The sequence below is a fragment of the Miniopterus natalensis genome, chromosome 19 (assembly GCF_054644295.1).
Source record: "Miniopterus natalensis isolate mMinNat1 chromosome 19, mMinNat1.hap1, whole genome shotgun sequence".
Taxonomy (NCBI): Eukaryota; Metazoa; Chordata; class Mammalia; order Chiroptera; family Miniopteridae; genus Miniopterus; species Miniopterus natalensis.
In genome coordinates, this window is record NC_142099.1 from 23,966,542 (window position 1) to 24,239,964 (window position 273,423).

General features: G+C 39.3%; 1 protein-coding gene and 1 pseudogene across 3 annotated transcripts; both read left to right on the forward strand.

Moving 5' to 3' along the window:
- The first annotated feature begins 32,476 nt into the window (after positions 1-32,476).
- PLA2G4A (phospholipase A2 group IVA) lies at positions 32,477-155,187 on the forward strand. Of its 3 annotated transcripts, none has more exons than XM_016224670.2 (18): positions 32,477-32,593; positions 57,960-58,062; positions 67,430-67,511; positions 85,432-85,580; positions 86,232-86,345; positions 95,991-96,028; positions 99,267-99,408; positions 109,838-109,974; positions 116,301-116,523; positions 117,268-117,382; positions 122,905-123,042; positions 123,131-123,223; positions 125,027-125,098; positions 129,551-129,793; positions 134,835-135,019; positions 144,057-144,252; positions 145,737-145,894; positions 154,571-155,187. In XM_016224670.2, the coding sequence occupies exons 2-18, from the start codon at positions 58,030-58,032 to the stop codon at positions 154,700-154,702; spliced, it is 2,250 nt and encodes a 749-aa protein (XP_016080156.1). In that variant the 5' UTR covers positions 32,477-32,593; positions 57,960-58,029; the 3' UTR covers positions 154,703-155,187. The 3 variants fall into 3 exon arrangements, with proteins under 3 accessions (XP_016080156.1, XP_016080157.1, XP_016080159.1); XM_016224671.2 differs by lacking the exon at positions 32,477-32,593 and adding an exon at positions 57,199-57,277; XM_016224673.2 differs by lacking the exons at positions 32,477-32,593; positions 57,960-58,062 and adding an exon at positions 67,136-67,307.
- A 13,318-nt stretch (positions 155,188-168,505) lies between these two features.
- On the forward strand, positions 168,506-204,706 carry LOC107546244 (ribosome biogenesis protein BRX1 homolog pseudogene; annotated as a pseudogene).
- Positions 204,707-273,423: the final 68,717 nt, after the last annotated feature.

Genomic DNA, 273,423 nt, shown 5'->3' on the forward strand with positions numbered 1-273,423 from the left:
TTGAAAACAGTGGCAGAATAGGTCCTTAGGCTGTGTTCACAATTCGGATTTAACATAATTCCATAAAATCAGCTTCCCCTCCATATGTCTTCCTACATTTGAGTCTAACTTTTCTATTTGGATGGAAATCATTCTATTAATATTAACGATATTCCACACGCACATAAAAAGCAGCTTTGGAAACATTGCTGACTTGTAACTACAGGTTACAGGTTTGCGGGGAGAGAATGTCTTTTTAATGACAGGAAAAAGGGCAAAGGCATTGATTGGCGCTCTCCTGAGCTGGCATATTGCCACTGGAGGTGTTGACAGGTTGAGTCTTAGTTGACGTGGTGGAAAAATGGCCCCAGACAGCTAATGGGGTTTGCTTCCCCACAGCACCCCCTGACCTCAGGTGCAAAGTTATCTTGCTGCAAAAGGAAGGCTGTGCCTGGCCGGAGTTAAAAATGCTCAGGGTGTGAGTCCAGGCATTCCGATTTTGAAATTTCCTCTTGAGACTCCCTCCTGCTGTGTTAGAGGACAATGTCTGATTTCTCTATTTTCACACTTGAGCTGGAATAAGACAAGGTTGATCCGAGGGCTTCAGATTACGTTTTGACTCCTTGCTTGAAAGGGCTTGACCTGTTCATAAGCTCTTTCACTTTCTTATGTCTTTTGTTAAAACACCTCGTTTCTGTCCCGAATGACCACACTCTGGAACTTGTCACCATCGCGAGCTGCTGGAGAGTCCCTGAAACCTTCACTCAGCCGCTCCACTCCCCGACCGCAACCTCTTAGACAGTTTCAGTCTCACCCTCTGTTCTGTGACCTCATGGGAACTTGTAATTCCAGGACCCTGTGCTGTGCCTTTACCTATCAGCTTTGTTTTCTTTCAACATTCGCCTTTCCCTGACAGCTACGATTCCATTGCGCTTCACATTCCATCCTCTCCTCTCACCAGTATCCTAGGTTCTGATCTGTTATCACCGCTTCCTTGTAAAACTCCGAACGTGAACGAATCCAGTGTTTCCAGCATCACACAAACAAGGCCGACTTCTACCCAGTGCCTCCCCAGCCTTCCCCCTTATTCTTAGGTGAAATGTAGGGCATCAGGTAAGAGCCCTCTCACCATCTGTCCCTAAACCTGAAGATGCACCTGCATCCATGCTCACTTTTCTTCTCTTTCGAAAGAAGTGCTGTTCTTCCTCCTGGAGGTAATCTCCCCATCTGAGCTCTTTGCATTTCTATCCCACCTACCCTGTTAATAACTTTACCCATTAATGATCTCACCTGTCTCCTATATTCTCAAACTCACACTCTTTATTAGCTCCTATATTCTCAAACTCACACTCTTTATTAGCTCACACTCTTAATTATCTTTATTAAGATAAAGCTTCTTAAATCTCTCCTTTCTTAAGAACAATAACAAAAACTCACCATGGGAAGTTCACCAAGCAAGATCTTTGCTTTCTGAAATAAGGAAGTTGTAGCTCTGGATATGCTGGCTTTGGGCAACAGCACCAGAGTCAATCTAAGTAAACTGTAGATATTTAAATGGTGGGTTCATTTTTTCACAAATATTTAAATGCTCTCAGCATCAGAATCTACATGTACAAATATAAATTTTACTCTTATCCTCTAGGAACAAGTAGAGTTTAAATGCACGATTAACTTACCCTTTTGGATCCTTCATTCAAGTCTATTTCAAATTGTGTGAAAAATTGATAATTAATTGAAATTTAAACATCTCTGTTCTTGGAAATAACAATGGTTCCACTATCTCCAAGGTGCTTTTTAAAGATAAGCTCTGCTTCTCTGTTTTATTTACCATTAACATCCTGTTATATCTTTGGGGCTTATAACACACACACACACATAAATGAATCCCTGCTCTCCCTTTAAGGTAATATATCTGATTTTGAATTGCCCCCTATTTTTAAACAAAACTTTTACATGAGAAGAATATATCAGATATGAGAAAAGTGTTTACAGAAATTTGGGATTGTAAAATAAATTCTCCCAAATAGGACATGTTGGGGGTTTCTACTACTAACAATCAAAATCTCCTTATCCATTGACCTACTCATTATACAAATAGTGTCAAAGGAAGTTTAGGAAAATTTGTTAGGTGAGAAATTAAAGCCAGCTCACTAGTGAACAAAGTAGCTTCAAAACCTATTATTATATTAAGAATTTGGTTTCTTTTCCTGGGAAGAGGAGGGGACTGGCCAGATGACACTCTGCAGTTCTCCCAAAGTTGGGTTCTCGCTGTTCATCTCCCTTTAGCATCCTGCCCCACCCACCCATTTCCCTTTCCACTGTATTTTCCTTTTTTTTTTGGCTCTTTCTCCTTAGTTGCTAACATATTCAAATGGCCCAATCACCAAGTATCAGCACCGCCAAACACACACACACTCCTGGACCCTGCCTTCTCCTCTGGCCCCCAGCCTGTATCCCTCTTCTCTTTAGTCAGACTTGTTTCAGTGGAAACACTTCGCAGTCTTCCACATTTCCTCAGCTTTTTTTTACGCTTCCATTTACAGTCTGCCTTTTGCCTACCTTCCTGCGGAAACTCTATTCGGTAATGTAACTGAGAGCCTTTATTATTGCATCGAGGGAATTTCTCAGTCTTCCCCGTGCTCTCAGCAGCAGTTGATATTACTGATGAAAACATTTCTTGATACTATCTCTTCTTTTGGACGTTTCAGCCTTGAAATGGTAAAAAAACAACAACCACCAGGCCAGTGTGCTTGGGTCAGCCCCATCCAGGATGGTACGATAAACAGGTGCTGGCAAAACAGGACAGAGGACAGTGGGCCGGGTCTCCTGGGGGCCTCAGCGGCTGCTAGCCATGTCCTTCTCCTGCTGATCTTAAGTTTCCAAAGGAGAGAACTGTCAAAGGGGGGGAAGGGGGAACGTGGCAGAGGGAAAGGAATGGAGAGAATTGAGCAGCTACGTGTGCTCTGTGAGGCCGCTCTCTTTTCTCATTATAAGACTAGACTGCGAGCCAAGGGTGAGCTCATGCGATAGAATGTCCCTGGGCAACAGCAGAAGCCCCGGGGACAGCCATCAGAGCGGCATGGAAATCACCTGGACGCCCTGCCACCTATGGCCAAAGGCATCTGAATTGTCCTTTTAGGTAAACTTACCGCTGAAGACCTGCTTCTGCCCAAGAACCTCCTATGATTTGTTCAAACCTGCATAATTTTTTAACTCCTCATTTAAGTCTCTGTTGTACATTGGATTTCTTGACATTGCACGCGAGGCAGATTTCATTGGTGCAAACTATTTCTCCTGGAGCCCCTATTTATTCTTTACCATTTTCCCTTAATTCTTCCTTATTTTTTTCTGCTCACTAAATGCCAGTGTTTTTCCTCAAAGCCGCATTATTTTTTCGCTCTTCTATTCCTACTTTGTGTGGTCAATCTAGGTGGCCTCGTTCTTTCTGCTCTGACTCTATGGATCTTTCCAAGGAGATAGAAAGAGCGTCAGGACTGCAGCCAGTTGTCAGGTATCCATGGCTGGTCTTTATCCCATTTGGCCTCTATGAGAGAGAACGTTTTTCCCCTCCTGACCCACAGTGGTGTTTTCTGTCTTCGCGTTGCAATAATACTCGGCTGCTTTTCCTCCAGTTCATTGGTAGCTTTGGCATGTAAGTCATTTCTGTATGTCTCTTCTATCTAGTAAGGATCCTACTAAGGCATCTACTTCTTTTCATCTTCAACAGATCCTAACGTGAAATTTGATACAATCCAGGCAGACTGAGAACTCAATAAGTATCAACCCATCAGCGAACAGCAAACATAATGCCAGTTTCAGCCGCTGGGAGCATATTGTTAACCATCTCTGAGCTGAGGGTTCTTGTACTGATTCAGACGAGGCCATCCTTCCTCCCTGAAGAAACCATCTCATGATGTCTGTGTCTCTAAACAGAGAGAAAATTGACCCTTTCTTTTCTTTTCTTTTTTTTAAAATATGTTTTATTGATTTTTTAGAGACAAAGGAAGGGAAAGAGATAGAAACATCAACTAGAGAGAAATGTCGATAGGCCGCCTCCTGCACGCCCCCTATTGGGGATGGAGCCTGCAGCCTGGGCATGTGCCCTGACCAGGAATCGACCTGGCGACCTCTTGGTTCATGGGTCGCCGCTCAACCACTGGGCCACACTGGCCAGGTGACCCTTTATTTTCTTCACTTTATGCTCCATGACCTGCCTTAACTGGCTGTGGCATCATTCATTGCCTACCTCTTGTCCTGTGTTTAATCCCATAGGAAAGTTTTGTGTGTTTGTCATTCTGCAGTTCGCTGTTCACTCTGATTCTCAAATTTTTCTTGTAAAAAATCAGATATTATTAACAAAATTTATAAAACAGGTGAAAACTTTGTAAGGTTTTTTAAAAAGGATATTAAAGATGGAGTCTGGGCACAGGTATTTCTTGTGCCACTTAATTTCTTGGCAACTTGCTCTGCCTTTCCATGCCTCGGTTATAATTTCTTTGCTCTCTGGCTTCCCAGGCCTTCTCCTCTCAGAACTGAAGCTGTGTAAACTTTCGATTTTACCCTCACCGTAGGCAGGAGAGACTGAAGAAATAGGCTACTCGATTTGGACTCTGCAGCAAGTCACCCTTCCACTGCTGTTACTCTCTCCCCTCGTTTCCCTTTCTCCACCTGAGCTTGCATCTGAGCTGGTCCCACCCTTTTCCCAAGTATTGAAATGGCTTTGTGGCCAAGAGCCTCCTTCGGTGTCTCCAGTTCTCCCTGGATGGGTGCCTTTCCCCTGAACCTGACGAAATAAACACAGCCCATTAGTCTCCACTGATGAACTTCCAAGGTGCACATCACCCTGTGAATATCCAGCTTGGTCACCTATCGGAATGACAGCCCTTTCTCCCATAACTGACTGTCTTCCTCAGGCTCATCTGAAGTCCACAAGGCGTGCTCTCTTTAACGCTTGTTTTAGAACGCATTTACTTGAGTATATATTTCATAATTGCCTTATACATTTAAAAATCTGTTATTTACATTACAATTGCACAAGAGAATTTCCACAAAATGCATAACCAAAAATAGGGCAGAAGCTAGGCAACGACCATCCGTCTACATGGAAAGGAGCCGTGCTAGCAGCGGCAGCTCCTGACTTGAGAGGCGGTCGGAGGCTGGTTGTTAGGTATTTCTTGCTCTGATTGCTTCAGGCTGTCGCAGTCAGAATGGCTATGTGACAGACTGCATCTTGTCCTGCCTTTTCATGCCCTGCGGGCAAGCCCCTGAATCCCCAGGGATTTCGGAGCCACATTCCGTGCTAGAAAACAGGCCGAGCCTACAGTGCAGAGAGCAGGTGCAGGGAGGCCCTGCGTTTTGGAGCTAGAAAGGAATCTTAGAGCTCAATTAGTAAACGTGTCCCATTTTTCAGATAAGGGCACAGAGACTCAGAGAAAGCAATGAGTTGCTCAAGGCTACATAGAAAGGAGGTGGCAACCTGAGACTAGAGGCTGGCTTGCTTTCTTTTTGAAAAAAATATGTTTTTATTGATATTGGAGAGAGGAAGGGAGAGGGAGAGGGAGAGAGAAACATCAATGATTAGAGAGTCATTGATCGGCTGCCTCCTGCACTCGCCCTGCTGGGGATAAGATCGCAGCCCCGCCATGTGCCCTGACTGGTAAATGGGTCGACTCTCAACCACTGAGCCACACTGGCTGGCAAAGCCTGCTTTCTTTACTGGAAGCTACTACTTCTACCCTGCCAGTTTTTGTCACCCATCTGCTGTAAGGCTTCATCAGCTGACTTCACAGTTCTGGGAGACGGAGCTCTGGGATCAGCAATCATTGTTTCATCCACTGGAAATTCAGATCCGTAGCCAGGCTGGTGTAGTGGAAACTGTATGAATTCTAGACTAAAATCTCAGCACTGCTACTTATTAGCTGGGTGAACTTTGGTAAGTAACTTTATCACTTTAGGTTCAGTTTTCTCACATATAAAATACAAAGGTCAGAGAGTTACTATATTACGCCCAAGACTAAATACTCAATATCTTTTGGTTCTTTCCCTCTCCTTGACCACCCCCCTTTGGGGTTCCATGTCTTTTGTCACAGCTTCTGGAAACAAATCAGCTAAATATTAAGAATACATGGTTTTAAATGGCTACCCATATTTTAATCAGATGGTTCATTTTTCTTACTGTTGAATTTAAAAGTCTTTGCATATTTTGGATAGCAATCCTTTATCAGATATGTCTTTTGCATTTTCTTATTGTTGACATAAAGAAATACATATGTATATAAAGTCGTAAAGTAAGAAAAACTACTTTATGATGGTGACGGAAATCAGAACAAAGCTATTCTTGGGCAGGAAGAAACTGACAAAAAAAGAGGCATAAGGGAATTTTCTGGGACCATGGAAATGTTCTACATTTCGATAGGATGTAAGTTATATGAGTTTATCCACTTGTCAAAACTGATGATACTATACCCTTAAGGTCTGTCTAACTGACTGCAGTAAAATACATCTCAATAAAAAAAATGTTTTTTAACAACACAAAACAAATACTAATGGGAAATTAGCATTTACAATATTAGATCCTTAATTTTTCTTTAGATATTCTACAGGTAGGCACACTGTTGTAAAGACCTCTTGCCCCTCACCACCCTAGGTCCTTCAAGATCTTAAGTGTTTCCCTCTTCCTACCCAGTAGGGGATCAATGAGGAGCAGAGAATGACTGGCATCCATGCTAGAGGTAAAGGTACACCCCTAGTGAGTCAGTGGGAAAGTGGGGATACCTCCCTTGTGCTCATTGCTTTCTGATTTTACTAATCTATCATTATTAGGCCAACCTCAACTCTGACTCAGTACACTTCTATTATATTACAGCTGATTTCCCAATCTCATCCAGGGATTGGTCACTGAGTGTAAGACACATTTCTTCTTGGTTCATTGACTACTATTCTTTTGTGGCCACAGTAGTCTTTGACTTGCGTGACATTTCTTCTGGCAGAAATTTTAAAGTCCTAAGATTTATGTAAAATTTGCGGTGCAGGCCTTTGTTACAATTCATTCTTGTCACTTTCTCTTTGATCTAGTGTTTCACAAGGAGGGATGGTTGGCAGCTTTTAGTTTCCCAGGTTACAAATAAAAATTCTACTTTAGTATCCTATTGTATTTTGCATTATGGTTTCTATGTTATTATTTACTCACTGCATGAGACTGACAGAATTGTGCTAATAAGCAACCAGTTGTACCATAAAAACGGTGCCCTAGGTTAATGGTATGTATGAACTCTGCGCCCTACAGTCTAAAACATTTTCTTTTTGTCTTACAACAGATATAGTCTATGGAGGGAATATAAGGAATTTGAAATTTTTTTGCTATAATTCCTGAGTATGTGCATTCACAAAAAATAGATATTTTTTCTTCCTGGGGAAGTTTGAATGTGGCACCAAGTGGCTGAGCATTACCACAGTTTCCAGGAGGCCCTTCCCGTCTGCACCGCCTGCTCACCATTGTTTAAGCTTTTCGTACCTGAGCAAACATTCGGAGAGCTGAATTGTGTTGGTTTCCGCAGGGAGCAAACAGATAAGTGAAGTGGGTTCTAATATCTACCCATTCAACATCCTGTGAGAATTAAACCTTTGAGGGGTTCTTTGCTTCCTGGCAATTCTTGTACTTACGAGTCTGAAGAGAAAAAAAATACGTCAAAGGACAAACTCAGGTGTAGCTGACCTGCAGCAATGACCCCTATTAGCCATCTGGCTGCGGAGATAGGATTTGCCTGGAGCTTAATCTCTGGGATTTATATGCGTGAGAGTCTTGGAACATGTTTTCCGCCCAGAGCTAAATGCAATTGTTATTCTTTGTTATTTATGTATCTGGGCAGCCAAAGCCGGCTGGAGCTGACTCGGGCGTGCTGACAGGTAGGGCCGGTGGAAAGACGCACGTCAGAGATGTGATGTAATCTCTCCAGAAGCCTCTGCTCCACTCTGGTCCCCAGCTCATGCCGCCCTGTACTTGGGACATATTATTACACTTGCACTTGTTAATATGTTCTATTTATTTTTGTAACAGTGTTTTGAGCTATAATTCGTATACCATAAAATTCACCCTTTAAAGTGTACACCTTGGTGGTTTTTAACACATTCCCAGAGATGTGCAGTGATTACCACAGTATAATCTAATTTTAGAACATTGGAGTGTCCCCAAAAGAAACCCCACCCCGTTAGTAGTCACTTTCCATCTTCCTCCTCTCTCAGCCTCCGGAGCCACCAATCTAATTTTGTCTCTATAGATTTGCCTATTTTGGACATTTCTTAAGAATGAAATCATACCATACGTGGTCTTTTGTGACCGGCTTCTTTCATTAATTTAATGTTTTCAAGATTCATCTGTATTGTAGCACTTAGTATTTCATTCCCTCGTATTGCTGAATAGTATTTCATTATATTCATATACCACATTTCGTTTCTCCATTGATCAGTTGATGGCTTTTTGGGTCATTTCCACTTTTTGGTTATAATGTATACAACCGCTATGAATATTTGTGTACAATACTTTTTGTGAACATGTGTTTTTATTTCTCTTGGGTAGATACCTAGGAAGGAACTTCCTGGGAAATATGATAACTCTATGTTTAACATTTTGAGGAACTGCCAAACTGTTTCCCATCGCTTTACATTCCCACCAGCAGTGCATGAGAGTACCAGCCTCTCCACATCCTGGCCAACACCCATCACTGTCTGTCACCTTGATTAGAGCAAGAAGTGGCATCTCATTGTCATTGTGACTTGTGTTTCCCTAACGACTAATGATCTTGAGCATCTTTTCATGAACTTATGGATCATTTGTATTTCTTCTCTGGAGAAGTGTCTATTTTGTTCCTTTGCCCATTTTTAAATTGGGTTATTTGACTTTTTATTATTAAATTGTAAGATTTAAAAAATATATTTAGGATAAAAGCCCCTTATCCAAGATTTGATTTGCAAACACATCCCATTTAAAATATTGCATCCACTCACAAAATGACCTTCTGCAAGATAAGGGTGACTTCTTCCTTCTCCCACAATGTCCATATTTATGCACTAAGCTTGTTATGAAACATGTATAATTCATTAAAAAATGGAGTTGCTATAGACATGGTTGAAAAGTTGAAGTAAACCAGGTATGTTGTCAGCTGACCCGCCACTGAGTTTGTATTTTCCTGCCTTTGTAAACATTACCATTCCTGAAATAACAACTCTAATGCCTCTGAGACGATAATTACAGTTCCTTCCCTATCATCCTTACACCGGTTCTCTCTTATCGCTAGGGTGGCAGATTTCTTCAGGCATCTGTCTGCCTTTAAAAACTGTCTGTCAAGAGCAGGAATAATGTTGTGTTCCTCTCTACACCCTCAACAACAAATGCTTGTTGAGTGCCTCGGTGCTCTGTCCCAGGCCTCCAGGGCCCCCTGGTGAAGGGCCAGGGACAGGAACAGCGCTGGGGAAACTGAGTGAGGGGAGGTGCGCTGCAAGGCAGGCCGCGCTCCCAGCGTCAATCAGAGGCGGCCAGCCAGCCTCCCAGCTAGACATTCCCACAAAACCGCACACGGAGGGGGAAAGGTAAGTTCCCGAAACGACAGGGTGCTCTTGGGGAGGGTGCAGTAAATTCTCAACAGCAGAAGTAACTAAATATTCTCTGTTACTCACTCTCTGTTCTTCCCTGAACCACTGCACCAAATGATTCTCTCAGGATCTCTCTTTCTTCTCAGAAACAGATAAAACTCTACCACAGATTGGCTTAATAGCCTTAGGAATTTTACAAATGAAGACTGGTCTTTCAATCATCCATCCATCCATCCATCCATCCATCCATCCATCCATCCATCCATCCATCCATCCAGCCATCCATCCATCCAGCCATCCATCCATCCATCCATTCTACAATACACATTAAAACCCAATGTTTGCCAAATGCTCAAAAAAAGGCCACCAACAACAGACATGGTCCCTGCCCTCATGAAGCGTATTGTCTTGGAGGTAGACAGTGAACATGTGAGTGTACAAATTAAAAATCATAGCAAGCAAGCGCCTTGAGGAGGTAGGGATCTGATCCAGTTCATCGAGTCACGGTAGAAATTCCTGAGGATGAGATATTTGAATAATTTGGAGTAACCACAAAAGTTATTGGGTAAAAGGCATGCTAGAGGTGTCCCAGGCAGAGGGAACAGCATGTGGAATGGCCTGCGGTGTAAAAATCACGGCGTATTCACAGTACAAGGGAAGTCAGTAGGCTCAAATGAAGACTGTGAGGAGGAAAGGAGCCAGCCCGGGGGCTGGGGCTGAGGTGATCTGGGCTTAGAGCAGTCACAGCTCCATAGGACATGTTCGGGAGCCTCTTTTTTATCTTAAAAGAAGTATGTTACCTTTGAAATGTTTTAAGAGCCACAACAGTGTGAGATTTTTACATTAGTCAGCTCACACAGGTTTTTTTGTGCAGGAGAATCTACATAAGGAGCAGGGGTTGTAAGGGAAACCCGGGTCAGGAGGCTGCAGGTGGCGACCTTGTTGTGTGAATTAGGGTGGTGACAATGAGGAGACAGGGGGAGAGATGTATGTAGCTTTAAAGGATATTTTTAAAGTATTATCAATGGACCTGAGGATGAAGGTGTCAAGGGATGTCAAGGATGCTGATGAAATATATGCGTCATTCACTGAAAGATGGGGCCCCAGGAGAGGATCAGGTATGAGGCAAAGGCCATGTTTTTAACTGTTGGTCAACCTTGAATTTAGGTGCCTTAAGACATAGAAATGGAAATGTCAAGGAAAGAGTCAGATACATAGGTATGGAGCTCGGCATTGTAGAAAGCTTGAAAAGTTAGTTAGTGGAAAGGGTTTTAGCCTGCTACATCTTATCAAGAGAGAAAAAAAACTCTGCTTATTACAATGAATATTTTATCAACATTAAATACGAGACTAACCTATACTCATTTACAAAGTTACAGTCAATGTCCTGAACTTTCCTGTGAGGATGTAAGTGTGAAATAAGAATAGCCCGAGTGAACAGCCCATTCCTTCATAAATCCTGCTCAAACTTGCCCTGTTTGCTAGGTCATCTCAGTCGCTAAAATAGACAATTCTTTCTGCTTCTATTCCCAACCTGCTAATTCTTTCCTTTGCTGATTGTCAAGCATTTTTATGACGTACTCACTCCAGAGCTTTAGTCATGTGTGAGTTTGCACTTGGGTAAGATGTGTTTCTATGTATTTGTGTCTTTCTATACTTTTTCCTTATGTTGTAAACTGTTTATAAAGTAGCAAACAGTGTTGTTATTTACTAAAGAAATGATATCATTATAAAGAGGCAATAGACCCCTGAGTAAAATTTGGAATTCCCCAAATAAAGTAAAACAAGCACACAGAAAATCCAATAGGTCATGTACCTCAAAACCCTTAGTAGTCATATTACTACCACGCTTGTGCTAAGTCTGCCTGCTCACTAGGTTCAGTTTGCTTTCTGGTTTCCAAAACATAAGTAAATATTTACCTGCCTTATTCATCTTTGTTAGGTTAGAAACCCCTTGGAAAGAGGAACAGTCCCTTTCAAACAATTCTCCATCGACCCAGAGATGCTGTGGGAGTTTGAGTAGGAAATCATACCTCATTTTAAATGCAATATTTGGATTTAAAAATGGGAATTGTGACAGTGTTCAACAGTAGGAAATTTCACAGGGTCAGGCTCAGAAGCCAAAATTTTAATGCAGGCAAGAGATGCTAGTATAGTGCTCTGTTAGATTTTGAAGGGGTGCAGAACAGGCCTCTCCCAGATGTGCTACTTTGGCATGTGAATTATTTTGAGCTGAAGGCAATCAAGGCCCTGTGGCCTCAGGAGAAACTTTCACCACTTCTTTAAAATTTTTAAATTTCCTATAATAAATGTTACCTCCAGAAATAACTTTTTTTAAAAAAAATATGTCTTTATTGATTTCAGAGAGAGGAAAGGAGAGGGAGAGAGAGAGAGATAGAAGCATCAATGATGAGAGAGTCATCGATCGAGCCCACAACCCGGGCATGTGCCCTGACTGGGAATTTGAACCCCGATCGCCTGGATCCTAGGTCGACGCTCAACCGCTGAGCCACACCCGGCCGGGCGCCCTGTCCCTCTTTTCTTAGCTCCTCTTTCCTCCACTTTCTTTCCATCCCCCCCTTTCCTAAACCCACTCCCTCTTACAATCACACTGTGGGCCAAGTTGTTTGTCTACTTCTAGACTCTCATTTGTCTTTCTGCCCACATTTCCTCTTTTCCTACTTAGAAAATATCCTGTGTGGAAGACAGTAAAATTAAGATAACACTTATTTGTATTCCAGCTTTTCCCTCTGTAAAGAACATCGCTGTTCTTATTGGATGTATCATCGTGTTCCAGTGCCAGCAAGGATGCTCTCCCCTAACGAGCTGAGGACACTTTAGCGTCATTCGTACAACTATAGTTCTTCTGTAAGTTACATGTGAACGATGGTTATTTTTTTTAAAGGAGAGGACCATTGTGGTCACGATGTTACGTAATCCTGCGTGGTATTCAAAGGTGAGCAGCGCATTTCATCACGCTATACTTTGGTCAGCATGCCCGCAAACCCTTGTCACGAATGGAAGCTTGACAAAGGCTGATTCACGGCAGTGGCTGCCATTGTTACCAAATTATTGCTTTGAGGACAATTAGAGGAAGGAAGTGGGTAGAGATTTATTGTGCGTATAATGGGCCATTGTCACGTTCCCCTAATCCCTGCTCCTGCCCTCCGCGTTGGCTTTTGGATCGCAGGCGACCCCGTTACTGGACTCCCAACCATTGGCTTCAAGCTGACCAGTCTGAAAATGTTATCACATTTATTGAGCTCCATTAGAAAAATACTTTCAAAACAATAGGTCTTGTGTTTTCCTTGCTCCCGCCAAGCTAGCTAGATTTTATCTACTCAATGACTTAACTTGTGTTTGCTTGGCCGATGGTATTTGGGATTGGAGATACCTAGTCACACAGTTACAACTTATCTCCCTCTATCTCACAAACCCCTTTCCTCCTGACCTCCTGCAGAAAGCAGACCCTCGGTTTCAAGGTCAGATTAGAAACTGACAGCCAAGGCTGAACTCCTAAGAATACTATTGTATTTATTTTCATCTTTTAGAGATTTGGAAAGATATTTTGAGTCTTGAAGTCGTTTCCTGAATGTTCCAGACCTTGAAGATTACCAAACTAATTTTATTTAATTAGTATTTTAAAATATATACATTATTTTTATATGAAGTAAGATAATTTTATTCAATGCTACAAAAAAAAATCACAAATATTTAAATATTACACTGTATATAGACATAAATATGTATATTTTATATATCTGTGTTAGATAATAGATAATTGCATTTGAGATAACCAAAACAAATTTGGGGGTCAAAAATGTTATATTTTAATATAAAAATTAACAGTATAAAACATTAAAATTATTTATTATAACTTGCTCTTTGGTTGCCTTTCTGGAGTCTAATTGTACGCGGCAGAATGGCACTGGGTGTTAGGCCAGTGCAATCAGTCTGGACCTGGGTTCAACCTCTGTACTTACTTGGGTTTGGCTAGGAAAGAATTCAGAGCCAAGACCCAAACTATAAGAGAACATTTATTTGGTAAGTCACAGAGGTAGAAAAAGCAATTCCTAGAAGAAATGGGCCTCGGAAAAAAGCTATAGAGGTAAAGGAAGGGCCTTGGAACTTGGGAGTAAGGAAGCTAATGGTAATGAGCTGGGGGGCAGGGAGGGAAAGGGAAAGGCTCAGGCCTGCTTCCAGAAAGGAGAGGGCACTGGGTCCTCCATCCTAAGGATTTTAAGGGTGGAGATTTTAGGGGAGGTCCCAGGGGAAGATCCCAATAGAATATTCAGGAACTTTCCTGGTGTGTCCTTTCAGGGTAGGTCTCCACTGTTTGATTGATTGGCACGGGGGGGGGGGGGGGTGTCATTCTTCAATGCAGCATGTCCTGAGGTCAACTGTAGCTGGTTTTGTTGATTTTCTGGGCCTGGAGCAGAAATACAAGCGAGGCCTAGAGTGTCTAAACCTCATGACCATTGATATGAAAAATCAGAGGATCCAAACCACAGGACCAGGGCAATATGCTCAGGGAGGAAAGGCCAGCCTGGGGGTGAGGTCCCACCCTACAATTGTCCATTGCTACACTTTGGGCTTTCCACCCTGATGACCTTCTGTACCTGGCTTGTTGTACTTGCTCTGCTCATGTCTGTCTACCTACCTACCACAAAAGAATTGTCCTTTAGTAAATGGCTGAGACAATTGCTATTGACATACTGGAGAGAATTTTCTAAGGATCTTCAGGAATATCCCCCAGTTCAGAAATGTGGAGACTATACACACTTGATCAGCCATGCTGGGGAATGTCTCTTTTGGGAGCTTTTAGCCTTTGCTCACATGGCTTTGAGCTGCCCTCACTGAGGGAAGTTTTGACAGTAACATTTCTATTCCTCTCAACTAACTCTCCTCACCCTTAGAAAGAAGCTGCTGCTCTGAGTGTCTAACACACTAGTTGAGCGGGAGCAACATTTTTCCAATGAGTGAAATCATACTGTTGAAGGCAGGTGCTGTTTTTTGGCCATTTCCATATTTCTATTGTTACTTGTTCTCCCTCCTGACTACTTTTTGCATAAAATAATCTAATATTCTGTAAATCAGATAGTATGGTTATTCAAGGATATATAGATTAGGAAAATGGGAGTGTTTGGGAATGAGAGCAGATTTTGGATACCTGGAGGAGGAAGTCCTTGGCGGCAGAAGAGATAGCAAGGGCAGGTAGAGGAGAGGAAGGCACTTGGCCAGACAAAACTTGTGTGCAGTCTTTGACTTCTTTCACCCTAGCTCCTTTGCATTCTCCTTGTTATTACCGACAATTGCTTTTTTCAAAGAAGGGGCTGTTTGCAGATTAAATAGATTACTCATAGAAGTTAAGAGGTTGATGTGGACGATTGTGTAGGGTCTCTAGGAGTCACTGGATGATGTGTCTCTGTGGTATGCAGACTATTTTCAGCTAAAAGCAATGGAGACCCTGTGGGCTCAAGAGAGAGTTCTGCCCACCCCTACCCCTCCTTAACTAGACAAGGGAATTTAAATGAGAGGTTTTGCCTATAAGAAGAGATTATCATAGATGACATTTTTTTTTTTTAACCTATCTATATGCCCCCCTCCAAAATATCTAAAGGAACATGAATTAGGGGCTTTACCCATGATAAGAGCTCATCAGAGATAACCTTTTCTTGGTCTATTTATGTGGCAGAGCAAACTGGTAATTCCCGACCGTCTGCTTTTCTTACCATCTGCAGATGACCTTTCTCCCCTCTAAAGCACTGAGGCACCTGACTTCAACCCTAGTTCAGAATGTCATATACACCCCCGTTTCCCTTTCTGTCTCTGAACCCGTCATGTATGCTGGGCCTCTCACTCTGTCATGTATATGAGGTTCCCGTGCACATAAAATTTAACAAAAATAATTTTTAATTTGATTTTCCGTCGTCAATCTGTCTCATGTGGGTCTGATTACTCAATGAGCCAAAAGAACCAGCAGAGTGAAGGGGGGATTTTTCCCCTCTCCCCACAAGCTCTTGTTTGTATTTAGTTACTTTCAGGCCGATTTCTCTTTCTCTACTGAGGGTGGAATTGGAAAGTGTGGTCCCAGTGGGCAGCAGAAAGAAGAGTGGATGCTACTGAAGGAGACCGGGTAATAATGAAGGAGAGGCTGGAGAACCTTAAGACAAACATCGGAGCTTCACATTCGATAGTTTTTCTTGTTGCTGTTTGTCATTATTTCCTGGCGGGGGAAAACAAATTCAGCTTATGTCTTGGTTCTCCTGAACTATGAATATCAGAACTCGCTGATTATCTGGGTACATTATAAAATGTATTGGAAAGCAATATAGGGGAGGAGGAACTTTCCCCTACCCTCAAGTTTCTTTGGGTTGGTCTAATAATCAAATAGACACAAGACAGATTACCAAGAGAAAATGACCAAATTTAATACATACATATGTATGAGAACCCCACATGCATGAGCCAGAGACCCCACATGCATAACAGGTTCAGAGAAGAAAGGGGACATGGGTGTATAAGGCATCCAGAGCTAGGGATGAGGGAAGGTGCCTTGGGGGCCTCGAAGGGTCCTTGCAGAATGATACGAAGAGCAGATGTTTAGTAAACATAAAAAAGTTTGTCCTGCCCTACAGGCTGGTCAAAAGAGATGACCTCTCATAATGTCCCATCGTGCAAGGCCCTTAATTCAAGTTATTTCAGGTAGTCAAGGGAGAGGCAGAGATTTCTCCTGAGCCCACAGGTAACGTTGCCCTTAGCTCAACACAATGCACATACCGTAGAAGCACATCTTGGGGTGACTAGCTCCGAACACCACACCAAGAAACCACACTTTATCAAAATAGTCTGTAATTTGAGGTACTTATGAAAGCACACCAGAGACCCCATTTGGAACAATGCAGCCATGCTCACAATTACATCTTCTGAGTGGGCAACGGTTTTACTATTCAGCATGTGTGTCAGAGGCCTGGGTCCCCATAACAGGATATTGCAGTTTGGCAATTCCCCTGGGGAAAGGGAAATAATCATGTCGTTACTCTTTAACCATGAACAAGCTTTGAAACGACTGAATAGGGTATTCAGGAACCTAATGAACTATGCTGTCTCAAGGCAGAACGCAGTTACTACGCAGTCATTTTCTGAAGGACACTCAAGGTTATTCACTCTACTGCCTCTTACCCACTCCCCTTAACACCCAGTTGTTGTCTTTTTGTGTGTGTTTTGTTAAACCAGTATCCACATTGAAGACACATAACAGTGGGGATTTTTAGGGCAATATAAATGGTTCCAGCAATGTGAACATAAATCGCTCACTATGTGAACCTTCTTTGACAACATATAATAAATCAACTCATCATCGAAACGTTAACATGCACCTAATATTGATACTTCCCTGGTCTTTCCGGTCTTGTTATCTATGTTGAATAGTTAGAAAATATATATTACTTAAGTTGGCTGTGTATATATAGGTGATGTATTGGATGCAAAGTTAGGTTAAAAAAAAGAAAACTTTATTCCGTACTTGCAGATTCCTCTCCTTTGGAAACATTTACCTTTATTCAAAAGTTTATGAATTGTCCTAATCTGTCCCCCTGTTTGGGGGAGGAAGAAACTTTTCTCTACCCTCCTAAGTTCTTTCAGCTGGTCTAAGATTTAAATCAACATGAGGCAGATTAATAAGAGAAAATTACCGAATTTAATTACATACATATCCATGGTAACTCTACATCCATGAGAGAATCGAAGACTCCACAGACACCTGAGGTTCAGCAACAGAAAGGGGAAATGAAGTATATATAGCATTCCGAGCTATCGATGACATCAGGCACCTGGGAGCTTCAGAGGGCCACTGCTGCATAATCAGAGGAGCACATGCTCAGTAATTAGTTGTTTGCCCTGCCATATAGATAGATCGAAAGGTCATCTCTGATAATCTCTTATTATGGGCAAGACCCCTAATTCACATTCTCCTAGGTAGCTAAGGAAGGATAGAAGTTTCTCTTGAGCCCACAGGGTCAAACTAATTTGCCCACCACAGAGGCCCATCTTGGGGCGTCTCATTCTGAAACCCTACACCTTGGTCCAGATTGAGCGGCCCATTTGAGGCACAAAATAACCAAGCTGATGAAAATGTTTTCCATAGTCAAAGTCAGTAGTGGATGGGTCAGAGCTATATTTATTAATGCAAAAGACAGTAGGCAATTAGCTTACTCTCTACATTCTCTTAAACACATGAGTTGCTACATTCGATCGAGTTGCAGTGCCTGGAGGAGTGGTCGTAGGTGAGAGCAAGCATCCAGATCCCGGGCACGACAACACTGAGTGCAGGAGCCCAGCTTCCTGGCTTCCACTGGCACCAAAAGAGTGGGTAGAGTGCAGGCTTTCCCCCACTGTTCCTCCTCAAATAGTATTTTTCCCCTCTCTGCTAATTATTTTAGGTTAAAAAAAAGTGGAAATTGCTTTCTCTTATATTTACTTCCTACTAAGCATTTTAAATTTGTTCTTAATATGTGTATTTTTTAATAATTAAAATGGAAAAATCTTCTACAGCCTTATGCTCCTTACTCCTGACCTCACCGTCACCCCTGGTGTCACAGTAAAACTCAGGGACCCTTCCCAGACTGTGAGCTTCCCAGCTCCTCACAGGGCATGGGAAGATGCAATTGTATAGTACAAACTGTATCTTTTAACTTGAATTGCTTGGGGGAAAACCTTGCCTATTTGTTAGTAACATACCCACTTTTCTTAAAGTTCTAATGTCACTACACTTGGTAATGCTGTTTATTACATTAAGCTTTTCCTGAGCTGATGTTTTGGTTTATCTTGTAAAGCATGAGAAAGTTGATTCAATCATATTTTAAAATGAGTTGCTTTCTGTGACAGTTATAAACATATAGGAACATGTTTGTAAAATATAAGCTAAGAATTTTAAATATATTTATTGCAACATTGTACATGTATATGTGTATATATATATTTATAATACATATTTATATATACATATACACAAATATATATTCAGATGACCAAAATACGTTTTTCATATATACTTAGTGTCATCCACAGTTCCTGGCTTAGAGCTTCCAAACCCTCGGAATTTCCTGAGCAGTAAGAACAATGGGAGCATCTTTTGTTGCAATATTGGTCTCTCGTCTTTAATTTCTGAAAAACATTCAGACGCATAAAGGCGGAATGGGCATCTTGTTACTCATAACAAGCACTTTCCCCTACAACTGGGTTTATGTTAATGAGGTAATTTTTGCAAAGCACCTAAGCACTGGGGCTGGTTGCCCAGGGAACCAACCAGGCACAGAGGGTTGGAAATCTCAGTCTCTCGCCCTGCTTTCCTGGGATGGGAGAGGGGCCAAAGGGTGAACCCATCACCAAGGGCCAACGAGTAGATCAACCTTCTCTGCGTAATGAAACCTCCATAGAAACCTGAAAGGAGGGAGCTGGGGGGAGAGGGGTTTCCACCGAGGGAAACCAGAGCACTTCCATGTTCCACTGTGCCAGGGAGACAGAGGCTCCTTTATACCTCTTCTTCTGGCTGATGATCGGTATATTTTAACATCCTTTCTAACGAATCAGTAATCTAGTGAGTAAATGGGTTTTTCTGAGTTCTTTGAGCCACTCTAGCAACTTGACTGAACCCAGGGAGGGGACATTGGGAACTTACAATTTGTGGCCAGCTGGTCTGAAGCACAGCATCTGAAGTGGAGGCAGCCCCGAGGGACTGAGTCCTTTCCCAGTGGAATCTGATTCGATCTCTGGGTACACAGTGTCTGAATTGAGTTGAATTTACAACTCAATTTCTGATTTCTGAGAATTGCCTGTTGGTGTGCGAGAGGCTACATGCGTGTGTGCGCACGCACACACGCACACACACACACACACACTGGAATTGGGTCCCGGAACCTAATTTATTTATGTGGCAATATATTAATTTTCTACAGACATCTAAGAAGGTAGTTCTGAAAATCAAAACCAAACATTAAATAAATGAAAGGCAATGAAGAGAGAAGAGTCACAGTTGTCATGGATGAATTTCATTTGAGTGCTTTGTTCACTTAAAGATCTCTTCTGCAACTATAGGAGCCTATTAAATGATGAGAAGGCTGGTGATGTGACACCCCCGATGACCTGCGAGAGCATCCTGTCATTACCCTACGGCATTTACTGCGACAGGCCCTTTTCCATCCCTCATTACGATGACTAATGACGCATTACGTTCCTTCATCCAGATCACAGTGAAAGTTGGTAACTGCAGGAAATTTTAAAAATTGGTTTGAGACTCTTGCACATTTTTACCCTATACTCTTAGAGTCTAAGACACCAAAACCGTCCTGTAATTTAACCACTTCTAGCCATAAAGGTGCTGTCTTAGAATCACACTGCATTGCCAACTCTAGATAATGCTAAATCATTTAGGCCAATTTTATAGGCCAATTTTACAGACACAGAAACTAAGTTTAGTAAATGAAATAGATAAAACATTACGGTGCTAAGTCTAGAGAAATGAATTTTTCATTTGCTGGGGTTTTTGTTTATTGGCTACACTGTATAGATTAGAGTGATTGGTACACTGGTGTCTCCATAGGATCTAAAAAAGTCTTTTCTATTTTCATTGCCCAAAAGTACCAAAGGCCCACTTACTAAACACTTCCATAGGGGAACTTCTGACCCAATAGCCTTCTGAATAACTCTGGGCTCAACACATGAGTCAGCTCTGGGTTTTCTTTTAATGGACACAGACCTGAGGTCTTTTTATGCACTTTAAAATTCTTCCTTTAATTCTCTAAAGCCCCTAAGAGTTCATGATTTGCATTATGTAACACTTAGAGAAAGCAGCAAAGCTGGAACTAGAATTTCATTCTAAGCCTATATGAACATCTTGAAGGTAGGAAATGGACCTTGCTAAAATGGCTCTGCCACCAGGTAGGCGTAATTTTCTCTAAACCCTTTGGTTAATTCCTTTGCCAACTGGAGGGATTTGTTAAGAACTGGAGAAATTTCATTCTGTTCACAGTCCCCCTCAGAATGTTGACTTTATTACAGTTTACCTGTGCATATCCTTTAAATGTATATACTTTAGATTTCAAGTTGCTAAGAACATTTACTCAATGTATTCTGTTGAAAAGTATTTTCATGACATTACAGTTCAACGGAAGAAACGTCCAAACCGTTAGAGAGTTTTTACAAGTTTATTTGAGCCAGACTGACCACAATTGCCAGGATTGAGATTTTGCTCCAAACAATGGCAGTTTTACAGCTTATTTTATGCATTAGAATCAAAGGAGGAGCCCAAAGAGCGATTACATGAAATTCCTTGGCGGTAGATTGAGGGAGGGGGGAGCAAGCAAATCAGGGAAATCTCTGCGACTGGATAAAGAATAAAATGGACATTTGTGAGCACCGGCTAGTCAACATTTGCAGCAAACAGAGATGGTATGTGGGCCACAAGGTAACAAATGAGGGGCGCTGAGGTCTTGAGCTGCGATGGGAAGTTGTCCCCTGAGGGGCCTGGAAAAAGCGATTACTCTGACATTCCAAAGGTATGTTATCTTAAATGTAAAAAGACTGGAGACAGCCTGATTAATGTAAAGACTGACCTTTGTCAAGGAAGCTACAGGTCTAGGACATGACTACCCGCCAGGACTAGCTTTTAGTCAAGAATTTTTATGTCACACCATCCTCTGCGGGTTACTTTCTGTCCCTGAGTTTGCGAGGCCTCCCCTGAGCTTGTCAGAGTTAGTATGTGGCCCCTTTTCCCTCCACAACGGTATGTCTTCTCTCACTTTAGCACGTTTACATTTGTCATTGAAGTATAAAAGGATGTTCAATTCAGGTTTAAAGTAATTCAGTGCCTAGAATAGTACCCGGCACATAGGAAGAGCTGTGAGCATCAGCTATTACCAGAACACTCTGGAGCAACAGTACTTAGAAAGTGATACGTGGATACCTAGAGGTCCCCAAAGTCCTACCAGGAGGTCACCAAGGCAAAACATTTTCATAACAAGACCAAGGTATTATTTGCCTATTATTTATCTAACCATTACTAAGAGTCATCCTGATCCACTATTAGTACTGATACTAATATTACAGTTATTAAATCCTGTACCACCATACAATCTCAGTTAAAATAAAAAGTGTCACCTAAAAATGCCCTTTATGAAGTAGTAAAAACTAGTAATTTCATTAAATCTCAACTCCTGAGTACATGTGTTTTTAATACTCTGTATGATGCAAAGAAAAGTGTACATAAAACGCTACTCATACACCCCGAAGAATGGTGGTGTTTTGAGAAAAGCACGACAAATTATGGCTATTTAGATGCTAATATTTGGCATTTGTTTTCTCAGGATGAGTGAAGTGAACCTGTCACTTCAAGGAAAACAAAACAGTGTTTGCTGCCAATGATAACATTTGAAGTTATAAGTGAATATCAGAGTCCTGACGCTTTTTGCCTACTTTCTTTCTAACCAGCTGCCAAATTGTACTGTCTCTTCTATTTAAAGTTGTTTCACTTTCGTCCCCTGCTTCCTCAGCCCCCTGCCCCCCTCTAGTCCAGGGGGTCACCACTAATGCCCAGATTCTTATCGCAGAATCTTCTAAGCTGATGGCTCTGCTTCTGGGCTCATTAAAAATCTAAAGCAATGATTTGATCTTCTGAGCAAACCACCCTCCCGAGGCTCACCATTACCTATAAAATGAAGTTGTTCGGCCTAGTATTCAGAAACACGCAACACTATTATTTGGCCCCGGACTATGGATTTAGAACATTTTTGTCTGCAGCTCATCACGAGCCCTTTATTGCAGGCAAGGACGCTTTCCCACTGTCTTGCATAGGACGTGCCTTTTATTAAAACTGGAGCTTTACTCTTCCTGCCCCTCCTCCATAGGAATGTCCCCTCCTTCTTCTAGTTACAGGTCCCATTCTCACTTCTCGTCCCAAGCTTGAGTCCCAAGCGACAAGTGCTGCAGTTAGAATGCTTCCTCCGAGCCTCAAGTCCTAACGCTAGGCGATGCGGGTGACTTGGGGCATAGAAGGATGTGCTATTTTTTCATTGTTGAGAGGCAATCTGGTAAGCAATAGGCTTTGGAGTTAGAAGATCCATTTCAAACTCTAATTATGGTTAAAGGAATTCGGACAAGTTATTTCAACTTTTGTATTTGGTTTTTCTCAGGTGTAAAATGGAAATGATCATAACATCCATCTCGCAGGATCATTGTAAGATCAAATAAGAGAACGACCCTTGAAAATGAGAAAACTCCGTAAGAATGTTTATTATTATTATTGTTGTTGTTATTGTTTCCTGTATGTATGTATTTTTATACACCCAGTTAGGGGACAAGCTTTTGGAAGGGAAGTGTTGAGTCACTCTTTACTTTTGAATTTCTCCTTAGTAACTAGTCTTAATAAAGTTTAGAATAAGGCTTATTAAGTGTATAAATAAATTTTTACAAAAAGAGAAATTATGAGGGCTGTGGTAACCCACAAGTAAATTTTTATTTTGTTAAGAAAAAAAATACAGAGCGGAAGGTAAGCAACGTGAAGATTAATGCTGCTTTAATGGAGGGATTGTCTTACAGTGATGAAAATAGTCTTACTACTAAGATCTTTTGAACCACAAGGATTTACAAAAGATTCCAAGATAAATGATTTATAACTCATCAAGGAAGGATTCGGTCAAAAGACTGCAGGGAAAGAATGAACTAGAAAAGAGTAACTTAGGTATGAATCAACATGAGAAGTTATCTATAATAGAAAGTAAGTTTAGCTAAATTCTGGGCAGATAGTGTACTTCTTACACAAAATAACTTACTGAAGACATTAAAGCTGAAGACATCTGCATACTTAAGCTCCTAATAATCAACCAAAGGACTGGCCACTTCTATGAAAGACTGTGGTACCTATAAGGAAGCCAGTATGAAATTAATACATTTTCAGTGCATCCAGAATGGTAAGAAATGCTGTTAAATTTCTAATAACAAAATGTGGTCTTGAGTTATCACATACTGTGACTAAAATTAAATTCTGATGTGATGAGAATGTTCAAAGTTATGAGAAGACCGGGAAGAACAGGGCTACAGGGCTATACAGGCGAATCAATGTGGGAAGAGAGAAACAGAGCAAAGGAGCCTCATAAAACAGGGATCAGACGGGTGAGCACAAGGAAACCACAGGGTGCACCTAAGAGGCTGGTGTCCTGCCCGTCTCCTTTCCACTGCCTTTCTCCAGCCTTCCCACCCAGACCTGATTGAGGTGAAGAGACTTGGGATTTGGTGAAATTCAGCCACTCTGAACAGTCAGAGCAACAAACAAAATTGTATAACATCAGTGATCACTGGGATGCACTTTTATTTGAAAGTTTTTACTTTTTTATCTCTGGAGGATAAGTCATAAAACTGTGATAAAAGATAAATATAAGGATATAAAAAAGAGAAATGACAATAACTAGTTTAAAGCAATCATGGTGTAGCAAGGGAAAATAAATACATATATTTAGTGATATAAAAAATTAAAATCAACACTACACATCTCAATATGAAACAGTAATCCAGCCCTAGCAAGTTCTGCTCAGTGGTTAGAGCATTGGGCCACAGACTGAAGGGTCCTGGGTTCGATTCCAGCCAAGGGCACATACCTGGGTTGCAGGCTTGATCCCCAGTCCCAGTCGGGTGAGTATGGGAGGCAACCAATAGGTGTGTCTTCCTCACATCGATGTCTCTCTCTCTCTCCCTCCCTTCTACTCTCTCTGGAACGCAATGGGAAAAAAATATCCTCAGATGAAGATTAAAACAAAAACAGTGACCCAAATAAAAATTTGAAATGCCATTTTAACACCATAATTTAATAAGGATATAATCTCACAATAAATGGTAACCCTTCTACTTCCTTTGAAAGGTCCGTTAACAACATTTTTGTACATGTGATTTTTCTCATTTCTCTAGGTTGTCCACAAAGCTGTAACATCTTGTCACATCCACAATGGCACTGAATTTTGTAAGCCTCAGCTTCACCTATCACAGGATAAGAGCCAGTCTACCTTTGCCTGTGAACCAAATCTTTATAAGGTCATTTAAGACTGAAATGCAACATAATTCCACAGCTGTGCTTTTCAGGATCAATTAGATGGAGGCTTAACCTCTCTCTTACCGAGAAAACTGTACTAGTTGCTCATTCATTGAAGGAGTGCAAATGCTTCTCAGAATGTTCCTTTGCTTGATGGCCACTAAATTTGTAAATATACCTTTAGAAGAAACAACATAATTCTGACGAGTCATCATGCTGAAAGTAACCTCAGAATGGGAACAGAAACTGAAAACCTATTTTGACTTCCCTGACTTGTGGTATTTTTCTAAGGAACATACAAACAAAATAAAATAGTTGCATATATATTTATTCAGATAGAAGATCTTTAGAAAATAAAGATCCAGTGAACATCTCTGAAAATGTTCATTTCATTGGATAGGCTTTATGATTTTAGTTTTAGAAATAAGAAGGTGAACAGAAGTAATAAGTGATGAGAAAAAAAGAACAAGTAATCAGTGAACAAACCAAAGCATGGGTATATAAAAACTCTAAATTTCCCATTTCTTATTTACTTGGGTGCCTTCTCTTGAACTTCTAAGGCTCCTTTAATTTATCTGCGAGTGGGCAATAGGAAATGGCTATAGAAAAAGATATGCGATTTAAGGTTAAAAGTTTGAGTTAAGTCTGCCTCTGATGTTCAGTCTTGGGTACATCACCTACTCCTGAGCACCTACAGTTTCTATCCTTCCAGTGGGCTGACAGGATGTAGGCTGGGACCATGCCACCCCAGGTCATCCCAGCTCCAGTGTATGACTCCCATTCACCGGCAAGACTTTCTTCCCTAAGCACTCATGCTTACCTCTCTGAGGACTTCAAAGCAGAGAACACATTTTGTAACTACTTTCACAACTCAGGTGGCAAAACCAATTCCAAAGAACAATAAACTGACTGACTTACTCCTATGTAAATTCACGAAGTGAAAAGCAATTTGATCTCTACATTTTAAATCTTAATAAAACATTGTTAAATATACACCATGGACAAGATTTCAGGTCCTTAATGCTAAATCAAGTCTCTGAATCGTTCATCTTATGCGGATTATCTTCTCCTGTGTGGCCTGGTCCATGCCTGTATCAACTTCCAAGTGTCTCAACCTTCCGTTTCCATCTTTCCCATGTTGATAGGCCGCCTCCTCTGTGAAGTACATCGTATCTTCTTGACACAGTAGTCACTTTGGCTTTCTCCCTCCACGCCTCACCATCTCCAGTCTTCATTCTATCTTCCCATCTTCCTGAATATACCAGTTTTAAATGCCATTCCCCTGCTGAGATCCCAGAAACCAACACCCGCCTCCGAAAACAACTACCAAAATCAAAACAAAACAGGGCAGCAAACCACCACCATCTTTAACACTTGAAAAGTTTCTTTTTTACTACAGGAAATACGTCTAAATTCTTCCATCTGTTATTCAAGAATTTTTAAAGTCTCATCTCCAATGCACATTTCCAAACCTTCCTTCCTGCTGGCCTCCCTCTAAACTTTCCTTTTCTCCCAGAACTGCCTTTGCACTTCCTGCTGACCATTAATTCCTGCCCTTGCCTTTGTTGCTTAAACTATGGTAAACTACCCACCCAATTCCATTGCTAATTTCCCAGCCCCATTTAGAGTTCAGGGTCAGCTGTCTCTCTCCCCTCCCTCTAGCTCTTCCTGTTGGAGATGCTTAGAATGGCTTTCAGTGACAAGCATCTTTCACAACTTTCTGTGCCTGTACTTGCTGTTTCTCCTGTTTGGAACATTCCTCCCACACTCAGTTTCATGGCTGGTTGTTCTGAACTGGCCTTTCCTGGACATATTTTTTTGTTTTGTTGCTGCTGTTGTTTGAAAGACATTATCCCTTGCCTCCCCCAGTGACCTCGTCTACTCAGCTAGCTCCCTCTGCAGTACCTAGCAATAGGCGAGGCGCATAAGGAGCCAGGGGTTCTAGGGAATGGCTACACGGAGCCATTGGTAAAGTTGGGTTATGCTTTCAGGCTTCCCCAGAAAACAATCTTGGCACAAAAGCAGCAGAAAAGCTTCTTAATTTGAAGGGCTGAAGAGACTTGGCCAGTGGGCTTATCAGTGATAACAACGTGTGCTTACTGAATTTTATTTTTGCTTCCCCAAGTAAGTTACACATTTTTTTAAAAGGGTCTCCTAGCCAAGATATTTGTAAATCATTGTGAATGACTGATCAAACGGACAAATCATACTTCTCAGGCGAATGGACGTTAATTATTAAAAGCATATTATATCCAAAGAATGCTGTGTAAGGTTTGGTGAAATATTCCAAAACAAATGACCATCTATAACTTATATCATGCATTTATTTTAAATGTCAGAAAGGGTATTAAAGAGAATGGAAATATCTAGGAAACCAAATGAAAGGGAGATTGTTTTTCCAGAACTATTATAGATAGCCAAATAGTCATACCCTCTTCTTTCCTCCTATTTTAGTGATAAGTCAAACTATTATCTGATACCGTGTGCTTCTTTACTATGTAGCAAATTGTGAGCAAGAAGACTACACAACTGTTTAAAGTTGGACCTGTGTGCTACTTTCAGAAAGTAAAAATATCTCAGTAGGGTATGAATTAAGAAATATTTAAATGTATTATGTCAGCAGTGTTTTCCTTAACGGTCCCACCCATACAAGTAAAACAGTTGAATCATTTTGCTAATTTTGAATGAATTTTATTAGGGTGAACTCTTTCATTTTTATCATAGCAATTTTTGGCATTTTGTTGTAGTTTTGAATTATCTCAAATTTTACTTCACCCTAAATATATGGAATGAAAGGAAACATATAGATTTCCAATGAGACATTGTTGGACTTGACAAAGTATTTGAAAAAAATCAAACTGGGGGGGGGAAAAAGCAAAAGCACTTTTGAAGCTTCTTAGCAACTGATTTTTTTTTAATTTCTTTTTTTTTTAAATTGACTTTAGAGAGAGAGGCTAGAGAAATAGAAACATCAATGAGAGAAAAACATTGATCGGCTGCCTCCTGCTCGCCCCTCACTGGGGATCGAGCCCGCAACCCAGGGATATGCCTAGACCCGGAATTGAACAGTGAGCTTTTGGTTCCTGGGTGGATGCTCAACCGCTGAGCCATGCTGGCCGGGCTTAGCCACTGATTTCATAAGTATTATCAACTCAGTCTTATGAAAACCGTCTACTGACATCTTTCAGAGCTGTTACTTGAGGAACTCTGGACAATCTCTTAGCAGTAATCTTCCTACTCAGAATTACTTTCTAAACAAAGAATATGGGCTCAGCCTCTCTCATGGTCATCAGTATGTTTAAAATCCAAGAACACAAGTATTTTTAAAAGCCTGTGAAGTGCCTACAAGATATTTTCTTAGCTGTGTAATTGGGCTTGTGCCATTCTGACTGAGTTGCTGAAATTAGACAGGCACTTGCTTCACCAAGTTCAGAGGGATCTCAAAGAACAGAAAACTTGCTGAATTATTGCCCCAAATAGGTAAGGTGAGTTAGGACAACTTGGCCTCGTCAAAAGTTCCTGAATATGGTTTGCCTGTGGTCAAAATATTCTACTCTGTAGTAAGTCATATGAATGGTTGACTGTATGACCTTTCCATTTGTACAATGTAAGTCTGTAATTTGTGATGAAATCTGAAGGGATCCTGATTTAATTTTCACTTCTACTTTATCTAAAAAAGAAAAAAGAGATATTTTTAAGGTATAGTTGTAGAAGTCAATAGAGAGTGGAGAAAACTTCATGGTATGAGTACAGCAGTGGCATGATCTACTTGCGTTGTCAGAAATTTTATCTGGGAATGAAGCCTAGGATGATTTTAAGAGGAAACAGAAATGCAGGAGTAAAGCCCTTAGGATAGTATATGTAAGTAATAGTAATGTAAGAGTGTAACTTAATATTTTCACAGGAAAATGGGAAGGAAAATGTAGGTATAAAATATTTGAATAGAGAAACCTAAAGATGAATGGAGGAATTGGGGTGGGTAGGAGGGGCAAGGCATGGCCATCACTGACGAGGAGGAACAGTGGCAGGTTCCTAGCCTGGGTGCTTAGGAGGTTTTATTTTCTATCAGTGGCTCCACTGCCACCAGCGTGTCACAGTCAGGGATTTGGCTGACTTGGGACAAAGCTGAAAAGATAACAACAAAAAACTTGCTCTAAGAGATGGTATAATATGCTGGAAAAATTGTGGGATTTGGAGTCGGGCAGGCTTGATTGAAAGCCTGGCTTCACCACTGTTTTGTGTGCTTGTGTAATATTAGGATTCTAAAGAAAGGTGACAGTGCCTAAATTCAGTATAGTGGTTAATAATACTGAAAATGCAGTGATAATACAAAGTTTCTTGGCTCTCTATAAGTAGTAACAATGATATTACTAGTCCTTTATTTGTCACAGTTTTCCTGATATATTTTATTGAAAAATTGAATAGAGTAGTACTAGTCTGCGTAACATTTTCAACTAAAAAAGAAGAATTGGGAGAAAATTGTCGCTTCCACTTTTCAGGTCCAAAAAGGATTGCAACTGTATAGATATAGTAAATTTACATTGAAAGTACAAGTGATAACTACTAGTAGATATTTAGCTATTAAAATATAGTTCTTTTCATTTGTACATCCTCTGTCCCTAGATCTGTGCTTTCACCACGACAGCTAATATTTAAATTCATTGTAAATATATTTTAATTAGGGTTCATTTCACTCTTCTCTCTGATTGGCCTCATATTTCCAGGGATTTTATTAGTGTTAAGGGGGGTGTAAAAAGAAAACTTTCTCCTCTTTAGTAAGGATGAAAATCACAGTGGCAAGTAGAGTGCCACTTGGGGGTCAGGTATAAGACACCTCTCAACCCACTATCATGGATAACTAATTCAACAAACATCCTTTGAGCTCCTAATGTTTTACGGACTTGGGGCTGGGGGCTGGGGAAGGCTTACTAAAATGAAGAAGGCTAGTCTCCTGCCATCATGGAGCATAAAATATTGTTTCTTGTATAGCCAAGTATTATACAAATTGATCAGTGTTCTGTCGAGTGTTCTTATTCAAGAGGAAGGATTATTCATGCTGGAAAGGGCAGTGGGTAGAGAAATGTTCTACATGGCAGTGATCGAGTTAAGCCTTCCAGGATGCGTAGGGTTGGTTCAGTGGAACTTAAGGGAAAGCTGTGCAAGGAGAATGGTCTCTGTGTTGAAAGTAAGTGGAGGGTCATTTAGGTCGATGCCAAAATAGTTCATAGGTGAGAATTACTTGAGCTTTCTTTGATTCTGGTGTCTTTACTAACTTGACTTGGCTAGTACATAAAGAAAGAATGACTCATTCATGGTGTTCACAGACAGATAAATAGTAAGAACCCATTATTTTACCATAAATACTCTTGCATTACGGACCAGGATCTTCATGCAGAGCAGTGGATAAGAGGGACATATTATTATAAGCAAATTATTTAATTGGTGGCCGTTGAGAATCTTCTCTGTTTATGTCCACGAACAATCTGGATTAGATTTCCCTATTTAACTCTCTCTTAGCATCCTAATAGAATGCCGATTAGCATATTGGCTAATTATTTTAATTGGCCGAATGGGTTTAACCATCAGTTGTATCTCATTCTTTGTGTCCAAGTTTATGGGAAACAAATCACTCTCCCGTAGTTAGAGAGCACAGGATAGGCAAGGTCCTAGGAAAGAGAATGGAAGCAACTGCATATGAAGGAAACAAAATCAACCATGAAAACATAAAGTTCTTCTGCTTTTTGAGCCGTGGGTTTTGATAAGTAGGTACTTCCTTGTTAGTTAATATGACCAGTTTTGAGGCTGTCCCTTTTGCTTACTTGTCCAGTGCTAAAATTAGCTTATTAGTCTCAGTCTAAAATTCTAAATTGTGGATAATTAATAGCAAACGGTATGAAACTCATTGGCAACAATGCAAAAGCTGGTACTGGATTTACATTAGAGGCCGAGACAATACTTCTCAGTTTCAGTTGGTTTCCACGTGTATTCCTTCTCCTAACTGATCTTCATTTATGGACAGACCCTGGGAAGAGAGGTCATCAGACCTAACTGATCCTACAGCCTGAGGCAGGCTATGAGGGCAGGGTCTGTCTCTTACCCAAGGTGGAAGCAGAGGTTCTTGGAGCCAGTGGGCTAGTGCTGGAAATACTTTTTTTGGGGGGTAGACAAGGTAAAGACAGTATATCTGAGCTTGGGTTATCCATCCTAGGGGTCTATGTGAACAATGAGATCACAGGCAGGGAGCCAAAACGGTAGTGGGCATGGAGGCCACAGAAGCACAGAATGGGGAAATGAGAAATGTTCTCCACCAGTTACAGAGGGAGGGAGACATGCTTGCACATGAGACAGGTCAGCCTGATTTAGTAAGACTGGAAACAGGCAAACATCATCCCATAAGTTTTAACCGTAGCCATAACATGCTCTGAAATTTTCTTTAAAAGCATTTAATCAGCCCTGGCCAGTGTGTCCCGTACACCAAAAGGTTGCCAACTGGGTTCCTGGTCAGGGCACATGCCTGGGTTGCGCTGCTGATCATCTCACATCGATGTTTCTCTCTCTCCCTTCCTTTCTCTCTAAAAATCAATGAACTATTTTCTAGAAAATAAAAGCATTTAATCAAAATTTTTTCTTATCTTCAACATGTGACACACTATTGGATAACCTCTTCAAATATTGAGAGCTACAACTTTTTATTATCAAATTCATGAGACCATGGGAGGCTGCTTTCCAAGGAGTCTTTCTTTGTTAGTCATAGGATGCATGTGCCCTGAAAACATATTCTTTCTGTCACCAATTGCACCTGGAGAAAAAAGTGAGAGATAGCAATGTACTCTCTACTCCTCTATTTAGCACATGTCGCTTCTATAGATATTCAGGGTTTTCTTTGGAAAGAGAAAGATCTTGATCCCCATTAGAACACTTCTGGCCCTTTTTTAGGAAGGAGAGATGTATAATATGTCAGGTTGAATTTGTGGGAGAAAATGAAAACAAAAAGGAGTTGATTCTTGGGCTACAGAAAGCAGACAACCCAGAAATTTAATGATAGGATCTGCAGAAATTATGTCTTCTGAAGACGCTATAAGAAAGCTAGGAGAGTGCACTCAGACTTGATTAAAGGCAAAAATAGATGATGCTGGGTTAGAAATCAAGATATACTAAATGACTCAATCTTCAAAGACACTAATCCGTTCTTGTGAAATTTGGATACATTTAAACAGCACGCCTTCTTTGTAAATTCAGGCATTTGAATTTACATCGCAAATCGGTAAATTTGGTTTCCTCCCTAAATCTCAACATATAATGTATTACCGTCTCTGGTATGCCCTTTAATCTTAAATTTATAGACAAACTCAGGTTATCAACTCAGGTGTTTTAGGTTAGGGGAGGAACTATTTGGACACATCTGATTTTTAAACTGGCCTCCTATTGTTATCTTCAAGACGTACTCCTTTTATATTCTGGGTGGTCAACTTTGCCTTTTGAAGAATGCAAAAGTGCTCTAGGGTTATTCGTCTTTGCAACTTAGGTCTTGTTTGGGGGAAAAAAGAAAAGAGGAAGCAGTAAGTACTTAAGGACAAGGAACACTGCCAGACACACACACACACACAGACACACGCACAGACACAGACACACGGGCGCGCTCGCGCGCAGAGCCAGCCAGCGCCCGCGCAACTCGCACGCAGTGTGAGCGCCGGCTCCGACCCGCACCCTTTGCGTTGGGCACCGGGCGCCCGCAGGGGCAGCGCTCCCCCCCCCCCCCCCCCCCCCCCGCTTCCTCTCTCATTCCACCTTAAAACCTCCGCGGAGACCGAAGGAAACCGGCCCACGCCTTAGCCCCTCCCACCGAGGATAAGACCTGGGCCCCTCGGCGCGCCCGCGGCTGAAACGCCAACCTGACCGCGAGCCGGAGGCGTCGCGCAGCCCCGGGGAGCCCCCGTAACTCTGGGAACTGTAAGCGAAATACTTACCCTGCCCCCGCCCCGCCCCGCCCGCGCGCCCGCCTCTCCCACCCGCCGCAGCTTCTGGTTTGTACCTTAATCCTGGAAGGAGGGCCGGACGCGGGGAGCCGCAGCCGTCACAGCTCCTAAGAGCGCGCGCGCCCGCCCCCTGCCCTTCGGACGGGGCAGACCCGGGAGCTTTCATATTCCTCTAGCAGACGCCCGTGTGAGAGCGCCTGGGTCTTGAATGCGCGGCGGAGTCGAAGGACAAGGTGCTCCCCTCGCTGTCAGCCCCGACGGCGCCAGCGCGCCCTTGGAAACGCGGCGCGGTGGCGCTTCCCGCGGCTCCACGTGGCGCCGCCCCCGCGCCGGCCCCGCGCTCGGCCGCGTGCGCCTTGGACAGCTCTCGGGCTCCGGAGCCGCGGACTGCGTGGTCTCGTTTAAGTTATGATTGAAAAAAAAAAATTAAAAAAACAGAGTCCTTTCGGTTACTTATGCAAAGCGTTCCCGGGTAGTCCCTGGGTCGCCGTGCGGTGCGTGGGGGGAAAGACGGTCTTGAGAAAGTCACTGTAAGAACGACGGGGGCTCTGCTGCGCCCTTGCTCGGGCTCAGCCGACGTGGCGGGGAGCAGAGCTCCGAGCTAGACGCTGGGAAAGGTGTGATCCCGTACTTGATAAAGTTAAGTTCGGAGCGTGGATACTGTTATAGTAATTTTGTTTTCGAAGGATCCGTTAAAAAAAAAGGGGGGGGAGGGCATTGGATTTGAAATAATAGTGGCCCCGTATAGCTGGTGCTCCTACCGCTTATGACCATTTCAGTCTTAAAAAGAATGGTTTTCACCCCAAAGACCAGAGCAAGAAATGCTCCTCTGGTTGGCTGGTGATGTAAGCATTTGTTCCCCCAGGCAGGTGGAGGGGACCACAGGCACCGCGTTTGGATGGGAGTCAATTCTGAGCGAGCTCATATTTGCGTATTTAACCCCTTCAAGGACAGTGTGTGTCGTGGTTTGTTTCTGGTGTGTCGCATAGATGGGAAATGGTAGCCCAAGGCATCTTGACAGGGTAGTAGTGGTGGTGAAACAAGCCCTGTTAAGAGTTTTTAAGTTCTATTCCAATCGAGCTTGTTGCTGGGATATATAAAAGGGTTATTTGCGTCTTTCCTTGAGCGGAGGAAGAGTTAAATTCTAAATTAAGCAATAATTGTGAAATGCTTAGAGAAGTGTTTAATCTGCATTTGTTCACAGCAGCTTTACAAACTTCCTGTGGGGGGGGGGAAGCACATTTTAGGGGACGTGAAACTTAGAAACCTATTCAATACTTTTTCTTTTCTTAATTGAACAAAAGCGATCACTTTTGAAGTATTTGGCACTTACGTTTAATTGGGAAAAGGGAAATTATGGAATAGATTTCTTGGTGCCCGAAGAAGTTCGCAGCAGAGATAACTTGGCCCGTTTCAGCAGTATCATTCTTGGTGTCACTGCTAGAAAGCAGAGTCATGAAACCAAATCATTTGCATATTAAAAATAAGTTCCAGGAATAAAAAAGAGGAAGACAGAATTAGCTGTGGTTCCTTTTCCTCTCATCTGCCTTTTATTGACCATCCGTTTCCACCCCCCTCCTCTTGCTTGCAGACTTTATAGCTTTAGTTATTCTCAATTTTTTAATTTTTAAATCACAGGCCCTTTTACATGTATTATGAAAGCTGTAGACCCTTCCCCAAATAATGCATGCATGCTCTCCTCCAACATGCACGAATTTGGTAACAGCTTTAGAAACTTCATACCCCGTCCCCCAAAACGACGCATGTCACATGAAAATGTAGTATTTTTTGAGAGCTTTGACGTTTTCTGATAATATAAAATAATTACCAGATCATTTTACTTATAAGTAAAGGACTGCCTGACAGTGACTATCGATTGCAGTGCCCACATTGCTCACTTACTTGTCAGCGTTCTGGGACTGGAAGCAGTCTGGTGTAATGGAAAAACTACTCGCCTGGAAACCAAGTGACCTAAATTCTAGACTTCACCCCAGTAGTAGCTAGCTGTACAAGCGTAAGCTTGTCATTTTCTGAAACATCTGATATTTTTTGTGGCTGAATGCAGTAAGTAAAACATAGGAAAACATGTTAGTTATTACTTTATTTTTTAAAAATATATCCTTATTGATTTCGGAGAGAAGAAGAGAGAGAGAGAAAAACATCAATGATGAGAGAGTCGTCATTGATCGGCTGCCCCCTGCACGCCTCCGACCAAGGATTGAACCTGCAACCTGGGCATGTGCCCTGACCGGGAATCGAACCACGATCTCCTGGATCCTAAGTCGATGCTCAACCACTGAGCCAGGCCATGTTAGTTATTTTAAATTGGATTGTGGCATGTCTATATTTGCTTTTTCATTCCAGAATTCCTAACTATATTTCCCAGCATGAGTATGTTTTACAATATTCTCATTTATTACAAAGATAATTCATGCTCACTGTTTAAATTTCATTAAATATATTAAATTGCAAAGAAGGAAAGGAAAATTACCTATAACCCTCTAAAGGCGTAACTACTTTTCAAATGCCATTCTTTCACTTAACAAATATTTATTAACTAGCATGCATGAGCAGAGACAGGAATTGCTGTGTGTACATCTATTTATACTTTTGAACATTTTTCTATACATGTACTCACATGTACATGTTATAGAATTGTGATCATACTTGCTAAACGGTAAGCTGAGGAATATTAAAAATTTTAAGAGTTGATTTGAGCAAAAATCAATTGAAATGAGGCAGTGCAAAACTGGATGTGGTTAGGAGCGCTTCACCTGCAGGATCTGGGGGCAGAGACTTTTATAGAGAAAAAATGGAGGCAAAGTAAGGAAATTATTGATTGGTTATAGCTTAAAGCTTAGTTGGCTGTTTGTGATTGGTTGTCCTTACGTTTCCATTTTGTAACTTTAAGGCGTTTCCAGGTTTGGGTTTGCTTTGCTTATGTAGGCCGCCGGCAGTAAAATCACCTCAGACTAATGGCCTCCTAATTTAAATAATTAAATACACTGTTCATGCTGTTTTATAACATACTTCCTCCTCAATCATGGAATTTTCTGTTAAAACATGGTTTTATGTACTTGTGCATTATTTTGTATTTATATTTTAAACAGTTATTGAGTTCCTACTATATGTTATGGCAGCCTATCCATGGGCAAGAGAGTGGTTCTCACCTTGATGTAATTTTAGTCTGTGGAAATGTACTGGCTGATTATAAGTTGTTGGGTATTTACATAGATTACAGGTCTCCACTAGTATAAATAATGTTTCAGCTAGGACGTCTTATATAAATGTACACATCTTTGCTTACTTCCTTTGGATAGATTCTTATAAGTGTATGTTTCAGGTTCTAACAAAAGTTCCACTACTTACAAGTTGTGAGATAAGCCAACAATTGCTTTAGCAAAGTGTTCTTTTCTTCAAGAATTATGAATTATGAATTATCATAATAATTGATGATTATAATTGATAATTATGAATTATCATAATAATTGATGATTTAGAGGACTCCTAAAAATATTTGGCAATATATCGTGGAATGCTAGGTATTATTTTTACCATTTTGTTCTTGAGAAAGACTGTATCCATTTATAAGCAGTATGAGAGAGTAGAATTTCCCTAAGCCAACATTGTTATTAGTCAAACACAACAAACAACAAATTAAAAAGTTAGATAATTGTATGAAAATGGCATGTTGTTTAAATTTCCATTTCTTTCATAAATAAGGTTGAATAACTTTCAAAGTGGCTGATATTGTATGAAGTGGGGGTCCTCTTCCTTGTTGGGTGCTATTAGGGGTAGACTTCATACGATATCCTGAGAAAATGACTTTTCTGAGAGTCACAGAGAAAATGAGTGATTTTTATTTGCATGGAGTCAAAGCTCTGTGTTTCCAAAGTCCCATTTCCCTTAGTCCAGTCATAGAAAAAGTGTAGCTGGGGTTTCAGTAAAGCTAAAATCAAAGCCAGTGTCCAGAGTTTCTTTTAAGAGGAAACAAGAGAATGAACTTCTTTGTTCAGGGGATTATACATCTCAAATTTCCACGTGCTTGCAGTGACCATGCCCACTCCGACCAATGACCTCTGTTCCCAGGTGTGAGTGGCAGCAAGCACCCTTCCCAGTCATCCCAACTTTACTGGGTATGTGTCTATCTTCCCTTTGTCCAGTCCCTTTCCCCCAGTGTTTTGCAGGGAACATGCCTGTAATGCCTCGCCTTCCCTTTGCTCCTTTCCTATTACTAATAATTAGCTAATTAGAATGGTTATGAGGGCCACTTACATGTCTATATTTATGAATTGCCTCTTTCAATGTGAATTTAAATTTTTTTTTTTCAGTTTTAGTTTCTAATTTGGTAAATATCAGTAAGTATAACTCACACAATCAAAAGCCCTTTGGGGTCCTCAATTTTGAAGAGTGTTAGGGGTCTTAACATTAAAGGCTAAATTTTAAACTGGAAAAAGAAATTCTGGAAACATTGCTTTTCTCAATTTTGGAGGATTGGCCTTATTGTTTCCTGAAACCCTTCTTTTAAAAATGGGTGAGGTGAATTGAAAAATGAAAGCAAGTCATATTTATTCTCATAGACAGTCATATTCTACAAAATTAGGGAAATTGAAGAGGGTTTCAAGAAGAGGGCCAAGGTCCTTGTAGAATCTCCCACACCTCCAGGAACATCTGGACTTGCTTAGAGCAAAGAAGAAGTAAGAGTTACGCAATGAAAAACAGTGTCTAAGTTAGTCATGAACCAACTTAGAGAAAATGAATTTAAATTTTAGTCAGCTCCTCATCTTCTACTCCGACGATCTGGGCAGTGACAGTTGGGTGAACTAAAAAGTTGGTTCTTGGGTTCTTTTCAAAGGAGAGAGTAGACAGAGCTGATAGTATTCTGGTCTTTTGATACCATCACCTGCCTGAGAAAAAAAGAGATGCACCAAATTTTTGCCACTCCTGCAATGTGATTCTGTTTTTTCATTCTCTGTGATTCTTAGTCCACCCTTACAGCATTCTGTAAAAATACAGTTTCTCTCTCCTTTGTACAAATACGAAAGAAGCTTAAATAATTCAGTGCTCGCCATAAGCAGATTTGTAAAGCCACACTACCAACCTAATCACTTATTTAATGAATTCAAATGACTAGAGAAACTCAACAAACACCTGTAAATGGTCCTTATCAGAGTTTAACAACCACCAACTTAAAGATGATGGGCTGATAGGTTCTTAGCACAGGCAGTTATAAATAAATCAGTTATCCCTTTTCCTTAATCTTTCTCCTCATTTGCTTGTCTTTGGAGTCTGCAGGGAAATCTAGGTATTTTAGGTAACAGTATGTTTTGAATTAGAACCCAAATACATAATTCGTTTGAAATATGTGTAATTTCAGTATTCTATAGTATAGAAAACTTGTGTATTTATAGTACTCAGATTATACTTGCTTAGTTTTTCATTTTGTTATTACCTAATTTACAATTTTTTATGATTGAAAAAAATATCAGAGGGCCAATGATATCTTTTGTTTGTGCAGCGTTTTGTGGTTTATGAAGAGATTGCTTGAGATCTTCATCCCCACAGTAACCCTGTAAGTTAGCAGAGCTGGTAGTCACATTTTACAGATACAAGAAGAGAAAAGTGGAAACATCAAATGGCTTCTTTAATGTCCAAGTCTCATGATTTCCATTTTGATGCATTTTGGAAGCTTTAATTGATTAATTGGTTTATATTTTTAGCTCTGATGCGTGTTATTTTTAAAAATATGTTCTTATTGATTTCAGAGAGAGGAAGGGAGAGGGAGAGAGAAAGATGGAAACATCAATGATGAAAGAAAGTCAACTGAGGGCTGCCTCCCGCATGCCCTGTCCTAGGGATCAAGCCCGTAACCCGGGCATGTGCCCTGACTGGGAACCGAAACATGACCTCTTGGTCCACAGGGCCACACTTAACCACTGAGCCACGCCGGCCGGGCTTGATGAGTGTTATTTGTAAGGCTGTCAACCTCTTTCTATTTGTGTTAACATCAGAAAAAGTATTGGTTCCCCAGAAAATCCAAGTTTCCATATTAACTCAGTTGTTTTTCTCGTTTAACTGGACTGCTGGTTGACTTAATAGAGGAAGCTGCACAGACATTTAAGAATGATTGAAAAAGTAGTGCATGTTCTAGAATTTTGTATTTTGGAACTATTTTGCATTTTATGTAGATATATGACACGTTAAGAAGATAAAAGTATATAACATTTTATCTAAAAATACAAAGTAGATACATTATGAGTTATATAAGAAGTACTAACTTTACTAGAGGTTTTACTTTCATTTGGGAATAGAGCATTCTCTTAGAATATTCCAAATATAACCTGCAGGGCCTGTGACCCTTTTTGGCTCTTTTTATTAACTCTGGAAGTTGGCATAAAGTATTTGTATCAAAATGGTTACTCTGACCTTAGATTCATCATTTGTAGGAAAAAAATCATTATTATTTTGCCTTTCCAAACAATTCAGTAGCTTATGATAAACTAGATGCTCCTTTTCAGGGTTAAAACTTACATTAGTTGTAAAATTGTTTATATACATATGTATAACTTCATAATAAATAATACTTAGTAGATCAAGTTTGAGTGCTAGATGCAACTGCGCCACTAGGAACATTAGGTCAGCAAATGGCTTCTGAGTTTTGGTCAGTAAATTGACACACTTCCTATTTGCCCCATACTTGAATGCCCACAGCTTTAACAAGATAAGCAAGTTGAGTTGAGTACATAGGCAAGAAGCTGGGATGTTGGGCCTCTTGCGGAAGGAGGAACCATTGCTGAATTCTTGGGTCTGTAATTGTAGAAGAGACAGTGTCTTCCAGGGATAGTCTGGGGGCAGATAAATGCTGGCCTCAACTTTTCTTCAGGCTCTCATTTTCTTATTCATTGAAACGAAAGAGTAATCTATGTTGTGGGTTTTTTACATGCATTGTTTCATATAATATTATGAAAGTATTGAGATAAATAATTTAGAGCAATTATGTAAGAATTTATAGAAAAGCATTTGGGGAAAGGTGCCTAAAGATGCGTGCAGTTATGGGGACATCCTACGTGGACTCCTGCATCTGTGATTACAATTTCATAATAGCCACCAATCCCTTTGGGATATCTACCACAAACCTCAAATAGCTGTCCACTCTCTTCCTACTCGACTGTCATGAACAGGCACTCGAATTTAAAATTGGTTGAGGTCATGAACTTAGATCTCAAAGAGACAGCACTAAAGCATTTCCACAGTTCGTGACACAGTCTTCCAAGTCACTACTTTCAATGTGCAGTGGTAATTCACAGGCAGGTAACAACGTTATTGTTACAGGCCTGATTTGCAGAAGAAGATGCTACTAATGTGTATTTTAAGGAGATTTCTCATAGCAAAAATTCTAAATTAAAGAGATTTCTTCTTGGTTAATGAAAAACTTAATGACGAAATATCAAGATGGTTACTTCTAGTCTGCTACTTGGCACTTACTTTTTGAGGCGGTAGTGACCAGGGATTTATATTTATAATATATAAAAGTTCACAATATTTGCATGGTTTTTGTTTTGTATCCTAATCATTAATGATGCCTCTGTTGTCAATGAAAAGCAATTAAAGAATTAACTTGGTGAGGCTCATTTAGAATTTCCAGAAATTCTTACTGTCTGTTTAAACTGTACTTTAGATTGACAAGTTGACTATGTTGGTGGATACCTTCTGAACTATTGTCACAATGGAAAGAACTCATCATGACAATTTTCTGTGATGAAAATAATTTCTAGATACTCTTTTATTAATAAGTATCGTATAGCTAGGAAAATAGTAGGAAAAATGTATCTTTTTAATACTTAGAAAAAGAACAGGTATTATAGGAAGAAATTTAGATAGCCTGTTCTTTTTTCACCTAAGAATTTTACCTATTGGGTGAAAAAAAATGGAGAAGCAAATATCAACCAGGAATTGTTGATTACTGGGCTTCATGCATTTATTCCTTCACGAATATAGTAAATTTTAATTAATACCAGCTACAGCCCCACTGGCATGGCTCAGAGGTTGAACATCGACCTGTGATCCAGGAGATCGAGGTTCGATTCCTGGTCAGGGCACATGCCTGGGTCGTAGGCTCCATTGCCAGCAGGGGGCGTGCAGGAGGCAGCCGATCAATGACACTCTCATCGTCAATGTTTCTCTCTCTCCCTCTCCCTTCTTCTCTCTGAAATCAATAAAAACATATTTTAAAAAGAAACCTAAGTACATGGTAGGCATAGTGATACATTTAGGGCATACCTGGGTGAATAAAGCAGATACCATGCTAATTCCCTCTTGGAGGAGAGAAGCAGTAGTTAACCAAACAATAAACAGATAATAAAAGAAGCAAATAGAGTTCAATAGTAGAAAATAATCTGGGAAAGTTTTCCTGAGAGGTAAAATTGAAGCCAAGATGTGAGGATGAGAAGCCATGCGTGGGAGGTGAATGGAGTGAGAATGGCGTGGCTGGAGGTGGGGCTCCAGGCAGAGAATGGAATTTGTAAATAAACCTGCAGAGAAGCAACCAAAAAATCAGATGGGAAACCACCAGGGATTGGGGCGGTGTCATGGAAATAAAAGGTTGGAAAGTGGTTCCAGAGAAGCAGTGGGTGGAAAAGTGATGGCTACACTTGAGAGCTTGGAGGGCGGTAGAGATCTGGATTAAGAGCAGTTTCAGCGGCCAGAGCAGAATGAGAAGTGGAAGTGAGATGGTGAGCGGATGGGGAGTGAGGGCTCGGGGATATTGGATACAGTTCGAGCAAAGGGCTCTTCCCAGAAATCTGAAACGGCATAAAAAGGGAGACATGGAGGGCAAAGGGATATTTAGTAGAGGGAGACTAAAGGTTGGCTGCTCAGATCATGCAGCAGACACCGAAGTTTGATGATTCAGGGGAAAAGGGCGTGGCCAGCAGAGTGAAGAACTTGAGGAGGAGAGAGGGATTTTGCATCCAGAGAGTCCAGAGAGTCAACGTGTGGGGCCAGGTCTGTAACCGGAGGAGGGGCTCTGCCTACTTTGTGTAGATGTAGAGGAGTTTGCAGATCTGGTGGTGGGAAGATGAGACACTTCCTTCTGGTGGTGCCTTCTGTTTTCTCTGAAGGGAGATGAGGTCATCGGCTAAAAGTGGGGGTGGTGGTGGGGGGGGTTCGGCGAGAAACTTGAGGGGAAGAAGAAAGTCATTTTCTAGAGCGGGAATGCAAGTTCGCTAGGGAAACTTGGAAAGATGCTGTGTAGTGCTGAGAGCCTCTGAGTTTTGAGAAAGTGAACCTAAAAACAAAACCAGTCTGCCAGGTTACGTGGTTTTCCTCCAGCTGTGTTAAAATGCTAGGAGCAAACCCAGAGAAGCTAGAATGGCAGAGTTCTCCTAGAGTGGGAGCTTTTCAAGAAGGAAAGAAAGAAAATCCAGAAATCCTTAAAATGAACCATCAGCACACTAAGCAAAAGCACAAAACAGAAACAAAAACTAAACATAAATTCATAAAACAAAAGACGCATAGACATTCATGAGCTTGTAGAATACATATCCTTTTATCTAAGGTAATTATTAACTAGTAGGAAGTACTCACAAATTAGCTTGAGTTCCAGCGTTTAGTAGGCGGGAATTGGGCCTTTGTTCCTTCCAAACTCTTGTTGGAGTCCTTCCTTAGCCAGCTGGTTAGGCCCACTTTGGTTCTGCACTTTGGTGAATTCAATGCCTTCACCTGTTCCAGGAGCCACCATGCTGGCTCCTTTTTTCTCCAAGTCCTAGTCGCTAGGTCTGCTGTTGTCGTGTAAGTTCTGATTGTTAAGCAGTTGCCTTGCCTGCCTTTATCGGATGCCTAGCTTAGTACTCGTGTCTGATTTATATCGCATCTCCCAGCTTTTCTTAGCTTTTGCCTACTTCTCCAGGTTCCTGAGGGCACGTTAGTGCTCCCTCAAGGTAATGCTCTATACAATTTGAACAGTTACAGCTCTACAATGTAAAGGTGATGAAAACATTTAATTTTAATTTAATTTTAATAATCATCAGAAAGAGGGTCTTTCTTTTACAGCCCTGCTATCAGGATGTTCTTTCTTCAACCTGACATAAATCCTTCATTTTGCAGCTAAAAGTCATTTCCTTTTCTTTTTCAGTCCTTAGAGCTTTAGAGAACAGCTGGTTTTAAAAAACAAAATTCAACTGAGTACATTTGAAGATCTAATTGGCTTTATTCAACAATTTATGAATTGGGTCGCATCCCATCTAACAGGTAGAAAGGAGGTCCCAGGAGCTGTAGAGAATGGAAGGCTTTTATAGGCAGAAGGAGCAGACAGTGGAAGTTTTTAACAAAGGGTGGGTTGTTTCAGGCAAGCCCCCCTCCTTTGGGTGGAAGGGTGAGGGCCTGTCATGCAGATTACCTCACTAATGCTGATCAGGTAATCCCGCATTTAACCTCTCACCTTCCTGGGATAGGTTAAAACTGCAATTAAATCTTGGTTTGTTGCTCTGGGGCTTAGCACAAGTGACTCCATTTTGGACCTGTTGTTTCTTTTTAAACACTGGTTTCTGTAATTAAAATGATGTGCTTTCCAGAGCAAAATAATATTATTGAAATATTGAGTCATATTTCCTCAAAGTTTAAAAAAAGTCATGTTTTCTTTTTTAAAATTCATTAGTCATTTTTCACAAACCCTCTTAACATTCGAATGCTTTAGCTTTTCACTAATGACGGACAAGCGCTTCCATGAAGGGAAGCAGTGAGTGTGTGAGTTAAGCCAGGCAGTGTGGTGAGAGGGGGAAATTCTCTGTGGTCAGATCCACTGGAGTTTGCTTCTGGCCCAGTTGTTTCCCAGATGCACTGCCTGGCACTCCGAAGGTTCTTCTTTGCCCTCCTTTCCTCCTATCTCGGTGAGGCACGTTGTGAACTGGAAAGTCATTCTGCACTTTATTCCTGACTCTCTCCAGATTTGTCAGGGTATGGCTTAGGTATAGTTAACTAGCTACTTCTTGTCCAAAATGAGGGGGAGAGTATAGCGATGTTTTTGTTATTTTCAAATTTTCACAGAATCCACAAAGACATTATGTATCTCACCAGCAGAAGCTCAACCAAAACATTCTTAAAATTTTACTAATGTCCTTGATTATTTCTGCAGCAATCTCTCTCTCTCCAGACCAGACAGCTCTGGTCTAATGTCCTTGATTGACACTGTTTTCTAGCTTGCTAATCCAATGGTTTGAGAAAATGTGAATTTCATATTTTGGAGCACATGACAGTGTTTCTAGCTCATTTCAACCTCTGTTTATTATATGTAACACCTAAATATTCAGGTTGTGCTTACATGTTCATTATGGTGCTAGCCAAAGTTGATAGTATGAAAATAACTTAGTTTTCTATTATTTTAGCCTTTACTGTGTTGTAATTTCCTCTGTTCTCCATGTTTTTACATCAACTTTAGAACTGTATAGGTGTACTCTACAGAAGTAGAGGGGCAACCATGATGCAAACCTCCAAGGCATATATAAATTGTCATTTAAGAAGTCTTCTAGGCTGCATGGACTCCATGTACTTCAATAGAATTGGTTTCCTTTGCAATCCAGTGTTTCATTTCATGAATTTTATAATGTCATACTGTATCCAGAGGTCCCTGGGCTTCAACCAGACTGGTAAAATGGTCCATGCTATGAAAAAGGTCAAGAACTGTTAGGGATACTTCCCTTAAATGCATACTTTCTATTTACAGAGCTCTTAATCCTACAAAAGACTGGGCTTCCCAGTCATTTCAAAAGTGAACTGTTGTTCACAAGAGTGGTGAACCTGAACTCCTCGTACACGCTTCCCACTCCAGGACTGCAGAATGCTCGTCTGGTTTAACTTCACAGTTAACACCCGAGATGGGCAGGTATTCAGCTCCACTGATCATCCGCGGCTCCTGCAATATTTTTCTGTCCATTTTTTCCACTTCGAGATCACAGTCAGCATTCACACTTTTAACTACAAGATCAGCTCCACGCTCATAAAATATTAAAGGCAGTAAGCCCGTTTTCCTGGGGGTTTTCCCGGGACTGTTTACTTTAGGAAAAATATATGGCTTTTCCTGCTGTGGCAATCTTGAGTACGTCATGCAAAAAAAGGCGGCAATTAAAGAGGGAGTGGAAACCTCAACCCAACACAAATGCGCCCCAGGGGAGAGTATTTGTGAGCTGTCTGGTCTGGAGGGAGAGAGCTGCAGAAATAAACGTGCTTCTCAAAGCACACCCCTTTCCCCAGCCTTCTGTGCCACGTTGTTAGATACATTGAAAAAGTAGCACCCAGTGCATCACCATTGTCAGTTTGTCTTAAGCAGAAGGTAGAATGTTATTCTGCAGTTTCTGAAAATGAGCATAACATAGTTAACGCTTGTCAGCGGGATAGTGTTTGTAAGTGAATGTCTTATAACTATGATTCAAACCTAGAAAAGTATAAAAGATGAAAATGACTCTTGTTAAGCTTTATTTGGCTAATCACAGAGAGATTCAGTTGGTCTCGTCCCTCAAATTCGTATCTTGAGTCTACTAACAATAACATGACACTCTTAAAATTTTGGTCAAATTAAAATTTACCTGTGTTTTTTTCCTATTTCGGCCACGTTTCCTTTTTAGCTCGAGTGTGCGGGAAGGGGTTGGGCTGCAGGGGAGAGGAAGGGGTGCTGGTAGTGTATGAAGAGTGCCTGGGTGAGAGTGAAGAGATGCGGTCAGCTGTTCCCCAATATTTCCAGTACCCACCTGCCCCACGCATAGTTATCACGATATTATTGACTATATTCCCTGTGCTGTAATTTACATGTCTGTGACTATTCTGTGGCTACCAATGTGTCCTTAATCCCTTCACCTTTTGAATTTAGCCCCCCCACCCCTCTCCCCTCTGTCACCTGTCGGTCCATTCTCTGTATCTATGAGTCTGTTTCTATTTTGTTTATTTTGTTCTTTGGATCCCACACTCTGTACAGTATCCGACTATCTAGCCATCATGCTGAACATCTGAAACTAATACAGAATAATCCTGCATGTAAACTGTAACTAAAAAAAAGGAGAGAGAGAGAGATGCCTGCAGCTGTCTCCCTAGCTGGGTGAGTTTGGATAAGTTTGTTTACATCTTTAGGTAAACAAAGCTGACACACCTGTACATTGCAGTTCTGTCGAGGTGATGCTTATGAATATTTTCTTCTAGTCCCCAAATCGTGTGACCTAAAATATAGCCTAAATGGCCGCTTGTTTTTGGCCACCAAGAGGTAAAACAATGGGAAACAGCAAACCAGAGAGAAACTGGCTCCTGGTAAGCAGACATTCTTGCTTTGTTCATAATGCAGCTGTGAGACTGGGCCAGCCAGTTCCCTAGCCCTTAAAATAGGTTCACCTGGATTAGTATTTGGCAATTGGGAAGTGGTAAAAGAAACTATGTTATGTATTGTGTTTCATTGCTGTAGAATGTGTGTGTGTGTATGTGTGTGCACTTCTTAAATAATCAGCTGAAGGAGGCTGGCCCATTTAAAGATTTGGAGCTCTCTCCTCTTTTCTCTCACCTCCGCAATTTCAGTTTAGGAGCATAGCATGGCACCTTGGGCGCCTTGGGCTGGCTGTGTCCCTGCCTTCTCAAGCACGACTTCTTTGTTTAACTGCTCTGTTTACGTTATCGCTGTGTTATAGACTGAAGTGTGCCCCTCTTCCCTGCCTCCCCAATTGATGCGTTGAAGCCCCAACCTGCCCTACCCCCACCCCCAGTGATGCATTTGGAGATAGAGCCTTAAAAGAGGTGATAGAGTTAGGGTTCTTAGCGTGGGCCCTACACCAAGTTGACTGGTAGTCTCATAAGAAGAGGACATTTGGATACACAGGCGACAGCAGTGATGTGTGGGCCCAGAGCAAAGACCATGTGAGGACACTGGGAGAAGGTGGCCATCTGTAAGCCACCAAAGGAGGCCTCAGAAGAAACCACATCTGCTGACACTTTGATCTTAGACTTCCGGCCACTAGAGCTGTGAGACAGAAAGTTTCTGTGGTTGAAATCACCTAGTCTGTGGTATTGTACTATGACAGCCCTAGCAAACTAATACAAGGCATCATTTCCATTGTGCTTGGCTCCCTGCTAAGACTCATAATGCTATTGCGTGTTGTAGAATTCCTCAAAATCCCTCCAGTCCTGTAGGGTAGAGTGGCAAGATGATATAGAAAGAAAGAATTTGGTTTGAGGCTGAGTGTCAGGATTCCAGGATTCAGAAAGTGTCATAGTCTTTCTGGGAGAGAGTGTTCTCTAGTTGAGTGTGGGTAAGGGCTCCTGTCTGCCTCAGCCTGAGTTGTCAATTGACAAATCACTTAACCTTTCTAAAGGTTAATTTTTTTTAATCTCTAAAATGTCTGTAGTAATCCCTCTTTTGTTACAAAGATGAAATGAGATGGTGTATATAAATCCCTTAGCGCAGTACCTGGTGCCTGGGAATGTTGAATAAGTGTGAACTTTTAAAAATAAATTAGCAATTGCTGAGAAGATATCTTCCAGTTTGTCATTCTAGGTTGTATAAATAGGCTTTTCCTCCCCTTGATGATTTTTCAACACAAGACCTCATTTCTGGTCTGGCCATTTTCCCCCAGAACACCACACAAATTCCCAAGTTTGTTCATTCATCCTTCAAGCAATAGTCATTGCGTGATCATGTCACGCAATAGGAATAGAGGGAAAAAGATAGAACTTCCCTCGTGTTGCTCACGGCTAGGGGAGACATGCCTTCCATATGACAGTAACATAGTGTGTAACACTGTGGTTAGAGACATCAAGGAGAAATACAAGGGTCTGAACCTAGTAGACGCATTACAGGATTGTTTACTTCCGAGAGTGAGTATATTACAGGGAACCCTGATGGACAGGTAGAGACTCTCCAAAATAATTTAAGAGCTTACAACTTTAGTGATGCCATAGTAGCTATATATCTGTACAAAAGTGATAGTGATGGACACAGTGCACTCCCCTCTTTGCTGTTAAACATCTCTCTGTATCTAGCACAATGGCAGAAGCTTTGAACTTGGACGCAGACCAGTCAGAGGCCTGACACTCTTTATTGAAAAAAATTTTAACAGCAGAAAAAGCAGTATTTCTTAATCTCTATTAAAACACGATCAAATATGAAAAAGTACAGTCATTATAAAAGACACTCAACAATTTTGCCTACTCGAATTTGTTAGAAATCTCCAAAGAGCCAAATAATTGTCAGGAAGTTGAGGCAGTTTGGGAGAAAGCATCAGTTTCATAAACAACAAAAATATTAACAAATGTTAATTTTGTATGTTTATGACCTTCCTAGGTAGTAGGCTTGCTGATTGACATACATTTTCTCATTTCATCCCCCCACTGCCTCTCTGAGGTGTGTGTGTGTGTGTGGAGGGGGGTGTAATTGCCCCATTTTACAGATAAGGAAACTGAGGATCAGGATCACACAGCCAGAGAAAGGAGACAGGCTTGAACTTCATTCGGTCTGGCTCCAGGAGAGAAGCCTGCCCCAAGGTCAGTGCTGAGCCTCTCATTGCCTCCCCTGCTCTGTTACACAGCGAAAGGGAGGGAGAGAGAAGACGACCCATTGAGTTCCTAGCCTTCTTTCCTCCAGATACCACAGCCTAATAATAGCTCCTTCTCCTCCTGCTGTTCTGCCCTATCACTCAACGCAGGGAAAGCGAATCGACTCTGGCTCTGGTTCACTTCTCCCCATCTTGCCCCAACAACACGACTGAAGGGGGTTTTGCACAGACCACACATTGTTAAGCGTTCATTGGGAGCCAACAGTTGCATTGCATAGACGAGTGTGTGTTGAAAAACGTATCCAAATTTCCCTCTCATTAGCGCTCAGGAAGTTTGTAATTACAGCGCAGCCCAAAAAACCCCAAAAAGTAAAAAAAGTGAGAAAAAAAAGGAACTATATAAAGCTCTTGCTTCAGACTTAAAGACTTTACACTCACCAAGAATAGTTATTCGGCTTAGTTATAAAAACACACACAAAAAACCCCCAAAACTACTGTTTTATGAGCATTCATGAGAGTGGTTGTGCAACCTTGTTGTAATAAGGTTTCCAGGACTCAGCTAATTGTGGGGGGAAAGCATTTTCTTGGTTTCAATGAGGATAGCTTGACAGAAATGCCTCGGTTCCGCAGAAACCTAAAATATCTACTGTTACTATTAACAGATTAGGAGGAAAAAAGGGTGAATGGGGGCTGTTTGTGGCTAGAATTGAAAATGCCGTCACTGTCTGACAATTACGACCAGTGATTATCCTGAAGAGAGTGAACCTTACCCGCTATGACTGCTTTGTTCCTTCTTTCCAACGTGACTGTGGAATGAAAATTGTACATAAATGAATATATCTGTATCCTTTTTATTATCCAGTTACAGTTGACATTCAATATTATTTTATATTAGTTTCAGGTGTACAGCATAGTGGTTTGATATTTATATAATTTATGAAGTGATCTCCCTGATAAGTCTGGTACCCACCTGGCACCATGCATAGTTATTACATATTATTGGCCAGCATTCCCCATGCTGTGCTTACATCCCTGTAACTATTTTGTAACTATTAAACTTTAAAAATAACTTCTTTTTTTTTAAACTTATCATTATTTGTTTGTGTGAATACTTTTTATTTACTTATTTTTTAAATTTATTTTATTGTTGAAAATATTACAGATGTTCCCCATTTTCTCCCCTGTTTAGTTTGAAATAAGATGAGATAAGAAATTGCAAAAATATTACAGAGAGTTTCCATACAGCCTTTTTCCAGAATTTCCCAATGTAAAATCTTGCATGCTATGTATAATACTTGTACATAATAAAACCCAGGAAACTGACATTGGTATAATGGCATTAACTAAAACTGTATTTGGATTTCATAAGTCTTTTGTATGTAATCAGAGGTTATCCAGCCTGACAATCTCTGCCTTTTGATTGCAGTGTTAAATCTGCTCACATTTAACGTGATGATAGTTACGGTTGGATTTTCACCTGCCATTCTGCTTTCTGTTTTCTACACGTCTCATTGCTTTTTTGTTGCTCTGTTCCTTGTTTTAAGTAGATAGTTTCTAGTGGGCCATTTTAGTTCCTTCGTTGATGTTTTAACTATATTTGTGAGTGATTTTCTTAGTGGTTGCTCTAGGAATAATTTTTAGATGTACCTTAATTTATTGTAATCTACTTTGTCAATAACGTAATTCCAGTACTATATAGAAACTTTGCTGCAATATAAATCCAATCCATCCCAAATCCTTTGTACTATTATCATTTATATAGTCTGTACATCTTATGAACCCATTAATACAATATTGTAATTTATTGGTTTATACATTCTGTGTCCTTTAAAGAAGCTTAGAGAAGAACATAGAAAAACTATGTTTATAGAATACTTTATTTTGACCTACATATTTACTGTTTTTGATACTGTTTATTTCTTCCTATAGATTCAGTTACCATCTGGTGTTATTTTCTTACTCCATTGTAGTTCCTTCCCTGCATTTTGTACTATTATTTTCATATATAGTACATCTTTAAATAAGCCCGATAATACAATTTTATAATTATTGTTTTATACAGTTGACTTTTAAATCAGTTAAGAGAAGAAATGAGAAAAATATTTGTATTTATACCAGTTTTTAAATCTTCTGTATACTTACTTTTTTTTTAGTGCTCTCCATTTCTTTCTGGGGATTTGAGTTACTGTCTGGTGTAACTTCCTTTCAGCCTAAAATTTCTTATAATGCTTGTCCCATAGCAAAAAATTTTGTTAATTTTTATTATTGTGGGGATGTCTTTCTTTTTCCTTATTTTTTAAAGGGCAGTGTTTTTGGATGTAGTTGTCTTGCCTGGTAGTTTTGTTCTTTTAGCACTTTGAATATGCCATCCTATTGCCTTCAAGCCTCTGTATTTCTGATGAAAAGTCACCTATTCATCTCATTTTGGTTACCTTTTACGTGATAAATTTTTTTCTCTTACTACTTCCAAGATTTTATTTTTGTCTTGGATTCTAAAGAGATTGACTATAATATGTCTAGGTTTGAATGTTTTTGTAGTCATCCCACTTGGAATTGGTTGAGCTTTTGGAGAGGCTTTTAATCAAATTTGGGCAAATTTTAGCCACTGTTTCTACAAATATATATGTTTTCTTTTTCTTTCTTCTCTCTCCTCTTCTCTGAGATTCCCATTACATGTATATTACTGTATTCGATGCTGTCCCCAATCTTTGAGGCTTTTCGATTTTCTTCATTCTTTTTCTCTTTCTTTCTGTTCTCTAGGTCAGATCATCTCTATTGGTGCATCTTTAAATTCACTGTTTCTTCTGCCAGGTCAAATCTGCTACTGATCCCCTCTAGTGAGTTTTTTGTTTTAATTATCTTTTAACTCCAGAATTTCCATTTGGTTATTTTTTTGTAATGTCTGTATCTCTTTATTGCTATTCTCTATTTGGTATGTTATTGTGTCATACTTTTTTTTTCAATCCTTTAAGCATTGTTTTCCTTAGTTCTGTTAACATAAATGTAACAGATGCTTTGAAATATTTGTCTGCTAGATTTATAATCTGGAGTCCCTCAGGGATAGTTTTTACAGACTGCTTTATCCCTCCTGTGTCCGGCTCACATTTTACTAGGTTTTTGTTGTTGTTTTTGCTGCTGAAAATTGGGAATTAGATTGTATATTCTGGCAACTCTGGATTCTGATCCTTTCCTTAGGGGAAGAGTACTGTTGCTGTGTTGCTGTTTGTTTAATTGTTTGAATGACTTTCCTTACCACATTCTATGGAGTCTATCCCTACAATATTCAGCCTCTGATGTGCCAGCTCAGTTTTTACTTTTCATTGTGTTTTTATTTTTAAGCCTGGTTTTTATTTTTAAGCCCCTGGCTCAGCATAGCTTAACTGTCAGCCAGTGACTGGCTACAGGCTTGCTTTTACATTTGAGCCAGTAAATTCAACCTTTGCTAATTAATCTGCTTATGACCTCAGGGATGCTTTCAGAGTACATGGCATTTACAAGTCATCCCTGGCTTTTACTTTCTGAATTCATAAGGCCTCATTAATTGAATGTCTTGCTAAGGTCCACTGAACTTTCTTCTTGTCACGTGCAATCTTGCATATACACACAATCTTCCAGACCATCAGAGATAAGTGGGGCTCAGAAAGGCTCCCTTTGCTTGTTTCCTTTTCCAACTATCTCTATTAAATTTCTGGCTGGTCTGCTGTTCTGTTGCTTGCCCCAACCTGTATGGATCCCGTGCTAACATTAAACTTTCCTAATTGTTTGCTACTACATCTCTCTTGTTTTTGACAACACTCCTGGACATACAACTTTCCATGCTTTCCTCCAAATAGTTACCCTCCACCCCCTGCCCCTCACCTACTCAGGGCTACCCAGCTTTCCAAGATAGAATTTCTGTCCTGCGGAACAGAGCTGGTGGTGATGGTAGGAGCAGCCCCTTGCTAAAATGTCACAGACTTATTGAAATTTAGTAGATTAAAAAAAAATGCTTTTCATGTGTTGCATGTCTTTTGGTCAGTTTCTAGAGTTGTTGTTTGTGATAACTCTGACCACTTTTTCTCAGTGGTTTTTGCAGAGAGGATTTCCCAAGTTTCTCATTCTGCCATTTGGAAAGTTGGTCCACCTATTTATTGAACTTTAAAGTTGGAGTGTTGGTCAAGATTCAAAGACATAAAACCTATCAACTACTAAAGTGGGTTGTGATACAGCTACTCTCTCACATTTTGAAAAAAGCAGGATGAGAACATTTAACTCTAAAACCCCATATTACTTCATAAGCATTAAAGGGTTGGAATAGCAGAGATGTGGGAAGGACTTTGGAAGAGTTGCTGTTGTTTGTTTTGTCTTGGAGCCCATTACTTGGAGTAAAACCCTTCTTCCCTTGGTGAAGAGATCTGAAGGAATATACCTCCTAACACCCAATCAAGAGAGGGGCCTTTAAGAAGACTACTCAGAAAGTTTATCAGAGTGTTTAATATATGTCTCCTTCAGCAGGCTAGGTGTTTAGTCGTGCTTGAGAAATATAAAGGGACACAGGTAGCAGAATAGAGTGTTTCATTTGGGAAGTAATTGCATTCTCAGAGTTTGTTGGAAGAAAGGATATACTTATGAATATTCTCCATGGACTAAAGAGAATCCTCTAGCCTTAAATTCTATACAAGGGGTTTGCTTGCTAGAGTGAAAGAACCTTATAATAAGACCTATGGAAATGGGCTGGAGGATGCATTGGGGATATAGAAGAAAGCACAAGACCTCAGCTAGAATAAAGATGTATTGGTACATGTCAAATAATACAGGGAAGGAATCTCAGAAAACGACAGAAAAACATCCATGAGAGAAAGAATCAACCTTAACATGCACCAGGCCCAGAGATCACAAAGCTAGTTTATAACAGTATAGTGAAGTAATAACTTTTTTTTTCTTCCATATTCTCCAACCATGAGGGGTTAAAAATCAGAGCTATCAAGCTTGGAAGGTCAGTGGGAAGGAGAGGAGAAGTCAGTGACCTCACCCTTCCCTGTAAGACTACAGGCTCTAGCTTGGGGAAGTGAAAAACTTCCAACTCTAAATCACACTTAAGTTTGGATGAATACATGGGCTCAGCATTTTTAATTTCTGAGCTCATTTTTATCTGTGTGTGTGTAACATAATTGTTAACAGAAAAGTTCTGAGGCTGACCAAGGTTTCAGCAAGGTAGGAAAAGTGCCAGCCCTGGCTGCATTTAAAGAACAAAAGAGATTTATCTAAGATTCAGTGTCATAAGTCAAATTTGTTTAGTATCTATTTACCTTGTAGTTTCTAACCTAGTAGACCTGGACAGTTAGCCATCTTAAAGATATTTTGGCTTTAATATTGGGGGAGCGTCCATTCAGGCCTTGCTGCAAGATGCAGTAGTTACAGTCAGGTGGCGAACACGTGGTTATGAATGGAATTGCTGGAAATGAGAAGACAGTGTTGCTGGCAGCAGAGTTTGGGCACCAACAACACATTTCCTGTAAACATTGTGATTACTAGTCTCACCGCTTTTGGAATTTCACTTGTTCTGCTTTTAGTTTTTAAATTAGAGATTGGTATTTAACATTCTTTGATATTAAAAATAGTTAGGAATGAAGAAGATAGACATCAAAATAGAATGACAGTACTATTCTGTGAACTTCCTTCATACATAAACTTGGCACCGACTAATATTTACCGATCCATCCATCCAACAAATATTTATCCCAAAGCTACTATATTTTAGTTGCTGTGCCAGGCATTAGGGATAATTACGAACAAGATAAATATAATCCTGACTTTATGCATCTTTAGTTCTCTCGGGAAAGGCAGATAATAATGGAGAAGTGATGAAGTGAAAGGCTTGAGGAGAATTGCAAGGTGCAAATAGAACCAGTAACAGGCAGAACATGCCTACACGGGAGGTCAGGGAAGACCTCTCTGCGCAAGTGGCATTTAAGCTGAGCCCTGCAGCATGGATGAGCTTCGTTTAGGCAAACAGTAGTTGCCTACAAGCCCTACATGATCTGTCCCCACCTGTATTTCCAACATCATCAGAAGCCACTTTTGCTTTTGCTGACCATTTATGAGCCACTCCTTTTCTCTCAATTCCTCAAAAAGCCTGCCTAGAACACTATATTCTAGACCTACTCCCTCCCCATCCTCTATGACCAGCTCCTTTCCACTATCAGGCCTCAGATTATTCTTTAGTTCTGCTTTTTGCCTGTTTCCACCATTTCATACATCTTTATTCCTAATAGTTTCATTGATTTCTTGGATCAGTTGTTTTCTAACTGCCCCCTAGAAATGTAAGTTCTAGGGGGGAAAGGAAATGCATCTAATTCATTCCTGTTTGTCTCTCCAGACTCTGGGATGTGTGCCACAACAGTAGTTATGTCTTAAATGTTTGTTGAGTAAATGGATGGACAGAAGAGGTAGGTTACAGCCCTGAGTGGAAGAGAATATGACACATTTTAAGAAAGGAAAGGAAACAGTATAGCTGTCATATAGAAAGAAAAGAGGGGAGTTTGGGGAAAAGGCAGAGGAAGTAGATAGAAATCCAATCTTGAAGTCTTTTCGACTAGTATTTTCAAACTTCTCTTAAGTGAGTCTTAAAATCAGTTTAGTGGGCTGCTACTAGATGTAAACAAATGAAACAGAACAAAAATCAGGGTTCATTGTTCTTAGTAAAACTGTTATATCATAACATTTTTTCATATTTTATTTATATATGTATGTAGGGTGTCCCCAAAAATGTATACACACTTTAACAGCTGATAACTCACTGAATTTTGAAAACGAACTAAATGCTAATACACACTGACTTTATAATCATTAAAAGTGTGTATACATTTTTGGGGGACACCTTGTGTGTGTGTGTGTATATATATATATATATATATGATTAGAGTGAGAACAAGGCAGGCAATTTTCATACTACATCATCCATAATAGTATATTGCACTCGCACCTCTAGAGTATGAACACTGTTTTGACTTGGGAACTGATGACGGCGTCACCTGCATAAAAACAATAGCCATCCTGGTAGATTAAGTCATTGCTCATACTTTTGAACAAGATGCAGTATTATAAACACCTCAGAAAATTCTGATAATGAGAAGTGCTAATAGCTAGCATCAGATCATCTGATGTAGACAAATAGCTCTTGTATTACAAACATAAATACCAGAGTCACAAATTATCCTGTTGTAGTTTTGCTTATATCTTCTTATACTGTCTTTCTTTTAATATGAAATGTGGTTAGTTGCAAGAATCCTGAGAGCCTAATCAGAGGCACAGTACAGTGTGGTGGTAAATGAGCAATCATGTTTGTATTGTGTTCGCATGATGTTTGTATTATGAAGACAATTAGGGGAAAATAGTGAGACAGAAAAGAGAAACTCGTACCAGCATTGATTAACAGTGAGGCGATGTAGAAAAGAGAGACAGAGATGAGTATAAAGCAATTTATGGATGAATAGAAAATGAACTTTCTTTTACTTGGTTAAAATGCTTTAGTGTAACTGGGCTGAAAAGTTGTTCCTTTTGCTTAATATTCATTCACCAAATATATATTAATTGGCCATGTACACCTACATAAGGGCTGGGAATATTACTTGAAATAAAACACAAACATTGCTTTCATGGAGTTTATGTTCTAATTGGGGGGAAAGAGAGACAAAAACAGTCAGAACTATGTAGTAGATGTAGCTGGCAATAAACAAGAAAGCAGGGTTTCTGCCACTTAAAATAATATGGCCAAGGAAGTCTTCACTGGGAAGGTGTTGTTGGAGTAAAGGTCCCATCGTGAATGACGATCACAGACAGATCCAGCCAAAATAACATAGAGGTAATAGCTAAGGAAATTAGTGGCTGGCTAACATTTTCAGCAATTTTTTATTAGGCTTAAAATAAGCAAATTCAAGATAAAGATGATGGCAATTTATTATGATAGAGTCACAATGAAGGCTTGGCCTCATTATGATTTAAAAGCTGTCTATATTTTCATCCTGATGAAGGTGCAGTATGGGAAGATAAATATAATCAAGCTAAGTGATTAAAGTAAATACATGTTTTATTTTAAAAATAGCCTTTTTCCTCCCCGGTAAAAATAATGATTCTCTTAATGAGGCAGAATGAAGAAAAAGGGGGATTCTCATTTTCATAACTTTTAAGCAGGGGACTAAAGTGATAAAGTAGGTTGGGTGAAAATATTTGCAAAAGACACATCTGATAAAGGGCTGTTATTCAGAACATACAAAAACTCTTAAAACTCAACAATAACAAAACAAACAACCTGATTTAAAAAATGGAACAAAGACTTTAACAAACACCTCACCAAAGAAGACATTACAGATGGGGAATAAGCATATGAAAAGGTGCTCCACATCATATGTCATCAGGGAATGAAAATAAAATAACAATTAAAATAACAATGAGATATACACCTATTAAAATGGCCAAAATCTAGAAAGTTGACAACATCTAATGCTGATGGGGGTGTGGAGCAACAGGAACTCTCATACATGGCTGGTGGGAATGCAACATGCTGTAGCCACTTTGGATGACAGTTTGGCAGTTTTTATAAAACTAAACATACTCTTATCACACAGTCCAGCAATCATGCCCCTTGATATTTACCAAAACTATCTCCACACATAATCTTGAACACAGATGTTTATAGCAGCTATTCATGGGCGGCAAAAATTTGTTGTTTATATATATAGCAGCTTTATTAACAATTGCCGAAATTTAGTAGCAACCAAGATGTCCTTCAGTAGGTGAATGGATAAGCTGTGGTACATCTAGAAATGAAAAACATTAAAAAGAAATGAGTTATCAAGCCATAAAAAGGCACGGAGAAAACTTAAAAGGCATATTACTAAGTGAAAGGAGGTAATCTGAAAAGGCTACATATATACTGTTTAATTCCAAGTGTATGACATTTTGGAAACGATGACACTATGAACACAGTAGAAAGGCAGGTGGCTGCCAGAGGTTGGGGGGCCAGGGAAGGGTGAATAGGAATAGCACAGAGGATTTTGGGGGCAGGGAAAATACTTTTGTGATACTATAATGATGGATACATGCCGTTATACATTTGTCAGAACCCACAGAATGTACCACACCTGCTGAACCATAAGGTAAAAACTACGGACTTTGGATGATTATGTGTCGATGTAGGTTCATCAGTTGTGACAAATATCCCACTCTGATGGGGGATGTTTGAATGGGGGAGGGTAATAATTGTAGAAGGAAAAGTATAGAGTTTTTTCAGTGTAATATTTCTTACTTAACTGCGTTTGAATTAAACTGGTTCCTTAGAATGAACAAACATTTCTTTTAAAATGTTAGCACTAAAGTTGAAATTCAACATGACTGTATATTTAAAATTCTTAACAAGTAGCTACGGTGAAAAATATTCCTTTCTTATCATGAATTTGCATAATACCGACACAACTGAGAAAAGAAACAATGGCATGTGGCTTTTTCGTTATAAACAGTACAAAAAATACGATGTGCATTTTCCGTAAGTTCAGTGAATTTCTCATAAACCATTTGGCAAATGCAAAAAAGTCCTGGAGTTTCTTAATAATTACTCACAGAATAAATTTGAACAAATAAATATAGAAATTAAACAGTACTATCAAAATAATGTTTGTCCTTGCCCTAAATTCTATGTGTAAACCAACTCTTACAATTAGGGGACTCAGTCTGTGTGGGTCCCTTGGGTAGCCTTTTATGTCCCAAGGTTCATAGCCATCATCATTGAGATCTTGGAACTACATCCAAGAGGAAGCTTGACAATGATTGTTTATTTTGTAGGTTGTAAGGAAGCTAGAGCGCCAACGAAGACCTTTGAAGTGTGAAGAGATTTCCTGTCATTGAAACCAAGATGTCATTCATAGATCCTTATCAGCACATTATAGTAAGTCATTTGCTATTCACATATGCTTTCTGGGAGGAAGGCCATATACTTCTGTGCATGAGTATTGCCGGTGTTGCTTGTAAAGGAAAACTCTGTGACAAATTGCGGATTTTTAAAAATGAAACTCATAGGAACCTAATGTGGTACCAGTAGGCTACAAAACATAACAACATGAACCCATTTCTTTGTATCACTGCAAGTTTCCAGATAAGAGGTACTCAGAGGGGAATATAATACCAGAACATCTGCAACAGTATTGAACTTTCATGGAACAATAAAAAATACAGTTATCACCTTGCAATTATCAGTCTGCAGAGGTTATGTCCTTCCCCTGAATTGGTGGAGAGAAGATAAAAGAACGATTGAGTCGCGGGTTATATTTTGGTGTGCACTTCCAGGTTACAGAATCAATTATGTAACCTTTCCCTTCATTAGATATATTTAAACAAACTTTTCCATGGATGGTTAATTTTTGTAAAAGAGTTGAAGGACTCAGATTTTAGGATGTAATTTTCCAAAGTCCATTGGAAGTATGCATTTCCTCTTCTGATAAAAATTAAATAAAAGAAGAGACATTTCTTTGTTGAGTTTAACACTAGAGATCCAGTTAGGTTTACAAGGACCAGAAATAGTTTTTATGGATATTAAGGAATAATCCACAGTCTCATTTTTACTTAAAATGAAACACTGTCCTTTAACCCCACACCCCTCTCTGGCTGCCGTCCCGTTTCCTTCTCCGCCTGGATGGCAAGGATCCATGTGTTGGGATTCTTTGCAGTGCCTTCCTCCCCTCCATTCACAGCTTGAAAGCTGGTCTCCGCTCTTCCACTTTTTAAAAAGGTCTCATTAAGGGCCTCTTTGGTGGTGAATCCAATGGGTTCTTTAGTTCCCCCATCCCACCCCCCAACCATCACCCACATAAAAATACACAACATTATAAGTACCCCCGAAGAGTTGATCACTTCCTTTCCAAGTCAGTAAACTCACAAAGTTAACCAATAGTTGATGTCTATTATTATAGATAAGTTTTGCCTGTTCTTGACCTTCGTATAGATGTTTGCAATCAGCATTATACATGTGAGATTCATTCATGATGTTGCGAGCAGCGGAATTTCACACTTTTACATCGCCAGGTGGTAGTATTTCATTATCCGCATGTACTGCAAACTCTTTATCCAGTCCACCGGTAACTGTCAGCTCCTCACTGACCGGCTGTGGTGCCTTGGCTGTAAGTCAGGCAGCCACATAAGTGTGACTTTTCTATTCTGTTCTGTTAGTCAGTCTATGTTTGCCCGGGACCAATCTATCTTAATTTCTCTAGCTTTGAAATGTTTCTTAAATATGGTAATGTAAACCCTCCAACTTCTTCTTCAAGATTCTCTTGGCTCTTTTCAATCCTCTGCATTTTCATATAAATTTTGGCATCAATTTATCAGTTTACACACACATACACACACACACACACACACAACTACTGACATTTCTACTGGTACAATACTTTCATAAGTCTATAGATAAATTAGGGAAGAGATGGCACGATAACAATTTTGAATCTTCCAATTCATTAGCAACCCCTGAATCTAATCCAAAACGAGTGTTATTTAGATCATCTTTAATTCTCTCAGTAGTGTATTGTAATTTTCACTGAGAAATCATTTTTAGATATATTTCTTGATAGTTGATGTTTTAGTGCCATTGTAAAGGTTATTATAAATTTAACTTTCCAATTAGTTGTTGCATTTATATGAAATACAATTGATTTTTTGTAGGTCCAGTGAACTTTAATTAAATTTCTTTATGAGTCTAGTTGTTTATGGATTCTTTTGGGTTTCCAGCATACACATTCCTGTTGTCTGTAAATAATGCTAGTTGTACTTCTTCCTCTTTTTAAATCCTCACCCAAGGATATGCTTATTGATTTTTTAGAGAGAGGGGGAAAGAAAAAGAGAGAGAGACCTTGATATGAGAAAGAACATCAATTGGTTGCTTTCCATTCATGTGCCCCAGTTGGGGATCAAGCCCACAACCTAGGTATGTGCCCTGACAGGGAATCGAACCCGAAACCTTTCAGTGTGTGGGATGACGCGCCAGCCAGCTGCGCCATGTAGGCCAGGGGACGTCTTCCTTTATAACCTTTAAATCTTTATCTTTACAGCTTAACTGCTTATTGACCACCTACTTTAGGTATAGCCCATAAATTTGGAAATGTCATAAATTTCATAATTTCTCAATTAAAAATATATTTTTTTAATGTGATTTACATGGGGAACTTAGACTTGTGTTTCTCAGTTTTCAAACATTTGGTAATTTTTTAGTTGTCTTTGTCATTGATTTCTAATCTAATTCTATTGTGTTCAGAGAACATACTCTGCATAATTTTTTGTTTGTAATAGGTTTATACATGATTATGGCCCAGCATATTGTCTGTTTTGGTCCATGTTTCATATACAACAGTATAGTTCATATTCAGTTTTGTTTTATGAATTTTGGAGATATGTTTTTAGTGCATATAACTTCTGAATTGTATATATTTCTATTTAATTGGTATTTTATCATTGATAGATCCTTTTTTATCTCTGACGATGACTTTGTTTTAAATTTTACTTTGTCTTTTATTAATATAACTCCTAGTTTCTTTGATTACTTTATGCATTCTTTTACTTTCAATTCATATTTTCCCTTCTTTTTAAAGTGTTATCCTTGTGAAAAGAATATAGTGAGGGTTTAAAATGAGGTAGCTCTTGTTTTTTGAAACAGTATTCTACTTTCTTTTTATAATTATGATTTTTCTATAGATTAATTTAACCAGTGAAGGTATATTCTTTTCAGTTGGTTTTTCATATTAAGTTTTTTGTATCTTATGTTCAGATTAATTTTTCTCACCCCACTACCTCCAGAGAAATGCTCTAAAACCATATATCTGTGTCCCATTTCCTTTGCTTCTCCACCCAGCATCAGAGTTGGATGCTCAGCCACTATTTCAACTTATAGCCCTTTTGAATGAAGAGATCCTAAGAGCCTTATAGGTTTCTTCATTCTCCCTGTTCTTGCTCTGCATGTAGGAAAAAACTGTGTGTCCCTGTGCGTGTACATTTTGGTGTGTGACAATATTCCCTGTTGTAGTTCTCACAGAAAGGCACTTTTCAAAATATATACATGAGCATACTCCACACAGAGCAGCTTTAGTAAAAAGGAAAGTGGGGAAAACTAAGCCAGCTAATTAGCCATGAACGGTGCCAGACGGGCCACCACAGTTTTGGCTGCCTTGTGGCACAGAAGGTTGGACTCCAGTTCACACCCGTGATGCAGTGACATGTTGGAGAATCCCGTGGACGAATGCAGCAGGCTCGGCCAGTGAGTCCTCTTGCTCCCAGTGGTGCCGGCTTTTAAGAATGTGGCAGGACATGGAGTGATGACTATACGGCAGAATTCAGCTCCCACACTTCTGTTGTTGTGAAGTGTTTCCCAACTTGAAGAGTATTTGTGTCCCCAGAACTTACTGAAGTTCTTTTGGGCCAGGGAGATATCCATTTTACAAGGATGGTCATCATAAAGTATAAAATCTCTATAACAGTTTCCATCTTTTGACTCTGAAAATATTAGTCACTTTCCTGGAGTGAAAAGAAAACAAAGCCATGCCTCTTCCCACCACCTTTGAGCAGCGGAGAGGCACTGGCCCACATCCCCGGGAACAAAGGCTGTCTTCGCATCAGCCAGCCAGCCGCAGGGACATACCAGCATGACTGCTGCTTCCATGCAGGGGCCTTTGAGAATGTCATTGTGGGATGCCGGGAAACTTTACCAAAAAAGTGTGAAGATATTATTCTAGATGATTGTGGTAACAGAGTGGGGAGGGGAACACTGGGTAAGGCATCAAAGAGCTGGTGTTCTAGTGGTACTCTTGGCTTCAGTTACGTGCTTATGAGCACTTGGACTCTTGAGATTTAGCTGCTGCGTGTGGGAAACAGTACGAACAGTACCTGCTGTGTCTGTTTCATGGGGTTTTTATAAAAAAAAAAAATACGTGTACAAAAGCATTCTTTGGAAACTCAGTAAGGTTAGGTATTCCCGGGGACTTCAGAAGGCAAGATGCTGCTGCTACTGGGAAATCAAAAATATAGAGGTGACAGAATTACTACAACAGCACAGCACTGTGCAAAAACTAATAATGAGGTTTATGGCAAATAGTGTCTTTTTTGTGAGCGCTAACAAATTCTAGAAAAGTGAGAACGGTTAAGCGATCATTTTCAAACCTTTCCTGCTCCCATCCATTCCCTGCCCCAGCCTCTAACCTGCGGCAGAAGCACACACCGTTACAGTAACGCCCATGTTTCTGCCGCTTTACCGCAGATCACAGGCCAGAAAGCCCCGGACAGTCACTAGGTTCACCTTTCAGTTCTTGAATTTCTATTTAGTTCTTTAAAAATTTTTCTCAGACTTTTTTGGTTTTGTTATCAGTCCCCAGTTCCAGATAGTCCCACTTACGCTGAGCTCCCTTTCCTTAAACTATAGCGTGGCTGTTTCATGGGTGGGTCCGTTTTTGTGTCCGTTGATTGTGCTGGTTCGTCCTCATGTTCCTAATTATCTTTGATTTTGCTGAACATGCTCATGAAAAATTAACCTGTAGAAATAATGCTTCAGAGAGAACTTCTATTTGCTTCTGTCAGGCTCCCAGGGAAGCGAGCTGTCTGGGACCATGGAACCCCAGTTTTAGGTTAGTTGTTTTTTGGGCTCCCTGGAGGACAGAAGAATAGGCTGCCAGGCGTGGAAGGGGCTGTCCACACTTATCCTATGCTACAGACTGTGGAGTTTTCGACTGGGAACAGGGGGATGGTTTACGAGGGTCCTTATCTTCAGAAGGCTCGTAATCCTTTAAGGCTGCCTCAGCCTCTGTGTCTCCACTTCTCTGAATCCGTAAATGCTGACTTGGCAAAATGGTGCTCACCTTCCTGGGTTTCTGTGCTCTTCTTGATCTCTGATCTGTAGGTTGGTGGTTAAGGCCTTCCTATCTAGTTTTGTGTTACTGTACTAGTCAGAGTTTTCCAGAGAAACAGAATTAGTAGAAGATACATACATACACCCATACGTATATAATATATACATATATACGTAATGTCTCAATTCATTAAAATTGCTTTAACAATCACCACAGAATGGATCACTTAAAAACAACATAAATTTATTGCTCACAATTCTGGAGGCTGGGAAGTCCAAGACTAAGGCATTAGCACGGTTGTGTTTGGTGAGGCCCCCCCTTCCTAGCTCATGGCCGCAGTGTCCTCACAAGGTAGCAGGGACAAGGAATCTCTCTAGATTCTCTTTTATAAAGCCACACCAGGAAGGGAAACAGGAGATAAGTGTCTTATTTTAAAAAGTATCATGACTCTTGGATGGTATCAGTGCAGCAAATTTTTAAAAAACCTTTCCGAGTTCTGTTTGAAGTTGTCTGTTGCTGGTTGTGGTGATCACAGTGTTTGGGCTCAGTACTGAGATTCTGTAGTCCTCAACATACTAACAGTCTTTAGTTTTAATTTGAGTTAAAATTAGGCAATGGTAGTTGAATAGTGAAAAAAAATTGGCATGCAGAATCTACCTTCTCCACCCTCGCATTTGTTTTGTGATTATTTCTTTGGTTCTTTTTGTAACAGTAGAACTTTGGACAGATTAGGACAATCACCAAGTTGATTTTGCACAAATTGACTGATTCTTTTCCCGATATTCAATCATTTTAGTTACAGATGTCAATATAATTCTCCAGAATGAATTTAATACAGTAGCTGTTTTCATAATGACTGGGTTATTATGATATCGAAAAGAAAAAGCTCTGTGATTTTCACTATGGAAAAGATTATAGATGAAGAAAGACCCTCAAAGTCAGGTAATCCAAGACCTGAAGGCAAGGCTTAATCTTGGTGACTAAGTCAGTATATTGAGCTTATATTTGACATCTCAATTGAAATATGGCATCTCTTTTTGCCAACTACCAACTAGCATTGTGCTGAGTCATTAGTTTCCCCGGGAACACTGTTGTGGATTCAATAATATCATTTCCTCTGGCACTATCCTTGAAACATAATGAAAAGTCTCCTATTCAGGTCAGAAGCTAGCCCTGTTCATACTAGTTTGAAATTTTATGTGATATTGTCCCCAGAAACATGGCAAGGATTATCAGAAAAGTATTTGGATAGTCTTTTATTGAAATTGAGCACTTTTCTCTAAGAATTTGCACTTACTTTATAGATACTCTCATTAATCTTTATAGCCCTTAGAGGTTGAAATGATTTTGATGCTCTTGTTCTGTTTTGAAAATAATTTGTAGGTGATCTGAAGATTTACATTGTTTCCAAAATGAACTTGTAAAAACAAAGAAAGTGGTTGGTTTGCTCCATATTTCCTGTGAACAGTATGGAAGTATTTCATTCATTATTGTTAAGACAGAATTGAGGCCGATGGGAAAAAAGCAAATTGAAATGTGGAGCTGAATGATAGATCTTTATAGGAAAGCTTTTAGTTTTACACCATTATTATATTAGCTGTAGGCTTGTTATAGATATTCTTTATCAAGTTGAGGAAGTTCCCATCTATTTCTAACTTTCTGGGAGTTTTTATCATGAATAGGTGTTGAATTTTGTCAAATAATTTTTCTGCATCAATTAACATGATCATGTGATATTTCCTCTTTATCCTGTTGATGTGATGAATTACATTAATTGATTTTTGAATGCAGAACTAGCCTTGCATACCTGGGATAAATCCCACTTGGTTGTGGTTATTATTTCTTTTACATATTGTTGGATTTTATTTGGCAATAATTTGTTGAGACTTTTTACATCTATGTTTGTGGAAGATATTGGTCTGTAGTTTCTTTTTCTGTTAATGCCTTTGTCTGATTTTGTTTTCAGGGTAATGTGGCTTCATAGAATGAGTTAGGAACTATTTCTTCAGCTTCTATCTTTTGGAAGAGATTGAAGAGTATTGGTGTAATTTCTTCCTTAAGTGTTTGGTAGAATTTACCAGTGAATCCATCTGGGCCTGGTGTTTTCTGTTTTGGAAGATTAAGTATTGATTTAATTTCTTTATAGACATATACCTATTCTGATTGTCTTGCTACTTGTGTGACTTTTGGAAGATTATGTCTTTTAGGAAATTGGTTCCTTTACTCTAGGTTATCAAATTGTGGGTTTAGAGTTGTTCATAGTATTTCTTTATTATCTTTTTAATGTCCATAAGATCATTAGTGAACTTCCCTCATTTATTTATATTTGTAATTTGTATTCTCTACCTTTTTTTTTTTCTTATTTATCTGGCTAGAGGCTTTTGAGTTTTACTCATTTTGTTAAAAAACCAACTTTTGGTTTCATTGACTTTCTTTATTGACTTCTCCATTTTCAATTTTATTCATTTCAGCTCTCATTTTTACTATTTTTCTTCTGCTTACTTTGGACTTAATTAGCCTTTTTTCTAGTTTCCTAAAGCAGACACTTAGATGATTAATTTTAGATCTTCTTTTCATATATACAGGGTGTCCAAGAAAATGTACACACTACTGAAAGCTGATAGCTCAATTGATGTTTCTTTCTCTTCAGATTTAATCCATTGGAATTAATAATTATTCAAAGTGTGTATACAAGTTTGGGGACATCCTATATATGACATATGTGAGATATAGATATACACACATATATATTATTTAATGCTATATACTTCCCTCTAAGCACTACATTCACTGAATCCTCCAAATTTTGATAAGTAGTAGTTTCATTTTCATTTAGTTCCAAATATCTTAAAACTTCTGAAGTCTTCTGAGACCTCTTTCATATATGTTATTTAGAAGTATATTATTTAATCTCTAAGTACTTTGTGATTTTTCCAGCTATCATTCTGTTACTGATTTCTAGTTTAACACCTCTGTAGTCTGAGAGTTAGATGCTGTATGATTGTTCCATGTAAGCTTCAGTCTAATGTGTATTCTGCCATTGCTGGATGAAATAGTCTACAGACGGCAATTCAATCTGGTTGATTGATGGTGTCATTGAGTTCAATTATGTGTTTACTGATTTTCTGCCTGCTGGACCTGTCCATTGCTCTTAGAGGGGTTTTGAAGTTTACAACTATAGTAGATTCTCATTCTCTCTCTCTCTGTTTTCTCTCTGGTGAGGGAGTGCATGCATATGAATTTTAGCTATAATATAAGGCCGCACTCTTAAAAAAAAGGATTCATGTTTTCTTCATGATTGATCATTTCACTTATGTAGCATAAAACTTTGGCTACTCAAAGCTCTTCTAAATACAGAAAGAATTTCTCTTGAAATATTTTATATGCTTCTCTGCCTTTACAAACACAATATGCTCATTGTTCGTGACTTCACCTCATCTTGTTGGTATATTATGAATCTGGACACTAATTACTTTATTGATAGAGAGATATGTTCAGAAACTGTTGAATGCTCTATAACTTTTGATCCCACTAATGCTGGTCTTTATGACTCTCTGTTTTTACAATATTTTGCTACCTATTTGTTTTTAGACTGTATCACTTCTCACTATTATCTGTATTTTAGCTTCTTTTTAATCAATTATGGTTAAGCAAGTCTATTAAATTAAGAATGGTAGGAGTAGCTTATAAATGTGGGCCTCTTCTAAGATTAAACAAAAATGCTTGAGCTTTAGATAAAGACTCGTAATCTTTTCAGTTGCTCAGAGAACTGTGTGAGTTCCTGCTTTCCCATTCTGTTTTGTTGTTTGATAACAAATTTCTAGTTAGGTGTTTAATAAAGTTTTCTACCTGTTAACTTTTATGATATACATGCAAACTATTAAGCTAATAGAAACTTTAAACACTCTTGCAAATGGTGTATGACAAATGCATTACAATTAATATAAGTAGTTACCTGATTTTGCCTTGGGTCCAAAGGATTTTGAAATGTCTTGCCAAAAAGGACTTTCATTCAACAGTAACGATAAAAAATAAACAAACCTACATAATGTAAACATCTCACTCTGACCCCGCTTTCCTAAGGCAGGGCTTCTTAGTCATCCAGTACAAAACCCCATTGTGCTCCTAGAAGGACTCCAGTCCTGATTTACATTTTTCCCAGGCGCTTGGTAAACCTGACAGCAGAGAAGTCCTAGTCCTCAAGCTGTAGTGACACTTGAAAGCATGATCTAAACTCCTCACTAATTCTGTGATGGGAGAGAGGAGAAAATCCAAAAAGGAACAGCCTGCAGATCAAAGAATGTTTCTGGTATGCACATGACTTCCTTTCAACTAGAATATTTTTAATTCATCTCAAGGAAACGACGAGACCAATTTACTTGGATTCTATATTGGAAACTTATTTTTAACTTACTATCATTTTCTTTCCAGGTGGAGCACCAGTATTCTCACAAGTTCACGGTAGTGGTGTTACGTGCCACCAAAGTGACAAAGGGGGCCTTCGGTGACCTGCGTAAGTGCCTTTGTTTACTTTTCGGTTGCAAAGTAGCTTGAGTTCCTCCATAAGCCAGGGCTGTCTCTTCTTTAAATGTGGTTTTCTTTCTCTAGATCTCTGAACGGTAACATTTTGAACAGTTCTCTGATGCCCTTCTCTCTGTTGGAATAGCATTTACCTTCACTTAAACTGAGAATACTTGAAGTCAGACAAAATGACTGTCTTATGACATGCAGATCTTTGGAATTCAAAGAAATTCTGTTTAACTCTTTTGAAAAAAGTACTAAGTTGACCTTGAACAGAGCCGCCTCTGTGAGGTATTGTGGCTATAGGATTTTAAAAAATGCAGTTTCTCTAGTTCTTATGCCTTTGAGTGTGTCTATTATGTGTGGAAATAGTTACAGAAATTGGCATAGGACGGTTTGAAATGATATGAACCGGGGCCTGAGAATACTGTTGAATTGGCTTGGTGGACGTTTCCTTTTCCATGCTCTCTCCGAAGAGCAGTTTTCCAGGTTAATCTGACCACTCAAATGGCTGGGGATCATTGGGGCGGGAGTACAAAGAAAGATGGGTAACTATAATGATGATGAACTTGGTGAAGTTTTAGATTATTGCTAAAACATGGGAATGGCAGTGTACCTCTCAGAACAGGTTTTGGAGAAAGAACAGAGAATTGAATCTTTCAGCCTGGGAAATAGAGAAGAAAATAGGAAAATAGGCAGCCAGGTTGAGGAGGACACGTACTAATATGACAAAGACGAAGACTGAGATTTTATCAGAGGCACAATGGGAAGACTCTGGTGGCATTTGAGTCATGAGTCACATCATTGGATCTTCATTTAAAAACATGTTTGTATTGGCCACAGTCTGTGAAATGTATTGGAGGCGAAGGTGGAATATGCTTTTTATTTTGAAGAGTAGGAGGGACTTGAGCTTGTTGAAATCAGGATGAAAATGGGCCGATAGAGAGACGTTAAATACTAAGAAAAGGTGAACTCGAGCGCTGTGCTCAGGACTTCAGTGAATGAAGAAGGGTGTCCAGGGAGTTGGTAAAAGTCGTAGAAGGAAAGAGGCGAACAGGAGGTAGAATCGAATGGCAGGAGTTTGGATGAGCAGTGATTTTCGTGACAGTTTCTTCAAATCTAGGGGTTTATATTCTAAATTTTGCTTCGTACCTGGGTCTAACCCATTGAATCACTCCTTCGGTAATGTTCTTCTTAAGTTATTATTCTTATTTTGCTTTTTATAATTCATGGCATTTTCATCATTAAAATGCGAGTTTGCTGGAAGAAGGGCTCCTGTGGGAAAGAAGCCACATCAGAAGCCGTATTTAAAAACTGGTGTCCTTCCTGACCTTGAGAAAGGCACAGGCCTTGCCACTCCAGGGGCTGTACTGTTAGTTAGAAAAGCGATTCTTAATTCAACTAAAGACCTTGACAGTTACCTGCCAGGCACACGAGTTACTGACTTGGTCTGACTTTAGAAAGATAGTCAACTCTTACAAAAGTGGCAGCAAACATTTCCTATCAGCGTGGAGCTCAGCCGTGTAGACAGTGCATGTTGCTGCTCTTAAGACGAGCCCGGTAGCAGCTCAGATCCTGTGAGTCCCCTTCAACCGGCCTGGATCCGATTCCGTAACCGCTTCCCCATCGGCTGCAGGCGCCTTGGCCTTGGCTGCTTCTAATCAGCACAGGGGAGAGAGTGACGCTGCAGGTGGCATTTTAAACCTATTTGAGTTGACATTGAAAATAATACTTAAAAATGAGCATGAGATACTCATTCATCTCATGAAGCAGGGGGCAGGTACATTTTGGATCCACACAGTGTGCACAACACAGGTGAGACCCCTTGATCCCTAGAACCTTCTTTTTTAAGGTGCAGGACCCATGGAAGGAGTAGCCACCGGAGATTCATCGCTGCAAGGGAAAGGACAGTGCTGCCGTGCTCTGTGGAACTTTTTATTCCGCATTTGTAACTTGATTTTATTTTGTTTGCGTTATCACACAATTTTTTTCCATGACGGGAAGGAATTATTGCCAACCTTTTAAATCACCTTACTGAGTTTGCAGGCGCTCGGGAAGAGATAAGGGTAGAGAACAAGGGAGAGTCACCGGGAAGTGAAGGCAGGGATGAGTCAGTATGAAAACGTGAAAGGACGTGCCCGGCGCAGACACTGTGAGAAGCGGGAGGAGGCTGTAGGGAGAAAAGGTGTGGGCATGAGCTGCCCCTTTCCAGGAGGAGCTGTGATGCTGCTGCTGGTGAGCTTGATCTGTACAAATGACCAGATAGGCTGAACTGGGGATGTTTGTGTATAAAAGGTCTTTAAAGACAGACGAAGATAGCCTGGGCGGTGTGGCTCAGCGGTTGAGCATCGACCTAGGATCCAGGAGAACGCGGTTGGATTCCCGGGCAGGGCACAGGCCCGGGTTGCAGGCTCGATTCCCGGGATGGGGCGTGCAGGAGGCAGCCGATCAGTGACTCTCATCATTGATGTTTCTCTCTCCCTCCCCCTTCCTCTCTCTGAAATCAATAAAGACATATTTAAAACAATGAAAAAAGACAGACAAGGATAGAACTATGCAAAATGTCTACAATCTGCGAAGACCGAGATAACAGAAACCTACACTCTCTTCTGTTGTTGACAGTGTCTGCATTTACTTAAAAAGGCAGATTTCCAGAAAGTTTCGCGTGTTGGTTAAGAACGACGTTAGTATTGGGCTTTTCAGCTTTGCCTGTGGGGGCTCTTGCAAGGGACCACACAAATCAGGCCATTGTTTCCTGGTAAAATACCTATATCTGCTCTTCCTTTTCTAGATAATAGTAAGATGATATCTATGTTTTACTTTGTGCCTGATAAGCCTGTTCTAAAGAGCTTCATTTAGAAATACCATACCACCCCGTAAAACATCATAGTGAAATCCGCAGCACCCCATGAGCTATGTTTGGAGGGGTCAGAGCTGACATCTTCAGCATAACATCTCACTCATTTCCTTGTTTCCACCCGAGGGCTGTGGGCCATTCCAGAATAGACAGCACCTTCCCAGACACAGCTGCTCTTCTCAGTGTGCTCCAATGTATCATTTCTACCCAGTGCCCAGTGCCCCGGGCCCAGTGCCAACCCTTCCCTGCGCTCTGATGCTCACGTCCTCTGGAAAGGTAGTTTGAAGTTCCAGTTTGCACCTGACTCACCATAGTCTTATTTTTAAAATAGGTAGTTTGCATTAAGTTGGCTGTATTAACATAGTTCTCACTCCTGAAGCTTCGGGACGTTGTAGTAGATGTAACGTGACCGAGGGCATGTCAGCATCACGCAGGGTGCTAAGTGCTGGGTGGATGCAGAGTAAACTCTGTATTCTCCACTGTTTCTTTCCCCTCCTAACAGAAGATATGTTTGCAGAATGACCTCAGTGACAGTAAAACTGCAGTTGGTAATAAAGTTTTCTTTGTGCGCATATGAAATGAAACTCTCATCCATGGTCACAGACCTCATTTTATAACCAAATGAAGCAGCTGGCACACTGTGGTGGCTTCCTCCCTGAGTTTCTGCTCTTTTCAAAAAGTGTTGGGGAAAATACAAATGGAGTAGGATATAGGGGAGGGTAGTCCCAGAATCCAGAACTGGATAGAATCAGGTTTCATTCCCTAAGATGAAACCAGAAGAGGAGTACCGTAGGGTTTTTGAACCGATATAATGCCATACCCTGATAAATATATTTAACAGCCTAATTATGCATATGTGCTGAGGATTCTTGTCTGGTCTCATTGGACACTAACCTCTTTCTCTTTACAAAATTTGCGTCATAAACATTAGGGCTTCTAAGGATAGTTGTAGGATTGCAGATGGATTTACTTTCCTTAAGTATTCAGGAGACAACAGAGCTTAATGCCAACATTTAAATTACTATAAGAAAAATGAATACACTTGGGAGAACTATAAACTCATTGTATTTAAACCAATTTTTATAGGATCGTATCGCTTAATGTCTTAAGGTACTGTTTTAAGATTTCTTGAGAACGAACCTTCTGCTTCTATTTTCAATAATGTCTGTGTCTGTGCATAAATGATGTTTTATTTCAGATAAACTCATAGCAAGATCTGTATCAAGTTCCTAATTTTTAAACGGCTGGGTCATTTGCAGGTCTGAGGCTGACCTAATCTCCCCATACAGTGCCTCTCAAATGTTAAGGTCCATGCGAACCACCAGGGGATCTTGTTCAAAATGCAGATTCTGACTCAGTTGGTCTGGGGAGTAGATTCTAACCTCCAAGTGATGCAGACACTGCTGGTGCATGGACTACATTTTGGGAGACAGGATCTAGGCAATTTCTTCTATTCTGTGTTTGCTTAGCCTGAGTCTACACAACTTATGAGCAAAGAAGACTTGAAATATTTTAAAGTGGGACAAAGATTCTAAGGTTTTTGGGCTTTGCTGATTTTACTTTTTTAAATGAGATAACCATAAACAACTTAATACTTTTTATTTTTAAAATTCTTATAGAGGATTAACGACCTGACTTGTTACATTATCATTGAGAAGTATAATAGAAATAAACACGAATGCCTTAAATCTGTATCACAAATACATTAAGAAATTTTAAATTCTCTATACTGTAATTATGATTATGTCAGATTGCAAAGAATGGGAAAAGCAGGGAATGTTTTTATTGTCTCAGAGGTCACAGTGCGTACTTCAAGTTAAATGATCAAATGTACGGAGTGTACTGTAAATGCACGCACACTCACAAACACGTTATTTCCCTCATACAACAAAGATATCCTCCATAAATACTTTACAGTGACTTAATTCTCCCTCTTTCTAACTTGTGACTGTGATATTTGAGACCTAGCTCAGACCCCGGCAGGGTAACTCTCAGTGCTCTGTTTTTAACTGAACTGCAACATTGGGAAGTAGTTTCCCCTCCTCTGCAGAGAGCTTCGTGGAGATGGGCCACACCTGTGGCATAATGTGTGTTGACCGCATAAAGTTTACATCAATGCTTATTATTGAAAACAGGGCTGTTCTGCAGAACAGAAATTTAAATGGTCACCTTTCACGTATTGTCAGAGGATATAGGTACGAAAACAGGGTGATTCAAGTGGAATGGGCAATTTTGCAGAGTTCTGCACCACCTGACTTCTTGTGGGGACTCGTGAGAACATTGGGTGTGTACCCCTTGTGGTCTTGAGGAAAGAAGAAGCACACTGGAGCTTCACTTCCCCTTCAGGGACCTTGGTCTAGGACAAATCCGCAGCAGTGCTGGCGTGGAGCTGGCGACCCAGGAGGGATGCATCTGGAGTATCTGTCAGATGATTTGAAATAAACATACAGTCCCTTTGCAGATTGATTCTTACTATATATTCAGATATAAACTAGCTACCAAGCACTAAATATTGGCACACATTCCGTTTCTTACGTTGCGCTGTGTTGCTTTTTATGTCTCTGCCGTTCAATGGAGCAGTTACTCTAAGAGTTAACACATCGCAGTGCAGGGCAGGGCATAGTCTCTCGATTACTCAGGTCCATGAAATCTCACCTCATCTCACATGATTTTTCAAAATCTCATTAGTTTGGACTTTCAGCCCCTGCTCGCCAGAATGGGTGGGAGAGTGTGGGTGGTCTCCCCTGCCCCATGGTCCTACGGGCATTCTAGGTACTCAGAGTTGTCTGTAAATTAGGAGTAGGGCCTGTTGTAAGGCTTAGTGGCTATCATCACCGGCATCAAATCTTTAGGTAAATGTTCTCGTGGATTCTGGATTCCACTTTTGGCATTTTCACTGAAATGCCTCTCAAAGTAGTCTTCCCAGTGATCACATGCCACGCCAGAGAGACCCTAGCACTGTGTTCGAGGTGACAGTGCTTTGAGTCCAGCCCCCATGGCCATCCTGTGGTTACTATGCCAAGCGCAGTGCACAAGGAGCATGGCTTTCCAGCACTTGTAATAACTTAAGAAAATCGAAACCCACTGAAGTTTTAAAAAAGGTAGCCCTCTTTCCTCTGGTCTTGTCTCTCCAATGCAGCAACCTCCATCTACTCACCCCTGGGACCACCCAGAGGCCTAAACCTCTTGAAAGGACACAGCTCTCCACACAAAGTGTTAATAATTCCCTGGAAAGAAGTTCAGAACTCACCCTTCCCACTTGTCAACATTGGGCGAGAGGCAGGGTGTTGGGTATGTACCTAGAGAAACGTCCCCTATTTAATCTTTCAGAAATCTTCATCAGCAGCAAGAGCAATGTAGACATTAGTATGAAAACACGCTCTCCTCTTTAGAAGCCATTCTTGTGATCAAAATCTCCAGGGAAGAGGCAGAGTGTATTTATGAAAAATCATGTTCTGCAGAGCCCAACACTACTCACTAGTCCTGTGTCCTTGGGCGAGTTTCCTCTCTCTGTCTTTCTCTCATCTAAGAGTTGTGAGAATTCAATGTGCTGACATAGGTGAAGCACTTGCATGCCTGACGCATAGTAAGTGCTCAATAAATATTACTTCTTAGTGTTAAAATATTTCAGATATCAGCATAAGACATTTATTTCTTAAATATAACCTTGATATGAGCCAGAGAATATTCCTTATGGATAGTGTGTGCACGGGGATAATTTTCAGTTTTTCACCTTGGGGGCAAGAAATACCCATCGTGAATTTCAATGTTGAGCAAATTAATAGATCCTTCTTTTTTTTAACTTGAGAGAAACAAATGGTGGGATGATACTACTATTGTCTAACTGATGCTCTTGGGCACAGTTCACTCCTGTGCTGCCCTGACAGCTGTCCAGGCTTCTGTTTGGCACTCATCAGACAGGAGTCTGATCATACCCGGGGAAGACTGGGGCCCGTCTTACTCATTTCTTAGAAAATAGGCTCTTAGCCTTGAGTCTGGCATAGTCGTAAGATCTCAGAGAATTTTGGATCAATAAAAAAATACATAAATGTATATAATTATATCTTTTTTCTTGGATATTGCTTCCTTTTTTGGCCTCACTAGAGAGAGAATTTTAAAAATAATTTTATACTCCATTCCTTGTGGATAATAAATACCTCTGATTATTTCTATCCATAGCTTTCTAGAATTTTCTTGAGTTTCAGTGTACAGAACTTTGTGTCACTTTTGAATTAATCTAATTAAGCATTTTTGGATTAATTATGGAGTGCCAAATATATATATCTTTGGAAAACCAACCGAAGACATTATATACTCCGTAATTATGTGTTTCGATTATACAGTATTACTGATTTTGAAAATTGTTGGCAATAAGCTTTTGAGAAGCCTTTACAACTTGAATGGATATTAAGTGTTTTATAGTTTAATATTTTCATATGTGGAATACATGTGGGACATTTCAACTTGGAGAAAAAAATCACAAGAAAAGGTTGTAAAAATGGGATTGACGTGGTATGTCTAATACACATTACTTACGGACCTTGGCTATTTTTTAATGGTTTATGTTAGTGAATAAATGTCACGTAGCAAGGATCGTGCCTTGCTTTAGTGCAGTGGTTCTAAACTGTGGGTCCATTTTATCTCCCAGGGCAGGTTCAGCAATATCTGGAGACATTTTAAGTTGTCATAATTGGGGGACCCTACTGGCTTCTAATGGGTAGAGGCCAAAGATAGTGCCCCAGAGCCAAGAATTATCCAGCCCAAAATGTCAGTGGTATCAAGGTTGAGAACTCCTGTTTTAATGAAAAGGAGGAATTATTTTTGCATAGAGTGTAATCCACATACATAGTTAAATCCATATAGGTAAAATTAATAATATAAATAAACATGTTTCATAATATTACGTAAGAACATCTGGAGAATTACTCTTCCTCTCCAACCTAAACAGATTCCAAGAACATCCCTAGATTATAAACCTTTAAAACATTCCAGGCATAGATACTGATTCCAAAAGTATTTTTGTTTTCTTCCAAAAAAGTATCATTGAGATTTGAGTAGAAGGGCAATGCAGGCAAAACCAAAAAATTCATTTCTGTTTTAGATCTGCATTTTGCTTTCTCTGTGTTGCTCTGCAATCTCTCTCTGTTTTCTCATGCATATGAACATTTTTACGATGTCATTTTTACTATATGCCGGATGGTAGCCCACCTCATTAATGGACTCGGTCAATCGTTAGTACGCAATGCACCAAGTGAATCGAGAGTAGATGATACCGGTCTTTTTTCCTAACGTCCATTTGGCTGGTGGTACATTCTCATAATCTCATGTCCCTTTACGAAAGGAGGCATGTGACCTGAGAAAGCACTAATCTAGACCTGAGGCTGTGAGCAAGAGGGGAAATGAAAAAGAGAGTTCAGATTGGAGACTGCTCGATAAAGGGATTGCAAAATAGTGTTGATAAAATGACTTTGTACTTTCGAATGGGAAAGTATTCTATGATGATTTGAATTCCTAGACGATGCTGTCGCTGGTGTAAGGGCTTTGCTCTTCTCTTTCCGGTATATACAGAGTCACTGCCAAAGTTCTGTTTTACTAAACCACACTGAATTCTCCACCAACCCTTCCAGCTTGTGTATTCCCAAGCAATTTGCAGGGATTGCCTGTCAGCATCTGGAGCCCTCACAGCTCCAGTTTTGAGCCTGTTCTGGAGGGAGCAGGGCTGCCACCTATAAAGAAGCCCGTTAGCACTCTTCTTTATTCCTTGGAGTCAGTAAGGGAGCACACTGGGATTCGAGGATTAAAAATTAAAATTATTTAGCGTCTATTTTTTGGAAATAAAGCTTGAATACAAATGCACTTGGACGAAATGACTGACATTGATGTATATTAGAAAGGAAGGTGGACACTTATCACCCACGAGTAAAAAGAAGTCCGAGAGGGGTGACTGTCGTGCCTGTGATAAAGGTCACCTCTTGGACAGTATTGCTCAGGGCTGGCTCATCAACCATTATTTCAGTAATATTTATTATGTTCCTCTAATGTTTCAGACTTTGGGCTAGACTCTTGCACACAGTAGTGAGTAAGAAAGATGTGGTTCCTACCATCATGGAGTTTACAGTGTAATAGAAGCAAAAATAAGTAAGCGTTATTAGTGTTGGTGTGTATGAAAGAGCAAGCAACTTAGCTTCAGAAGGACTAGGTTAAAGCCCCTTCTCTAAATGACCTCACTCAACTTGCTAGGTGCCTCTGTGTCTCCATTTCTGTGGAATTATTTTTATTTCATGCAGATGTATATAAATGAGTCCTCTAGGGAATATAATTTGCAATGGCCAATTTTACCAAGTAGGAAAGCAGAGCAACTGAAGATGATGGGCTTTAAAGGATCTGAGATTAATTAGACGACAGGATTGATGTTGTACCTGAACATTAAATTTTTTAAAGGGTTCACTCCCTTTTCCTAATAGAAACTTGGAAGAGATAAAAAAGAAAAAGTCCACAATTTTGTGGTGAATTGAGGAAGGGAGGGCATTACAATGATAAAAGATACAACGAGGAAACATCTAGAGAAACAGGGATTCACAAAACAATGATATCTTGGGCATGAGAGGAGAGACTTGCCCAAGGGTGTTGCATATATGCCAAATAATGTGAAAATTGAGAAAAAGCTCATTGACTTTCACATTGAAGTTACCATAGGGGGTTGGTGATTGCCAGCAGCTGGGGGTAGGGTGGGGGGAGATGTCAGTCAAAGGGTACAAGCTTCCAGTTATAAAATGAATAAGTTCTACCCATCCTAATGTAGAGCATGGTAACTATAGTTAACAATACTGTATTATATACTTGAAAGTTGCTTTGAGACTAGATCTTGCGTTTTCTCACCACAGAAAAAGAAATGGTAATTATTCGAAGTGATAGAGGTGGTACCTAACCCTACTGTGGTAATCATTTGGCAGTATATAAGTGTGTCGAATCATCATGTTATAAACCTTAAATTTACACAAGGTTATATGCCAATTATGTCTCAATAAAGCTGCCAAAAGTTACAATAGAGAGAACAGACTGATAATGGTGATAGAAGAAGACAGAGCACAGTAGGTTGGAAACGTATGGGATGATGGGATTTAGAAACACGACATGCAGACAGCATTTATTTTTCCAGAAGCGTTGATGGAGGAAGGTAAAGATCTTGAAGAATTTGCAGACAGTAAAGTTATGTCTGTTTTTTAGGGTGATCAGTGTTATAGACCGAGAGAAAGTAGCCAGGGCAAAGCAAACCTGTATAGATTACATTTGGGGTTGGGGAGAAATAAATGAGAAATCTGTGAGAGAAGGTGGAATGGTGTGGAGTTGAGGGAGAAGTATATGGATGAATGCTTTTTCTTCTAAGACATGAGGGAAGAACTTAAGTATGAATAAATACATTTTAAAACTATAAATATGTATAGATTAGAAGAGTACACCCAGTCAACTCCTTCTGTTTCCCAGTGAGGTGAGAATCTGAGTTGTGTCCTCAGATGAGTAGTGAGCAGGGCAGGTGACTTGAGAAAAGCAGTAAATGCTTTAACAGACATGTGAAGAACCAAAAAAATAAAAATAAAAAATAGGGATTAATATATGTTTGGTCAAGTTAATAACTAAATGGTCATTAAACTATGCAGCAGTAAGTGATAACAGAGCATTGATTTCCCTGAAGAGCGATTTAGAAAATGCAGATTAAATTAATTTTAAAGTGTCTGAAGGGTTGGAAGTTGCTGAGTGAACTGGGATTTGAGGGACTAGAGCTCAGGGAGAGGAGAAGTCACTGAAGCAGTCTTGGTGTGGGGCAGGCCGTTGCCCCCTCCGACCACTGCCGAGTGCAGGTAGGTTTGGGAGTTGATGGGGATGTGGGAAGGAGCCAAGCCCTGAAGAGGCAGGGAAAACACCAGGGCTTTGGCAATCTCAAAGGACTTGGGGACATAAAAGGTAGGTTTCAGGACCAAGTCAGTTAGAATTGCAGGGGCCAGAGCCCCCAAAGAAAGGGAGGCGTAGAGAATCCTGAAAGTCAGTGCTTTCCCTCGTGTGTGAGCCACATTCCTAATCTGCACAGGGCAGCAGGCTAAAAAGGAAATACAAAATATCTGGAAACAGAACAGAGGTATTGGCAGCCTCACGGTGCTAGGGAGGGAAAAAAACTGGAGTTTGGAATTGCCAAATGGAAAAGAGTTCAGTAAACACCCTGGGCTCTCCTTGGAGAAGCTGTGCGTGGAAAGAACAAGACCTACCCTGAGCCTCGCACAGATTTTAGTTAATTCAACATTCGATTTAAACTGAGTTCCCTGCTACTCTCACTGCCTGCCAGAAAATAAGAGGGGTCTCTACGGAGGTAGGTCTTGCTCCCCCCACAATTTTTTATTAAAAAGGTCTGGTGTTCAGTCCAGGACTGCCAAAAACACACACACACAAAAGCAAGATCAGGAAAAATAAATAGACCTGCAGATGTTGGATATGGACTTTAAAATAACTAAGATTAATATGTTCAAGAAGTAGATGGAGAATTGTACCAGGAAACCAGCTATTGAGACAAGAATCAAATGGAAAATTTAGAACTAAAAACACAGTAGCTGAAATTTAAAACTCAGCAGATGGATTTAGCGTAGTTTGAACACAGTGGAAGAGAGGGAATTAGTGAAATGAATAGGACAGTAGAAAATACCCAGACTGAATCCCAGAGAACAAAAATGGAAATTAAATATAGAATAAAAGCATAAGGAATATCTGGGATGTGATTTAAAAAGCACTGTGGCTAATAAAAAATAAATAAATAAATAAAAAGCACTGTGGAGGAGAAAGAATGGGGCAGAAGGGATATTTGAAGATATAAAGGCTGCGATTTTTTGGTAACTGATATACTATATCAAGCTATACATGTGTATGTACTCTGAACCCAAGGATAAGTACAAAAAAATACCAACCTTGTGTGTATCGTGGTAAAACTGCTGAAAACCAAAGACAAAGAAAAAATTCTGAAAGGCACCCAGAGGAGAAAAGACAGGCTCGAAAAAGCAAAGAACAGACTGAATTTCTCTTCAGAATATCAATAAAGACATATTTTAAAAAAAACACACATGAAGAAATATAGAACCTCGTATAGTCCTAAAGGATGTGTGAATTCTATGCCGAGATACCATTACATATCCACCAGATGTTTAAAGTGACCAGACTGACAATGAACTGTTGGGAAGGATGTGGTGCCATGTGGCTGTTAACGTCAGGCGCTCAGTAGCATAACAATCCCGTGTCCAAGTAGTCCCATTCTTAGAAATTTCACCACAGAAGGCTACATACATGTGCACCAGAAGCCAGGTGCAGGAATGTTCACAGCAGCCCTATTGGTAATAGCCCAGATTGGAAACCATCCAAATATCTATCAGGAGTGGGATGGATAAACATTTTATGGAGCTTTCACACAGTGGAACAGTTTACATCAGCAGTAGTGAATATATTATTCTAGACGTGTCAATGTGGACGAATCTCACCAAACAAAGCCGGACCTGAGAGTATATATTGATTCTATTTATGTAAAGATTAAAAAAACAGATAAAAATATTCTATGAGGACAGATAGCAGGGTGGTGTTCACCCTTCTGGAGCGGGTGAGAGAGGCTTGGAGGGCTGGTAATGATCTCGATCTTGATCTGGGTGGTGGTATCATGGGTGAGTTCAGTGTATGAAAATTCAACAAACTGTACAGTTACGATCTTCTAACTTTACTGCATGTATCTGACCTTCAGTAAAAGCTTTATATTACACTGTTGTTGAAATGTATACGTTTATATTCGGGCTAACCATCACCTTCCTAGAGTGTTTGCCAGCACCTCGGGGAGCGTAGTACAGGGAGAGTGAAAATCTTGGCAGTCATAAAAACTTTAAGTTTTTAATTTAAGCCTTTAAGTTTAGAAGCTTTAAGTTCTCTAGGTAATTACCATTATCATTAAATCATAAAGATTTCAAAGGAGTGACCGACCACATTGGAGAATAGTATTCAGAGGCATTTCTTTCAAGAAATGGCTCTTTGAGTTTTGATCTTACTATGACATTCCTGCTCTGATGGTAACTGAAGCAGAGAGCTTGACTATCAGCCCATCACCTTGAACAGATTTCCAACTAACACACCCACGTGAGCTTTATTCTTGGACTTGTTTTCATGTGGCCACTTGAAAATGTATTTAATGGTTGGAAAGAAACAGAAGTGAATTACTGGGTTTGCTTAATATAGTCTGTGAGCAGAGTAACTCCTGAAGGCCAGTAACGGTGTTGACTTTTCAATGCCAGAATGTTTCTGCCCTTCTGTAGGTGTTATTATACCATCATTCTTCAGATGGTATAATAAAATACTTTAAAATCCCATTTTTCAAACTCCCATGCACGAGAATAGTACCTGGTCAAGTTGTTAAAATGCATTTGCAAGCCCTTGTTGAAAACTGGTTGAAGATGCAAGGTGTCTCTGTTTTTAACACCGCAGATGACTCTGTGAGGATAGTTCAGTGAATTGCATTTTGAGAAACGGCTTTAAGCTCAGCACGACTATCATAGCTATTCAGAATGTGATATTTTGATTATGAACTTGGGGGTACTTTTCCTTTTGGGATTTTTTGCTGTTTATAACAAGAATTGTAACAGGTGATGGGCTATTTTTACTTGAAGTGAAGGGGTTAAGTGGCTACTGAGAGAAATGGAAATGAGAAAGCAAATGGAGCATATTTCAAACAGAACTTGGAGCTTAGAAGTTGCCATTGGCTTTTTTTCTTTTCTTTTCATGAAATGGTCTTTTTTTAAAAAATTTATCTTTATTGTTAAAAGTATTACAGATGTACCCCTTCTTTCTCCATTAACTCCCTCCACCCTGCACCCACCCTCTGCCCCAGGCCTTCACCACACTATTGTCCAGCCATCAGCTTTTTAAAATATATCTTTATCGATTTCAGAGGGAGGAAGGGAGAGGGGGAGAGAGAGAATCATCAATAATGAAAGTCATTGATCAGCTGCCTCCTGCACTCACTCTGCTGGGGATTGAGCCCGAAGCCCCGGGCATGTGCCCTGACCGGGAATTGAACCTGGATCATAGGTTGATGCTCAACCGCTGAGCCACACCGGCCGACCTAGCCATCAGCTTTTAATCCTATAATATATATTTCTCAGACAAAGCCTAAATGACAAGTGGGCCTGTTATTAATTAGGGCACTCCTTGAACTACTGAGGCCTATGAGGGTTTTATAACCCTGGAATTCTAAAGCTATCCTGGTGCGTGTAGCTTCACGTTATCTCTGTAGGAGCCACAAAGATCTGTATCCCACACCCCCAACATTTTTGTTTGCCGAGATTTAAATAAAAGGATGAGACATAAGAAAGTCTCTGCCCACACATTACATCTCTGCTTTACCACCTGTTTGGAACTAACCAAGGTGAAACTGAATCCATTACTCAATACCCAATTACCCAAAGGCATTAATTCACAAAGCCATGAAATAAATGCATGGGAGAAAAAAACACACAACCCATTTCTTTTCTGCATTTGACTTTTCTTTCATGCATTTCTAAGAACTTCTCTAAAGCACTGGGCTAAATTTTGCAACTGCTTTCCCTTTTCAAAGCTGCCCCGAGTTACCATGCCAGTGAAGATTACAGATTACACAAAGAAAGTGAGCTATGCGATTATCATAATCCCATTTTAAACTAGCCTCTTAAATCATCTTTGCATCCTGCATGGCCTGCCACTGCTACAGATGCTGCAGACCAGCAGTGATGCAGCTTGCAGTGTCCAAGTTTGCAGCTGTCAGTGGCCTTTCACTGCCCAGCACCCTTTCCCGTCTTAACTTTGAAGTCTCTTGCTAATGAAGCTAGAGGAGAGACTAGAGACACTGCCGCTCGTGAGCAACGTGTTAGAGTATTGACTTCACTGAAAAGTTAAAATAAGAGTCCACAGCGACAGCTTTGAACAGAATTTCCGTTTTTTTTTTAATAAAAGGCCCGTTGATGGTTTCACATAGAAACGCAGCGTTGGCCTCTAGAGCGTGTGACGCACTGAGGGTCCCGAATAGCTGAGAAGATGTATCACTGGGTGACTTAGGCCACTTCAACCTGTGTGTTTTCCTTTCCGGTTCCTCCCAAGGAGCTTCACTTTCTGCTTTCTCTTTCTTGCTTGGCCCAAGAAAACCGCTCCCTTCACCTCTTGCAAGATTCAGATAAAGACCAAGCCTCAAAAGGCAATTCCTCCACCTACGGTTTGAGTTTGTGTTTAATAAGCTGGGTGACTGAGTTACTAGTCACTGGCTTACTGTACCTACTTGTCTCCCATTTACCCCTGCCTCTAAAATTAGGCTCTTAGTGCTTGACTCACTTCCATAATTCAAATCTGCAGTTTTGTGTTTGGCTCCCAATCAAAGCTGAACTGCTGCTTTATGGGCAGTTCCTGGCGTGCAGCAGGCACTCAAATATTTGTTGAATGAATGAATGGTGTTTACCATCTTCATGCCACCCCTTCCCACACACTTTTTTTTTAATTGGTTTTTGCTTGGTTTTGTTTATTTCTAATATTTCAGGGAAACAGATAAAAAGCATTATTAGCTCCGTAAAAAAGAACCAGCCCAATGAGATGATGATGAGCTCCGTTTATGTACATTTAATGTAAAGTGCCAATTGAATATTCTCTTTAAAATCACATGTTCAGCTCTACTCAAAAGCGGAAAAATATTTTTCTTTATAATCTCCTACCGCCTGCTATCCTAAACATGTAGTTTTATTTCTGGTTTGCAACCTGAGCACTGTGGCATGGCAAAAGCGTGGTGAAGCAGAAGGCACAGTCATCTCCCGGTTGAGGAGGTGGGTAGAGTCCTTCTGTTTTCTGGCCCATTCCCTTTGCCACCATTCCTGTCAGTCTTTGTGTTTTCTAGTTTGTCTCCCATGGTCCAGTTGAGAGATATATTCATCTTCCATTTTCCATGGGGGGATGTGTTCCAAGAACCCCAGCGGATGCCTGAAAGTGGTAGACAGTACCGAACCTTATATATACTATGTTTTTTCTTACATGTACATACATACCTTTTCATTTAAAGCAAGCACTTGAAAGTTTCTCTTTGGCATATTCAAATAACCAGCAACATTACTCTTGCACCCTGGGGCCATTATTAAGTAAAATAAGGGCCACTTGAACACAAGCATTGTGATACCATGACAGTCAGTCTGATAACAGGGGGCTACTAAGTCACTAAGGGGCTGGGACCTTACACACTGTGACTGTGCTGGACAAAGGGATGATTCACGTCCCAGGTGGGATGGGCCAGACAGTGTGAGATTTCTTCACACTACTCAGAATGGTGAGCTATTGAAAACTTATGAATTGTTTATTTCCGGAATTTTCCAATTGGTATTTTTGGACTGCAGTTAACTGTGGGTAACTGAAACTGTGGAAAGTGAAGTGTCAGATAAGTGGAACTATTGTATAGCATTGAGTTGGAAATTGCATTATATAAATATATCAAACCAACACATTGTATACCTCACACTTACACAATATTATTGTCAATTTTATCTCAATAAAATAAACAAATAAATATACACAATTTCAATAACTACTTATTTCCTTTCTTTAAAATACGACATCAAAATATGAACAGAAGGTGACCTACACCAGTGCCAGCTAGAATATTTGTTTAAAAATGCAGATCCCTATTACCACTGCGGATCTACTGATTATGGGCCTTAGGAGATGAGAGTCAGGGGTTTGTATTTTAACAGCACCCTAGGCATTTATGTTGCACTCTTGCTTTTGAGACTCAGCTGCCCTTGACCAATGATGCATAAACTCCAAGTGGGAAAATTAAATGAAGGACAGCCCCAAATGCTTATACCTCATTTGTAGATATTCCCACATTATAGTAAAAACACACAAAAAATCCGATGGCCACATAAAAGAACTCTATGTCCATATGTCTGTGTTTAAAAATGAAGCAAAGGGCATTAATTACATCATGATAACTATAATTGCTGTTGAAGGATAATGCATACTTTTTAAAAAGTTTTCTTTGAAAACCAATAATTTCAGAACCATTATTTTTGCTTTTCCTTGGTTTTCAATTTTTTTATCTTTTTGCGTCGACCTCTGCACCACTTTCTCTCTCTCCCTTCCTTTCTCTCCTCTAAAACTCTGAGTCCAGCTCCTTTTTCCATAGCAATCCACACCTAATGATCTCATCTTTAGCACTCAGGAGTATGATGTCATTAAGAGAATGATTCTTGCATTCAGGTCTTGCTCTGATACTTACTAGCTGTGTGATATTGAGCAGATTGCTTAACATCTCTCCGTTCTCATTACCTCAACACTAAAACAAAGCACTTACCTTCTAGTGCAACTGTGAGATTTGAATGAAACTAATGTGTGTAAAATGCTTAACAGAGATCTTAGCAACTATTGTTTTTTGTGGTTATGAAGTATAATGGTCACATGGGCTAAAGAGAAAGTTGAGTCCTTAAGTTAGGAGACAAATATTGTGATAGTTGCTAGGTTCTGAAGATACAAAGATAAGCAGGGCTTGGTCCTTGCCCTCAAGTTGTTGATAGTCTTGTAGGAAAAGACAGGTTATAACTTCATCCATAAAATACAGTGTGTGCAATGCTGTAAGATAATGAAGGATTCATTGAAACCAGTTAAAAAGGGAATGATCAATATTTTAAGTTTCAGGGTTAGTTGCCTTGGTGAGTGTATATAGAGAGGAAATTTAAGTCTAGTAGTTGGACTGAGATGTTGACTACAGTGAACACGCTGTCTAAGTGCACAGAGGAATTCTGAATAAATCACCTAAAAATGAATCCCTCTCCTGGGACTATTATGGAGGGCAGAAGCATGATATATAAAAAGTATATAACCTGTGGTGCTCCTCTATTGTGTATTATCTTGTTTTAGACATTTTGAATACGGTACTGCAGATTCATTGAAAATAACCTGGCATATTATTAATAAAAATAAATCAGGAACTGTGCATCACATTTGCCAACCTCTCACTTGTATCTGATGTCTGCAGTTGACACCCCAGATCCCTATGTGGAACTGTTCATCTCCTCAACCCCTGACAGCAGGAAGAGAACAAGACACTTCAATAATGACATCAACCCAGTGTGGAATGAGACCTTTGAATTCATTTTGGATCCTAATCAGGAAAACGTTTTGGAGGTAAGTGAACGCTTTGGGGGCTGCTAGAGGGTCACCATTCATTTGAAGTGGATGCTTGAGTCTGTCCCTGCACTGCCTCTGGTCTCCTCAGTTGGCTGTAGCGGAGCTGAGCTGGGCAGCATAGCCGACCGGCTTCTAGATGGTGCACGTCGAGTTACGTGGGTGGCCAGTGGAAACGCAGGAGGTAGGTAGGGCTGGGAAGACTCTTTTATCATCTCCATGGGCTTTGGAGAAAACATTTTCTGTTATAAAGAGGAGGAGGGTCTGAATACAACAGAAAAAGTATGTTCAATTGCCTTTAAATAAGGTAAACTAAATCTTTCCCAAGAAGTTGCATGCATTTTCTACAGTGATTTCTTTCTCTTATTCCAAAGTAGCATTTCCCCTGAGAGGGGAATTAATTTCCAGTTTTTGAACACATAGTACTGAGTAGGCCAATTAGGAAAATGAAAAAAATTATTATCTTATTTGAAAATAAAGTATTCAGAAAGAAAAAACTAAGTATTATTACCAGTTGAATATTCAAGATCTTAAATGACTGTTACGTGTCATTTGAGAACTTTAATTTTTTAAAATGTGTTGGAGCTTTTAGCTCTAATTTTTAGAGATCCAGGGGAAATTTAAATGTGTGCTCTATTTTATTCTCTATAGATCACGTTAATGGATGCTAATTATGTCATGGATGAAACTCTGGGGACAGCAACATTTCCCATATCTTCTATGAAAGTAGGAGAGAAGAAAGAGGTTCCTTTTATTTTCAACCAAGTAAGTAACACAGCACAATTAATTTCTCAACTGTTTTTCTGCCAATCCATGCTGTTTTGATTGTTCTCATTTTGTAGCATATATATATTTTTAATATATCTTTATTGATTTCAGAGAGAGGAAGGGAGAGGGAGAGAGAGAGATAGAACGATCAATCATGAGAGAGTCATTGATCGGCTGCCTCCTGCACAGCCCCTACTGGGGATGGAGCCCGAGACCCGGGAATTGAACCACAGTCTCCTGGATCCTAGGCTGACGCTCTACCGCTGAGCCACGCCCGGCTGGGCTGTAGCATAATTTGAAGTCAGGGAGTGTGATACCTCCAGCTTCCCTTCTTCCCCCCTTAGGATTGCTTTGGCTGTTCAGGGTATTTTGTGCTTCCATACAAATCTCATGATTTTTGGTTCTATTTATTTAAAAAATGTCGTTGGGACTTTGATGGGGATTGCATTAAATCTGTATGTTGCTTTGCATAATATGGACACTTTAACTATGTCAATTCTTCTAGTCCGTGAACAGAGAATATCTTTCCATTTCTTTGTGGCTTTTTAAATCTCTTTTAATAATGCTTTGTAGTGTTCGGTATATAGGGCCTTCACATCCTTTGTAAAGTCTGTTCCTAGGTATTTTATTCTTTTTGTTGCAATTGCAAAAGGAATTGTTTTTTTCCATTTCTTTTTCTGAAATTTTGTTGTTAGTATATAGGAATGCAATGGATTTTTGTATATTGATTTTGTATCCTGCAACTTTACTGTATTTGTTTATTGTTTCTAATAGTTTTTCAGTGGAGTCTTTATGGTTTTCTATACAAAAAGTCATGTCATCTGCAAAAGTGACAATTTTACTTCATTCCAAATTTGGATGCCTTTTATTTCTTTCTCTTGCCTGATTGCTCTGGCTAAGGCTTGAGGTGAGAGTTGGAATGGAAAGTAGATGAGGGAGATACATGCATGTAATGAAAAGAAGCCACCATATAGTGAGGTTAATATCAATGACGTATGGACAGACTACAGTTGCAAGACTAAACAAAGGCAGATTGTTTGTGAGAGGAGGAGTCCAGGGATGGTGCTGTTGCATTAGGTGATTTTGAACATGTTGAACCGTGAACATAGTGGTTAATACCTTGGTATTTGAAACCAAGCACTTTGGTGTTTAAAATTTAGCTCTGTCTATTACCAACTGTTTCATCCTGGGAAAATCACTTAGCTCCTCTGTGCCTCAATTTACTCATCTGTAAAATGGAGATGATATTTCATAGAAGAGTTATTATGATTTACATATATAATATACATATCATATAATGTGTATTACATATAAATATATTTAAATATAATTACATATCTAATTAAAATTTTATATAATTTATTATATGAAATGTAGATTGCATAATATTTATTAACTATAAAATTTATTTTATAGTAGATATATAATGATAATTGGTTATAGAAATATATATATGAATTGTATACACACACAGATATATGCAAACATACATATAGTGCTTACAAAAGTTTCTGGTACATATTAAGCACTGTATAAATGTTGTTTTTATTGTTGCTGTTATTATACCTTGAGAAAAGGGTAGAAATTCAGCAGGAAGAGAAGCTGTCATGAGCATTCTAGGCAGGGGAAACTGCAAAACTGCAAAGTAGAAAGCAAGTTGGGGCACGGCAAGTTACAGGGCTTGGCAGGCACTTGTTGGTGAGTAGTGGGGTAAAGAGTTTAGAGGTGGAAGGCTAACATCCGCAGACCTTACGTATGACATGTTGCCAGGGTCAGTTCTCAATAAATGTTTCTGAGGGCTTTGTAAGCATGAATTGGCCTTTCTGAAGAACAATTTTTTTCCACCCTTCAGTCTATGACACAAAGACTGATTATAAGAGAAGATATTATAAGGAAAACATGCATTTCCTCTCTTCCTGTCATTTCCTATGGTTAGGTGTGTAACCCCAAGGCCTTCTACATTCCAGAATTTAAAGTAGCTTACGTAATTATTTTTCTTACAGTGCCTGAGAAAACACTTGGCCAGCTTGTTTTCATTACTCTCTTCTCCAGAGTCCTTTGCAGTTTTTATCTGGATGACAATTCTTTGAGTTGGTGACCTGTGATGGGGGGAGGGTAAATGGCTGATGGCCGATCGGAGAGCCCTGACCTTCCCCAGGTCATGTGTCTTGCCCTCTGCAAGCCATGCAGCCTCTCCTCATCTCTGAACCCCCATCTTTCAGAGGAGGACAGTCTCCTTTCTACAATTTCACAGTTATAAGAGAGAACAGGCTGCGAAGGAATTGTGTGGGAGAAAAGATTTTTAAACCATTCTGGATGCTTATGGCAATCTGGTCTAATAAAAAGCACTTGGATTTGCCAAGACGTTATTAGCAAAAATTCCTTCAAAATTTTGTCATCTAAAAGTTAATACTGAGTCGATGTAAGGTGATTTCTGTGGCCAGGAGCCAGCTGGAGAAGAAATAGGAGCCTCCAAATGGAGACTGCAAAATTCCCAAGGGCCTGCCCTGCCCACTCGGGGTAGGAACTGGGACCTGGGAGACCCAGACTCTCATTTTGTCTTTGTCACTAACCTCCCTCTAGGATGTTTGAGTTCGTCATCTTTCTCTCTGAGTCTTATTTCTTCAGCTCTACAATGAAGGTTTCCATAATAACTTATTTCTAAGGTCCTTTCTAATTTAGAATATTCTGTGATCTGGAAAGAGTATTTTTATTTGAACATTTTACCCCAAAGTCTTCAATTCTTCCCATTTTACAGATATAGAAACAAAATCATCATAATGCAGTAATAAAAAACCTTTATTATATCATTTTAAAGTACTGACCTGTGAATGGATTATTTTTTAATGTGAGAATTTAAGCTTTCATTGTGCACCCAAAACTTTGCTAAATATTAAGAAAACTATGAAAAGTTCCATTTTCGAGGAACTAATAATGTGTTTGGAAAGAAGTAGACATTCATGCCTACTTCTTAAATGGATAATTAATGTAATAAACAGTATCCTGAGGCATCCATCTACTGATTTACTTACTTATGAGTTATTAGCAAACACTTGTTATTTTCCAGGCAATATCCTAGGAGATGGGCCAGCAGCAGGGGGCGTGATAGGTGCTGCCCTGGCTCCCAGGGAGCTTGCATTCATGAGGAGGGTAAACAGGCAACAAAGGCAAGGCAATAACACGGCGTCAGCCGGCGAGAACTACTGTGAAGAATATAAATAGAGGGAGGCGATAGAGAGCTGCTGGAGGGCAGCTGAAGTTCGTACAGTCAGGGAAGGCCTTTCTAAAACACTATATCTTCCCCAAAGTATATCCCCCTAAAACTTCCCATTAAAGTTTTCGAGCATATGAAAAGTTGAAAGATCTGTACATTGAAAACCCCTATAACCGCCACCCTTCTTCTGCAATAAACACGGCACTGTATTTGCTTTGCCACATACGTCTCCATCTAGCCACCCGTCAAGCCATCTTACTTTTTTTGACGTGTTTAAAACCAAATTGCAGACAACAATATGCTTCATCCCTCAACACTTCAGCATATTAACTGGAGTTCAGTATTGACATATTATAAGTTTAAGTGCCAAATAAGTAGTAGTGACGCAATATGTACAATAAGAGTTATAGGAAGGAATTATTCATTCATGTCATAAACAACTATTGAGCACCTACTGTGTGACAGTCTGTAGGCACTTCCTATTCAGCCATGACAAAGACAAGAATTCCCACCCTCATGGAACTTCAGTTCTACTTAGTAAGATCAACAAGAAACAAGATAAATAAGTAAAAGATACTCAGACAGTGATAACAAGTGCAAAATAAACCAGGAAGGAGGAGAGGAGAGTATATATAGTGAAGGGGGTTGCGAATGAAATTTAAAAACTGTGGCTAAGAGAAACATCTCTGATGGTATCTGAGGGTAGAAAGGTCCTGAAGGAGCCTGCCTGGCATGTTGACTGTCAGCGAGGGGGAGAGCGTGGCTGGAACACAAAGGTAATAGAGAGGGTGATAAGAGATGAGGACCGGGAGGCCGAGGGGGCGGGGAGATGCAGCGGGCAGTTGTGGGTTACAGTGGACATCAGTGGCTTAGGCTTATCCTTAAAGGAAGGATGCGGTTGGGTCACTAAAGGGGTGGGAGGCCATTCTGGTGGAGAGAACAGCCTGAGCCTTTGCTCATAGTCATGGGACCAGACAGGACAGGCGTGTTCTGGAAACAGTGTCTAGATGTGTGATGGGAGCAGAGCATTCTTGCATGAAGGGAGACAGGTACATTGGGATCAGATGATAGCAGAGCTCAAATTCAAGATGTTGGAATTTGGATGTTATCTGACTGACAGCAATGAGTCATGGAAGGTTTTTGACCAGGTAATGGGGAATTTAGGGCAAACAGGATGTGGCTCCTTCCTCGGAAGGGTTAGTGAGCAAAGAGTTAGTAGGTACCGTGGACGTTGGATACCGAAAACAAGAAGTCGATTCAGCTTGAGCAGACTGCTGTGGAAAATGATGAGTCGGAGGAGTACAGGGCGACTTGAGGAAAACAAGTGTAGCTTATTACAGCTTTAATATGTCACTAAGAGTTGAATGGAATGATTGCTTAGTGGCAGTGAAGGTCAGCTGAAGTTGGAAAGCTGGAACTTAACAGTGGATCCAGCTCCTCCTGAGACTACGATTTATCACTCAACTCAACTTTAGAACTTTTGTGGGGTTTTTTTTGTTTCTTTGTTTTCAAAGAGAAAATCAATTTTAGGGCTGAGTGCACAGGGTTTGTTTTCCAGCTAGGATGTGTAAAATCTGGGTTACATTGTGCTTGTTGTAGTAATAACTTTGAAGAGCATCAGAGTTGCCATTTGAGAGACACTAGTGGGGCCCTTTGCCTGTGACCTGAGGCTCAGCATCAGCCAGCCGTGCCTGGGTTGGAATCATGATTCTGCTACTTAATCTCTGTGTGATGTTGGACAAATTTGTTCGTTTCTTTTTGCCATGCACCCTCATCTATAAGACAGGCTTATATATGTAGATAGTGCCTACCTCTTACGGTTGTTGTGGTTAAATGAATTAATGCATGGAATGTTCTAGAATAGTTTTTGCAAGTTTTACCTAGCCCGGTAAGCACTAAATAACTATTAGATATTCTCATTGTAATTGGAATTGGCCAGATTTAACTACTTATCATGTGCTTCATGAATCTGACTTGACTGTTACACTTATTGATTTGAACTTACTGACCAAAATCAACTTATTGACATATAGGTAGAACCTATAAATTTAGTGATCATTGGTTTCAACACAGTTTTAAAATGCTTGTCACCCACTGGGGGCCCTCTGACTGGGTCTAGGCTCCTTCAGGGAGTAGAACACGTCCAGTTTGGTTACCACTGCATACCTGGCCTGTCCCACACCAGTCACTTGAATCGTTTTTGGGCGAAGGGATAAATGAATACACTTATGGAAAATACAGAAAACTTGGGAAGTGCTTAGACAGGTGTAAGAAAAGTAAGTGAAGTTTAAAAGAGAGAGAAACTAGAGAGTCTGAGAGATTCCCATTTGGAGAAAAAGAGAGTGTTTTGGTTAGATAGTGTGCTCTAGGACATTGGGTTTATTTTATGATGGCTAATGATCACAAGCTCTTTCAAAATTTTCAGTGTCCACTGGGAAGGAAAAAGGACCTTAAATTAAGAAAAGAAAGTTATCATCCAATGTAAGAGGAAGACTGTGTGATAGAGTAGAACATGGCTAGAGGGGAAAGAGTGTATTTTTTAATCCTTTAATCTTTGAAGACTATCTGGGATATTTTGGGGGGCACAATTATCCTGAATTCTTGAGTGATGGATTAGATGATTCCTGGTAGTAAATGCTAATTTTATTTTATTAAGAAATCATTGACCTGCCATTTGACCCAGTGACCCCACTTCTAGGAATATGTCCTAAGGAACCCCAAACATCAATCACAAAGAACTTATGCCCCCCTATGTTCATAGCAGCGCAATTTACAATAGCTAAGATTTGGAAACAGCCCAACTGCCCATCAGTAGATGAGTGGATAAAACAGCTGTGGGACATTTATACCATGGAATATTACGCAGCTGTAAAGAGGAAGGACCTTTTAGCCTTTGGCACAGCATGGAGGGAACTAGAGAGTATTATGCTGAGTGAAATAAGCCAGTCAGAGAAGGACAAGTACCAAATGATCTCACTTATATGTAGAATATAATAAACAAAATAAACTGATGAACAAAGTGGATCCAGAGACATAGAAGCTTGGAACAAACTGAGGGATCTCAGAGGGAAGGTGGGGAGGGGGGTGTGGGTGGGGAGAGATTAATCAGGGAACTTGTATGTTTAAGGGCATGGCCCATGGATGTGGACATTGGTGTGGGGAGGGCCTGGGGGTGGGATGGATGTGGGGTGGGAGGGGGTCAGTGGAGTTAAAAAGGGGACATCTGTAATGGTCTCAACAATAAAGATAAAGAAACATTAAAAAAAAATCATATATGTTAACTACACTTACTATGGTGATCATTTTGCAATATATCCAAATATTGAATCATTATGTTATACAGCTGAAACAAATATTATATTTCAATTATATCTCAATAAAAATAAATGTTAGTGTTATAAAAAATCAGATGTATTTAAAAATGATTTTAACAATGTCTCATTCAATTTTAAACATGTAAAATTTATTTAGATGTGACGAAGCTTGTACTGGGTTGTAATTTTTGCTGTGCACTTGAATTGCCTCCCTGTTAGATCCAGATCCAGTTTAAAATTATTTGACCATTTGCATCTTTTTGTAATAATAATTTTAAAGGACCTCCTTAATGCCAGGCACTATGCTTGTTACCTTAGGAAAGTTTGGGGGGAAAATTAGTGTGTTAAATACTTTCAAGATTACTTTTTAAGTCTGAAATGGTGCTTGTTTTTAAAGTAGTTCCTCTGCTCTGGTTTCCCTCCCCCTCCCCAATGGAACACCTCCCATTGCAAGCATCTACAATTGTTTTTTCATGGTGGAATTCAAAGAAGAGAATGTTTTTTCCCCACAAGAATGTACAGTGAGTACAGCCCGCCTCTTGCGTTTATAGTTCCTAGAAGAGGTGGACTTCTCATTTGTTCTGGTTCTTAATAAATATTATGCAGCTGGGGAAAGCTGGGGAGATTTGGTCGCCTTTCCTTCTAATGCCTTGATGAGGCGAGCAGCCTGAATGATTGACATGGAGAATGCTTCATGCAGTGTGTGGGAAGGAGTTCACAATAATTGTTTAATGCCGCAGAGGAAGTACATAGTTTTGTGGCTATTTTATCTGAATCACATGATGCAAGTAAAAGGTGTGGAGAGATGGTGAATGTCAGTCTCCGCAGCGTGTCTGGACATAGTGCACCAGGTGGGAGAGTTTACTGTTTCCTCCTGATTGTGGGTGATCCACTTGGGCACCCATTCACCGGACCCGAACCATGGCAACGCATCCTGTGCCCCTGCAAGTGGCAGGAAAATCCCGTGTCTTGTCTTCTCTCATCCTGCTTTCATTTAAAGAGTCTTATCAGTCTGTGGAGGAACATGAGTGTCTTAGCCAAGAAAGGTTGTGTGTGGATGGATGTGGAAGGGACCTTCCTATGGAAAAGGCAAATACAACCACAAACATGGCACGGGTGCTTTTTCCTTTTATTTATTAAGTTGTGAGGACGAGCAGGCATTGGATACATTCAGGCATTGAGTATTTTAATATATAAACTGCCTGGGGACCTGCCAGTTGGGGAGCCAGCTTTTCCCTGATCACTTTCTGTTGTGAGGTGGCACCTTGGAATAGGAAGCCCATTTCAGCCTTGGATCTTTCCATTTATTAGAAAACTCCATACTGAGTTGTAATATTGTTTTTTTAATTTCTATTCTCCCATGATGCTTTTGCCCCCTGGAGATGAAAACAGTAAATCTAGCCTTATTTTAATAGCGGCTTTCTTGTATGTATTTATTCTTTATTTTTTTGCCAAAAAACAGACCATGTTTTACCCATGTCTGTTTTTCTTACTAAATATCCAAAGTCATCTCATTTAATGTAATTTTTTTTCAATCCCTCTTTGGAAAAGACTCCATTTGAAATCTTGAAATGGGGATAGGGCTGATGGGCTGGGCATGTGGTCTGAGCAGTGCTTTCATTAGTAGACCAGGCAGCGATTACATTAATTGTTTAGATGTCAATCACATTTTTGACTTATAACTGAACTATGATTCATCTGATATATTAAAGAATAAAAACCATTTTATTGGGATTCTTATTATTCATTAACCTCAAAGTAATATTTATATGCCTTTTTGAGGAATGAAGGTTCGTCGAATTCCGTACATAACAAATACTGTCTGGGTTAGACCAGCCCTTGATTTTATCTGGAGCAACGATGAGATGTTCTTGATAAGAAAAGATTGCCTGCTATGCTTCCTCTCACATACACACCCACAGTAATTCAACACATATTTATTGATCATACATTGTGTGCCAGATCCTGCGCAATGAACTAGAAATAGAGACCTACATATAAGACAGAGCTCACAGTTCAGTGGGAGAGGCGGATTTTCGTACAGATGACTTCAATACCTTTCTTTTACTCATAAAATTTAGTACTGAGAATTATCCATGAACTTATTTTAACCTTTTGAAAGACTCGTTCTGGTTTTTTTCCATCCCCTGAAACCACAGAGAAAACAAAGCCGAATATCTATAGCATTTTATGTTGGTCCTAAAAACATCCTCTTCATGTTTTAAGAGTCACATTCTAGTTCTGTTTAAAGATATTGAATAGGTCCACTCTAACTGTGTTCTTATGGTAACTGATAGAGAAAATAATAATATCACCATCTTACAATTATGCAGCAACGTTCCAAACACTTTCTCATTTGGGTCTCATAACAACCTACAATTACATTATTTATAACTAGTGGCAGAGAGAGTATTGAGAAGATCTTTCTATAAACAGATTCTTAGTCTTGGAAAGACATCTCTGAATATCCCTTCTGCTTTCTGGATATTAGTCACTCTCTTTTATATTAAATCTGATTGGCCCATTGGCAGGATGGGGTTCTCCCATAAGTTTGGTTGGCTCACATCATATTGAAAAAATAAAAACTTGAGCCTCACATTGCATTTGGAGATGTTTCTTGGCCACCTTGGATAGGTGTTCTGTTTCGTTTACCACAGCCCACACGTGTCACAAATGCACACGTGTGGATTTTCACCCAGGCTTTCTTTAACCTTCCAGCCCCTTCCCAACCTCTGGTGTTGAGGCCTGGGCACAGCTCCTGATTAATAGACACAACATCTTTATGGTTTTTAGATCTCAGACAATTTTTATGTTCTGTGAATAATAATTGTGGAACTGAACTACTTCATTTTAGTGAACAAAAAGATAAATACCATGCAGAGGCAATTCTTATGTTGGCTAAAATAACTTAGGTGGACTTACACTGTAAAAATTAGCAAAAAAAAATATTGAAATACACCTGTAATTTAAGGTCTTCATGGAGCTATGTTACTTTTATTTTTAGGGGTTTTGTTTAGATTAAAAATAATCTGCCACTCAACAATTAATATGACTTTGTTTGCATTATATATAACACACATCTGTTTATGACCTAATCTGATATATCTCTTACAGGTCACTGAAATGATTCTGGAAATGTCCCTTGAAGTTTGGTAAGTACATTTATCTTGTTGGGTGGAAGATATTGTGAGAGCGTCCCTGATTTATTTTGTTAAAATGTATACTTTTAACATATGAAATAATTCTAACAGCTTTGACTATCAAAATGCATTAAATGTACCTTGCTTTTCTTTGGTTCCTTTTTAATAGTTAAAACGTTAAAAAAATCTAATATTATTTGCTTAATATTCCTATAGTTTGCTAGTTAAATAACAGGTGTCAAAATAACGACTGTTAGAAAGGGCCCTCCCCCGTTATTTTTCTATTCCCATAGGAATGAATACAGTTTTTAAAGCCTTTCTTCTATTGTTGATTTAGATAGAAATTCAAAAACATGAAAGTGAGCAGGAAACCACAAAGAGGAAAAACTGAAAATTGAGACCAATTTGTCCTAGTAATCAGCAGGACTAAAAATGGTCAAATTCTGTGAAAGAGTGTTGCTCTTTCAAAGTGGGCTCTAAAAGTGAAAGTTGGGAAACCATTTATTTATCTTCAAAGGGTGCCTCTTAGGGGAGTCAGGCCTGCCCTGTGAAGAGCTGATCTCTGATCCAGTGCAGGTTTCAGATGTCACCTCCCTCAACTTCGCTGCGTCTCTTTGAACTTCCCTGTTCAAGTGGGTTTTCCCCAAGTTTTTAGTACAAATTTTATTTACACAAACACCACATAAATTAGTGTCACATTCCCCTATCTTGTGATTTGCCAAATGTGTGATAATGATAGCCTGCCATTGGGTTTAGACATTTCTTTCTCTTATTTTGATCTCTGGAACAAGCTGACTTGACTTTGTAAACTCTTGGCGTCGATTACCACAGTCCTTCAACACATGTCAGGAAGCATCAAGGGACATTCCAAGTTACTGTGTCGCCTCATTTTGCATTACATTAACTCTTGCTTAAAAGTGATTTATTTTGGCATGAGATCCGAAATATTTTTATTCAACTATGAAGTAATGCTATTTGTTTTAATGGGAAATGGTTTTCATTCATATAATTAAGACAATATTGTGTAACAAAACACAGTTATCAAAAAATGTAGAAAAACTCAAGTAATGTACATATGTCCAGAAGCAGTTTATTATATATTTATCGTGGACTTTAATCAAATTCTATTTTTATACGTTAACTTACATCTTGATTTTAAATGGAAATGTTTTCTTTAAAGAAATATTCAATTTTCCATAGAATATTTTCCATTAAATATGAAATAAAATTTTAAAAAGTGAACTAATTAGTTAAAGATAATACATAAGAGAAGAAATAAATGAAGCATACTTCTGTTACCATATTTATAAGATTATTCAGCATTTAGAATTTTTTCTTCCAGGTACCTCTCTACTGATATCTTCTAAATAACTATGTGCATTGCTCTGTTCATAGATTTTGTTAAAAATCATGCTTCTTGTGTGTAGTGTGAGATAATGATTACCATAGTGTATTACAAGAAACATGAGTCTCAGAATGAGAAGCCCTGGATTTAAATCTATTATTTGCTAATTATGTTAATGGTTGAAAGATTTCTAATCACCTTTTTACTCATTTGTAAAACAATAAAAGAGTACTTATAAGTATATCTATTATGGTGATTCAATGAGATGTTCTTTCTAAAGAGCATATATTATAGGAAACTTTTCCTCATATACACCTCATGTCCATAGTGGCACTGTTGGTAATAGTTAAAAATAAATTGGAAGCAACTTCAATGTTCATGGATAAGCAAATCATGCTATATTCGTATATTAAAAATATTCCACAATAGAAAAAAATGTTTGTGTTACTTCTAGTTACATAAACAGAGATGAATCTCAAAAATAAAATGTTCAGTGGAAAAAAATAATTTGCAAAATACATACAGTTGGTAGCATGTATATGAAAATTTTAAACCTGAGAAATGACCCTATATCTTATTTAGGGACATAAATATAGATTGTAAAATTATAAAGAAATTTATTGATAGCAAATTTAAGGTAGTAGTTAACCTCTGAGGAGTAGAAAAGAAAATAAATTGAGGATTCACAGTGACAACTGTGCAAGTAAGATTTTTATTTATTTAAATGATTAGAATATACTCAACTTAATATATTATAGTAAACAATAATAATAGAAAAGAGTTTACCCTAAGACTTGACTTTAAAAATGCTAATTTACTCTTACTCTGCCCCACCTTGTTATATAACCTTCATAATAATCAAATTTAATAACTGTGCAATCCAATGCTTTGATATACTGTAATCTAATAACCTGTTGTATAATACTATAGTTAAATGATCTTTTCAGTTCCTTCCCTTAAGGTAGATATCCAGAATAGAATTACTAGGTCAAAGGAAATACACATTTTAATTATTTTTGGTGCTCATTGCCTAATTGCTTTTCAAAAGTGTTTTTGCACATTTACAGTTTCAAAATAAATGTATGAGAGTAACAGTGTTACTTTACTCTTTCCAGTATTAGCAAATAGATATTTAAAATATTTTTGAATTATTAATTTGATAATAGCTTCTAATGAAATTCAATATTTATTCCTCTACTCTTCAGTATTATTCCTACTTGCTCGTTTGTGAGTTATCTACATTTGTCCGTTGGGAAGCTGTAATTAAAATATTTACAATGATCAAGTATCACTAGAGAGGATGTAGCCCAGAGGCCTTACGATCTTTTCTCTTGTTCTCTGTTTTATAAGAAAGAAATATACTGAACAGAAATGAGCCTTAAATTTAACTCACTCTGAAGGGAAGGACTGGCTTTTATGAATGGTAAAGGCAATATTTTTTTAGAAAGGTATATAATTTAAAGTTTCTTACTGTGCCAACCAGGTTTCTTTGTTGTTGTTGACAGTATTGCAGATGTCCCCATTCCCCCTCCACTCCTCCCCCTCCATGCAGCAAGAATATACACACTCCAGTGTTCACAGCAGCTTTATTTAAACAGGTTTCTTTTCTGCAGCACTTCCCCAAAGTTCTATTACTATCATAACAAACAACTGATCAGGGACTGTTTGATTGCTTATTTGTTTTTTCCCCTAAAGCATCTTATTCTTAGTGTTTTCTGAAAACGCGCCTTGGGACATGCTTGGAGACAGTCATCATTTTATACTCTTGTTTCAGGTCCTCCCAGAGGAAATGGCTTGAGGGGAGCAGTGAGCCTGTCAGTGTAGCTACTGGGGGCTTGTGGGGACCGGGTGATGTATGAGAAAGCTACGGGGGACCTAGGCTCATGACTGTGTGTTTATGTACAGTTCGTCCCCAGACCTCCGATTTAGTATGGCTCTGTGTGATCAGGAGAAAGCTTTCAGATGCCAGAGAAAAGAAAACATAAAGGAAAACATGAAGAAGCTCCTGGGCCCAGAGAATAGCGAAGGCTTGTGTTCCACACGTGATGTAAGTTGTACATTTTTCAAATGTTAATGGCAATTTAATAATAATTTTGTCTCTACTTCCTCACGAATTTTTCCCAAATAGGAAAACTTTAAGATTGAGCATTTTGTCTTCAGCTTTTTAAGATCAGGCAAGGTAAGTGTTTCATCAATGGAAACTCTTTGAGGAGGGTCATCAGAAATGCTGCCCATAATTGGAAATATTTATCAGATGTAGTTATTTAAGAAGGCATAGGCGTACTTATGCTCAAACAAGATGTTCATTGCATTATAGGGGAGGTTTAGTGTCAGACATAAAAAGATCATTGAATGAATTTTAAGATAGACTGAAATTAAACAACGGTGGAATTGTCATTACTGAACAAGGAGAAATGTCATACGTCTTGTTGATGGCACAATTAACAAAAATAGGCAGTTGTGAACAGGGGAGATAAAAGGAAATGTTCTAAATTCTTAATATTTCATCGCAGAAAGTTAAAAGATATTATTCAAAATTGACCAAGGAGCTAAAAATAATGACCTCCACATTTCAGTGTTTTTCATAATACTAAATATAAAGAGACCTTAAAATTAAAATAGTTTTGTGAACAAATATTGAAAGGACCGTCCCTGAATTGTACTTTACCTCTTTTTTCTTCTCTTAAATTCAAGTAAAAGAAATGGTATTTAGTATCCAGTAACTAGTATTGTATAGTCCAGTGTTTGGCTGTTTGTTCATGCGCTATCCCTCTGTCCATCCATCCTTCCACCTGTCCATCCAACCATTCATATATTGGTTTATCTTTCTATCTGAAACCTACGAAAAATTGCTACTATGGTTTATATTGTGTCGCATATTTAACAGTTGTTCAGAGAGTAGATCTTAAAAGTCTTTATCACAAAAAAAAATTTTTTAAGCTATATTTGGAGATAGATGTTAACTAGACTTATTTAGTGGTGATCAGTTCACAATATATCCAGATAGTGAATCATTATGTTGTACATCTGAAACTAATATAATGTTATATGTTAATTATACCTCCATAAAAAATTTAAAAAATAAATTGCTGCAATGATGCTCCTCAAGTAGTATGGTGAAATTTCTCCTCAGCGGCCTATCACCTAATTTTTTACTTATTTCTTTGAGCTCTCTGTTAATTGAATATTTTAAATGAACATAACTTATTTTTAGAAAGACTATTTTTATGAAAAGCATAAGTAAATATATATACAGATATTCCCATACGTGCACACACGACTCAGAACCTCTCCCCCGAGCTCCGGCCTGAATGCCTGTACGCCTGTGTGAATTCTTCACCGGTGTTCCTCGCGTCTCAAACTCAGCACGTCTGAACCGGAATGTGAAACCCTGTCTCTTCTCTATAGTTCTGCTGGGCCTGCCCTCTCGCTCCCTGATTCCTGTTCACACTGAATTCAGAGGGATCTTTTAAAAATATAAACCTGGTTCTGTCGAACCCAAGCTTAAAATCCTCCCATTGCTCTGGGGATTGGCCTCACGGCATCTTCCCAGGTTCATTTTTTTTTGCTATTTATCCCACATTCACTGTTCCTCTCCACTAGGTGCCCCTTAGGTCTATGTCTCCACAGAACCCTTGCCCAACTGGCACTCCTGCAGACGTCATTTCTTCTCACTGCAGTGTGCTTCCTCTGTATCACCCCTCTCTCCACCCCCACCCCCCGCTTTAGCTAACACCCTTCCATATCAGTGCATATGTCATGTCTAAGACTTTCTCCCTCTCTCCTCAACTCCTCTTTCCCTCCTCCCAAGTACAAGTTAATTCTCTCAGTTATATTCTCTTATGGCACAAATAAGCACATTGTCTTTTTAGCGTTTACCACAATCGCACTTAATTAGTTGTACAAATTATCCATTTCATGTCTGTTCTCTCCATCAGAATGTAAGCTGCATGAGGACCAGGACAGTGTCTGTGTTATTCAACTTTATATTCCCAGCATCTATCAGGGTACAGATTTAGGCAGGTGGCTTGGCATTGCATGCACGGGATGAATTAGTTAGAAAGAGAAATATCAGGGGCTCAAGACTGAGGAACCCTTGTATCAGGGTTGAGGAGGAAATACAGGTTGAGAAGAAGGTTTGGGTGAAGAGTCCAGTTTGGACTGTTTAGTTAGAAATGTATGTGTGACGTATTAGGTGCAGATGTTGAGTTGGCCTGTCTTCAGGTTGTCCTTCTCAAAGGAAAGTTGCTATCACCACCCCTGGGTACTCCTTGTTTTGTGGAAAGGAGTCATCCTAGGAAAATAAAATTTTGTCTAATATTCATACAACTTGGTTTTTGTTTTTTTTTGCAACAGTTGGAGAATGAGGTCATTGTGCTTTTCTCTGGGATATTCTTCAAAAATATTAAATTTATGTTTTCAGAGGTCGTATTCCTAGAATTAAGACTTCTATTGTTGTTGTTGTTTGGTTTTAGTCTAGACTTTTTTCTGTTGACAGAAAAAATCAGTGTAGATATATACTCAGCACCACCCATTACCATAACACAAGTAACATTTTCCAATTCTTATGGTACTTGTTGGCCAGGGGTGTTCAGCTCCCACTTCCCTCACTCCCTGCCAAGATCATCACTTTCTGTTTAGTGCTGGCTAATGGGATCTTTAAGGTCTGGAGGAGCATGCTGTTGTGGAAGCTTGTTACACAAAGAACAGTTCTTCTCAATTTTCAGTGCAGAGATTGTGACTTATCTTCTTCACAGTTCTCAACAAGCAGACAGCGTCCAGTTTAGGACCTTGATTTTTCACAGAACTAGAACAAATAATCCTAACAGTTATATGGAACCACAGAATACACTGAATAGCCAAAGCAACCTTTAGAGAGAAGAACAAAGTTGGAGGTATCACACTCCCTAATTTCAAACTATGCTGCAAGGTTATAGTAATCAAAACAGTATGGTACTGACACAAAAACAGACACATAGGTCAGTGGAACTGAATAGAGAGCCCAGAAATTGACCCATGAATATATGGTCAATGAATCTTCTACAAAGGAAGCAAGAATATACAATTGAAAAAAGACTGTCTCTTTTATGAACGGTGTTGGGACAACTGGACACATACGTGCAAAGAAATGAAACTGAACCACTTTCTTACACCATATACAAAAATAAACTCAAAATGGATTAAAGACTTAAATGTAAGACCTGAAACCATGAAACTCCAGCAGAAAATACAGGCAGTAAGCTCTTTGACATTAGTCTTAGCAATATTTTTTTGGGTATATCTCCTCTAGCAAGAACAGCAAAAGCAAAAATAAACTAATGGGCCCTGGATGATTTTGCTCAGTGGTTAGAGCATTGGCCTGCAGACTGAAGGGTCCTGGGTTCGATTCTGGCCAAGGGCAAGTACCTTGGTTGCAGGCTCCATTCCTGGCCCCTAAAGTTAGGGCTTGTGCTGGAGGCAACCAGTCGATGTGTCTCTCACATAGATGTTTCTCTCTCTCTCTCCCCCTTCCATTCTCTCTGAAAAGCAATGGAAAAAATATCCTCGGGTAAGAATTAAAAAATAGTAATAATAAAAAAAAATTAAATAATGGGACTACAGCACTAAAAATTTTTAGTATAGTGAAGGAAATCATCAATAAAACAAAAAAGGCAACTTACTGAATAGAAGAAGGTATTTCCAAATGATATATCCAATAAGGAGTTACTATCTAAAATATATAAAGAACTTACATAACTCAACATGAAAACAAAAAATTCAATTAAAAAATAGGCAGAGGACTTGAATAGATATTTTTCCAAAGAAGACATGCAGATGGCCAACAGACACATGAAAAGATGTTCAGTATCACTAATTATTAGGGAAATGCAGATCAAAACCACAATGCGATATCACCTCACACCTGTCAGAATGGCTGTTATCAAAAGACAAAAAATAACATCTTAGGATATGGAGAAAAGGGAACCCTCATATTCTGTTTGTGGGACATCTTTGAAGGACAGTGGTGAAAGGAAATATTACCAGGGGGGCAGAATTTTAAGGAGTACACCTGGTTTTGCATTTTGCTTGAATAGAGAAATTACATACAATTACGATTACATACAGATTCATGGTGTGTGGCCAATGGTTTGGCTGTATGTTTTGGGACTAAGAAGAAACATGATTTTTAAAATTTGTGACAAAGAAGCCTCTCTGAATGGATGAAAAATGTGAAGATATTTGTGTCCTATGTCAATGCTCACCAAAGGGTGGCCTCAGCAGAGAAGGATTTTAATCATCAGTTGGATAGCATGATGAACCGTTCTATGAGGACTAGTAAGTTTTCTTCACCAGCCACCCCTGTCATTGCCCACTAAGGCCATGGAGAAAGTGACTGTGGTGGCAGGGATGGAGGTTATGTCTGAACTCAGCAACATGGACTTGCCGTTCACCATGACTGATCAGGCTACAGCTGCTGTTAAGTTCTCAGTCAGCCAGAAGCAGAGATCAACACTGAATCCCCAATATGGCACCATTCCCCGGGGTGATCAGTCAACTACCAGGTGGCAGATTGATTTCATTGGGCCAGTTCCACCATGGAAGGGGCACTGTTTTATTTTTACTTTGAATAGACACTTATTCTGGATACAGATTTGCCTTCCTTGCGCTCAAGGCTTCTGCCAAAACTACCATCTGTGGACTTACAAAATGCCTTTTACATTGTCACAATATTCCACACAGCATTGTTTCTGATCAGGGAACTCACCTCAAAGCAAATGAAGTATGGCAATGGGCTCATGGGATGGAATTCACCAGTCTTCTCATGTTTTTCGCTGTCTTGAAGCAACTGGCTGGATGAGACAATGGAATAGCCTTTTGAAGACTCAGTTAGTGCCAGCTAGGTGGCAGTGTCTTGCAGGGTTCCAGCAAGGTTCTCCAGGAAGCTACATGATGTGCTCTGGATCAGCATCAACTATTGGTGCTGTTTCTCCCCAGAATTCATGGGTCCAGGAATCAAGGAGGGGACGTAGAAGTGGCATCGCTCACCATTACCCTTAGAATCCCACTAACAAAATGTTCGCTTCCTGCCTGCATGACCGTGTACTGTGTTGGTTTAGAGGTCCTAGGACCTTCCCCCAGGAGTGGAACAAGAATTCCACTGAACTGGAAGCTAAGACTGTTACCTGACGACTTTGGGTTCCTCATGCCTCTGAATTAACAAGTAAGGAAGGGTGCTACTGTGCTGGCTGGGGTGATCGATCCTGATTACCAAAGAAATGTACTGCTACTCCACAATGGAGGTAAGGGAGGTTTGTCTGGAATATAAGGGACCTCCAAGTGTTATTTTTTAGTATTACTACGCCCTGTAAGTAAAGTCAATAAAAAAGTGCAAGAGTCCAATCCAGATAGGACGACTAGTGGCCCAGACCTTTCAGGAACGAAGGTTGGGTTACCCACCCGGTGAAGAACCATGACAAGCTGAGTTGATTGTCGAAAGCGAAGGAGGTACAGAAGTTATCGCAGAAGAAGGCAGTTATGCATGTCATGTATGATCAGGCGACCAGTTACAGAAATGAGCACTGTAATTGCCATGACTATTTCTTCCTTAGTTTGTTATGGACATCTTTTTCTATGTGTGTACATGTGTGTGTACGCACGCACAGAAGCACAAAAACTGATTCCTGTTTAAGTTGTGAGATATAAGCCGAGGAGAAAAAGCATTGTTTGAGGACGTTGCATTCTCTTCTGGGGAAAGGATTAGTGCATTCCGGTTGTACAGGACAGTTGTATCGTGTTAGCCTGAAGTATGACCTTGTGATTGGGTTTATTTGGAGATTAAGTAGGGTTTAAGGAGACGTCCATGGGTGCCAGGTTGAGAAGGGGTAGCCTTGTGATGGCTGATTTTGTGTATCAACTTGGAGGATGTTTTTTGGTGAGATAAACAGTGAAATCTGAGTAAGCAGATTAATGTATATAATGTGAGTGGGCCTAATCCAGTTAGTTGAAGGCCTAAATAGAACAAAGTGACCGACCTCCCAAGGAAGAGGGAATTCCCAGAGACTGCCTTTGGACTTCATCTCCTAGGTGTCTGCCTGCTGGCATTTGAACTAGAACTGCATTATTGGCTCTCCTGGGTCCAGGGCCTACTGGCTCATACTGTAGCTTTGAACTTGACATTCTTCATAATTGCATGAACCAGTTCCTTATACTTTATCTCTCTCTCTCTTTTCTCTCTCTCGGTTCTGTTTCTCTGGAAAACCCTAATACAGAAGCCAGGGAAGCACAAAAGTCTTTGTATAATTGTTAGGCCTTAAAAAAATTTATGAAAATGTAAAAAAAAATAAACCTTTGAACACTGTAGAATCTTCTTTTGCAAGGGAGGAAATTAATAATGCCCATCAGCTGTTGCATCAAAATAATTTAATCAAAATCAGAAGGTTTTTGGTAAATGAAAATTCATTTCCTGTAATCCTGAGAGAAGTATGAGAAATATTCGCTGATATCATTTATACACAAATACTCTTACTATTAGGTCTAAATATAACCTAAAATCTCTCAACAACATTTACTTCGTTGATTCTTTGATATATAGAGCCAGGGGTAACAGCTGCACCTTATAACTTCCCAGTTATTTTTTTGGAAGTTATATTGTAATGACCAAGACTATTTGAACATTCAAATATAGCCACCATTTATTGCTTAAAGTTGTACTGATTGTCTGAAGTGACAGGTGAATCTGAAACAATTTAGCCAAATAACAAATGGTTTCTCTCAGTAAAGATTACTCTTTCTGAAGGAGAAAAAGGAAGAGTGTGAATTACGGCGTCACTTCACATCCTGGGGTGTTCTACTTATTAGCTATCTATGTGGACAAGGTATTATGTGTGCACCAAATACCTCCTCATCTGAAAAGTGGAAATAATAAGATCTTCTTTTGAGAGCTGTGAGGCTTAAATGAAATAAATTGAATAAAAGAGTCCCTGCTGGTGTCTGGAACACAGTATTTTTCTAGATAAGTCAAATTTCCCTTTCTTTTTTATAGTTAGTAAAAATTTATAAGTTTATAGTTTTATAACTCATATCCTGTATGAGTTTTAGAATTTAGAATGTTACTAGTTGCCAAAAGCTTCAAGTTCATTAATTCTACCCAATATTTTTACACATAAGAAGCTGAGGTAAAGGAAGATTTTTGTCTGCTTCAGGTCACAAACTTATTTGCAGAGAAAGCATTCGGAGACAGAGTGGAGGGTGGTGAATTAAAAGCTCTGGAGTCTGATAGCCCAGCTTTGAATCCACAGGGTACCACATTCTAGCTTTGCAACAGGAGAAACATTATCTTCTTTGGGTTCTAATTGCTTTTTCTTTCAAATGGGGGTAATAATATTTATTTTGTACAATTATGAAAATTAAATGATATGCTGCATACAAACAGATTACTTCATCAAGTGCAATAAATAAAGGTGGTATATTTTACTTTACAATTTTAAAATCTGTTTTAAGAGCATTCTGTTCATCTAAATATACGCAGGTTCAAAGGTATTTAAGTGATCCATTGACCTGACCTGGTAGAGTGTACTTTCATGATGAAGTCTCTAATTCATATCTAATTTGATGGTGAGGGTCTTTCCATTTAAGGCCTCTCAGTTTAAGGGCAGAGCCGTGGATGAGGACGTGAGTTCTAGGTGTCTTGCCAATTCACTGTCCCACCTCCAATAAGACCTCACTCACTTCTACAGATTCCTTCTCCACATGGAAGAGTTCTGTAGTTTTTTTGGTCCTTCTAGTTCTAAAATGATGGTGCCATGAATATTTATATTGATAACACTGGTGAGTACACCCCCAAGGATCAGGGTCCAGGTGCTTGGAACACAGTGCACTCATGTTGTGTCTTCTGCATTTCTGAGGCTGAGAGCAGCTTTTCCCCTTCAGCCTGGTTTCGTGCCCCGGTGCCTCCTCCTGGGCAATGAATGTCAGCATCATCTGCTGTGAGCAAAGCTAGGAACCCTCGCAGTCCGACCACACCCCTTCCTCTTTTACTCTTAACGTCGGATCTGGTCACCAGATGTGAAAGGTTCTCCTTATCAATGTACCTTGAGCCGATGTACTTGTTTATAAGCTTAGCTTTCTGGTAGAAGGGAGGAGGGCTTCACTGTATCCCATTCACAGCCAGAAAAACAGCTAAGCGGGATTAATAGAGGTAAGATGGAACTGTCAGAAGTACTCGAGCTCATCTGTGCACTTGCGTGCTGTGATTTGTACATTCATTTTGAAAATTAGATTTTTGCCACTAATATAGATAATAAAATCCGATAGCAGAGTGATTATTTGGATGTAACTTGAACTCCAATTAGGTATATTCCAGCCACAGCATCCGCTCCCGGTTCAGGTTCTGCTCTTCCATCCATGTGAATTTGTTTGCTCATCTCTTATAAAGCTTTGGATTGCTTCATGAGCTGATATCTTTTGCTTCCTTAATCCTTAATTACTGTCTTCCATTTATAAGTTTTTCCTTCATAATTATTATTATTGGAAAACAATGTCAAACAAAGTGCACCCTTTCTCCCTAGTAATGTGACTGTACCTCTGCATCAGCCTCTATCTGTCCAGCATTTCCATCCATTCTGCTCCCTCTTTTCTGTTCCCTTCCTGCCTCCCCACTGCCTTGTCCTCAACAAGCTCAACATTTTCCCAGGTATTGGATGGCACCTACCATGCCCCTGATGTCCTAGGGCAGTGGTTACTAAACTTTTTGGTTTCGGACATCCTTTACACTCTTAAAAAATATTAAACACTTCTAAGAGATTGTGTTTGCATGGGTTATATATCTGTGAGTTTTTTCTGTATCAAAAACTAAAACTAAGAAAATTTATTTATTTTAGAAAATTTATTAAAAATATTTATTTATTTTAAAGAAGTCAGTTTCATATTACTATGAATAATGTATTTTATGAAAATAATAGTATTTTTCCAAAGCAAAAATGAAGTGAGAAGAGCAGTTTTACATTTTATACAAACACCTTCATTGACTTAACAGAAGATTGCCAGATTCTCATATTTGCTCTTGCATTCAGCCTGCTGCTGTATCACATATCACGTAGTCTCTGGAAAACTCCATTGCACACTCATGAGAGGATGAGAGTGAAAAAAGGCAAATGACATCTTAGTGTTATTATAAAAACAGTTTGACTTTGCGGCCCCCTGAAAGTTAGGCGCGCTTTGAGAACTGGTGCCTTAGGGTAGAGAAAGCAACCGGCTCTCTTAGGCAACAGTGGTTTGGGACCACAAAGAAAATGACAATCTCTTCCTCTTCAGCAAACACTCTTGTGTTTTAGTCATGTAACAGGCAGTTTATACTTCTCCATTTTATTGCAAAAACACTCCGTTGGCTCATGTTGCTTTTATTTCCAGAGCAGCCGCCTTCCCTGCCCTCATCTCTGCCTGTTGAGTAACTGCATTAAAAACTAAGCGCAGGTTTCCCCTGTGCCTGTGAAGCTCCTCCACCACTCTCATTCCTCTGATTGCAACCTGCCATGCCTTCTGGACCATATGCATTCCTGGCCTGTAGCACTTAATTTTAGTCAGACATACCATCATGAGCCTGGATACAGGAGCCGGGGGTTCGACTCCTGACTCTGCTACTTAATTGGGAGCATGACTCTGAACAAGTTTTCAAGGTCTTGGTTCCAAGTGCTTTGGTTTCCTCATCTGTAAAATGGAAACCTCGTAGGGATTTTGTAAAGATTAAATGGGTCGATTTCTGTAAAACATGAAGAATAGTTCCTACCAGAGAGTATGAACTTAATGAATGTCATCTATCCCTGTTCTTATTGTTGTCATAATTTTATATTTCTGCCTCACTTAAATAAACTATATTCCTCAGTTATACCCATGAAACATAGAGACCACTTACTCAGCTTTATTGAATGAGTTCAAGAATAAAGTAATAAGCTTTTTTAGGTCTTGTTAAGTTGATTAAGTTCTGTTTTCTGGTTTGAATAATTGCATATATTTGGAAATGAGCCAGCATAAAGGAGCAGTAAGAATTCTGGGCCTGGAAGGCAAGGTGCTTACTCAACTACAGATTACCATCTAATCAATCTTGGGCAAGTAATATCACCCTTTCAGTAGTTCCATCTGTAAAATGAACAAATCCTTTTTTTGCTCACCTTACAGGATTTTTGAGAAGGTCAAATTAAAAACATGCACCCAAAAGCAAGCCCAAAACTGCAAGGGGTCAAGCAAATATAGATGATTGTTGTTGTTATCAAACAGAGCTGGTTGCTCATTTTAATAATACCTACTTTCTAATAGACATTAATTATTGATTCTCTTATAGGAGACATTGTTATCTTTTTAAAAATTAGACAATGTCATGGTATAAGTGAACTTAATTCTTTATTACCAAATGTGGAACATATAACGTAAAAATTGAAACTGAAACAAAATATGTTTTGTGATTTTATTTTGCAAATGATCCCTGTGTTTTGTCATTCCAGGTGCCTGTGGTGGCCATACTGGGCTCAGGTGGGGGTTTCCGAGCCATGGTGGGGTTCTCCGGTGTGATGAAGGCACTGTATGAATCAGGAGTTTTAGACTGTGCTACCTACATTGCTGGGCTTTCTGGCTCCACATGGTTAGTATACATTTTAAATCTTAGTTTTACCATCCTAAATGTTTAGCATCTATCTACCTAAATCATTAGGGCGAAAAAGGGGATCTAGAAACGTGGACATTGACTTCAGCCTATTGAAATGTTTCAGTTTGATGCAATAATTAACATCTTAAACATGTTTTTTTAAGGCAAGTTCATACCTAATTATGACTCTAGTCATAAATCCATTTCCTTTAAGCCTGTTTGTAACTGAAAATGTAGCTAAACATAAAATTAAAAAGTACATTAATTGAAATAATTCTATATAAATAGCACAGAAGTGCAATAACATACTCCACCCATAATTAATTTAATCTTCCTATAATTTGCTGAATTGTAATCTTTCAGTGATTATATCTAAATCTACATGATTCACTAGGTACTCATACTCTTCTTTAGGGCAAATAGAATGAAATGCAAGATACCTTCATATATAGAAGAATGAAAAAAACTTTTGAATGCATAAGTACAATAACTTTCACTGTTTTGTATTTAACTAATTATGAAATTAATCCTTCAAATGTATTTAAGTTCAGTTAAACTTGGATAGAAAGTAAAACATACTTATGTGTATATATAATATTTGTACACTACAGATTTACCTTTTCCAAATATAGGAACATTTTCAAAGAAGAGACTACACACATTTTGGTTTGCCTACTTCACATAAGCACATTAAACATCAAGTATTAGTCCTTGCTTAGACGTCTCAAATACAGGTGTCACCTTATTACAAATGTCTGACTTTGACTTACAAGGCTGTTTAGTCACTCAACCCTAGGAAAGCTCATCTGTCATAATATTGTATATATGCCTAGCATTTTAAAATTTCATTGCCTTCTCAGCCTGTGACATGGATACTAGCTTTTTTTTTTTTTTCACTTTTCAAGAAAATTTGACTCAGGAGCCAAGGGATTTGTCCAAGAGTACTCATGGAGCCAGAATAAAAACTTAGGCTTTTGATTCCCTATTGTAGGATTCTTTAAACTAAACATAACCTTCTTCTGGACAGCTCTTTATTCTTTTTCTTTTTAAAAAAAAATATATTTTATTGATTTCAGAGAGGAAGGGAGAGGGAGAGAGAGAGAGAAACATCAATGATGAGAGAGTCATTGATCGGCTGCCTCCTGCATGCGTCCTGCTGGGAATCATCAAGCCCGCAACCCGGGCATGTGCCCTGACTGGGAATTGAACCAAGATCTCCTGGATCCTAGGTTGATGCTGAACCACTGAGCCACGCTGGCGGGGCAGACACCTCTTTATTCTACATAGAAGTTCACATTTAATGAATCTATAGCTTCTTAAACATCTTGAACCAGATTCTTTAGCGAAAAACCAAACCTAGACCCATGGCTGCCACTTCCTTGGTGTGTACCCTTTAAAATAATTCATCTCTTTTGAAAGATGGGTGTAGCCCATCGTTACTCTTTTCCTTGCAGGAAAGAGCAGGCACCTGCCTGTTTAATGAGCAGTGATGGAAAAACCTGGACCCTTAGATTAATTCGCCTACTCAAGCATGTTGTTACTCCCCTTGCAGGGAGGGGCTCACCTCTGTGTTCGCTATATGGTAGACCCCTGTGGTCCATCACTGACTAAAACACTGCAAGAAGCATGCTTTCTTCAATTCTTGTCATAAAGAAAGAAGAGACCTTGAGTGCTGATTTGGGGCTATAATAATGTGTGTTTGGGCTTAATTAGAGCTGCAGTCGCTATAATAATGTGTGTTTGGGCTTAATTAGAGCTGCAGTCATTGCTTTGGTTGTAGATTTGGGGCAACGATCTTACATTCTCCTGTCAGAGTTCTGAAAACAAGTCCTGCGAAATGTCATTAAGAGAACCCCAAATGTTACAGGCCGATCATTTAAATATTGCAGGCCATGTATTTATACATAAACATCTGCTCTATCCTTCAGTGTCTAATTTCCCCGTAGATTAGCCTTCTCTTATTTATTCCATTTCCTTAAAAGCCATTCACTCCCCAAATCCTAATTTCCAATGAGAGTGGTGCCTTTTGAAGTTCTTGTTCCCCCGGGTTTCCAGGGAGTGAGGGAAGATGAGGTTGGGGACTGCGATCTTTCACACACTGCCTTGTCCCACTGTCAGGTCCCTCCCGCCATGTCCTTTTGTGTTTATCTCGCCCTCTCTGATTGCTGTCTCCTCCTCGTTGTCTGTACTACTTTCTACTACCTTTCTCCTTAACGGGAGCTTTCCCCCAGGACCTGCCTTCTGTCCTATTACAGCTACATGTCCCCCCTTGGTAATTTCAGCACCTCCTGCCACTTCAGTTATTACCACCAATGATTTAGTCCACGAGGCTCTAGAACCTTCCAAAAGTTAATGGACCAAAAGTGGGAAGATAAAGCCTAACGGACAGTAGAAAGTAGCCATCAGAGAGGGGAATCAACTGAAAGAGGGCTTCCAGTGGTCAAAGGCGAAGGGTGCTTCATGAAGTGGCATTTTAATAGAGTGAAAGTCTGTGAAAAGCTCAGTTTAGAGCTGGGTTTGGAGATCATCAGCGGTTTTAGCAAGAATAACTAGATACAGTAAGTAAAGGCCACATTTGGCCGTGAAATTGCAAATAAAAAGAAAATAAAAAGTGTAAGGAAGAAAGGTGGAAACTGAACGTATTGTTTCAAGAAAGGCAATATAGGACCAGGGAAGGGGTTTGTTTTTGTTTTCAGAATTTAAGAGATGTGAGCATTTCTGTAAAAGTCTGCAGTGAAGCAAATCGTGTCGAGGGATAGAGGGAAGGTAAAGAAACAGACGGATCCTGGATAGAAAAAGATTCAGGTGAAGACAGGATGGGACGTGATAAAAAGCACTCGAGCTGTTGACCATGGAGAGAAGAGACACTTCCTGAGGCTGAAGGAAGGGTGGTCGGGGTGAGTCACGGCAACAGTTCTCTCTTGAAAAGTACGGGTGAGGTAAAAAGTTCAAAGGAAAGAATTCGGAAAGAATTGAAAAAACAAATTACACTCTGTGTTGTGTAAGTTTATATTGGGCTGATACATGACCATGACTTGGCACGAATGAGCTAATACGTGTCTGGAGAAGCCCTGGACCTCCCAATAAGTTTCCTGCGATCACAAAAGAGAATTTATGCAGGACAAAAGCTTCCCTTGTAGCTGCTGCTACCTTTTGGATGATGCTTGTTGTAATGTACGTGTTAGCCAACCAGGAGAACTGGCCTGGGTGAGTTAAGAGAGTGGGGACAGTCATCCTGTGTTCTCCTACCAGCTCAGCTCTTCCCGAGAGACTCTTGGGTGCGGCCTTCCCTGCTTGCAGGTTAATACCATCTACAGAGAAACCAGAGCAGCTCTGCACCTGTAGACACGGGGCCCGAGCCCTTAAACTGACCAACACAGAATTCAAGAATGACAACTTTCAGTTAACAGGAATTCCGGGAATATTGGAAAAGGAAAGTTTCAAGAGACGCTGTCACATAAGAGGTGACAGGCTAAAAGATCAAAATGTTTGTTAGAGAAAATGTTCTCTTTGAGGTGGGGACGATGCCTGTCTTGTTCACTAATGACTCTCTCCCATTTACCACATTTTTAGTGACTAAATGAAGACTTGCATAAGTCGCTGCATTTAGGGGAAGCAATTCATTTAGGGCTTTCTTTAGGGTTTCAGGATATTTTCTTCACAGATGTGGAATGTCTTCTCAAGTCACTCCTAATTTTAGTTGCATGTGAGAATCACTTCTGGCACAGAAGTTCTCTAAATGTTTACCCATGGAGATTCTGATTTGGCAGATGCTGGGGAAGGTGGGCCGGTGCTGATATTTTAAAACATTGACTGTGAGATTTGCAGGCGGGGAATGAACTGTGAATTTCTTTTCTCTGGCATGGTTTAGCTTTTAAAATTTCACACTTAACCTAAAATGCATTCATATGGAGAGTATGTGGTGTTGCATCATATAAATATGTTGAAAAATTCGAGGCAGATATTTTCAGATTTATAGATAAATAGGAGACCCTTTCATTCATTAACTAACTGTTCATAGAGGCCCTGCTATACCTAAGATACTTAGTTTTTGAAACTTGAAAAGGGAAGTCTTAAATAGTGTAGATGAGATTTGAGTAATTACATCATCCTGCTGAACAGTTGGAAATGAAAACGTCCAATAGTAGACTGATCATGTCATTTCCTTTTCACCTACTTTAAAAAAAATCATTCTGTAGCTAAATCGATTTCCACTGACATTGTATTTTTTTGGTCCTTTCCCTTATTTTTACCCTGCTTCATTAAGGAAAGGACTTAATGTGTCTTATAAAGTAAAACTGGATTACATACAATAAAGATAGAAGTGAAAAAAAAGTTAATATATACATATATGTGTGTGTGTTTGTGTGTGTGTATAGAGAGAGAGAGAGAGAAATTAGATTAAAAATTCATTCTATAACCTATAGCTTTGGGAGGCATGAGACACAGGTTTGGGTGTAACCTTTCTAGAATTCAAGCCAGAATCCAAACTATGTATAACTACATAATCTACATTTTTAATAGGTGAAGGGGAGGCCAATGGTCCATGGAAGTTAATGTTACTTTTGGTAATAAGATCAGTAAAGAACTTCTTAGTGTTCCCATAAAGAATGAAGCATATCCTGAATAGTTTCGGAATTGAATAAAGAATGAAGCATATCCTGAATAGTTTCGGAATTGACCACTTACAGGCTCAAAAAGATTTTTTAATTTTTCTATTTTTATTATGTCCGAATGACCAGTGTCATTACACCAATGTGTGCTTTACTTAAATGTATAACGAAGTACAGAAAATCAGATCTTTGTTGCTCTCAATAAATCACGTGGTACACCTTGGAATAATTGTAGGAATGGATGGTCTGTATCTCTCAGGTAATCTAAGAGGTTTTAAATAGGTATTTGGTAATTTTATTAGGTTTGAGTTCAGAGTGAGTCCATTTGATTAATCTTTACCACATATTTGTGGGAAATGTTAAGAATCCAATTTCTGTGATAAAGATCTTTTAAGAATTTTAGTTTTTTTGCAGATATGTGTTCCATTTTGGGTCTATCATCACTCTCTACATGTTAGCATATAATTATCCTTAACTGGTGGTCTTCAAAGAACTCTGAATTCAACCAGAAATTCTAATTTAATATGAAGTGGGAGTTGTTTGGTCTCTGAGAACTGAAATCTTATTTAAATTCAGCAATCCTCTCTTTCCTCATCTTTAAAATGGAAAATTTAAAAGCTTCTGCCAAGTCTTCAGCCAACACAGACCTAGAACATAGCAGAGACCCAACAGGAGTTCGTTTTCTTCCCTCCCTGAAGGGAAGGAAAACCATTACAATAGGTATTTTTATTTGAGTGCCAAGGAAACAGGAGATTAAAATATGTGCTCTTTTCTCTTTGGTTGGGTAAAGTAGTGGAGTATTTATCAGTCTGTTTTCTCAGTTTAGCAGTTCAAAAAACTGTGCTTGCCATATACTGGGCATTTGCTGGTCACTGAAGCTAAAAGCAATGAAAAAATAAAGTTTTCCCTGTAAGTAGCCACAACTTATTAAAAGAGACAGATAAGTAAACTAATAATTAATATTTAGTAAGAGAGCTAAGCTTCTAGGGATATTGGTTCACAGGAGGTATGGTGGTAACTGAATGTTTGTTGTCTAAATATCAAATACCAAGGCACAGGGTGATTTCTAGTATCCCTAGATGTGGCCAAATGGCTGGTGGCCAAGAATCTCCACAAGAAAGCGTTTACCTTAAAGACCTATTTCTCGCCAGGATTTCACCATCAGATCTGTATACTCAGAAGTTCTGAGGCCTGCAGTTGGTGAGTCTAGAGATTCTGCCTAGTTGGCCAGTAGATGATTATAATCCACATTTGTCAGCTTTAGACATTCACAGTAATCATACAGCACATTTTCTACCTGTGGATAATCATCATTGAAAGTCAAATCATTAGATTGCTCAACTAGTATGAATTATATCCAGATAAGTCCATTTATTTATTTACATTATCAGTCTCTGGTAGTCTGACAGGGATGCCGGTTCCTGGAGACTAGACAGTGGACAGTAGGCCCAGCAGGGCATCCTCCCTCTGCACGGTGCATGGGAAATCCAATGTCTCCTCTGAAACCTCTTCTTTACTTTGCTTCCATTGAAGACCAGCTCCTTTCTGATCAATGCATTCTTTCCTTAAATAGGTTAATATCATCAATCAGATAATTAAGTTAACGAACTCTACCATCTTTTATTTTTCTTATGACAGACAGTGCCTGCTTTCTTTGGAGATTATGTAACTCCCTTCATCTTTATGGATTATCTTTTGTTTTCTTTACAGGTATATGTCAACCTTATATTCTCACCCAGATTTCCCAGAGAAAGGGCCAGAAGAGATTAATGAAGAGCTAATGAAAAATGTTAGCCACAACCCCCTTTTACTTCTCACGCCACAGAAAGTTAAGAGATATGTCGAGTCTTTATGGAAGAAGAAAAGATCTGGACAACCCGTCACCTTTGCTGATATCTTTGGGATGTTAATAGGAGAGACACTAATTCACAATGTAAGCCATGGCTCAATCTACAATCCTCTCATTGCAAAAGACCATGTATATCATAATGTTTTAAATAAAACAAAATATGATATATTTTGTAAAAGTCATTTGATTCAACTTATCATCGATACTGTGTACTGAGAGCACATAGTTTCTGCCAGACATAACCCTTCTACATTTCAAACTAGAGCTTACTAATTCATTCTGTGAATTGGTTTTGATGGAGGGAAGTATTCCTTTTCTTTGGAAAAATACACCTTTTAACTCTTAACTTTCCATGCCTCCAAATGGCAATCTTTCTTGATAAGGAAGAGTAATATTTTAATGATAGAGGAAGAATGGAGGTTGCCTGGATAGCATCAGAAAACAAGAGTGAATCACAAATGATTATTAATCATTTGACACATGACCACAGTGTGACATTTCATCGGACGATAAAGCAGGGGAGACAGAGCCTGTGCCAGGGAGTCTGGGGCTAAATTCTTTCTGGGCTCCATAGCTGCCAAATCTCCCTGCACTTCAAAAGTAGACACAGTCCCTCGATATTTGGTTGTTTTTAGAATGAAGGCCATTACTTTCATAGCGCTTACTTCTCTGTTTGTTTAATCAGGACCCAGAGACTGTTACAAGTAATAAGATTTATTTTTATTATACAAAAATTTAAGGGTCTTGCATGGAAGAACTATTTTAAACAGTTTTCTACCTGTTTCTGTTTGTATATTTAAACCATTTCTTTCTTTCTTCTGTGGACAGAGGATGAACATGACCTTGAGTAGTTTGAAGGAAAAAGTCAATACAGCCCAATGCCCTTTACCTCTTTTCACGTGTCTACATGTCAAGCCCGATGTTTCAGAGCTGATGTTTGCAGGTATGGGACTTCCTCTTTCAGAATATTTCCTGGAAACTTTGAACTGTGGCTTCCAATGATTTTCTTTAGAGGAAGACATTTCAGTTGCTTATTTTAATATACTTTCTGTAGCATAAAAACACTTGAAAATACAAGAAAATATAAAGCTACATGATTTTCTGGTTGTAGAGAATATTCCAGGAAACTAGTTACTGATATATCTTCATTGATATTAGTGAACTAAATAATAAGTTATAAAAAATAAATCATGACTATAATCAATAACTCAATTTTAATTATTCATTTCTCAAAGACTTTTAATAAGATAGTATGCCTGGTGCTTTCAGGCTATGCATGTTCTCTCGCTGCTGATATTAAATTGGGTAATATGATACATGTTTACCATGCAAATGCACTATTCTAATATTTATAATTCAGCACCTGATAAGTACAAATCTATATTTATGGCAGCTGGTGAACAAAATACCTCATTTTGTTAAGTCTCCAATGTAAACACTTGTTTGTTCTGTAGTTTCACTTATCGTCCTGTGCTCTAAAATTTCGTGACATAGTTCTCAGGGCCTCTGTCTGTTCTGCTCTGCAGTGTGCTAGCATTTCTGACTGTGGCTGCTAAGATTCGTCTGTTTTTAAGAAAAGTATCTTGCTGTCATCAGTCACACAATGAGCTTTAAAAAAAAATCACTGTGAATGGCATGTAACTAACAGATTCCTATCTGGAATCCTTTTGCAGTTTTATCAATTCTCACTTTTTGTCCTCAACTCACTACTCTCAGGCAGGTATTTGAAATGGTTTGTAAAATGTGGTGCACCTGGAATTTATTTATTCAACCAGTGTTTGCCAATTATATTGACTAAAACATGTATCATGCTTATGGCTCAGAAAGGACTTCTATTATCTTATTAAACTTTTACTGCAACCCAGGAAGGGAGAGATTAACCGTGGTACCCTCAGCAGCTAGAAGGAACCACGCCTTGACTGTAATGGAGTTCATAGGGAGAGTTAAGATTTTATCATATAAAAAAGTAAGTGCCATGATTAAATAGTTTTGGTTTTGTGTTTTTTGCTTTCCTATAGCTATTGTCTTGTGAGGTCTTTGTAATGTATGGAAATTGGCTAATAAATGTCATCAGCATCTAGAAGGAACCCAGCCAACTGAGCCGTCTTTTTTCACCCAAGAAGCATAATGATACGGGCAGTTTGGAACTCTTGTCCTGTCCTCTAAGCTGAAATAACTTGGGCGGGTCATTTAACTTCTCTGATTCTTCTCTTCCTCATTATTGGAAAAAAGAGTTATCTTACAGAGCCCTTACGGCAATCCCATGAGATACGCACGGCACTGAATATGTTGAAAAAACATAAAAATGCAATAGATTAATTACTGTTGTTACAATTTCATAGTCTTCATATTCTGAACTTTTAATCAGCAGCCATTCTCAACAGAAAGTCTGACTAAACTAATTAAACAATTAATTATATTTCAGCGAGCAAATATTTGGGACTTTTTTATCCAGAGTGAGAAAAGGCGGTTCTAAGGACCTAGATGTCCGATTAGGGCCCTCTGCCTGCTGCAATGTTGTTACTGAGATAAGAGATGCACCGTTAACCTCATTGTTGAGCTTCTGTGAGAAGGAGGTTTGGGCTGTTTCTTCCAACCAAATTGGACAAAGCCAGCAAATGTTAGTCATGTGGATTTTGTACCCAGATAAAGACATTCGGAGATGCAAGTTATGAGGGTTTAAGTAGCTTGAGTTATTGGGGGGGGGGGAAGGGGGGAGGGACATGTTTATACTTTATGCTTTTGAAATTTTCTTAGATTAAAGATGGATATTTAAGGGGAAAAGTTGAAATATCTGAATTATATTTTTAAAAGTCAAAGAACCTGATCAGCTTACAGAAGTGTTACGGACTTCAGCAATATCAGAGAATGTTTTTCTTTCCTCTTAGAATAGTTTTAAACATTTCCCATTTTGAAGATTTTAAACAAATAAACATTAGTTGTTGAAACTGTTAAATATTTTCAACTCCTCCACTTCACTACATTGCTGATGGGGTTTAACACTTTGATTTTCAAATATCCATTGGTGAGTAAATTGCATTTACTGAGCACAACTTATGGGCTCGACATGAGGTTAAGTTCTTTCACAGACTCTAAAGGACTAAAACTGTGGTAGTCTTCCTGAGAAAGTTACAATCCCATTAACAAGACAAGAATGTAAAATATGAACAATTAATGAGCCCTACGGTTAGAATATTATTGTCCGTTAAAATGCGTAGAGCTGACGTAAGTGTAAGTTATCAGAGATATTTAGTGTAGTCGTAAAAGTGACTTCATGGAAAGATCTATCACAGGGAGGTGAAAGTCATCTTTGAGTAAAACAGTATGAGCACATGCTCCGAAGGGAAGCCAGAGGTATGCTTCGGGAGCAGTTAAAAAACACTAGCCTTGGTCTGAACTGGTAAAGCGTAGGTGGTGTATTTGGGAAAACCATTAGTGCAAAGCAATAGAAAAATCTGAATTCCAGACAGGAATGTTTTTATTCAGTTATGATGATAATGGGAAATAGTACTTTTGGGTAGAGCAGCATCATTCTTTGTGTAGTATTTTTTTTTTTTTTTAATGTATTTCGGTGATTCATATGGGTTGATTGGCAAGGAAAGAGACTGTTTTTGTAATAAGGTCCCGGAACTAGGGAGATACTGATAAGGAAAGAGAGGGGAAGATAAAAGTGAAAAGCCTGAAGGTTACTGGTGAGATGTGCTGATGATTTGATGTGAGTGGTTTCAGTTAAAAGAATTTTTTTTTTCTGGGCTGTGATACCGTGGTTTACAGAAAACAGGTGAGCTAGCCTGCGAGGAGGAGTGATGAATTCCTTTCCAGGGAACGATAGTGGGGTGCGCTGACGGCGCCCCCAGTGCCGCAGGAAGTTGGAAGCAGGCAGATGGAGTTGCAGGAGAAAGGCTCAGCTTTGACCTGTCCGAGTTAACAGCAAAGGAACAATAGCCAGAGCCCACCCTGGCGAGCTCTTCAGTGGGTTCAGACAGCGAGTCTTACCTCTTGAGAATGTCTATAATGATCCTGGGCACAAGCCACAGCGTAGTAAAGAACAGATCGCTAGAGAAGTAAGAACCTGGAAATTATTATTATGCATCAGTACCCAAGAAAGGGGTGTGAGATTCACAGGTAGGAAATTACTCAGAGTGATAGAGACATTTTCCTAACAGCTCCTGATTTATCGCTAATCATGTCTCACTCCTTGTAAATCACTATGAAACACACCACTATCTGATGAAGGGTATACGTGCCATTGGCCTTGTCTGGAAATGAATTATAAATATATTCTTATCACAATTGTGATGTCATTTCCTCCTTCACTAAAGTAGAATGTTCACTGAGTATATAATAAATATACATCCACAATTCCTTTTCTAATACTTGGGGCACAAGATGTTTTGGAGTTCAGAATATTTTAGATTTTAAAGTTAAAAAAAAATACTTGAACTGTATATTGCATAATATTCCCCATTGGGGTCTTTTAATGAAATAGAGTGATTTCTCCAGGAGAATGGATCAATATTTAGATTGAGTGGGATAAGGAAAGATTCAGCCTCACATCATTTCAAGTCTGCTGTTTTTGCAGAATGAATTCAGGTCAGGTTTTACCACCAAAGTGAAAAGCAAAAAAATTGTGTGGATTTTGGAGTTACTTGAATTTGGGATTACTGGATAAGGCATATATAGAGGTTTTATAATTTCAGAAAGGGAAACGTTGAAAAAGAAATAAAGGAAGGCAGAGGGTTAGACAGGGGTGGACGGTGGTGGGACTTAATGGAAGGTGAATAACCAAGACCTCAAAGTAGAGGTTAGTAAGAAGCAGCCTGACACTTGCAGAAGGGAATACAAGCACGAAGGCTCGAGGTGGGGATGCGCTTGGTCTCTAGGAGGGACGCTGAGAAGGCCGGGGTGGCCGAAGTGGACTGAGCAAGACAAGACGTGACAGGAGGCTGGTCAGGGCGTGTGGTCAGACAGGGAGCGCGAGCCGGACCATCGTGAAGCCTTGCCAGCCACGTTTGTATCTTCAGTGTCATGAGAAGTCACTGGAAAGCTTTCAGCTGGCCTTCATGTGCTGTAACTTATATTTTTAAAAATTCATCCTGGCTGCGGGGTATCACGAAGACAGTGAAGGACTCGAGAAGGGAGGCCTTAGGAGGCTGCTGTGGGGACCCAGGGGAAAGAAGACGGTGGGTTGGACCAGAACGGTCACGGTGGGCAAGTGGTTAAGTAGCCATTTCTGCCCGTGTCTGGTGATGGGGCCTGCAGAGCTTGGTATTTTATATGTAAAACATAAGGGAGAGAGAACAATCGGGGATACTTATAAAGTGTGAATATATGAAAAGTGGTACTATTTCCCAAGAAGGGGAAGACCGGGAGAGTGGCAAGGGCAGGAAGTGGGAGCCAGACACCTGGAACTCTTTTTTGATACATTACAATTCAGACAATAATTAGATTTATTATAGCCATGGACATATATGAAGTATAATAGGGCTGCCATCTATTTAGTGATTAAAATGTGTTCTCCCTTCCTCTGAGCTCTTCACATTTCTTAACTCATTAGATCCTCACAATAATTCTATAAACTATCTACCGATTGTATTCAAATTTTACAAACTAGGGAACTAAAGCACAGAAAACACAAGTAATCTACCCCAAGATTACACAGTTAGTAAGCAGCAGAATGGGATATGAACCTAGGACTTGGGTTCCAGAGCCTTAGCTCTGAGAAAGTATACTCCGTTGGCACCTGTTACCTTGTGTTTCTTAAGACACTCAGCAAAAAAACGTCGCATTGTAATCGTGTGAGTTACAAAAATGATTAATAAGCAACATCGTTAGGAACACTTTCTTCCATTTTCATAGTCCACTTTCATTATCAGAAGTAGCTTAATTTCTTCCATCTCCTTCATGGATTTTTAAATCCGAGTCAGGAGTTTTCCGTTTTCCGCTCTTTAGAATTAAGATGGATTTATAAAAGATGTCTGAGTTTTTAAATGCGAAAGGATATTCAATTTGTGCAAATTAGAAGGGATCCTTTTTTAAAAAATATATCTTTATTGATTTCAGAGAGAGGAAGGGGGAGAGAGAGATAGAAACATCAATGATGAGAGAGTCATTGATCAGCTGCCTCCTGCGCACCCCCAACGGGGGATGGAACCCGCAACTCGGGCATGTGCCCTGACCGGGAATCGAACCCCGATCTCCTGCATCCTAGGTCGATACTCAACCGCTGAGCCACGCCTGGCCGGGCTAGAAGGGATCTTTTTGTGTGCTCATCTCACTCATCTATAAGTTCCCAGCACTCTAAGTTCTAGGCAATGCCATGTACACAATAGGCATTTTGTTAATGTTTAAAAAAATTTTAAATAAATGAATGAGAATAGTCATGGCAGTGTTGAAGTGATCTTTAACTGTGCACATTTCTGTAATATTTTCTATTAATGGATTAAATTTTTCTACTGCTTTCAGATTGGGTCGAATTTACTCCCTATGAGATCGGCATGGCTAAATATGGTACTTTCATGACTCCTGACTTATTTGGAAGCAAATTTTTTATGGGAAAAGTTGTAAAGAAATATGAAGAAAACCCCTTGCATTTCTTAATGGGTAAGCCATCAAAATCTACCACAAGTTTGTCTGGCTGTTTTAAATCTTGGTGCATTCTAAGTTAGTCTCTGTTTTTGGTTTATTTTAGGTGTCTGGGGCAGTGCCTTTTCTATATTGTTCAACAGAGTCTTGGGAGTTTCCAGCTCACAAAATAAAGGCTCCACAATGGAGGAAGAATTAGGTATTGTAAAAACGTGTTTACATTGATAATAACTATGGCACATTGATAAATTGCATTAACGTGTATACTATAGAGAAAATGAAATCATCGAAAAAATTGTAATTATTCTAAAGTTAGAGATAATCTGATTGAATCAACCTAGATATTTCCTAGGAATAATATGCACCTTACTCAACTACAGAGCCACATTCTCTAAGGGTAACAAGGCAAAGTGTATGCTGCTGAACGGGTCTGACTTCATTTATTTAAATGAACATTATATCCCAGACATTATCAACTTTAATTTTATGGAAATGACTAACTCTTCTCTGAATTATGTGAAGATTTCAGGGAAGAAAAAAAAAGAACAGGACAAGAGTACATGTTATGGGGCTTGCTTCTCTGGGCCCCCTCTCTGTTGAATAATCCAGATAAACCTGGGGTTTATTTTTCTTCTTCCAAGGCAGGAAGAGAATAGGACTGAAATAACACATCTGAAGGTGGGTGCGACGATGGCTGGGGGCCAAGGCAAAGGAGAATGTTTATACTCAGTCATCTGGAGAATACTCTGGTGTGAGGTGTCCCCTTTGAGGCCAGGGGTTTGGCAGTTTGTTTACTTGACCTGTGTGTCAGACTTAAGGGGAGTATCGTGAAGTTGAGAACCCTGGTCAGCAGGATGCCTGCTCCCTCAGATTAGAGAAGGGTTTCCAGAAATGAGACCAGAGAGGTGACTAAGGGGAATCGGAAGACTCCTGGTGACTCTTTCATTTGCTGACCAACCAAAGCCTGCCTCTTGATGAGGTGTTCAGAGGTGTCTTTTTTTCGCTCTCTCCTTTCTAAAGGAAGAGTTAAAGGTAAATTGGACCGTAACCCGATAATTTAAAATGAAATTGATAAATTCAGAATACTTAGCACTTATAGCATAAAAACCTCCTTATGAAGAAGGCAGTGTTTTGGTGAACCATCTTCTTAAATGAGAGTATCAGATATGAGCCCAAAAATGCTTAAAGGAAGAAACTTTTTCCTGCCCAAAAGACACCTAGTGCGTCTGACACTGGAGAGGACCATTTCTTAATATGCCCCCTCCTCTCTACAACAAAATTTCTTTCTGTAATAGTCACGAAGTGAAATGAATCATAATGTTAGCCAATGAATATTTCCCTTTATTGAATTTCATATGTGTAATATACCAGTAAAATGAAAGAAATCTAAAAATTAAAAAGTCAGTCTACTGCATCAAGCATTTATTAGTCCTTCCATATATATTCTAGATCATTTAAGTACATGACATTTATGTAGGTTTAGTAAGCATATGCAGAGTAATATGGGGAAAAAGTTACACCTATATTTCTCTGAGTTTAAAGCCCCAAAATGATTCTATTACTAAAAATTAGGAACTTGGAGTCAGTTTTTTAAAATAAAATAAAAAGTTATTGACTAATAGAAGAAAAAATAAGTTGCTATGTAGAAAGTGGTCTTATATAAGTGTCCAAAGAAGGTTTGACTTTTCTATTGATGATGATAAAGAATGGCCTCTGTACTCATAATTTTTATTTTAACTCTATCCTAATTATGAATTTTTAAATAAAAATTCCTCCCTTTAAATCATAAATTAATAAATTTTAAACTAAGTTTTCACATCCTAGGAAATTTTGTTTTCAAATGAAAACTTGATCCAAATTTATGCTAGTAATTGTTCTAAGTTTATACTAGTAATCTAGTAGATCTCACCCTTTGGTTTTCCTGAGGTTGTTTCCATATAATAAATTTAATTGTGAGTCTTGACACCTGAGATCCTTTCATTGTTTTTCTTCCTTTCCACAGAAAATATTACAGCAAAGCATATTGTGAGTAATGATAGCTCCGACAGCGATGATGAATCACAAGAACCCAAAGGTAAGAGATCTAGAACCTTCTCTGGCAGAGTCCATAAGGAAAGGATTGTGAATGTTTCCTCTGATCTGTCACTCAAGGTGCTCATGGTAGTCTCTGCTTAAGGTGCTGAGTGATAGACTAGTAGCTTTCAATCCAGAGAGAAAATTAATGCTGTATGTGTAATAAAATACACAACACAGAAACATCCTTTATTTCTTTTCTTTTTAATACCTCAAAAGTATGATCAGTTGGAAAAATGGAGAACAAACAGATGTTAGAAATACCAAATTCTGTTTTAAGTCTGATTGTTGAGCCGGGCTTCCAGCATGGAAATTGTGGTTTGGGAGCATTTTTACATGGCTTTAAAAAAAAAAAATTAAAGTTTTATCTTTAAAAAATGTATTGTTAAGTAACATGTGAAAAATTATATTTTCACTCCATTCCTGATCCTTTATCCCATTGCCAACATTCATTTCTTAGGAAGGGAGCAGTGATGGAGTTGTGTGGAATTAGGGAGAACTTTTTGTTACATGTATTACTTTGTGGTAGGAATGGGTTCCTTTGCATTTTGGCGACGCAGCTTTCAGCTTGGTGTGGATCGGGAGGGTCAGCGGTGGAGCTAGGACCGGGAGAAGGCAAGAATCAGGCATCTTTGCTGCAAATGTGGTAAAACGGAGTGACTTTACATTTTCACACAGTGTTTGACACAACCATTTGTACAAAGGTTCCCAAAAGTACAAAAACAAAACAAAACAAACAAAAACTAAACTGATTTTATAACAACTGGGTGAACACACGTCCTACTACAGCTTGAACACAGATTTTAGAAGAAATTAAGTGCTTTCTTTTCCAAAAGGTAACAAATTCCACCTGCCAGGTTATAGGTATCAGAAGAGCCTGTTTCATCCTTGCTGAATGAACACTAAAATTAAAATTCTCTTTCATAACTGGGCTGTTACTTCCTCAGAGCACTTGTCTATGAAAATTAGAGATGCCTTCTCTGGGCAGTGCAGCTACACGGGCCCATAGCTTGGTTAGTATGCAGCTTTTTGTGAAAATGTATGAAGGGAACCTTCCTTGGGCAGACAAAGCTCTTGACCAGGCACAAGGCTTGGCCAGTGTTGTCCAGTCTGGGCTTCAGTCCCCATTTGCATTCTGTGCTATTGCCTTATGTAGCCAATAATTTGCCTAAGTATATATGGCAGCTCAGATCATGAGGCAGAAACCCTGAAAGAACCCTGCCCTCGAAGGAACTGAGTCTACATTCTGCTCCTTTATATTTGTAATTTTAATTATTTTGGTTGTTCAGGTCTTTTTTTATTTTATTATTTTGAGTTACCTTTTAATGAAGGGAGCTGGCCAGTACAAAGAGCAGATGCCTAGCATGTCTAGAATTAACTATGTAATGATTTAGGGACTATCAGGTAGATGTAATAATGGTTCATCACTTATTAAGTAAATTGCTCTTGAGGATCAATATGTTTGATCATCTCTGCAGTACTGGCTGCTTATCTGAAGGCTGAGAAGTTTAAGAACCATTTGAATATGTCTGCTTTGGTTTTAGTACCAGCCTAGATTGGAGAATATTCAGGATGTTTTTGAGTATTTTTTACTAGCTCTTACTATTCATTTATTTTATTTTAAACACACTTTATTTTTTAGAGTAGTTTTAGCTTGTAGCAAAATTCAGCAAAAAGTACAGAGTTCCCATATAACCCCTGCACCCCCCCACACACACAGTCTCCCCACTAGCCATATCCAACACCAGAGTGGTGCATTTGTTACAATCAATGAACCGAACTTTAGGCTTCACTCTTGGTATTTTACATTCTATACATTTTCACAAATGTAAAATGACATGTATCCACCATTATAGTATCATACAGAGTAGTTTCACTGCCCTAAAATTTCCTCTGTGCTCTGTTTTTTCACCCCTCTGTCCCCCCTCCCAACCCCTGGCAACCACTGATCTTTCCACTATCTCCAAAGTTTTGTCTTTTCCAGAATGCCATATAGCTGGAATCATACAGTATGTAGCCTTTCCAGACTGGCATTTTCATTTAGTCCTATGCATTTAAGTTTCCTCCACGTGTTCTCACGGTTTGATAACTCATTTCTTTGTAGTGCTGAACAATAATAGTCCATTGCCTGGATGCACCACAGTTTTTCCATTCATCTACTGAGGGACATCTTGGTTACTTCCAAGTTTGAGCAATTATGAGTCAGAGTTGCTATAAATATCCATACTCAACTTTTTGTGTGTATATACATTTTCAACTCCTTCGTGTAAAAACCAAAAAGCATAATTGCTGGATCATGTAATAGGAGTATAACTTAGGTTTGTAAGAAACTTTAAAAATACTGTCATTTAAAGTCACTGTACCATTTTGTGTCCCCACCAGCAATGAATGAGTGTTTCTGTTGTTCAACATCCTTGCCAGCATCTGGTGGTGTGAGTGTTTTGGATTTTGGCATTTTCCATAAATAAACGTGTAGTGGTCTCTCATTTTAGTTTGCGTTTCTCTGATGACATTGATGTGGAGCATCGTTTCATATGCTTACTCGCCATCTGTGTATTTTCTATTAAGGTCTTTTGTCCATTTTTCAATTGGGATGTTTGTTTTCTTATTGTTGAGTTTTAAGAATTCTTTGTATATTTTGGATAACAGTCCTTTATCAGATGTGTTTTTTGAAAATACTTTTTCCCGGTCAATGGCTTTTCTTTTCATTCTCTTGTAGTTCCTTCCTTTTTAGTGATAGGATTTTGAGCAAGGTCTTTAGGCAGTTTTCAATTTCAGTTTCTTCAAATCTATGCCGGCATCATTTTACCTGTTCTCACAGAATTTTTGTAATCATCAAATTAGAAAATACATACAAAGGGCTTTAAGTTGAAAAAAGCGGCAAATAGAAATTTATTATTAGTATTATAGCTAATAAACAATTGATATCATTTATCTGTTGACTGCTGGGTTTTTCTCACGAATGATGCCATTTCCAAATATATCACAAGGAGACCCTCTGCTATTACAGAAGTGGGGTTTATTTCATAAATATAGTAATAGTCATGATGATGATGATGATGCAGCTCCAAATGTCTGGAAACTAATCGAATATCTTATTCATATCCTGTATACTTAGACATACAAATCATTAATTTAAAGCCTGATTTGTTCTAGCAAAAGATTTTATTTGTCATATTTGGCATAAGAAAAATGTAGGAGTAGAAGAGAGTAAGTTTGTTTTTAGTGAATGTATCATCATCTGGATTGGTTCCTGAAAGATTTCATTCATTCAGTACAGTGAGGCTAATCTTTGTGAATTTAAAAATCAGTATTTATTATGGTATTATGTGTGTTTAATTAACATTTATTGGAAGTTATGAAGTTTGAGCATAGATTCTCTTTTCTCTAAACACACACATACACACCCACACACTCACACAGAGCTTTATGTATATTTATATACAGAGTTCCCAGAAATCTGAGCAGAAGGGATTTAAGGTAGTGTCACACTACCATCCAGTGTTCTCAGATTTGGATTGTGAATTAATAATATTGATAATGATGGTTACTATGCTGCTTATGCTGCTACTACCATTATATCTACTACTAAGTAGTGTTTATTAAACATTTAATACAGTCCAGGCACTTTCCTAAGGAATTTACATGAGTGCACTAGCTCAGTCAATCCTCACAACAATCCCAGCAAGTTTACTTTGAGGACGTGAAGGCTGAGAAGGGTTAACTCACGAGGAAACAGGGCCGAGAGGGGTGGGATACAGGCAGTCTGATTGTGGAGACATTGCTCTTAAGCAACTACACAGCATAGCTTCCCAATAGTAGTGACGTGTATATAGGTTTTAAGGAAAAAGTCATTTAAAACTGCTTCTTTGGGGAGATTGCTTTATTTGAAAACATTTTAAAGCATGTGTTTACATTGCAGGGTTTCAAAACCCAGACTCTATAAGTGGGAATGAAATGACAGTTTATAGGGTGTTTATTGGGCAGGAAATATATGTTGAATCCTTCCGTTGTCTGTCCTCAGTTTACAGGATTTCTGGAAGTTTACTAAACACGGTAAGAAAGGCAATTTAGGAAATACAGAGGATAGGATTAGGTACTGCGGATTTTCCCTCTGCGTGTGCACGTTTATGTTTGTGTTTGTGTTTGTGTAGACAGAGCAAAGGTAGAACAGGACTGGGGAAGGGTAGAGGGGAGAAAATCAAAGCCTGCCGGGAAATCTAAGAATAGACCAGGCGACACTATCTAACTATAGGTAAAGGGTAACATAAGAACAGCTGAAGGACAACAGTGGTTCACCGAAATACTTACTGTATTAATTTATGCAAATAAACATTTGTTAAGTCAAAAGCCATAGAGCTTCACTGTTAGATTTAACATTCAATTGCCCGAAGAAGGTTTTTTTTTTAAGTGAATTTTGGAATATGCATAACGATATTTCCTTTTGCCTTAGGCACTGAAAATGAAGATGCTGCAGAGGAGTATCAGAATGATAACCAGGCAAGTTGGGTCCATCGTATGATAATGGCCTTGATGAGCGACTCAACTTTATTCAACACCAGAGAAGGACGTGCTGGGAAGGTGCACAACTTCATGTTGGGCCTGAACCTCAATACCTCCTACCCGCTGTCTCCTTTCAGAGACTTTAACACACAGGAGTCCTTGGATGAAGATGAACTGGACACAGCTGTAACCGGTAGGTATGGAAGCTGGAAACTGTGGAAGCCAACCCAGGAGATCGCTTCCTTCTCTGCGAGAGGGATTTCACTTATTATTACTTATCCGTTTAGATTCAGTTACAGAAACATGCGTATAACATGTGTAGGGATTCAAATGACTGGGGTTTTTTGGGGGGGAAGGGAAGTACATTGGACAGGAAGTAACATAGTCCTGTCAGCATAGAACATTTTCATTGAAATATTGAGGCGGACCTTAGATCCTTTCTGTACTGGTCAAGTTCACTCACAGAAAACAGGGACTCCACTCCCTTGTTTAACTGAAGGGGGTTTAAAGCAGGAAATTAGGTGTTTACAAAATTGTTCCAAGGCTTGGAAGAACAAGCTCCAGACTGAGATTCCAAAATCGTTTCAAAAAGTCTTCAGAATCACCCCAGTTTGGTCGGTGTGGAGTTTATTCAGATTTACTATTTACAGACCAACATTGCTAAAAATGATGGAAGATGATTTGACCTTGAGTGGTAAACACAATGTAATATACAGATGATGTATCATAGAATCGTACACTTGAAATCTATATAATTTTATTAACCAGTGTCACGCCAATAAATTTAATAAGAATGCTTATGTTGTTTCAAAAATAAATAATAACGGCATTTTAGACTGAACTTACTGAACTGAAAAGTGCTTTTTCAGACAATGCCCTTACTAAGACAGACCCTGTCTATTTCCCTCCGGCTATTTCCAAATTTTAGGATTACCATGTGTTTGGAATGAAAAGTTAAAACAAAACGCCCCCACAACTGTGCCTGGCAGTAGAAATAGAAACATAACCTCTGCCTCATTTCCTCCCTCAAATCTCACGTGGGTGTTTCTCCTTGGCAAAGGACAGGTCTCAGCAGAGCCAGGCTCGAGCTGTAAGGGAGTCTGGTAACCGTGGTCCTCGGCCTGACTCCGCAGTGCAGGGTAGGGGGTGGAGTGGAGTCAAGTTCGCCAGTCCGCAGTGTCCATCAGGCTATGGTATCCCGCCCTCTTTTCTCAGAAATGATAGTTAAAGTTTTTAAGGCCACCTGGTAAGAACCCACTCACTTTCAGGTTTGTCACTTAGCCACATCCCAAGAATAACTCTTTTTATTCTTCTGTTCATGCCTGTTTCAAATTAAAAATCAAATTCACCTTGGTGACTAATCAATACATAATAATCTTTCTCGTAATGGTCCTGTCATCTTAAATTTTTCTACTCCATCCACACCATCATATTTCCCCTAAATGCCCAAATGTCATTTCTCAGTCATTTCTGCCTGAGGACATTGACAGGATGCTGTAAAAACTTCAGTGGAATTTTTCCAAAAACTGTCTATTACTCTTGGCTTAAGCATCAGACCTATGCAGTATTTGTAAACTTAAGACAAGGCTTTAGATTTTGTTGTTGTTTTGGTAGTGTTGGTCCTGTGTGTTGCTTGAGCTTAATGAAAATTGCAGAAGGAGAAGTTACCCCTGTTATTGAAACAAGAACAGAAACTTACTATCCCTTGCCTTGTGTTTATGGCATCAAAGTCTAAGATAAGAGGTTATGTCTGGTTATATACTTTCAATCCAAACTCTTTCCTATAAACTAGAATGAAAGTCTATTTGTGATAAAGTCAATGTCTATTTTTAAATTCATCCAAACTCCCTTCCCCTCCCAAAAAAGACACTTGAGCCTACAATCGGTGACACTATTTTTTTTGTTTTGACACACAATTATATTTATTTCCATTACGATACCAATTACATGTGTCTTCTTTAGAAACTTGGGCTTTATGGATGAATGATGATGATGATGGGCTTTTAAAAAAAAAACTTAACCTCATAGAATACTTAGAGCTGGAACAAAAATTCTTTAGTAAACTTACAGAAGAGGAAGATTACAAAGATAATTCTCATCCTTGCCTAAAATTACTCAGCAGAGCCAGCGTGGAGACTGGCCTCTTGACATTCCTCTGGAGCCTTTCCCTTCTGCTGCACTGTCTTCCTCCTGGCCCTTGGCTTATTAGTCATTGTCTTGCTGATGTAAAAACGGAAGTTTCCTTTGTGTGTACTTTATTCCATCTGTTTTACGCTATTGCTTGGATCACGTCACCCAGCGTGGCTCCTTTTGGTTTGCTCAACACACTGCTTTCTGCACTCCACCTTTTAACAACTTCCTGGCAGTTTTGCAATATTTTATGTAGATTCAGAAGTGATAGGGTTGCTAGATAAAATATAGCATTCCCAGTTAAATTTGAATTTCAAATTTGTCGAGCTATTTTGAAACGTTTTAACCTAGGATTGTTTTAAAGTAATGATCTTTGGAAAGGACTTTACATTTTATTTCTTAGAGTGTCTACGTATCAAAGTTCTTTTTCACGCACTTTGTATTTATCCATTTGAAAAAAAATTATACAACATATTGATTTTAATTAAAAGTCAATGTTCGGTCAATATCAAGTTTGTTCAAATTTATTATTTACAGACCAATATTGCTAAAAATGACTGCATTTTAGACTGAATTCGAAAGTGGTATTTCAGACAATGCCCTTGCAAAGATGCACCCTGTTTATCTCCCTCTGGTTACTTTCACGTTTTAGGATTACCATGTGTGTGTGATGAAAAGTTAAAAGATTTGACATAAATTGTGATCATCTTGGTTCATAAAGTCTATGTTAAAATTCCTATGTATTATACTATCTTTTTTTTTTTTTGTACCCCCTTGCAAAAAGAGATTAGAGATTTTTATCTCTTCTAGATATTATGTTGGGAAAATATTACATTTTAGTTTACCCTATGATGATTTTTTGTACCGATTAAGATATGAGCGTCTTAGAATTAAAATAACCTTTCAACCTATAATGAGAAAAATTAGTGCATTATTTTTGTCCCTATTTCCACACCTTGCAGACAATCTTTTGAAAACAAGAGAAATAACAAGATGATAAACCCCCCCCCCCCATTTGTTTACTTCAAAATAGTTGTACACGGGTAGAAACGAATTTTGGAGAAGCTGTCCATTAGTTACGTGACTTCTGTTTACTTTTGTGTTTATGCTATTTACTGTGACATACACCATCTGGAATAAGAAACTGAGACATGAGTTCATTCAGGCCAGAGTTCAGAACACAAACTTCCAAATATTTGTGCATCCTAAATTGAATCTGTGTGATATATTTATAAAATGACCTTCGGAAATGTTCGCAGCTGAGTTGCTTTAAGGAAGTGGTCATAATTATAAAACAGCATGTTTCCATACCTGTCAGAAAACTTGATTAACTCATTCACAGGTTTGAAGACCGTGTGTGCTTTGAATTATGGGAGGATATTCTTTCATTGTGACATTTTCATTTACTTATTTTTTTTTTAATATGTTTTTATTGATTTTCAGAGAGAGGGGAAGGGAGAGGGAGAGAGAGAAACATCAACTGGCCGCCTGCTACAGGGCCCCTCGCTGGGATCGAGCCGAGCCCTCAGCCTGGGCATGTGCCCTGCCTGGGAATTGAGCCGGTGACCTCTTGGTGCATGAGGCGATGCTCAACCAACTGAGCCACACCAGCCAGGGCAACAGTGGCATTTTTAAACTCTCTATGACATTTTAGTAGATGTTATGTAATAAATCGGGTTCAAGTTCAAGTAAGTTTGGAAAAACACTTCTTCCCCCTTTTCACAGTGCAATGGGATACTCTAATGAGTTTGAGACGTTCAACCTGAAGTAGCCTCGAGTATAGTACAGTGGTGCCTCGGTTTTCGAACGTCCCTGTTGACCAGCATTTCGGGTTACGAACGCCATAAACCCAGGAGTAAATGCTTCGGTTTCCGAACACGCCTCGGAAGTCGAACATGCCCCGTGGCTTCCGCTGAGGACAAGGGCCTGAGGCCTTGCTGTTAGCTGTGGATCCCTTGGTTTTCAAAGGTTTCAGAACTCGAATGGGTTTCTGGAATGGATCACATTCGAAAACCGAGGTGCCATTGTACTTTAAAAGCAGCCTGGCTTACTTGGGAATCCTGGCTGGGCCATTTTTGGCTGAACAATCTCGAGCAGTTACTTAGCATAAGTCTCAGTAAACAATGATAGAAAAGTAGAATAAAACTAAAGGCCAGCAACTCTGACCCTGCTGGAGCTGTGGGTTAGCAAGAATGCAACCATCTTCCCTTTTTACTCCGAGTTCACTTACAAAATAGAATTAATAGTGATGCCCATGTGAGGCTTAAGTAGCATCTTCATTTTTGAAAAAGTGCTGTGAGTCCGCAGAGGATGGTAAGGAGAAGAGGGAACACACAGCATAATTGCCTAATGCTTTAAGCTGTTGAATCTTATATTTCTCAAACCCACTTGATCGTGGTATCTTGTGTATAGAACTTCTCTGTTAATATTTTGCAAAACTATATGCTTTGAAACACAATTGAGAAACACTACTTTCTGTCAATTTATCTGGAGGTGTTTAGCTACATGCCAGAGCTGGGAATTTGTCCACATCATGATTTTCTCTCAAATGTCATCTTGAATTTAAAAAAGAATCATTTTCTTGGACTCCCTCTACCTCGAGAGGTGCAGCATGAGGCCCCTTCGGACTCTGCCACTCCCCAGTTGTATCACTTGAGAGATGAATTTATTTCACCTTCTATTTATAGATCTCTTCTACTTCACAAGTCTTGTTATAAGACTTAAGTAAGATAATGTATGAGGAAATGTGTTTAAACCAGTAAAGACCCATGGAATGGGACATAATTCCAATAGAGGGATCGTGCTGCGCAGCTCAGAATTAATACCAGGGGCTGAGCAATGTACTTTCCATGCATTATCTTAGTTAATCCCCCAGCAACCTTATTGACTAGATTCTTTCACCCTGATGTTACAGGTGAAGAAACTAGGAGTAAAGACCATACTTAATTTATCAGTTGCTAAAGTTGGACTCATGCCTGGCTCTGTTTGTCTCCAAAGCCTAGTCATATGGCATCCTATCTCACAAATTTATATAACAAATTTTTTTTTTTCTATCTAATGCTAAGTCATGGTTTAACTCATTCTTTCTTTTTTCCTTTCAAAAGATCCTGATGAATTCGAGCGAATATATGAGCCACTGGATGTCAAAAGTAAGAAGATTCACGTCGTGGACAGTGGCCTCACCTTTAACCTGCCTTACCCCTTGATCCTGAGGCCTCAGAGGGGAGTCGATCTCATCATCGCCTTTGACTTTTCTGCAAGGCCGAGTGACTCTAGCCCTCCATTCAAGGTAAGAAGAATTTATGGAGCTTTCCATTACCTACCACGTTATTTGCATGCCTTGTGGGTATCTTAGTTCTCTTGACCCCAGTTTCTTATCTCACTTGCCTGTTTTTTTACTTTATTACGGGTACTGTTTCTTAAAACACAGATGTGATTCAAACACTCTCCCGCCTAAAGAAACTTTTCAATGATTTCCCACGACCCACATTAAAAATCACAGTCCTGGGCAGGACAAGAATGATGCAATGTATCTGAAGTTCATTAAGGAAATTAGGCTGAGATTTGGGAGTTGGCAGATAAAACATAATTAAAAGCATGCATGGGGAATATATACTGTGAGAAGATAAGAGGCAATAAAATAACATCTTGAAGATTCAACAATATTGGGAGAAAAGAATGAAAGCCACGGAAGTGTGCAGTGTTATGGAAACCAGTTGAAAGTGTTTAACAGGGAAGTTCTTGGTGAACTGGCCAAGAGGAGTTTTAGTAGGGCGGTGAGGGCACAAATCACACTGCTGTGATTTGAGGGATGAGTGCAAGTTAAGAAAATGGAGACAATCCTATAGATTATCCAGAGAAGGAAATGGACTATATCTGGGGAATATCTGGGAAAATTGTGTGTGTGTGTGTGTGTGTGTGTGTGTTGGGGGGGCTGGGTTGTCAATAGAAAAGACTTGAGCATGCTGATGGCTCAGAGTCACTAATGAAGATGTATTTGGAGAATGGAGAGATGACATATGTGGATAGAGTTGCATTCCTGGGAAGGTTACAGGAGTGAGGAGATGTAAAAATACAGGCGAAGAGTAGTACAGAAACGTCCATTTGGGGCAAGAGGGAAGGGAGGAAATAATGGCTGTGGAAGGGGGTTTGTATTAGGCATGGAGGAGGGAAGTCAAGAAAGAACTCATCTGATGACATCTAACTTTGATAGGAATTAGGAGTTAGAGTTATCTTTGTAGAATGAGAGGATGGGGGTAGTGAAGTCAAGGGCATGGGGAGCATGAAAGTCTGCCTCTGTGAAGAAATGAGAAAAGAAAGTTCTGAAAAGGCAACAGAGAAAGACTTCTGGGCTGCCCTGTGGCCTCACCCAAGTGAGACCCCAACTGTTCCTGTTCCCTCCACCTGGAACACCTCAACCTTTCTTTAGACTCATCTCAAATGTTATCTTTCTTGACCTCCACACATATAGTTTCAGTATGAAGGACTTAGTAAATTCTACTAATACAGTAATTTTCGTGGGGCATTGTCTGTGTTTATTTATATATATATTGCTTCCACTGTCTGTAAACTCCGTGGGGACAAGAACACTATTTGTGTGTGTTTTGTTTTAATTATTTGATTCTAATTGCCTTGGGTGAATGAATGAAATGCTGTAAGAGAGATGGAGTTATTCATATTTGATAGATTTAGAAACGGAAACTCATAAAGATGATGTGAAATGGTCCATGATCTCAAATTAGGAAGTCAGTGATAACCCAGTCCTCTGACATTTGGTTTCTTTTTTATTATACTATAATTAAACTGCTCTCAAGATTAATGATTATAACTCTCTAATACGTATAAAGCCTCATGTTTTAAAAATGCTTTCATATTTTGTCTTTCTTGAGGCAGTTAATGGTATTCAACCAAGGAGATAAGGATTGGTGAGATAAGTGATCTCATCGCATCCACAAATTAAATAAGACGATGGGTGAAAAAAGCTTAGCCCAGGACCTGCCTGGGGAGGTGCTAGGTAAGAAGTGGTTAAGCTGGACCAGATTCCAGGCTGCAGCATGAGATCTAATGCTCTTTCCCATCCCCAGCTGCTCCGTACACACTGCACATGTACTTGTTTCTGCTGTGTGTGCCATGTGCAGCAGTCAGTGGTAAAACCTGGTTCTTGATTTCCATAATATTTTAGCTTTGGGGGGAAAAGAATTTTATACACAGCAGTCATTTGGAAGGAACTTACTGTTAGTTATTTGGGTTTATATAAGTATGCATGTTATAAGAGATTTGTATAAGAATAGATTGGTGTGTACCAGAGTAGATGAGCAGGGAATGGAACAGGATGGAAATGGCACAGAGATGGCAATGAGCACATCAGAGGACCCGGAGTGATCTAACTGAAGTGATAGGTACAAGCTCCCATTGGGAGGGCTTTAGGGGAGAATTTAAGACTGGGTGAGAGAAAAGAGAGACTCAGTGAAGGGTTTCCAGCAGAAAAGGAACTTCATGAAATTGGAATTTTAGGATGATTTATCTGATAGTGGAGAGTGGAGGGCAAAAGATTAAGATTAAGAAGGCTTTACTGCAGTCCGAGCATAGGATGAGGCACTGCACCAGAGTGGGTGGCTATGAAAACCCAGAGCAAGATGGGGAGGCGAGTTTCAATGGATGATTCTGAGACAACAGCTTAGAAGCTAGTTCTGGAGGTAAATAATTGTTATTCATCTCACCTATGGGAGTATAAAAGGTCAAAGCCATCATTTTATATACGAATCACAGTTCTATCACCTCAATGAGCTGATGTTGGTAGAAAGTTTTATTTATTTTTACTTTATTTCATTTTACTGCTTTATTGAAGTTATTGGGGTGACATTGGTTAATAAAATTATATAGGTTTCAGGTGTACAATTCCATCATACATCATCTGTATATTGTGTTGTGTGTTCACCACCCCAATCAAATCATCTTCCGTCACCATTTACCCCCCTTTACCCTGTTCTACCTCCTTCCACTCCCCTTTTCCTCTGGTAATTACCATAATGTTGTCTGTATCGAGTTTATTTATTTTTGCTCAATCCCTTCACATTTTTCACCCAATTCCCCACTCCCTGTCCTCTCTGACAGCTATCAGTCTGTTCTCTGTTTCTATGAGTCTGTTTCTATTTTGTTTGTTAGTTTCTTTTGTTCATTAGAGTCCACATATAAGTGAAATCATATGGTATTTATCTTTCTCTGACTGGCTTATTTCACTTAGCATAATACTCTCCAGGAGGCATGTGCCATGTTCATGAATAGGAAGAATAAAGATCATTAAAATGTCGATGCTATCCAAAGCAATCTATAGACCCAGTGCAATTCCTATGAAGATACCAACTAGAACAAATATTCCAAAAATTTATATGGAATCACAAAAGATCCCGAATAGCCATAGCAGTCTTGAGAAAGAAGAAAGTTGGAGGAATCATGCTACTTGATATCAAACTATACTACAAGGCCACGGTAATCAAAACAGCATTGTACTGGCATAAAAACAGATAAATCAATGCAACAGAATAGAGAGCCCAGAAATAAACCCATGTCTTTGTGGTCAATTAATATTTGACAAAGGAGGCAAGAACATACAGTAAGATAAAGATAATCTATTCAGTAAATGGTGTTGGGAATATTGGAAGAAAGTTTTAGAATATCACTTTGTACTTCTAAAAAGACCCATTGTAGTTCATTAGTTTGTAATGTACTTTGATTCATTATTTCTAATTAAGAAGAATATGTACTCATTGTAAAAAATTTGGAAATTTGAAATATACATCCAGTGCTTCTGCTATTTGTAAACAACAGCTGCTGATATTTTGTTGTTTTCTTTTAGTCCCTCTTGTGTGTGCATGTGTGTCCATGTGTTTGTCAGTACCAGGGTCATATAGTTTTGCATACGGCTTCTTTCTACTTAAAATTATATCATGATTTTTTCCCCCTATGCCTGTAAACATTTTTTAAACATTAAAAACACAGCATGGTATTTCTATTGTGAATATGCAAGAATTTGTTTAACAATGCTTTATTTTTAACTTTTAGATTACTGCTATCTTGTCACTTTTTTCTCAAATGATCATCTTTGCATAAATCTTTAATCACACTTTCAATGATTTTCTTAGATGTGTATTAGTTCTGACTTTTAATAAATAGTTCTGAATTGCTTTCCAAAAAAGCTGCACCAGTCTACCTTACTGTGTCAGACTAGATGCGAGCCCTTGTTTTACATGGTTTTGTTGGCGTGAAAAAAATTTAAAAATGAAGTTTAAAAATTTACAATATGACAGAAGCAAAAGAAACATACTTGTGCTTCAATATTCTGTCTTTGCTTGTGATATTAGTTTGCTATGCTTATTGTAGACTCATGTTTTTAAACTACTTTTAATTGGATCATTAGCATTGCTTCTATTCATTAATAAGTATCATTTTATATCTTAAAGATATTAAAATTTGCCTTGTGTTTTTGAATATGATCAAATGAGTTATTTTATTTCTGATTATTTTAATATTTTAAATAATTATGTAATGATTTCTTCCATTGGTTTTATTTTTGAAATTCATACTTGTTATCAAGATCAGTTACATATGGATTGATAGCTTCTTTTTAAAATATTTTAACTCAATTTTTTTAATATATGGGGTGTGTAATAACACAGTCCCTTAAATATTTTAGCATTACTTGTAATGATTTTTTTACTATATATTATTATAGAGAGCACCAGGTCTGTTTTATGTTTATCATTTGTATTCCATTGGTCCATCTGACAATCCAACAATTCTTATCTCAGTACCACACTGTATTTTAGTAATGTACCTTTATTATGTTTACTATCTTAGAGAGTCTACAAAAGACACTTTTAGCTGTGCGTTCTCATAGATGTACATTAGGATTATTTTTCCAGTTCCTTCTATCCCACCTCTTTCCCTATATATATTTATCTCCTTTTATTACTGATTTAGTATAGCATGAAACCTATTACTCTGGAAACAGTGAATTGTATTTTCAGAGACTAAGTTAAAAAAAAAAATTGCAATGCATTACATACAATACATTTTTTCTCCAAAAATGAACTTGGACTGTTGGAAGTGATTTTTAAAACTTATGAGTGTTATTATGATTATAATTATAAAAATACCCATTTTTACACAGATCTAAAAGATTACCCAAATATAATGTTTAAATTGATAAAAATATTACACTATTAATGTTAAAGTAGGTTACTTATTTTAGATACAATATAATAAGGTTTAGAAATTGATGAGAAACCTACATATAGTCTTTTGATAGGAGGAGAGAAATTTCAATGTATTAACTGGATAGATGCAGTATGATTTTATTAAGATGATTAAATAGTGAATAATTTTCTATTTTTGAGACTGAAATATGAATGTAATTTGTAATGAAAAAGCAGACCATAAATGCTGGGAAAAATATTAAAACCATTAACTTTATTTTACAGTTATTGATATAAGCATTTCATAAGTATAGTTAATTTTCAGCTCTTGTCTGGGAAATAGAGGGTGATGGATATCATGGCTTTTGATAAAGGCAACCACTTTATTTAGTATATCTGCGTTGTAACTGGCCTTGAAAGTTTATGACGTCAATGTCAGTGATACCGGAGTTTTTTTTTAGATTAGTAGACACACACCCTAAAAAATAGTTCAGATATAAAGAGCCTCATGAATCTAAATAATATTCTTATTATTTTATTTTTAAAAAGCAGCTCTGTGTTTCATTTTGTCATTTCTTTTTGTCAACCATCTAATACGTTAGATATATGCCATGCGAATTTAGTTCACCGTTAGGGTCCATTCAAAAATCCTAATAGGATTTGTCTTTAACGTTGGTCATGGTTATAAGCCAGTGTCTTCGTTTCATGTCTACAAAATAATCAGACTGTGAAATTAGAAGGAAAAAAAATGGACCTTTTGAGAAACGAGTAAGAAATACAGGAGAATTCAGAGTTTGCAAGTAGAGATTTTTTTCCCTTTCACTTAGTAAATTTTATGGAGAGTAACAGGTTAGAGTTATTGGGCCCTAGGTTGTTTTATATTAGGTTGCTGTGTATCAGACATAAATCTAGCTCACTTTTTCAGTGCCCTTTTAAATGCTTAATGACCAGAAGCCAGAACAATGGGTTTGTTCTCTTAAAAAGAAAAGGGAGAAAAGAGAAGGGAGGCCGTGAGATGAGAGCATGAAGGGAGAAGGAAGGAAGATTTGACACGAGCCAGCTTCACAAACAGTAGAAGTAATGTGTCTAAATTAACTTTATCTCCCTATAGCTTACCCAAGGGAAAAACCCCACCTAACCCCACAAATAATGGAAACACAATCTGTGCTTTTCCACATCCGCCTGATTTATTTGTTGACAGTAGGGCTGGATCCTTGTCTGAGCACCTCCGTATATGATTTACTTACAATTTTTAGGTTGATTCACACCATCACGGCCAAACCACACTTAGCTTTGTGGGCACCAGCCCACCGTGGCTGCCAAAGGGAACGGCATGCTATCAATTGCAGCATTTACAGATTTACCTCTTGTATTAGTTTCCTGGGGTCACCATAACAAATTGCCACCATCGTGGCCGCTTAAAACAACAGGAGTGTATCCTCTCACGGTTCTGGAGGCCAGAAATGAAAATGAAGGTATCCTGAAGGCCAGGCTCCCTCCAAAGGCTCAGTGGAGAATGCTTCCTTGCCTTTTCCAGCTTCTGGTAACCCCAGGCTTTCCCTGGCTTTGGCTGCATAATTCCAATTTCAGTCTCTGTCTTTCAAGTCGTTTTAGCACTCAAAAGTGAGCAGAAACATTTTACAAAGTTTTACTAGGAAAGGTTCTATCAAATTGTTATCTCTACAGAAAGTCCTCTTAGTCAGTACTGTGTAAATTTAACATAAATTAGTCTATGGAAATCTGAAGTATCTGAGGTGTCAACAGCCAGGATGGATAGTTATGCTAGGACACCGTTCTGGCACATTGCTCTAAATTGTGGAGCCACAGTTTCTTTGCTCACTGCATTCTTTTCAAATACTCTTTTCAAATTCCTCTGCTCTACTCATAGCCTGTGTCATTGTTTCTGTCTTTACAAGCAGAGGAATGAGACAGCAGAGAGGAGACGGTTTTTCCATCCTGCAATCGCCGTCTTTCCAGTCACTGGTTTTAATCTCTTCCACATCAGGATCATATAAGGAAAGGGAAAGTTTCCATCGCTTCCGAATTCCAGCATAAAGCTGCTTCTAAAAATAGCGTGGTCTTTTACCTGATTCAGTTCCCTGTGCTTTCTCCACGCATCCACACATCCTTGGTCATCCTGAGTCATGTTTGTAAACACTGGAAAGCTCTCTTTCCTCTGTATTCTCACGCAATCGAGTTCGCTCTGTGAACTTTTGGTTTTATTTCGCTGTTGAATAGTCTCACATGAATAATTGTGAACAGTGCTAGGCAGGAAACAACAAGCGGTGTGATTCAGCTGAACGGGGGGAAGAAGGAATCAGTTATAAAAGTTTTCTCAAGTTCAAAACAAGAAAGTGTTAATATACATGGCATGTCCAGGGAAATATAGTCAAACGGGGTGGGCAAAAGGAGGTGTGCAGTTGTGAGGACGCAAAACACGGAGTTTATTCTTGTGTTGTTATTTAATCATTGTATTATTTTCCATATGAACAACTGTACACCTACTTTTGCCCACCGTGTATTTAGCTTCGTAGTTTATGAAACAAATACTTTAATACACATTAAATCTCTCGCTCTCCCGTATTTTTATTTCTTTGTAAATGGCTTTGGGAGAGAGAGAGTTGATCCACTTAAAATTCATGACATTCCAGAAGCATCAAGAACAGTGAAAGTCCAGTGAAAAGGATATTTTTCTCTAAACTTAAGGTGCTATTTTAAAGTACATCTTGTCTTCAATAGAAATTACTGAGGTTTTGAAAATACATTATCTGGTTTAAGCCTCCCAGCAATCCCGAGGAAGATAATAGCATTGACTTTGTTTTACAGTGATATAAAATGAGATGCTTAGAAACCAGGGACAGGTGAGACAGAGATGCAGTGGGCTTGGGAGCCCACGATCTCAGGGAGGGTGAACAGCCTGGGCCCTGTTTGTTTGTTTGTTTGGTTGGTTGTTGTTACTTACGATCCCCATCATACCATTAGGGGAGTATCGCTGCATACCTCAGCCTCCAAATCATTCTAATGGCAACCTTATGAGACATGTACCAAGGATACTGAGTGTGGAAATACTGAGAAATGTGCCCAAGGTCCCATAGCTCACACTTTAACTCAGGCAGCCTGGCCCCGTGGTCCGCTTCTTATTTTCCCCACACCCTCCTTAAGCTGCATCTAAATAGAAATAAGCTCTGTTCACAGCACCTGTTCATACTGATTGTATTCTCCAGTTCAAGTGTAATATTGTGTGTGTGTGTGCTTACTCACTGCCTTAGTCAGCCTCCATGCAGAAAGAGACTTAAAATCTCAGTGGCCAATGATGAATACGTATCTCTTGGTCACGTTACGTGTCTGCAGCTGCAGATCAGCTGCTGTGGCTCCGTCCCAAGTGTCCTCTCATTCTGGTGGGGAGGGTCCAACCCTCTTCCCAGAAGGGAGCCTGATGTGAAAACAATTGCACAATCTTCCCCGCTCTTGGTACCTCTCTGTATGGCCCACTCTTAGCCACTGCACATGTAATAATAACATGCTGAGACCAGAAGCTCAACTTCTTTTCATAAACAAAAGCAAAAAAACAAACAAGAAAGTAAATAAGCTGATTCAGAGTAACTCAGATATTTTTGTATACATAAAATTGATAAACTATCACTAGTTGTATAGAGATGATATAGGTAAAATATTCTTGCATACATAAAATTTGTTAATTATTATTAGTTGTGTGTAGATGATATAGGTAAAAATTCAGAGAACTTAGAACAGAGCTTATTTCTATTTTTACTTCCTAAGGGTTAAAAAACATTCACATGGCTTATAAATGCCCAGAACCCATAATATTTTTTTTTTCTTGTAGCAATTACATCTATATAACTTCATTCAGTTCAGTTCATTAATAAATTTTCCAATGCCTCTTATGGAGCTCGCCTTGAACCAAGAATTAACATAACAATATTGAGTTTGTTCACAGAGTACGTTTACTTTTTTTGAGATTGATGAGTTTCTTGAGAACAAGGTCGTTGTTCATCTTACCAAGAAGTACTCTACTAGCCCATAGTAAACGCCTAATGAATATTGAATGTTGGCCAGGCCAACAAATGAAGACTGAGAATTCCTAAATGAATCTTCCCCTCTCTTCCATAGGAACTTCTCCTTGCGGAAAAGTGGGCGAAAATGAACAAGCTCCCCTTTCCCAAGATTGACCCTAATGTGTTTGATCGAGAAGGACTGAAGGAGTGCTACGTCTTTAAACCCAAGAACTCAGACATGGAGAAGGATTGCCCCACTGTCATCCACTTTGTTCTGGCCAACATCAACTTCAGAAAGTACAAGGCCCCGGGTACGTGGGGAATGGGCTGTGTCCTGTAAAGGAGAAACCTGCTAAAGGAGCAAGACTGACCTTGAGCTGGTTCACACTGGCACTTGCTGTACCGGCTCTTACAATTTTGAATGCTCCCCCTACCTGGATGAATAGCTGCTATCCTGAGACCCTCAGGTGCTCCCATCTTTCTCACTCCAAGGTCCCCTGGGGTCTTCACAATCCAGAAACTGCAGGGTTAACAACCAGCTCCGTAACAATCTCTGGAGCTTGACTCCAAAACCTCTGATTATGTTTGTTCCAGTTGTTTGAGGTCTTTATCATAAGAGTTGTTAAATATTTTGAATATCACTATGTAAAGGATCCCTTGTTTCAGAACGAATCACATAAACGTTCTGGGGATTTTAGCTGAACCACAGTATGGATGTAACCAAGCGGTACAACATAGCTGGTAATTTCATGTTGCTGTGTTGTATTTCATAGAAAAAGAATGAAGTTCAGAGAAAGTCACCCTGTTGTACCGCATCCAGAGGAGCCTGTAAACTCTTCAGGATCCTGGAAAATATTAACAGAAGGAGATCTACAGGTTGATGGGCAGGATGCTGAAGGCCTAAAAGTGATCCCATTTTAGGACCAGAAAATGTAGTTTTAAAAGGAAAGACACCAAAAAAAAAAAAAAAAGAAAAATAGTCCTGGAAAATTTAACAGGGGACTATGGAGAAGAAAGTGATCTTTTTCTAGATGGCAGAGGAAGACGGAAAAAGAATCAATAGGGCTGGGAGTTTTTATGGGTCACACAGTTCTTGAACAGCGAGCGGAGTACTTGAAACCTAGGGAATTCTCTATCACTGTTAATTCTCAAGGCTGCATAGGGGATTTCTGGGGCGTGAAGACAATTAGATACTGCTTGGTTTGGGTTCCCCCCAAAGCAGATTCTGAGCAAAGTATTCAAGTGCAAAGAATTTATTTGGGTGAACTAGGGAACTTTAGTAAGGAAGCGATAAAGGGAGGGAAGGAAGGTAGGCAATGGAAGATGCATTAGTGAGCCAGCTACCGGGAAAGAGACTTGATCCTGCCGGGAAGCGCTAGGAAATGGAATAGACCCTGTGCTCCAGAATCATCCTTCCCTCACACGAAGAGGCCAGGGAACTGCAGTATCTATATCCTAAGTCTCTAGAGTCTGTGCTTGACTGCTGCCCGGGGAGAAGTGCCATTTATCCGTGTCTCCAGCCTGCTGCTAATGAGCGAAGCAGCCTCCTCAGGTGCGGGGATGGTAGAAAGCCCTCAGGCTCACGGGTGCAGACTCTGGCCGCTGGAAGTGGCCCAGTCGAGACCCAGGAATCTTCCCCAGGGATATGGGTGGGGCACAGCAGTGTCCACTACAGAGTACACGACCCCACTGGGAGCTCCCGTGTTATGCTTATGGCCGCTTGTATGTTCCCTGGGTTTTAGAGATATTTTGTAGTGTTCAAAATAACCCATTTGAGACTCTTCTGATAACTTAGGTGTCCCAAGAGAAACTAAGGAAGAGAAAGAAATAGCTGACTTTGATATTTTTGATGACCCTGAATCACCATTTTCAACCTTCAACTTTCAATATCCAAATCAAGCATTCAAGAGGCTGCATGATCTGATGTACTTCAATACCCTGAACAACATCGATGTAAGTATCTCCTACAATCACTGACAGTGTCAAATATCTCATATTACATGATCAGCAGTACCCCTTTTAATTTATTTTTATTTTTAAATGTTTTCATTGATTTTAGTTTAGAGAGAAAAGAAAGGAGAGGGAGGGAGAGAAAGAAACATCCATGAGAGAAACAGATCGGTTGCCCCCTACTGGGGATCGAACCCGCAACCCTGGCATGTGCCCTGACTGGGAATTGAACTGGTGACTTCTCAGTGCATGGGATGACACTCAACCAACTGAGCCACACCAGCCAGGACCACAGTACTTCTTTTTAATTAATTAAAAACAAAAACAAAGTTTATAAATGACACCACCCAATTGTACCATTTTATTTTTTATGAATTATTTTATTAATCTCTGTAAGAACCCTATAAAATTCACAAATAAGAAAACAAATGCCTCCAAACTGGCAGAACTTACATTTTATACTTTTATTTTATTGATGGATTGGTTAATACTCAGCTTCTTTCCCAAATATCTAATGTATTTGTCATATGATAAAATAAATTAGAAGTAGGAAGAAAAGTGATAAAAAAGAAATATAAAAGTAGGCAGGTGAATGTCACTGGAAGTGCAGTTAATGAATACACTCATGCTTTTAAATGTCTTTATTTTTCTGGATCTTGGGACTGTTGCCAAAAGTAGCAGCTTCCCCATTTTTAGCCCTTGAGATAGCAAGTATGCTTTGCTTTGGAAACTTTAGAAACAAGTTATTCTCTTCAGTATCATTCCGATCATTGGTACATCTGCTGCTAACATGCTGTGCCTACGTGAAATTCTTTAGTCTCTAACTCACCAGTTAAGAACACTGTTGTGTAACTGGAATCGTGTTGGCTTCTAGTTCCAAATCAGTGTCTGACAAGTTATAATCAGTTTTGAAAGCCCAAGTTCAATTAGCCCAATTGGATTTTGCACATTAGAAAATAAGAAAAAGAGAGGGAAAAAAGAAAGAAATTAAATGGGGAGGGAAAGGCATCCTGTATAACTTGCCAGTATTTTTGGAGACTGTGTGAATGACTCGAAAGAGCACACTATGTGTGGATGACTCTTCTTGGTGATTGAGAGTTAATTGGGTTTTGTGAGCTAATGGAATTTGGGCACGTCTAGTTTGCTTATTTGTTTAGGTTGGCCTGAGAAACGATCAATTGTGTACATTTACACTATAATATGTTTATTAATCAGTATCTTTAACTTTTGTAAATGTAGGAAATTTTCCCCAGTTCCTTCAACTCTTGAAATGCTTTCTTGTTAGCCTTCAGTTATGAGTAATATGTGATAATTCATGTAGAGCATGCTTAGCATATGTCATTTTCTAAATATATTTATTCCTTTTACTTTTAATCTCACAAGCAGTGGATGTTTGAAATCCATATACTATATTGTTTCTGTTGTGATGGTGAAAATTTAAAGAATATTAAGAGAAAATCAGTACCTTAATCTATGATTTATAAAGAAGTTATTTTCAAAATAGAGTTGTTTTATAAAACCTCTGCTGTTAAAAGAGACTAAGGGGTCATATCAGAGTAAAACTGTTTTCCCAGTATGAAGCCAATTAAACCCAAAACTAAATATTCTTTGGGATGAAATGTATTATACTTAATAAGTTATCCTCAAATGGAAAAAAAATAGATTGTAGGAATATATAAATACCTTATTGGACTTGAGGAAATAAAAGATATACACACACACATACAAGAGGGTGGGCAAAAGTAGGTTTAAAGAAGACAAATAATATATAGTTAATAAATGAATAGTAATACTAGAATAAACTGTTATGTGCATTCACAACTGTAAACCTACTTTTGCCCACCCCTGAATATACATCTATATGTATATAATATACATATGTGTGTGTGTATGTATATGAATATATGTGTAACTTAACACCTACATTTCTCTCATTGTTTTCAGTTCTGATTTATGTAAAACCTGCTCAACTATTTGCTATAAAAAATGATATAGTTCTATGATATATTTTACAAACATTCTTCAAAGCAGTTTGCTTGGCACAGATGAAAAAGTTAAAGCCTGAACAAAAATAGGCTGAGTTCCCAAGTAACCATCCCGATTTATGTCTCACCAAATGTGGATTCTTCACAAACAATTTAATTAGGTAGCTTTCGATCGCTTCCAAGAGCTTTCCCCGAACAGCATGTAGAAGCAAGGTCATGGGCTTTATACCATGTTTAGATCGCAGATGGGCTACTTGGGTGACTTCGAACAAGGTACTTAAACTTCTTGGGCCACAGTTGCCTCTAAAACGGTGCCGCAGCATCTATCCTAAGGGCAGCAGTGAATCTTTAATCAGGTGAGGTATGAACAGTGCCCTGCGAACAGAAGCTGCTCAATAAGTGGGCACCTCACCTGTGTGCGTCTGTGTTCCATACCATGATGGATACCCCTCAAGACCTTTGCCAGTGCCCAGAATTAAGAATATAGACAGGTCTGCACAGGTAATAGCAGCCTGGGCAGTAAATATTTTTTTGAATTGATGAATATAAGCTTCCTCTTAAATTATATGACCATTGAGACTCGGGTTCAAGCGATTCTTGGTTGTGTGTATGTGTGTGTGTGTATGTGCTTGCACGCACGTGTGCACCTCACACCCAGGTAAGATTTCCAGTTTTCGCTTGACATTTTATCTCTCCCTTGATGACTCTTCGTTGTCTACCGCATTTTACAGAGAAAACATATTTTTATCAGAACCAGAGCTTCTTGATAAATGATGATTTAAAAAACACCAAAACTGCTGAGGTAGGATGCTGGAGGGTCCATTAGGCTCGCTCATTAGCTAAATCACTCACACCCACACCACTTGAATAGAACAGGTTACTAATTCATACACAGTGACACATTTACTTGCTGTGGACCGACTGTCAGGGCTGCTTGAAACTGTGGGCGCTGCATATAAACTCTTCTAATGCAGAGACTCTTGACTGCCAAGTCCACATCAAGACTCTTTTCAAGTCTGTGGCCAAGGCAAACTTGCACCTTCAGTTCACATCGGGACATCAATTTTCCCTCTGTGGAGGCTCCCCCGTCTCTGACAGCTCTGTGCTTCTGTTGCTTTATTTCCCTGGAGATCCTGGCCGCCTGCATTGATGAGGCTGAACTGAGCTCATCTTTGGAAAACCTCTGCTCTGCTTGTGCTCCCTCGGTGACAGCAGCCTGGGTTTGTCCTTGGCGTCAGGTTTCTGCGCTTACTCAACCTTCCCAAATTCCTTTGCACTGAACATCGCCGGAGTGCTTTCACATGGGCGGTATTTCGTGGCTTTCTTTTTTTCAGGAACCTAACATATAGTGACTTATCCTGGGAGATGTGTGGTGTGTGGGAAATGCAGAGGCTTTGAAGCAGGACCAGGCTGGGTGTTCAGATCCTTGCTTGCTGCCGCTTGGCTGCGTGATCTTGGGCCTGTAGGTCAACCTCTCCAGGTCTCACCTTCCTGCTTGGTCAGGGAAACAATACTGCATCCTCACAGATCGGAGTGAAGATTAAGCACAACAGTGTAATTTAAGGGCCTGGCATCTATAAGAGACGCTCAATAAGCGGAAGCGGCTAGTGTGATAGTGATAATTCCAGTGTTCATATTATCTCCTGCTTTTCATGATAAATTGGAACCCGCAAAAAACAATGACTTGCCTTATTTGTCTCGTATCCTCCAGAGATACTGATCACAGTGCCCGGCGCCTAAAATACGCAGTAAGGTTTTTATGAATGATTTTTTCAATGTCATTGGGGTACCGACTGAAACTGTTGAAGGATTTCACGTGATAGGAGGAGGGATAGCAAGGGTCAGGATGCAAGGCCTGGAGACAGAGTTCCTGACCGTGGAGGACCTGCACACAGTGTGGCCACATGCTCCACGCACACACCACTGCTCTGATCTGGAGGGAATACGCCTCCCGAGATCTCTCTCCTAGGACCTTGCTGATTCAGCGGTCACCAGAAAATGTACCGTGATCCAGTCTCACTCATCCAGGTTATCAATTCTGGAGGCATATTCTGTGACCCTGCTGTGGGTCAGTTTATTCAGCATATGTCAGTGATGCATGATAAAGAACTTTTAAAATTTATTCTCAAACAATTCTATAATGTGTTAAACATTAGTTGCTGATTAAAATGAGGAAAAGCACATATCCAGAAGTGCTGGTACTTAATTCTTAATATACTGATACTTCATCATCATGATGAGTGTCTGGGTAGAAATTAAAGTTTTTTTCCTTTCAACAATAATTTAGAAGCCTTTTAAGTATCATGGCCCAATATATTAGACCCAAATTCATCTACCGTTAATGCTCCCTGTAATATCTTCCCAACGTACTTCTTCATTAATTCAGCACACGTATTGAGTATCTACTGTGACAGGCACTGTTTTAGAAACGAGGGATACAACAGTGCCCAAAACAAAACACCACCACCGCCACCACAAGGAAGTTTGCAATGCTTCATATAAACTAAATATTTCTCCCTCAAACACGGAATGCTCAACCCTATGAGGTAGGGAATTTTATTTATATATGAGGAAACAGACGTGGATTATTTAAGCTGTTATTAGGTTACTGGAAGTCACAGAATTTTGTGAGGAGCCGAGATGGGACCACAGGCTTTTTCCACTCTTTCCTTACGTTTAAACCATCTCTCTCTGAAGCAGGCATGTTTCCCTGTATTCCCCCAAACACCGCCTCCTTTCCAACCAGGTCCATTTCCAGAGAATTCCCAGCCTTTCCAATCCACGTATAAAAACACTACCTGTCCTTCAACCCAGCCCAAGTCTCCTTGTCCCCATGAGCTGAACTTTATCCTGTTTAATCCAATCTGTAATGATAACCTTCTGTGCATTCATTAATTTTACAAATATTTATTGTTCCCTTTCCATGTTCTAAGTGCTGGGGTCAAAAATGACAAGTTTATGGTCCCTGCTTCCATGACACTTAGGTATTAATTGGGAAGGCAGAGATTAACCAGAAAATTCACAGTAATTTAGGTCAGTACAGCTTCTTGTATTTTTCTATATTTGTAAGTTTTATTTCTCTCTCCAAATATATACTGTAACTTCATCTTTGGGCTCATTTTTAATTTTCTATTGTGGGAATTCAATATTTGCTTGTGGATTGCTTCCAGACTCGCATTTCTAAATTTGTTCCTTTTAGGGAAAAGATCACATTTTATATGTTTTCTGTTCCTATTCTCTGCCCTTTTTGCCAGAGATTTAAATGTTCTGGATCAACAATTAGGAGGCTATTGAATGGCACCAGTGAAAGATGACATGAGTCATATATAGGGATGGATAGTGGGGATATAAGGGTTAATGCTGAGATAACTGACAGGAAGGATTTGGGATCTCAGTGAATTTCAGGGGTGAATGAAAGGGGAAATTAGATAACAAATATTACTTAAGATTACTTCTAATTTAAAAAAACACACCACACAGGAAGATTCAAATATGAGTTGCTTTTTTGGAGACGTCAGGTTGTACCATACGTCATGCTGGAAAGTTTGAATTTAGCAGCTGATGTCATACTGGGTTTAGCTTCTTCTGTTTATATCACAGAATTATAAATCACAGCAAGTCGATGTTTTTTGCAGCAATTTGAAAAAAAAAAAAAGGTCAATGGTTTCATAGTGTTAATGTGCCACCTAGTGGTTCAACTTACACATTCTCATTGCGTGTGATTTGGGTTTTTCAGAGCTTTGTGAATACTCATTTTCCTTTGTAAGAATGGCCTGTTCCCTAAAAACACCTGCCAAGGTCCCCGTTGTGGTAGAAACACTAATCATTGATATGGATGCTGCTGAAATTTTGTGCCCATGACTTCATTATAAAGGAATCATTCATCAGTCTTTATCAGTATAATTTCCCCCTGTGGTCTTTTATAGATAGGTTAAAGCTTTTTGGGTGTTTGGAAATGGAACAGATGATTTTTATCTTACTTGGTACTTGTCGGTAATGAGAGTTGGTGTGTCTTGTGCTGCTATGGTGAAGGAGAAACCAACTGAAAACTTCCTGATAATATGATTCCCAGAAGGAGGGGAGAATATTTTATTTTATTATTTTATTTTATTTTATTTTATTTTATTTTATTTTATTTTATTTTATTTTATTTTATTTTATTTATTATTTTATTTTATTATTTTATTTTATTTTATTTTATATTTTATTATTTTTCAATTGCAGTTGCCATTCAATATGATTTTCCAGCTCTACATGGCTTCTTCTTTACATCCTTAGTTCTAGGAGTTCCATTCAGTTAGTCTTCAGATGGTCGTCCAGGTGGATTGTTGTATAATTCAGTTGTAATTCTGGTACGGTCCTGGGAGGAAGCGAGCACAGTGTTTACCTACTCTGCCATCTTGACCAGAAGTGCAGGTGGGGAGGTTATTCAAAGAAGATGTAGTAAGGCCCTGGCCGGGTAGCTCAGTTAGTGAGAATGTCATCCTGATACGCCAAGGTTTCGGGGTTCAATCCCCGGGATCCCCAGTCAGAGCACATACAAGAATCAACCAATGAATGCATAAATAAATGGAACAACAACAAATGGATGTTTCTCTCTCTCCATATCTTTCTCCCTTTCTCTCTCAAATCATTTTTTTCAAAAAGTAGTTGTTAAAAGAAGATGTAGTAAGACACATTTGATTGCAGAATTGATTTGCTGACTTTTACCAAACAATAAGCCCACTATTGGCTATACATAGTGTTTTTGTTTCTAGTAAACTTTATAGCTTCACCTCTAATCTAAAGCTCCTAAATTTCCTCACCTATGGTCCATTTGAAAATAACAATAAATAGATGCTAGTCATGATATGTTTCCTGTGTGCCAGGCATTGTGCAAAGTACTTTTTATAAATGATCCTCCATCCCTACAGAGCCCAAGATTAGTATTGTTTCCATTTTAAAGAAGAGGAAACAGGCTCAGGAATTTCAGTGAATTCCCCCTAATCTCACAGAGCCAAAAAGTGTTGTTCTTGAGGCCTGTGGTCTGGGTCTCCTTCATAGGCCTGGAGCCTCTTCTGTTGCAAAAGAATTACAGTGGTAACTCAGTTTTTGAATGTGATCCATCCCAGAAGCTCGTTCAAGTTCTAAAATGTTCAAAAAGCGAGGGATCCACAGCCAACAGTTGGGCCTCAGGATCTCCCTCAGTGGAAGCAGTGGGGCATGTTCGACTTCCGAGGCATGTTAGAAAACCGAAGCATTTAATTCCGGGTTTACGGCATTCCGAGACCGAGATGTTCACCAACAGAAAATAATGCAATAATCTATAAATAATAATACCAGAATAAACTCACGGACTCATAGCTATAAACTTACTTTTGCCCACCCCTACATATATAAATTTAAAAATCCTAAAGCAAACCAAGGTGCCACACTCCTGTGATAAACCCCTTTTTCCACAATACAAGTGCTCGGTTGTTTAAAGTTGCTGTTAGAGGACAGAGGGGCCTGACATGACTTCACAGAATATTACTTGCATGTTAACACCACCCAGGCCACACGTTTCTCTTCTCCAGGCATTGAACCCGGCTTGCCCAGAGAGATTGGATGTGGGAATGGGAAAGCCCCTCTGTGCACACACCTCCAAAGGCCACACATGCCCCCCAGTTCTGGGTGGGAGGAGGTCATTGAGTCCTAAACTGCTCAGACTTGCCAAGTGCTTTTCTCCAAGGTAGAGAGGGCTTAAAAGCATGTGGACATTACCTTAATGTTGCTTAGAGATCCCTGGGGTAGATGTTAAAGGAGATTGTAGGATATTCCTGTGACTTGCCTCTGTGTCCTGAAACATCTCTCTCAGTGGTCATTAAGATGAGTTCCTATAATCCCATCCTGGGCAGCAGAGCCTTCCTGATGGTGACAGGGTTCTAAAATAGCAGCAGAGCCCAGATTACTATCTATGCCTTTCTTCCAAAGCCCATTCCTATTGCTATGCAATAACTTCAACCAAATCCCAAATTTTCCAAAAGTTTCTAACTAGGTTAACTTCATACCAGAGACGTATATGATAATCATAATAGCAATTCTTACAGGTTGCAGTCATCATTCATTTGAGTATATATAAAGACCATCCTAAATAAAAATAAATAGCCATCACCGAATAAAATCTCAAAGCATGATGTTTTCGAGATAGAGACACCCATGTTTTATAAATGTATCTGTTTACCTGGGGAAGTGGGGCAGTTCGTCAGCAATGCCTTCTCTCCTCCACCTGACTCAGGGAAAGTCTTTTACTTCCTTGTGGTTCTTCATTTCCATTTGTCCACTAACTGTAAAGAACATAAATTCTAGATTTAGTAATTGCCATTTCTTCCCTCTTAACCACCTTCCCCACGAAAGACAGAAAGAAGACAAATTTAGCACGTTACAAGTATTTTATTCCCGATTTTATCAGCACAAAATCTAGAACACTCCCAGAATAGTTTTTCCCACCCCCCCTCCCCAGCAGGGGAGGGAAGAGTATTTGAATATGAGCTTAATAAGAGTGCAACGGTGAGATGTTGAATTTAAATATGCACATGCATGACTCAGATTTCTTTCTCCGTTTCAAAAAGAATCCTATAATAAAAAGATTAATTAGGTTTTTGTTTCAACCAAACAAATGTTTAAATGACTTCAGAATAGCACTGATGGTACACCTTTTTGCCTCTGTTTGCAGGTGATAAAGAACGCTATCTTTGAAAGCATCGAATATAGAAGACAGAATCCATCTCGTTGCTCTGTTTCCCTCAGTAACGTTGAGGCAAGAAGATTCTTCAACAAGGAGTTTCTAAGCAAACCCCCAGCATAGCTTGTGAACCGGAAAGGGCGGCAGTTTCTGATGCTGAGGCAGTTTGAAATTCCATGACAACTGGACTAAAAGCACAGTACAGACATTGGTACTAACTATAAGAGGCTGGTTGATACTCAAAATTGCAGTTATTTACATAGAGCTGCAGGAGAATAATACCCTTCTAAGTTTGTTAGGTTAACAGATGATGTTGATTATGTAAAAATATACTCAGCTACATTTTCTATCAGAATGAATTTCCTGATGCAAATGTAGGGACATAGACTGTATTTTTAGACTTTCCCCACCAGCTAGATTATGTGTTCTATTTTTAAAATGTGTTTTCTTTTTAGAATATTTGATATGTCAATCTCAATAAGTAAGACTTTGCATTGTGTGTGAATATTATTCACTGACCGAATTTATTCATGCCATGAGACAACACTATTTTTTATTTATATATGCATTTATACGTATACAAAATAAATACATCTATTTGCAAAGTAGCATGAGGTAACTTTGAGTGTTATTATTTTTAATAAGATAGTGCCCTGTTGCTATGAAAGATTCTCAGATTCATGGCTTTCAAACACAAAAGTTGTTTTGAAATTCACATGTGAAACCTATCATTTTAAATCATAGTAATTTTTCTTAAAAAGGAGAAAATGGTTGAGCACACGGTATATATTTATTCAGCAAACAGGAAAAAATGTAACCACTTCTCCGTTTAACTTTTTACTTTGCTGATATTATCCTGGACTGTGTATCCTACAGAAAGCGCTGGAGAAAAATCCAGAAGAGTAGTGAAGGCTAAAAATGCAAGACTTAGGGACGGTCTGTATTGCAAGAAGAAGGCTGTCCTCGCTCTTCTTTCTTTGAATGATCTGTCTTCTTTCACCTTCCATTGCCATTTCCACCTGCCAGGAAAGACTAAAAACAAAAATAAAGGGAATGCCTGAGAGTTCAATTCTTTTATTGGTTGGTTTATGCACATGACAAACGAGTGCCCACAGCAGGCCGCAGGCTTGTTGCAGGATCTGGGGATGCAGCGGTGGACAGACCTGACCAAGGTCCCTGCCCTCAAGGACCTGACGTTCTTGTTCTAGTGATAAACAAGACAGGTACGGTTCTAGAATGTCAGTCCTAAGTGCTAAGGAGAGTTAAAGATGGGAAGGGAGGAGATGGGAAGTGTTGGGGGTGTATCATTTCAAATGGGGTCCTGGGTAAGACCATAACGAGAGGGTGACGTCAGAGTAAAGATGTGAAGGCACCGAGGGGGCAGGACCTGTGGATGTCCACGGGAAGAGCATACCTGGCAGGAGGAACAGCAACCGCAAATGCTCCGAGGTCAAGCACCGAGCATGTCCCAGGAACAGAGAAGAGACGACTGTGCCCTGAGCAGAGAGGGTGATTCTTTGAGAGAATGTCTTAAATTGGTGACATGCTATGGGCAGGAAAGAAAGAATTCCAGCCTCAATCTGTTACCATGGTATAACCCTAAATATGAGGGGAGAGCAAATGAATAAACTTAGTCGTTTTCCTTTCTGTCATTATCACGGACCCTTGGGGGAAGCGGGGATCTGCCCATGTCCAAGACTGCACCGGCACAGAGGACCCTGCCACCCTGAAGCCAGGTAGCTCAGGACTCAAAGGCCTAGCTTGGGGGGGGGGGGGCTGCAAACACACCCAGAGACAAAGGGGAGCCCCTGGTTCGTGGGGAGCCCTGGAACGCACCAGGCAGCCAGTTCAGATGGGGCCTGCTGCGGCAATTCCAGCTGCCACCTCAAGGTGACTTTCCGCGTGGGCCCCTCCCCACCAGACTCATGCGGTCTCTGGAGCCTTGGCCCCCAGCTGCACCCGCCCAGAGGGGTCCTGGCTCCCCGAGGCCGGCTGCAGACGTGGGAGCCACACAAGCGCAGGGGAGCCCAGTTCAGGGGGACCAGTAACCTGGAGCAGGGCCCGGGTCAGAGGCCCCCCAGGGAGGCTGGGGACAGACCCGGCTCCGCAGGCCCGGGGGACCCTGCAGGCCCGGGCCCCTGGCACGCGGGGACCAGCAGGCGCGAACTGCGCATGCCCCGGGATTGGGGCGGGGGGGCACCTGGAGCGGGAGCTGGGGTGCAAGCCCTAAGCTGCACACATGCGCAGATGCCCTCTGAACGCCGCGGGAGCCGGGCGGGGCGGCTGCCTGGGAGCCTCGCCTAAGGACCCCGGGACCCCTGGGTGCCCGAGGGCCCCGACCCGCTAGCAGCCTGGCCACGTGGGGACCGGCCGGCGCAGCTGGCAGCCGCCGCCTCCGGGCGGCCTTCCTGTTGGGGCGCCTTCCTGTTGGGGCGCCTTCTCCCCGGAGCCGCGCCCTCTGCACGGGCCTGGCAGGCCCGGGGGACCCAGCGCCCCCGGAGGGGTGAGTCCCGCGCGCTCGCGTCGGCGCAGGGTGGCGAGGGACCTGGACCCGGACGCGCCGGCCCAGGGGAGCTCCTGGGGCTCAGGAGCTGGGGAGGGTCCGAGGGCGGCCGTGGCTCTTAGGTCGCGCGTGAGAAATCTGGGAGCTGGAGAAGCCCGGCCCCTTCAGGCAGTGTGACTGTCCACAGGGCTACAGGTACGACTTCGGGGGTGGGGGGAAGGAGGAGTGGGGGTCATTCCACACTGGAGAAGATGCAGGCCCCCCGCGGCCGGTCCCCAGCTCCACAGGCCTGGCAGGCCCAGGCTGGCTGCCCAGCGCGGGCTGGAGAAGCAGGGTGCACGCACCGGTAGCCTAGCTCAGGGTAGCCAGGGGTCCCGGATGGAAGAGTGCAGGTCAGCGGTGCAGGATCTGGGGACACATGGCACCTGCCCACTTCTGAGCTCTAAACAACACAAATGCGCATATTGGCCCGTAGGCAGGGTGGTGGGTGGGGTATCATCTAACAAGGGGCCCCTGGGCACCCTGGTGTCTGGAGCATCAAGGAACCCCTTAGGCTGCAAGTCTACATGGGGACTGATGATGACATTTTTGTGGCTGCCACCTCAGGGTGATTTTCAGGAATGGGCCCCCTCCTTACAGGAGGCTCACAAAGTCAGAACTGTGTATGCAGGAGCTAAGCAGTCAGAGGTCGTCAGGGAACTAAAAGAGGGCACAGGACCTGGAACTAGGCAAGGGTCCAGGAGGCCCTGTCACAGGGTGGGCCCAGAAATATCCAAGGGGCAACATTCTCACTGACTGCAGAGTTCCAGGTTACTGGACAGCCTTGCTGAGAAATCTGGGAGGGCGGGCAGTGTTTTCTTTCCTGGTTGCTGGCAGAGCCCTGGACACCAACACCCTCAGACTGCAAGTCCAAATGAGAGTGACTGTCGCCAATTTGCAGGAGCTGCCCAGAGTGATTTTCTGGGGGTGGGCCCCTCTACACTGGACACTATGCTAGGGCCATGCCCCACGCCCACAGGCCTGGAGGGCACTGGCTGCCCCAGGCCAGCTGAAGGGGTGCATAGTGAGCAATTCAGGCAGCTAAGGATCTGGAACACAAGTGTCAGGAGAGGCCCCTGCCTCCCACTGCAGCCTGGAACTTTCTCCAGGCAGTAATCTGGAGCAATCACAGTGCTTACTCTGTCCCCCTTTCAGGGATCTCCAGCCTGTGTGGTTTATTGTTCAGTGCCTGATATCCACTGTTGCATTTATTTTTTTTAGGTTTTCTAGTTGTTGGGGACAGGGGTGGGTAGGAAAGCAAGGGCTTGAAGAAGGCACAAGGGTTGAAGTCCATCAGACCAGCTTCATCACTCTGTGGCCGTATGACCTTGGGGAAGTACTTAGCTTCTCTAAGCCTTGACTTCCTTACCTGTGTGTGGGGCCTGGGTGATTCTCACCTGTGCTGATTAACCGCATGCTTATCCCCAGAGCAAAGGACCCTTGGTCAATGCTATGGGACTGACTTACTAAAGACAAATGCCGTTCTGGGTGTTGTTTCAGAGCAGGATGTATCAGCCTGTCAGTGTTGTTTAGTAATAACAACTGGATTTAGGATTCACATTGGGTTTGGGGGAGAGAGTGGGGGAGGGGGTGTTTCAATCGTTGAGGGGAGTCTCATAGCTGGCTTGAGCCATGGTGAGAGATTTCCCACCAGGAACAGTCTTTAGGCTTCGTGATATGCAGCTGCTTTGCATGAACGGTGACGGTGTTTTGAGACCTAGAAACAAAGGACACACAGCGGGGGAAGGAAAAGGAAGCTCGTGCCTGAGACTTTGTGGTCCCTTTGAATGCATACCTTCTCCTGCTGTTGCTGTACTTGCCTGAGAATAATCTGAGTCTTGTGAGCCCTTTCAGGGATCAAACACTTAAGATAATTAATGTGAAATTAATGCACTGAAAATAGTAATGAAAATAATCCCTACATTATATTAAGGATTAAACAGAACAATCTATGTAAAATGTTTGGGTTCATGCCTGGCATGTTGTAGGTGATCAAGGACTGATAGTTGTAATATTTACCAAAACATTTTTTTTGGATAAAACACATTTTAAACATTCAGAGCAAGAACGAATGCTATAATTATAGTGGTAACGGAAAATTTTACAAAGAAGGTGAGACTTCACTTTGGTCTTGGACGATGTATAGAATTAGGAATGCAGAAAGAAGCGTAGGGGCATACCATGGAGAAAACACGATGGTGTCAGGAAGTAGAATGGTATTTTAAGAGGCCTATGAGGATGGACGCTTGACCAAAAAGGAAGAATTATTGAGAGATGAAGCTCTGTAGATACATGGGAGGCTGTTTACAAAAGCAAAAATTGGGGAAGGAGGGTGGATGAGTAACTGGGAAGTGGTCAAACAAGACTATTATGCAACACTCAATAAATGAACTGATTACTCGCAGCGTAATAGGTGGGTCTTAACATAATATATCAAGATAAGAAAACTAAAATAAAAATGTATGTCTTTAAGCAATATGTATAGTATATATATATGCATATATATATGTATATATATCAGATAAAACTACATTAAAGGAGAGTGAGAGAAAGCACACAGTATTTAGGAAGATGGTTACCTAGGGGAGGGGGCAGCCGATGGATGGAGTGGAGACTACACAGCTAGATGTCACTTATTGCCAAAGTCTGAGCTTTTGTATTGGCTGTTAGGTCCCCCACAGGTGCATTTTACATTATTAAAATACACACATACAGACCTATATACACACATAAAAGAGAGCCATTCATGGACCATCCATAAGTGTTCCATGAACCAAGAATTAATATTAGTCCACTTTTGTGATCTTGAGGTCCTTTACAGAAACACACACACACAAATACAAAAATAAAAGCAAAGGCACAGTAATATTTTGCAAATCCATGTGATCCAAGAGCCTTACTTTGTATACTCATTAATAAAAGAAAATACAGAATATTTCTTCTGTGGCAGGGACTAATCCTCCCCAAACCTTTAATTCACACCCCTTCATTTTCCATCCCCAGGCAGCTAGCCCAATGACATGCCAGTGGGTGTGATGTGAGTTACTGTTGAGCCCAAGTAAGGAAAACAGTTTTACTGTATGAAACCACTGGGATTTAGGAGTTGTTTGTTACCCCAGCCCATCGTGACTAACACATCTAATTACAAAAACCTCATACATTCCAAATTCCAAACTTAGAAAATAGGTATTACTCACATCGCAAAAAAGATGCATAATGTTGCCAAGAGAGTGAATGATAAAATAAGTCTCTAATGCACCCAGAAAAAAGAACACTAGGACCGAAGTTGTCCTGACTTGAGTTAATTCTTTGCTTGGCCTGACATAAGTATCTTACCTTGTTATGCTTCTGTTTCTTCATCTATACAATGGGGATAGTGTATTAAATGTTTTTATCTTCCTATAAGATGTCTGTGAATATCAAGTGATATAGGGTGTATCAAAGCTTTAACAAATCTAAGGCCTTCCTTTGGGGATCTTTTTTTTCTTTACACCCTTGAGAATCAAGAGGCAAGACAGAAGATTTGTTAGAAGGTAAACGTTTAAAATTTTTAAGTTTAATTAGCCTTTGGTTTGACTCACACAGCATCCAATAGCAGATAGAAAGGAGCTCTGAGGAGCTGCACAAAATGAAAGACTTTGTAGGCAGAAGGGAGGAATACGGAAGTTACACTAAGCAAAAAGGCAGGTTGAATTTTGCAACATTATTTTCCTTAGGGAATGGAAGGGGCCTATAGGACAGGTTACCTAACCAGTGCTGATCAGGTGTTTTGTTTTGTTTTAAACATATCTTTATTGATTTCAGAGAGAGGAAGGGAGAGAGAGAGAGAGAAACATCAATGATGAGAGTCTTTGATTGGCTGCCTCCTGCACGCCCCCTGCTGGGGATTGAGCCCAAAACCCGGGCATGTGCCCTGACCAGGAATCACACACTCGATCTCCTGGATCCGAGGTCAGTGCTCAGCCACTGAGCCACGCCTGGCCGGGCAGGTGTTTTCTGAATAACTGGTGTAAGATTTCATTCCTGGGAGAACAAACTTTTGTCTTGGTTTGGTGATGTAGGGTTTAGCATAAGTGACTCTATTTGGGGCCTGTTGTCTTGCTTTTAACAGACTTAATTGATTATTAACTGTTACTGAACAGGAAGATATTTATTCAATGTATAAAACTCATTAACTCACAACTTTTTAAGAAATACGTTAACAAATGCGTGTAAGTAAATTTCTCAGTTTGACCACTAGGTGGAAGCATTCTTCCAAAAATTGTTCTATATCCACTGTCTTCAGTTTGTCTTTTAAAGTAAATACAGGTGATTTCTCCAATGAGATGTATTTTGCATTTAGGCACACACATATAATATTATACAATTGGATTGCAATCATGTAACATATTTTTTAAAAAGAGGTTCAACCATTCTGTTGTCCGTTTTGTTTTCTGCTGCAAAACAATTTAAAGATACACAGAAATAAAATAATGAGAAATTTTCATGGATTAATGAAAATCTAGAAGTGAATGATCTACTCAACATACTGTAGAGAATCATCATCCAGTTTCTAACACTTTCTCAACCACAGTTTTACACATGTTGGCCTTGGGCCTGGAACTTCAAAATCCTAGCTCTTCTGGGTGCCACCTGCCCTCACACATTCACCCTGCCCTTCATCACAAGGACAGAGACAAACCATTTCTCCTCTGTGATTCTTTCCTGCACCTGAGCTCCCTGTGCATATCTCTGTTCTGTCACTGTCCCACTGCCCAATGATTTATTTCTTTGTCTTCCCACCTCTCTGTGAACTTCTGAGCAGAGGGACCTGGGCTTTGGCTTGGCAGAGGTACCCCCTACATTGCAGGGAACCAGTGATTCTTTGCCTAATGAACCCCAAACTTACCTCTGTATAAACTCTGGTGGCCATTGTACCAAGATATTATTCAGCCCCAAATTCATCAAATCAAATTGTCTTCTCTTTTTTGGGGGGAGGGGGGGAATGTGGAAAATCTTTTTAGTGTAAAGTAATTATGTGGATTTTATGGCAATGATTTCATTGCCAAAAAGATGTAGATTGTCTTATATTCAGAATGTTCTTGAACCCATTTCTTGATTACTAACTAATGATAAGAATGAAGCTAAATACTGTGAGCTTTGGAATTGGAAGGGCAATGAACAGTGTCGGGGAAATATACCCTTGGTAATACTTTTAAGAACCTTTTATGAAATTAATGTCGTCACCTGCTTCTCAATGAGAGAGGCTTCTTCTCTTCCAGCCAGTTTTAAAAAGCAAACTGATCTAAACTTATTATATTGTTAGGCCCTGTGAGAAGTGAGCTACCTTGATCTTGTTTGTGTTTTCCATTTAGGTTTTTTGAAGGCTTATCCAATGTCAGAATTACTATAAAATTATATGTAAAACTCACCTCCTGTAACTACAGATTCTGTTTTAATGCATGTAATACATATATTTTATATAATGAAGAGTGTTCACTAGGCCAAAATATTGCATCACTAAGTGAGAGGAGAGCAATAAGGATTGGATGTTATGCAGCGCTCAGATTGGCTCACAATCCTAGTTTTAAATGAATAATTTAGTAGACGTTTTAGCTTAGGTTACAATTACAGTGTTTATTGGATTTTTTTAAAAATTCACTAAGCTTTACTATATTATCGAAGCACTTTTATATAGTGGTGGTAGCAAGAAAATAAAAACAAACAAACAAGTAACATTTAGAATATTTCACAGTCTGTAAAAGCTCTCTTTTACATTTGATTGATACAGCAGTCTCCAAAGACAGGCAAGGTGAATACAATTTTTCATTTATAAAAAAATGGAACTAGAAACTCATTGATTTAAGTGACTTGCTTAACATTCTGCGATATTAATCACACAACAGAGCTTAGCTTGCTGCCCTGGTCTCCTGACCTCTAACCCCACATGTCCCCCTCTGATCATCCAGATGCCTTAACCTGGAGCCAGAAGCTGAGGAGCTTACTCTTATTTCTGTCACTTATGTGCCATATAAACACTAGCACCTAAATTTTTTTAGTTTCATTTTTCTTGCTTGAAAAATGAGGATATTAACGTCTTTCTCTTCTGTTTGCCAAGATTACTGTGAAAAACATTAGCACTGATAGGTTCTGTTTGAGGTATTAATGGGATCTCTCAAAAATATATATGTGTGCAATATAATTGATTCTATAGACTTGTGAAGCCAGGATCATTAACTATTGGGGGGGGGGGCTGTCTTTTAGTTATAGAGTCCTTAGCTTAGGTTATAGTTTGTTTAAAGCATAGGACCTGAAATCAGATAAAAATAAATCTTAAAACTGCTCAGCCATTTACCAGTAGTGTGACTTTTGGCCTATTATTAATAATATTAGTTACCGTATGTGTCTATTTTAGGAGAATCTTTTAGTTAAGCAGTTGACAACTTTTAAAATTTTACTTTAATTTGCAGTATAGAGGAGACTTTAATATCTGCAAACTAATCTTATTTTAGCTTAAAAAAAAAATCTTTGGATGAAGCTTTGTATAAAATTAGCTTCTGTAACCACACTGTGGCACTCTTTACTTATTTAAGACTGTTCTGTTCAAATTGTCTCAGTAAACTGCTTTACAAAATATAGTACCATATTAGTTCTGGGGAATTCATTGTGTTTTCTTACATATCCAGTAACTTATTCATTTACTACGAAGTTTCATAAAGTTTACCATAGGAATCCCAAATCAGTGAAAAGCAAAAAATAAAATTATCATCTTGACATTGTCATACTAAATTCAGAAAACACTGCAGCTTCTTGTGTGTGTGTGTGTGTGTGTGTGCAAAGCAACTTAGTAATGAAAGTGCAACATCACCAAGACTCCAGCAAACTACCTAAATAACACTCCCCACAAAACCTCGCACTTCTCTCTCTTTTCATCAAGAGATGATAAAATTCCCTCTCTTGCTTCTTACCATTGACTCCTCTGAAAATTCCAAATCCTGTGTGATGTTCCTCCAAGACCTGTACTACCAATCAGGTAATCCAAGAAACGCCCCTTTAGAATCCGTGCGTGGTATTTTAGCGGTCAGATCACTGCATGTGTACTTTTCCCACCCAGCCCATTAATAGTGAACTCTAAGACCACTGCAAGCTGGGGGATGATGCTTTACAATCTATAGGTTTTTATGCTTCCTCCCCAGTCTCACCTACTTCACTGGCAAGTGAGGCCCACGAGTTCTCTAGCTCGATACTGCGGTGCTAGGGGTCTGCGTGCTGGTATCTAGCACGTTCTGCTTATTCCAGCACGCATCAGTCACAGGATGGTGATCACCCACGGCAGGCTCCTCTGCAGTCCTTTCTGGTTTTGCCTCAATTCTGCGACTTAGAATCGTGAATCATCATAGTTTCTTGTTTTTGGAACATGCGTACAGCGCTTTCTATGTGCCGGTCTCTGTTCGGAACATTCAACTCGTTTGAAGTTCAACACACTTTTGTTATGCTTGCTTTACAGACGCGGACCCGAACTTTTCTTTTCTTTCTTTTTTTTCTTTTTTAAAATATATCTTTATTGATTTCAGAGAGAGGAAAGGAGAGGGAGAGAGACAGAAACATCAATGATGAGAGAGTCATTGATCGAGCCCGCAACCCGGGCATGGGCCCTGACTGGGAATCGAACCCCGATCGCCTGGATCCTAGGTCGACGCTCAACCGCTGAGCCACGCCCGGCCGGGCCCCAAACTTTTCTGATCAACAGAAAAATTAAGTAACGTGTCAAGGTCATTTAGGGAGTTGAGTGGCAGAGTTGGACTGTGGCCGGGGAGTCAATGCCCTCACCCTGTGTCCTGCCCTTAGAAGGAAGTGACGATCCTGTTGTCCTCAGGAGGACGCCTGAACCGTTATTGTTTCAATGTTTAGATCCTTTTTTTCACCCTCCCCAAATCATTCTCTTCTGATACTAAATACGGTGATATATATATATATAGCAGTTCCAACAGAAAAGGAATTTCTTGAAAGGATGTTGTGTAGCCCAAAGAACCATCGAGAATTCGGAAGGATTCTTGGAAATGGGGCAGGAAGGAGAGAGGCTGCGGGGTAAAGCGCGCCCCGAAATCAGTCCCGGGGAGGCATTCCTGCTGCAGCCCGACAGGCTGCGGGCACCGCTGCAGGGCAGCCATTGTTGCCATGGGAACTTGCTGCTGACTAAATGGATTGTCCACTGTTCCTGCTTTTTCTGATCCAAGGTCCCGGCCAGTTCATCTAATTGGTCAATCTTAGGTCACAAGGCTGCCCGATGTCTCATTCTAGCTACACAGGAGGCTGGGAAAGCAAGTATCTTGCTGCTTCTAGAGGTGCAAAATAAAATACAGGAGGCTTGGCATTTGCAAAACTTGGGGGATGTACTGATTGGGGATTTACTTATACTAAAAATGTATTCACTGTCTATGTGAAATTTAAATTCAGCTGGGCACCCTGTAGTACTTTTACTTGTGAGATCTGGCAACCCCGCTGCCTTCTTAATTTCTATATTCAGCAGGAAACAAAAATTCATATGATGGACAATTTTCAAAACACAGGATGAGGTTCTCTGTTGAGAAGAAACAAAAAGACTTCTAACACTTTTCCATACACACACAGAGCAATAATGTTGCACTGGGGGGAAAAATGCTTTCTGGCATCAAACCAACAATCTACAGCCAGGTTTTTTAAAATCAGTTTTTACCCCAATATTGTATGGCAAACAATTTAATTTTCTGCTAATTTGAGGTGATGTTTTGAGTAACATGCTTTTATTCCTAACATAGTTTCAGCTTTTATTTCTAACATAAACCTCCTTTTCAATAATAAATGCAGCCCTGATTCCCAGTCCTGATAAGACATTTCATTGTCCCACCCTGTTCAAGCTGTACTCAAATATACACGCACATTATATTGCAAAATGTAATGTAAGTCAAGAAATCTATGTCATAAAAAGTTCACTATATATTACTCACTGCTCTGTATTTTAGTGTCTCAGCTTCACTTTCTAAGAATATTTTTGAAGCTCTTCTGATACATCTTCAGAAAAGTGGGATTTTGAATATACAAAGTATTGATAGCTTAGAACAAAATAATTTCCCTCATAATTCTCCTTAAACAAAATGTTCCTGACAAATTCACTATAGAGTCAAAAAGAATAAAGTAATTGGCAAAATATTTGATTTCCTTTATAAAATTCTTGCACATTTTTAGTTTATATAGTATATGTATTCAATGTTGAACTCTTAAGAAGGATCCCTGGCTTGTGTGGCTCAGTTGGTTGGGCATCATCTCGTGCACCAAAAGGTTGCCAGTTCAATTCCCACTCAGGGCACATGCCCAGGCAGTCTGCTTGTAAGCGTATAAGTACCCCTTTCCTCCCCTGATTTTCTTGCATATGCAAGAAACACACATTTTTCATTTAGGTCTGGCTCCGTCTACGTTTCTTATATTTGAGGTATCAGTTCTCTTTCAGTTGCAGATAATAGAAAAATGCAATTCTAACTACATGCGGATGAAAAAAGAAGTTTAATGGCTCATGAACCTGAAAAGTGGTCCAAGGGCAGCTTAGTTGGAGGCTCAGACAGTTCTATCAGAACTCTGGTTTTGTCTCTGCTAGATCATGCTGCCTTTGGTGTGTTTATTTCATTCTCAGCCTTCACACGATCGCTAGATGATAGCAGAAGCTCAAGTTCAAATTCAGTTGGAAAGAGTCTCTTTTTAGGCAGCTCTCGCCAAAGTTCTTATATTTATTGCATTTGGACCAACTTCGGACAGAGAGCAGTGGAAGGGTCAATTCCCAAGGGAAAATCAGAATTGTTGCCAGAAGATAAGTGACGGTTCTTATTATAATTCTCACTAACATTTCAGCTGGGTTTGTTCATCTCTCACTTGCACCTCCTGCCAGCCCCATTTTCAAATTCACCAATATAATAATGTAGGATTTTTTTTAAAAATATATATGTTTTTATTGATTTCAGAGAGAGGAAGGGAGAGGGAGAGAGAGAGATAGAAACATCAATGATTAGAGTCATTGATCGGCTGCCTCCTGCACGGCCCCTGCTGGGGATCCAGCCCGAAACCCGAGCATGTGCCTTGATCAGGAATCGAACCGTGATCTCCTGGATCCTAGGTGGATGCTTCACCGCTGAGCCACACCCGGCAGGGGATAATGTAGGATTTTGACAAAGGAATCACTGTTTTTTTATTCCTCTACCCAAACTTCTCCAATCTTCTAGAATATTTCAGTGTTCATATAGATGACCACCCATTAGCTTGGTTTCATATTTCCTGGTCTTAAATGAACCTTTATCTACCTCCACTGAATACAGACTGTTTAAATAACAGTTATTGTACTTGACTATTTGTATACCATTTTCCTCCAGACCATGTGTGTCTTGAGTTTGGGGTTGTATATTTTAACCCTAACATATTAACTGCTACATAGTACTACATTAATCAATACCCTTTCAACAATACTTGTCACCCTGGGACCAGAGTGGACAAAAAAGACAGTTGAGGCAAATTGTCTGTGGCAAGTCGGGGGGGGGGGGGCACGGAAAATACTGTTTGATATTACTTTATCATTGATATTCAGGATGAGAAAGAAGTGAATTAAAGGAAAATTGAGAAAATAGGGCATTTTCAAGAAATTAAATGTTGTGGTGAGCTTGAAAGATAGGTTTAGTCAGAATAAGTGACAGACAAAAGGAAAGATGTTGGTAGTTATGACTCGAAATTTTACAGTTCAACATTTCAAAAGTGAATCAGATTGGACAATGATGAAGCTTATGCTACAAAAACTTGGAAATGAAGAAACAAATTCAAACTGAGGTAAAGATTATTAGGATAATTATCAATAGTATAGTATAATTATTATTAATTATCAATAACTCAGCCTTTGGGTATATATCTCAGCTCCCTTATTTAGCACATTGCAAACTCAAATATTAAAAACACACACATTAATCTCAGTTTTTCACCTATATATGGGGATAATAATATCAACTTCAAGGTTCTTATAAGGACTTGTATTGGGCCACAACTAGCAGAGTAGAGACCTTGAGCCTTCCTCCCCCCAGTCATGTCTCCTTGGATGACAGAAGAGGCCAACCTAGAGAAAAAAACAGTGAGCTCATACAAAATCATCAATAAACAGAGAGAAATGACCTAGAAAAGTGAATAATGAAACTAAGATGGCATCAGTTGGAGAGGCAAGAGGCTCAAAAAAGGAGCTCTTGTTGAATGAAGGCAGTCAGCAGAGCCTGGAAGCCACACCGAGGAGCCAGGAGCATGTTGGTCTTCCCCCACGGCCCCAAGGTGACTAGCACAAGTACAACTAGTCTTTGGTATAATCAAATGTCATGAACATCATAGGTGGGAGGAGGGTGTTAATGACGGCGAAAATGCAGAAATACAGTAATAGGTGGGCAGCTAGCAGTGCCCATCATGCACTTGGACCTGCAGTTATGGGACCTAAAAGAGTAAAGACCTTCCCATTGAGGAGGCTGCAGGAAAAGCAATACCCTCAGAGGATCCAGGTTCCCTTAAAGACAGGAAATGGAGAGATGCCCTTTGAAGAGGTAAAAATCCAACAGAGATTCATTCCATTACAAATTCGTAATTTCTGATCTTTTAAAATACTGTCTAGTGATCATTTTATCTGTGTCCGTTTTCCTTCCTCCCTCCTTCATCTCAGGTCCTCCCTTACCTCTATACTGCTCCAAATGGGCTCTCTTGGAAGAAGAGTGTGGCGCATTCTCTTATCTATTTTATTCGGACCCTGAACCTGCCTTAGCCCAAACAAATAGGATCTGACCATTCTTTGCCACAGGCTAAATATATTCCAGAAATCTAGTCCAAAAGTACTTGGGAAAACTGATACAGTCAATTATTGATGGGCATTTCCTGAGATCACTCTGAATTGATTCATGACTCCCAGCTATTTTGTTGAATGAAAAGTTCCTATCAGTCATTGTACCAGAAAGAACTTAAGTTTCAGTAGCCTCGGAGTCAACGGTAACAACTCATAGGAAAATAGAACCAGGCAACTTGTTCATGCTCCTCTGCTCCTCTTGTATATTATTGGAGCAAAGAGCTGTTGAAACATGTCATTCTTTTCCTTAATGGAAGGCCTAGGAATCATAGTTGTCATGTGTTAAATGGACTTCTGCAGACGGAGCCCCCTCTTTTCATATGTAGATCTTCTTTCTCCCTCCTCTCAAAAGGAGGATTCTATTTAGAACAAAGAGCTTGTCATTTTCCAATGGCATCTGATTTGTTCCAGTTCAGGAGTTATGTGTTTGTTATCAGAAACATCCGACTGTGGGCCTATGCACTGATAAGTCAATGGATATCAGAGCTTTGCGCTTTGGGATTTATCAGATAAAAGCAACAACAATAGTACCTTTCAGTGGTTTCTGCGGGTCACTGAGAGAACCTCTTCAGACTTTATGGGTGGATGTGTTTGCTTAAATTCTTATGTGATCCATGGTGGGTGGCCACACTAATATCTAGTATTAAGGTTATAATTTTAAGTCCTACTGCACACTATACTATCCTGATTTTATAGTTGACAAAATTGAAACTCAGAAAGGTTAAGTAACTTACCCAAAGTAGCACATCAAGTGAGTTGTAGATTCAGAATTCTAACCTGTGCTTCCTTTCTCAGCGGTAGACTGCTTATAAATAAAATATTAATGCTCCAGGAACAACATTGCAAGTGCTATTATATTAAAAACAGGAATGGGAAGGCCAAACAAGTTTTATGGGTACTTATTTAAATTAATGCTAGTAGATTGGAAAGATTTTAGACTAGATCAGCGATTTTCAACCTTTTTCATCTCTTGGTACACATAAACTAATTACTAAAATTCTGCGACACACCAAAAAATATATTTTTTGCCAACCTGACAAAAAAGTATGATTTTGATTGATTTACAAAAAAAATTATAATAGTTATTACCTACCCTTTACCACCAAAGTGATTTAAAAAAAAAAATCAGGTGCCTATATTGTATATAAGGATTTCTGGTGCCAAGAATGAACCAGTCAGAAGCAACCTTATTATGAGATGTGACCAATTAGATGCAACTCTATTATATGACATATATATTTATGATTTAAGACAGGACATTCACACCAGAGAGTTATTTTTGTGTTGGCTGTTGTCATTTTTTTATTTGACAGTCTAAGGGAAAAGAGGTCAGTGCCCTTGGCTAAATAGTCAGTTACTGCATGTTTTAAAAATTCTTGTGGCACACTGGTTGAAAATCGCTGATTTGGATGATAATCCTTTCATTATTTTGAAATAATTGGGGAAAAATACACAAGGATTTAATTTAATTTCCACATAGTTTATCTCCAAGCTGACAATGAATGAGAATGATGCATTGGAAAATTCAGGACATCAGTTAACAATTTAAAAAAAATTATACAGTATTTAGGGAGCAGAACAATTGACTTTAAGACAGAATTTTTCAAACTATTTTCATATATCTTCAAAGACTGAGGTAGAATTACTGTGGGTTCACAGACCAGACATTTCCAGGCCACGTTTCCTCACTGAGTCTCCTGAGTATGTTAAGGGTCCATAATTCCAGCCCACTCTCTCTACTCCAGAGCTTTCTCTGGCCCTTGGCATGTAGTCAGCTGCTTCAGTGTAATGCCCCAACCTATTTCCCCAGAGTTTTGACACCATCATCACCAGCCCCATCAACTGTGCCTTCCTCCCAGTCACCTGTCACTCTGAGTTTTGAACTCTTAGTGTAGTATGTAGAATGGGCAGTTTGCAGAAATGCTTTCAGAGGATCATCGTTTTGGGTAATTATTCTTCAAAAATTAAACTTGGGATGATTTCAAGTACAATTCAAGTAACACCAATTACTGAGAAATGGACCAATTCTAATAAATTTAAAGATGCTATTTTGCACCCCTAAATTAACAGTCAGACAAGTTCTTTCAAGACCTATAATTAGTTGTGAGATTCAGTTTGTCCTAAAGCAAATCAAAATGAGAGCCAACTTTAAGGCATTATTGTGTTATTTCTGTGATCTTTCTGTGGAGCAGGGTGAAATATACCACCTTCAGGAATCTCTCTGTCTTCCACGTGCATCTTCAAAGCACAGTGATGTTCCAATTTATGTAGTCTCTCTAGGTATCATCCTCAGCTCCTGATTATGAATGCATCATTAAACTTGATGATTTGGATGCATGGGAAAACTTGTATGGATCTCATGTTGGTAATTCCTTCAGTGTGAAAAGTTACTATAGGTTATGGAAAATGTGTGTTGAGTCAAGTTTAACATCTATTTGGGGTTAATGTCTCTTAAAGGGAAGTAAACCATTTTCTGTTCATTGTTATGGTTTTTGGTTATACAGGAAACTAAACACTTTAAGTTTCATAATATGGGTGTTTATTATAATACATTTCCTGACTTGAATTTTCTGCGTTTGGAGATATGTCGGCAAATTCAGCCAGTATCAAAAATGTGCTGCAGAGAGAGAAAACTGGAATAAGGGTAACACTTAGGAAACAATGGTGGGAGTTAGGAGGAGAGAAAATGAGTGCTGGAATTCAGTCAGGGGCACTGGGTATGGAGCTAACCATACTGTATCTTTTTTTTTTTATACCAATTTGGGCTAATGTACTGTGTACCTTTTTTTGAGACCTATAATGCTTAAATTACAAAATAATTAATTTTATCTCAAATAACTCATTTGGAAAGGATGAGAAAGTTACAAGGTATAAATTTGAGTCAAGAAAAGTCGACAGCTCATACAGTCTATTTCAGAAATGTTTGCCTTTTCAAATTAATCTTTTTTTTTTTTTTTGCATCTCCTGTGTATCCTTTGGACATAGTATATTTTTCTGTTGATGGCCATGAAAATGTCTCTCAACTCACATGCCCTTCTTGCAATGTGACCTTGTGGCCACCCCCATCAAGAGGCCCTTCTCCTAGGGACTAGGTGGATCCTTGTGCCTGCCATGACCTAGAGTAGATGAGATGTGATGTTACGTGATTTCCAAGATTAGGCTCTAAAAGGAGAGACAGCCTCCTCCTGGCTTTTTTTTTCTTGGGATGCTTGCTGTTTGAACCCAGACTTCATGCTATGAGGAAGCCCATGCCACATGCAGAGGCTTTGCATAGGTGTTTCTGGCTGACAAGCCCAGCTGAGGTCCTGGATAACAGCGTGACTACCACTCATATAAGAAGGGAAGCCTTTGAGATGACACTAGTTGACACCATTGACTACAACTTCAAGGAAGTCCACAGAGTAAGAACAGCTAAGCTATGTCCAGCCACCTTCCAGAATTAGGAGACATAAGAAACCATTGCTGCTGTTTTTGCTGCTATGGTTGGGGTAGTTTATTATGCAAGATGTTAGAATTGGGGCTGCCCAAATCAAAGCCCTTAAAATAAAATTAAATGCCTTAATTGTAGAAAAGGAATGCATTATTGAAATTAAAATTTAAGAATACTGTATGTTGTAGTATCTTCTCAAAATAGAGAAGGGGTCAGAGAACATAAGAGCAATGATGGATGTACTTGTTCTGTGTCTTCCCACTTAGCATTTTTCCTTTTCATTAAATGGCTAAGAATGATAAACATCTCTAACATCGTGCCTCCACCAGTAGTAGCCTTTCTTGTCTGGTACCTGGGCTTCAATTCAAAGTAGAGCACCCATACTCCTGGTTTTGGGGGGGATAGTCCCTGTCTACATTTCTGTGGCCCCAGGGTTATGACTAATGACACTCCTGTCTTCCATTTTACTTTCACAAGGCTCCTAATTTGGACAATAAATGATATGGTCATTGTGTTCTAAGGGAATGGACCAAACCTGCAGCCACATAGGTCATTATTCTCTAAATTTTTCTCACCCAAATTGAAACGATAGTTAATGTGTGAAAATTGCCTTGTGTTGATTGACCTAGTGAGACCACATCAACAGATCATGTCCCTGTGGAGGGCACTATGGTTAGGCTTCACCACATCACGACCAGGGGACCCATGAACATTTGGGTTACATGGTTGTCCATCACAGTCATACTGAATTTATAAGGGTTATGTATCCACCGTGATGTTACGCTCGAATGAAGCATGATTTGAGATGTGGGCAATAACCAAGGGAGTACCAAAGACAGCGTGGAAGATTCATTTGTTCTAGGAATGCCATGTAAAGCTCAGGGCTTCCTTCTGTGAGGCGTTGCTACATATCTTATAATAGACGGCAAAGGAATAGGAGAAAATCTTGAAGTACTAAAACCCTAATGCTATCATTTGCTGCCTAGATCGGATTCTGCCTTGCTAAAGAAAATGGAAATAAAAGTCAAAAGTCAGGAGAGCTTGCAGAATGCCGTCCTGTGGCCTTAGAAAATGTTGTACAATGGCAAAATGAAGGGGAATCTCAAAAGTTGTGCAGATAATATCCTCTGTTCAGAAAAGGGTCCAAACAGCTCTTTATTCAGCTTTAACAGGTGTATAGGGAAAAAAATTTCCCCATTTTCTTCTGGTTAACTTGTTCAAAGGTCTAAAAATTTTTACAATCAGGAAAGTGCTGTTTAGAAACACATACACATTTTTCAAAGTGCCTTCATATATACCATCTCTGGAATCGTGTAGACCAAACACACAACTGATTAAATTTTTTACTGAACCCAGTTAAAATCTGTAATAGCTCTAGTTAATTTTAAGTTTCTTTCATGACATTCAAGTCTCTCACATTCCTCCTCCTTTTTTACATTCAGACTGTTTGGGATGAATTTTCAAATCAGATACTTTCCTTAGCTCTTTGCTTCCTTCTGGCAAAATACTCACAGGTTTATGCTTTTATCAAACATTTTAATTCATTATTTTAATTTAATATAATTGTCCATTATAATAGGTATGTAAATGCCTTTTAGAGTACTCTATCTCCCATACGAACACATTTATCAACAGGATACTCTGATCATAGGGAAGGACGTTCATAAATTTTCACACAAAATAATGTTCAGTGAAAATACCCTCAGCTTTTTGCTGTTCTCAGAGACCATGACCTTCAGTTCAAATATTTAAGTGACAGTTCATTAGTTTTCAATATAGTTTGAAATTCTTTTAAGGGCTCATACTTCAGTAAATGCTCTAAAATAACAAATATCCTAAAGTCATCTGTGTAAAATTTATATATACACTAGATATACATGATAATACACATATATATGTAGTCTATATGCAAAACATATTAAATTGGAAGAACCTGGATATTATTTTTTAAAAGTGAGATTTAACCAGATTTTTACACTCATGTTTTCTTAAAAATGACAAAAGCAATTGCCATAGAAAATCCTCTATTGATCAACATTGGTCCATACCCATCAGGATCCATAAATAGAAAATACAGAATCAGAAGCATCTGACTTAATCTTTATTATTTCAGAAAAGTTATTTCTTATTTTTTAGTGTTTTGCTCTATTTTTCCAATAATATTGAATAAGCTACACTTTTTCCTAATACAGTTCATAGGGCAAAGTTATTTGAATCGACTTTTAATTCCTTATTTATATTAGGAGATGATAATAAATACTGGAGCTGAGAAAGTGAGGAGCAGGAGCCACCTACGGCACAGCGCTGGTAGGGAGAGTGATTTATTTCTCATTGTTAAACATCGCTGTTGAAATCTGTCAGCCAGCCTGAAGATCAACTATAAAAGTGTCGATAAATCTGAAACCCAGACTTCATGCTGGGGGATGGCAGGGACTAATCAGAAAACATTCGCCTCCTTGGCTGAGATAACGAGGCTCTCACAGGGACATCATAGCTTTACCTGATTTTCTTTTCTGCAGCTCCAAGCTCAAGGCTGGCACTCCTCTCACACTACGGGAATAATACAAGCTTTGTCATAACTTTAGCCTAGGCCTGCATAATAGGATTAAAATGGTATCCAATTTGTTTAGTCGGACAGCATGTACCAAGCTTGCACTGTGAGTACTTCACACCAGGCCAGAAGAGCTTCCTTAAGAACAGAGTCAGGGAAGATGCTGAGAACCAGCCAGGAGGCGATGATCAGGGCCTGAGGGAGGAACTGAGCTGAGAGCCAGAGATTCAGAGACATCCGCGCTCATCCAGTGAAACTGTCCCCCATGTCCCAGCCCTCGCTGCTGTTCTCCCCTTGGCACTGGCTTTTTTCAGTCCAAACTTTAGAGGAATCTTTTCAGTCCAAACTTTAGGGGATTTCCTGACTTCCTGTTATTTCTTCTTTTCTTAGCCATTATAGAAGATTGGGGTCAAAATCAGGCACACAAAGTTAATTTGAAGATATGTACACCGATCTTTAACTTCTCCTCTTTACCTGCCAACTTCCCTCAGTATTTGTTTGTCACAAATAAACAAATACTGAGGGTGTAATTTGATGTGGTTTCATTTTTTAGAGTTTTGTATGGCTTTTAGCATGATAAATTCACAAATCAAGATTATTGTCTTTTAGGTTCTGTCACCCAAATTTGGGGTTTAGAATTTATGATCACCACAAGTCCATTGTTAAATATATAATTGCATTTGACTTTATGTTTGTATCAACATGAGATCTTTTACATTTATGGACTCTAGACACTAGCTTGTTGTTTAGAAAGTATACATAATAATGTAATTGGTCATACGAAACAATAGTCCAGAAAGCGTGGTTGCCACGTATTAAATCTACTCCCACTCCTGGAAATGCACAGCTGGTGGATTGCTGTTGAGCGGGTTCTGGTGGCCTGAACTTGATAGAAACCCCCCCCAGGAGGATGGGGCTTCCTATATCAGCAGAGCTGGAGGTCCCTCTATGCTAGGTCCTTAGAATTCCATCAGGCTCCCCCTTGTTTTAATGCAGTTTATAATTCCTGTATAAGAGAGAAACTTCAGTCTCATGGTTAGGAGTTGGGCTTTCAGGGCTGGTGAACTGGGAGGTGTAAACATACTCACATTATAAAAGGAATACGTATTTTGAGGTCAAATGTTAGAGTTGGAAAGTCCTTAAAGGCCATCTAGTCCCACTTGCTGCCCAGCCTAGGAATCCCTCATTTCTTCCAGCCCCTTTTGAGGATCTCATGAAATGTATGGACCCTTAGCCCAAACATATGTCCATACAACATAAAACTTTACATTCAAACAATATACTTGACTCCGCATTGCCATTTATTCATTTACTAAACAGATAGTTATTGTGCACCTATTCTGTATGCACCAAGTGCTGTCCTAGTCTTTTGGAAGATGTGAGTAAATTCCTGCGTCCATAGAACTTCCGTTCTGTTGTTCACATTGATAGATTTTGTCTGGTCCAAATTTAATGTTTTAAACATTAGTGCTTAAATTATACATTTCTAGAGGAAACCAGGAAAATAATTAACAGCTGAAACATGCCAAGTTGTGAACCGTAAAAATCAGAGCTATGTCATGGTCTAGTAGGGGCTCCTTGCTGGATACAAGAAGCCATCTGCAGTCTCACACGCCTTGTCACACTCGTTAGTAATCCTGCTGTTGAAGTCAAGCATATTTTTGCTGAATAACCCATCTGACAGGACTCTTATGGTTGGTTAAATCTTCTAGGGTTATTGTGAGGATTAAATGAGATGCTCTAGATAAAACCCTCAGCACTACTAATCTGGCAAGACCCTAATCTTCCTGGGTTATGAAGTCACTTTAGATATGAGTGAGCATTTTTGAAATTAAAAAATATAATTCAAGTTAGTGAATTGAATAACTTTAAAAAAATAATCTGTTATGTGTATGTGTTTGTAATTTTAAACTTTGCTTTTGCTCCTTTGCCAGGAAAAACAATGCTAGTTTAGAAGTATGTTTTCTCAAGTTGCACATTTAATTATGATTCTATCCTGTAGGACTTACCGACACTAGATTTTATTTGAAGAGTTTTATAGTACCCAGCCCTTCAATGAATTTTTAAAAAAATCATTTGGAAATAGATTGACCAGACATGTCTTAATGGTCAATTAATTCTCAGGTACAATGATATCTTGATTTTAATGATCCGAGGTGTTCTGTACTTGATCACTCAAACATGTCCCATCCTGTTGGTTTCAGAAACTCAGATTCTCTAAGTTTGAAGGGAAATCACAGTAATTTAAGAACACTAATTTACTTGGTTCTTTCAGGTCCTTCAAGTTGTTGATAGCTGATGAAGTGTGCTATGCCCCGTGCTTATCCCACTTCCCCATCTACTTCAGGACTTTGCTAGAACAATTTGTAGGGACTCAGTAATTTCAAACACAACATGTAAGCCTGTAGTAAATTGCATGTGATTGAAGATTACCTCAGCGATAACTTGTCATCGTTTAATGTAATGTGGCTGTGAAATTTGATAGGGGAGCACGGTCTGAAATTGGCAATTGTCTGACATTTTTGCAAAGTGTTAGCTGGGGTCCTTGTTCCATTGCTCCCATCCTTCATCTTCAATTTGGCGTCTTATTGCATTCTAACCTGTAGTACGGTTATGGCCTTGTCTTTTAAAATAAGATTTTCTAAACTTACATTTAAAAGGTTGCCACAAGCTAGAATCTGTTAGATCGTTTAAAGCAACATAATCAACCTCAAATAAGGAACCTTGTTTTTGACTGTTTCTTGGTTACCTAGTACAGGGCCTAGCTTACTGTGGGTGCTAACTTTAAAATGTAACATGATATCGCTTATACGTGGAATCTAAAGAACTTAATAAACTGATGAACAGAATAGAGTCAGTGACATGGAAGCATAGATAAGACTGATGAATGTCAGAGGGATGGAGGAGGGCGGGTGGGTGGAGGGGGAGAGAGTAACCAAAGAATTTATGTGCATATATACACAACCCAAGGACATGGACAATGGTGGGGAGAGGGACTGGGGAGGGGGAAGGAACGGGGTGGAACGGGTCATTGGGGAGAAAAAGGGACATCTGTAATATTTTAAACAAAAAATAAAATAAAATAATAAAATAAAATAAAATAAAATAAAATAAAATAAAATAAAACAATGTAACATAAGACTTGTGAGGATTAAATGAGATGCTCTAGATAAAGCATCTGGCAAGACCCTAATCTTCCTGGGTTATGTATAAATTGCCTCATCGCTTCTGCCTTATGCAATATGGCATCACTTTTCACAACTGGTAGCCCACAGCAAACAGCATAGAGCTGGCACTACTCCTCTGTTTCGAATGAGCCCAGACAACCTTCCCAAGAAACCCATGAGTCTATGGTACTGAGTCCGAAGAAGCTGAAGACAAAGAAACAATACATTTTATTAGTCCTGGAAGGAAAATACGGAAAGTCAAAACTTCTCCAGTATAGACATGTGCAAGTTTCACAATCACATTATTAAATTTTGCATTGGAGGATTACTCAAGGTGCAGCTACCTGATCAGCATGTGTCAGATAGACTGGCAGCCGCCGGCATTCCTTTGAAAGTACAACCCATAAAATTATGAAATTTAAGCCTGAAGCTAAACTGATAGGACTTCTAAAGCCACACAGCGGCAGAGAGTATTCAGACAGGGTTTTTATGATTTCAAACAAGTCTCACAGTCACAGAACTACACGGTGATTAAGGCTAAATTTGTCCCTTCCACCTTAAGCATAATGCTTTGTGTCATGCGGTGTCTTATAGCACTGAGGACTGAATGTCTGTCATCGGTGTGACCAGTACATGTGAAGTGAATTAACTTGTGTGTTTGCTTGGGCATTTTGAAAGGGCATTTTTGTATTACAGTATTTTCTTTTCAAAAGGTGCTGCTGTTTGTGTAGTTGTGGCTTTTCCCATTGAATATGTGTTAGGCCCATTTTTTGATGAATGATAATGGCTCTTGATCTAAAGTTTTGAGACTCTATGATTCTTGCCTTTTGTTTAGCCCGAAGATTTTTATCCAGTGGATCAATGCCATCTCTCAAGGCTGGCACCAAGTGCCTTGTCCCCATTTAGTTTACCACCTATCCACACGCCATGGTAAAGGATTTTCCTGTTTCCCAGTTTGGAATCGCCTCCTTTCAATCCCTAATAAAACAGCATACATATTGGGCATGGTCTGCAGCTGATTCTCTGCTCTCTCCAGTGCGTTGGTTTTACCATAAAGTACTGGAAAGTTACACACATTCTAAGATTCCATTCTTGGTGCTTCAGTTCTGTCATTGAATGGTAAAGTTGGAAATATTTTTTAAGGTCATGAATTATAGAAATTCAGAATGTTGTTTTACTTTTACTGGATGATTTTTAGCTAAAGCTGAGTCATTGTCATTAAGGCACTAAATATAATGTTGGTGGTTAGTCTGAGGATCCTTGCCAGAAACACTCTATCCCTAGATACCTGCTTCAGATCTCTGCCCAATTATCGTATTTTTAGAAAGGCTTTCTGTGACTCCCCCACCCCCACTCCTAAGCTGGTAGTCCGTATCAACCCTGTCTCGCTTGCTTTTGACAATAGTACATCTTAGAATATGACCTATATGTTTCTTTGCTTATTTGTTTATAGCCTGTTTCCAGTGTGTTTATTTTATTATTTTATTTTTAAGATATGTTTTTTATTGATTTCCCCTTTCTGCTGTTTGGTTTAAAAGCTAATTTCTGGCATCTTTTAGCATAGATAAGGTTTTCCTTTTGATGTCAAATTTATTCTTTAATATTTTACTTTCATATCTTATTTAAGATGACCTCCTTTATTCAAGAATTATATATTTTTATAATTATCTTACACATTTCTTTATATTTATATTTTTAATTCATGTTAATATTTAATTAAAATTTAATGATAAATTTAAAAATTCATATTTTTTATTAACATGTTTTGTTAGAAATCTCTAGGAGGTAGAGTCTTACATTTATTACTTTTTAAAGTTAGTGCTCAGATGCTCCAACTACACTTATTTTGAATAATTTTACTCAGTGGTTTGAAACACCAACTTTCTTGTTTTTTCAAAATCTCCATATATATGGATCTGTTTCTGGACTCTTTTGACTTACTGATATGCTGTTCTATTCTTATTTTAATACCAGTCAGTTTAATATCCCTGTGTTATTAATATGTATAGATATGTTTTGATAAATCCCTTTATTTTTTTCAAAAATGTCTTTGATATTCTTATGGTTAAGGCCTCCTATATTCTACATTAATTTTTGCATCAACTCACCGAATTCCTTCCAAAATCCTGCTGGAATTTTTATTTGGATTATGTTACATTTAAGACTAGTCTTTGGAAAATTATAATTTATTTATTCAGATTATCATATCTGTCATTCCTAATAATTTTATGGTTTCCTTAAAAAAACAAAGTCTTCATATTTTCAGTTAATTTCTATGTTAGTGGGTTTTAAAGATACTTTTTATTTATTGTCTTAATGCTCTGCCAAAACATTCCATGAGAGTGTTTTAATTAAGAAGTGATACCAAAGAAAAAATTTTGCCTTGTTTCTGATTTTCATCCAACATTAGATATGATGTTTACTCTTGGTAGTTTGTGAATGAATAGATTTTATCAGTTAATGAAGTTTATTTTTAATTTTCCTGAAACATATGTTGTTGACTTGGTTTGTAATAATTTGTTTAGGCTTTTTATTTTTTATTTTTTATAGTTGTGTCATGGGCTTTCAACTGCTGTGGCCTCAGTGAGAAGCGTTAAGCCTTGGGCTGCGTGGTCTTTGGATTTGATGTATGTTGCCAGACAGACTATCCTGCTTCTCTGAGCCATCTACCTATATTCTTGGTTCCTACCCGGGGGAAGACACCTCGTGGCTTGCTCCTTTGTCCATGATAGACATGATGATGGAGAATCGAACTATTTCTACTCAATACCCAAATTAACCACTGGAAAGCTCTTGGACCTGGTCCTTCCCTATGAGGGTTTAAAATTCTGATCTTTCTTTAATTCTATCCCACCCGTCAAATAACAAGTGCCTTTGATAAGTTAAAAATGGATTTTAAAGAGCCCCTTTTGTTTTCTTCTGAGTGTTAGGGATTCATACATCTTTTAAAAAGATCTCTCTTTTCTAGTAGTTAATGGTGGAAAGAAGATCTAGCAGCATATACGCAGTTTGTTTTTAAATAGGAACATAGGGTTCAGGAGACTTGTGGGAGTTGTTTTATTTTTATTTTTTGAGTACGTGCACAGCGCATGCCTTAAAACAGACCATGTGACCGTGTGGCAAATACCTACTCTCCTTCTGAGAAACTCTTTAGCATCTTTGCTGTGTTAGAATCACAATGCTGTCACTTTGGTTGTCGTTCTGTTAGCTAGAACTCAGTCATGTGTGATGTGACAACTATGGGGAAAGCTGGGGAATGCCGCAGAGCTGGGTGTCCAGGACAAAGAGGAGGCAGGGTTTTGGTGAATAGCCAGAGGGCCCAGACTTAAACTCAAGTTTTCTGTGCTCTTTTCATTTATACCACAATCCCCTTTGTTACTTACTAAATAGAATCAGAAGTGAGTGTGGGTACAGAGTAGATGCTACTAGAGAACGGCTGACCCAGCGCTTGCCATGGGCACCCTTTGTCATTTCTCCACCTTGCAGATGACCGGTCTCCCTCCCAACTGCCAGAATCCCCAGGCCTATGCAGTATTTCTATTTTATTCTCAGTGTTCCCGCATCCAAGACCTAAGTTGGAGCCTTGTCCTAAGTCAAGTTTGCAAGAATAAGTTTTCCTTTTGGCCTCTATTTTACCCCCCCATTGCTATCCTTGGCCAGGGGTCAATGTTGCTGCCTCCAAATGGACTCCTCTGAGGGGGTCATTCTTTGCCTGATTGTGACTGGAGGTTGCCAAGACCATATGGAAGCTTGCTTCCCCGCCATGATGTGGGCACATCTCCTACTCCAGCCCTTTCCTAGTGGACAGGTTTCCAGACCTTCCTCATGCCTTCTGCGTCCTGTTTTGAATACATTGCTAGACCCTGCTGGGAAGTCCTAGTAACACAACAGCATTCTAACCCTGAAAACCTGATCTCAGAGAGGGTTTGGAAAGGCTGTTGCATTTTAATTTTGCCAACAAGTAAATCATGCCAGCTCTTACACAAATCACAAATAAATGCTTTATTGCCCTCCAAGATAACCCCATCGTGGCCTTTGCTAGCTTTCATTTTGTTTAGTGAAGGTCAACTATGTTTATGAGCTAGCTGAATAAAAAAAAGTGTCAGTAAGTATGTTCTTAAATATTGATATTTATTAACCAATGTCCTACTAATAAAATCTTGACTGTCTTTTCAGTCAGTCCTGTGGTTATTTCTAGTAATTTTTGTTATTTTAACTTTTTGAAATTGTAGCAAACATCCTCAGTTTCCTCTAGAAACTTCTCACTGAGTGACTTTTTATAAAAAATGAGATATATGAAATGCCCATAAGATATGAAAGTTTTGTATTTGTTTTCTTTTCTTTTTTTATTGTCAACATAAAGAAATTCTCATTGGGTAAATAGAAACAGGGAGCAAAAATTAATCTAAATTATTATCTCACACAATATAAGACTGGGAACATAATAGGACTAATTATAAATATTTGAGTTTCTTTGCAACATCTAACATCTTACAGTTAGAGTAGTTTAGGAGAACAAATCTCTTGATTTCTAGGAGCCACTGCAAACCAAGATGCAATGCCATGAACTGTGTGTTGCAAAACTGGGAACTACTTATAATGAAGCCTCTTATTGAACATAATGGTCAATATTTTACATTCTTAGACATCCATTTAGGTAGTCATCTGATGAAGCATTGTGCATATTTTCAGTCTCAGCTTTGCCTGTGCTACTATTAAAAGCTGTGGCTACGGCCCTAGTTCTTGCTTGATGAATCGTTAATACCTGTTTGTCCTCTGGGTGCTTACCATGTGCCAGGTGGCGTGTTCCTGCTGTCACATGCCCCATCAATCTGTAAGCATTGCTCACTAGTTAAGTGATATTTAGTTCAACTCTTTCATGAGGTTGGCTTTGGTGTCATTTATTAAAGACATACTTGGCTTTAGTGTTTCTTATAAAAACAACTGACACCTGGTCATACATCACAATTTGACAAGAAAGATTCGGGTATGAAAGAATTTGGAGGTAATTTGCTTTAGGCACAGAGAACAGTAGGTGCCAAGGGAAGAACAAACTTGACATGTTCAATGAACAGAAAAAGACAGGATGGCTTGAGTCAATGAGTCAGAGTCAGAGGGACAGACAGGGTTGGAGGGCTCGTCAGGGACTAGGACACTTTAGGTGTTATAGACTGTGGTAAGGAATTTGGGAATTTTGTCTCAGTATAAGGGGAAGGCATTGGAGCAATGTAAGTATGGGCATGATGTTCTGTCTTTCATTGATGACACTATTTCCAAAACATCAATTCCTGATAAAGTAGCTTTGTAAACCAATATGTTGTTTTGGTAAGGAAAATATGCTCCAAACCAATAGCCAACATTTAATGGTAAACACTCTAGGCATTGATTACCAATATAGTCAGAGACAAGACAAAAACAAGGACATTACCACTTTTATTTAATATCATTTTAGAAATTTTAGCTATATTATAAAGCAAATAAAATAAATAAGGTTTATTTTAAATATTAATCAAAATTTAAATATATTAAATATAAATAAAACTAAAAATATTCATTTTGTAAGAGGTGTAAATAGTGGAAGGGGAAATGAAATTATTATTTGCAGATAATATGACTAAAAACTAAGATATGCAAAAAAATCAGTAATTACAAAGTAAATATACTGGCATCAAAACAATAGCTTCCTGCACATTAGTAAAAGCCAACTCAAAGGTATAATAGAAAAAAACCCAAGTAAAATAGCAATAACAAATATAAAATGCTTAGAAACACTTAAGAAAATACTTACGAAAGCTCATGAAAAATTCCTGAGCCACATGAAAGGAAGCTGGAAAAGAGAGGCATACCACACTCCCAGATGGGAAATCTAAATATGTTAAAGCTGCCAGTTCTTCCTGAATAAATTGATAAATTTGAGGCAATCTTATTAAAGTCACATGGGACTAACACACAAAGAGCAGACTCTAAATATTCAGATGCCTGGCAAAAAACATGCCCAGCTTCTCTCTCAAACAAAGAAATGTGCACTTCTTTTGAATGCGATACGCTGCCAAGTTAGCGAGGCCAATAAGTATATCAATGCCTCTGACTGATGTGGGGAGAGACGGTCAATCCTGAGAACATTCTAAGGTTAAGAGCGATTGGCGGTTAGGTGATCAGTTAGATAAGTGCTGTGTGTAAATTTGATTGTAAAGTATCTAGAAATAGTGAAGATGTCCACAGAATTAGAAGAAAAGTCTATCAATGAACATTTAAAGTGTTGCTGTTATACAAAATAATCTGTGTTTACCATTGTAAAACAACCCTTGATTTACCTAGTTATGGACAACAAAGAAAGATAAGCCCAGGCCCTGGCTGGCATTGCTCAGTGGTTAGAGCATCGACCCGTGCACCAAAGGATCGTGGGTTCGATTCCCGTCAAGGGCACATAACTGGGTTGCAGGTTCGATCCCCAGCCCTGGTCCCGGCCCCTGCGGGAGGCAACCAATCGGCGTGTCTCTCTCACATCGATGTTTCTCTCTCTCTCTTTCTCTCTCCTCTTTCCCCCTTCCACTCTCTCTAAAATCAATAAAAACAATATCCTTGAGTGAGAATTCACAAAAAAAAACAAAGATAAGCCCAGCATAATGAGAAAATAATAGTCAACACATAACATTTAAAAAAACTGTATTGAGGTATAATTTATATGCAATAAAGTGCATCGATGTTAATTACACCATTAGATTCGTTTTGACAAATGTATAACCACTCATCTAACCACCATCCCAAACAAGACATACAGCACTTCCTTTACTCCAAAGGTTCCCTCATGCCCCTTTGCGGTCACTCTCTCCCACTCTGTCTCCAGGCGACCACTGACACGCTTTCGATAATTATAGACCAGGCTTTTCTTTTCCAGAGTTTCATATAAATGAATTAATGAAAATATGAGCAGCAGTTCTCCTTAATTTCTTGAACTTGACCCTGTTCCTCCATGACTTTGTCCAAGAGAATGCTCACCAACTTGGGGAGCATTGCATCGGATACTGACTTCCTTGCTGGTATCCGCTCTGCAAACTTACTTCAGTCTCCTCCTCTGTTCTCATGGAGACAGTTATCTTCTGGGTGGGGTGCCCCTCCTGGCGCTGTGACCCAGAAACTGCCTCCAGGTCGAAAGCTGTGGTGACCCCAGGGCTCACCTAGCCTGTTTCTTTTTCCCTGGTAACTTTGGTCCTGCTTGTCTGTTTTGCACAGTCCATTGTATGGAAAAGACGTTATTTAACATATTTTGTCATTGTTCAGGTGTTTACATGGGGAGGGTAAGTTTTATTCTAGTTACTCCATCGTGGTCAGAATCAGAAATTAACACTAAGTTTTTCATGAAGGGTATTAGTATTACTCCCTTCTGAGGACATACCCTTCAGTGATTCTCAAAGTGTGGTCACAAATTATCTACATCATTATCTTCTGAGCAACCTATTGAGTGCAGATTCCTGGGCTCCAATTCAATCCTGGGGATCTAGACATCTAATTTGAAAAGTATCCTAGGTGAGTCTTAAGTATGGAAATTTTGAGCACTCTGGCTTTGGTCTGTCCCTTATCTTCTGCAAGAGACATTTCTACCACTTTCCCATATTGCCGAGACAAGGGGTGTAGAATAATAGAGCTGGGCTTTTATTTATTTACTTATAAAATTAAATTTATTGGGGTAACATTGGTTAATAACATCATCTAAGTTTCAGGTATACAATTTTATAATATATTATCAGTATATTCCATTGTGTGCTCACCACACAAAGTTTAGTCTCCTGTCACCATGTATGTGACCCCTTCTGCCCTGTTCATTCTCTCCCCACTCCCTTTCCCCTCTGATAACCACCGTATTTTTGTCTCTGTCTGAGTTTGCTTTTTTGTTTTATATCTCACATATGAGTGAAATAACATGGTTCTTGCCCTTTTTCATATGACTTATTTCACTTAGCATGATACTCTCAAGATTCAACCATGTTGTTGCCCATGGCAATATTTCATCTTTTTTATGGCTGAGTAGTTTTCCATTATATAAATGTACTGCATCCTAATCATCAGTTGAAAGACACTTAGGTTGTTTCCATGTCTTGGCTATTGTGAATAACTGCCATGAACATACTTACATGTATCTTTATGAATAAATGCTTTCAAATTTGGGGGGGTAGAGCTGGGCTTGTAAAGAGCTCAGAGGAAGCAGTTTGTTTACATAGAGAACAGTGCTCTGGAGGCCATGGCAATGGGTTTATTTCTTGTGTACCTTTTATAGCTTCTTTCAGAACTATGACACTCAGACTGTGTTTTAAGTCTATAGGCTGCATTTTTTCATTTATAAAAGACAGTACAAATACACCAAGATTACCAGGTGTCACTGTGACACCAAAGAAAAATGCCCTCAAAGCAGCATGGGGGGTGCATCAACTACTGAGTGATGCACAAAGATGGTTGTAGAAAGTGCCATCTGGCATTTTAGAGATGATGATGTAAAAGAAAGCCATAGTGCCAGCGAAAACAACCACTCGGAAAACCATTCAGGGGGCAAAGGTTTCTCCTGCCCACTGCATTTTTCCTTTTCTGTTCTTCTTCACCCAGTTTATCCAGGCACCAAGCTCTAAGTATAGTCACTTAATGAGTTATTGCCTCAGAGTTCCAGCATTTGAACAGGACATGTCCAGAAATAAGACATTTCAATAACAAAGAAATAATGATAGAGTTTTCTAGCAGCATTAACAGACGTATGGGGCATATTTCATCTGTGTGTGTATGTGTGTGTGTGTGTGTGTGTGCTCCAAAGAAGCTTCACTTCTTAAGAGGCAAATCATGAGAATTTCATCTATGATTAGGTGCATTTACACAATAGGATACTAAACAGTCATGAAAAAAATGAAGTACATTGATACCTGTATGTTCGTGTATAAATAAGTAATAGCAATAATAGCATATATGGAGAAGGAGATGAAGAGAGGTGATATGTTATATCCTGTTAGCAGTGGTCACCTCTGGAAGATAGAATTTTGGTGGGGAAGACGTTCTTTTTTAAAGTGAATTACTTCTGTAATGTTTGAATTGTGCATAACTTGGATAATCAGAAAAATAATGAAATTTAAGGGGACTGCCAACTGTGTCTAAATGAAGACTGGTGGATCATAAATCAAGAAACATAAAACACACCGGTTTGAATGTTTAAGTGTTTTCCGTGTGTTCAATTAAGAGAGAAGGTGCCTTTTATTTTAAGACTGTGAAGCTGAAGAATCCAAGATATATTTTCTGTTTGACAGACATTGACCGTCTGACTTCCAATGAGTTTAGGGAAGTTTCACAGAGAAAGGAAACTTGTAGAGCGATGATGGATGTGAAAGAGAAAGGAAAAGAGCGTGACAAGTAGCAAGGGTGTGTTGCAAGAAATGAGTATAGAATTGGACTAGAGTATTGGACAGGGTCGAGAAGGGGCTCGATAGTGATAACAACACCACCAGCAGTCACTGTTGCTGAACAGCATGAGACGCCTTTCACCTCACTCAGTCTTCACAGCAACTCTCTGCAGACCCTTGACCTCTTCGAGCCTCATACTTCTTGGTCAATGGGTAACTTGACTGTCTAGTGCACAGCCTGCTGTGAGAACTGAGTGAGACGATGGCATGCACCACGCAGCGTAGTGTTCGGGACACAGTAGGACTGGTTAGCTATGGTTATTCCCCTGGCCCCTGTTGCCCAGAGGTGGGCGTGGAATCTGAAGCTTGCCCAAGGTCCAGGAACCAACAAGTGGCAGAGCTGACATCTGAGTCGGGGCTTGTCTGTTTCCAAGCCTGGTTCAGGATTCATGTGAAAAGGCGACATTTTGGGGTTCCATATACCCTCCCTGAGTATCCCACCAGTTTTGATGATTGTTTTTAGGGTAGTGATGTACAAACAAGCCCCAAGAAGGCCTAGTGTTGTAGTAGAGATATGTATCGGTGCTGCATGCATTATTAGAGACCTCAGCAGAGCAGATCCCACCTTTTCTAAAGACAAGACCATGTTCCACAGGTTGAATTTTTAGGTTGGAATGCATTTTTCCTAGAACGATACCCACGCAGAGAGTGTGACCATCGGGTTTCAAATGCTAGAAGGAGAGAACAGCATGTTGCCCCTGCAGTGACTCCAGCACCAAAGTGACAGATGGCCCCGTCCTGGCCCCTGACTTCCTGGCATAGTCTGTTGCTTTCCTGGCATAGGAACTTTGCCAATGTAATGGGAACCGCTCCAAGGAAAAGCTTATAATGAGCTGGGGCAGGGCAAGGTGTTGCCTTTGCTACTGCTGATTTGAAAGACTAAATCAAGAAAGTCACCTTGACCAGGGAAGTTATTCTGGGGACTGAAGAGGAAACCAAAGAGGCGGAAGCAAAGAGGAAAAGGGGGCCTGTCTCTGGTTAGAGGTCAGTGGTGCTGAGGCTGGGCTGCGTGGCCAGGAAGCATATTCTGAACAGGCAAATCCACTGTCGCGAGTGCGCTGATGGAAAACGCAGAGCCCAGACCAGCCGTGCAGGGTGGTGCTGACTCCTGTTCAGCTTGTCCTAAGTGAAGTTGATTTCCTGCCTTTGCGCGCTAGAGAGAAGCTCCTGGTTAAGTTATTCCAACTGAAAAAAAATGTCCCCTGAAGGAGTAGGGGGTGAGAAATGAGGGTGTGCTGAAAGGGGAGCAGGAATGGGGCTCACAAAGCAGATCTCTCAGAGTCAGCCCGTGTGCCTGGCATAGAGCGAGAATCGTGACGGGAAGACAAGATATACTTGAGTGTAACTCAAAATCCAGAGCAGGTTAGTTTAACCTACTCATGTCTCCTGTCTGGCACCACCACCTCCTCTGAGTCACACTTGCTGTGGGACACAGGGCTTGGTATATCACTTGGTATGTACCTGTCTGTCCATAGTTAACAGGGTGGAATTTGAGGCAGAAAACAAATTCTAAAATTCCGGTTGCCCATATCAGGTGGGCCTCTGTTTTGTTTTGTTTTTGTTTTACTAAATCTCTGGATAAAGGAAATCTTGAACTTGTAAAAATGACGGGGGGATGTCCATTCACTTAACCACCTGGGAAGAGCTTGGTTCTCTCATCTCCAGGTTACAGCCATGATGAGGGCAGACTTCTGAGCCAGTGGGGCTGCAGCAAGAATGAAAATAAGAATGACTCTACCTACCTAGTCAGCGGGACAGTATTCCCTGTCATTGGGGTTTGAGGAAAGAAAAGGGGAGAGAAAAATCAGAGGAGCATATAAGTAGGGAGCTGTGTTTGCAGGAGGGGTCTGGAATTTTCTAGAGTATGCAACTATAGCCACTCTGTAACCATTTAAAAATGTGATTACTCTTTGCTATGGACATAGTGTGTCCCTCTAAAATTCACAACTGAAACCTAATCCCCAATGTGATGGTATTAGAAGGTAAGCATGTTGAGAGGTGATTAGGTTATGAGGGTGGAGCTCCCATGAGTGGGATTCGTGCCTTTATAAAAAAGGGACTTGCCCTGGCCCGGCAGCTCAGTTGGTTAGAATATTGTCCTGCTACACCAAGGTTTCAGGGTCAGTCCCTGGTCAGGGCACATACAAGAATCAACCAAAGGATGCATAAATAAGTGGAACAACAAATTGATGATTCTGCATGTGTGTGTGTCTCACTCAAGCCCCCCCCAAAATCAATCAATAAATTAAAAGAAAAAGACATTTTCTTTTTTTTTAAAAAAAAAAGAGCTCCCTTGCTCCTTCCGTGACGTGAGGATATACCGTAGTAAACGGTAGCCATCTACAACCTGGAAGAGGGCCCTCCCTGGAACCCAACTATGCTGGCATCCTGATCTCAAATTTCCAGCCCTCAGAACTGTGGAAATAAATTTCTGTTGTTGATAAGATTCTAGAGGAGGTCCCTGTTTACAAGAGGCATTAGCAGACATGATTAGAATGATCTAACGTAAAAGAGGGTTAGGGTCTATCAACCCATGCCGTATTCCAAGCAGTCTGGAATGTTTTGGAATATCTTTCTGCTTCTCCTCTGATACAGTGAACTAAAATCTTTGCTAGAGTGCAGGTCCCTGAGATGGTTGTCCTCGAAGGGAACGGCACTGTGCCAGAGGCCAGTGGAAGCATTTTGCTTAGACATCTTAACACACTATTTGCTAGGTAGCATCCTTGAGTAACATTCAATACGACTGTCTTTCAGCACTGAGTAAGGAAGTAGGCAGGCTTGCTGGCAGCCTGGCCCAAGTCACACGGCAAGGACCTGAAGGAGACAGAGCTTGTGAAGGGTCCCTGCTGCGGAAGATCAGTAGTGTGCTTGTGGGTACTGCATACATGGTACCCTTGATTTCATATGAAAAGAGTAAGTTAAGAGATATAGTACTGTAGTTTGTCTTTATTAATTGTGTATTATATACTTGTTTTGCATTTGGTGCCTTGACACATCAGAAGATATTGCTAGAAACAAGATTTCTTATACCACCTAAGAAACCTCATCTGTGGCAAATTAAACTCATTGTCTCTGAGACTCTTCTGAATATTCCAGATATATAATTCTTACTCGAAATGAAAAGGAAAAACATTTTCTAGAACTCCTCCAATTCTAGGTTTTCTGGCTGCTTTGATCCAATTTCTTTTAGGAAAACAACACTGCGATTGGTGGAAATTAACCCATAGATGGATCCATTAAAAGTCCTCCATGAAGCAGAGCGGCTTTGTTTCTCTATCACAAACAAACAACTACGTGGAGCACACACATAGCTGTGCTGTGTCTCGCTTGCCCGTGGTGTGGAGAAGGCAGTGCCACCCCAATTCCGCTCTCTCAGGCAGCAGCTGGAGCCTTCCATTCCTGCTAAGACCACAGAGAAAGGTTGCACTTTGGAAGATTCTGAGAGAACTCGCTTTGAAGAACTGAGCTTGAGGAACCCCCTGGGGACCAGGGATGCCGTCTGCCTCAGCCAATGGAAAACCCACGTGATCCTCTAGAAATATGTGTTTCTTCTCTTCTGACCCCTCTGCTCCAGCGGGTAATTTGTAGCAAAAGACAGACTCGTGGGCGTCCACGAGAACAAGGAAGGGTACAAATCCATGCATTAATGCATTGCTTTCATCCGGCTCTACAAACGATTTACCATTCCATGGATTTTTCCTCTGGGAAGTTGAAAAATGCTTCTACTGGCCTCTGGCACAGTGCTGGGTCCCTTCAAGGACAACCATCTCAGGGACACACCTGCACTCTAGAAAAACTGTGTTCACCGGAACAGAGAGGAGGCGGGAAGACATTCCGAAACATTCCGAACTGCTTGGAACACGCCAGGTGTCAACAGGCCCTCTTGTATGTTGGATCATTGTAATCAGGATGCCTGTGAATGCCTTTTGTGAACAGGAACCTTTGTAACTTTAGCAAGGGGGAGTAATGACATCAACAGCTTTTACTAGACCTCAAAAATATATAATTGTCAGCAACATGACAATTTTTTTACATCAGTAACAAAATGGATATTTTTTTGGTAAATAAACACAGGAAATTGCTTTTACATTTATCGGCAAAACAAGAATCAAAACAGGCAGCGATAATATACAAAACATTTTTTTTTTTTTTGGAAGCTGGATTTTTAGCTTTATGTACAGAAAAAAAGCAAAATGAACATAATATTAAGCAATGCAAATTTCTAGTGGAAGGATTTGTTAAGAAATGTGAAGAGTCTGAGATTTTACTCTACTTATAAGCTAACAAGTTTGCCTGACACAGTTTCATGGACGCTGGCAGAAGACATGAGATTCCTGGGTCAGAAATGAAGGCCTATTTATTACTTACAGCAATAGCAGTAGCCAGAGTATCTGCATTTTTGTGCTGATTCCCTGAGGCCCTATTCTCATAGAGTGATGCAAAGAGAGGCAAATGACACCTGCTCGTACAGAGGGTGGCATTAAAGGAGAGGAGCTCTGAGCTTTGGGCACCAGATTGTTATAAAGGGCAGTAATCATGCTTTCCTTTCACTCTCGAGTTAGATGTTACCTTTATTATACTGAATGGTACTCATGCCAACCCTTTGCTTTAGAGCATTATCTCTGTCTTACAAGGCTCTGAGCAAAACTGCTGCAAAACTTCTCTCAGTTCTTGAGGGAGACATTATCTCTACTTTCCAAGGCTGCTTATTAGGCAAACATCCTTGAAATTATAATAGTCTAGAAAAAAGGTAATCATTGACTCACTTGCAAGATGTGTAGAAATGTGAGAGACCCATGGAGAATTGACTCCCAATAGGAGTATTTGTGATATTGGATTGTAGTCTTAACCATTAACAGGTGACTTAAGAAATTAACCATTCAGTTAGTCTCTAAGTCATGAATTCATCCAGTCAATAAGTCCTTTAACAAACATTTACCAAGTGATTGCCATGTACTGGGTACTGTGTTAGGAACTAGGGAAGCAAAAAAACAAAAACAAAACAAAAAAACAAACAAACAAACACCATATTCATAGAAGTGAAAAAAACAGTAATTAAAAAGATGATGCCCTTCCCAGGTGGCTCAGCTGGTTGGAGTGTCGTCCCATACACCAAAAGGTCACTGGTCCACTTTCAGGCCAGGGTATATACCTAGGTTTTGGGCCTGATTCCCAGTCAGGGTGCATATGGAAGACAACTGATTGATGTCTCTCTCTCTCTCTCCCCCTCCTCTCTTTAAAAATCAGTAAAAAACATATCCTCAGGTGAGGATTAAAAGAAAATTTTTTTTAAAGATGATAATATGCAAGAGAGATAATGCTCTCTATTCACCATAGTTTTCCCAAGACCACATTAAAACTATATTTTCAGCCTTCCTTGTACTTGTCATTAAGTTGGGGACATGTGACTTAGTTCTGGTTGATTGGACATGAACATAAACAATATAAACCAGTGGCAGACACATCCTTCAAAACACCCCTAGGACCCTGGAGCTCTCTCTTCCCTGGCCATGGAATCCATGGAAGTCTGCTAGAGTCTCATCCCATTTACATGAACAAGAAACAAACCTATATCATCCCCTGTTTACAAGTGAGGAAACAGAACCACGGTATAATGTACTAAATACCATAATAGAGATATACCATTCTTAGTACCATGAACAAACGTAGGGCAAGAATGCTGACTTATTTATTTCATTTACAGCTGTTAGCATGGGATGTAGAAGAAAGAATATGCTTGACTTTCAAGACAAGAAGACTGTTAGGACAATTACGGGCATCGAGTCAAGGGGAAAGCTTTTTATTATTAAAGGTGTTTGGAAGAGAGCATATTGAGTTAATTATAAATATGGGGTATGGAGAGTAGCAGGTCCTATCAGACCAAATAAAAGATAGGTAAAATTCAAAAAAGGAAAACAAAACCATAAACAAAATCCAACCGTTTAAGTGTAGTATGTCACAAAGAAACAGAGACCGTGTGCAGTCAAGATTTTGGAGAGAAGGAAAACATTGAACTAAACCCTATAGACCTAGTTCTTTCCTCATCAGATTATTCTCAGCTCATATTGAGGGATGTAGAGGCTGACTAGGAAATGGTGGCCCAGAGGCTGAGGCAAGTTAGTTGAGCTGAAAAAAATAATCATTGAGGTTCAGGGATATCAAGGCAACCAAGACTTAAAGAAAGGGAACCGTAGAAAAGGAACATCTTGTGCACAATCTCCCTCCAAGGAATTTACTGATTCTTAAATTGTGCACATGAAGTGAGAGGTCAAGAAACAAGCAGAAGTACTGCCAAGGGGCTAAAAATCTAAGTGGAGTTTTGATATTGTTATTTAAGTGTTGTTGGTGCTGAGGAGCTAACCTGACCTCAGGGCTGCCCAAGGAGGAGGGGCCTAGTCAGCATCCCAGGTGTTCAATGGAGATGTCTGAAGGTCTGCACCCTGGAGGTAAGGGAAAACAGTCCATAGAGTAGCACTCACAAAATTTGGAACACCACTTTGAATCTTCTCAGTCCTTGATTGAATCAAAATAATCTATCCACTATCCATCTGACTGCCAGAGACAATGAAATTCTCTCTGGAGGAAGAAACATAATCCAGGGTGTCTACGGATTTTTACATAAAATGCCACCATCCAAAATTAATAGGCATGTCATAAAACAGGACCAAAGGAATGGAAGCTAAGTGAAAAAGGGTGGCAGAAACAGATTTACAAATGATCCAAGTATTTGAATTACCAGTTAGTCTTCAGTCTTCAGAATAATGGTGATCAGCAGGTTCATAAAGATGGGGGGAATATTGAAGTTATAGGAAGAGAGTTGGAAAATATAAAAAAAAATCAAATAAAAATTTTAGGACTTAAAATGGTAATAACTGAAATTTAAAATGTAGGGATTTAATAACTGATTAAACACAGCAGAAGAAATGATTAGTGAACTAGAGAATAGTTTCATAAAAAATATTCATACTGAAGCATCCTAGAAAAATTAAGGACAAATGGGATGTGGTAAAAAGATCTAACATATCAGCGCCCCATAAAAGAAGAAAGAATGAGAAATTTGAAGAGATAATGGTTAAGATTATTCTAAACCTGATTAAAAATGTCAAAACAGATTAAAGAAGCCCACACATCCCATATGGAACAGAATCAAAGAAAAGTGCACGTAGGCCCATCAGAGTACAGCTGCTTTAAAAAGGAAAGAAATTCTTAAAAGCACCTAATTCCCATTCCCTCAAAAAACAAAGACGCATTATCAAAGGAATATAAGAAGACTAAAAGAAGTCCTCTCAGCAGAAATTTTAAAGCTTGATGACAGCAGATATAATTTTTAAATCCTAAAAAAAAAAAATGATTGCTGACCCATAAGTAAAATGAAGGTGAAATAAACCACAACAAATAACCCTGAGAGAACGTGTCATCAGCAGACACATACTAAAAGAAATACCAAAGAGAGTCCTTCATCAGAAGGAAAGTGATCCCAGATGGAATCACGGCAATGCAGGAAGAGATGAAGAACGATGGGACAAGTAAATGTATGAGTAAATCTATATGAATATTGACTTTGTAAAACAATTAAAGTGGTCTTTGGTGCTTTCAAATATATGTAGAATTTGTATATATGAATACTACAACATCATTTTGGGAGTGAGGAAAATGGAGTTAAGAAAAGTAAAAAGTACAAATTTAAGACTAATAAGCAAAAGATGTGTGTTGTAATTTCTAAGGTAAGCAAGAATAATATAAACATATATCATTACCAAGTTAATAACAATTAAACAATTAAAGCAATACTTTATTAATTCACAGGATGTAAGAAATTTAAAAAATAGGAAACATAATAGGCAAATCCAGTAGAAAGCAAATAGTAGAACGTAACATTTGAAATCAGATATAGTACTTGCAACGTTAAATGTAAATTGACTAAATAGTGCAATTAAATATTGCAAAGCTCTTCGGACTGGATTAAAAGATGAAACCCAACTCTTAACTGCTTATAGGAGACACGATTTAAAATAAAGACACAGTAACGGTGAAAGAAAAACAGGTGGATAATATATATCACACAAACATGAGCAAAACTGGATTTGGTTTAGTCATACTAAGCATAGATGAAGCAGATGCTGAGGGTAAATGAGTATTACTCAGGGCAAAGAAAACCATTTGATAATGATAAAGTGTCAGTTCATGAGGAAAATGTAATAAACTTATGTATCTGAACGATATTGCCTATTGCTTCCCTCTCCTTCCTCCCTTCTCTGTCTGTCTCTCTCTATGTATATATATGTATATGTGTATATATGTATATGTATCTATAGAGAGAGGCATATAACAAATCAATAAGAGATAGACAGAACAATGTAATTAATACATAGGAAAAGTCTTGGACCAGTAGAAAGTTCCCACAGGAGTGTATTGAAATGACCAATAAGCATTAAAAAAATGCTCAAATTTTTTGTCATTAGGGAAATATAAGTTAAAACATGATGATACTGCTACACATCTATTGGAATGGCAAAAATTAAAAACCTGACAATGCCAAGAGTTGATGAGGAAGTGGAACAACTGGGACTCTTATATACTGCGGATGGGAATTTAAATTTGTAAAACCACTTTGGAAAACTGCTTGGCAATACACATAACTTGTGACTCCGGAATTCCACTCCTAGGCTTATTCCCAAGGTAAATGCTTATGTACTCGAGCCAGAAGATGTACCAGAATGTTCAGAGAAGCGTTGTTAGTAATTGCCCCAAGCAAGTCAGATGCCCATCAATGAAAACTTCTGTGATGCCATGGTTAAATCTCATGAACGACTGACTGAAAAAAGTCAGACAAATAGGAGTACATATATGCACCCTTTGTTTGACTCCACTTATTTCAAGTTTAAAAACAGTGGCAACTATTCTATGGTGATAGAAGTTAGTGAGCAGTTCTTTGAAGTGGTTACTGGGATGTGGCACAAAAGAAATTTCCTGAGATGTATTTCATGTCTTGACCTGTGTGGTAGTTGGATAGGTGTGATTCCTTCTGTAAAAATTCTTTGAGCTGTAATCCTTAAGATTTTTGTTTTTTTGGTTGTTTTTTTTTTGGTATGTGTGTTATACTTTTTTTTAAAGAAAAAAGTAGGCTGTATTTTCTATCTTGTGTTAGTCATGCCTGCAGGGATAGGCTTGACCTATTAATCTCTATTTGTAATGGAAAATGGTTTAGTGTTTCTATAAATAAATAAATGGGCTTGGTTAAGGTATGGTTGTAGGATTTGTGTCATTATTAAGATACGACTAAATCCAGTTTATTAGAATATTCATCAGAGTGATAAGCAGAAATATTTAATGCAGTGCGCATATTTTCTCCAGTAATAAAAGGAGCAATTGGGGGTTTTTTTAGCACATGAATTGTTCACTTATTTCCCGTACGTCTGTCAAATTTATTTGATTACTTCAAATTTATTTCCTTTCTAATGCCTACAGGAAAATGCAATAATCACAGCTCAACTCTAAAATGATGGTTTATGTCATCTGTGGTTTAGTGGCTGACCATCAACTTGCCTCCGTGTCATGGTATGCACGGGTCCCCACATCCGAGCTCTGTGTCACAGTGACCCAGAGGACCAGATGTCTTTACTCTTGAGTAAGCTACGCTCTGGATGAGCACCTGCTACTGTCATTTTGTTCAGGGAAGTTGGCTATCCAGATAATTAATTATGCAATTGGTATTTGTGAATACTGCTTTCTATAGAAAGTGATCCGAGGAGGTGAAAAAGGAGGGGAGCAACGTTTTGGTTGACGTTAGGAGGGAAGATTCTCCCCAAATGCATTTTCCCTTAAAGCATAAATAACCTTCCACCCACAATCAGCTTAATTACCTCCCCCCTTTATTCTAGAACTTCCATCTAATTTAGACTTGATGGATTTTGTAAGAAGTCTCATCTAATCAGCATGGTCTCTGATTTACAGTTCTGACTGTTGCAGGCATTGCTCCAAGCTCCCAAGAGAGATAAGACTTAAGGCATCAGAAAAAACAGGGTGTGTCTCAATTAAATGAAATCTTTAATCCTTTTACACCCTATTATAAGAAAAAGCTGAGCAGTCAAAGATGAACTCTCTAAGATTATATTTTTCTGCTTTTTTGGTGTGGGTCAATTTACCAGCTACCACGATGCCTTAATGTATATTTATTTTTAAATTGTAAGTTTTTGGTTTTAGTAAATATTTTTTCTAGATGACTGTTAAAATAACACGTATTGGAGAATGTTACAGAATAGTCATTGAGCCAAAAAATTCAGCATAGATGAAATAGAGTTCACAGTTCTCATTCTTCCATTAGAAAGATACACACAGCAGTGGCATAGGGGAGTTATTTTCTCGGATATAATGCTGTGGCCAAAACACATCTCCTCACAAGCTACACCTCATTGCCTTTGTTAATGAAATTGAAAGCGAGCTGCAGGGTAAAGATTTCTGTCTTTGTTCTGAGACTAAGCCTGCTACACACTCTTTTTTCAGCAAGAAGACTATCAATAGAGCTGCCTTAAGCTTCCTTCTGTTCCCTTAGATGTAATTAGACACACAAATGGAGCTTTAATGCCTCAGAGGCAACTTTCAAATCCAGCTTCTCCTTCTTTCAGCGCTATTTATTATGGGGTAGAAATGTGGCTCACGAGCAAGTTAAACTCACTTACAAAAAATAAAGTTGCATTTTTGCATATCTGTCTTGTGACTTCAAATTTTAAACCCCTGTACTTGGTAAGGAAGAGAGGCCACAGAATAAAAGAAAGGGAAATATGCTTAATCTTTTTGCAAATAAAATAATCACAACAAGCTAATAATAACAGTATGATCATGGGCGTTTTATACTCAGAGATTATGTAACTTGCGGGAGGTCCCACCACTAATAGGTGGTGAAGCTGGGCTGCAAACCCAGGAAGGTGGTCAGCAGGCTGCCTACTCGGGACCCCAAACTTGTACTGCATCTATAAGGGAAAAAGGAAATGCAGAGGAAATAACGGAGTCAAGGGTAATTTTAAAAATATAAAGAGAACTCACATTTTTGGAAATAGAAGTTAGAGATGATGGAAAAATGGGGAGGGAGATGGGGAATGAATGAATGAGGTTCCCAGGAGGAGAGGAGAGAAATAATTAGAAGCAGGTGAGAAGCCAACACACCTCTTCCCCTGGAACAGAAAAAAAAAAAAGAAACATGTCAAGACAAAAGTGCTTGGAATGATAAGTCATCCTGCAAGGGCCTTTCTTAGAAGCTTCTACGTTTACAATAAGGAGGGAGCGTGCACTCATCTGAGAGTCAGGGAGAAAAAAGGTGACAGAGGTTGAGCAAAAATATATGGACCGGGTGAGGGGCGGGAGGAATGAAGTCCTATGTGATATGTGTGTGGAAAACTGCATTTTTGTGGGTATATAATGTTATTTTAAAAAATCTGAAATCTTAGTAATTTACATCTGCAGATTAAGTTAAATGACTGTGTTATGATTAAGTGTGTGTGTAAAGGTAAAAATGTGGCACATGAGAGCTGAGATGTGCTGTGTCAGTGTTGGACTCTCAACACTTTGATTAAAAAAAGAATGTAAGTCTGGCCTGTGGGGTTCAGTGGTTGAACACCAACCCATGCACCAAGAGGTGGCTGGTTCAATTCCTGGGCAGGGCACATGCCCAGGTTTTGGGCTCCATCCCCAGTAGGGGGCACACAGGAGCCAGCTGATCGATGTTTCTCTCTCATTGATGTTTCTATCTCTATCCCCCTCTCCTTCTTCTTCCCCCCCTCTCTAAAAATCAACAAAAACAAATTTAAAAAAATGTAAAATATCTTGTTAATAATTTTTTATATTGAATACATGTTGAAATAATAATATTTCTATTGGGTTCGATAAAATATACTGTTAAAATTTTTTTTTTAATGATATGCAGTCCACAGTTTTTGACACACCTTAGCCTGTATGAGTTTAAGTAGGTTTGATCCCTGGTGGAGAGTGTGCAGGAGGCAGCCAATCGATGCTTAGCTCTCATATCGATGTTTTTCTCTCTCTCCCTCCCCTCGCTCCTCTCTCTCTAAAAAAATCAATAAAAATCTTTCAAAACATAAAATTATAAGTCAAGAGAAAGGATTATTTGAAGCTGAATAAGTTAGAGGAAAATGTTTGAATTGACCTAACACTATCTCCTCGGCCTTTTACTTGCAGGTGAAGCTCAGAATTTTTAACTGAAGCATAAAATATTTGGCACAAAATAACTGGCATGTTCATGCACAAATGCTTGTTGCACTTTGTCTTCTAAGTCTGCATTTTAAAAAAATATCTGAAATAATGTCTTATTTAAAAATTTTCACTATTCTCTTTATCTTATATAAATGTCCAGCTTACTATTGTATAATAATACTTTTTTGTATTCATTTAATCTTCCAGTAGTTAAACCAGAATTAGAATGTGTTTAATATTTATATATGCATGAATTTACATTTACATTTTTATTTAATTTTTTAAAAAATTTAAAATCTATTACATTTTTAGTTTTCTTGGTCTTAAAAATACTCTGAATTCTGAGCACTTTTAAAGTGAAATACAGGTATTGGCATAGTATTTCAAAATTGTAATTAATATAGGCTGAAATGCTGGCTTATCATTTTGATGCAGTAATGTAGTCAGAGCAATTGGAGACACTAGCACTAAAATGATGAATCGTGATTTTCCATCTCTGCTAGAAGTTGATTAAAAACCAAGGAACCTAATAAACTGAGCACAGAGGGCAGGGCACTGAGGCCAGAATCTAGTTAAAACATGCTGTCATTCTCTCAGTTAACGCAGCAGCCAAGAGCCAGCTGGAGGAATGAGGATCACTTGGGGAATTTGATGTGAAAAGTGGTTTGCGACAGAGAATTAGATGCTTAAAAAATGATGGCAAAGGTTGAAGGAATGTACACTAGCCTGGGTCTCTACGAAAGACTCCTGGAATAAAATAGCTGCACTGGCCTGTCCGTGAAGCAGCCTCCACCACAATCTGGAAGGTGATGGATCCGGATGGGCCCCCAGAACTGGGGACATCACGGGCAATACGCTGTCGTTGCAATTTAGAATCAGGAAGTTCCTGTGCCTACTGATCCAGTTAACTGCCTCATGACTACAAAAGAGTTGCCAACTGGCTGGTGGAACATGGATTCCACTTGCGGCCAGGACTACCGATTGCCTTTCAACACCCACAAACAAAATAACTGGACAAGGCTACGCTCTTGCAGAAAAACCTATGTCTTCATGTTTGTGCTTGCCAGAAGCACCAGGAATACAGCCTCTGTCTCACTTCTGCTTCATAATCTTAACATGAATGGATCGAAGTGGCAGAACCAAATTCACATCCAGAACTCAGCTGTGAGTATGGGCAATTTTACTTTTAGTTTTACACTCTCGATAATTCAAGAAGACACAACAAGCAAGACATGGAGTTGAGCTAACCAGTCCTAACCAATATGGATTTTCATGACACTGTGAGAAGTAACAAAAAGAGACCTATGTCCACTTATATGTGGTATCTAAAGCAATCAGACTCATAGAAACAGAAAGTAGGATGGTAGTTGCCAGGGCTGGAGGGGAGGGTTCAGGGGTAGAGAGTTTCAGCCATGTAACACAAGACAAAAAGCTCTGGAGATCTGCTGTACGACTTCGTGCTTATAATTAATACTGTGATGCACACTTAAAAATTGTTAAGAGAGTACCATTTATGTTTTGTGTTTTTTACCACAGTAAAAACATAACTACCATTTTAAAAAAAAGAAAAAAGAGACCTATGTAGTTCAAGAACTTTGCAGTCACCTCCAGATTTAGGCAATGATTGTCATTATTTACAGTGAACCATCACTTGAAATGGTGCATGCCAGTTACCCTCACCTAAAATTCAAATATCAAATCTTTTGGATTTATCTTGTTATTTTTTTGTAATGTTAAGGATAAAATCACCTAAATGCAATATTTATTTATAAAAGGCAATATTGGATTATCTCATAATTTTAAAATTATGATGTGCCTTCGAGGCACATCATTCTGCAAATGTTGGGATAGGTTTGCTTTAGAAAAAAAGAAAAAAGAAAAAAAATGTATGTGTTTTATATTATTGCCGTAATAAATCAACCCTAATTCATGATCTTAAAAATAAATAAATAAATAAATAAATAAATAAATAAATAAATAATAAAATAAAAGTTAAGTAATTGCCCTAAAATTCAATTATAATCCCTTCCCTAGAAGATCTGGTTGGGAAAAACGTTCTAAGTGCTGGTATCATAAATATTTTACCTAAACAGTTCTGCTTATACAGAATTTAACAGATTGAGATATTTCCAAAAGAAATCACCCTAATAGAACAGATACAGCACCGAATCTTCAAACTACTTGCAAAATCACTAATCCATGGTGAAGCTTGTCATTCTCTTCTTTGTGTTATACAAACATGTTTGAAAATTTAAATTACACAAAGAATGGGGAATAGATACAGCAAAACGTCCATATTTGATCTTTGTACTTAGATACTTATTTTATGTGTACAGGGCCAAGTACCTAAAAGCATAAACTAAAGACCTTCTGGAGATTAGAAATGGCTATAATTCCTGCAACCTGTAGCCCGCTCCAGGAAAATAAAAAAACTCCTTGTAAGTTTCACACAGGAATTGTTTCAGTGCTTTGTGGGTTTGTTGCCTGTAGGCTTGTGGGTTAATGGATTTTCGAAGGAAAAATAAGGGTAAACAATTTTGGTCACTGTATTGTGAAATTTAGCAAATGTCAAGGAATTGAATGAATCTGATGTTCATAAAACCTCGCTTAAATTTCTTAGAATTTTTTTTTTTTCAATTTGTGAATGATTTCTTACTGGTAACTTCCAGATCAAAATGTTCTAAAGTCGCATTTCCGATTCCCAAATATAGTATTTGTGGCACCTTCCAAAAAGCCAAATGGAAATGACGCGATCCATTGCCTATGTTCCAAATCAATATTGTCCCAAGTCAAAAAAAAAAAAAAAAAAAGGGGAATTCTATTGCATTGTCTCATTCAGTCCAAGTGTCTGCTTTTTCCAGGGATATGTTTAATGACTTTTAAAGAGGAAGATTATCCTCCTACCGCTCTCGGGGATAAAAGTTCTTAGCGTACTACAAAGGAGAAACAGTTCCCCCAACTGTTCCCTGACCTCACCCCCTCAGAAGCTGGGTTTCTAAACAAAAGGGGTTGCAGTGTAAAGATACATCCTTTGTACGGGTTTCTTACTTATCTCAGTAAAACTGACTGCAAAGGTCAAGTCCCGGGTGATCTCCTTAAACCCACCGGACTCCCTCACCCTCGGGTCTGTTTCCTTCTTTTTTTATAGATAATTTGACAATTTCCAGAGCTGAACCAGACAATGCAGAGACTGTCTGAATCCCAGGCCAAGTCTTGGAGAGACAATGAAAAAGTCTGTTCATTGTATGGTATCCAGCTCTCTGGGTGTGTCGTTCGGGGAAGACAGTGCATCTGGATGGTGCTGTTCGTGCCAGGACTGTGGGTGGCAGCAGAGGGAGAGAGGAGAGCCGGCACTAAGAGGACTGAGGGGAAACCAGGGGAGGAGTAGGGGCCCGGGGCTCAGACCACACGCCGGCAGCTCCCAGGACAGGGGTCAAGGGTGAGAGGTGGGGCACGGGAAGGGCAGGAAGGCCAGAGCGCGCCCGTTCATTCGGCCGACGCTAGGTTTTGGCTTGGCTGCGGTGCAGCCTTGATGCCTGCAGCGTTATCAAGCGTGCACCGAGGATTTCCAACCCCTTTTAACAAATACAAAGTCGAGAAACTAGTTTCAGCAGCTTTTTTTCTGCGTTTCTTAAGAGCCTTCATATTTTCCTCAAAGATCATCCACAAGGTCGTTTTGGTAATTTGTGTCTTTCAAGGAATTGGCCCACTTCATCTACGTTTTCAAATAGGTGGGCATAGGGTTGTTCATAGCATTCCTTCATTATCTCTTTAAAAAAAAATCTTTTTTAACAGCAAAGGCGGTGAGGCAAGACGGCAGACACCAAGAGGAAACAGCACAGAGCCTTGACGGTTCAAGCTAAGAGGCCATAAAGGACCAAAAAAGATGCCAGGCCGCCAGCTAGGCAGTGACATGGCAGGGCAGGTGGAGGGAGAAGACAGAGGCCGCATCCCAGCCCCCATTTGCAAGGCCAAGTGCAAAGCTAAGGAGCAGACTCTCCCCTTTTCTTCCAAAGGAATGCGTTTCAGAGCAAGGCCTTTATGGCAGGACTTAATGCTGATGCCTCATTTTAAAGCAGACGATACCCAAATGGATCGTAAAGATAAGTTATTTGTGATGAATGAGGTTTGTGAAATGAAAAACTGCAATGTTTCTAGTCTGCATCTAAGAAAAAACAAGATCTCTGTATGCGGCTTTCAAATTCACCTCATAGACCATCTGCTAAATTCCTAGTTGAAAATATTCATGCCCGAGCTGAACTAAAGACGACTGGAAACTGTTTGAAAGGTTCTCAGCCCCTTTTGTCTTTTGACCCTGCTTTTGATGAATTACCACATTAAGCTTTGTTAAAAGAAAACTCTTAAGTCAGATCTTCAGTGCACCACGGTATCATCCCCAAAGCCAACCATTTGTGGACCACGTGTTTACTTCTGTTTTGGATAATAGGATACGGTTTTGGACCTTTCAGGTCAAAGAAGAAGATGCTGCTCTTGTAGAAATAGGACCTCGTTTTGTCTTAAATCTCATGAAGATTTTTCCAGGGAAGTTTTGGAGGCCCAAATTTATATGAAAATCCTTACTACCACCAGTCACCAAACATCCATCGGTGGGTCATAAGATTCCTCACAGCTGCAAAATACAAAGAGAAACAGCAAGTTAAAGAGGCACAGCAACCAAGAAAGAAAGAACCAAACACTATTCTTTCACATGATCCCACTGCAGATGTTTCTGTCACACCAATGAAGGAAAAACCGATAGAAATACAGTGGGTAAAACCAGAGCCAAAGGTCCATTGGAAAGCAAGGAAGAAAATACAAAAGGCAAAGAGAAATGAAACAGAAGGTGAACAGTGGGAATGCAAACGAATCGCTGGATAACTATTTTTTCAGTTATTTTATATTTATTTTGTATTTAATGTGTAAATAGTTTTATTTTTCAGGACTATCTTACATCTAATTAGTGTGGCATTTAAAAGAAAGAAAAAACTAAAATCTTGTGGCTTCTAAAAAAACCTTATTAAAGAATAATTGACAAATGTAATCGTATATATTTCAATTATCTATTCTTTCAATGGCCATGGACTCAGTAATGATGATCCCTCTTTAATCTCTGATATTGGCAATTTGTGCTTTCTCTTTTTTTTTCTTGGTTAGTCTGTCTCCAAGTTTATCATTTTTATTGATTTTTTTCCCAAAGAACAAGCTTTTGGTTTTATTGATTTTTCTCTGTTGTTTTCCTGTTTTGAATTTCACTCGTTTCTGCTATTTTTATTATTTCTTTTCTTCTGTTGCTTTTAGATTAAATTGTCTTTTTCTAGTTTCCTAAAGTGGAAACTTACATTACTGATTTTATATCCTTCCTCTCTCCTAGGGCATGTGTCCAGTGTTATCACCTTTCCTCAAAGCACTGCTTTAACTGCATCCCCTGAATTTTGATAAGTTGTGTTTTCATTTGGTTAAAATATTTTAAAATTTCTTTTAAGACTTCTTTGACCGACCCTAGTTAAAATGATAAACTTTAAAATTTAATACTCCTAATCTTTTTCCTTGCTTTACTTTTTCTCCTCTCTCCAGTACTTGTAAGCTGCTAATATACCATGTCATTTCTTTATTATGCATTTTTGTTGTCTCTCTATTAGAACATGACTTCCACAAGGGCAGAGTTCAGGAAACTTTGTCAGTTTTGTTTAATGCTGTAGTTCACGTATCTAAACCTATGCTGGGTATACAAGAGGCACTTAATACATGTTTGTGATTAAAGTAAGAGAAATTTTATAAAAAGCTTGACACATAGAATGGAAAAGAGGAAGAAACAATGCCTTTGAACCGGGAATTTTTAGCTTTGGATATTGAATTTTTCTTATTTTTTTTTTCCTTTTTAAATACTACATGGATTTTTTATAAACTCTGATATCCGAGTGAAGATTTTGTGCCTATTTGATCTCATCTGATCAAAAGGGAATATGCTTTTAATATAGTCCATCAGACATGTTTTCACGTCTCTAGAGTCTAACTGATGACAAATTCTGGCAACTCTGAGTCAGAGGCCTATGATTTCCAGTTAAACCAAAAAATTATTTACTTTGTGAATCACAGCACAGAAATCATATTTTTATGTCCATAAAGAAAGGAAGAATTTATATAATGTGATTGATCAAGGTATTAGTTATGCTTGGGCACAAAAAAAAAATTGACATGAATTTTCTCAGATGATGGGGTTGGCCAAATCCATTAGGATATGGGCCTGATTAAAATCCTTAGTGGCCAGAATTTGAAACAGCGGCTTATGCTTTATAAAAGTTCATCTGTTGCACCCATTTTGCTTCATTTCTCTGTCACAAAACACCATTTAATGGAAGAATATGCTTTAGTGGATATCCAAGGAATATTCATCATCACTAAAGGTGCTAATTGCCCTGGCTGGTGTGGCTCAGTTGGTCATGTGCACAGGAGGGTCACCAGTTCAATTCCCGGTCTGGGCACATGCCCAGGTTTCGGTTTTGGGCTCAGTCCCAGGTTGGGATGAGTGCAGGAAGCGGCAGATCAATGTTTCTGTCTCTCATTGATGTTTCTCTCTCTCCCTCTCCCTTCCTTCCTCTCTAAAATCAATAATAAAATAAAGGTGTTTATCTAAGGCATTGTACTGGTGCTGTTGATAAAGAATATCTTGGCTATTTATAAGCATACATTTAAATAGAAAGGTTACCTGAGAAAATACCAAAGCATTGGTATTTTAAGACATTTAAAGATAAGACAACCACAGATCTTTACTGGATCTCACTCAACTTTACTTTTTTCCTAACTTCTATCCTGCCTCACTCCAGGCAAAGAAAACTGTCAGAAAGTTGAAGATAAGCCTTTGTAGAATGTCCAGCATGGATGTGGACAGGGGAAGGAAATGGCCTAAAGTAGATGAATAGAATTCCTGTTCTGCTGGTCATGATATCTCTTGTTGAACAGCTCCATTTCCAACTGTGCTGCCCATGGATGGGTGTAGGCAATGACGTAGAAGACTGCACACTGCATAACTCTATTTCCAAGATTATTTTTTGCAAGCTAGCTTCTAGTTGGGTCCTGCAAAGTGGGGGATTAATAAGGAACACTGGATGCTTCTGCTGATGCTCAGACATCAGCTGCAGTAGCCTTGGGAGTGTGGCTTTTCAGCACTAGTGTAGGCTCCTGGATTCCTCTTCAGCTGTAGTTGTGCATGTTCATGTGTCGCAGCCTGTAGGGACCTCTGTTCACACCATATTATGGTTTAGAAGCAGTAGTAGAGTCCTGATTTTTAATAACCCCTTACTCCTTCCTGCTCTTCCATCCCCTCAAACGCCCCTATAACCAGCTTTCTTCACTAAATCATTTTCTTTTTGACAAATTTAAATTAAGTTTTTCTTTTTCTTTCTTTTTTTAAAAAATATATCTTTTGTGATTAGTCCAGATATAACAACACACAGTACGAATAGCAATCCTAGAACACAAGCCTTAAAGATGGACTCTGGGATTTATTATTGACCGGATTGTGCTTGAACATGAAAGAACCTCAAATGACAGAGGAAAATGAAATACTCAGAATCTATGGCTTATAGTGGCCTGGAATAAATTGTCTCTTGCAGGGAAGACTTCAGGAGACCAATTATCTGTTGAGACTAGAAGTGATGACTATAAGGAATTCTAGGTTTGTTGGCTGCTTCTGACTTCACCCAAGAGTTACAGAGAGAAAATAAAAAGCTTAGTATTTTATTTTATTATTATTTTTAAAACTATATCTTTATTGATTTCAGAGAGAGGAAAGGAGAGGGAGAGAGAGAGAGAGAGAGAGAGAGAGAGAGAAACATCAATAATGAGAGAGTCATTGAGAGGCTGTCTCCTGCAGGCCCCCCACTGGGGATCAAGTCCACAACCCGGGCATGTTCCCTGGCTGGAAATTGAACCACGATCACCTGGATCATAGGTCCATGCTCAATGGGCGAGCCACGGCCAGCTGGGCAAAAGCTCAGTGTTTTAAAATCTCAGCTCCATGCTTAGTCAGACAACCACAGATCTTTACTGATGGCTCAGAAAGAATCTTTTATCTGCTGCAGTTTATAAACTCAGGAAGGATGCATTTGAGAATCAGACCCAAAATTTGTTACTGTAGGCTGTAGAATTGCAATGTAAATAAAATTCACTGCTTCACTAGGTCTCTTACATAAAAGTTAGGGTGTTGATTGGTAAGGAATGGGACCTTGGGAACTGGAATAGGGATGGAGCCATTTGAGAGCACTCATATGAGTCCAAGAAACTTGAACCCCTAAAACCACCTGAGGGTCTTTTGCTTTCAGCAGCAGCTCCTCCCCTTTCTGAACACTCTGTCTTTCCCTTGCTTGAAAACCAGCAATTACTTCACAGGACTTAGCTGCTCTTTTTCCTCCTGATCTATCCTTAAGACCCCTCTTTGCCTCTGGACTCACAATTAGAAGTAGATCCTTGAATATTCCAAGAGATTAACATTAAAAGAATGAAAATATGCTGCCAGTTTATATTGAAACAAACAAACCCAGAGTGTATGTGTGTGAATGGTTTTTCAATGGGGTGAATGCAATGGACCCTCTTGTCCAGTGGGGGTCATGGGATCCCCCAAATGGCTGAGGCAGAGGTCATACAGCAGTGCTTAATTGCAAAGTATATTTGCATGTGGGGATACGGTCACAATCAGTTTCAGCTTGTAGAGATTGTTGGCAATAGCTAGTTTTTCAGAGTCCATAAATATAAAATATATTGGAAGCCTACCTTATAATCGGTCAACTCAAGGACTAGGAAGTAAAGGCTGGTTTATGTCTGCACAAAAGGGAGTCATGTTCTTTCACCCATGACATGAGCAGTTCAAAGGCCCAGGCTCACCTGAATAAAGAGCAAGTTCTTTATCCTGGAAGAAGGTCCCTGGGACACTGTTATATAAAAACACTGTAAATCCCTTCAAACCTTTCCCCAAAGGGATCTGAATTTGTCTACCAGGATGGCCGTGTACTAATGAAAGGGAAATAACCAGACCTTGAGAGGATTATAAATAAATCAATGGCTCTGAATTGCTCATCCGTGATGCTGTGAAATACTATTGTAGTCCAACTAAAAGTGTATAAAGTTTTGATCTGATTACATCTCACAGTGGGTCCAGTAGGTCCATGGACCCATGCTACTGTGATTTTCCTAGTGCTCCAATGCATAGTTGAAATGGTATTTTTGACAATAGATGGAATCTGTGAACTGGATTGAGGGCTATTGTTGTAGACAAGATCATGCAGAAGCTCTTGAAACTTCCCCTCCCTACCAAATTATAAACTAAAAGCAGTATCTTATCCATTGGGGGATCACAGAGGTTAATATCACTGTCAAAAATTTTATAAATGTAATTGATTCTTGTCACCAACCTAATTAATATTACCTTTTGTACAGAAGGCAGTTGGATTTTGCAGAATGTAGGATTTTGTAAATGTAATCAGGTGACAAATAATTCCAATTAATTATAAATATAAGATGTGGAGCAAGCCAATATAGCCTTTGGAACATGGCATATAGTTACTGATCTAGCAATATTTTTTCTTTTTCATACTAACTAATAAGGAACATTTTGTTCTTATCTGGCAAGGACAGAAGTACACTGTCACTCAGGACTTTGTTTAGTCTCATGTTCTCTTGATCATAATCATATCTGTAAGGATCTGATTATCTCAATGTTCTATGGAACATCATGATGATCCATTACATAGGTCATAGCAAGCTGATCGATCCTGGTGATCAAGAAGTAGCAACTACTCTCAATATCTTAGAATTGTGATCCACAAAGTGTGGTCTCTGGATCTGCAGCATTAACACCATCTGGTAACATGTGAAAAATTCTCCATCCGCTGCCCCACCCAAACCTGCAGAATCAGAAATTCGTGGTGAATCAGTCTGTGCTTTAACAAGACCTCAGGGTAGTTCTAATGAGCACTGAGGTTTGAGAATCAGTGCCTTTGAAAGTCATATGTGTGTGACAAGGTAGGAGATAAGCCTCACAAAAATGCAAGGGTCTGGCAGCACCGTGAGGTTTTAGGAGTCCAATCTTCTGGAGCATCTCTTCCAAAATAAAGAAAGGCAAGCTACTGGACCTTGCACCACTCACCACTATGAAAGAGAATCCATGCTGTGTGTCCCTCTTTGCCTTGTTGAAATAAAAATACCACATTTCAGTGTTCTGCTTTGCGTACTTACCAAGTAACTTGCAAGGCTACCAGAATAGTGGAGCTCAGGGCTCTGCCATTTGGGTTTTATGGCCAGCAGATTCCATGGTTGTCCAAGTGTCCATCACCGCTTGGGATGTGTGTTGTGTTCCTGACATGCTGTAATAGGGACTTCTAGAGCAGATCCTTAGGGCTCCTGGGAAAATCTATGCTCTTTTCTATAAACCACCACTGTCTCTCTAGAAAGTTTTTGGTTGGCTTTTGGGCCCTGGCAAAACCGATGCTCGATCATTAGCTCTCTGAAATGCCCATTATGATCTGATCCTCCAAGCCCTCAACATGGTGTAGACAGCAGTGTTCTGTCATGAAGTGGAAGCAAGGCATATGAGATCACACCTGATCAGATCCTGAAAGTACAAACAAGTTGACAGCGTTTACCACTAATATAAGGGGCACAGACATAAGACATAGTTGGAACTATTTGTACCAATGAAAATATTCTTTTTTAAACAAGAAAGCTTTAAATATAGTATAGGGCTCAGTGAAACCAAATTGCAAATTCAATTCTGATGTTCTATTATTGTATTTCATCCCAGTCAGCTGCTTTTCCCCATCCGAGGGGATTTCAAATTTAATATTAAGACCTTTATCTGTTCCTAAATCATATAGCTTTGACTTCTTACAGAGACCTTTGTCTGAACAGGCCAAGAAATAAGAAGATCAAAATATTGTTGTCAATTTATTTGTAACTCTAAATCCAATGGCCACTAGGCCTCCTCTACCCTCCCCTCTTGGCAGGGTTCCATTTTTAGGTGACGTCACAACATTCATCACACACTTCACTAATTTTCGGGACAGGTCAGGACTTTCTCACTAAATAATCCAGATTCCAAGGCCAGGATGTGGCTGCTTTTCAGTCGGTGGTTAAATCAGCTGCTGGCCCACGCCAGGCTGGAAGAACTGCACTGTTTTCAATCTCGACCTTTTATCCCCAACAAATCGATTCTTTTCTGTACTAGTAAAACTGAAAAATCATAGCTACTAAAATAAAGAGTGCCCAGTCAAGCTGCCTTTCTGTCAAGCACCTTAAATTTTAGCTTTGCTCTGCCAACAAGGTGACAGGTAAGGTGTAATTAGCTCTAATAGCATGCTTTTACAGCCCCATCCCACCTCACCCCGGATAAAAGTCAATGTATTCCACATTTCAATGATGAACAGTGAGTAGGTAGGGTGTGCAGCCACATTTAGAGAATCAGTGGTTTAACCCAGGTCACTCCTTTTTAGCCTTCGGGTCTTGCTTCTGGGAAAAGACTTGGAGCAGCCTAGCATTTGAAACTGTTTTGAAAATGACCTTGTTTCTGTCTCCTCGCTCAGATCTCTCCAGGGAATATTTTGTTCTAGGACATCATGCTCAAGCCCATGGTGGGTACTCCAGAAAAAAAAAAAAAAAAAAAAGATAAAAAAAGAAAGACCTTCAAATGAGAGTTCTCAGTTTCCCAGAAAAAAAATTTTCTAATGAGGAGGAAATAAAGCGAAACTTTAAAAAAGGGAAAACATTCTTTCTAACACTGTGATGTAGCAATGCTAAAAATCTCCTCTTAGCCCACCTGCATTCCCATCCCACTTCCCTAATGGTAAATCTATTAGAGAGGATTTCAGCTCTGGTTGATGTTAGATCAATGAACTCAACTCCATCTGGGGCTTCCATGAACTCAGTTTCACCTCTCAACTGGCTTCTGTGTATTACTATTACAGGGTTGCTCTATGTCCAGAATCTCTTTAAGCCAATAAATCTTTTTTTTTTTTTTTTTTTTTGAGTGCATATGAATAATCACTAAACACACTGTTGGGTGTGGGGGGATAGTGATAATAAAATGAGTATGATACAGCTTCTTCCTTTAAGGAGCTCATGCCAGAAGAAGGCAAATGTTTACATAAAGAAACAATCACAAGGCAGGGGCTCCCAGTAATCATAGGGATCTGGACATGGTAAAAGGATAGTAAAATGGAGTAACTGGTTTGAGAGCCAGCAAAGGGTTAGATGGTTGTCAGGGAAGGCTTACTAGTGGAGGTAGGAATGGGGTTTTTAAGGTTGAACAATTTTCCCGGTGGAAATGGTGAATGTGTTATGGGAAGGGAGAGTAAAAGGGAACAGAATGAATTTCAGGGACGTGAAACAGTAGACATCCAAAGTTTGAAAAAGCATAAGCTAGTGTCCTACCAAAAATTTAAGCAAATTTGTTTCTCCAAACTATGAAATGGACTTTGGCTTATCCTTAGAAACTTAATGACAAGAGAAAACCTCATAGAGATTGCAGATTTTAGTGAGAGGACAATAGAGAGCTTCTAGATAAGCTGTGTCCAGTGGTTTGAAGAGCTCTGGGTTCCAAGAAGGGGCTCCATGGAACATTGGCAGTGTTGGGGGGAGGCCTGTGGACAAATAGGCCAAAAGAGCCAGGCTCTGCCTCCTCTGACCCATCACTTCGACCAGAGAAGAGTCTCAGTAGCTCTTGTGTTGGGCTTCTGGTTTTATGAATGAAGAAATTGGGTCCCAGAGAGGTTAAGTAACTCACTCAAGACCACTTAGCTTGTTTATCATAGAGATGAACCAGAAAACCACGTTCCTTCTAGTTCATTCTTTCCTTAAATCATAATATACTGCCTCCTCCATATTCAAGTCATGGATGAATTAAAACTTGTAGAACAATAGTCTTAAAGTAGAAAAAAAATATGATTTGAGCACAATATTTATAGGCTGTAAATACATTTTCATCAGACACGTTTTTCAAGGCAACATTGGTAGGGAGGGCTGCTCTTTCTCCAGCTAGTAGGTAAGAGAAAGGCCCATAATTCAATGCTGAAACATGGATGTTGGGAGGGGCCAAAGATAATACACTGGTATCATTGTCAAATTGCCACACAGTGTCATTTTACTAGTGACAACTGTTGTTTTATTTTCTTTGTTATTCTCCTTATACCTCAAATTTTGGCTGCTTTTTGGGACACCAGGAAATTTTTATTTTTACTTTAAATCCTTACAGCCATCTTGATTATAACAATCCATTAGTGACAGGAGAGGAATGATGGGGGAGAAACAGAAGAATTTATGAAGGTGTTTGTATTAACATTAGAGAAGTATGCTTCCTTCTGAGATAGGCTCTCTCATGTTGTCACCCAGTCTTCATATAAAAATATCATTTGGGGAGGTTATACTTAAGATTCTTAGGCTGTGCAAATCAACTCAGTGCCAGCGTTTGGTTCCCATTCCTTTACTCATCTGCTTATCTATATAAGAAACACTATGAGACAATCTTTGTTCAATGAAAAATAAAACATGAAGTTCTCGCTTTCCTAGAGGTTACATCCTATTAAATGAAGTGAAAAAATTATTTACTTGACTGATTATTTCTATTTCTATGGTAGTTTGAGTCTATACGGATACAGCTGTTGGATATTAGTGTTCTACGAAAAGTAGAAATAAATAGTATGTCTTTATTACCCAAAATGGATAGATACGTTAGACTAGGTTTAGACACTCATGGAGTATCATCTTAAAATAATTACTAGCCTCTGGCCAAAATTGAGGTTACTATGGAGGTATACTTGTCCCCTTGGTCTAGATAAGTGATAGAATAATACACCTTAAGCCAGGTAAACTAACATTCCCGTTATAGGCTGAGTCGTGTCTACAAATTCTTATGTTGAAGCCCTAATCCTCAGTACCACAGACTGTAACTGTACAGTATTTGGAGATAAGGTCATTAAAGAGGTAATCAGATAAAAGTGAGGTCATTAGGTGAGCCTTAATCCAATATGACAGGCATCCTTATAAAAAGAGATTAGGACACAGACAAGTATAGAGGGAAGACACATGAAGAAACAGGGAAATGCTGGCCCTCTACAAGCCGGAGAGAGCCCTCAAAAATACCAACCCGGCCAACACCTTGATCTCAGACTTCCAGCCTCCAGATTTGTGACAAAATAACTTTGTTATTTAAACCAGCTAGTCTGTGGTACTTTGTCATGGCAGCCCTAGCCTACTAATACAGTGACTTCTACGAATAAGGGAAAATTACGTGTTTAATAATTCAAAATACACTAGGTTGTGCTTTGGTAATAAACTCCTGAACTGCTGTTTGAAAAGGGGCAACCCCCCAAGGTACTTACCAGCTAAGTCCTTTCATGTGAACATACATTAAAAAGAAAACCTCTGTTGTGCTTGGGTCGTTACACATTTCAGGGCTATTCATTGTAGCATGTAGGCTACCGTAATTAATACGAACTGGAAGTGAACAACCCAGATAAAGAAGCTAGTCAAGATAACATCTATGACTAGTCCTGAAAGTCTGTGAGAAGAAAGCATTATTTCCGGGAAAAATAATTTATCTTATTGATTTCTTATTGCTATCTTTCCTCAGGTTTATCAGACTCTCTAGAGGCTTCTGTTACATTTTATAAGTCGATTATGGTAAAATGATGATTAAGTATTAACAGAACATACATTTAAGCATGAGAATGTATAATGTGTTCTCAAGGAGCCCAGGTGAACATGCCCGAGCTTGTGCTTGGCTGGGCACGTCTGCTATGAGCAAGAACAATGTGATTATTAGTTCTCAAGAGTATTATTTTAAGGTCATGGAAAAAGTCAAGGGTGATGGTCCAGCTCTCAGTGTGCTTTCTTGTCCCATGAAGTGTTTTGTTGGGCCAGCATGCTTTTCTGGTGATTTCAGCAATATTTACACTTTAAAAATGAGGCCATTTCAAAACTCATTTGCATAATAGAATCAACTTTCAGGATCATTGATGATAAAGAAATGAAATTTAGTGATAAAATCCAATGTCAATAATAAGGCCCTAAATTGATTAAATTATGATTCCTGTTATAAAACATCCACAGAGTTTATTTTTAAATTTGTAAAAACGCTTGGTGATAATTAAGTTCATTTATTCTTTCTAATAGGAACATTTTATACCTTGCCTTTGAATAGCAGGTTATTACTGTCATCTCATTCCTGCTCTACAATCTGCCTATAATATGGGGAGAAAGTTTGGGAGGTTAATTTATAGATGAGAAAACTAAGCCTTAAAGAAGTGGTGAGATTTTTCCCAAGGCCCTGCAACTGGTAAGACATAGGACTGAATCTCAAACATTAATCACTTCTTGCTTGTATCATTTGTTCATATATTCTTTTATGCATTTTATGCCTTTTCAAAGTACCTGACAAACAAAATGAAGAATTAAGGGAGCTACATACAGGTCCATTGTATTTGGGAACTTGAGATTGAAAGGATCCAAAGAGACCAGTAAAGCAGAACTCAATTCTGGCTTTATATAGTTCACCTAAATGTACATGCAGAGTGTGCTCAGAAGCTGAGACAGTAAATCGAGCTGATAGATGTAAAAGCATCTAACACAGTGCCTGGCATCTACTAGGCCCTCAGTAAAGACTAGTTGGAGCCAAGTCCTCATAAAGTGTTGGGTGTAAAGCCATTTCATCAACTCCTTCACTCCTTGAGTAACTCATTTGCCCGAGGATAGACTTTTGATTTTTTTTACCACTCAAGGGTCATTATTCAGTGTAAGGAGAAGTAATAAAGAAAAACTAGAGGCAGAAGAAAGAAGACAACCTCAGACAATATTCCTTTTCTATGTCCAGAGTTATAAACGATGACCAGGCAGCTTTTACACTGTGAGAAGCAAAGAGGAAAATGTGTCTCTTTGAAAACAGCAAAACGTTAGGGAGCCCTACTATGACCTCAGAATCGTGACACGTGTATTTCTAATTGTATGATTCTGTTGGAATTTGAAATCTACTGTTTTATAGAAGCAAGGGTATGATTGCCTTCCTCATGACTCAGTGACTGCTTTCTTCTGGAAACTAATTTTTATTTTATCTGACTTTAACATTTTTTTATTGGTATCATCATCTCACAGCGATCAACACTCACTAACCGTTGCCATTACAATGGCGTTGGAGGGGAGTAGAAGCCCAGACATCAGCAAAAGGAGGCTGCTGGTCCTGGCCCAGCTGCTGGTTACCTGTTATGTTGGGTAATTCTTTTTTTTTTTTTTTTTTTTTTTTAATATATCTTTATTGATTTCAGAGAGAGGAAAGGAGAGGGAGAGAGAGAGAGACAGAAACATCAATGATGAGAGAGTCATTGATCAAGCCCTCAACCCTGGCATGTGCCCTGACCGGGAATCGAACCCTGATCGCCTGGATCCCAGGTTGATGCTCAACTGCTGAGCCACGCCCGGCCGGGCACGTTGGGTAATTCTTTTTACTTCAAGGGAGTTTTGGCTTTTACACCTGAAAAATTAGGAGCTTATATAAGGTGACTGCAAATGATTCTCCCCCAAAGCCAACATTTCCAGACCAACTACAACGTTTCCTTATTTTGTGTCTGCACTGTTTTATATGTACTTTGAAGGATTTGAGAGAAGGTATTTCTTCCATGGCATTAGAGCCTATAACCACAAAGTCTCTTTTTATGGACTCAGGAGTGAAATTCCAGGGCATTTTTGGATGGCTTTTTGATTTTCCCCCCAGTCTCTTGCACTTGCTTCTCGGTCCTCTTGACCTCTGAAGATTTTTTCATTTTAACGTGATAGCAAAATTTTTTAGCATCTTCTGCTTTACTTCTCTAGTCTGGATTTCTCCTATGTGGGCCTTCACAGATCCCCAGTCCTGCAAAGGTGAAAGGGAACCCAGTAGGGAGCTAAGGCCCACTGAATATCTACACAAATGGAAGGCTCAGGGAAATGCCACTGTAGAAATTCAGAGCAGCGTACTCTCCCTGTAACGCTGGATTCACAGTCCAGACTCTTGGGATAGATCACAGGAGCGCTAGTGCTATGCTCCTTTATGGGCGAGGTTAGCACATCCTACTCAACTGCAGTTAAAAGGACCTCTTGACAGATTGTTTTTTCCCTGTAAGCAAACAGTAGCTATCTGATTACTTACTACCCCCCGTTGAAACTCAGCCCTGAAGCCATTCAGATTTGATCTAAGACTGCTTCCTGCAGGTGGGTAGGAGTAGAAAGCTCCTGACTCTTACATTGTTCAGGATCTCCTTTCAGTGACTCATTTTCATTTCAATGAGATAATAAATCTGATAAATACCTTGAAGAGTGTAGCTTCCATTCTGAATTTGTATGTTAGGTTAAGTGCTAGTCTCGAATCTTCCACTTGCTTCCTATAAAAATACAACTCACTAAAGAGACATTTATCAGTTTCATCTTTGAAAACAGGAGAAAACTTGACTCTCCCTCTCTCTCATCTCCCTCCCCTCATTTCTCTTACTCTTTCCCATTTTTTCTTCAAGGGGAGGCTGTAGGGAGAAAAGGGCTAGTCAATTATTTTGGACAAGCAGCTGCTCATTTGTTACTTGTTAAATGATTATGTCAATCAATGGATTAATACATTTTGCTTATTTAACTGTGCACAAATGTGAGGTATTATTAATATTCATAATGATAATATTCTTAATGATAGCTATGCCAAACACGTAAGTGGCTCTAAGCAATAGCAGAATATAGTAATTGATAAAATATATGGATGTTCCTAGGTAGTTCAATATTCAATGAGAGAGATTCACATTAATCCCAAACAATGGATGATAATACTTTAAAAAGATAACATTGATTTTCAGTTGCCAGGGCATTTCCTGGTAATACCTACAAGTAGTTGACTGATTTTTAATTGGTAAAGCAAATTCTAAAAAGTTCTGATTTACTCCTTGCTTGAGTAAATTACTCCACTACAACAATCGCATGTACATCCCCAGCTAGAGCTGGTTTACCTATTTTGTCAAGGGTTAAGAAAATCACTGATATTGCCAATTTTCGACTCTTCTTTTTGTCTAAGTCAAATAGCTCAGTACACAACATCTCAGTGACTACACTCGTAACTTCCTTTCTATTAACTTTCAGGCCTCTATTGATTATGATGTATTGTTGAGGGTGGCATGTAAGTTTTCTTCTCTCGCCTATGATATTACAACCATTTAGTGGGATGACTTTATACTCACATTCTAACTGGTAGAATAAATTTTTATTTATGCATGTGTTCATCCCTTCGCTCAAGTATGATGTACAAACAACTGTGCTAGCTGTTGGAACAGTGGTGAGCAAGATTCACAACCTCCTTGGTTTCAGGGAGTTTGGAAACTAGTGGATAAGCTGGATGTGCAAATAAACAATTAGAATGTGATAAGTGCATTTACAAGAAAATATGAAAAACGTCCTTGCAGGGTGTTCTGAAGTCTATGGGAAGCTTCCAGAAAATGGAAAGAAAATCATGCAGTTGTGACATCCTGAAGGGAGGGGGGAAAAGTGTTTCAAAGATTAAGGAACAGCAACAGAAGATGCTGAGATATTATGTAATTAATAAAATGTGCTGACTGAATTTAGCAATAAAGATGTCTTTTTAGGAGACCTTGTTGAGACTGGGTTCTGTGGAGCTGTGTAAAAACGAGTCAGATTATAATGAAAGTTGAGTTGAAAATTAAGAAATGCAGACAGAATGTATAGAAAACTCTCTTCAAAAGTTTGTTAGGGGGAGAAATCCAAAGGAGAGTGTGGGTTTGAGAAGTTTGGGTGTTTTATGATGGAGAGGAAGAGCTAGAGATTGAAATATGAGGAAATCCAAGGAATGCAAAAAAATTGGCTGATGGTGCTTTGTGCCTGGATAGGCAGGTAGGGCTAGGATCCAGAGAACAGAAAGATTACGTTTAGATAGGATGACAGACATTTTTTTTCTAATGTAACAGAATAGGCATGATTTGAACTAAATTTGAAGGTAGCTGGAAGTTGTGTGAGTTCCCAACATAAACTTCTATTTTTCAAGAGATTGGGTGTGAGTGAGGAGACAAATTGTTGGATCTGGGCCTTGAGTTAAATACAGAAAACTGAAAATATTAGAAAATGAGATTACTGAGAACTGAAAAGATACACACAAAAGAATTCCCAGGAACACTTGAGAGCTCAGTTTAGGCTGTATGTCATCAACTTGCAGTAGCATTAGTATGTGTGTCTTCTATTTTGTGTGTTAAAAAACACAAAACAGCATTCAGCCACTTGGGTGTGAAATGGCTGATCGTTTGATTTATTTAGACTTCAGGGTTTTCTCTACAGAAGGACAGTTCATCAAGAGACTTGAAATACTAACGAGAGACTGGTTTAATGATGAACCAATAAGTATAAATTAAATAAGAAAAAAATGGAAACAGGAGGAAAAAGTCGGAGGGTCAAATGACTGCTGATCCCCACGCAAAGAAGCAAAAATATAAAGTGAGAGGAGAGAAGCACAGAAGTGCGATTAGAAAATGTGGGGTTTTGATGCAGATTGTGGCAGTGGAGCTTTCTAGTTAAAGGCCAAGCCCAGGGCATGGCCCACACATACAGGCGGATGTTTAAAGCAGAGCGGAGGCGAAGGTCCCTGGAAATGGAAATGTGGGTGAGCCGGGAGGCCAGAGTGCTGGATGGGTCAAGAGCAGTTAAAATCCTTGGAAATGAGACAGGACGAACAGATGGAGAAGAAAACATTGAGCCTGGTAGAGAAAAGAGACCTGACAGATGACACAAAAAGGCGAGATTGAAGATTAGCCAGGCAAGTGACAGGAACTTAAGGAAGTCTTCAGGGGAGGGAATACGGTTCTCGAAAGGGCAATAGAGAGTGAGAAAAGCTTCTTAGGATTCCTGGATAACAAACTTATTTCACTAACACACATGAAATTATTTCAGTACATCGTATTTTCCACTTTATTGATGTGCATATTAGTTTATGCTGATTTACACTTAGGTCTATATATTTGTATTGAGAATGTCTTAATTAGTTTACTTTTATGAGTGGAGTGCCATGTATCAGTGATAGCATGCCAAAGTACATTTTCTCCCATGACTCTTTTTTTTTTTTTTTTAAATATATGTTTATTGATTTCAGAGAGGGGAAGGAAGAGGGGGAGAGAGAGAGAGAAACATCAATGATGAGAGAGTCATTGATCAGCTGCCTCCTGCACGTCCCCTGCTGGGGATCGAGCCCACAACCTGGGCAAGTGCCCTGACCAGGAATCGAACTGTGATCTGGATCCTAGGTCAATGCTCAACCACTGAGCCACACTGGCCAGGCTCTCCCATGACTCTTGAGGTTTAAATAATATTTTCAGTTTCCTAGCTTCCCTATTAGCAATTGCAATTCTATCATGGTCACAAACCAGTTCATACTGTCACCTTTGGATTTGGGAAAAAAAGATTAAAGCGAACAGTTTAAAAAAAAAAGTTTCAAATTAGATGGTGAGGCTTCAGAAATATATTGAAATATTTATTATTTCAAATCATTTTTTTCTGTCCTGTTTATTATGCTAAGTTAATTGTTCCTGTAACCAAGAGAGCTCCCAAAGGAAATATTTTCTTGTCTAAATAAATTTGGTGGACCCCAAGCTGTACATTTTGGCTTCACTTCACAGATTTTAAAGAACATTAGGCCTCAAAGCAAATTTTTCTTTGAAAATGAGTGAGAAACATTACAGACGGCAGAATCACTTCCAACGCCTGTAGGGCACACCAGTTAAATAGGTGCTCCTTAGTGATATTTGAACCTCCTATAGATGATGTTGGACTGATTTGAATTCATCTAGGTAGATGCTGTCTTTTCTTGTGGCAAAACTAGAGGGAAAAGAGAAATTACCTTGCTCACTTCCCATGCTTTTCGATGCCAACTTCGCTTCCTCATGATTACTTGTCCAAATGCCCTCCAGTCAACCGAATTATCCTGTCTTGAACATGCTGTCCTCTTTATCCAGTTTCCTCTGCCAATTAATGTCTACTTCCTTCCTCAAGGCCTTCTTTCATCTGGGATTGCTCATCTGGGGAGCTCTCAATAGTTGAACTCCACCAAATCGCGTGCATGCTTCCACCTTCTCATGCTTTAATAATATTTGGAATTCAGTGTTCTAATTTTTGTGAATTTTATCTAGACTTATTAACATATTAGCACATCGTGTTATTATTATATCATTCAAAGTCCACATGCATTAGTTAATTGAAGTCATTCAAAAAGATAGCTGGGTAATACATATATATTTTAAAACTACATTTTATTTTGTAAATCACATCATGCTTTTATGGTATGATCCTTGCGTAGATTTAAAATACATACATAGAATAAATATACATTGTATATATACAATACATAAATAAATTATAATTAGGAAATTTCATGTAAAATCAATTTGTCACTGATGATGGATCTTTCAAGGAATAATTTTGTCAATGCAAAACCTGAATCAAACATGAATAATTAGTTAACTAACCTATGTATTTGAGGCAAACTGCTTATTTTTTATAATTGAACTCCCTTAGCAGTTTGCTGAAATTTAGGTAATTTTTCAATAGGCAATTTGCAGTTAAAACTAAAATGGAAGAAATAACTGAATTTGGATGAAAATTTTTGCATGCGTGTTTTAATAGCTTCATTGGAGTATAATTTACAAACCACAAAAATTACCCATTGTAAGTAGCAATTCAATGATATTAAGTAAATTTATACAGTTGTGCAATCATCACCACAATCAAGTTTTTTGTGTTTTTTTTTAAATATATCTTTATTGATTTCAGAAAGAGGAAAGGAGAGGGAGAGAGAGAGAGAGAAACATCAATGATGAGAGAGTCATTAATTGAGCCCACAACCCGGCGTGTGCCCTGACCAGGAATCGAACCCCGATCGCCTGGATCTTAGGTCGACGCTCAACCGCTGAGCCACACCTGGCCGGGCCACAATCAAGTTTTATAACATTTTTATCATACCCCCAAAAAATGTCTTTGAGCTCGTTTTTCATCAATTCCTGCTAGCACTCCCGGCAACCATTGATCTGTTTTCTATATTCTAAATTTGTCTGTTCTGGACATTTATTATAAATGGAATCCAACAGTATGTGTCCATTTGTATTTAGCTTCTCACACTTAGTATAATGTTTTGGAGATTGAACCATGCAGAGCTTATATAAGCATTTCATTTATTTTTATTGCTGAATAGTGTTCCATTGTCTTTACCCCATTTTATCTATTTACCAGTTGACTCATCTTTAGTATTAGCTCATATAAATAATACTGTTATGAACATACACATGCAAGTCTTTGTATGCTTTATTTTTTATTGTTTATTAAAACATGTTTTAACTTTTCTTGGGTAGATTGATAGGGACTGAACTTGTGATGTTTGGTAAACTTAAGTTTAACATTTCCAGAAACTAACAATTTTCCAAGGTGTCTGTCTCATTTTAAATTCCCACCAATAAAGTAAAAGGATTCCATTTTCTACATATCCACACCAACACTTACTATTTTCAGTCTCACTTATTATAGTCATTTTACTGAAATAACTTTAACAAAAATGTATAAGATTCGTACACTAAAACTACAAAATACATAGCTGCATTGCCAAACTTGTGATTTGTTGTGGTTTGTATTTCTAAGGAACGCTAAAACTTGCTCATAAATGCCCCTTCAGGCTTCCCATTTCATATCCTTGATAAGCATTCTTTTAGAACTATATATTTAAATTCATCACTTGCAAGGATAATAGAGGAATATCATTACTTTTTTTCTATGCTTTCCAATATCGTAACCACCCTCCACGTGTGGCTACTTAGTTCCTCATTGCACTAGCCCCATTTCTAATGCTCAGTAGTCACATGTAGCGTGAGGCTACCATATTGAGCAGCACAAGTATAGAACATTTCCCTCATTGCAGAATATTCTGAATATTCTATTGGCCAGAAGTGGTTCAAACAAATCAGCCTTCCCTGAAGCATATAGATGAGACTGGATACCTGAATAAAATTGAGGTTCTGGAAAAAAAAGAAGTAGATATAGATGCTTGGTTTTCAAAGAAAGTAGCGCCTGCTATATGTGCTTATTTATACAGTAATCAGTTTACAAAATGTGTTTGCATGTAGATCAACAGAGTATCACTGTGCTCATCTCTTAAGCTGCAAAGGATCGATTACTGCATATGTTGCAGGTAGCTAAGTTATAATTTTCTTTGGTGTAATTCTTGCAAAGATTTAGCATAATTGATTAATTCAAGAAGTTTTGTTGGATAAGCTAAACAGAGCTGAGAATGATAAGGCGCATAATGAGGCTAAGTGGTTAGCTGAAATGAGCTCAAATTGGCCAGAGTGCTGGATTAGATGAAACAAGTACACAGCAGAACTCTGTGGCGCAGAGTGCCATGTTTAAGGAAAATTACAGCACTACACAAGCCTTCCGAGATTTTTTTTCCACTTGACTTTTTATCATAAGGAATTTATTCATGAGAGGTCAGTCTGAACAGGAGAAAATTTAAAAACATACTTGGTGGACCTGAGGCACAATGGTGTTGTTGAAGAACTGAATCACAATTTCAAGTAAGAAGAAGAATTGGCTACTCAGGATTACATGTGTGGTCATCCTCTCATTGACGTGAAAGCAGAGAAATTATACTGCCTTCTGGGTCTATTGTCTTGTTCTAGAATCTAAGGGGAATTGTTTCTTCTGGTTCTTTTAGATATTAAAGACGAGACCGCAAAACTTAAATTCCAAGGTAGTTAAGCATCTATTTAAGTTGAATGGAATATTTGAAACATGCTAAAATAAGAAAACACCAAATAATTAAAAGAAAACTCTAAGTTGTGTAGTACTGACAATAAAAGAAACCAGATCATTGAAAGGTCAATGGAATTGCTGACAGCACCGTGATATAATACAGCCCGCCTACCAGCACCATTAAACACTCAGGGGAGCAAGACTCCTTTGAGGGAAGCACATGAAGACAATAGATCACAGCCAGCTTCCGAAGCTGCAGCTGCTTTCAGTCTTCTAGAAACTTTGAAGTTACCTTTGATTTTTTTTTTTTTTAATCTTCTTTTTATTTTTAGATTTTTCTCCTTCATGGTATCTCTGGTGTTCATCCTTTCCGTGTTAGCCAGGGTTCTCCAGAGAATCGGAACTAATAGGGTATATTCATAGAGAGAGCGATGTTAAGAAATTGACTATGTGATGGTGGGGACAGCCAAGCCCCAGATCTGTAGGGCAGGGCAGGCCCGAGGGCTGCAAATTCAGGCCAGAGTTGATGTTGCAGCCTTGAGTCTGAATTCCACAGGGCACCAGGCTAGCAACTCAGGCATGGTTTCTGTATTTCATGCTCGAGGACAATTCTTTGGTAAATCTCAGACTTTGATCTTAAGGCCTTCAATTGATTGGATGATTCTCACCCATATTATAAAAAATAATGTGTTTTATTCAAAGCCTGCTGATGTTTAATGTTTTAAGTGTTATTCACATCTGAAAATATCTTAACAGAAACTCTAGCCTGGTGTTTGACCAAAGAATTGGGCGCCATAGCCTAGCCAAGTGAACACACAAAATTAAGCATCACACTTGACTTCCAGTTTCTGTAACTACCTTCAACCCATGCTTGAACTGATTAAAGCAGACCCACCCCCACCCCAGGCTAGTCTTCCTCCTCCTAGGCTCTGCATTTTTCACCTCACTTTCCTTATGGTATTGCCATATTCCTATAATACTTTTTTTCTTAAAGTTCTCCATTAGCTCACCCAGGCTATTACACTGATTCCCAGCTACTCATGGATTCTCCCCTCAATCTGTTCTTGTGGCTCACTCTGTGCTGGTCTCATTACAGTTGAGCTGTTGTTTCCTTTCTAATACTCTCTCTACTATGGGTTCATTCAGATTATATCTGCTCCAGTTCCCATGATGATCTTGTGTCTCTGGAGCATTTATACCATCTCTCACCAGTAGCTTCTGGTATGGCAGTTCGTCATTCTCTAGTTGTCTGATATATGTTAGCTCTGTCCTCTTAATGAAATTGAAAGATACTTGAATTAAGAATTGTGTTTCACTAATCTTGTATGCACCACATCACCTGGCACAGTGCTAGCCAGTGGTTGCATGAAAGGTATAATTTGGTCATTAATTGATTACGGCAAAAGGAATCTATAACATTGTGCTATTTAAGCTTAAATGATACATAAAAGCTGCAGCTGGGAACTAAAATCATATAGCATTCTGAGTCCTACCTTTGAACTACTGAATTAAGACCTCTAAGGGTAAGCCAAGAAAACTGTATTTTAAATTATATTTTTAAAAACTTCCCCAAGGTGATTTTGATTTTGTAAGTCTGAACACTAGTATTCAGGAATTACTATACAGACTTCCTACTTTTTGGCACCCCGTTAATTTACAAAAGAGTTCTGACTACCTTTCCTTTCAATAGCTCTCAAATATGTTTCTATCATCATTCCCTTGCATAAGGCTCCCCTCACTCTCTTACCTGGATTCCTTTGTTACCCTCTCACCTGTCCCCCTGCTTCCCATCAGGCCCCTGTTCAGCATTGCCTCCATATTGTAGTCAGCGTTTGGGCTCTGAAATTTGATAGTGCTATTAAGCATAAAATGCTTCATGTTTTTCCTGTTCAGGGTGAATTTCAGTTTATCCTGCATGGCTTAAAAAGTTGTTCATAATAAGCTACTCAAAACAGTTTAATTCTCTCATGAGTCTTTGCCTTCGTACATGCTTAAGAGACACATAATTCATGTCATTGGTCTAAGTAATTTTTATGAAATTAATGCTGTATAGTCCAGGCATTGGCAGACAGTAAGGGTCCAGGTAGCAAAGATGTAGTCTCCTTGACTTCTGAATGCTACAGATGAGTAGGAAGAGAGATAAGTAAAAACGTATTTAACAATAGCTATTATGGAATGTGAATGTATTATTTACCATGACTAAAAATTTTGCATGAATTATCACTTTTAATATTCACAACCACACTATAGAAAGCTGGGCTAAAGTCCAGGTCTTTGGAATCTGAAACCCACATTCTATTCTTTTATTTATATATATATACACACACACACATATATATATATATAGTGATTTCAGAGAGAAAAAGGAAGAGAGAGAGAGAGAAACAGAAACAGAGTCATTGATCTGCTGCCTCCTGCACACCCCCTGCTGGGGATCGAGCCCGCAATCCGGGAATGTGCCCTGACCGGGAATCAAACCTCAATCTCCTGGATCCTAGGTTGATGCTCAACTGCTGAACCACCATCAACTGGGCAAAATTGCTCTTTTAAAGACTGGCCCCAGAAGCCAACTAGGTCTCTGACATTGAAGCTTCTGATATTGAAGAGTTGGGGCTCTATCCTGATTCTTCCAGGAAGCTCAGCCAGGTTCTAATAGAGGAGCACCTGGGAGATATTAACCTAAAAAGAAAAAAGAAAGTCTGTAGGAAAGGTTTCCTTCAAAGTTCCTGAAGTTTGCAGGATGTCCAAGGAGAAATATCCCATTCTAAGAGCGCTAGTCTATCCTTAATTAGTCAAGAACTCTTTAAAATTCTGGAATTCTACACAAGGTAGCTCTTTGCACAAAGTTAATGTCCATTAAAGAAACATATCTACATAATTTTATCATTAAAATAGTCTAAACACTAGGCATTTAAAAAGTATGTCTAATTTAATAATCTTTGAAAATTAAATTGACTTGGTATTATAATTTAAAACTTTAATGTTTTATTCAAGATGAGTTATTGAGTTATGAAAAATGGCATATACTTTACCTTGAATAGAGTTCTTCTACTCAATAAAATTACTTTTCTTAATTACGCTATTGAAAATCACATAGTATGTCAATTTATTAAACTAAAGGGAAATCAATAAAAATTAGATAATTAATGATATATGAAACTATAAATGAAAATTTATGACTTCGCACAAGTGACAGCTTATTTTGATTATAAACATGAGTAAGAATGAGACCTAAAAATTAACTTGTCATATTTGTAGTGCAATATAATAAGCTTAATATTAATATGTTGAAATGTGATTGGGATTTATTATATTCATCAACAGTACATTTACATAATATAATTTATAGAAGACAGCTGGAGCAATGTTATTAAAGTAAGAGAGAGGAAAATTATATAATCCAAATGCCAGCATTAGAACTGAAGCTAATAACATTAGACACTGCTCCATAAGGGATTTCCATTAGCTTTTTCAGAATAGCATTGTGATAGTTACTGTTCACAGCCATCTCTGCTGACCTCTTGGGCTAATGTTCATAGCTTGTTTTTTTTTTAATGCTATCATTTCAGTCCTTTACAGAACATACATGGCAATTTAAAATTAGAATGATATAGGCTTTCAATATGATAAACATATGTTACTGGTAATGTTTAAAAAGACATATTCTTAATGTTTAAAAAAACTTGTATATATACATATAGGGTGGGGAAAAGTAGGTTTACCATTGTAAGTACGCAAAACAAGGAGTTTATTCTTGTATTATTTTTTAATAATTATTGTATTATTTTCCATACAGAGAATTAAAGTGAGTCCTGTATTTTGGACCTGTATTATGAGAGGAGGGACTGCTTTGCACTGGGGATCACAGTCAACAGCCATATGGAAAACTGTAGAGTAAGGTGACTGAGTATCCAGGAGGCTCAGGAGGGAATCAGTGCATACTCCATCATCTGGGAGGCGATGGTTCTGGGTGACCTTACCCCTTATGCTTAAATATTACTGAAGCACACCAGGGAAAAAAGGAACCTGAGATTAGACAAGACAGAAATGGAGAGGGGTCCAAGGAAGAGAGAAACAAACATGGGTGCACACACACATCTATAGTCCATCGTGGGATAAGAGCTATGGAGAAAATCAAACTCTAAAGGGACCCCTCGATGTTGGTATGTACATAATTTTTTATACAGTGGTCAGGGAAGGTCTTCCTGGGAGATGGCTTTAGAACAAAAACCCGAAGGATGTGAGGGAAATAAGACATGCAGACAAGATGCAGAGCTTGCTGGCAGACGCAACAGCAAACGCAGAAGCCTGCTTAACCTATTCAAGGAACTCCAGGGGCCAGTGTGGCGACAGTGGAGAGAACAAGGGGGAAAGCTGAAAGAGATGAAATCAGAGAGGTAGCGTGATTGTAGACTGTGTAGGACCTTGTGAGTCCGCACAGGGACGTAGAATTCCGAGGGCAGCAGGGAGCAAGTTATCTGACCTACCCGTAATAGAGTCATTCTGATGCTGTGTTGAGAATATATTATAATAAGATGAAGGACAATGCAGAAGCAGAAAGAACAGTTAAAAAGCTCTTGGAATACCTTGGTGAAAGATTCAAATAGCCTAGACTGGTGGAGGTGGTGAGAGGTGTGGTTTACTATTTGATTGAATGCAGGGTGAGGAAAAAAATGACCCCAGGGTTTTGCCTTCAGCAGTTGGAAAGATGGAATTGCCATGAAAACTGCAAAGGCTGGAGTAAAAAGTTATGAGGGAAGATCAGAAGCTGAGTTTTAGCACATGTCAATTTTGAGATGCCTGTTAAGCACCTAAGTGAAGAGGTTGAATGAAGAGTTGAACTTGAGACTGGCATTTATGAGTGATCAATAATAAATGATGTTTTGTAAATGGTGCATAGTCATTTCAGCTTGCCAACTTTTTATTTTACCTCTTTTCTTCTTCAGCCATGTATAGGAAAACGCATTCAACAGAATTTACTATTAGTGGAAGGCTTTTTATGTAAACCAAATTTATAACTACAAGTCCATTTGCTCATCACGATTTCCTCTATGGCTACTGTATACTAGCCAAGCGTCTTGTGCAAAGTACGTGGTCTTCATTGCACTGCACTCAGTTTACCAAGTTAGTCCTCACATGGGATTTATCAGCTCCACACCCCCACCCACTTCTTGCCAGAGGACTTAAATCTTCAGGTTTTTCTTATTAACATTTTCCTCTTACACATATGGATAATGCTTACTTAAAAAAATAAAGACAGATAAAGAACAGTTTCATTCCTTAGTCCTGGACCGTGGAACTAACTCATGTCATAAAAACATTTATTGTATCTTGAAAATGGTAGGAATCCTGCTGCCAGGCTTCAGGTTTTTATACTGTTGAATTTCCAATGTGCTTTTGGATGGTTCTTTTTCTTAATAATACCTATTAATAATTCCATCTCTAGTCAAGTCCCAGAAATTTTGCCAATTTCCCCTTCTGTTCCTTAGACTTTCATTTTAGTTGTACTTTAAATAAGTTCTTGATGGAAAGTTATTTTCTTGAAAAAAAATCTGTATGCCAATATATCCCCAAATTTGCCATATCTATTTCAGAGCACACATTGCTCCAAAATATGACAGAAGAAGTAGTTCTTATCTCATCAGTGTGCACCTATTAAATGGATACTTTGAATGACAAGTAAAAACTAGGGAGCCTAAGATCAAAAAGTTCCTTTCAAAGATAAATGTCACCTGTAGCCAGCTGCAGTGTTCCAAGGAGAACACATGAGGTAGATTTACTTTAGTCATAGTAGCTGGTCTAGAAGCACTTTTGGCTTCGAAAACTTCTAGTTAACCCAGCCAGTGTGGCTCAGCAGTTGAGCACCGACCTAGGATCCAGGAGATTGCGGTTCGATTCGGGTCAGGGCACATGCCCGGGTTGCAGGCTCGATCCCCAGCAGGGGGCGTGCAGGAGGCAGCCGATCAATGACAACTCTCTCATCATGGATGTTTCCCTCTCTCTCTCCCTCTCCCTTCCTCTCTCTGAAATCAATAAAGATATGTTGTTGTTGTTTTTTAAAAAAGAAAACTTCTATTTAATTCTTCATCCTCTTTGGAAAACAAAGACTTCTATCAGGGTACCAATTATCCATCACATTTTATGCACTATTAGAGCTGAAATATCCCATACCCTTCATCTTATATCTTATAGATATAAAAGGCAAGCTGCAGATAAGTTAAATTATTTGGTAAAAGAAAATAATTTTTCAGTAGAACTACATCTCTGCCTACTAGTCAACAAATGAGGCCCCTACCCTGCTTTGGCTTTAGAAGCTTTTTTTGACTCTACAGAGCTAATTTCTTGAAGAAGAAAAAAAAAAATTGAAAAAGCAAAAGATGCTATGATTTCTCTTCTCTTCCGAATTTGCTAACATTCCAACTGAGTGATCTCAGCAGTGTTCATTATTTAAAGGACCTCTTGTTGTTGACGTTTTCTCTTTGTTGAGAGAGTCATTTTCTGAACCAAAATAGAATAAAATTGGATATCTACATTGTGTGTGTTTATGTGTGCAAGTAGCATTTTAGAGTTCTTTTGAAAAGGCTGTTTTTAAATGTTTTGCAAGAAGTCAGAATCAGCCATGAAGGAAAGTCAGGAATCAGATGGTGTATTCATGCAGACCACAAAGAATGGGGAAGCTAACATAGGGTAAAGGGCAAAGGATACATAGATACACAGAAGGATTGAGGTAAGAAAAACTATTATCTCTTCTCTGTGATGATAAAGTATATATCTGGGTCAAGTCATGGGGCAGGGCAAAATTTCTCAGCCCTAGACACACATGAGACTCATCTGGGGAGCTTTTAAAAAAATCCAAAGCCTGGGCCCCATCCCACCCAAATAAATCACTATGAGGTGGGAACGGGACTTGGGCATCAGGACATGTCTTTAAAGTTCCACGGATGATATTGATGAGCCAACAGGCCTAAGAGCTACCAGAGTAGGGCAATAAAAGAAACACAAAGAGCTGAGGGTTGGGCTGGCTTACCATGGACACAGGCACTAGTGCGGTGAAGGCCTGGGGAGGGGGTTGGGGGGAGGAGAGCTCAATGGGGGGGAAAAGGGAGGCATCTGTAATACTTTGAACAATACAGATAATTTGTTTTTTAAAAGTGAGTGTTTGGAATGAAAGTACAGCAACTCATCCCTCAAAAGGAAGAATAAAAATGGGCCTGTCTTAATCCTGAGAGGACTGAATTCCTCTCTTGATTTTACAGGATCCATTGTTTTTCCTCACCAAACAGTGAAAGTACAAGATTTTGAGCATGTGAACAGGCTACCAAGGGACAGTTAATTCTGTCCCACTTTGGGGAGAGGTCCTTTCCAAAGCCACCTCCTCTTTTATTCACAATCGCGTGGCTCTTCTCTGCTGTCTAGGCCTTTTTTCCCCTTTAATGCCCTTAGAAGACAGGATTTTCACACCAGGAGCAATCATTGCATTTCTCTGGTATCCTGTCTAGAATATCACTCATAAACCGCTCTTGCTTTATTTGGGCATGTATTGCCTTTAGCTTTGCTGAAGAAAACGCTTTTTGTTCATTCAACAAATATCTAATGAGTGCTTACTATGTGCCAGGCGCTAATCTAAATGCTGGGGTATACCCGTGAAGAAAACAGACAAAAATTATCATGGAGAACTTAACATTCTATTAAATCTTTTAATTATTTGATTGACATATGCAATGCTTTTAAGTAGGTTTCTACATTTTATAGCAACCTTGAGAAAAATCTCTCTGTAGCTGCCCCTGACCATCTTATACTTTTTTTTTCTAATCAGAAAAATTTCATTTTGTTCATTGATCAAGAAATACAAAGTTTCCTTGGTGAGGTTTGGGCAAGAGTTACTCAGGTTGCCTCCTATCACCCAGAGTCAGAGAGGTAGAAGAGAGTCACATGGGGATAAATGGTGACTAAAGGAGACTTGACTTTGGGTGGTGAACACACAATGCAATATACAGATGATGTAGTATAGAATTGTACACCTGAAACCTGTATAATTTTATTAACCAACATCACCCCAATACATTCAATAAAATTTTTCAAATAAGAAGAGTCTATGGCAGAGAGAATCAGACTAGGTCCGCTCAGACTGGCTTGTGTAATTTCAAATGCTCAGCTAGGTCTTTCAGGGAAAATGAATTTCCAGAAAGGGATGTTCCTAGAAGTGTCATTACTTTAAATTATACTTACATTTACATGCAGTAGGCAAGAAAATGTTACATAGCCAACAGACTTTTAAAAAAAATTTTCTGGAACAATTGCAGCTAAATGTGAACAGGCATCTTTTGAAGAGTCATGCTGTTTTAGCTATAGGAGGGGGAAAGCTTTGGAATAGAAATGGGGCAAATTAAGCATCTGAGATCCAGAGTTTTTAAATATACCATAAGGATAGTGGTTCTTAGCTGGGTACCAGTCTTGCTCCACTCAAATCCGTGGAAATAAATAGTCACTTCCATTATGCAGAAGGCAAGGCAGGGAGCAGGGCAACCTGATTGTAAAGGCGAGTTGAACTGAGCAGGTTGACCACAGCAGTCAAGGTAGCAAGGATGATGCCATGACCAGGAAGGGAGGGAGGGAGGGAGGGAGGGAGGAAGGAAGGAAGGAAGGAAGGAAGGAAGGAAGGAAGGAAGGAAGGAAGGAAGGAAGGAAGGAAGGAAGGAAGTCATTGATTCTGCTGCCACCTGGTTGGCTTATAATGAGAGAGGGGGAAGGTGTCTCAGGTGTGTGGGTGACATTAGAATGTGTAAATTCACTGCAGTGAGTACGGCAGCTTTGTGGAATGAGGGAGAGCTGAGCTCAGAATAATATAGTGAGATGTAAGTTGTGAAAAAGTTAGAGATAAAAGAAAGCAAGAAAAATAATTACCGTGAAAATAGTGCCTCTGGACTGAAAATGGCTTGAACTCACGAGTCTTCTTTTATTTATCTTTGTGTTTCTGCACAGGGCACGAAACAAAGATGCTCAGTTAGTATGTGCAGAATTGAAGCCCAGGTGGAGAGCAAAAGCAGCAAGAGCTGAAACAAGCTGGACTATGAAGACGGCATAGTATTCTTGCAGCTCGATATTTGGCCACCAGGATGAATGGCAAGCCCATGACAATGGTAGGGTGGCCCCATCTTAATGACCCTTGAGGGTAATTTTGAATGTTACATATTTTCCGTCTTATAGTGAAAAGGTCAGACACTGACTTAAGCCCCGTGGTTAGAGTTCTCCTACCAAAAGCTGATGAGCTCCCAGCGAAACCTGAATATGTAATCTGTTTATTTGTCTATGTTCCAAAAAAGGTTCTAGGCTCTTTGAGTTGGGGGTCATACCTTGTTTATCCCTGTCGTCCTCCAAATGCTTCCAGCAATTTTAAGTACACAGCAGGTACTTAAAGCATATTTGTTAAATGAATTGGTAAGTAGTGAATGATTGAGTCTGAAACAGGAATGATGACTATCGTGAACTTAATTTAATCTTTGGTAAAGTTTTTTAAAGGTTTTATTTATTTTTAGACAGAGTGGAAGGGATGGGGAGAGATAGAGAGAGAAACATCGATGTGAGAGAGAGACACATCGATTGGTTGCCTCCTGCACGCATCCCGACTAGGGCCAGGGATCGAGCCTGCAACCGAGTTACATGCCCTTGACTGGAATCGAACCCAAGACCCTTCAGTCCGCAGGCTGACACTCTGACCACTGAGCCAAACTGGCGAGGGCTAGTAAAGTTTTTTGTTTGCCCATGGTGTGATTGATTTTTCCTAAAATCTGTTGTTACAGAGATTTCAAATAAATAGTCCTGTGGCATAGTATTATAGTAGAATTAATGATCTGAATCCAGAAAGGCCCATGTAAGCATTAATCAAAATGCTGGCTTGCAGTAACTAGGCTGAAAAACAAAAGCCCTGGAGGAATAGCTACACAGAGATTTTAACCACAGGGACTCTGTCATATTAATGGCACCAGAAGAATAGCAGGTCATTAAAAAAGGGCCTAAATTGGCTTTTCTTGCCTATTACCTACAGGTTAGAGATTTGGGGATGCTTTATAAAAACTAGAGTTTCATCAGGAATGAAAAGTCAGTGTATTCCTTGCCAAAGACCGAGGATAGAAGAAGAGTTCAGTCTCCATTTCTGTCTTGCGTGTCTTCAGCCTGGGAAGGTACAGGCCAGCTGAGAGGACACCGGACAAATGCTCTAATGCCCTCTCGGGTAGCTTTTCTCATGTGTAGTATAGTGTAGTAAGCATAGCATAGCGTAGTGTAAAATAGTGTAATACAGTATAGTATAGTATAAAACAGTGTACACTACTGTAGAATAGTGAACATAATATAATGTAGCATAAATAGTGTAAGACAGTGTAGTATAGTATAATATAGCATAGAACAGTATAGAATAGTAGAGTATTGAATAGTATAGTATAGTATAGTATAGTATAGTATAGTATAGTATAGTATAGTATAGTTAGTATAGTATAGTTAGTATAGTATAGTTAGTATAGTATAGTATAATCCAGAATAGTATACGGTGGCATAGTATAGAATAGTGTAGTGTAGTGTAGAATAGTATAACATAGTATAGTATAGAATAGCATAGTATCAGTTTTCTCTCTAAATTAAGTGGAAGCAGGTGATATTTAACCCTCTCTCATGGTCATTATGTTTATGAAAATTATGATTTTATTTTTGAAATATTAATCAGATAAAGTATATTGGCTGTTTTTCTTCTTAGTTTGTCTTCTTTCTTAACGTGGTTCATCAGCATACCTAGTGGTGAACTGGTGGAAAAAGGGGTGATGTTACAGAATTTGACAGATTTCCTTTGGAAGCAGTCAATAAAAACCAGTATTGACTACCCGTTACATGTGGGGCAATACACGTAGTTCTTTAGTAAAAGTTAAAAGCAAATAAGAAAAAACTTCAAAGAGTTTGTGGAAGTTCATCACAATAATTTAAGCATTTTATAAAACAAAAGTATTTATAGATCAAAAACAATACCATATAATTCAAGTACATGCATATCAGGAGGTTTCATAGTAAATACCCTATTGGGATAAGAAAGATTTAGAGAGGAAAAGACCCGCTGGTAGAGGTATCCAGGGATTCCTCTTTGGACGAGGTCAGGAGCATGCGTTAGGCAAAAAGAGCGACACTGTTTTGCCAGGTAGAGGCCTTTGATATGCAAAGGCACAGAGGCACATACATTGCATGTAAAGATGACAGGTGGAGGAGAGTCACTGGACCGAATGTGTTAGGGACAATAAGAGATGGGGTCGAACAGACGGTGTAGCTGCGAAGATATTTCTCCTAAATTAGATTAATGGTGGATACAACCTTGAGGTAGATTTGGGGCATTGCTTAGACATTTGGGAAAATATAAGAAAATGTCTAAGCCAGACAGAGCTCCCTCATTCCTTGTGCCTGATGCTGGCCCTCACCATTCCTGACTGAGATGCAGCAGTTACAATGACGTCATCTCCCAGCCACCCTGCCCAACCGGAATTGATTTTCTTGCCCTTTTCAAAGCACCTTTATGAACTAACTGGAGGAGAGTCTGCACCTACCACTATCAGGGCTCAGCCAGCCCTGAATCTGCTCGCTGATAGCACACGCTGTCTGCAAAATAGCAAACAGATGCCCCCGCGCTTCTGGAATGAGCACATGTCAGAGACAGAACCCATATCAACTGCTCCCAAATCGCATTTTCACCTGTGTCTGTGGAGTGTGTGTCTCTTGTGTAGGAGGAAATTATCCTGACTATTGCTTAGGGGCTGTCCATCATTAAAACCAGCCTGTTCTTTCCTCTCCTTCCTCCCCAAGGATCTCACTTGCTACCCCTACCAAGAATTCACCTCGCAATTAAAAAAGCTACTGATCTGGTCCCGTCTGCTTTCAAGACGACTGAACAAGAATCATTGTTCCTCAGATGCGATGCCCCTGCAGGCCAGTGGCTCCAGCTCTCGTAGGTTGCGGGCTTGGTGCATCAGACTTTGCTCTCTCTAGTAATGTCAGGAATCACGCTCATCGCCTTTTCCAGAGGATTCCAAGTTGCCGCATCCTACCTCGTTAAAGAAGATCTTGTTGGGGGAGAAGGGAAATAACGGACAGAAAATGTGGAGCCAGAGTCAGGGGTTAGTGGAAGACGCCCTGGGCTGAAGCAGTCCCTTACTCACAGTAATGAACTAGCCGCCAGGCAAGTCCATGCTTGTCTCTGGGTCTTGTTATAAGCTCTGTAAAATGAGAGATTTGGACTACATCATTTTAAAAGGATGTTCCAGCTTTAAAATGTTATGTTATGACTTTACTTCTTTCTAGATAACAAGAAAGCCCCAGAAAACAGACTCACCGAAAACAAGTATTTGTTCTGAAGATATTATTTGTATTTTTCCATCCATGTCCTACAAGTGCCTGAAGGAGTAAAAGATCTGGAAGGAGGGGACCCGGGATCTCAAACAAAGGCCTTGCTATTTGTTCTCAATGGGTCCTATTTACCATGCCTTCTCTCTCTGTAGAGGCCAAGTTATAAAGACAGGGCTCAAACAATACAGTACGAATTCTTTTTAAATTTCTAAGTGTTCTGTCGGCATCATGTGCTTTACCTGGAAACTGAGGGACTGTTATCATTAAGAAAAAATGCTGCTTTTCTGCTCTGTGACAAATATTTAAGAAAAACAGTTGTTCACCCAACCAGCAGCTGAGTTCGTTATAAAATGCCATGAGTAATTCCAGCAATTCGGGAATCTCACTGCTTCCTCTCGTCACTTATTTTTAGCTCAGTGGTAATTGCAGATAAGCTGGTATAGAAAAGGGGACACGGAACCAAAACAACTGATGTAGCTCTCCACGTACCGTGTTAAAATGGGATTTAAAAATCTGCTAATAAAAGTGGTGTGGGTTTTGTCATAAAGTTCCATGTTTTTAATGGACTTTGAGCTAGCTCTAATGGAATACCACGGAACAAGAACACTTGGCATCTTCATTACATCTCTAAAATTAGTCTATATTTGTCCTAAGTATAGCCAAATATTCTTAGGCATTGGTGCCATCTTTCTCTGTAAAATAGGAACATAGAACTGATGAAATTCATACAGTCGATACAAGAAGACGGTTACAAACTGTGCTAGTGACAATTTAGGAAAAGAAATGCTGACCGATGAAAGCATTTACTAAGAGGAACAAACACAAAATCCCAAACAGGATGAGTTCTATCCAGTGACAAATCTCTTACATTTATTTGGGTTAAGCCAGTTGCTGGATAGTAACATCAACCCATTCACAATAAAGTAAAGCCAGTTGGGTGGTTTTTCCAATGCGACACGGGCAATGTGTCCTAGCTTTGGTTACTTTGGCTATGTCTTTGCTACAGCAAGTTAGAAAACTCAAAGAAAATCTCAGATATTTTGAAATAAGCTACTTGATTAAATTTAAATCCTTTTAAAATATTTAATTGTTTAATTAAATACTCTAATAGTTAATATATATTCATTTCATCATAAGACCAAAAATATAAAATATATGCAGTGAAACCCCCTGTCCCATGTGCCCAATTCTAACTCCACCTTGTCCCCAAGTAAATTCTGAAGCTTAACCAATTTTTAATTGAACTCACACAAACCGGTTTATATGCTTAAGCAACTCAATTTGTCTTTTTCAACTTGTTTCATAGAGATGTTGCATTCTAGTGAGTTTAGGAAAAAACAAAATACTACAGAAGTAGAAAAAAATCTTGCCCTCTTGGAAATAAAGAAAAAATATTTCTTTATTTTTATAAAGAAAAGAACAGATATCTATTAAACACACACACACACATTGTCTTCTTGGTGCAGTCACACAGTTAGAAATAACTGGCTTAGCAGGATAACAGGAAATTACTAAATCTTGGCAGTAAAGTCAATCACTATAATTGATTTTATTGTATGTCTGTTATGTTATTATGCTATAATGTTTAGTAATCAATTACAATTAGAAGTGTATTATGAAATTAACTTGAGCTGTTGGGAAAACTGTGCAGTATGATATCCGAAAATAAGAACAGCTCTAACCATTTCTATTCTATGCTTTTAAAAATGCGCACTGGAAATTGTGTTAGTCTTGATAAGCAATGGGGTTGTGTCTTTGTTTTTTAAGAGCCAGAAGTCTAAAAGACTGGAGCTAAGCATGGTTTTAGGGGTATGGTGTGGTGTGCATTTGCAATGCGATGGTTTAAGGTTATGTAAAAATTGTTTCTAGCTAGTGCCTTTGTTTTGAAGCAGGCAAAAGGGTAATCTGTTTGACGAAATAGTGCAAACTGTCTCCCTGGATGTGCCCCTTGCATGATTCTGGAGAATTCATGCCTATCGGAGATTGTCTTGTCTTTAGATAAAAATACATCTTCAAGTTCAAATTGATAAACCAGAGGATTAGGGTTCTTCTCTATGATGGACCTGTCTTCAGGGTACTTTCGTTCTCAGGAATCATTTGAGAGAAACCCTGACGACACTTTTGAAATTAAATTAAAAAACCTGCCTCTTCCCTGCTTCCACCTCAGGCCAAGGGAACAGGTTTGACCCATTTAAATGTTTCCCCCTTTGCTTATCCTGCTTTGGAATGTCCTTTAAATTACTTCTTCACAAAAATAAAATCTTTTAGTTTATTTTTGCCTTGTTCTGTATTTAGTCGTAAATTTTATTGATCATTTATTCTTAGATTGTATTTACTTATCCTTCTATATTTTTTAGCTAATTTTTACTGATAATACACTTTCCTTGCTTTTTATCCTGTATTTTAATATTTTATATTATTTAATATTTTTATCTTACTTCATTGTTCTTTGCTATTCTATTTTTATTTTATTTTTCACATTATATTTATTTTTCCAGTTGTTTATTTTGCATTTTTATCTTGGTTTTACAGCATTTGATGTAACCATTTTATGTTTCTTTCTAGTAGGCTTTTTTACCCAATTATACTTATTTAATTTTAATAGTTTCTTTGATACTTAAGCAGGATATTAAAAGTAAGAACTTCTGTCACTCCACATTTGTCACTCAACAGACAATCTAAAATCATTGTTTTGCCTAATTGCTTATTATATCTAGCTTAACAACTAATCAGACTTGCTCAGTAGGTATGTTTAGTCTTGCTTTTTTGATTCATGTTTCAAAAATAACTACTTACTTGGAGGTTAAAAAAAAATTATGACAACCAAATTATGGTTTTTGTTAAATAATTGTTTTTGGTGTATTGTTGTTTTACTTGGCACCATTATTCAAACTCAAAAATAAGTTTCAGTTCTGGAAATGTTTGAACATATGACATCACTGGAATAATTTGAGATTATTATAATAATCTATGAAGTTGTGAGCTAACATGACAAAGTGCGGGAAAATGGTTGCATGGTTGTCAGAATTATAATATTTAAGGATTTCCCACAGGAAAAAAGATGAATGGTCTTTCACACAGTCAGGGAAACTATCTCTGATTAACACCATAAAAAACAGAGTTTATCTGAAGGCAAAGTAGGCTTGACATTCAAAAACCAATCAATGTAATTCACTATTTAACAGAATCAAGTAGAAAAACCATGTAATTATTTTGATATATGCCCCAAACAAAACAAAACTAAACCAACTTTGACATAAAAACATTCGTAATAAAAATTCTCAGTCTGATGATGGGCATTTACAAAAAACCTATAGCTATAATATTAATTAATGATAAGATATTGGCTCTTTTCCCCCTAAAATAGAGAACAAGGCAAGGATTGTCTCTCTCACCAGTTCTGTTTAACATTACATTAAAAGGTGAAGGGGGGAAAAAAAATCAAATGTATCCAGATTTGAAAGGAAAATCTTGCTTGGTAGGCAATATAATCATGATCATTTAATAGAAAATCTTTGTTAAAATTCATAAAACTACTGGAAGTAATAGACAAATTTAACAAAGTAATAAAATATAAAGTTGTAATACAAAAATCAATGGTATTTTATATAATAGCAGCAAACAATTAGAAAATGAAATTTAAAAAACAATGCCAGTTAAAACAATGCCAAAAAGAAAAAACCTCTTGAAATATTTATAAATAAATTAACAAAATCTTGTAATACTTATACACTGAAAACTATAGAATACTCCTGCAGTGAACCATAGGCAATCTACATAATTAAAGAGAGACATTATATTCATGCACTTAATATTAAGGTGACAATTATCCTTAAATTTATCTACTAATTCAGGAAAATCCCAAACAAAATCCCAGCAGGATTTTTAAAAATTGATAAGTAGTTACTAAAATTCACTTGGAAACACAAAAGATGTAGATTGGATAGATGAATCAGTAAAAAAGAACAAAGTTTCTCAGCCTCCTTAGGCATCAAAATGCAAATGGAAACCATAATGAGATACCACTTACCCACCATTAGAAAAGGTAAAATGAAAAAGACAATACCAAGGTGAAGATGCTGAACAAATAGAATTTTCATATGCTGCTGGTGGGAATATAAACAGATATAAACATCTTAGAAGACAGTTTGCATTAAATGTACGTAAGAATTAAACACACGCCTACTATACAAATCAGCCATTTCACTATTAAGTATTTACTCAAGAGCAGTAATAGTGTATGTTCACAAAAGAATGTGTACATGATTTCCAAAATAATAGTAATTTTAAAATGTAAGGAGTGAAAGTACACGAGACTATCCCTAAGGTACATTTACTGTATGGGGGCGGGGGGAGGGTGAATAGGGAAAAGGGGCAGGAGATAATAAAAATGGTAATAAAGCAGATACCTTAATGAAGAGGGAGAAATGACCCAAAAAATAGGGAGACAAGAAAAATAATAATGTTAAAAAAAAAAGACTAAAGTAAGAGAGAATTTAAGAAAGAAAGGGGTGGCCTCATTTTGATATTTTCCTGGGCAAAGAATTAATTTTCTCCATCTAATATCCCTCTATAAAATATTTTATCCATTAATACATCTTTATTACCATCTACATAATGACAATTCCCCTATTTACATAAATTCTCATATATATATTTATATACATGCTTATATAAATAAACTTAAATATTTACTATATCTGGCTTCTCTGTGTCACTACATGAATTTAGCTGCGATTTGAATCTATCTGCAAAATATGTCCACTTTTCTCCACTTCCACTGCTCTTTCCTGGGTTAAGTCACCATCACCTCTTGCCTTGATTCTTACAATAGTCTCATCAGTATTCTCCCAATTTCCACTCTTGCATTTCCTGTAATTCTCAACACAGCAGCCAGAGAGGACCTCTAAAAACAATAATCAGAATTCTCCTTTCTCAGGCTTACAATCCTCCAGTGTCTTACTTAGTGAACATTTCCAATGAAGCAATAATTCATTTTCAGTGTAGGGAGGTCCTGATTGGCTCTCAGAAGACATAAAATTACACAAAGTGAATTCATTAGGTTGAATTCAAGACATTGAAGCAATATTTTAAAATGACCTTTTTTATGTGTATGAATTGTAATTTGGGGTTATGTGAGGTAACCAGGAGAATAGCTTTTTCTGCTGTCTTCTTTGGTATTTGGGACAGGACCAGGTGGTGGGGGTGGGTGTTGTATTACTACCATTGAACACAGCTCCAAACACTGAAACAATACATTTGAAAAGCCCATTTTTTTCTTGGCAACTCCCCAGTTAGAGAGTGTGGGTGGCAGTTGACTTCCCATATTCATTCACTTGGTGCCAAATTCCTCCGGGTTTGATTTGATCAAAATAGCAGGTAACTTCAGTGAATGATAAGAAGTTTAGTTGAGGAGAAATTAAAACACGGAAGGACCATCAACCTGGTGTGTTTTGTGTTTTGTTTTTGATTTGTTGACAAATGTAGACATCAAAATATTTATTTGAGAAATGTTTTATTTTTGGTGTGATTAGTATCGTTGGTGGCTCTCTGAGAGCCACTTTAACCTCTGTGATCCTGTGAGAAGCTGTTAGCTCTGATTTGCTTCTTTACAGAAAGTTCAAAAGTGATAAGTCATTATGTAATAGAGCAGAAGACATTTTGGTTGAATCATTGACTTCTTATGTTGTGACATTGAGAAAAGTGTCATGTAGGGGCAATTCATTGTCCAGAAGATGTTATTATAGGAGACAGAAGGGAAAAAAATAGTGAGTGGTGAACTGATTGCAGCAATGGCCTCAATTTTTTCACTAATCCTTAGAACTTTGCCCTTTGACAGTATCCTTCCATAATGACTCACATGACTTGTTTTGACCTATAGGACAGTAGAAAATGTGATACAAGGAGAGGCTTGAAAAACATGGCCTTGCTACTGTTGAAGGCTGCCACCATATGAGTATGCCCAGACTAGCCTCCTGGAGGTCAGGAGACCGTGTGGGGGAGATTGCTTGTGCCCCAACCAACAATTAGCCAGCCTCTAGCTTACCTCAAAGGTGACACCCAACTGCAAATACATGAGTGACTTAGATCAGCATAATTGCAGAGCTGAGCTCCACCCAAATTGTTCATCGGTAGAACTATGCATGATGATAAATAGATTGTGCTGCCCTTAATTTTTAGGATGGTTTGCTATGTAGCAAAAACTAGCTAAGGTAAATACTAAAAACACTAAGGTAAATATAACAATTCCATTCTAAGGAGGGGAAAATAATCCAACATCCAGAGAATATTTTCTCTACTACTGTAAACTATCATATTGGTAGGCATTTTGTAAGTTGGAAACCAGATTTGTCTGTGGGAACATTCCAAGTGCTTGGGTACTATTGTACACCGTCTGCAGGAGAGCTCCCTAAACTCCTCTTTATTGACTAATGCAAAAGAACCGGGATAGTTCCAAGGCTATTTTAATTAAACTGCCTTTGTCTTTTTGAAGTTTAGTGGGAAGCTATTTACCACGAGGCTCTTTCCATTGTGGTTTAATTCTTGCATGGCCTACTTTTCTCTAATGGTATTGGAAAGACTCCCTTCGAGACCTCACTACAGATTACAGAGGCGACCTCTATGGAGAAGATGAAATGCTGAGTTATAGCTTACAATTTGTTGCAATATTTACTAGTCACAGTTTTTTTTAAATTCAAGAGGTCAGATGTGAGGTTATGGAGATAACTGGAGGCCAAAAAGAAAACTTTATTTCCTCTGAAATTGCAAACACTTTGAGACGTGCCTTCTAACAACACAGTGGAGCAAGGGCTGCCGGGACAACAGTGGCCGATGGGCCAGCCTGGCACTCAGTAAAAAGGAATTCCACAAAAGGGAAATAACATTCCTCATAAATTACTTTGAGTAAGCCACAGTAGTTATTTTGTTTTTCAGTGGAATAAAATGCAAAATGTGTCCAGATAAGAATGGGCATCAACTTGAGAGTGAATCTTTAAAATATTTTTTCCAGAGGACAGTTGGAAGAAGATTTCTCTATTGAGAAAGGATGTTAAGAGGAATTTTGAAGTTCAAATTTCTCAGTCTCAATTTCTGGTCAAGACAGGGTAACAAGAATTAGATTTACCCTCCAACTAAAAAAAAAAATGGACAAAATTATGAAGTAATGGTTTTCAAGATATTGAAAACAACTGGGAGTGTGCTATCAAAAGCATTCATGCTTAGAAAACATCCCCGGGTTCAAATAACCCATAAAATGTATTTATACTTTTGGTTTACATGGTCAATACATATAATATATTATCATGTTTTATTGGTCCAAAAATTGTGTTGTGGTTCTTAGCAATAATAACCCTCTTGCCTCCGTAGCCTAGCTAGTAAATGGCACACAGGGTTAGGTAGATGGGTTGCAGGGTTTGAATTTTGCCAAACAGCAGGATTTATGTTAACTATGGACCAAAGGTCTCCATGGATATTTTGGACAGAACTGAATATCAAAGACATTTTGGCATGGGCGAAATGTCCTCTAATTAACGTAATTACATCTTAAAGGTCATTCTCATCTCCCTTCCAAGGTAGAGTGCTTCTGGACAATCTGGATCATGAGATGATTCAAGCAATGCCTTAAATGTTGCTTCCATAGACAAATCTGGGTCTCCTTTTAAACATTGTTACAATAAGGTCGACTGGAGGTGAATGTCAGGAGGAGGCTTATTGCTTTCCAGAATAATGAAACTCAAATTCCAGATGTTTCTGGAAAGCTAGATAATGATAACAGACTTTGTGCTTCTAAAAGTGTTGCTCGGCCTCTGCTTTTGTGCTTTTCTTGTAAAAAAGACGTCCATGTGTTCAAACATACAACATTGGCAATTGGGCCCAAATCAGAAGGAAATGTTTTCATTAGTGTGTGACCTCATAGAAGGCAAAGCTTAGGCAATCTTTTTCATGCTATGGGACTTCTCAAGGTGCCTAGAATTTTACCAGGAATATAATGGGTTTTCAGTAAATAATGACAATTGAAAGCATGGCAGGCCGAGCAGAGAGATGGTTTTGGATTTGAACCTGAGGACTCCGGGGTAGTCCAAGTAGCTGTGCTCACTCGTGTATTCTCTATTATATGCTGTCTGCTCCTGGCGCCTAGGTTATTACGAGGATCATTCATCTCCACACTGCAAAGGAACTTCAGTCACCTTTAAGTCCTTATCGTCAGCTTAGTTCATAATTATGTTTGTCATCCAGTGAAAGCCTAATTAGCTCACCCATCCCTCTATCTCCTTCCTATCCAAACTGTTTAATTCATAGACCTCTACAGTTCCTACTGCCTATTGCTCATCCTGGTAGTCAAGCTTTTCCACTTTTTCACTACCTCCCATTTTCAGTTTGATCTTCTACTTCTCATTATAAGTCCTTTAACCCACTAGATGGGCCACAGTGGTGGCAGCTCACAACCTTGGCCTTTATAATCTGCTACAGCTTTATTATCTATTTGACTTGAATTGGGCAATGTGTTCATTGAATTTCCTGATCATTTCCTGACTTAGCTTTGGACCTGTGACTCTTCACTGTCCCTCCAACCACTTTCTTTATCTGGACACTCAGACTGCCACCGAGTAGTGCAGCCTCTATAGCTTCATCAGTAAAATGGGTATACTAATACCATATAGCTCATAGGGTTGTTTTAAGGATTAAATGAGTCAGTACATGTAAAAATGTTGGAGTTGCTTGCTATAGAATGCTATATAAATATTTACTATATGTAAAAATTATAAATTAACATATGCACATGTATGATATGTATACATGTGCACACATATATGTATGTGTATTTATCATCTATCTATCTATCTGTCTGTCTGTCTATCATCTATCTATCTATCTATCTATCTATCTATCTATCTATCTATCTATCTATATCTATCATCTATCTATCATCTATCATCTATTCATGTACCTGCCTATCTCTTATTTAGCCTCTGTTCCTTGGATTTTTTATTCTTTTTTTTTCTTTGTATTTCAGTTTGGGAAATTCTTATCAACATATCTCCAAGCTCACAGATTCTTTTCTCAGCCATGTATAGTTTACAAATAAGACCATTAAAGGCATTCTTAATTTCAGTTACAGTGTTTTCAATTTCCAGCATTCCCTTTTTATTTTTTCTTAGAGTTTCCATCTCTCTGCTTAGATCTCCCACGTGATCTTGCATGTTGTCTACTTTTTCCATTAGAGACCTTGTCATATTAATTACAGTCATCTTAAATTCTCTGCTTGATAATTCATTTTCAAATGATAACATTCCTTTCAAAATTTCAAATGATAAAATTTTTTTATCTGAGCCTGGATCTGCTGCTTCCTTTGTCTTTTCAAATTGTGCTTTTATTTGCCTTTTAGCATGCTTCGCGATCCTTTACTAAAAGCTAGACGTGATTTATCAGGTATTAGGAACTGAAGTGAACAGTTCTTTAGTGTGAGTTTTATGTTAATCTGGGAGGAGTTGAGCTATTTAATTTTTGCTGTAGCTATAGGTTTCTGAGACTTCCAGTTGCTTTAGTGGCCTTATTTTGTTTTATTTCCCCCATTGTCTTTGAGCTTCTCTAGAAACTCCTTCTTGAAAAGAGGTGGTGTTGCTGCTCTTCTACCTGTAATCCACTGGGGCTCGGTTGATGTGGTGTAAGGTATGGACAAGTGTTCTGGTCTATAATCTTGTGATTCACTCTCAGCCTTTCAGGGGGCCTGTGGTGGTGGGCTGTGACCTTCAGAAGCTTTGCTCTCCCCACCTCACCTTAGCAGAGACAGGAAGGCTAGGAGAGGCTGGAGCTGGGTCACTGTTCTTCCCCGGGTGGGATAAGGCTCTTGTAAAACCTTTCCCCCGTATAGTGTCTTGGTCATGGAGAGCGGTCTGGGCACATTTCAAATATGGGTTATGTTTTCTTCCCCCTGCCAGAAACACCAGAGGATTTATTTATTTTCTGGCTCTTCCCAGTGAGAGCCTGGTGGCACTCCTGGATATAAAACTCATGAAGAAGTGGGTCCTCCCCAATACTATGATGCCCAGGAATTTTTTGTTCTCACACTGGCTTCTCCATTCTCAGCCTCGAACAATTTGGCAGAATTACCATTCAGGTGTCTCAGTGTGTGTGGTTCCTGCAGTTTTAGGTCCAGGTAAACAGGTATCAGCAGTGATTCTCTGTGTTCTGTCTCTCCAGATATCCGAGTGGCAGTTTGCCCTATGACCCCAGTTCTCTGATAGGCCCAAGAAAAGACACTGATTTCAGTTTGACTTGTTTCTAGTTGTAAGGGCAGGAATGACAACTTTCAATCTATTTATGTGTCAGAGCTCGGTAAGTGCAAATACCTTGTCCACAGAGCTTTGAAAGCTCCTTCCCTCCCTTCCCTTGATCTTGGCTTAGTATTTGGGTACTTTGTGATCCCTCCTCAAAGGTAATATCATAGTTCAACCTAGGTTTGCTCACTTTTTTTTCTTTCCTCCAGGAAATATTTTGCTGAATCTCCACTGCATGCCAGACACTGTTTTAGGTTATGGAGACATAGTGTGAACAAATATGTGAGCTCATCCATTTTCATTTTGGCCAGAATTCCTGCATAGCCCTGCTCCTGCCAGCTCTTCAGGTTAGACCCTACCTCGTCATCGCCGTCGTCACAAAAATACACCCCTTGTTCCTCCCATCTCCATCCACCAGGGGATTTCCTCTCCTGCATTCTTCACATCCTATCCAGCCTGTGGGGCCAGTTCAAAATCTGCATTGCTTAAGAACACAGACCTTTTCTATCTTTAGTGACCTTTTCCTCCTTTGAATTCTTAGACTTTGTATTTATTTATATATTATCTCTTGAGGGCTTAATAATATAACACATTGAATTAGGAGTTGCCTTTTAAAAAAATATCATCTGTATCTCAGTCTTCGCATAATTTGTAAGCAATTAGGATGCAAGAACATGGTTGCTTTGCAGTACAGCGGACACAGTGGGCTACCTCTGAAGAATTCAGTCATATCCATCACCGTGAGCCATAAAGACCAAACAGCAAAGACTTGATCGAGGTTCTATGCTGTGTGCCGATGGCCATGAAAGGGGTGTGGCGAATTTCTCAAGCCCATTGGATTCCTCCACAAGTGTAAGCCTCTCATTTTTCTTTGAGGGCTCACACGTTTTTCAGAGATCAAGATCCATGCTTATTATATTTTTTGGGGGGTTTTTTGTTTGTTTGTTTTTTGTTAATCCTCACTTGAGGATAGTTTTTCCATAGATATTTTTAGAAAGAGTGGGAGGGAGAGAGGGAAGAAGGGGCAGAGAGATAGAGAGAGAAGCGTCCATGTGAGAGAGACACATTGCCTGCTTCTCAAATATGCCCAGACTAGGGCTGGGGATTGAACCTGCAACCCAGGTGCGTGCTCTTGACAGGGAATCTAACCCAAGACCCTTCAGTGCATTGAACCCAACACTCTAAGCATTGAGCCATGTTGGCCAGGGCTTATATCTTTTTGAACAATTCCCCAGGCTTTTGCCATGTACAATAAGTACTCAGCAGTGAAGCTATCAGATAATGTATGAAAGTGTGGATTGTATCACAGTCAATCATTTCATTTGTAAGACAATTTATGCATCTGCACTAAACAGCTTCAACTCTTTCTTGTTAAAAATAACTGCATGTTTCAGAGGCATTTCTATAAATACATCCACTTTTATACTGCTTCCTGTAAATAACCAGTGTGGTTTCTGCACTATCGACCATGGAGACACATATGTGTTCTGTACCATTGGCTCGGATTTGCCAAGAAGTGTTCTTGATGAATGTGTGGAATGCCCTTTTTCCAGAGTCAAACATCTGGTTTTGGCACCAGTTTTCAGGCCAGCCCCATGCTCAGCACAAAAATGGAATGTACTGGATTTGCTTGGGTAGAAGTTGCTCACGCAACCCACATTTCCAAACGAAAAGGCTATTGCAAAATTCATTTAAGTTGATTTTAGGTGTGACGTGGAATCAAGAACAATACCCTTCTTGCTCCCTCTAGATTTTTGCTAGCACTACCACCCCGTGTTAATCATTGTGTTACAAGTTTCTGGGTTACTAGGGAAGACCTTATTTACCAGCACTCTCTAAAAAGGGCTAACTAGCAATTTCCACATCAACAATCAAGAAAATACTAGCAGATTTTAAAAATTGCAGCAGGAGCAGCTGAGCTTAAAATTTTAAATTATTTAATATTATTATTAACATTAAATTATAACGTCACTAGATTCTACAGCCTACACCATGGTCTCTTGTCCCCCTTTAATAATGTATGTTAAATGGTGGATCCGAAATAGTTGTTATTCATTTGTTTGCAATTTAAAAATATCTGATTCAATAAATAAGAAGAGAAGGTATGACCTCCCAGAGTCGGCCACTGACAGGGAAGGTGGGGTTCAGCATTGCTGGATTCTCTGTCTCACGGAGATGGGCAGGGGTGCAGGATCCTCTTGCCCTCCACCTGGGTGTTTGCCAGACTTGCCCTCAGAGCTATCCTTGTGTCTGGAAGATGTGTCTCATCCAGGCCCAGCAATGTCCAGAAGCAAGAAAGGAAGCTGGGAAATATATCACAGAAATCCCCAGCGGACTTCCCTTTATATCTCATTGGCTGGAACTGGGTCATATGTCCTCCTGTAAATTCGTCACTAGCAAGAAGAAAAGGCTCACCTTGCCTGGTTTATGCCAACCAGGATTTGCCTCTGGAGCCGGGGTAGAGTCATGCTCTACTGAGCCCTACGGGGAAGTGGTAGAACCCAGAACAAAACCAGGGCTCTGCCCTCAAGGGAGAGAGGAGCATAAGGATGGAGGGTTGACAACAGTGTCCGCTGGAAATAACCAGGAAACCTTGCAGAACTGCTTTTACTATCCTCTAAATTGCACTCGTGCTAAGATCCTCTGCCTTTATGACTCCTAAGCGCTGACTGACTGATTGGACAGTACCTATTCTCATGTTTCTCTTTCCGGATTATTACACAGAGTTGGTTTCCAAGTCTTGGATATTTTCAAAGCAGCCTTGTCTTCTTAGATACCCAAAGACAACCAGAAGTTGCGAAGAATCTCCCATGAAGATCTCAAGAGTTCTGGGTCAGAGGCTTTCTCATTGTCAGTTGAGTTGGATTTTGCCCCCAAACCACGTTGCCACACGCCGGGATGCCGGTGGAATGTGGGCCGCCAGGGTAGAAGGGGGAATGTGTTGTCAAGCGTGTCCCCTTTTGCATTCGTAGTAATATTGTTAGTGCTTTAAGAGGGCAGGAAAATGCTAGCTTTCCTCCTTGATTATTGAATACAGTCTGCTATAAACTCATTTTACTTTCCCCAGAGCTGTATTTGATTTTCATCTGTGTTGGTGCCTCAAATAAATGTCTGGCAGGACCAGCTGGAGAAGATTTGATACCAACAGAGATCACTTTCTTAAAAAGTAGTCAATTGTGAGAAGCAATGAAACGGTTAAAAACAAAACAAGGAACTCTTCTTGCTGAGAGTACAGATTGTACTATGGGCACTGACCATGCACTGCCTACAAAACATATTTAGCAAGAGAGAGAACAAGAGAGAGAGAAAGAGAGTCCAATTGAAATTTCTTTTTTCTTTTTTTTTAATTTTTATTTTATCTTTATTGTTGAAAGTATTACAGATGTCCCCTTTTCCCCCATTGATAACCTCTATCCCGCATCCACCCCACCCCCAGACCAATGTCTGTGTCCATGGGTTATGCTTATAAATATATAAGTTCTTTGATTAATCTCTCCCCACCCACACCCCTTTCCCTGCCCCCCCTCTGAGATCCCTCAGTCTGTTCTACACTTCTATGTCTCTGGATCTATTTTGTTCATCGGTTTATTTTATTTATTACATTCCACATATAAGTGAGATCATGTGGTACTTGTCTTTCTCTGACTGGCTTATTTCACTCAGCATAATCCTCTCCAGGTCCCTCCATGCTGTGCCAAAGGATAAAAGCTGCTGCTTTTTTACAGCTGCGTAGTATTCCATGGTGTAAATGTCCCACAGCTTTTTTTATCCATTCATCTACTGATGGGCACTTGGGCTGTTTCCAGATCTCAGCTATTGTAAATTGCACTGCTATGAACATAGGGGAGCATATATTCTTTCTGATTAGAGTTTCTGGTTTCTTAGGATATACTCCTAGAGGTGAGATCACTGGGTCAAATGGCAGTTCAATTTTTAATCTGTTGAGGAACCTCCATACTGCTTTCCATAGTGGCTGCACCAGTCTGCATTCCCACCAACAGTGTACCAGGGTCCCCCTTTCTCCACACCCTCGCCAGCACGTGTCGTTCGTTGATTTTCCTATTATAAACTTTTTTTTAAAAAGGTGTTAAGTAAAATGCTGAACCAAATCCATCCTAAATAAGTGGGATTTAATGCCTAGGACTTGAGTCGTAAGCAGTGGGTATCGATACCTGCCTACGTGGACTTAATTTCTATAGATGAGAGACTCATTCTTACTTATCTGCTCTAGTCTTTCTTCCACTGTCAACACTCCAGTGTCTTTATGCATCCACTGTTCACTTCCCAATGCAAGAGCCGTCTCCCTACTCCACCCTCAGCCTCTGCGGTGTCTGATCCTCTCATTCCCGTCTTGAGCTTCTCTCCCCCACCCCCTTGAGGTCCCGACTAAGTAAATTCAAACTAAAACTGTCAATTCTGCATTCTGAATGGAGTGTTGGAAGCCAGCAGAGGGTCAGAAATATGGAGTAATTCCTGATTTACTTATAGGCAAAAGTGATGTGCATCTACTCCTGTGCCCATGGGCCTAAGAGACCAGACTCTCCTGGCTCCGAGATGCAGGCAGCTAGAGTGGAACTTTGTTGGGCTCGGTCCAGAGAGGAACAGTCAGATCGATGTTGGACCAAGTGCCCAGGACAGAGACACAGAAGGATGAAGCAGGAAGATGGACCAGAGGGACCAGAGGGTAATCAGTAAAGCAGGGGACTCTCGCGTGGGATGCAAATCCCAGCAAGAAAGAGACATGAGGGAATTATCGTTGTAGTTCAATCGGTTGTCAGAATAATTACTTTTCCAGAGCCAGAGGCAGTCTGTTGTTTGAGAGAAAGCAATTCTTTCATCACAGTCCAAGGGTGTCCATTCTCTTGACAAAACTGTCAGCTCAGGTGAGTTGGAAAGTGGTGCAGAGCCCTGTTCCCGGGAGGCGTCAGCGGTAGAGGCTGACAGGCACTGGGCCCTGCCACACCGCTCCCGTGTCCTGGCCTCTGTGATCTCACCCAGTCTGTCGTTCCTGGGGATTAATTAATTATCCCTTTTCTATCCCCTGATTTATCTCACCTTCTTTCTTCTAGGCTATAACAGCAGGTCTTCTGCCCTCTTCTCTCCTTCGTAATTTCATTCCCTTTTCTGATTTCAAACCTACGTGTCTGGCCCCAGCCTCGCGCCTAAGCTGCAGTTGTGCACTTGGAGCAGCTGTCCCCACCGAGCTGCATCTGGACGTCACCTTCTCCAGGTGAACTCTCCTTCCTCGAAGCTCAGCCTCCCGATTTTCCTGCTTCCCTTGCTGCTGTGGTCTTCCCAGCCACCGTGTCTTGAAACCTCGCTAGTCTTGCAATATCCCTCCATTCCTACTCCTCATGCAAAGGTCCTGTGAAATCTTGGACACTCCAACTTTCCCACCTCTCATATCTGTTTCCTGCTCCATTCCCAAAGCCACTACCTTTGTCCAGGTCATCGGTTCTCATATAGTCTATTATTCAAGCTTCCAGTAGCTTCTCTTTCTGCTCTGTCTGATGTCTGCTGTCACATTAATTTTGCCAAGGTGTGTTTCCGATCATTTCCACTGATGTTCAGAAACCTTCGCTGTCTCCTCCTCACCTCTGCCCATACCATCATCCAGGCCGTCATCGATTTCTCACCCGGATTACCGCAGTAGGCTTTTAATAGACTATTTACCACCTCCAGTTACCCTGACTAATCCAGTTGGTAATCTGTGACCAGGACGATTGTTTCTAAGATCAAGTGTAAGCTCGTTAGTTCCCGGCTTATAGCACTTCATGGTTTTCTACTGTTTCAACATAGTTTTGAAGACCGTTCAAGACCTAGCCTCTTTTGGTCTCTGATTTCACCTCTTGCTATCAGTCAACAACCGTTCCATCCCCGACAACCTTCTCAGGATTCAGAACAACGAAGTAACCAGCAGCAGATGGTTCCCGGTATCAGACGGGGCAGCTCATGTGGGTAGCCACCCGCTTCCTCTTCAGAAATGGGCTCGAGGCCACCGTGTAAACAATGCCTGATGCTCTTTTTCCATGATGCCAGAAACCATGGCGGTTGAAAATGAAAAATTCAGTCAATCATCTGGAGGCATCCCAAATATCCAGATGTTTGGCATCACGGAGACAAAACAGCCAGATGATTCGAAAATAAATTTTCACTTTTCCAGCTAGAATGTGTTTTGGTCTCCGGTAGTTATCAAAGGAGCAAACATGCCCAAGTGACTTTCTTGAGAAAATGAGTTCCAGGTGGCATTAAACACACCAAAAGGCTGACGAGGAGTGAGGACTGTGGTTATTGCACTTGTAAGACTCTGAGGACAATAAAATCATCTGAATTGTTTCAAACTGTTGTTCCCAGTGATCTGCCTTGTTGTTGGTTGGCGCTCCCAGCTCTAACTGTGTCAGTGGCTTCCACAACGAGAGCTTGCACAGATTCTCTGACATTCATTAGGCACGAGCCCACGTGCATTGCTCTAAAATGACCCGAAAGCCCTTTGTGAGCAAGCCAATTTAGTTACCTGGGAGAATCAGCATTGCATTAAGGGTTACAGTGGCCAAAGCTGACATTTCTGGGCCTGTATCTCAGGGCCAAGACAACCTGGAGAGCTAAAGAAAGGCTGGTCTCATAGCAAAATGAATGATATTGCTTTTGAGTGGCCTGAAGAAGAAAAATAAGCGACAATTTAACTCACAAATTGACAGAAAAGCAAGAAGATGTATTTCAACTCCTCTGAGTGCTTCGGGAAAGAGTCTTAAGAATTGTATCAGGAGAGTTCATCTAGCCCAAGAAACCCTGAGAAGTTAAATGTGAACCATCCCAGGGAGAGTCGATGAAGTAGTTTAGAATTTGTCTGAATTGATTTAAAGTGAAGTTTATTTACAATTCAAGTTTACAAAGTCTGTTACTGAAGCCCTTTAACATGGTACAACTATTTGTTAGTGAGGTAATGTTATCCAGGCAAATACACACTGTTAAAGGAATGAGCTGTAGTCATTTGTGACTTGGAGAACCTCGGTTAGAAAGTAGCTGCTGTCTCACATGCAAGGCCTCCAGGCAAGGTGTGCGCAATCGCTCAATGTTTAAATACGAAAGAGTTTCCATCGCAAAATTATCACCAGTTGGTTGAAGTTCATGGCGAGAATGTCTTCATCAAGCAGAAAATTAATGGGAAAATTTCTGAGGTAGGACATTAGCGATGCACATAATGGGGAAGATCAGTAAGCAGAAACCGAGGAGCCTATATTATGGGTAAGCAGCAATATTATAGCAAAAGCAGCAAAAAAATTCATCTCAAAGTAGAATATAGTCTAAGCAAAGAAGCGGTAACTCATTACATTGCTTTTATTATATAAATATTAGGTTGTGTAGGAAATCACATTATTGTGCTATTTAAAAGAACATAGTATTTCTTTCCTTCATAAGAAAATTGGTTGAACAAAATTATCTTGTGTGTTCGTTGCACCGATTGCATGTGTAGCAACATCAGGCATGTATCTTTTGGCATTTACCTGGCTCGGAATGTGGGGACTGAGGCGAAGGGCCTCTGAGTATTCCTTCAGCTCTAGAATTGCGTGATTACGTGGAGAATCTGCAAGTCTCTCTGGTCTATGTAGAGGAAAGAGCTAGTATTCATGGAAACAGAGCCCTTATTTTTTAAATCATTACAGCCCTGGGTTTGAAGAATTTTGTAAATTCTAAGAAGCAACATGTGACTCTGCTTGTATGAGGCAGAAGAGGGTGTTTTATTATTTCAGAGGGAAGGCAAAAGTTGATGGCTTCCTGTGGGTACAAGTCGTTCCTTGGGAATCGGGATGTAACTGGGAGACCTGCTAATTTCCACAGATATCCTGTCCACTCACACACATGCATAAGAGTAATTAAGGTCCTGGGTGGAAAATTCTTTGCCACATGATGTTGAGACCAAGTCTGTGTAATACACACTGAAACATTTGGTTATGATTAGCTCCCACTAGTATACTATAAAAATTCATTCAAAGAACTAGGGTGCGTGCTGAGAAGACGACTGATAGTTCTTTAAAGTTCTGTTCTATTATTAAATTTCTTCTGCTTTCATATTAAACTTCAATTAAATAGCCTCATTGGTTCACTTGAGTAGGTTTCCATTCAAAATGAACATTTGTCAGCAGATGCCTTTATAAACAGCTGTGGTTTTCTTTGGGTATATACAGTGTCATTATCCAGACCATCTGGCCATTCTACTGATGGTGTTTCTTATTTGGGCTCTCTCTCTTTGACATATAATTTATTATCCTTAATCGCCTTGATTTCTTTAAAGAGAACTTCTCTCACACCTCGCAGAACCAAAAAAAAAAAAAGTAAACTGACAAATTAAAAAGGTTACAGGAGATGAGGAGACCTTTCTAAAGGTCTGGGCACTTTCCTTTTTTCTCTTTTTATTATAAAATTGTAGCCTGAATATAGAGAAAGGTCAATTTAATAACAGAGCAAGCTACATTCATATTTTTAAAAGAAATTGTTCCCAAATTTAAATATTTTCTGGGATTTATTTGTTTGATTTATTGTTTCTTTAATTTTAGAAAACTTGGCCACTTCTCAAAAGATTAAGAAACAACAGCTTTATTTTTTCAGCGCTTATCATGCTGGCTCATGCGTCTCTTACCAGCACTTTTATTCGGGATGGTAAAACGATGGAAAAGAGAGGAAAATGTGTTTGCTCGAAAAGCTCCATCCGTGAGTAGCATAGGAACCTAAGAGCATGTACCCTTTTTATTTTTTGTGATGTTATTTTTAAAAATTTATCTTTGCTGTTGAAAGTGTTTCAGATCTCCCCTTTTTTCCCCTTTAACCCCCTCCAACCCTCCCCCAGGCCTTCACTACACTATTGTCAGTGTCCATGGGTTCTGCATATATGCATATAAGCTCCTGTCCACCCACCCCGCTCCCCACCGCCTTCCCTATTTAAATTCAGATAAAAGAACTAAATTTTAAAAATGCAGGAAGGTATAAGGAAATAGCATTTACTTTAATGTGAGCCCAATATAGAAGCATATTGGTAGTCAAAGAAAAATGCGTGTGTGAGAGGGAGGGGACACGTACGTCACATCCTTATAATTCTCTTATTACGAATATAGAAATTATTATAGAAAAGTCATATGGAAAGTTTTTAGCAAAATTATATTAGAAAGCAAGATATTGAATATGAAATAAGAACTTGTTTCCAGAGTGAAGACTGGGTATATCTATGACCTAGAAAACCCAGCAGGATCCCTTGATCATTTAAAAAATGCAAATAAAAATATTTATTTTCTATAATGTCCGTCTAAAAAGTGGGTTTCAAATTAGAAAAATAAAAAGGAAAACATTTATTTAAAAGCATAAATTATAAGTTGATGATATGGGAAAAAATAGAAGAAACAGAACATACTTAAAGGTAAATAAGCACTGTACTTATTGTACATGCATTCAAATAATCAAATGCTGTTTTTGTTACTCCTGTATCATTTAAAATATACTTTATTCTTAAAATACTTGTTAAATACATACTTTAGGAAGCAAAGATATGTCATTAGAGAGAAATAGGGGAGCGTGGAACCTGTGCTCTTCCCAAGCTCCTTGAGAGCAGTTTAGCTGCTGCGAAGTTCTAGCCCTCCCTTGGGAATAATACACTGTATACGAGTTTACACTTATAACAATGATCCGCAGTGGCTGCTAACATCGCAAAAAGAGAGGCAACCAGACATCATGTCCTCCTAGTGCCACAGAAACCACCTAAAGTAGTTTTGCGTAAAATAGAATGACACCTAACACTGATTAAACTGCTCTATCTAACAGTCCAGAGGGAATACAGAGGAAAGAGACACCCATCAGCATGCAACCGGCAAAATCTAACCTGTGGGAGTCTCCGAAGGAGAAAATACATTCTCTTTAACAAAAAGAAGAAAGGGAAAAAATAGATTGGGTTCCATTGCCAACGGTTGATGATTTAATCAATCTTGCCTCCATAATGAAGCCTCCATAAAACCCCATAAGAATGGGGTTCAGAGAGCTTCTGGGATAGTGAACTCATGGAGATTTGGGTAGAGATTTGGGGAGAGGGCACATGAAACTGTGCGCTTTCCCCATACTTTTCCTATGTATCACTTCCATCTAGCCGTTCCTGAATTATATCCGTTTATAATAAGTAACCTCATGAGTAAACTCGTTTCCTGAGTCCTGTGATCTGCTCTGGCAAATTAATGCTACCCAAGAAGGGGGTCACGGGAACCTATGATTTATAGTCAGAAGCATAGGAGACAACCTGGGCTTGCAATTGTTTTCTGAAGGACAGGGCAGTCTTGTGGGACTGAGCCCTTAACCTGTGGAATCAGATGCTATCTCCAGGTAAATAGTATCCAAACTGAGTTGAACTGTAGGACAGCCAGCTGGTGTTGGAGAATTTTTTGGTGGCATGGGAAACCCTCCCACCACCAGCATTAGAGTCAGAATCATTACTCCTTAAAGTTATTTTCTAAGGTATTTATTTTGTCCAGGGCTCACAATTCTCTTAATTCCACAAGCTTGAAATTGTGCCATGTTTTTATTGATTTTAGACAAGAGAGGAAGAGGGAGGGAGAGAGAGATAGAAACATCAATGAGAGAGAGACATCCATCAGCTGCCTCCGGTACATCCCCTACTGGGGATCCAGCTCGCAACCCAGGCATGTGCCCTGACCAGGAATCGAGCCAGTGACCTCTTGGTTCATGGGTGGACACTCAACCATTGAGCCACACCGGTTGGACTGTTCTATAATTTTTAATCCCTTCTTTTGATGTCAGTTGAAATCAGCTAACAATTCCTGATGGATCGCATTTGTCAGTGTGCCATGTATTGCCCTCTCCCAACTTTGCTTTCCAAACTTCGCATCTGAGTCCCGCTTAATTGCTGAATCTTCCTCCTACTGACCTGCTGTAGTCCCCTTATCCATGGTGGACGCCCGAAACCGCAGGCAGTACGGCACCCTCACCCCATATAGAGAGTACTATGTGCTCTGCTATACACACCTATGATAAAGTTTAAACTACTCGTATGCTTTGGGGAACATTAATAAGCACTTGAACACAAATACTGCAATACTTAGACAGTTGATCTGATAACCGAGTTGCCTGTTAAGTGACTAACCGGCAGGTAGAGTATACAGAGTGGATGTGATGGATAAAGGGATGATTCACTTCGGGATGGAGCAGGACTTTATGAGATTTCATCTCACTACTCGGGATAGTGCACAATGTAAAATGAATGAATTGTTTATTTCTGGAATTTTCCACTTAATACTTTCAGACCACGGTTGACTGCAGGTAACTGAAACCATGGAAAGCAAAACCATGGATAAGGGGGCTACTGTCCTGATAAAAATGCTAATTTCATCACATCATCCTGTACTCAGGAACCCTCGGCAGTCCCCCACTGTTGGATGGCAAGCTTTATTTCTTTGCCTAGCAGTCCACAGTCTCCTAAACGTGTCCCCAAATAATCTATAGCTACTGCTTCCTGCTGCTCACGGTGAAGTTTGCTCTGTTTTCAAGCTCCACTCGTCAGCCGTTTCCATTCTGTTCTCAAAAGCCACCTCACATGATCCCTTGTTCTCTAACACTTGGGTTTGGCCTACAGGGAGCCCTGTCAAGGGGTTCAGTGTAAAAACAAAGCAAACTTGCCTTAAAGTAAATCCCAAACAAAATTGGTTTTTTCCTCTCCTAACCAGAATCACAGTGAATTAGACAGCATTTCAGAGTAAAAAGAGTCCATAAAGTTTATATAATCCAACCCTCTTTCAAAGCAAAGCATCTTTTAGAGCAGCCCCTAGCTTATGCTGTCTCCTTTCCAGGAATTTCCTTCCAGTCTTCAACAGCTTTCGCTTTGAGAAAGTTCTTTTTTATATCAGACTAGATCTCTCTGGAGTTATAGACACTGACTCTGTCTACCACTTAAAGATAAAAGCCCAATTTCTCTCCCTAAGATAACACTTCAAGCATTTTATGATCACTATTACTTTGCCTTCTCTTCCCTACACTGGAAGTTTTAAAAACTGTCTGAAAGAACATATTTTTAAGCCCCACAGAGCGTGTTGACCAAGCCTCCCTTCCGGTGCTTGCTACTTTATGAAAACCTCGTTTGGAAGGGGACTGTGCTACCGTTTTAGACGCCTGAGCCTTCCGTCCATCCTATGTCAGTTCCTTAGAATCAGTGGCTGTGCCCGGCCGGGCGTGGCTCAGTGGTTAAGCGTCGACCTAGGATCCAGGCGATCAGGGTTCGATGCCTGGTCAGGGCACATTCCCGGGTTGCGGGCTGCAGCCGATCAATGACTCTCTCATCATTGATGTTTCTATCTCTCTCTATCCCTCTCTTCTCCTCTCTCTGAAATCAATAAAGATTTATTTAAAAAAAAAAAAAAAAAAGAACCAGTGGCTGTGTCATTGATTTTTGTAATCCCAGTGACCTGCCCCAGTTATTTCATTTCATCTATTTTTAAACAAATAAATAGATAAATGCAGTTACTCTTCTTCTAATGCTTTGAGTGTACCTCTTCCACTCAGAAATGAACTTGACACTTCAAATGACATCTGACCAGTACAGAGAGGACTGGAGCCGAGCTTGTTCAAGACGGAGCACCATGTCCCCCCGAGTAATGCAGCTTGAGGTCACATTAGCATTTTCCAGCAACCATACCCACTATTGACTCCCATGAAATGCATTTTAAATTAGATTCAAGTTCTTTTTTTTTCACATATTACATCCAAATGATACCTTTCTGGTATGCATTGGTGCAAGAGCACTTCTTTTTCTTACCCAGATATAAGAGTTAATGTTTATCTATGTTAACTTTATTCTTACTGAGTCTATCAAAACCTTCTTTGAAATCATCTTGGGTTCAGATACTATAACCATTATATTTGTTACCCCTCCTACTTTGTTCTTTGTTAATTATGAGCAAGTCTTTATGATTCTTTATCCAGTGTATTGATAAAAGTATCAATTTAGTCATTCATTTATTCAATGACTATTAATCGAGCATTTAATAAATGCAAGCACTATTCTAGGCGCTGAGGATTCAGTGGTGAGCAAAAGAGACATGGTCTCAGCCCTCATAAAGCTTATATTCTAGGGAGGTGGTTTTCCAGCTTTAGCATATATCAGAATAACCTAGAAGAGTTGTTAAAATGTAGATTATTATAATGGTGTTCACCCCCAAAGTCCCTGACTTAGGTGTGATGCGTGTGGGGAGTGAGATTTTGTGTTTCTAATAAATGCTTAGATGATACTATTGCTGCTGGTTTAGGGCCCACACTTTGAGAACCACTGTTCTAAGGCGAGATATACCTTTAAATGCTAGCGACTTACTTATAAACAAATACAAGCTCAAGAACTGAAGACAGATCCTTGCTTATAGAATACCCATAGGTTTATTTCCTTTTATATGTTATTTGTACATATAACAAAAACAGCAGGTTGACAATTAATTATGGTAAAAGCAATTACCTAATATATTGGGAGGTGTTGAGGGCATACTAATAAAAAAGTCAAACTGCTCTTGGATAAATTAATCAGTTAGTTCGATTGAAACAAAATATTTAATTTTATTCTTATGTAGCTAGAGTCCTTTATAAAATATTGTATTAGATTAAATAATATTCTCTCAAGTGTTTTATTCAGAGACTAGTAAATCTCAAGCATTCTATTAATATAACGATGAATGAATTAATAAGTGAGGATCAGAATAATAGGTGATTTTGAGAAAAGTGATTCATTGATAAGTGGCAGGATCTGGACTTGAACTCAGGTTTCCAAAGGGGGACAGAGTCAACAGTATATTCAGAATAGTGAAGGCTTATTTCTAAGTCAATCTCAAAGATGAATATGTGAGTTGCCTAAAGTTTGAGCACTTATTTTCACAAGCGCAGTTAGGCTGAGGCACCTTGTGAGATGAGGAGAATGGTGCATCTGAATCCCTTGGGAATTTCTTTTCATCTCAGAGTCTCAACTCTTTTTTGGCACAAAGTCAAAGAATTGAACAAATCTACTATTAACAGCTGGGATCTGGCAGACTGACGTTAAGGAACATTCAAGGGCTGGCCCACCCAGATGGGATCTACTTGGCCCAGCTGAAAAGTGCTCTATCTGTGCAGATTGCCCAGCTAGAAGAGGTCACTGAAGAGTTGCTGGAAGAGGTCACTGAAGAGATGCTCAAAGAGGTCACTGAAGAAATGCTGGAAGAGGTCACTGAAGAGACATGTGGTGATTTTTAAAGGTTGCAACACAGGGTCCTTCCTATAGCCTGTATTCGGTGCCATGTGTCCAAAGTGATGACAATATCATAGACCTACCACAATGGTTTGTTTGGACCATCCCTAGTGCTGTGCTGGGGATAAGCCTAATAATTTGTAAATCAGCTTACTTACTACTGACCTAAAACCTACTTACACACTGTCAAAACTTCTAACATTTACTAGTTCATCAGATGAATAGTTCAGTTCTCAAACACCCAAATGATTTGGCTTTCTTTATGTCAATAACATACATTTTTTGAAGTAGAATAATTGTAATTTTTTTGGTTTTTTAACCCTTGACTATTTTGAGCCTACTGATAGCTCTCACTCCCTTATTTTATAGGTATTTATCTACCTTGGTAGTGTGTAAGTTCCACAAGGATGAGGCTAGTTACTTTATAATGTTTAAATTAAAGTGAAGTGAAATCAATTTTATGTTGAAAATGTCACACTCCTAACTAAACAACTGGAGGAGTCTGGATGGTTCTAGACATTCAGAGGGGGAAGAAGTGTTATGGACTGAATTGTGTTCCCCCTAAATTTATTTATTGAAGCCCTTCCCCATGTGGTAGTATTTGGAGATGGGGCCTTTGGGGGGTAATTAAGTTTAGATGAGTTCATGAGGGGTGAGCTCTCATGATGAGATTCAGCCCCTTATAAGTATAGACACCAGAGAATTTGCTCTCTCTTTCTCTCTTCCTGACCTGTGAGGACACAGCAAGAAGGCAACTATCTAGAAGCCAGGAAGAGAGCTCTCACCAGACACTGACTATGCTGACACCTTGATCTTGGGCTTCTAGCCTCAAGAATTGTAAGAAAATAAGGTTTTGTTCTTTAAGCCACCCAGCCTGTGTCATTTTGCTATTGCAGGCAAAGCTGACACAAACAAGGCGTTTTAAATGAAACTTCTAGGTGAATTAAACCCTCTCAGCTAATGACACTCTTAGAATTTTTCTGCCAATGAAACAGATTCAATTTGATTTCTTAAGACTAATTGTACTTGAACTTTGGACATTATGAAGACATGATCAGATCGTTAATGTTTATTGTGTATCATTGCAGATATAATCTTTAGGAAAAAAACAAGATGACTCTAAATGACTTATGGTGCAGTGTCATGACTCATCAGCAGTGAGAAAACAGTGGGAAAACATGCATTCCTTCTTTCTTCTGCAAGAAAATCACTGACATCCAGAACAATGCCCAGAGTCATAACTAATTAACTAGGGCACGCCATTCTTGAAGTATATAATTGAAATGCCATACATACTCCCTGGAACTGCAGCTGTAACTTAATAGAACATGATAGGAAACTAAGTTGTGTAAAAGATTCTGAGGGCTTAGGAGGATATTGATTGGCAGAGAACCAAACAGAGCCATCCTCGGAGTCAGTCAGATGTTGAGATTTCCAGTAAAGGTCCCACAAACAGCTACTCCAAGTGCATTGACAGTCAACTGCCAAAACAACAGCTTCTCTGTTTTCCAAAGCAGTACTTGTGTACAATCCATAAACAAACTGTCAAAGACGTTGTACATCTGGACAACACAGTTGCAAAGTTAATTTTGGTTGGGGGAAAAAATTATACCCCTGGTTTTAATTTGGGTGGAATTTTGATCAGGGAAAGAATCCTATTCTGGGCACTTCTAACGTTTCTATGGACATGTGCAACAATGCTATGAGCTGCCAAACGAAGGAGATTCTGATAAATTAAATTGACGCTTCGAGTGAAGTCAGGGAGAGACTGAAGGCTTTGCTTCGTGGGCCGTTGAGCAACACGGACCAGCAACCTGCACATTCATTATCACATTATAGACTTGGGATTTTAAGATTCATGTTCTAGAAATAACTTTCTTCTTCTTATGTGTGCTCCTAAAATTTAGGGAGGCTGCCACCAAGGAGGTAATGCTGCCTAAACCATGAAAACCACTGAGCTGTTCCTCCTGCCTTATAGAACAGTGCTGAGTTTCCCACTGTTAGAAAGGAGTAACCACCGTTATCAAAGAAGTCGAGGTCCTCTAGCACTTTCACTAATTCAGAGCATTAAAACTGCCTACCTAATCCTTCTCTTATTCCTGATAATATTGAGGTCCATTTAAATCTAGTGTCTTCAAGGCAATGATATCAGAGAACCAAATATCTCTTTCCATCCCAATCCTTTTTAAGTGAAAAAAATAAGCATATTCATAATGACAGGACTCACTGGAGAATATCTGTAATTGAGGAGAAAAAAGAAAGTGAATAACTTTCATGATGTTGCATAAATGAACCCATATAAAAATCAGATTGTTTCTACCATGCGCTTCATCTTTCCCACTGCTCCCCTGAGTAGGCTCCGGTCAACTACAGCTGCCTTCTGTTCTGCTGATGCAATGGACTCTTGATAGTTTCCATCTGCAGTAAGGACCACCTCCAAAGTCGTAATTTCAGATTATTGTCCAAGGAAGAATGAGAGGAGCCTTCGATGCTCAGCATTAGGTGTTACCCCGGAACACCTATCTTAGCAGCTTTCATCACCATTCTGACAGAGGTGCCGTCCACTTACATGTGGCTGAGCTAAAATGTTTCAGTAACGTGGGCTCAAGATGTTGGCTTTTTAAATTTGAGTAAAGCCAACACCCCAAATTCAAAGTTATAAATAGATGCACTTGAGAAACTATTTATTTTTACAAGAGTTGAAATTTTGGCCAAAGAATTACCACCATTTTCCTAGATGACATGTGCCAGTATTAAATGTACTGTTTTTTAAAAAAATTTACCTGCAACTGTATAGGAAGACAAAAAATACCACCTTTTATATTACATCAGTATGTCATACTCTTTAGATACATTGATTCTGATTATCTTAATAACAGTTTTATAAACAATATAGAACAAGACTGGTGCCAATTTCATACTTGTAGAATCTAAGAGAAATTAAATGACTAGTGTAAGGTCTCCTTGATTGGGAATTAAAATCAAAACTCGGATTTTAATTTCAAGATCTGTGTGCTTTCTACTATACAGTGTCTACCTCTGAAACTTTCCACCAAATAACACATGGTATCCATGGTTATTTAAAGATTAAGGATCAGGAATCCTAAGTATTAAGGATTATGAATACTAACTCATAACCAAAAATAATGGTGTATCTCTGACATACATATTTAAAAATATCATCATAACTGTCTGTTGTTGTTTTTTTACCTCTACATTATCTTAAAGTATAAGCACTGGCTCCATCCCCGTATGGGAAACATGAAGACCTATAGATTTTCTGGTGAAATAGAAGGCAAAATTTGCTGTTAATCTCATATCAACCAGTAGCCCATTTCTAATAACTGGGCTTCTTAATAAGCTACAGTCTTAAACCCATGCTCCAAATCTCTTCCCTCTTGTCCAAGTTTCTGTTTTACTTTAATGCCAGGAACTTTAGTTCTAATAGTCTGAGAGATTTTTCTTGTCCTAATAGGCCCTGTATCTTCAAACAACATCTATAACCTCACACCCAAGCACCTTCCCTGCTCCGGCAAGACATCCTTGATGCAGATGTTAGTCTGCCTGCTGGGATCAGGAGGGTTGCTTTGTGAAAATTCCATGGATTTGGGAGTCTGGCCGTCACAGGTTTGGATGATTTGCACTTCACTTTTAGCCATTAGCTTTAATCTCTGCAAAAATTCCATGGGGTAGGTTTTATATTCCCAGTTTACAAATTATGAAACTAAGGTAAGTCACATAACTTCCTGAAGTCTGTTTCATAATTCATAAAATGCTACCATTACTATTATTACTTAACCGAGGCTACTCCAATGTTGGCCAGAAATTGATGTGCCCTCCACCATTACTTTATAGGCTTTGTAGATTCCCTACAGGTCCTGCAGCATGTATCAAGTCTCCAGGTCCCCTTTCTTCTTGGTTAGCTCTACTTTATGACAATCTGGACTTCCAGATACCCCAGAGACAAATACAAATTGACAAAGCAAAGTATAGAAGTTTAGATGAGCACTTTCAATGAACAAGTCTAAAACAGCAAGCACACATGATATACTGAAATCTGAAACAACTATCCACTTACATTCAGTTCAGATTTCCATATATCATTGCCTCCTCTCTGTACTTGAAATGATCACATGTTTGCTTTACCTTGCCCTGTTTTCTGGCACAGTGCTTATCAGTCACTGCTCTCTAGCATTATGTTGTAGATCTGTTTGTTTATTGTCCGATTCCTCCTCATAAACAAAGGCTCTTCCTCCTGTTTTGTTCACCTCTTTCTCCCCAGCAAAATAGAGAAGTACTTAGACCACAGTAATACCTCGATAAAGTCTGTGAATGAAGAAGGAAGAAAGGAAAGAAGGGAGGAGAGAGGGAGAGAGGAAAGGAGGGAGAGGGAGCATGTTTAGGGTAAGGTTGGAAAGATAAAAATTTTAATAATTTTGCTAATAATGATATCTAAGACTTACTGAGTGCTACTCTGTTCTAACCTAAAATTGATATGTGTTAATTAATCTAACGATGCAAATACAAATTAAGAGTTAGGTCAGATTGGGACACTGAGACACAAAAAGGTTAAGTAACCTGTTCATTGCCACACAACTCTTTACTAGTGGGCTTAACATTCAAACCCAGGGAATTTAATGCCAGGTTCTGCGCTCTTAACCTCCACAGTGTGTTGTTTCTTTTTAGTAGTATAAAATTAATTCACAGAATATTGCTATTGCTATTAAAGCAAGTGACTCTAAGAAGTTTTCAGTATTGTTACTGAATTCCGTAAACTCAAAAAATCCTCTTTCTTTCGGCAAATTTCCAGTGAAACACTTGAGATAAGAGAACATGGAGAGAGAGAAAAAGATCAGGCTGAATCACACATTTCTTGTTCAGACCCGATATAAACTAATAAATCACAAACAATTCAGAGGACATCCTCATGCAACTCTGAGGGTATTTCAAGGAACCTTCCCATCTGGAATCTGTGCTGATTCTTTTCATATTGTGTTTCCCCAAGGATGACTCACAGGAAATTGAGGTTTCAGAAATATGTTGTGTTTTTTATGGCATGTTTCTACCTTCACTGCAGAAGTTTTAAAGATAGTGATTTTGTGGTTGCATTTTCCCCCATTAAGTTTAAAGAAAGAAATTCACTTTTTCAACTATTTTTTACAACTTATGTAATCATAAAAACAATAATGATGATGGTGATGATAATCCCGTTGATTGTGGTAAAAATATTCTAATATGTGAGGGTAAAAAGAAGGTAAAACAAAAACCCCAATAACTCCTGGATAATAGATAAAATTGCAGTAAAAAAACAAAAAACAGATGTTGGATATCTGTTTTGTATTGATCTATGCTACATATTGTGAGGAGTATAAAGATATATGGTCTGCTGGAAGAGTTGGAGGTAGACCAGTTGTCTCCAGCAGGATGTGAAAATGCAGTGATCACATATCCACTAGGAAATTATTCATTTCAACTGCAGGCTCACTAGAGTCTTGTGGAAAGGTGGCATTTGAAATAGGTCTTAAGAGAATATATAGACTTAAAAAAAATACCATGGAGAATAAAGAAGAAATTTGCAAAGGTGGAGATGGTGAAGGAAGGTGCGTGGAGAAAGCAGCCAGCTCAGAGGTCTTTCTTTTCTCCCTCCCTCCTTCCCTCTCTCTGTCCTTCTTTCTCTTTCTTACTATCTTCCTTCCTTCCTTCCTTCCTTCCTTCCTTCCTTCCTTCCTTCCTTCCTTCCTTCCTTCCTTCCTTCCTTCCTTCCTTCCTTCCTTCCTTCCTTCCTTCCTCCCTTCCCTTCTTCCACACCTTATATATCACTAAATATGTAAAGAGCCAAAGCAGAGGTTCACAAATCTCCCCTTGGTAACTAGGGTGATGCCTGATGTGTGTGATACTCAATAAATATTAGTGAAAAAATTGAGTATATTGTGTACAAATGGGAGTTGAGATAGGTAAACAATTCTCAATTGTGAACTAAGGGGGCAAAACGTGCTATATTACTTACCACATGGAAGTCAGTTAAAAAAACATTTATGAGCCACCCTTGTGTAACTGCAAGAGATAAAAGGAGGACTAAAAATTTACAGAGTAAGGTTAGTTTCATGACTCTCACTCTTAATAGGCCCTGAGACATCTAGCACAGGAACCATATTTTTATTCACTTATTTAATACCTATCATGTGTCAGATGCTGTATTAAGGATCGTGGCACACAAATGAAAGATATAGTCCCTGCCAATGCTGTGCTTACAACCGATGGGGAAGAAAGATAGATAACACAAGGTGTATGCTGCGGCTGGTTATTAGATGACATCTACTGCCAGGCACTGTGCTAGGCAGTGCAAATACGTTCTTTACTTGGTGTGCCGCCCTCTGAGGCAGACACTACCACCATTTTAGAGGAGGGTTTGAAGCTTAGGTGGGCAAAGCAACTTGCCCACGGCCAGATGGATAGCTTTTATAAATGGTGAAAACTTTAGACTCCCCAACCTGTGCTCTTAGCTGTTCCTTACACAGCTTCGGTGGTTGGGGACAGTCCCTTCCCAGGTTGGTGCCGATGTTGAGCCTTAAAGAATGATGAAGAATTTATAAGGAAAAGAAAGAGTGGCTAAGACATTCGAGGCAAGAAAACAAGTGGTGTGTGAAGACTAGGACACGTGATGATTTGGGGAAAAGATCTGAAGACGTGGTTAGCGAAGCAGAAGTGAGGCAGCGTGGAGAGAGCACTGGATACGTAGACTCAAATTCACCAATTTTGCTGAACATTAGAATCAACTGGGAAATGTTTAAAAAATATAAAAGACTGGGCACCTGTCCAGACGAGACGAAATGAAGTCTGTAGTGGCAGGGTCAGCATCTGTGTTTCTGAAAGGTCCTCTGGCAGTTCTAGTGCCGTGCTGGGGGACAACCACTGAGCTGAAGTGGGAGGAGCCAGTGCAGGAGTTTAAGCGGGGACGTGTGGTGGGAGGGTTAGAAGGGCCTAGAGTAGAGGCAGGGGGGTCCGTTAGAAGGGGCCTGATGAGTAATGATGAGGGCGAGTTAGGGGCAAAATGGAAGGGAGTGGGAGAGGGTATGTGACGGGTGACTAGGGAGTAAGCAGAACGCTCCGGTCTGGGTATCCATCGAAATGCCCAGGCCGGATAAGCTAGGAAAGTGACTCTTCAATTTCTGGCTTGGATGTCTATGTGAAAATTAATGTCATTTGTTGAAATGGCAAATACAGGAGGAAGGGTAGGTTTTGGGGAAAAGATAGCGAAGCCAAAAGCCTGTGAATGAGACTAACAGGTAACAGAGAAGTTACAGAAAAGCCAGGGGACAGTGGTACCACAAAGGCCAAGAGAAGGGGCCCAAGTTGCCAATAGTGTCAAATGCCTCGGGGACAGGGAACAACATGATTTTACTGAATTAATTGAACATAGAATATTGTCTATCTTTTAAACAGATTCCTGCTTTGGATTCATAAAACTCATGGAGATAAGGGCAGAATTAGAAGAAGGGCCCGTTATTCAGTCGTTGTCCCCAGCTCCAGGCTCACCTTTCTATACTCTGCTTTGCGACTCCAGGCCTGAGCTCTGCAAACCACACTGGCTTTGCCAGCTGCTCCCTGTGAGGCTCTACCAACAAGGGGCGCTAGAGGGAGACCGCAAGGCTGCAGGAGGAACAATCACACTATTTCTCCCAAGGGCCTTCACTCTGAGCATCACTTCAGAATTGTTTCTTCACCTCCCATAACAACAGCTCTTTTTCCCCCAATTGCAGCATCTGAAATTTGTTTCTAGATTTTTCTACACTTGCAGAATTAGACTCATCCTGTCCTCCTCCCAGAAACACCAGGGAGAATGGTCTGATGCCCCTTCTCCAGAGGCCTGGGTCCCATGCCCACAGGGCCCTTCCTTTGGGCTCAGATACACCAGCACTGGCTAAGCAGCATCTTCTTCTCTATTGTCTGCAGTTCAGCTCCCTAGAGTCCCTAAATCCTAATAAGTCCAATCTCTTCCCTTTGTTACCTCAGCCCTAGGGGCAGTAGCTACATTCTGTAATAGATATCTTAGATATCTTAGTGTCCTATTGCCAGGCCTTCCTTTACTAGTGTAAGAACTTTATAACTAGTTAACAATACTTTGTATGTAATTTTCTTGGTTCAAATAGGCAGTGTTGTGTCTGTCTCCTGAGTGAGCCCTTGCATAGAAATTGGTTCTAGGAGTCAATTTAGGAATCCAATCCTTGAAGTTATTTTGGGATTAGTTGGTCATGTTCTTGAGCTTAAATGCAGTATTGAGCTCCTTGCCAGTGGGAAATGGGATTCTGATAGCCCATGGCACGTAGTCTCATTGCAGTTAATCAAGCTGCTACCTGTGATTGATTGTGACGAGGTACTTACCGAAGCAAGTGCCTTGGGAAATGGACTGAAGTCATTACTGCTCTTGACTGTTATGGGGTAAGGACACGTATAAGGATTGTGGAATGGGATGGATTTTCGTGAGCCCATTGTTGTGCTTACAGAATGGAAATGATAAACACAGATCTTTAAACCTTCAGCTCAAGTCATGGTCAGAGAACCACATTGCATGCAAACTGTACACAAATATGCCAACTCCCCCCGCTCAAGCGGGCCCAGAAGACAATCCCTTCACGAAGCTATTGAGAAACACATACACATGAAAAGTACCTGCAGCTTTGTACAGCTCTGTGATGACTATCTTCTGTAAGAGGATGCCTAAACTGCCAAAAGCAGAGAGTAACACTCAGTATCATTAAACCATCATCACCCAGAGGGACACCCCAGCTACAGGACAACGCTCATGACATTGAACTCCTTCCCACATGGCCACAGATTTGTCCTCACTGGAATAGACACACATTCTGGACATGGATTTTCTTTGCTGCACAACCTGCTTTCCCTAGAACCACCATTCATGGACTTACAGAAGGGTTTTGTTTTTTTAATTTGTTTTTCATTTACCATGGTATTCCGCACAGCATTTCTACAAAAAAAAACAAAACTCATTTTTTTTAGCCAAAAAGACATCAAGGAACTCATACCTATTGGATTCATTGATTTCACAACAGTCCCTCATCACCTTGAAACACTGGCTTAATATAATGTTGGAATAGCCTACGGAAGACTTGGCGGTGGCATCAGCTGGAAGACTCTGCTTTGAAAGGGTTTTATCTTACAGGATACAGTATATGATTTGTATCAGAGTCACTTTATGGTGCCATTCCTCCCATAGCCAGAATATATAGATCCAGGCAGCAAGGGGTGGAAGTGGGAGTGACTCCTCTTATTGTTGCACCGAGTAAGCCACTCACAGAATTTTTCATTCTTGCCCGGCCGGGTGTGGCTCAGAGGCTGAGCATTGACCTAGGATCCAGGCGATCAGGGTTCGATTCCCGGTCAGGGCTCATGCCCGGGTTGCGGGCTCGATCAATGACTCTCTCATCATTGATGTTTCTATCTCTCCCTCTCCTTTCCATTCTCTGAAATCAATAAAGATATATTTTTTTAAAAAAAGAATTTTTCATTCTTATTCCTGCAACTTTGAGCACTGATGCTGATGATTTAGGAATTTGTTCCTAAGCAAGATATTCTTCCTCCAGAGCAACAACAATGGTTCCACTGAAGTGGAAGGTGAGCCTGTCACCTCACCATATAAGGCTCCTTGTGCCACTAAATCAACAGACAAAAATGGGCATTACTCTGCTGGCTGCGGTGACTGAACCCAGTTTCTGTGATGAAATCAGCTTGATGATCTACAAAGGAGGCAGGAAGGATTATGTCTGGGGCTTAGAAAATTCTTGGAATACCTCTTAGTACTTTTATGTCCAATCATGAAAGTCAACGGAAAACTACAAAAATGGAAGACAAACTCACTAAGGACTCAGATTCTTCGGGAATGAATTTGATCCCTTAACCAGAGAAAGAACCTTGACCAGCTGAGCTGAATCAATGGAATTATGGAATGGGTCTTAGAAGAAGGAAGAAGAGAATATTTGGATGGGACTGGGACTGAAGTCAAGGGGTAATATGTAGAGCCCCCAAATAAATACACTAGTTATTAGACTTTGTATCTTTTCATGTTGAGGAGAGGATGATAGTGTCTCCAAGAGCAAGAAAGATAGTTGTGTGGACTTAGAAGATAGGGCATATTTATATGTATATATGTGAAAATATGTGTAGAAAGTTGAGTGGATGCTAAGTGGCCCTAGGGGTGGAATGTGCCAGTTATTGCGTTACTGCCCCTCAATTCCAAATCCACACTTGCACAGTGTGCTCTCTGATGCCCATGCCTGTGTGAACCCCATTTCTGCTTTGTCATGGAGCTCTAGGTTAGTCTGTGCTAGTAGAGGGTGCCAGGGGTAAATTATAAAATCGTATAGACATGGAAGAGAGTTGCTCTTCCTGTCGGCTTCCTGTGGGCTGTTCATCTGCTTGCCATTTCTGTGAGAGTTACCCCAGCAAAACTTCTTTATCCCAGACTGGGAGTTCCTTCAGAGAGCAGTAGCTGAACTCAGTTTGCAGTCATTTTCAGACCTTTCATCCAAGGTGAAGTAAAGATTTTATTACAGTTCATTTTGGCCATTTGGTTATGTATGTCGTCTGAATGCAACACTTAGCTGAGACCGAACAGAAGGCACAGCTTTACAATAGTTACGTTTTGGTGCCACTGTGTAAAAACTGGACCCCAAGTCTAGTATCTGCAATATCCCAGGCACAATAATGACCCCAGAACTGAGCCAAGAGGAAACTTCCACTGTTACTCTCTGGCTCCTCCACTTTTGGTGCAAGGGCGAGGGAATGGACCCAGCTAAAATAACACTAAATTTTTACCATTGTCTACTGAGGTCAATCTGCGGTCTCCCACCATGAGCGGAGTCTTTGACAAAGTCTTTCAGTTCCTCAGAAACTATTCTTCTATGTAGGGACTCTAGGATGATTTCTATTTATTCTTTTTTTATATACTTACTGATTTTTAGAGAGAAAGGAAGGGAGAGGGAGATGAGAGAGAGAGAGAGAGAGAGAGAGAGAGAGAGAGAAACATAGATCGGTTGCCTCCTGCACACACCCCTGACCAGGAATTGAACAGGTGACCTTTAGGTGCACAGGACAGTGCTCAACCAACCGAGCCACACTGGCCAGGGAAATTGCTATTTATTCTTAATTCATCCTCTTATATAAAGTTTGCAGTATATTCTTCCTTAATGAATCCATTATGCGTAAAGAGCAAAAAGGGTCATGAGAAAGTGAGCTCCTATCTTCTGCATCTGTTACCTACCCAGAACATACCACCCAGAACTTGTCCAACAACTTGCACTTCACGCAGGGTTGCCACGTCTGGTGGCCGCTAAGTGCAATCCAGGGGATAAAACGATGACCTCCCGTTACAGACTCACAGGCATTGATGAGATTTCCCCAGTGCCATTGCCAGTGGTGGCTCGTAGTAACCCCAGCGTGGAGCACTTGGGAGTATCTGCAGCTCTGTCTCCCCAAAAGTCGCATCTAGTTTGGTTCACAAAATCTGCCTTGCCTCTAGGTGAGTCAAGGTATTTGGATATGCAAAAATAGATTGACTCGAGGATGTTCAGGCGGGTGAATCTGAAGTCACATGCATCAGTGTAAGAAGGAAAAATTGAGGACTGCCTGTGGCAGGATCAGTTACCAAACCTGGAAAATGGACATTTTAGTAGAACCAGGGAAGGACCGGACCTTAAAAAACAAAATCTCATTAATGCTTCGTTCTCCATCTCTTCTTACGCATTGCAATACTTAAAAGTGTACATTTCAGATAAATCTATGCACAATATATGCACAATTCACCAGAAATAAAAACTGAGAAATACAATTCTGATTGGCCTGTGAGTAGTTAGCTTGCATAACGTTGATTCTTATCGCAACCAGTGTTCAAATTGTCTTTTATTTGGAGCACAGGCAATAGTGAAAGCATCCATCTTACAGTCCGAGGACACTGGGATAGACTCTCAGTTCTCTGTTTATGCCGTGTATTGTCTTAAGTAAATTATTTGGTGTAACTAAGAGACACAGACAGTTCCCCTACGTGTAAAAGGAGAGGAATAAGGTCCACTTCCTAAGATTCTTGGAATCATTCAATGTCAATATTTATAAAGTTCCTAATGATGCCTAAAAATAGGATGTGCCCATTCAAACTTAATGCCTCCCTCTGGGTACAGAAGGAAGCAAACAAATCCCAACCTCTCCAGGCAGCCGATTCACAAATTTTTACAGTTGGTCAAAGGAGAAAGATTGTATATGTCTAAGCCTTGGTATGAAAACTCGAATTGAAGTCTCAGCTATAATCTTATTTTTCATTACATGTGTCTTTTACTCTGAGCTTTCTCAATATTTTTGGAGTGTAATTTGAATTTGGAATATAAATTAAGACACTGGGAAAATGACAGTCAAAATGCATTTTCTACAAAGATGTTAACCCACGTCGGCGTAATCGCTGACACTGTTCTCTGCTGGAAATACAAGCAGCTTTCACAGAATTCAAGCAACTTTCACACAATAATTACTGTAAGCCAAGCAAGTGACTCACTGTAGAGATTAAACAACATGTAGCTATAATACGTATCCTCTGCAAAAAATTGTATTTTAATAATTAACAGCTAACTAGCCATTCCATCTTTATTCAGTAGATGTTAATGTCGCTCATCTGTTTTGCTGTTGTTCATATTGATGCCTGACACCCAGTCGATCACTTGGGTCCAGCAGGGAGTGGAGTCTTTCTTGACTTTAAATTTCTAATCTGCTTCTGAGACATCGCAGTTGGAATTGCCTTGGAGACGGATAAATAGCTTCTGTATGGGAAATTAGAGGAGCAGATATTCCACTTGGTGGCATGCCAGTGTGCTTTCTAAAGACCTTCCCTAGGAAAGTGACAACGGAGACGTGCCAAACATGTTTATGGTCTCCACTGAATGAAACGCC

Excerpts from the sequence above, each read along its gene's own strand:
- PLA2G4A (XM_016224673.2), top strand. The coding sequence starts at position 67,251 with ATGGGAGAGAGGAGAAAATCCAAAAAGGAACAGCCTGCAGATCAAAGA. Across the intron at positions 85,581-86,231 it reads ATCAGGAAAACGTTTTGGAG|ATCACGTTAATGGATGCTAA; the intron begins GTAAGTGAACGC and ends TATTCTCTATAG. Across the intron at positions 144,253-145,736 it reads CAGAAAGTACAAGGCCCCGG|GTGTCCCAAGAGAAACTAAG; the intron begins GTACGTGGGGAA and ends CTGATAACTTAG.